Raw genomic sequence first — 288,358 nt, forward strand, 5'->3', positions numbered from 1 at the left:
TTTTGTTTTCCTGCCGAGTCGTGTTCCATTGCGTACACGTACCACAGCTCTTTCACCCACTCACCTACCGATGGACACCTGGGCTGCTTCCCTATCTTGGCGGTTGTAAATAATGCTGCAGTGAGCATTGGGATGCGTATGTTCTTTCAAATGAGTGTTTCAGGTTTCTTCGGATATATTCCCAGCAGTGGAATTGCTGGGTCAAAAGGCAGTTCCATTTTTAATTTTTTGAGGGAACTCCATACTGTTTTCCACAGTTCCTGCACCAGTCTACATTCCCACCAACAGTGCAAAAGGATCCCTTTTCTTCACATTATCACCAATACTTGCTGTTTGTTAATTTATAGGTACAATTATTATCCCCATCTTAGAGAAATAGAAGTCCTCTTTTAAATTATGGCAAAGAAGGGTAACTGGAGACTAAGCAATAAAGAAAATGAACTCAACAGAAACCCCGGCACCAACACACGCCCAGTCATACTAAGTCTGACCTAGGAATAAATAGGAGGATAGAAGTCCTCTATTTATTAACTCTGTATAGAATAAGATACACTTTTCCTAAATTAACTAAACAAAAATTATTTGCTTGGGATGGCTTAAAGACTACAGATAAGTGTATGGGCCATGGAATCAGAATGGATGCCTGGATGTTGGAGTCAAATCCACCTCCTCCACTTATTGGCTGAGTATCATTGAATTCCATGTTTATTAATTGACGTCACCCCAGTACATTTCATTTTTAAAAACCTTCCCCCAGTACAGTCTCTGCAGTGTTAGCCCCATCTCATCTCTCATGGTGACAATATCAGAGGGGTGGGGGACAACATCTCTTTTTCGCTGTCCCAGGCTTGTCAATTCCCCCCAAGAAAGCCTATTCCTGACCCATCCCGCGTGATGTTGAAATTGTCCTGAGCCCAACTGCAAGGTAGACGGCAACTCTGAAGGGACCAAACCTGCGTGACCAATATTCCTTATTCACAGGCCTATTATGATTCTCCTGCTCACCTCCCTAAGGCAAGCTCTGGCTTCACGCTACGTAGTAACGACTCCCACTGTTTCACCTACAGCCGTGAACACTTCTCTAGACTCAGGGGTGCAGCTAGGTAGAATTGTGGTTAGGACGTCGGCATAAGAGAAGTAGATAGCACACCTGGTGGTCAGCAAAAAATGTCTTGCAATGGTTACCTGAAGCCATCATCACATTGTAGTGTAGACTAGAGTGACTGCTGTTAAAAAGGAAACCCTAAATGTCTCACTTAAGTGATTAGTATGCTTTAATGCCCCTCTGTTTAAATGATCAGTAAATGATTACAAAGAGCAATGATTAGTATGCTATTTGTAGTAGCTGGACAAAAATGCCCTCAGTATGAAAATGTTTTTTCTTTAAAACACAAATCCTTTTTGGTTACTTACAGGCAGAATCAAGAGACAAGGGACTGGGAAGAAACAGTAAAATATAGGTTCTTTATGAAAAGATGCTCAACTTCACCAGCTATTAGGAAAATGCGAATCAAAATGACAATGAGATACCACCTCACAGCTGGTAGAATGGCTGTTATTGAAAAGAGACAGGTAATGACAGTGCGAGAGAGGTTGTGGAGAAAAAGGAACCCTCATTCCCTGTGGGAATGTACACTGGTACAGCCACAATGGAAAATGTATGGAGGTTCCTCAAAAAGCTAAGAATAGAGTTACCATATGACCCAGCAAGACTTCTTCCGGGTATCTACCTGAAAAATTTAAAAACATTTATTCGCAAAGATATATGCACCCTATGTTCATTGCAACATTATTTATGGTGCCAAGACATGGAGACAAAGTGTCCTTCAATAGAGGACTGGATAAAGATGATGTGGTACAGATATATTGTGCAATAATACTCAACCAAAAGAAAAGATGAAATACTGACATTTGTGACAACATGGATGGACTTGAGATTACACTATGTGAAATCAGTCAGAAAATGCTAAGAACCATGATTTCACTCATGTGGGAATAAAACTGAACAGACAACAGCATGGGGTGGAGAGTATTAAAGGGTAAAGGGGGGCAAATATATGGTGATGGAAGGTGATTTGGGTGGTTGGCACACAATGCAATATACAGATCAAGTATCATAGAAATTTACACTTGAAACTTATATGATCTTATTAACCAATGCCACCCCAATACATTTATTTTTTTAAAGATTTTATTTATTTTTAGAGGGGAAAGGGAAGGAGAGAAACGTCAATGTGTAGCTGCCTCTTGAATGCCCCCTACTGGGGACCTGGTCTGCAACCCAGACATGTTCCCTGACTGGGAATCGAACCAGCAACCCTTTGGTTCGAAGGCCAGGACTCCATTGATTGAGCCATACCAGCCAGGGCTAATTTTTTTAAAAAAGAATAAAATATAGGCTGCTGATCAAGAAAATCCCTGTTGAGGATTAAACAGCTCAGTTCTGAATGAAAAAAACTCCTTACAGAGCAAATTTGGAAATCCTCAGCAGGGCAGAGTCTTCTCAGGCTTGAGATCAAGAACTGATCACTCAAGTAACTTACAAAAATGGTTCTTCATCAAAAACAGAAAACAAAACAAAAAAGTGCTCAGTAAGTCGTATTTTTAAAGTACAAAAATCCCAGAGGGAGACCAGTTATCCTTCTTCCCCAAGTTCCTGCCCCGACATCCCTACCAAGTGAAAGAGAATATTTAGTTGTGGTTTTGTTTTCAACTTTTTAAAAAATGATGCAAGTATACTTAGCAATATTCACAAACAGATGTGCTGAACAAGAAAAGCATCACCAGAGCAAATGACCTACTGTCTTCTATTCATTGTGAACGAGTGAAGAATTCTCATGTATGAAATCCGACATAGTTTTGTCCTTGGCAAGGTGGACAGCTTAAACTATTTCATGTCTTTAAAAATTTGTGAGTGAAGAGTTGAGCATATATTTTTCATAATAAAAAATCTGTAAAAAGCTGTACAGGTCTTAACATTTACAAAGCTTACATCAGACTCTTAATAATTCCCTTGTCATTGTCAAGAGTTAAAAATAACATTTTGTTAACAACTAAGTCTGCATTAAAGTTATTCCAAAGAATAAAGATCAAATATAAATATTTTCCCCTGGACCACTTTGTTTTGCTGAGTACAACTTACATATCATCTCTAGGTCCAACTTTTCATTACAAAAGATAAATATGCTTTCAAAGTAAACTGAATTATAACCCTGTTTTATGACTATGTTTGAGTGAGTGGGCAATGAAAAAGCTACTTAATCTAATGTAAAGTTTCACTTTAGCATTTAGCTAAATAAAAACTTTCAAAGGAAACTCTGCTTAAAGATGTGATAAGTACCACGTGGTCCTGGCTTCAAGCGAGATTCTACTGCATTTTGTAAATTCAGCAGATGAGCTTACTTGTCCAACTGGACTTATAAGATCTCTACAGGGTTTATATTAATAAACTGAAGCAAACTAGCTTACTCAAATCGCTCTGCATTATCACCTTAGCATTGTTTAATGCAAGACAATGTATTTGTGGCAATAATCATTCTCTCTCAGGGAATAATTTACCATGCTCTCCTATCAACTTAACATCTGAAATTCTGCAAGACACTTTCATATAAAATGTCAAAGTTTAGAAAAACTCAGACACGAAGTTTGTTCGTAACAGTAAAGTTTTGGAACATGTATACTTCCATTTACATTTTCAATTCTATTTTTCTTAAAATCAGTTTCATAAAATGTTATATGGTCATAATCAATATAACTTCATAATCTGCTGTTAGGTAATTTCATGATTCAAATCTCCTGTTGTTTTGATTTTTTTCCTCATACTTACTGAGCTACCTTTTAATGCACAAAATAATTTTTCAAAAAGCAGAAAATGTCATTTTATTTTGAAGATGAAGAAAGCAAAGTGTGGGTAAGTTAAAAGGTCTGACTATTGCCCGGGCTGGTGTGGCACAGTGGACTGAGCATCAGCCTGTGAACCAAAAGGTCACCGGTTTGATTCCCAGCCAGGGCACATGCCTGGGCTGTGGGCTGGGTCCCCAATTGGGGACATATGAGAGGCAACAGATCCATGTATTTCTCATGCACTGATGTTTCTCTCCCTCCTTTCCCTTCTCTCTAAATATCTTTATAATAATATTTTAAAAAGGCCCTTGCTGGTGTGGCTCAAACTAGCCTGCGAACCCTTCACTGGTTCGATTCCCAGTCAGAGCATATGGCTGGGACTCGGGCCAGGTCCCCAGCGGGGGGTACACAAGAGGCAACCACACACTGATGCTTCCTTCTTGCTCTCTTTCCCTTCCCCTTTCTCTAAAAATATATAAATAAAATCTTTTAAAAATAATAAAAAAAGGTCTGACTGTTAATTCCTAATCACCCTGGAAAACATCCTACCTTCCTGGTAGGATGATCTAGGCTAAACTAAAGTTAAAAATTAAGGGAAGCAACTATAAAATCCATGTAAAAAAGAATAAGCACTTCCTAATCAACTGAGAAATAAATGAGACTAATTAGCTCTTTATGTGCTGGCTGAACATGGCATTTAACTATCCAGACCAAGCTTCTCTCATGTCTGTTCTCTTTAAGTGGCTGAATACGAAATGGCTACCTTCCAAGTTCACAGTCTAGTCCACACACAGACATCCTCTAGCACGCTGGTTATGGGTATCTGCAGGGGCTGAAGGACAGTGAGTGGCAATCATCTCCTGATCATCTCCACGCTGGGTCACCCTTTGCCCACCATGTCAGCATCTCAGCTCCCAGGACACAGGCACCTTTCTCAGGAGACGCTTCAGGAATCAGTGAGCTCCTGGACAGATGCCACATAAGCTTAGACGTCTTCTACTCTCCAGCCAGAAAGAACATGCAAAACATTCTTTATCAAACAGTTGGCATGGGAAATTGATTCTTATGTCATATACAGGGTGAGGCAAAAGCAGGTTTACAATTGTATGGAAAATAATATACAATAATTAATAAACAACAATAAAGAATAAACTGTTTCACATACTTACAACTGTAAGTCTACTTTTGCCAACCCTGGTATGTTGGCAGAAACCCTGACTCCAAAGCAAAGTTTGGAGGAACAGTACAGAGTTCTGAGGCCCAGACACTATCGCTGGCTAACTTCACATTATGACGTCTGTCATACAAAGCAGGTATTTAAGAAAGGCGAACAAATGACCTTATACTCACGCTTGACTAATAGTCAGTTCTTTCCATGAGCCAGCTAAGACAGGTTTTGCTGTTCTAAGACAAAAGTTGAATTGAAAGAGAACAAAGCTCATATCAAAAATGTCCCATATTTTTAAATAAATCCCACAATCACTATTCTGCATGCTGTTCAGGCACTGAAAAGGTACACTTCATAAAATCCCTTTCTACGACTGGTTTCAGAATATAAGATGACTAAAATGAGAACATGTAAAGAAAATTCCATTGTACTTTCATGAAATCTGCTTGCCGTGGAAAAGTATCAAAACACAGTCTCATGTAGGCTGGTCATGTTGGAGTATAGCATTTATTAAATTTTATCACTTATGATCACTGTATTATAGTCAAATGAAACCTGACAAATTTCCACATTTGAAAACACAGACAATGTACTGATTTTTCAACTATTTGCTTACATGTAGTTCTCAATTCTCATGCAGTGCTCATAATTAAAAGATACTGTACATTAACCCTCTAATATTATCATAATAATAATATCATTATTAAGGACTAACTCAGAGGGTAGAAGATGTCAACATAAATTCATTCTCCAAAAACTGCCTATAAATATATTGTCACAGTTCCCTGCAATTGTATAATTCCAGACCATTCTTCAGTAAAATGTACAATAGTAATCATGTAACAATAGTTATAACAAGGCAATAGCATCTTTTCAGGAAAGGAACACAAGAGATGAGACTCGAAGTGGAGGAGGAGAGACCAGAGCACGGAGAAGTCATTTCGGAACACCACACAGACTCCAGCGGTTCCCGCTTGCCAGTTGGGGGGCACATGCACGAAGTGTCCTTAAGCAGACAGCTGTCAGGAGGGTATGAAGAATTGGCTTTCACATCATGTATGTTGAGAGAAGATCAGTGGCATTGAGGACAAAGAACTGTGTTCATTATCTCTTGGGTCTGTCTATATCATCTATAGCTGCCAGAAGTCTCTGTCTTGCTTTTTTATTAATATGGGATCCCAGGCAAACATTTACCAGATTGGTCAGCTGCTTCGTTGAATACTCCTGCTCAAAAAAGAGAAGACCCAAACTCAGTACACTGCAAGACATGCATCGGATCAACACAATGGAAGGACAGACAGAAGTTCAGTCTCAGCAGATAACTGACGCAGCACTACAAACCAGGGACAAGCCTTGGACATTACAGTGGTGATGTGACAGACAAATTGCTCACTGAGCTATAGTAAGGGAATAAGGATACTGGGGCACACATTTGCAACAGAAGGCTAGAATCTTTATCACATGGTAGATAATCTGACGTGCCTGTGCTTCTGGTTATGCTTAAGATCATACACTTCCTTCTTATTTCTGTGACAGTCTTTGTTATTATCAATATACACTGGCATTTCAAATTTTCAAAATGCCAGTGATTAAGTATTTTCCAATACTCCACATTTTGCAAACATTGTATATAAGACAAAAACCTCCACTCACAGAACCACTACTCTTCTCAGATACAGTAAATGAGTAAGGTAATACAGATCCAAAAGCTACTGGTTTTTGAGCTCTCATATTTTCACTGGTAGCTAGTAAGTAAAATTGAGACCACAAGTACTTTCTATGTACAAATCTATTTGGTTTCTGAATTTCAGATATTGAGTTGCTTGGATGAGAAAGAACAGGGACTCGACAGAACGTTTTGCATATTGATGTGGTTCAAGAGTTCAAACATGGAGAGAGGGTTGCGGCAATCACCTAGTAAGAAAAGAACACGTCTTCAGTGGATGTAGCCACTAAAGATAGTGCAATTTCAAAATATAAGAAAGAGTTCATTGTAAAAACTCAGCAAACTACTCAGGTTGTGTACCTGACCTCCGAGAGCACCTGTCAACACCTGGGGAACACTCTTAAGTAACCAGTCAGCACCGAGCGAGTACAATTGTCATCCAGCACCGGACTAGACACTGTGGAACTGAAGTTCGCTTTAAGACAGGACAGTCCCCTTGCTGGGAAATTTTCACTGAATTACAAATATCAGTTACAGCTCTTCCAAATTACCAAACTAAAAATTTTAGTCTACTATACTAAAAGAGGAAAACATAAAATGGGCATCATTCTTCCATCAAATAATGGATATCTAAGAGCTGCTGCTTTTGCTCCTCAGCTCCCGGAAACCTCTCCCCAAACTCCTTCCTAGTGCTAACCCCGAAGTAGTTTCGGCTTATTTTGCTAAATGGATCTTAACAACATTCAGCAGTCCATCTGCACCTGGCTTAGCATTCTGGTTCTCAGAGGTCAGGGGTCAGTGGCATTATGCTAAATGAAATAAGCCAGGTGGTGAAAGACAAATACCATATGATCTCACCTTTAAGTGGAAACTAATCAACAAAACAAATAAACAAGCAAAATATAACCAGAAGCTGAAATTAAGAACAATCTGACAGTAACCAGAGGGGAAGTGGGAGGGGATAATGGGAGGAGAGGGGGAAATGTACAGGACACCCCCCCCACACACACACAAAATGAAGTGAGGGTGGAATCAGCGGAGGGAGGTGGGGATGGCTGGAGGCGGGGAGTGGTAGGGGGTAAATGCAGACAACTGTACTCAAACAACAATAAAATAATTAGTTAAAAAAGAAAATAGCATGTACACTTCTGCTTTGCTCTGAGAGATCTGAAACTGACCTACAAGTGGGCATGTGTATTGTACAAAAGACTCAGGCTAATGGTCCAGGCTAATAATCATTTCATTTTTCTAAAATGTTGAAACCAGAAAGGATGAGCCTAATGAAGTAAATATAAGTAATTCCTTTTGTCTGTACCCAGTCAAATAAAATAAAAATTTACATAGCCTTTACTAATGATGTTTATAGCATAAATAAATGTGAACTCTAGTTATTGAAGATGTGGTAAAACTGTAACACCTCACACACTTTCATTAAATTTGTGTTCACATATTGTCTATCCAGGCAAATGCTATTAACAATCATACAGAAAAGCTCACCATATTAGTGCTCTAGTGATGTATGTTGATTTGAACTATATCAAAACTTCAGCATCTTAAATAACACTTAATAAATTATATTTTTCTTTACTTATCTACAGGGTCCAGCAGAAGTAAGGCCTGCTTGAGTGTGGTTGGTAGGGTAATAATATGGGTAGAATAATGTATAGTTTTAATTTGAACATTTCACCTCCAATGTCATATGATGTGCTTGAGTGTGATATTGTTATGTTACAGACTTACATGCTTATGATTTTGTAATTTGTGCCAGACCCTGTATTATATATATCCACACAGAAGAAAAAAATCTCATCGGCACTTGAGGCAAAATCTAACGGAGGATGAAGTTGCACTGAGCCATTTAATACTCATATACTCAATCATCACCACTACATGTCCGTGAGTTCAGGATGTCATTAACTCCTTCACTGTGGAGGGCTGTAAGGAGGTTTAAGTTACAGCTTTGTGAATCACCTAAATGTTGCTATATTCAATTTGTCCTGATGTTAACCAACTTCAGCTTTTTCCTACAATGGCTGCAGGATAATCATAGCTAACGTTCAGACTTGGGCTATCTTTCGAGATAATTACTGTTAACAGTTCACGAAGATCTTACAAGATTTCATTAGGCAAAGGGCACTGCATGGACACTGTGTGAACAGGATAAAGACATGGCCTAAGAAGTTCATGCTAAACAAGCAAACGTTTCTTTATATTTCACCCTCATGACTTTGAATTACATAATATACCCGACAAAAACGGAACAAAGGAAAAGGAGAAAACTTAATTAACGGCCTTCCGGCTCTCACCCTGTGCTCTTTGATCCAGCGCTCCATGTCATTCTCAGTTAGGTAGTAGGCTTTAATATAGGTTTCCACAAATTCCTTATCAGGGATGGGTCTAATATCTGTTAGCTTTTCAAGTTTCATTAAAAACTGTTGAAAATCCAACTGCATCAAGGCACGACCCTCATTACTACACTTCTTGACATTGGCATATCTAAGATACACAATAATAAAAAAAACATAAATGATGGAATGGTTAGAAAAAGAAATCTTTAGGTACTTAAACTTTTCTCTAATCCAAAACTGGACAAATTCACCATTTTCAGGGGAAAATGCACATAAGCCTTGAATCAGGCCTTGTCACTCAACAGTCATTTCATCTATCTGGGCCTCAGTTTCCTGACCTGCAAAGCTAAGAGACTAAACAACTTCTGAGGTTCTTTGTTGTTCTCCATGCTCAATTAACACAGTCACTTGTACCCTGGCTGAGTGACTTGGTTGGTTGGAGCACTGTCCCATGCACCAAAATGTTGTGGGCTCAATTCCAGTCAGGGCACATACCTACATGGTGGGTTGGATCCACAGGTTGGGGTGCATAGAGGAGGCAACCAATCTGATCTTTCTCACATCAGTGCCCCCCACCATTTAAATCTATAAACATATCCTCAGGTGAGGATTAGAAAAGATAATAATAATATAATCACCTAAAAGAAAGTTACACTGATATTCCAGTTAATATAGCTGCCAAGAATTATTTCTAAAACTAAGCTATAAATACTAAGTAATCTTAACTTCATAAAACTGCTCAACATTGTAACTACTCGATACAGAAAAAACAAATGAAGTAATTCTCCCATGAATATTCTTCAAACCTGAAAAATGTATGAGTATATAAGCACAGAAAGTGTACACATATACTTGACAATAAAACACTTAATATACTTATTTTGAGATCACACATTACTGAGAAATGGTGTGTTCTAAGGCTGAATAGTAATAAGAATGAATGCATTAATTCTCACATACATTTTATTACTCATCAGTGTCTCATTCTTTCAATCATACAAAACTCAAAGATTCCAACCCTAAGGAATGAGATACTTCCCCTAAGGAAAGTTTCAAGAAGACTAAACTTACACTATTTAAAGTGACCAAATGATTTTTTAAAAATAAAATACAAGTGAAAAAATTAAGTGTTTATACAGAAATATAACATTTATTATTCAGTTTTCTACTTTATTAAACAAATTTATTAAAAACACTTTTTGCAGCCCTGGCTGGCGTAGCTCAGTGGATTGAGCGCGGGCTGGGAACCAAAGTGTCCCAGGTTCCATTCCCAGCCAGGGTACATTCCTGGGTTGCAGGCCATAACCCCCAGCAACCGCACATTGATGTTTCTCTCTCTCTATCTCCCTCCCCTCCCTCTCTAAAAATAAATAAATAAAATCTTTAAAAAAAAATGCTTTTTGCCCTAGCTCAGTTGGTTGGAGCATCATCCCATACACCAAAGGATTGTAGGTTTGATCCCCAGGGACATACCCTAGGTTGCAGGTTCAATCCCCAGTCGGGGAGTGTACGGGATCAGTGTTTCAGTGTTTCTATCTCGCATCAAAGGTCTGTCTCTCTCTTTTCCTCTCTCTTAAAAAAAAATCAATAGAAACATATCCTCAGGTGAAGATCTAAAAAATAGTAATAAACAAGTTTTTTAAAAACTTTCTAATCAGGATTGTTGACACAGAGCCATCTGTGACTTCTAGCAGGTCTGGCTTCAAGCCAGAGTGCCTGACTGCTGTCAGCTGGTCACTGTCACCTTCTCACTTCCTAATGCATTCTTTCTGTAACTGATAAAAACTGAGGAGAAATCAGATAAATAATGTGTGAAAATCCAATTGATTTGTAATTCCAGATCACTCTGAATGGGCTTTGACAAAGTAGTTCACTGTAAGGGATACTTCAAATGTGTTACTAACTCTCTTTGGTGTTCTAGATGTTATGGGCAGAGGAAGCACAGTCTCTGAGTGAGTAGAAAATTATTACTAACAGATCTTCAGAATCAATATATGAAAGAATTATACAGTTTACTATGGCATAATAAAGATATTATTAACAGTGGTATAGCGGCTTTGAGGACTGACTTTGCCATCAGAAAATCAGGAGTTCATAAGCCTTCTCTGTATTTAAAGCCTGTAAACTTGTCAGGTAAATTATGCACTCTGTAAATTATGTAAATGTCCAACCACTATGCTGCACACCTGAAATGAACACAGTATTGACCATCAACTGCAACTGAAAAAAATAAAATAAAATGGGAATATTCTCAATAAATTAATAATAAAAATGTAAAATTAAAAATTTTATTTAAAAACTAAATTTTAAAATTTTAATTAAAATTTAAAAACTTTAAATTAAAAATTAGTTTTGATTTAATTTTTAAATTAAAAATTAAAAATTTAATTCCCTTTTTAATTGAAAATTAGTAATAAAAATAACTGTGAACTTGGACAAGTTATTTAACCTATTCAAGCCTCAACTTTGAGGCCAGGTATCCTTGCTGACATAACAGAGAGAATAACAACACTATCAAAGCGAGTTTTTGTTAGGGTTTCTTAACATAATCCTGTAAGTCCTTGGTTCAGTAAATGACACAGTGCCCCATAAATGTCATGAGTAATCATCGTAATGATAATTATATTATTAGATAATAACAGTGACTACTAGTTTAACTTTCGGAGAACCATTAGCTGCTGCACCCCTCACTCTCCAATGAGCTGGCTCTAGGTCACCAGCAAGAAAAGAAAGCGCAGAGAGAGGCAGCCCAGGAAGGCTAGCCGTATTCCAAAGTCTAACCTAAATTATTATGGAATTATCTGCTATTTGTCGCTATCTCCACCTGACTCTCTCTACCCATTAGTGAGAACATGCCATGTTATTCATGTATTAGTATTTATCACCAAGGAATCAGATAACGCTTTCACAAAACACTTACCCCTCCACAATAGTTCTATTAGCCAGTCGTATACAATGTTCCCAAAGTATATTAGACACAGGCAAGGGTATCCGAACTCTCTTAGAAACTTCATTTAACCTCCTGTTAAACTGCTCAAATTCCTAAGAAGACAAAAGTCATGGTTGTACATGAATATAATTATAATGCCACATTGCTTTCCCTCTTAGTCGCCCCCCCAAAAAAAGATTTAAAAAGACCCAGAATCAAACCAAGCAAAAAGAGATAATGCCATATTCATTCAATTTGATGTGCTTTAAAGAACCTTCATATTGTTTAAATTATACTGCAACACAGAGTAGGTACATATATTTAATCTCGAAGGAGCTGTCATCAGCTGATTAACGATGCTGACAATGTTCAAATGTCTTTATGTCTCATATTTTTCTGTGACTGTCAGTTATGGATTAAAAGACCTGAATAATCTGTTTCTAAAATATCTTCAAGAGACCCAGTTTTAAAAAAATGTTTTAATAAGCTTTCAATTCGAAGTGAACTATTTGTAATTTGTGGCTATCTCTATTCCTTAGAGAGCAGTCTGGTAAGTTATTCTCTTTCCTACATATTTTTTCAAAGTAAATATTATATAGTAACTGATTTGAAAGTCATATAATAGCTGCTAATTTTTAGTAAAATGGACAAAATAAAAATATTTTCAATTACCAACAGAAAACTGAACATTTTTATTACTTATTAGTAACTTTTATGATCATACTTTACTAAAAATAAAAATACATGTAACTAATTTAGACAATTCAAATTACATAAAAGCGGCAGGTAGTTCACCCCTCAATGAATGTGCTCATATTTCTGGTTTCCTTGGGCTATTAATATCTAAATACGATCATTTACAAAAGTAAATGCTGTTGATCCTTGCTTGACAATATATTTCAAAACTTCAGAAGGCTTAAAATGACCCTTTTTCCCTGAGGTGTCCTCCACAGAGAAGGTACACAGCGCTTAGCAAGTCAAGCCTGACACGTGCCCAAGTCTTCTTGGGCAAGAAAAGTCTGATTTGACCATCGCCAGTCAGGCTACCACATAATTATTTTTGTGTTATCCTTTGCCACTTCCTAAATTACAATTTTTTGATTTTTATTTTGATAGTTAATTGCTTTTAATTATTCATGAAAAAGAAGTGCATCTTCAATCCACTAAAGTTACTTTTCAAAATAAAAGTTAAACAAATAGGTGCTCTTCAGCTTCATTTCATGACTCTGGTCCAGCAGAGTATTTGCTGCTGTACATACATTTCCCTACAGGAAACTCTGCTTTGGGTGTCAAGAGCTTTCACTAATACTTCAAAGATAAAAGTATATGCTTACCATATAAAACGTCATTCTATTCACTGCTAAATACATGTGCAAGAATGCTTCTTGGTAAATGAATAATAAAACCATTTCATTTTACTTAGGGTTCTTTTGAGGCAACAGTGAACAGTGCTTTTTACCTACTGGTTTGAACTTGGAAAAGCAATAGAACAAAACTTGTAACAGTTTATGAAAAGTTTTAAGCTGCTAAAAACTGGATAGCATTGGTCCTTTCTTATAATGTTCTTTCTTAGAATATAGTATTAATGTTTCTTGGAATTAGGAATAACTGAAGCAAGTAGCCTCCTTCTGGTATGAATAGTCACTGAGTGCAGGAGTCTCTTTTTCTACTGTACCCTCCAAGTACCATGGTAGCATGTCATAAAAAATAGAATCAACTTTTCAAAAACAGAATTGTTCAAATAAGACAGTGTGTGATGATATGTACATTGCATTTATCTTTTATATTCCAAATTAAAATTCTCACCGGAAACCCCCTGGGTGCTCCAGCAACCAAAGGTCTTCCAGGGTGGCAATCGCAGAGCGCTCTTGTTGTCACTCGCCCCTCAGATCTCCCGTTAGCCCCCGAGAAGCTGCTAACTGATCTCCCTGAGGTGCTGCTAACTGACCTTGGCACCCTCAGACCTGAACCGGCCCTGGGAAGGGGCACTACACTGCTGGGAGCTGGCACGTGGGATGCATCCCACTGCGCTCTCTGTTTGGATCTCTGGCTTTGTCTACTGGTTCCCAAGTGTCCCAGGCTATTATTCTTTGACTTGGAAGCAGGTAAAATGTTCATGTAAACAAAGTCAAGAGCTTAAGAAGGGCCAATTTTATTTTCACTGACGAATATGAAAGACAGAATTTTTCTGAAAGCTGGTTTTCCTTTTCTCAGATGCTCTTTCCTTGCCTCAGACACCCACACAGCTCATTTCCTTCCGGCCTCTCCTCAATCTCATGTTACCAGAGTCCTTCTCTGAGCACAACTAACCACCTGATATTTCTCCTCCACTCACGCCCTGCCACTCTCTACTCCTCTTCTGGTAATTTATTTTTGGAGAGCACATAAGTTCCTTAATTCAGGACTACATTGCCAGCACCTAGATCAGCGCTGGGATGTGTCAGGTGATCTATAAATACCTCGGGAGGCACAGATCTTTAAAAAGTGACTACAATTCTTTTCAGAAAAACTGTAAATGTAAATCATTAAATGCAAAGGTAATGTGATTTCTGGAGAAAAACAACTTAGCACAAGCAGGTGTACAGTATGGTCTCTTGCTAATGGACAGACACAACTGCAAAACTACCTTCTCGTCTTGACAGTCGTGGCTACTGAGATAACACAGTATAACACAATATAACACAGCACAGTCAGCCAAGACATGCCACTCAAACTCCAACCCAAAGTGGAAAATCAGTGAGCAAAACAAAAAAGCTACAAAGTATTCTTGAGTCTAAAAGAACACAATTTGGAAAATAAGTATAGTCCACTGCAGGGACTTGAATATCGTGATGGTAACAACGTGGTAATACTGTAACTGCAATCTCACCCCTCCAGAGCCACTGCAACTGTAGGAGCAGTCAGTCCTTAGTAGCATGTCTTCAACCAAGATGTTTCCCAGAGTACTTGCCTTTAGCAGTGCATCCACATAGATGTTGTGCTGCGACATAATTTCCTTTACGTCCCATTTCACGTTGGCCATCAGGAGCAGCATCTGTTCGTAATCAATGGCTTTCCCAGCTACGATCCAGTAAATTGGTTTGCGTAGTTCACTGGCAGTTGAGACTGTCTGAAATAAATTTCACAGAAACAAAAAGGAATGTTTTCTAAAAGTATCAGATTTATGAAGAATATTTTGCTCCTATTTCTAGTATATATGGTACCTTAATATAAAACTATTCATTTGCAGATTTATATTATGAAAATACTTTAATTCAAGGGCAAAACTCTTACTCAAAATATAATTTTGAGACACTCAATAAACTTGAGGACCCAGACACCACAACTTTAAAGGAACCACAGATTTTCTTGGAGACTAGCAAATGCTTCTCAAATTGTTTCGTTTCTCTCCATTTCGACCCCTACTCCCCCACCTCAGGATTCCAACATTCTTGACTGTATTTCTGTAAGGGCCCTCAAGCCAGTCTCCAGGCCTCTAGGCCTGCCAACTAAAGCCCGTTCTTCACACTGCCTCCAAAGCACACTCTCCGAAACACACACCTGGCCACCCCACTCACCTGGTCCAAATCCTCTAGCACCTTCCCAGCATCCCTAGAATAAAGCCCCACTCCTGGCTGAGAGCACTGCTTATCCCTCCGCCAGCCCTCCGCCCTGCTCTGATAATGTGGCTTGTTCTCAGCCACTCAGTGCGCCGTGCTCTCCCTCACCTGCTGCTCTTTGTAGAAGTTGTTCCTTTAATTTGAATATACTCCCCACTCAGCTGGCTGGCCAATTTAAACATCACTTCCTCCAGACAGGCCTTTCTAGACACCCTGCTCCCAACCACACACCCTCTCCACATGCAGCCGAGGTTACATACCCTGCCACTGCTGCTTTCCCTTTTTTATATTTTGAATAAATTGGTTTTCTCTCTCACTGCACCAAAAGTCTCAGTAAGTATTTAATACAGGCATGCAGGTGTGAATAAACAAATATTCTACTCCAGCTCTCCTGGGACTGATCACCAGTTTAAAAAAGAAAACACCTAAATAACATGTGACAGTCTTATCTTGCCCACAGTGAAACGACACTCAAGACTGACCACCTCTGACCTGAGAGTAAAACTGCTGGAGGAAGGGCTTTTTGACTGCAGGCATCACAGCATCCAGGTGCGGCTGAAGGAACTCAAACTGTTCGGCCAAGAACACCCTGAAGGGAATAAATAACCCACCTTGTAAACAAAGCACAAGATTCAGAGCCTGCCAACATTTTTGTATAAGTAATCTTTAAGATCTCTAAGCAAAAGCTTAACAATTAAAATTATTTTCCACCTTAGTGAACTATCTCTTGACACGCTCATCTACACAAAAATTAAAGCTAAAGAAGTTACATGCTTCAACTGCATTAAGAACTGGAGGATTTATAAAGGTCAGGAAGCACTTGTGCTGATGGCAAGGGTCAACTATGTTTAACACTGAACTGACAATGTAACTATAGTTTCTCCAGAATCACAACTCAACAGTAAAATAGAATGTATATTATAATATGATTTTTTAAAGTTTTATTTAAAGCATGGATCATGTTGCTGAAGATTGAAACTTAAAAGACCGGCTTCCTTCCTTTCCTTCCTTTCCCTCCTTCCTTCCTTCCTGTTATATAACTGAAAACCAACCATATAGTTTTAAAAATCCACTGGTAATCTATTTTAGGACCTACTTCTCAAAAACATAAGCAATATTTACACGTGGAATCTGTATAGAGCTACAAGTCTAATTACGCAGTGCTTACTTTAATAACTTTACTTTTATCCAATGGCAGAGCAACAGTTTTTCACAACTTACAAGGACTCTGTGGCTACCACTCTTTCCGCCAGCCCGTACAAGGTATCCCCAGATGTCAAAACCACTAGGTGACTGAGGTGTGGGCTCGGTACCTTCTCCTTTCTCTCTTCTGCTGCAGTGAGCGTGGCCGTAGGATCCGCTGAAACTTCCTGAAAATACAACACATGAACATGCACAGTCTGAAACAGCAAATCTAATGGCAATAAACCATGTGATTTTACCAAACTGGAGCTATAATTAACCTATGCTCAGGCATGCATTAATTACATTTGGTTCCTCTTTTTTCCCCTCTTACACTTCCTAACTATTGGAACTTTCCTTTCTATACAAAGTGAAAACGATCCAACTCTACCTGCTGCTGTCTGAGCATGACCTGAAGTGGACAACACGAGGAAACTTCGTGACCTGAAAGATGTTTCACAGGGACCACAGTGAGATGCCCATCAAGAACTTGTAAATGAGGCAAAGGAGATTGCTTCTTGAGAACTAAGTTGGTAAATATCAAAACTATGGTGTGATTAACCATTTCACACCCAAACCAATCAAGGTGCCTTTGGTATAATTGCAAGGATGCAGGGTTAGAATGAAGTTATAAACTGCAACAGAACCAGCTGTATTATGTCTGTCGGGGACAGATTATTGATGAGAAGGAAGATGGTTAATGGGAATAAGAGAAAGGGATGCCCCAAAAGCAGGGTGTGTTGAGCTTTAAAAGATTCTCAAAGAAAATTAAAGCACAAAAATTAGACATATAAAAAAACCTAAAATGTAAATCTAGATTAGATTACTTTTTAAATCCATTACATAGTCACAAATCACTGACGATTTCCTTATAAGTAGAAGAGACATCAAATGCATTGGACTCTGGAGTATAACTTAGGTTTATAAGTTTAGCAAAATGAAAATAAAACATTATAAAACCTTTCAAGTTAGAAAATGGTTTTATTCTTCATTTCTATACCCTATCTTTCTAAAAGAATACTGTCTCTTTTTAATCACTAATTATTCTTTAGTTGTTTGGGGCACAACCATGCTTTCTCTAGGGAGGACCAGGATAAGGGAACCATGAGAATTAATCAATGTTGCAGTTCCTTTATTTACTTCCTTCTACTAAAAAAGGAAAAACATCACCCTATCCCTGGAAAAAAAATCACAAAATCACATACTATTTGATACCAACTGCTTGCTAGTGATATGGAATTCTGGTGGATGTTACTCGTCTTCTTCCAGTAACACCAGGTCTCACTATCTCCTCCACTAACTCTTGGGTAGAAGCTACCTCATCTCTCACTTACACACTGCAGCCAAAGTAATTCTCTTTTAAATATTTAAGTTGGATCATGTCAATTCTGCTTAAACCTCTTCAATGGCTTCCTGCCTTCCTTAGAGTAAAATCCAAAGGCTCTACACAATCTAGATTCTGGCTTCCTCTCTGGTTTCATCTACCACTATCATCACTATCATCTTGCTGACTTCCTTCTTCTAATTATACCAGCCTCTGCTGTTGCTGGAATAGGCCAATTATTGTCCCACCTCAAGGTCTTTGCATGTTCCCTCAACTGAAACATTTTCCCCAAAACATCCCCTCCCTACTAGAAAGCAAAGTGCATATGGGTAGGGAGTTTTATCTTGTTGCCCCCTCCCCATCCAAGTTGCATCCCGAACTCTCAGAAACTGCCTGGCCTCATGTTCGATCAACAGGCACTAACTAAATGTTTGCAGAATAAATAAACCCTCATCCAGGTGGCTCACTTCCCTACTCTTCCTTCAGGGATCTACTTCAATGTCACCTTCTCAGAAAGGCCTTCTCTGATCACCTAAAGAAAATCACATGCTTTTCTCCTTTTTCTACCCTTCTTCCCTAGTTCTTCATAACTCTTGACACAATCTAAAATTAAATGAGATATTCATTTATTCTTCATCTGCCTCCTCCACTAGAGGGACCAATGGTGTTCCACAAAGTATTTAGGAATTCAGTATGAACAACAAATGAATGAGAAAAACAAAATTCACAGACACACAACAGTATGGTGGTTACCAGAGGCAAGGGTGGGCAGATGGAGGGGTAGTCAAATATATGACGATGGAGGATCTGATTTCGGGTGGTAAATACACAAGGCGATATACAGACGATGTATCACAGAATTGTACACTTGAAACCTATGTAATTTTATTAAGCAATGCCACCCAATAAATTTAATTTAAAAAGAATAAAAGTGAAAGAGAAAAAAAATAACAAAGGTAGCTAGCTATCCAGCCCCGGCCATTGTGGCTCAGTTGGCTGGAGCATTGTCCCATAAACCAAAAGGTCACAGGGTTGATGCCCAGTCACAGCACATGCCTAGGTCGCAGGTTCGGCTCCAGGTGCGGCACATACGACAGGTAAGCCGTTGATGTTTCTCTCCCTCTCTAAAATCAATAAGGATGTCCTCAGGTGAGAATTAAAAAAAAAGATAGCTACCCAACTATTGTAAAACCTCTGAGTCCACTCATCACAGAGCTCTTTGCCTTCTATTTCCAACACCTCCTATACACTCTGTATTTTCTTAATTTGGAGTTGTGAATATCCATCTCAGAGCAAGTCAAAGAAGGGTAAGGAGAACTGAAACTCTGAAACAGGAAAAACTAATAAAGGAATTGGGAGAAGGCTAGGGCATATGGCTACTAGACTAGTCACAGTGGCCCCAGTGGGGTAAAAATAGGACTAACAGAAAACAGCCCCAGCAAGACAGATTTGACTGCATCCTAACAAAGCGCAAGCAGTTGGACAGAGTGTAAGCAGGAAGGGTTGCTGTGGGTGGTTATGAGTTCCCAGTGGAAGGAGAAGTTCAATCAGAAGCTGATAGCTACTCAGTATATACGAATACTCGATCTATAGATTTAATGAGCACCAATAAACTTTCTTCTATGAAGCATTATATTCTATAAGTACAACAAATTCTCCATTCAAGCACTGAACACACACTCTTTTCAAATATTGTATAATTGAACTAACAAAAACTGACATGAACTTTCTGCCAATACTGCACAATCTCACACTCAAAATAGCTCCAGGATAACCACGAATACCCCACATTATGATAACAGAGTTACTCTGAGTTTCATTCTTTTAAGATCAGGTATCACCATATAGACAACATATTTATAAAATTAAAAGCTTCTTTGAATTTAGATACTAACTGGTCAATCTGGGATAGAAGAGGGAGATGGAACTGGGAGGTGATGAAGGCAGAGAGAGGCCATCACGTGCAGCCTGAGGGGAGTGTAGTTTATGTGTGGGTGTGGCTGGACCAGCCAAAAGCACTGACCTCCCTTCCTCCTTGGCCACCTGCAATTCAAACGTGCTGAGTCCCCTCTCTACTCGCACAGCTCTTTCACTACATCCTCCTTGCAGAGACCACTGGACTTGCTGCCCCCATTTCAAACGGTTTCCATTAGGATGCCTTCCTTTGTTCCCATTTAACACTGGTATTTAGGCACAAAAATTAGGGTAATTATCTGCTCAAAGGCTAAAATTCAATGTTTACATTTAGGGAAATAATGCTTGAAGAGAGCAAGAGTTGCACAAATGACCAGCTGACAGAAGTAAATGGTGTGTGCTTACTGCTCACTTAGATGGACCAGTGTTTTAGTTATACCAGTAAAATCAGGGGAGGAAATACAACTTTTTGAAGACATTGAGAAAGAAAACCTTAATCAAACTTTATTCTCACAGTGAATATCATATTTTTTAGCCTTTCCTGCAACCAATTATCACTACTAGGAGAATTCATATTTATAAACTTTTATGGACCAATTTAAAATATATTTTAATATCAAAGATTTAAAGTTGGCCAAAGGTCTTAAGCAAACATTTAGCATCACCAAGCGGACAGTGAAAAGTCACATTTCTGGTGCCGTTATCACCTATACCTGCTCGTTTCCTACTCTTCCCCATCAGACCCTTTTTCTGAGCCTTCACTTGATGTGTCAAACAAATTTTCTTAGTTTCCTTGACTTCATATGATAAACAATTTTAGGTGGCATCTTTAAGAACATAATGATTCTATTTGCTTTTTACGGCTAGGCAAAACTTAGAAGATAAATATGGAAAAATAAAATGACAAAACATACTGTTAAAATGTTGACTAACACATATAAGAAATAAAAGGAAAAATACTACTTCAATCTAGTTGTTCCAAATTGGTTAGGCAACATATTAATAGCAAACAAATGTACTCAATAACAAGAAATCAATCAACATTCTCTGCCAATCTTGATGCAAATTAACAAGGTGAAGAAAAATAGCTAGAATACACTAGCTTACCAAAACCTGACATCAGGGTCTAGTATATGACAAATATATTTTCTAAAATAATAAACCAATGTTTATCTGTATGAATAACAATTTAACATGCAAAACATTGAAAACTAATGGAAAATTTCAGGACAACTTCTAATATATTGCTGTAGAGGCTTATGCTCCAAAGGAGTAAGGACCATGAGAGGGTCAAAGGTCAGCATACCTCATAAACCAGAATCACTGCACAGCCTTTCTGATCCTAAGCGCTGTCTTTAAGAGATGGGAAGAATAAGGATATAAAGAAAAGATACCTTTAAGAGACAAGGTACCAAAGAGAAAAATAGACATATTTATTTGGGAATGGAGGTATAGCTGGTTCTTACACACACATTTCTAAATCTAACTACTACACCACGGTATTCAGGAAGAAGTTTATCCAGCGAACACAAAACTGGTCTGACAGACACTACGGACACACTGTTACCAACAGATGGGTGGCAGCTGGTCTCAAAGGGCCCCTGTGTGGTCCCATTATTTACCAGATCATGCTATTTCACTATACTTCAGATGGCAAAATCTGAGGCGTTAAACCCACACCGTAAGGGTCAAATCTGGACCTGTGGTTTGACCACCAACAAGCTAGTAACCAGCAGAGATGACAGTGACATCAGAATGAATGACTCTAGGGATAAATTACAGCCCATCAATCTTGAGGCATTAGTGAGAAACAAGAAAAACTTTAGCAACAGAGGAAGATCCAATGGTAAAGATTACACAAAGTATCAAACAAGGACAAGCAAAATCAAAACATAGATAACTGCCAATCAGGATGAAAACCAAAGGACTTTCGAGACAAAAAAAAAAAAAAAAAAAAAAGATGGCTGAGTCAAAGGAGCTTTGGACTCTGAAAGTGAAGATCAGGATCAAATAGGTAAGGCCAAGGAAACAAGCCCTGTTAAGCCAGGAGACACAAAACTTGCAGATTGGAGATTTATTTATTTATACTACAAAAATTTACTGAAGAAATGCTGTGTGCCAAAGTGATATGAAAATATATATATATACACTTTCATATGTACATATTTCTAAATATGTGCAAGGCAAAGAGATGCCCAAATCACAGGGGAGATGATGAGATGGATACAGGTCATTTTCTGCGCTCACCTGAGATATCACCATGTGCCTCTCACTTTATTCACCTCTCTGCTCAAAGATTACCGTCCTATCACTCAGCTTCGTTTTCTTCTTAGCACTTACAAGTATCTGACCCTATATTATATATTTGTTTATCTGTCTCTCTGCCCCAATAAAATACCAGTTCCAAGGAAACAAGAATTACCTCTTTTGTGCACTGATGAACTCCCAGCACCACAAAAATGCCTGACATATAACAATTACTTCAACAAGTATTTCTTAAAAGACTGAGTGACTGCACTGCTTTATAAAAACATCATAACAGAAGAATGCACATAATACTGAGCTTATAAGAAAAGAGGAAAATGACTGCTTGTTTAGGTAAGTAAATGAACAAAGGAAAATTTGGGGAACTCTGAGGTTAATGTAGATGCAGAGAAACATAAAAACAACAAAAATCTCTGGCTACAGTAACCAACCACAAGAAAAAAAATGTTCTTAAATGCTTATGTCAGCTTAAACACTACAGAGCATCAGCCCTGTTTTATGACCTTACCCTATCTTCTTAAAACACGCATTTCATCATGTGACATGGTCAAACACCCAGACTTCCCACAACATAGCCAACTAAACCCAGACTGGAATTTCAGAGCCACTAATAAAAAGTCCTCAACACTCTGCAGCACAGCTCTCCAGCATATACCAGGGCCCACCACGAAGACCTGCCAATCTCGGGGTCAGGCCTGCTCCCACCTCAAGGGCCCTGCTCAGCCGCTGAACCTCAATCTGGGTGCCCTTTCTTCTCTTTCCCACGAAGCCCATACCTGTTCACCAAAGTCTAGCACAAGTCTTACCTGCTTCTTTAGTCATTCTCTGACATGAAATTTGCACATACGCCTCTCCTCTCTTGAGCTTGTACTGGATACACTGCCAATATCACATTCTTCCATGTTTTCTCTCTCCAATCAGACTATAGGAAACCTCCACTTTACTTCCTCTGGGCGCTTGGTATGACACTAACACTCTGGCACTCAGCATACACGTAGACATATGCTTATATGCAGTTGCTTAGATGGCTAATTTCTATTGTATATAAACCCAAAGAATTGATTCCAATTGATTACTTACCATGTCAATAAGGCTCTCTTGTATTCTGTTTAGAGTTGTTCTTAGTCTACTACTACTAAGGCCTAGTCCCGTTGACTCCAGCTGAAAAAGAAAACAAAAGACGTGCTATCACTGTGGCGATAACCTTGCGAATGCTGTACTTCTAACTCACCAGAATGAAGAATCTGAGGAGTTTTCCCTCGAGACACTTAGCCTTTAGAGGGTTTCCAAACTTCATTTAAAAATTCTAAAACATCAAGGAAAGAACTCAAACCTTAGTCCTCAAGGGAACAAGAAAACTACTTACACATGTGCATTTAGAGGTCACACTAACATCTATTAATCTAATGAAGTATCAGGAGAGAGTTCACCAGAATTTCTTCCTACAAGTTATTACTTTTAGTTAAAAAAAACTTCAGATTTTAGATACTTAAAGACAGTACACTGTGTTATGTTTATGTAGAAGCATAATAATGTAGTGTTGCTAATTTAACACAAATTAGAGACAGCCAATGAAGGAGAGAATCCTAGAAGCAGCAAGAGATAAGGGGCCAGTAACCTACAAAGGAGTTCCCATCAGACTGTCAGCTGATTTCTCAAAAGAGACCTTACAGGCAAGAAGGGGCTGGAAAGAAGTATTCCAAGTCATGAAAGACAAGGACCTATATCCCACATTGCTCTATCCAGCAAAGCTTTCATTTAGAATGAAAGGGCAGATAAAGTGCTTCCAAGATAAGGTCAAGTTAAAGGAGTTCATCATCACCAAGCCCTTATTTTATGAAATGTTAAAGGGACTTATCTAAGAAAAGAAGATAAAAAAAAAACATGTATAGTAAAAGGACAGCAAACTCACAATTATTAACAACCACACCTAAAGCAAAACCAAAAGACACTAAGCAAACAACTAGAACAGGAACAGAACCATAGAAATGGAGATCTTATGGAGGGTTAGCAACAAGGGAGTGGGAGGAGGAGAGAGGGGGAAAAAGTACAGAGAATAAGTAGCATAGATTGTAGGTTGAAAATAGACAGGGTGAGGGCAAGAATAGTATGGGAAACGTAGAAGCTAAAGAACTTATAAGTATGACACATGGACACGAACTAAAAGGGGGATGTGGGTGGGAGAGGGTGTACAGGGTGGAGGGGAGTGAAGGGGGAAATGGGACAACTGTAATAGCATAATCAATAAAATATATTTAAAAAATTAGAGACAGCCTAAATCTTCATTCAAAAATTAATAAACTTTTTTGTTAGTAAACATTCCACAGTATAGACTACTCCTCACTATAACAAAGCGAAAGCATTTATAAAAATCTTCACTCAGGAAGGTAAATGAGAAGTGAGACTTGACTGCTAAGACATGAAAGGTTGGCTCCTTGATGATTCAATTGATGACTAAAAATTTAATTCAAAGGTAGTCATAAACACATAGAGACACCTGGAAAAAATAATATTCTGTATAAGTCAAAAAACTTAAAACTTTATTACTAATGAACTGTAAAATATATAATCTCACTGAGTCATAGAAATTGTGTGTGTGTGTACATACATACTGAAGCATACACACATTATCGTTCCTCATTGCTTCCAATCTAATACAAGAACACGAAATTATTTACACAACATGTGTTAGAAAGCCTCAAGCCAAAATAGTTGTGTGATGGCATGGTGTAGTTAAAACATGAACTAATTTTATATGGTAACTTTCTATTTTATTTTACCAGGTTTTTTAACTTCAGCTCATTTTTTTTTATTAGCTATTATACATAGTTAAATTCAGCCATTTTAAGTGTAGAGTTTGATCAGTTTTGGTCATTGTATACAGCCTGGCAACCAGCAACCGCCATCAAGACAGAAGAGTCCCTCACTTTAAAAAATGTCCTCCTGCCTTTTGCACTTTAGCACCTCCAACACCTTTATTTAACCCTGTATCTGCTTTCTGCCCTTGCAGTTTTGCCTTTTCTAAAATTCCATATAAATGGCCTTGGCTGGTGTGGCTTAGTGGACTGATTGCCAGCCTGCAAACTAAAAGGTCACCAGTTCGATTCCCAGTCAGGGCCCATGCCTGGGTTGCAGGCCAGGTCCCCAATAGGTGGTGCACAAGAGGTAACCACATGCTGATGTTTCCCTCCCTCTCTTCCTTCCCCTCTCTAAAAATAAACAAATAAAATCTTTAAAAATAAAATTCCTTATAAATGGAAACGTATAGCATGTAGTCTTTTGTGTTTGACTTCCTTCTTGTATTTAGCATGCTTTTGAGATTCATCTATGTTGTAAGTCTACTGGTACTCCATGCTCTTTTATTTCTTAATAACTAGCATTCTATAATATGGATACTTATTCACCAGTCAATGAATATTGGGTTCCAGTTTGGGCTATTTGAATACTATCACTATGAATATGCATAGTCTTTGTGTGGATATATACTTTGTGCAGTAAACATGTAGAAGTGCAATTTTCAGTTCACATATTTTTAACATATTTTTTGCCATACTGTTCTCCAAAGTGGCTATACCATTTTGCACTTTAACCAACAATGTATACAAATTCTTGATGCTCTATTTCATGAACTCAGTGTTTGCTGTTCCCCTCCACCCTCAATTCATATGGCGAAGACCTAAACCCCAATGCAGTGCTACCTGGACACACAGCCTCTGGGAGATAATTAGGGTTAAGTGAGGTCATGAGGGTGTGGGGTTCCCACACTGGGATTAGTACCCTCATGAGAAGAGACACCAAAGCATTTGTTCTCCTTCCACGGGAGAACAGAGGAAAGGCCACATGAAGATACAGTTAGAAGATAGACCATTTTCTGTTTTTCCTATTAGTTACTGTATGGTGTTAAAATCTCTAGCTATCATTCAATTTTTCATTTCTCTTGAATTCTGTCAATTATTGCCCCACCTATTTAGAATCTCTGTAACTAGGCACATCCACATTATCATTATGTGTTTCAGTTCAATTGACTCTTATGTCATTATAAATCCATCTGTGATAATACATTCTGCTCAAATTGATTTTATCTCATGTAAATGCAGCCTCCTTATGACCACTGTTTGTATGGCATAGCTTTACAATCCATTTGCTTTCAACCAAATGTGGTTTTTGTTATTAAGTATGGGCTTTGTTTTTACTCCGTGCTGACACTCTCTGCCTGTTGAGTGTTTAGTCCATTAACACTCAGTGTGACTGTGGGCTGGGGTTACAGCTACTATGATACGCCATCTCTCTTTAGTTCCTTGGCTCCTCCTTTCCTGCCTTTCCTGACTTCACGAGTTTTTCTGAATTATGTTTTAATTTCCCTGTTGGCGAAAACAGTTAAAGTTCTTTGTACTATTTTTCACTGTTGTCCTGTGGATTACAGTATCGTCTCACAGCCTATTTACTGTTAACAATGTACTGCTTTACATAATATGTGTAAGTCTTGCCATCTTATTAAGTCCATATCCCCCTACATAACTTGTTATAGTCGATATATGGAATACTTTTACATTATGAACTCCAGAAAACAAAGTTAGCATTTTAGTTTAGACAACTATATGGTTTATAAGAAATCAGGTGGAAAAATTTTTTAAAATAATCTTTTCGATTTTTCCAGGCAGTCTCCATTACCAATGCTCTTCATTCCTTTCTGAGAACCCGTGTTCTCACACAGCGTCTTCTTCCTTCAACCTGAAAAACTTCCTCCATCGTTTCTTGTATTACCTGATTGTTGGTGACAAATCCTTATTTTTTCTTTTATCCAAAAATGTCTTAATTTCACCTTCATTCTTAAATCATGTTTTTGTTGGATATAAAATTCTAGATAGACACTTGTTTCTTTTCTTTCAGTACCTTAAAGGTGTTACTTAATGCTCCTCTGACTTCCCCAGTTTTTCATGAGAGGTCAGTTGTTAATCAAATCCTGGTCCCTTTTACGTACAGTCATTCCTCAGTACCAGTCAGAGATTGGTCCCAGGACCCCCTCCCACACCAAAGTCCGTGGATGCCAAGCCCCTTACGTAAAATAGTGTAGTACTTGCAAATAACCTATGCACATCCTCCTGTGTTCTTCAAATCAACTCTAGATTACTTACAAAGTCTAAATCAATATAAATGTTATATAAATGTTACACTATATTGTTAAGGAAATACTGATAAGAAAAAAATCTGTATGTATTCAGTACAGACACAACCATCACAGGCCTAACCATATACTACACAGCACCAACAACATAATTTTTTTCCAGAATATTTTCAACCCACAGTTGGTTGGGTCTATGGATGCAGAACCTGCAGAGATGGAGGGCTGTACTAAGTCTGTTGTAGTTTTCAAATCAGTTCCACTAGGAGGTATCTCACTGCACTCTTCTGTGCTTATTCTGCTTGCTGTCCCTTTAGTATCTTGTATCAGCCTGTTCTAGCCAATGTTTCTTCAAATATTTTTTCCTACCTCATTCTTTCTCCTGTCTCCATCTGGTATATTCCAATTACATGTATGTTTAACCATTTGATATAATTTAGCATGTTCCTAAGGCTTTGATAATTTTTGTTTTACAGTCTTTTTTCCTCTATATTCATTCTGAACAATTTCTATTAGTTTAGCTTCAAGTTCATAAATCCTTTTCTATTATGCCCATTTGGTTGTTAAGTACTTTCAGTATTTCTTTTTAATTGTAAAGTAGTACTTTTTAGTTCTGGGATTTCACTTTTTTTAATTACTGTTTCTATTAGAACTTCTCATTTCTCTACTGGGATATTCATGCATTTAAAATGTTTGTTTTGCTTTGCTGAAGATATAATAGTCCATTTAAATTCCTTTTCCCTTAGTTCCAACATCTTCAAGTCAGACTAGATTGATTTTCTTTTTCCTTAAGGATGTAGTCCACTTTTTTGGTTCTATGTATTGTATGTTGGGTAAAGTTGGATTACATCATCAATCTGATTCTGGAGATTCTGAATTCTGTTCTTTTTCTCCAATGAGTACTCTTTCTTTTGTTTTCAGTATGTAATTTTATTGCCTGCGCTTAAATTACAAACTATCTCTTATGCAGCAACTTCAGTCTCTGTTCATATATTCTTTTCTTTGCTTGGCTCCAGTCGGTCTGCTGCACATAAACATGGTTCATGGGTTAGTCAGACACAGAGGTAGACAGCATTTGGTATCCTCTCTCTGGCTCTTTATGTTCTGAACTTTCCCTTTCTCTGGTTTTACTTTTCTGGTTCCCCAGTCCATCAAGACTGCAGGTTTTATTGCGCTTGCCTCTACCTGTGTGTCATGTGGGCATCACTTAGTCCTGGAGTAAAGGCCATGAAGATGTCATTTATTTTTATAGCTTCCCTTTCCTCAACCTGCATATAGCATCAACTCGCCGTCAGAGTCTTAAGCTCCCATTCCTCTCCAGGAACTTCAGGTAGTTGCCCTTTGTATACTATCCAGGTTTTATCATTGTTTTCTGCAGGAAGTATCATCCGGAAAGGTCTTGGTACATCCTATCCATGAATGTAAGTTAATTCATTCTTAAAAGATGAGATACTGAATCACAGACTCTCTACAAAGAAAGAGTTGCATTAATGAACTGTAACTTTAAATGAGGCTCACAAACTGTTGTCAAGTAAGAACCCTCATATGATTTACTTGGATAAGAAACAAAGGACATCAATCCACATGTCCTAAGAATCTACTATGTGCTCACTACTGTGTTAAGGTAAGCTACAGAATGGTCTTCACAGGAGAATATGAATAGGAAGAACCAAAGAAAATGTAATTCAAGAGGTGAACAATGGAAGGCTGGGGCAAGGCAAGATAAAGCAATCCTATGAGTAACATTATTATAATCAAATAGATTAGATACATAATTGAGTATCAGTTACAAACAGTTCAGTGTACAGCAGGAGCTTCAGGGGGAACTGCTATGAAGAGAAGGAATCCCTTAGCTTAATGCATATCCGCTGGTCTCCCAGCCAATGGCTTTCTAGAACCTGTGAGAAACAGATGTTTATTCTCCCACAAGCAGCATCTTACCTAAATTCACTCACACACTTTCTTCTGGGAAAGAAGCAGGAGCAACCAGTCTGTTCTTATCATTCTACTAATAATGACCTGACTCCCTCTCTAATCCTACCCACCTAAGACTCAACAGCTAACAAGCAATTTGGAATAATTATTTATTTATTTATTTATTTATTTATTTATTTATTTAAATATGGAAATGCCTAGAATTTCTAATGGGTTTGAAAAGTTGACTTGCTTAGGAAAGTAAAAGCTACCTCTTCAACATTACATTGCTGAATATGCTTATTTATGCCACTTATTCAGACTGTCATTCCAAAATTTATTTAAAGTAGCTAATTAAGAATATAACCATGCCTCATATAAAAAAAAAACTTTAAATGTATATAAAAATTAAGCAAAGCAAAATATGGGTAGAAAGTAAGGTGAAATTTTTATACCAAATTTTAAAGAAAAATTCCTTTTTATAGAGATACAAAGTCTCTGTTTTGCTTTAAACAGCATTTCTTTCAGTTTTTAAAACTCAAAAATAATAAGGTCTGAATTACAGATTATTCTAATTAAAGACATTTTCAATATTCAATACATTGATTATATTCAATATTCAATACATAGTAACTAAAAGCTACTATTACTAAGCATAATCTAATAGAAAAGTCTTTAAAAGTACAAGTGAGAGGCAGGCTAAGTGCTATATTTACTCATATATACTCACTCATATGCACACTTTGTACTGGCTCATATAATACAAACTGTCTCTGATGTGACACATATGGGGAGTCACCCAGGTTAAGAACAGAACATTCTATCTCACAGCTAGTTGCCTGAAAACACAGAATTCATATAATACACAGTTTCTAATATCACATATGGGTAAACACACAGGTGAAAGATAACCTTATAACTTACAGCTAATTGTGTGACTATAATGAAATAGCTTTTATTGAGTCTTACAGGATTGAAAATGCGTCTAATAAAACAATACCAGATTAATGTGTTCTTTAAAACAACAAACTTTGAATAAAATACGCAGCATGCTTTACAATTAGCACCTAACTATCCACACTTGCTAACTTTCTCAGGTTCTAGTGAAGCCTACTGTAAAGAAATCTGTGCTGGAATATAATCAGCTGGAAAGTCACATCTAAAAGCAATTAGTCCCCTAAAGTTTCCAAAGGACTCTACTTTAACACATCTGATCAATGACGTGGTCCAGAACTGTTCTAGCCAATGCAATAGTCACTAACCATGTGTGGCTATTTATATATAAAGATGAATTAGATAAAATTAAATACAACTTAAAATTTCAGTTCCTCAGTCACACTAGTCAAATTTCAAGCGCTCAACAGCCACATGTGGCTTGTGTCTACCATATTTGACAGTGAAAGTGCAGAGCATCCCATTACTGCCAAATTTCGCTTGGCCAGCACTAGTCTGAAGGCACAGACCCGGAGACAGAAACTCATCTGGAAGACTGAAAGAGTCTGACAATTAGCTAAAACTCTAGGATGCCCTTCATCTTTAATGTTTATATCTTGAGTTTCCAAATTCATCATGAGGAATTAGTATAAAGGGTCCGGCAGAAATAAGGCCTGCATGAATGTGGTTGTTAGGGTTATAATATGGGTGTAATAATTTATAGTTTTAATTTGAACATTTCACCTAAAATGTCATATGGTGTGCTTGAGTGTGATATTGTTATGTTATAGAATTATATGTTTATAATTTTGTAATAAAAAGGGGCGTTATTTGTATTGGACCCTATATATTTTATAGTAACAAATTCTGCATCAACACTTTGTCTCTGATTATATTAGAATTCTTTCTAAGGAAACTTCTGGAGAATTAAGAACACAGGAAATTTGGGTCCCATATTAAGAGATGTCTTTTATATACTTGTAATCACAGCAAAAATATGAACATTTACATGATGAATGTAGTGATCCATTAAAATTCACATTTTAAAAATTACAAAATATAGTATATGAAAAGTATTATGATATATTTATAGAAACAAGCAGTACACTTTTGCACGGAAAACTATAAACTAGGTGAACCACATAATAATCCTCAAATATCAGGTCAGTTACCTGCCAAATATTGGCTTGTTCTCCTTAGGAACAGAAAAGGATAAACTCATATGAGCTTTGGAAATACAAAAAGGAGTAGAAACATTAATTCTGTGGCAGGCAGATGGCTCAGCTCAAAGATTTTCAATTATTTTAATAAATATTTGCCATCATCTTCCGAATATAGTAGTGTCTGCTGTTGTTAGCCAGTATTTAAAATGTCTCATTTACTATGCAGTGATTATACACTGGGCCAGATTTAAACAAGGCAACCTGCACGTCTTTACTGCCAAAAATGCCAAGGTTAGAAACAGATGCTATTATTTTTACTGCCAAAACTTTGAATAACATACAATATGTTTTTCATATCAAAGCTTAAAATTAACATATAAATAAAGCAATTAGGCAGACAGAAAGCTGGTATCAATAATGTTGTTGGATTTTTGATGAAAAATTTTCAAAATAATGCTATTTGTATGTTTTATACAGAGGGAATGAACTGAACTTTACATTTAAAAAAAACACAGATTTTAAAACACTTTCTTTCCCCTCAAAGGTTGACTTACTGAATCATTCCGACCAAAAAAGGTATATATGGCATATAAGTAATAATCAAATAGCTGAGACATGAAATGGATGACATCAAAGGCAATTGGCTTCAGAATGTTCATCATCTGCATATATTTACCTAAAAAGAAAAAATTAGGTAGAAAAAATTAAATCTATTAGTCTATAATTATAAACTGACAATAAAATACTTTACCAAAATATTTTTTAAATGAAATCCTACATTTGTCAGTCACACTAGCCACATTTCAAATGCTCAACAGTCATTTGTGGCTAGTGGCTACTGTCCTGGACAGCAACATACAGAACAGCTACGTCATCTTGGAAAGTACTACTGGACAGCACTGATGTAAATAAGACCTGCCAAGACTTTCACATCATTATTCTTATTGTTTGTCAAATATTCATGGAAATCCTATACTGTTCTCCAAATGACACTGTACAAGCACACAATTCCTCATTTATTGGAGATTCCACTTACAATAATTTCTTCAAAAATGTTTGTATGTAACAAAACAGAAGATGATGTACTTGAAAAAAGGTATGGTATTTTTCATAAACATATACACACACAGGAAAAGTAAAGAGGCAAGAAGAGAAAGGACACATGGAAGACACTTCCCATTCTCTTAAACCCCAGCCTTGTGAAATCTTATGTCAAGACTAAGAACACTGCTTTATCAACACATAGCTCAAAAGCTCAATACTTTCAAAATGCCAAGAACATACACTCCGCATTCCTTCCCTGGGGAGAAGCCATATTCCATTTTCTTTCCTCTAAACATGATACAGTTACAGACACAAAAATTAAAAGCCAAAATTTATGCATTTATAAACAATGGATTTGAAGGTTGCATAGAAGATAGGCTAAATCAAATAATAAATAGTTCCCAAATTGTGTGTGTGTGTGTTTTTATTGAAAATAATAGAAATATGCTCTTCTAAAAAAGATGTTAAAACAGGCCATTTGCTTAATTTCCAAATAAGCAAATAATTCAGGTACTGGTTCTACTTCATGTAACTGCTATAAATTTTAATTGGCGCTATTGAAAACACCATGACTCAAGAGAAAACACATTGATGGCAGTAGAAAAAAAGACAAATTTACTCTAATGGAATGTCTACTATCTAAAACCATGACTGTATTACCTAAGAACTGACTACATCAATTTTAATTTACATGAGAGATATTAAAAAATAGTCAGATGGCCAGGAAGAGAAAGACAAAACCACACAAACATCAAAAAGTAATAAACATTCAACTTAGATTTTAGTCTTCCTCCTATTTATAAGTCTTTTGTTTCAGAATCATCTTCTAAATTATTTCATATATCATTCTTTTTTTAAAATAACAATAGAAAAATAGTTAAATATGCTCCTACAACATTCTAAGTTACTGTATAGATATTTCACCAACAAACATACAATTTATTAAACTGCAACTGTTTACACATAAAATAATGAGCCACTATACAGAAAAAAATGAAAAAGTATTGTTACATTATTTTAACCCATAAAAGAAAAAAAGAGAGATGACTAGGTAGAATAAGGAAGAATGCAAATATGTGGGTGAGAGAGACCCAAAATTCAGAGCTCCTCTCTAGTCCTAAAAATAAGATTGAGCATTGTTCATATAATGAATCTTAAGGAAGGACATAAAATAATTATTAAGAGGTAAAACTTATTTTAAATGTACATTCAGAAGAAAAAATAACTAGATGTTCCCCACTACACTGAAAAAAATTTAAACAATTATATTTATTCATTCAATCAATTCATGTAATAAACACCTCTGAAGGCTTACTTGCACTTAGCCTTGTGTTAAGACACAAGGAATTACAGAGTCTCTGCTCTCACACCTTAAATGATCACACATGAAAGGCAGCCATCAGTAAGCAGGTTGCCAGTATATTAAAATGTATAAGAGAGAGCACTCTGTCTTTTCCAGTTCAAGAGAGCTGAGTAGCCTTCGAAGGCCTGAGGAATCTTATGTACTTCCTCAGATTACTGAATTAAAGGAAAGTTTTACAAGGAATTAAACCTGTATCTATGAAGAGAAGAGGGTGAAGAGGTAAAGGTGGGTAGCTATAATCACCAGGAAATGAGAAATCTTGAAAACTTTGTAGACTAGGAGTTGGCCAACCTTTCCTTTAAAGACCAAAGAGTAGAAAGTATAGGCTATGCATGCCACACAATCTCTGTTTCAACAACTCAACTCTGCCTTTGTAACACAAAAGCAGCCACAGGTGAACTGTAATAATGAGCTGGATGTATTCTAGTAAAACTTTATTGACAAAAACAGGCAGCCAGATGATTTTGCCCACCAGCTCTAGTTTCCCAACCACTATACTAGATGAGAGACAGTAAGTGGTGGCTGACTGATGGAAAATACAGCATGAGAGGACCACAACCAAGGTGGAAGATATTAGATAGGATGGTGACTGCTTAGGATCAGCAGGTACGGCAAGAGAGCAGGAGCAAGAAATGGGGCTGAACAATGACAGATTAACTGAAGGTCCACTTATGGGACAAACTGTTCCAGTCTGCATGTCCCCCTCTACCACTATCCCTGTCAGCACTTAGCAGAGGTGTCCAACCTGTGGCCCACGTGCTGCCTGCAGCCCAGGATGGCTATGAATGCGGCCCAACACAAAGTCGTCAATTTACTTAAAACATTATGAGATGTTTTTTGTGATTATGTGTCACACTGTATTTAACATGTGTCCCAAAACAACTCTTCTTCCAGTGTGGCCCAGAGACACCAAAGTGTTGGACACCCCTGCAAGAAGAGTACAGGCTGCCAGAATTTTGGGGCAACATAAACAAAAGGAATTTAAAAGTCTTAGGATTACTTTCTAAAAGAATTAAGCAAACTAAACCAAAACAAAAGTGAGCTAACTTTAAATAATAAATCAGAAAAGCTAAAGTTTCTAGTCTGAATGTGGGCACCGCATACTAAAATCTACCTCGTTGTGGGGATTTGGGGATTGGTCCCCATAAAGTAAATGCTGACAGTCAATCCACACAGCTCTGCCCTATTCTATACGAAGTTCCCAGTCAGAATTCTCCCTGGGGAGAAAAAGCCAGTTTGAACACAGTTCTAATTACTCAGAAAGGGACATCCATAATAGATATATAGGCCTTATTTTTAGATAATAGACAAGCAAAAATCATCAGGCCCATGAAGAAAACTCAGAAAGCAAAAAGAAAAGCTAATCCCAAAGGAAATATAGTTATTCAAGCTAAAGAAGAGAAATACAATAATTATGTAAAACAGGAGGCCCTGACCAGGTGGTTCAGTTGGTTAGAGCCTTATCCCAATATGCCAAGGTCATGGGTTGGATCTCTAGTCAGGGCAACACACAAGAAACAACCAATGAATGGATAGGTAAGTGAAACAACAAATGGATGCCTCTCTCCCTGTCTCAGTTCCTCCCTCGCCCTCTCCCTCTAAAATCAATCAATAAATAAAACATAAAAATGTATTTTAAAAAACACCATAACCGGAGAATATGGAGGAAAAAACAGAAAACACAGAAGGGCTCTTAAAAATTAAGCATATGATTTATAAAATAAATGCAGAAAAGTAAGTATTTCAGTTAGTACAGCAAAAAGACAAGAAGATAGAAAACAGAAACAATGATAGACATAAAGGGCCAAACTAAGAGGCCAAACACTTGAGTAATGGAAAAGTAAAGAAAAAGAGAACAGAGGAAATGGAAAGGTGAAAATTATCAAAGAAATGGCAATGTAAGTCACAGGTGAGAAGCACACAAACCTCCAGATTGGAAGAGTCACAAACTTACCAACACAAAGTGAAAAAGAACTCAGTTAGAAACCACAACAGAGAATTCTGAAACATCAAGATAGAAATATTAAAAGCTTTCAGAGAAAGAGATAAAGGAAATTTACTTACAATAAAATGAGCAGAACATTAGAGGTTTTAACTCTCTCAGGAGAAGTGATTTTCAATCCTTAATTCTATATACAACTAAATTATATTTCAGTAAAAACAGCTGAATAAAAACATATTCAGACTGATACGAATTCAGAAAAACTTACCTCTCATCACCCTTTCCTGGGCAATTACAACTAGAAGAAAAACAGAAACAGACAACAAACCTCCCCTTTCTGGTGACAAGGGGTGGTGGGGTAGGAGACTGCCACTTTTTATTACAAGCGCTTCTTCACTATTTAATGGGTCACTATGAGAGGCACCACCTTGATAAAAATATAAAGAAGCACAGCTCTGCAGTCAGCCTTCCCAGTTTAAAAAATGTGGTCACTGGTTGAGGTGGTTCAGACGCACGCCGCCCTCCCATTCTCCCCTCCAGAATTCCTTACAGGGGCACAGTGGGAGGAGTGGGCACAGCGAGCGGTGGGAACACGGAGAAGGGCTATCTAACACACAGCCCAGATGAGCAAGAAAGCCACCTCTTTCCAAATTATCAACTGTGAGAAGTTCCTGTTCCTGCCTCCAACATACTATATATTATAAACTCTTTGAACTCTGTCCAAGGATAAGAACTAATGTTCCCGAGTTCCTCCACTGGCTGTGAAGCATGCCAGTTAAGGGCTTACTGGCTCTGGGATCAGACAACCTGGATTCTACCACTTAGCAGCTGTGTGACCTCAGCTTAAATTACTTAACGCTGGGCTTCAATTATTTGGTATGTAAAAAGATACTGTGAAGAATTCATGAGAAAATGCATGTGAAGTGTTTACATAGCATATAATAAGGGAGCAAGAAATCTTAGCTATTGCCATTATTTTTAAATAATTATAATTATGATGAATACAACATGTTCGTACTCTCAGTACAGTGCACTAAACTGAAAGATCAGGATATAAAGAGCACGTAAAGGCACACTGGAAATGCCACAAATGAGAAATGAGGCACAAAGGAAGGAAAGGTTAATTCAGCTCTAGCAATTTAGAAAAAATGTAGAGAACAAGGAAGTGAGATCAGAGTAAAAAAATTAACAGGTCTGGTACTTAAGTCCCTGGCTACTGGTTTTTATTCTGTTGTTTGAATATTATATCTCAGCCCCTCACCCCCAAACCTCTGACATCTTTTTCTTACAACACGTAGTGAGGAATGACCCTTCTTGGACCCTCTTCTCAAAATATGATGTTGTATAAAAAGCTATCAATTCAGAAAGTGTTTTAAAACTGTTTAAAAATGTAAATTCATATAAATAATATAAATAAAAGTATTTTTAGAGAAACAAATATTGGAATGTAATCCAAATTAAACAATAACAATTTCCTTAAACTTCACATGTGAAAATATTGTTTCTTGAAAAAAAAACTTTTAATTTAATCATAAAACAAGATTTTAAAGTTTTAAAATAAAAACATATCATGATACTTCTATGTAAGATTGTACTTACAATTTCATTGACCCTATAACTTGATCCCTAGTATTTGAAATAAGTATTCTGAAAACAACGGATATGATTACTTACATTCATAAACAAAAATACCATTTAAACTGACTGTTACACAATCAAACATGTTCCTGTTTACATTTCATTTAGGACAACATGGAAAGGAACCAATGATTCTCAAAGTTTGATCCGTGGATTAGCAGCATTAACATCATCTAGAAACTTGTTATAGACCACATTCTGAGGTTACATCCCTGATCTACTGGATTAGATATTCTGGGGTGAAGTCCAAGGATATGTGTTTAACAGGCTCTCCAGGTGATTTTGATGCATACTAAAATTTAAGGATCACTGGCTTAGATCATCAAATAAGACCAATAAAGCATGATCTTCTTGATAGGTTTTTATCTCTTGCTTTTCAACATCTCCTCTTTACTTCCTAATTTTCTCTGGCCTCTACCTTTCATTCACAACCTCCTTTGCAGGCTTCTGCCTGCCAAGACAATCCCACTTCCAGGGTTGAACGTATTAATGACTCCAAATATGTTCCCTGACCATGTTTACTCTCCTGATCTCCAAATCTATCTACCCAAATGCCCACAGACTATTTCTATTTACATGTCCCACAGGTACCTCCATATGTCCAAAACCAAACCCATCCTCAGCTCCCAAACTTGGTCTTCCTCTCTCTTTCCTATTTTAGTTGTGGTAATGTAACTGGTCACACAAATCTCAAATTTAAGAATGATCTGTCATAACAAATTCACCAATCCTTTTCACTACACTTCCAAAATCTTTCAAACCTGTCTCCACTGCTCTATTGCAATGGCCACTGCTTTACACAGGCTCAAGTCCTCACCATCTCTTGCCTGGGAGACTTGAACAGCCTCCCCTCTAGCCTTTGACCTCTCCTAGCTTCTCCTTTATTCCAAGTCAATCCATTGTCAAATCCACATTTACACTGTGGCCAGAGTAATCTTTTCAAAAACAACAGCAGTGGCAACAACAACAACAACAACAACAACAAACAATTTGCTTGTGTTTCTCCCCTTTAAAACCCCTAATAAGTTCATGTCCAGAAGACATTACATAAGACACTCTAAAATCCAGGTCTTGCTCACCTTTCCTGCCACATCTCCCCCGTCTCTATCTCCCACCTCCCATCATGCTTTTCATAGGCAGCCAACTAAACTGATGTCTTTTGGGAGTACACCGTGTCTTCTTGCACATGCTGTTCTCTGAACTTTGGCTATAATGCCTTTACTAAGGCCATACAGTCTATTCATCTTTCAAAGTCAGCTAGTGTGTCAGCCATCCAGTGAGTCGGTCCTTTAATATGCTACCCAAAAAGAAAGCTGACCATTCTTTGTTTCTGCTTTTTTTCTGGTTATTTACATTTCTAACACTATAATGTAATTTTTTCTTTTGTATGTTATTTCCCATGTTAGACTCCTTAACTACACATATTATGTCCTGTGCATGACTATCTCCAACAGCTAACAGAGTAGTACCTGGAACAAAGTAGTAGCAAAAAAAAAAAAAAATCTGCTGAATTTAAAACGAGTGAATTAATAGACATGGCAGAAAAAAAAGACTAATTTCCTTAGTGTAGAAATTAAAACATAATAATATCCTTATTATTAAAAATGGGCAATATAAATAAGTAGTTCACAAATAAATGGAAATATATTTTGAAGCATATGAAAAGATGCTTAACTCACTCATAATTAATACCTTTGAATCAGATGCCATTTTTTTAACCCATATGAAGTTGGATGATACACAGCGTGGCTAAGAGGCTGGGAAAGAAATACTTTCATACACTGTTGAATAAACTAACAGAACCTCTTTAGTAAGTTCTTTGATAACTGAAAATGTCCATAAAAACTGAAAATGTATAAGCTCTTTGATCTAGCATAAGAAAACATTTGTAGAGATTTGTCCTACAGCTGTATCTGTATGAGCAAAGATATTTCAAAGATATTTTCAGTGATGGGTGTTGTTTGTAGTATCAAATGATGTGAAACAAATGTTAAAAAAATAGAGGACTTATACAGTATATCTACACAATAGGGTCATTAAAAAAGAATGGGCTTTATGTATGCTAATACATGTAATATCTTCAGATATTTTAACTGTAATCTTTAGTAAGCTTAAGTCAAAAAAGCTAAAGAACACTATGGTGTGATCTAATTATTGAAATGAGCAAAAACAACAAAAAAAATAAGGAAAGGAGATTCACATATTAAATATACTTGTAAAAGCATGTTAATATTTCCCAAAGAGATAGTGAGTAGTTTTCTCTGAGGAATGAGACCTAGAGGTGAAGGGCTCTGTTTATATCCTGGGATATTTTAATATTTGAATATTTTCATGCATTACCTTTTCAATTTAAAACACTCTGTCATAAAATAACTAAAAGTAATGCCCCACATAAACAAATGTACTAATGAAGCAAGTGGTGAGTCTCTTCCCTACTCCTCCTGTGTTCTCTCTCCCACACACACTTCATCTCAGCTATCTCTGCCTCAAAATCCCTTTGATACACTGGTTAAATCCCGGTGCATGTGCTGGTGTGTATTTTTTCCAGCTGCTAAAGTAGTAAATTTGTTGTAAGGTCTGTAATCTTTACAAGCATGAATTTTGGCAACCTACTTCCTGCCCCTCAGTCTTGCCCTACACCTGCCCCTGTGAGAGCTGCCTCCAGAAGACAGACTGTGAACCCAAGGCTTCACAGTGATGCCAGATTCCTCCCTAAAATTTCTCTGCCTCTGTCTGCAAGAAACCATCAGGCTGACAGGATTTTCTCTTATATACGCAAGCTTTTGGATCAGTCCTCTGCACTTATGAAACACTCCTAACAGATTTAGTTACCACCTAGGGCTGGGAAGCCCCACAAACACTCTTTTCTTTAATCTCTCCCAATTATCTGCCAAATAAACACACTGAAAAGGACATTCTGAATATGCCTTTAATGTTCTAAAATGTGTCTCCCAACTACCGAATAATTAGTTCCTTCATTTTCCCAGGCACCAAAAATTAATCATCTTATTTACACAACTATACTTCTGACTTTGTAAAGAGACATTACTGTGCCAGTTTATAATCTTTAAGCACCTTATGCAATAACTACAGGGGATGGAACAGTGCATTTACTAGTCAGAGACCCCCCTTAATCTTGTATTTTATGAATATGTACAAACTGAAGATAAAATCATCCCGCACACAGAGAAAGTGACAGGCATAAAAATCTACTGCTGAAATAATGGCAGCACCTAATCCCAATCACAATGGTCAGATTCTCTTCACAGGGTCAGGACTGTTCTGCTTTACAGGCTGACACATCCAAGACCCAGAAGAATACAGGTTTTCTCAATTTCTACAAATCCACTGTCAGAAAACAACGTCCACTATGTCAATCAGTAATCCTTATATAAAAACTGGCCGTTACTGTCTTCTCAATTTAACACCCAGAGTACATTTCTATCATTATTTTATCCCTTTGTTAGACAATGAGAATTGCAGAATGCATTCCTTTTTCATTTCCTTATGCCTACCAAGAACTGAAGATGTGCATCTGTTGTTTGCATTTAACTGACTGAAACATGATTCTTCCTACCTCAATTTTGTTTTATTTAGCCTTATATTTTATTTGATTTTATTTTACTGAATATAAGTCACTTAGAGTAAACAACATGATGTTCTCAAGTCAATTTCAAATAGGTAATTAAAAAATATATAAACAACCACTTAGAAGTAGCTGACTAGTTAACGGCATTTTATACTTTCTCCAGTTATCTATCCTTTCTTGTCCCCATTCCCTATAAGAGAATTATACATCCTTGTCCACAGCCCTGGACGTGGAGTGCCTTCCAGGAGCAGAAGTATACTTCTCTCTCCCAGGGTCAGGCCTGACTTGCCATGTATGGCCAGCAACATGTCAGAGGAAGTCCTGGCACTACAGAGCAAAAGCTTTAAAAGTCACAAAGTCATGGTTCAGCTCTTGCTCTTCTCCCCATGTCCAGGTTGGTGCTATTCTTTCACCTGCATCTCAGAGTGAAGATGCACATGGGGCAGAACTAAGATGACTGGAAATCAGTACACATCATGATAAACCTTTGTAGTTGAAAGCCACTGATGTATTAGGGTGGTTAGTTCAACATAACAAAGCAAACGCTGACTTCATTAAACTATAGCATCAAGCAGTGTGTTCAGACACTAAAACCTACAGTGAGACTAGGAGGCTAAGGAAGATGACAAGAATTTTGAGTATCTATATCAATGAGTACCATATAAGGGGATTAAGCACACTGGCCCTTGAAGAATGGGGAGGAAGGCACAGGAAAAGGAAGAACAGTATTACATCCACCACACATCTGCCATGTGACCACATGGAAAAATAGGACAAAAAAACAACTTATCCTTTTTGCTTTTACAAAGAGATTTTTGCTTACCATATGGAAGAGAATTCTACTGCCAATTAAATCAGCCTAACAGTACAATGAGTAGTCTGGCAAAATAACATGCTTCCAGTGTCTGAGAGACATAAAACACAGGCTAGATGGCCACCACATATTAGGGGTCTCGCGGAAAGAAATCTTTACTTTATGGGAATTTATACCAGATGACCTCTCAGAACCCTTAAAATTCTGATTCTATAAATTCTAGAGTAACTCACGACTCTAAGTTTAGTTAGCACTCTTTGATAAAGAAAAGCTAATTTACCTAGCAATAATCAGCCAAAAATAGTTTTAGAATCTGTCATTTTTCTTTGTCATGAAAATATATATACCTTTTCTCTTCCTCTTAATTCAGTATTACTTTTCCACTATTTTCCCTAAAGAAAGTGGGACTTCTAAAACCCATTTCATCTACCTTATCCTACTCATTAAGGAAATTTAGAAATTATCCTCAAGAACACACACCATTTTAGCAGACCTAAGTATAATTAAACTAGGTAATAGGAAGCTATCATCTGCATAAAAAGAGTACAGTAAATTTTACAGAAATCCACTATAATTCCTGACTAGTACAAATGACTTAATTTGAGAAGACATCTCTATAGAATGTGCAGATCTATTTGTGAGATTTAAAGGCTGAGATAGCACATAAAATGTTGAAATACTTACATTACAAAAGTCACATGATCTTTGAACCTAAATATTTTAAATACTGCATTTCTTCATGTTTTTGCCATCTACAAAATCATCAGTAAAGGTCTTATATGTACTATAAACTACTTTGTATAGTGTGAGTATTTAGCTTATAGAATACTTATGTCTGAAAAAATGCCAAAGAATCACAAATCCCTCTCCTACCTAACAGGAAGATTATGAAGATCAATGAAGCAATTAAGTAAAAAAATATTGTATAAATGTAAAACTGGTACGATCATCATCCTACACATACCTCTACCTCACATAGAGAATTTTTCAATCAATTGGGATTCTTTAGAAAAAATAAAAGATACAAATACTAAGTAGTTAACTGAAAAAGAAAAGCTAACATTAATATTAATATTGTACAACTTGGGACAATTAACATAAGAAAACATTAACATATGACGATTTTAAACCCTCCAGTACAGTGGGCAGTGAACAACAAAATTGCAAGCAAAAATCATTTGGTAACAAGAATACACTAATTTAACTACTATAATAATTTTCTTAGAAAAGGTATAGCTACTTACCAACAAGCCTTATTACGTTCAGTGTTGTATTCGTTAAGATGGGTGCATTCACTTTATTTAGACTGTAATCTGATTTCTTCCTGCTCTTTAGAGTTTCTCGAGAAATGCTTAACATAGAGAAACAAAAGAGTTGCAGTTAGGGATGTCAAGCTGTAAGTCAGTACATTACCCAGCATAGGTGCTCTCCTTCATTCACTACCTGGCTATTGACAACCTTACCATGTCTCAGGTGAGAATACAGGTCACCCTCCTGTCTTTTTTTTTTTTTTAAAGATTTTATTTATTTTTAGAGAGAGGGAAAGAGAGGGAGAAGAGGGAGAGAAACATCGATGTGAGAGAGAAACATCAATTGGTTGCCTCTCACACGTTTCCAACTGGGGAGCTGGCCCACAACCCAGGCATGTGTCCTGGCTGAGAATCGAACTGGTGGCTTCTTGGTTTGCAGAATGACACTCAGTCCACTGCACCACACCAGTAAGGGCTATCCTCCTGTCTTTACAGAACTTACAGTCCAGAGGGAAAAAGAAACTAGTAAGCAAAGTATTTATTTGCTTACTAAGATATAAGTAAAATATTTCTTTGATTCCAAGACATTAATTATCAACCATTAATAGAAGGTATGCAACTTAAAAAAAAAAGTGTTCTAGGGAAATTACACATGAAATGTAACAAACATCCTGATTTCAGACTTACAAATATTTTTTAAAAAATACCCTCCTTAGAAGATATGATAGTCAAGTCTGGGGTATAGGAGGTGGGATCCAGATTCAAAGGAAAAGTAGAAGTGATATGTTAAGTACATAAAAAAGAAAACAGCAAGAATTAAGGTCAAAGGTAAGAAAGAATAGAGCATGCTCAGAGAAGCACACAGAGTTTGCAAGGACATCTGCTAGCACACACAATGAGTGGGCAGACGAAGAGATAAGAAAGGAGGTAAGTAAAGGCCAGATCACCAAAAACAGTCCAGCCTAATGAGTATAACCCTTATGTTGCATGCAATGGTGAGTCATTAAAATTTTAACTAGGTAAAGGACATGATCAAATTTGTGTATAAAAGCCCTGACCAGTGTGGCTCAGTTGGGTGTCCATCCACAAAGCAAAAGGTTGCTGGTTCAATTTCTGGTCAGGGCACATGCCTGGGTTGAAGGTTCGGTCACCAGTCAGGGAGCGTGCTGGAGGCAACTGATCGATGTTTCTCTCTCACATCAATGTTTCTCTCCTTCTCTCCCTCCCTTCCCCTCTCTCTAAGTAAATAAACAAAATCTTTTTTAACAATTTATATGTAAGAAAAAATCTAAATTTATATCCAAGAATGGATTAGAAGGGTAGCAAAATTGGAGACAGGAAGCCACGGTAAGCCAACCTCCAAAAGAATAGCTCTAAGTTCAAAATAGATCACAGACATAGATATTTAAATATTATACTCATGTGAAAACCAATAAACAAATTTTCCCAATTAAAATATCCACAACTGCATGAGCTGCTCACTCCTGAGGAGATTTCAAATCAATTAAATGTAACTAGGTACTTTGGGAATAAAATGTAGAGAAGAGTATACTTAAATCTGTCATTAAAAATAAAGTATATCTGTGGTTATTAAATGCCTGGTGTCATGAAATTAATTCACTTACATATCAGAATTAGGCCCACTTAACTGAGAGATGGTGACAAAAAAAGACTTAATCTCACTCTCCAAGTTTTTGAAGAGGACAGATGATCATAAGGCAAAACTCAACTACAAAAACGGAGCCTAACAGAGGGCTGGAATGGCGAACACGAGTAACATGAGAGGGAAGTGGGGACCTTGCACACTTCCTGGACTGAGGCAGAAACTCCACATATTAACAAAAGTAACAACTTCCCTCCCTGAGGTTTTCTGATTGATATGAATATGAAGCACAAATTGCCTCCAAAGGCAGCACTCATAAATTGAGTTTGCTTTTTCTGTAAAACCACTGATCTCTAAATTAAGAGCTCCTTATGTCCAATATCAAACAGTATATTTTTAGACTTTCAAGAGTCATTTTTAAAACATACTAACTTCTGTCACAATGCTATAACTAACAGAAAATTTTAAGGTCTGATTTTTGTTTTTTCTTACCCTTTAAAGGAAATTCTGTATGTTAAGCGTGCAACAGAGTACAAATTACCATACAATCTAAGAGCAACTGTACCTTTTCACAGGGGCATCGCCTGTCTGCTCATCCACATAATCACGTTTTAATTCCTCCGGAACATCACTGTCACTGTCATACTCCTGATAGGCACTTTTCTCCTGTTCATCAGACTCGTACTGAAGGAAACACAGAATATTCAACAATGGGTATGAAAAGTCAACTTTTGTTGGAGTCTTTGAACACAATAAAAAGTACCCAGTTTTACAAGAAGTAGTTATAGAAGGAAGTTCTTCATAATTTAGCTTTTTCTATCAAGAATCATATTACCCTTCCATTTTGTTCTTCATTATCCTACCTTAACCAGCTCAGAAAAAAAAAAAGAGAAAGAAAATACAAACACTGTACCTACAAAGGGTTGCATCAAAAATAAGTAAATAAATAAATAAAATCTGCACATAAAGAAAATAAACAACAACAAAAGACCCTGTTAGTCCTTAGGAGAAACAACGAAAGAGTGCTCATGTGATTGTTATCTTTTTTAAAACTCCTCTTCTGAGTGGTTTCATCACAATTTCCCAATTGCTAACTCACTGTAAAGAGGTTGAGTACACAATTCAGGCACACTGGAAGTGTTAATGCAGGTTAATAAGCATACAAAACACACACACTAATGTTCTTATCTCATGCACTATGATGAGAGTTAATTCCAAAGGCAAATTAAAAAATTAGGCTTAGCAACTAGGGACCATTGAGACCAAGGACAAATATAACGGATTTTTTAAAGGAAGGGTACCTTCCTAACATTTTCTTCTTTAGGGCATCATGGCCAGAGCCAGCATGGGAGAGGGGTCAAGTCCATCCATGCACAGCAAAAGGAAGCAGTGGCATCATCATCATCACCAAACAGCATAAATTAATATGACTAAATAATGGCCAACATTTATTAAGTTTTAACCAAATACTCTACTCAGTGCTTTCATGAATTATCTAACTAAATTTTCAAAACAATTCTATAGGAAGTTTTATCCCCAGCTGCCAGTTCAGGAGACCAGTAAGATGACAACACAGAAAGAAGTTAACCTAATTCAGCAGCTATCTTTGAGACTCTCATCTAAAGCATTACGACAGGCCACAGTAACACATGGACCCCAACTCTCAGGGACGTATGCGATACCTGGAAAGATCAGATTACACATTAATAAGCGCAGACAAGCATTGCAGTCTGCTCCCCCTGTATACACAATGGTCCTGATGACACTCAGAAAGACCTGGGTCTCCTGGTTATAACAGCAGGGCTCCAGGACTCCAAGTACAACAGATCCTCATTTTCAAGGATTCTGTATTCACAAATTTTCCTACTCACTAAAATTTATTTGTAACTCCAACAATTATACTTCATGATACTTTCACAGCCATTCACAAACATAGGCAGTATGTAAAGCTTCTGTGTCACCCAACACTTGCGTTCCCAAGTCTTGGGGGCAAACAAGGCGGCTCCCTTCCTTCTTGTAGCAGTTCTCCTGCTGTAAACAGGTGCCCTTTTCACAGTCTATTTAGTGCCATATTTTCAACTTTTGTGGGGGGGTACTTTTTGCTGGTAATTTCACTGCTCAGAATGGCCCCTAAGCATAATATTAAGAGTTATCTAGCGTTCTTAAGTGTGAGAGGACTTCAGTGTACCTTACTGCAAAAACAAATGTGCCACATAAGCTTCATTAGGGCATGAGGTATAGTGTTATTGGCCATGAGTTCAATGTTAATGAATCAACACTGTATATTAAATGAGGTATCTTTAAGCAAAAGCACACATAAAACAAAAATACATAAATTAATCAGTTGATGAAAACTCTGTGACTAGAGGCTTGCAGTACTTAGTCCCATATCTCCCCTAGGAGAGTGCTCCCTGTATTTGTTAATCCAGGGTTCATGGCAACTTTACAGAACACGACTGCCACAAAAAATGACAATCAAATGCTATGTGGGTTTAAATTTTAAAATCACCAGTAGAAAGGGATATTATTTCAATACTGGAATGAGTTTTAATTCCTCTCCATTCAGTCTACTTTACCAAGACAAATTTTCACAAAGAATCAATAAATTGTAATTTTAAATAACTTCTACTTCATGATAAAAAGTGATAATGTTGTACTTTCACAGCAACATTTTTAAAAATTTTATCTTCACTAAACAAAAAATAAAATGCCAACACTAAAATACACAGGCAAATTTAACAGATTTTTGTCAAAAGCTGAACAGTTTTCAATTTCAGTTACATCAAACCTAAAATAAAAATCAGGCTGGGTCCCTGTGGAAATTATGAAAATCAGAAGAACCCACCCAAATTAAATACTGTGAAAACATCCTATAGGTTATGATGAAGTAAGCATTCCCTCATTATAAGTATGAGGTAACCAAGGGTCAAAAGGTAAAATAATTTGCGAAGGGCCACAGAGCTAATAAAAAGTTTGCCTTCAAACACTTGCCATTAAATCACTATCTCTACATTGTTTTTTGAGCTGCTCAAAGTGTTATTACAACACTGTATTTCTAAATCCTCCACCAACCTTCCCAGGTATGTGGAACAAAATGACACTTAGTTGCCCAAGAGTGCAGATGAGAAAAATGCACAGATGATCTAGTCCCTCATGCATGTATCCAACAAACTGAATAAATATGCACTAAAGAAACTATACTCCTCCTTGATTAATAATTTGTTAAGAACATAAAGTTATGTGGTATAGGCAAAGTTTATCATTCAAAAGGACAATGTCAACAATGCATACTGTAAAACCATTACCTGTACAAGCAGCATCACAGGAACGTAAGCATATAGGTAGGAAGATGGGTGGTGAATGGATAAATCAGTCTAGTCAAATACCTTGCTTAGTGGGTACAATACTTTCCAATAATGTCCCGCAATGTGTTTTAAAAACACCACATACCCCATTAGAAGCCAGGACATCTTCTGTTTCTTCATCTTTGTGGTTGGCCTGAATTTCAAATGGATTCCCACCACTGCAGTACTGCTCGAACAAAGTCACTGTTTTGGAGGAGGTTGAGGCTGGCTGCTTACTAGGTGAAACCGATGGGGAACGAGACTGTTCCATAAATTTAAATTCCTAGACATTGAAAAAGGAACCAGGTATCTTTTAGTCACAGCAACAAAATTCAAGTACATAAACATTCCATCAATGTAAACGTATGGTAAAAAAATTCATTCTGACTCTTTGAGTTGTCCACTTTTAAATTTTACAAGTTATCTGAAAGCACAAACTCAGAAATACCCTCTAAATTAAATACCCATTAAATCAGATCAATCATACTGCTTAAAAATCACACATTTTAATTTTTATAATTCTAGGCAAGAAAGGCTATAAATTAATGAGACAATTAAAAACACAGATTTACAGGAATATGTATCGAGTGAACACTATCTTGTTTGTGAATAGTTTTCAACATAACTCATTTTTTGTGATTAGAACATTTAGATGAGATTATTCTTTTAAAAAAACTAAAGAAGACAAACAATATTGTTAACTATGGGCAAAATCCTATACAGCAGGTCTCCAGAACTTATTCATCCTGCATAACTGAAACTTCAAGATCACTACTTTAAAGAAGATAATACGCACTTGGATAGAAATGTTTCAATGTACCTTGTAAAGTAAGTTGTCTTATGATTCCACCAAGTATATGCGCACACACACAATTTGATAGTTAAACACAAATTCAAACAAAATTATTTAAAGAGATTCTAAAATCAGTGTTAGAATTTTAAATAATGTTAAGGAATCATCTTAATATATAGATTCTAAAATAATTTTTAAATTAATGGTAAGTCTGCTGTATTTTAACGTAATTATTATTAATCAACATGTTTCAGTCATTTAATATTTCTACATTAGGAAAACAATTAAGATAGAACTGGATAACATGTAAGCTATTACACAATATAAGCATAAGGACTAACCCTATTTTAAAAAAAACTTTTTAAGTATCTATTCTTTACATTTATCCAGCATAAGAAAATTGCTTCTAGAAAGACATTCCTTCCAAAGGCAAAAGTAAACACACTGAACCTTTTAAACAGAAATCTAAGTTTATACATTGAATCTTGACATTTAGTGTTTGTAGGACATAAATCTATCACACACAGAGTATCTACAATGTGTTTCAACCTAGGGAAAAATCTAATTGATTAAAGATATTTTTACAGATTACATATTCTACAGGGATTCAAGGAATCAATTACTTAATAAAAATAATAAAAATAGATAGGAGTATTTTTTATAAGAGCCTCTTATAAAGGAGAAGCAGCATAAATTACAGCATAAATTAAGAACCTATTTTTAAGAAATGAAAAAGATCCTGCAAATATAAGCATTTTCGTTAAAGACCATAAAAATATAACTGATTTTCTGTAAAATTTAAGTAGATCCTCTTCTGATATTGTAAGAAAACAGTTATTTTAATTGTGATTCTTCTTAAGCAAGCATTTTCCTGAAGTCTGTAAACTCAATTTCTAAAAACGAACAGATTTTGAAATCCAAAAAAGATCACTGTTTTAAAAGAGGCTTGCTATTAATCACTTTTAAGGAAGAAAAAGCACTATTCTGTAATTATTTTGTATGTGCTCTATGTTTTTAAAGATGACTAAAGAAAAGACAGATTTATTTGTTCTTAAAAAACACTTACATGAAGTTGCAAGATACTGAAATTTGATTTAACAGGACAGAGTTCCCAGGTCTCATTCTCTAAAAACATTCTCAGTTCATCAAGCCGCGTTCTAAAACAAAAACAAACAAAAAAGAACACTCCAAAAAGTAAGAAGTATACTGGACACAAGTATTAAGAAAACAAAATACAATATAAATAGTTATAGGAGATCATCACAATTATAATCAACTTTGAGAACCCACTCAGACTAACACAATAAACACAGAAATTTACTTTTGTTAGTATTTTATCCTTAAAAGAAAAAAAAACTCTTGCATTTACAAAAAAACTCAAAATCAAATATTTACTAAACTCAGAATATTTTTACTACATTACAAAAAAAATAAATACATAGAAATAACATTTTTATTTAGGGACTAAACTAAAAGCTACTCACCAAATCGAGTACTTAAAATATCCTCAGCTATTCATATATCAATGCCAAAAAACAGAATTGTTTTGGTAATTGTACACTGATGTATAATTTCTACCACTGCTGTTTAAATTAGATTATTTGCATTTTGGGGAATTCTGTAACATATGGCAGAATGATAGCTCTGGATGTACATAAACTTAGAATCTGAACATAAAGGAATAAAACTTATATTCTGGAAGTTAAGAATTCCATTGATGGAGACTGCCGTTCCCTCAATGCTCACTCTATTTTGCCCTAGAAAAAGACAATGGCATGAAAGCTTTAGTGCGACTGCCACAAGCAACATGAGTATACTTTATAACAGATGTTCCACCAAAGAGTAAAATGCTCCCATTTTCACCTTTTTATTATGCCTGCATCTCTGAACCAATAGCCTAAATGGACTCCAACTCAGAATAATCTGGTCAAGAATTTCTTCATCTTCAAGAGCACTGACTGACAGAGAACTCTGAACAGATTGTAAGCATACTTAAACACTTATTAACAAAATTAAACATTTGATCTATATTTTACCATGTTTCATATTGTCTTTCCATGTTTATGTATTATGACTTGGTGAAGGAGGTATTAAATTGGAATTTAGTGGACTTAAATTCATCACTAGCTAATATAATGACTTTCTGTCGATTCAACAGATGCACACTGATATCACTTCTACACCACCTGTCAAATTTATCTTGCTTCATTTGAAAAACACATATACTTCAGGACATGTCAATGGCTGGGGAAACACTGGGGAAAGGGAAGAATACTAAAAAAGAAAAAATAGATAAAAATCTCTACTTTTAGTCTATTCCAATTTTTACAATGTACAAGGCAGCAAGAAAAAGGGCAAGATCTACAGGCAACACGTATGGAGACCTTTCAGTCCAGCCAACACCCCGTTCCACAGCTGATGCAGCCAGTGCCCAGAGGGGTTAAGTGGTCTGTCCAAGGCCAGAGCACAATACAACACAGCCTTTTCCATGGGAAACAAGTTTAACAAGAGGTTCTAAGACAAATCCATTACAATGTTTAGTTTTTGGAAACATTCAATAATTCATTTCTATATTCTCTAATTTCATCAAAGTGAACACTTATGAGGAATCTCCACTTTGGTCAGAGTCTAGAAATGCCCATGCCTGCTTGCCACAGATGACAAACACATTTTGACAATAAGGGAAGGAGAGTGCAGAATGAAGGCCATTCAATAAGTCAGTTTTTGCACTGCACACGTTTTGCAGTCAGTCGCTAGGAACACCAAAAGGTCTCCCAGTTGTCCTACTGGATGTAAAGCAATCTTTGGAAAACGGACGTCTGGCATGCCTGTGCACTAACAGAGTCAGTGAAGCTTCTGGCTTCTCCCGAGGCCCTTCTCCTTTCCTGTGTAAGATTAAAAGTGCCGCTTCTTTCCTACAGCACTTTGTGCAGCCCGGGCCTTCTGTTACAGCAGGGTTCAAGTTTTAACAAAAAAAGGAAGTTACAAATAAAGGCAGTGTTTGGATTTTGTGTTGCTCCCTTACCACTGCTTTCCTGAGGTTTAACCAATTAGAAACTTTTTAATTTTTAAATATTCTCTTCATTAAATTATAAAACTCAAAGTTTCTGCTTTGGTGCAGGATTGATTTCAATTTTCTTTCAAAACAAGTATATAACAGTACAATTAACACAGAAAACGTGTACTTAAACATACTTCATAAATTAGTCAAGGGTCTGATGTCCCATAACATCAGTAGATGTGCCTCTGCTGACAAGGCAAATATCACTGTGACAAGGTTTTGACTTCAAACAAGGAGAGAAAGCAGAATTTCAATTCCTAACTCTCCCTGGCACCAAATAAAAACAACAAACTCAAAACTGAACTTTAAAAATGTAGAACAAAAAGTAAGATAGAACTCAAGTGAAACAATAAAATGTATGTAAGGGTTACAGCACTGAGTCCAGCCAAGACCTAATCAATGTTAGCTCTCTCGGTTTAATGCTGTTGTAAGCATACAACCACAATGCTGTGTGAACATTATTTCCCACCTTCCTCCCTTCCCAAAACCATTCCTAGTCCCCCGTATTAAAGTTAGCAGTGACTGTTTTGCAAGCCGCGTAGTTAGTACATAATCTCTGTGGCTACATTCTGAATCTCATGCCCTATTCTCGAGAAGCCTTCTTACTCTGAAAAGGCAGATATGGCCCAGCACCCCTCTGAGTGCTGTGTCTGATTTAACTTTCTTACAAGCTCACACCATATATTCAGGCACAGAATAGTGACCAGAACCTTTTGGTGAACCCTGATATAATCATCATCTTTCACCCACAAGGAAATCAGCACAGTATTTTGAGAACCTCAAGATAAAGAATATATCAAAATTGACAATGAGTAAGTAATGGGTATTTTATAAGATTTTCATTAAAAAATCCTGAACCATCCTAGAAAGAACTGTAAAGAACATATACTTTCAAATTATAAAGTAACTGTTTTAAACCAGTTAATGCTATAAAATTCATAAGCATTAGACAAAAGTATTCTCAACACCTAAGTAAGTCTGTCCATATTTTATGAAAGTTCTTACCTGTGGTAATTCTTAAAATAATTGACACTTTGCTTTCTAATAGACTCTTGCAAAACTTCAGACTTGCTACCACAAAATTCTTCTCCAACTTGCATTAACCTAGTTGGATAAAAAGATTCATGTAAATTTAAGTAACATCTTTTTTATAGTAAATAAAAGAAATCCAGGCCATATTTTTCAAAGATAATAAATTATCATATGGGGATGTTTGAAGAAATTCTAAAGATCACAAATCCATTATGGCTTATAAATATCCGAAGGGCAGAAATATTTAAAAAGTTACACACAAATCCAGCAGAAATTAAACTATGAATGTTCAATTATCTTCATTTCCATGAAATAACTGAAATCATGATTTCTTTATCATGGTTGAATGAATCAAATTAAAGAATAAGATAAGGGCTCAAACACTACCTGCTGATTATATCCAAAACGAAGATGAAATCATCATATTTGAATATAGACAAATCAGTCCCAAGCAAATAGGTTTTTACTTTTAGTTGAACATCCTGTTAAAAAACAAAACAAAACAAAAAAAACAATTCAAGTAAAGCCAAAATACAGAAAGTAAGCTCTTAGAACCATTTATTCTATTGTTATACATCAAAATGAGACAGAAATACATACTTAACTTGATAAAGAATATCTATTTAGGCTAGTACCCAATATCCTTAGGGTGGTATCACAGAACAATGTAACAGAGTAATGGCTATGACAATCATTAACACATATACCCGCACATGCGAGATAAGAATTATATCCTCATGCAGGGTATGAAGATAATAATCATTGTTTATGCATAACTTAGTAGGCTAAAAATCCCAAAATAACCAATTCAAAATAATTAGAATAATGACAACTATTATTAAAAAAAGATAGTTGTCATGTATACCTGCTGTGGCACCTTAAAATGGAGAGATTCCAATTAAAATATTTAGATATTAAAAATATACTTAAAATAACCTGAATAAGAAATAACAAACCTATAAAAAAACTACTCTAATGGGATTCAAAGAAATGTCAAGTATTCAAAACAGGACTTCCGGCAAGATGGAGGCATAGGTGGACACACCGTACCTCCATGCACAACCAAGATTAGAACAACAACAATTTAGAGGCAGAATAACACTCAGAACTGATAGAGAATTTATCTGAATGGAAGTCGGACAGCCAAGAAGTTGAAGTAGACCCGTTCATCCAGACAGGTAGGAGGGGCAGAGACGAGCAGCTGGGCGTGGGTCAAGGCTCTCGGAGAAGAGGAGCTGGGCGCATAAGGCAACTGGGAGCGTGTAAGGCATCTGGAGTGCACAAGATAGCAGCGGGTGGATCCTGAGTACTCAAGCGGCAGCTGGCGGATCCAGTGAGGTGGTGATTGTGGACCAGGGCAGAGTGAGCAACCCAGGATCCCAAAGAAGGGACTGAGGTCCCAGGAGAACGGAGCTACCGCCATTGTTCCCTCCCACCCCTGCCCCCACATACAACGTCACAATCTAGCGACTGGGGTGCCCAGCCCTGGTTAACACCTAAAGCTCCGCCCCTCATCGTAACAGGAGTGACCAGACCAAAAAAAAAAAAAGAGAGAGAGAGAGAGAGAGGGAGACATGTCTCAAACAGAAGAACAGATCAATTCCCCAGGACTCATCCTTTTGAGCAACCAAGAGATAGCCAATCTATCAGATGCACAGTTCAAAACACTGGTGATCAGGAAGCTCACAGAACTGGCTGATTTTGGGTGCAAATTAGATGAAAAAATGCAGGTTACCATAAAAGAGATGAAGGAAGATGCACAGAGAACCAATAGTGATGGGGAGGAAACTGGAACTCAAAACAATAGAGTGGACCAGAAGGAAGAAAAAAACAACCAAACAGGAAAGGATGGAGAAGTAAGAATTCAAAAAAAAAAACAAGGAGAGGCTTAGGAACCTCCAGGACATCTTTAAACGTTCCAACATCCGAATTATAGGGGTACCAGAAGGGGAAGAGGAAAAGCAACAGATTGAACACCTATTGGAACAAATAATAAAGGGGAACTTCCCCCTTCTGGCAAAGGAAATAGACTTCCAGGAAATCCAGGAAGCTCAGAGAGCCCCAAAGAAGTAGGACCCAAGAAGAAACACACCAAGGCACATCATAATTACATTAGCCAAGGTAAAAATGAAGGAGAGAATCCTAGAAGCAGCAAAAGATAAGGGGACAGTAACCTACAAAGGAGTTCCCATCAGACTGTCAGCTGATTTCTCAAAAGAGACCTTACAGGCAAGAAGGGGATGGAAAGAAGTATTCCAAGTCATGAAAGACAAGGACTTATATCCCAGATTACTCTATCCAGCAAAGGCTTCATTTAGAATGGAAGGGCAGATAAAGTGCTTCTCAGATACGGTCAGGTTAAAGGAGTTCATCATCACCAAGCCCTTATTTTATGAAATGTTAAAGGAACTTATCTAAGAAAAGAAGATACAGAAAAAAACATGTATAGTAAAATGACAGCAAACTCACAATTATTAACAACCACACCTAAAGCAAAACCAAAAGAAACTAAGCAAACAACTAGAACAGGAACAGAACCACAGAAATGGAGATCACGTGGAGGGTTAGCAACAGGTGAGTGGGAGGAGGAGAGAGGGGGAAAGGTACAGAGAATAAGTAGCATAGATTGTAGGTTGAAAAAAGGGGGAGGGTAAGAATAGTATGAGAAATGTAGAAGCTAAAGAACTTATAAGTATGACACATGGACATGACTAAAGGGGGGATATGGGTGGGAGAGGGTGTACAGGGTGGAGGGGAGTGAAGGGGGAAAACGGGACAACTGTATAGCATAATCAATAAAATATATTTAAAAAAAGAAAACAAAAAAAGAAATGTCAATAAATTGCAAATCAAGGAACAGGATGGTAACTAAATAATGTAAAGATGTCAATTTGTCCTAATTAATATAGAGGTTCAATGAAATTCTAACTAAAATAACCACCAAAACTTTTCTTCCAAATAACTATTCTAAACTCACCAGAAAAAATAAATAGGCAATACTTTCTTTTTAAAAAATAAAGCCATGGGAAGATGGAATGAAGTTAGGAATAATGTTGGATAACTTGCACTACCTATGTTCAATATATTAAAAACATACTTAAAAGAATGCTTGTGGAGGACGGTGAAGGCTGGCGTCATACGGCTGGAGCCCACAGAGTTAAAAGGACATAGTTAAATAGTTAACCACAAGCTTCAGCTAAATATTTATCATTTAGATAGCCTGGGAATGCAGCAATTATGCCTGCAGTTTTTCCCTGAGCCTGTGGAACGTCCTTGAGCTTTATCTAACTAACTCTTATAAAATAAACACAGAGACCATGTTCAGGGCCATTGTCTCTCCATCAGAGGACTACATCCCACCTGGTCCCCACTTTTCCTTAAACTGTCTGTGTCTGTGTCTTTCTTAATCTCCCATCGTGCCCCCCTCAGGGACCTCCTCCCCTCTCAGGTTGCAGCAAATGCTGGCAATATACAGAGAAATCAATGTAATAAAACACATAACCCAGAGATAGTGCTAACATATACACTAGTGCTTAGCAAAGAGCAGTATACAACATTGCTTCTGATTACTTACTTTGTTTCAATCATTATAAGAACTCTACATATGTATAACTGTTAATCCTAAAATAGCCCCGTTGAGCAAGCATATATTATCCACTTAAAAAAAAAGAAACTTAAGTGAATGACAAAGCTAAGACTTGAATCCAGGTCTGCTGGCTTTCCAAGTCTACTCTTTTCATTGTACCTTACCACAAAGAGTCACAAATAAAGAGGTGAGAAAAAGGTTATTCAACTAATAATGAAAAAAAATAACTAGATTGGAAGGGGGTGGAGGTCCTCTCTTTATATCATATATCAAAAGCAATATAAATGGATTAAATAAATGTTTTTGTATGTTTTCAAAAGATTAAAAATTAATTCAATAAAGTAAAAATATTGCCTGAGTACCTACTAAGTGTTCTAGGCATGACTTGAGGTATTAGGGATATAGTAAGTATTACAAAGTTTAGATAAATATATTTATAATTACCAGATGAATATTTATCTGAGCTTTACAAAGGAAAGAACATATTAAGAATAAATATAACATAAGTCATAAAAAAATATTAACTATCTGCATATTGAAAATATAAGTGAAAATAAGCCCTGGCTGGCATAGCTCAGTGGATTGAGCGCGGGCTGCGAACCAAAGCATCGCAGGTTCGATTCCTACTCAGGGCACATGCCTGGGTTGCAGGCCACGGCCCCCAGCAACCGCACATTGATGTTTCTCTCTCTCTCTTTCTCCCTCCCATCCCTCTCTAAAAATAAATAAATAAAATCTTAAAAAAAAAAAAAAAGAAATTACATTTTTACTTAGGAAGTAAGAAATTTTAATAAGTTAACAAGTTTAATACCTGATAACAACTACTAGACTACTGAACTGCAAAAGAAAAGCTGAAGAAAGTCTACATTTAACCAACAAACATGTGAGATTCTCTCAAGGTACAAAAATCACTGACTTAGAAAAAAATTCTTCATTCTATATTAGAGTCTGACCCAAGTAAGTGACTTAGTTATCCTTTTAATTTAAAATTAATAAAAAAGGAAACACAAATATATAAAATAAACAGAATATCTCAATAAGAAAGCAATTTCTTTAGGAAAACATGTATTTGCTTGCACACTCAAAGCAAAAATGTAATTTAGGAAAATAGAAATATTTCCAATGGGGTTTTTCAAATTAAAAGACTTTTTCTACTGCCATGTATAATGAAATAGAATTGTCAACTAAATACAGAAATTAAATGATCGACTTATTCCAAAGAAAAACTAAATATGATTAAATATGTGAAAATACAAATATAGAACAAAATATAAACACTGAATTTCTAAAACAACTTTGACATGAAGGTTTCTATTGCATTTGTTTAAAAGAAATTTTTTTTAAAAACCAAACCTGCCATATTCGTGTAAGTCCATGTTCTAATTTCTTTTTAATGTAGCCACGATCAAAATTGGTTTCTTCAGTACTCATCATATTACTTCCTTCTGAAAATAAAAGATGACATGTTTTTTTATTTACTTCATAACATTTTTGTTTTCATAAAAAAATCTCATTTGGACTCATATATTATAAGCCTATGTAAACATAAAAAATATGTTCAATACTTACACAACCAAAACTATGTCAAAAAATAGGTTGTTAGGATTAAACCCATTTGTTAAGATAAGTAAACTTAGAACCTGACATATTAAGTACTTACATGTAAGACCATTTAGTTCTTGTGGGATTGGAGCTGGGACTGCAAGTTGTGCAGGGGTGTCCCTGACACAGGTCCTCCATGACCCACATGCTCCCAACCACCAGGGCACTGCAGGACCCATTAACCCCATCATCAACCAATCTGCATGTTAACAAGATTACAGGTTGCAGAACTGCTCATGAAGTGAGGTAATGACACAAACACTATTTTTCAGAATTTTTTATCTGCTCCAGATAAATAACCTAACAATTCAGAATCTTAACAGTTCAATAGGTAAGATGGATGACCCGCTTCAAAATATATTTTTCCCCAACAGCAACTGAAAATACACATACACATTTATATTTAAAAGATTCTATCTCTGTGAGAATTAACTGTGTGGAACAACGAAACTGTGACGATAGTATCTCACCTTAGGTTAGCAGGGTTGCCCACTGGTAACCACCAAAGGCCCTGGCATAGCCACCCCGCAGATGCTTGCCTAACGTGCCTCTGACCACTCCTACAGTTCAAGCCTTATTATCTGTGCGGTCTGGCTATTAGGAACCCAGAAGTGCAGGGCAACGTGCCTCAGCTACAGCTGTAGAATTTTATTTTAAAATGGCAAAGTGTTAGGGTACCAATAGTGTCACTAGAGCTACAGCAGATGAACCACAGAGACCCTCTGAGCTTTATGAAGTTCTGTGAAGAATAATTTTCAAATGATTTTTCCTACAATTTTATTCCTTGAATGTAAACATAAAAGAATTACAGGGTCCAGCACAAATAATGCCCCCTTTTATTACAAAATCTTTTATTACAAAATCATAAGCATGTACCTCTGTAACACAACAATATCACACTGAACACACCATATGACATTTTAGGTGAAGTGTTCAAACTGCTGTCCACCTTGTGCGAGACATTCACGTGCCCTACCAACCACACTCAAGTAAGGCTTACTTATGCCAGGCCCTGTATTTTCAGGTGAACAAATGACTTTTTAGAGTCCTAGATATTGTCAGCTGACTGCCGCACTAATCAGAGTCCTGATTATTCTTAAAGTATAGAAAGTAGGGTCAAGAAATTTTAGCAAGGAGGACTAAGTATTGTATATAAGACTCTACATAGAGGTTTAAGTTTGACTCCATACCCCAATGGAAATACATACATGTAAACATACATGTACGTACATATATAATATAGTTGACACTTGAAAAACATGTGAGTCGGGGTAAGCTACCAGCCTTGCACTGAAAATCCACATATAATTTTTGACCCCCAAAGTTTTAATTACTAATAGCCTACTGTTGACCAGAAGCCTTACTGATAACAAAAAAGTTGATTAACACATAATTTGTATGTTATATGTATTATATACAGTATTCTTACATAAAGAAAAAAGAAACTGTTATTAATAAAATCATAAAAAAGAGAAAATGCATTTACAGTCCTATATGCATTTACTGAAAAAATTCATACATAAGTGGGCCCACAGTTCAAACCCATGTTGGTCAAGGGTTGACTGTATGTGTAAGCTATTAGCCTAAAGCAAAACACACGCTTCATCATGATAAATACATACATTGTCTCCTAAACTCTTATCTTACATCTAAGTATACGTTAATTTTGTTTCAAACTTTTCCTTTCGTCTCTCCTTTAAAAAAGTATTAGTAAAGGGGAAAGAGGTGCTGAAATGTCTTAACAATTTCCACATCTAGAAAAAAAAAAAAAAAGACTGCCAAAAGAGGGTATACTCTGTGGAAAACTGGAATCCCAGTAAGCCCAGGAAGTCCCTAAGTAAACTGATTAAAAACAAAAAAGGACTATGTGCATTTCATCATCATCATCGTCATTATTTCTTGACCCATTTCCTTTGATGATATTTAACAACCACCAGTATAATCACTTTACATTTTCCCTAAATTTTAAAGTAACCTTATGGGACTTTTTGTTTGTTTTGTTCCTTAGCCTACCACTTTAAGGAGCAAACTGAGACCTGAAGAACATAAAGTAACTTCTTCATGCTCTCATCTTATTAAATGGCAGTCAAAACTTGAAGCCAAGTATCTGATTACAAAGCTTACTGCTTCGAGACAGACAGCACAGACATGACAGTGTAGAAATTGGGTAAAAACAGATTGATGTAGAACCCTGTTCAGTACCCACTCCTTTTCTCTGTTTTCTCTTCCCCTCCCTTCCTTTACTCCCTCTTCTCCAACAATATTTCTAAAAGGATAAAGCTCCTTCCACAGAACATCCCTCTCTTATATTTTATGTATGAACTTCTTATGAGTCAAGACAAATATTATACTTACATTTTATATATGACCAAAATTATGTTTCTCCACCCCCCTACCACAAAAATCAAACACCTCAGAAATTAGAAATTCCTAAAATAACTTGATTGACTACTTACATTAAATTGCACATAATATAAAAAATTAGTGCACTATTATTTATTTTGCCCAGATTTTTAAAAAATGCTGAGCCCTGGCGGGGTGGTTCAGTTAGTTGGAGTGCTGTCCTGTACACCGAAAGTTTTGCAGGTTCAACCCCTGTTCGGGGGGCCTGCAAGAGGCGTGTCTCTCTCACATCGATGTTGCTCAATGTCTGTCTGTCTCTGTCCCTCTCTTTGTCTCTTTTCCTCGCTTTCTAAAAATCAACGAACATATTCTTGCATGTGATTTAAAAAACCACTGATAAAATATTCTATTAATTTTTAAAGTTTATTCAATACTTAACCTTAGCAATTCTTCAGGGTAATCATTAAAGACACATAATTATGCAAATAACTTCTCAAAGAGTTGTTATTAGCTGACTATAGCACAATAATTTAAAGTTATATTTTTCATTCAAAGACAAATATTTTAAACATAATTTTTAATGAAATTTTTAAATCCTGCCATATTTTCAGGAAAAGTATCAGTATAATTGTTAATTCTTAGAATCCAGCTTTATTAGTACAACTTGAAAATTAGCAAAATACATTTAAAACTGAACATTTAGCATTAATTTTATAGTAAAGTTAGAAAGACCAATGTCTTATCTTGTTTACAACTAATTTGATACATATGTACATATATGTAAGCTATTTCTTAAAAATTCAGTCCTATAACTACTGGCACGTATTCCTGAAAACTGCTACTATCTGTCATTTAGAAGACCTTAGGCCCAGTTAATCCCCAAAGGTAATGGAGCTTGTATAGTAGCTGAATCACTTTCTTTGCTAAACAATTAATTTATGGTCCCTGAAATTCTAAAAGAATAGCTGTTCCTTTTCTTCCACCTTACTCCAGAAATGTAGCATATTTACAATGCAATTAAAACAAAAATCCAAGTAACTTCCTACCAGAAGCAGAAGTGACATCTTCATTGTCATGTTTTTCATGCCATTCCATAGTCCTATAGTAGCTGAGCATAACTTCCCACAGGGCTTTGCACAGGTCAGCAAGGCATGGAATATAGCTGTCTGGTGTAACATGCTGAAGAAATGAGAAGAGCCAACTTGCAAATTATTATGTTTAACACAAAGTTAATCAAAATAAAACATTATGTCATTAATCAAATTCATTCAAGAATTGAAAATAATAAGAAAAAAATCTTCCATTAACATATCTAAAGAGAAAATTCAATGGCAAGAAAATTTTCTTCAAGTAGTTCTCATTTCAACTTTTAATATTCATTAAGAGTATCAGTTCACATACTATTTATCAAATTATAATCAAAGAATTAAAGAATCTGCAAAAATTATTGAATTGACAAGTGTTCTCAAAAATGACAGTGTAAACTTTCCCAAATGTCTTTTTTCAAAGACATGCTTCTTAGCATGCAAACATAACTTTATATTCATCCTTGGAGCTGAGTCACAACTTCAAAAAATGGTCAGATTTACAATTCTATCATTTCTCTTATGTAACTTAGTAAACACCTTTGCCAATTTCTAAAATACTTAAATAACATGGATATAGAATTATCAAACAATAACATTTTAAAATAATGTTTATATGACATGCCTATGAAACATGTGGTCCCAAATCTTCTCCCTAATGCAATACACAAATTTTTCCCCCTCTGTTCTTCAGTAAAGCTATCAATTGTCATTCTGCCTTTTTTCCCTTCAGGTAAAGTGATATCTGCATTCTATTTTGCAGTCTTCCTATCTATAATGCAGCATTTGCTCCATCACTAGAGATTTCCTAGCATTTCTTCAGTCTGTAATCAACCCAACTTTGATCATGCTGACAGAACACTGAAAGGTTTCGACTCTGATGTATGCCCTCCACTGTAAAGGGCTGAATAGCAGAGTACAGGTGTACCGTGAGTGATGCTCAGGCTATCACAGCTGGTAGTGATCTTTGCCCTGTCAAAGTTTTTTTTTTTTTTAAATCTCCATGATGACTTCCTCCTCTAAACTCATGAACTAAAATATGTATCTAGCAATTAATAAAAATACTAACTTCTATGACTCACTATACTTTTGTGTAAGCACAGAAAATCTCTGAATCTCAACTAGGAAGTAGTAAATTAAAGGAGCTGTTAAGTTCTGGAATCAGAGTGCCCAAGTGGGTTTTATGCCAAGAAGCAGGATAACTCAATCTTATAAATTCTATTAATATAATGTACCATACTAATCAGCCTAAGGAGAAAAACAAAATGATTATCCCAATAGATGCTAAAGAAAACTTCTGAGGAAAGACAACAGCCATTCCTAACAAAAACTCATCAGAAAGTAAAAATCGATAGATATTTCCTTAAATGAGGAAACTCGGTAAGGCATGTCCACTGTGGTCTGTAACAAGACAAGGATGCCATCTGTCTCCACTACTATTTACCAGTGTACTGGGGGTACCAGCCAGTATATTTAGACTAAAGAAAATAATTAGAAGCAAAAAATGGGAAAAGAAGAAATACAACTATTTCTATCTGCAAATGACATAATAATATACTTGAAAACTCCTAGAAAAATCAATGATAAAATAAACTCAAACAATAAAAATATTCAGCAAGGCAGCAGGTTATAAAGTTAACATGCAAAAAACAATTGTGTGCATATACACAAATAACCATTTAGAAGATATACTGAATGAGAAAATTCCATTTACAGTAACAACAAAAAATATGAAATTTTTAGGAATAAACTTAACAAGAAATGATCCAAAATTCTATGAAAAAAATTAAAAGACATGAAGTAGACTTGAAAATAGATATTCATTATTCCTGATTGTGATGTCTCAATGTCATCAAGAGATCAGTTCTGCCTAAGATAATGTGTAAGTTTACTGAGATACCAATAAAAAAAGTCTAGAAATAGACCCCACCTCATATAAAAATATAGTACACAATAAAGATAGGACCTCACTTCACTTAGGTGAAGATAGTGCTGGGACAACTGAATAGTCAGCTAGCCAGAAACAAAATTAGACCCACTCATCACCTCATACACAAGAACAAGCTCCAAACAGATGAGATCTAAATGTAAAAATAAAATGATACTAACTCAAGAAGAAAACATAGAGGGAAAGACTTTCTAATTATGACTCAAAATTCAGAGGTAATAAAAGTAAAATTTGATAAATTTTACTACATAAAAATAAAAAAAAATAATTTGCATGGCAAAACAATACCACAAGCAAAGTCAAAAGACAAATGACAAACTTAAAAAGATATTCACAACATATATCTCAATAAAGGGATAATATTCCACAAGTATAATGAACACTTACAAGTTTGAGAGGAAAACACCAGATGCCACAGAAATTTGGGGAGAAGGCGCAAACACACCATAAATAGAGACATTTAAAAGGCACTTAAACATATGAAAACATGTTCAACTTCAGTGTAGTAAGACAAATGTAAATTAAAGCTATGACACTAATTCTCATCTACCCATCCAACTGGTAAAAATTTGAAAGCTGACCACTGACAAAGATTCTGTCCTTGACTAAATTCTAGCCAGATTCCTCTAAGCCCTCTACTTAACTAGGCCTCAACCTTGGTCTAGAAAAATTTAAACAAAATAATAATACAGTTTTTTTTTAACAGCTCAGTATTTCACAAACATCTCAAAAGACACGCAAAAAGAAGGAATATGCCCAGGCTGATGTGGCTCAGTAAATTGAGTGTTGGCCTGCAAACCCAAAAGTCGCTGGTTCAATCCCCAGTCAGGGCACATGCCTGAATTGCAGGCCAGGTCCCCAGTTGTGGAGATGTGAGAGGCAACCGATGGATTTATCTCTTGCACATGGCTGCTTCTCTCCCTCTTTTTCTCCCTCCCTCCCCCTCTCTCTAAAAATAAATTTTTTTAAAAAAGGAAAAGAAATATTGTAAGTAACCTAAAATATATACAGGGTACGGCACAAATAATGCCCCTTTTATTACAAAATCATAACCATGTAATTCTGTAACATAACAATATTACACTCAAGCACACCATATGACATTTTAGGTGAAATGTTCAAATTGCTGTCCACCTGGTGCGAGACATTCACATACCCTACCACATGCACTCAGGCAAAGCTTACTTCTGACAGAAACTGCAATTTTAAATCCATAATCTCTACACAGATAACATACATGCCTAGTAATGGTGATTATAAAAGAGAAGAAATATCCTATGGGGCAGGATTTTGAAAATGTTCGACAAATCTGGATATTATAATGCAAAAAAAAGCTCAACACAACAATGTTTCACTATTCAAACATCAAAATGGGCTCCTCACTCAAATCTTGATTAACACTTTCACAAAATCTGATTTCCCATCTCATCACTATCAGCAAAGAGTGATTTTTTTTACCTTCGTTTTCTACTAACAATCATCTCAATCAACCTACCTGGAGAAAATAAAAATGATAAAATTTAGCTTATTATAACCAGTAACATCTCAGCCTTAGTTATAAATAAGTTTAACAAGAATCTAGAAGTTCTTTTCAAAGAACAGTGTAAACCCAGAAATGAATATAAACAGCCCTTCCAAATCTGAATCGAGTAATAAAGAAAGGCCATCTTCTGAAAGTTGTTCAAGTGCAGTTTAGTAAATATGAAAAAAAGGAGTTAGATTTAGTTTTTTCTTACTAATTTACTTTTATACCTATCAGAAATCTCTACTACCAAATACCTACACACATTTCAAGAAGATGATTTTTATATTAAAACATCAAAAAAAAATTCTTGGGAATATCCTTAAAGTATCACTTTGTTCTTGTTTCACTTTGACTTAGCTCTCCTACACCCTGACAAACATAAAGAAAGTAGATGTTTTGACTTCCTCACAAAGAGCCAAAACTCCCAGTGCTGCCTTCTGCCTCCCCCCACCCCATACACAAACTGATAGGTGGACTGTAAAAATCAACCAACAGTTATCAAGGCCTCTCTCTAGATCAGGGTGTCAAACTCATTTTCACCAGGGGCCACATCAGCCTCATGGTTGCCTTCAAAGGGCCAAAATAATTTTAGGACTGTATAAATGTAACTACTCCTTAACTGTTAAGGAGCTGAAATTACATTCAGCCATTTGAAGGTAACCACGAGGCTGATGTGGCTGGCCCCTGGTGAAAAAGAGTCTGACACCCCTGATCTAGAATGACTGCTGTTAGTGCTTCCAGCTCACATCTCCAGGAGCTGCCAGGAGGACTACTGCTTCTCTGGGCAGATTCTAGAAATGCTGCAGGTCAAAATGTCAGAAAGCCTAAGAAACTGGAAACATCTCCAGGGAAGCTGGTCTCCGGCCCGAGTGGCTGGGTCAGGAAATTACAAAGCCTTTCCAATCTGTAATTACTTCTGTTAAGGTTTGAGCTGTACAAAATACGAATATCTTAAGTACTTTGTAACCATGGGAAACCAGAGAGGTATGAGGTACAGTGGACTGGAAGGCCCACATTTGGGCTTGAGGCCCAGCTTTGCGACTTCCTTGGTATGACTCCAGCATATTACTTCATGCATCTAAACCCCAAGGAATAAAACAAATAAACCTAGGTTAAAAATCTAGGTTTTTAAATTTTAAAAACTATTGATTCTCTATAGATAAATATATGCATATGCTGTAGCTAAACTTTCCTTGTACCACACTGGATTCATGCATGAATTTAAAACATAAAACACGAAGGTGAAAAAAATAATGATTCTCATTTCCCAGGCATTTTGTCATTAATAGTAAATATGTTTATATGCGTGAAGACATGTGCAATATGTCTAATATCAATGGTGCCAGCTTGGAACGAAGTCAATCTGAACTAACCAGAAGGGCCTTCTTTAGTTTCATTCTCAGGTTTTTCTAATTGCTGTTAAAATGGCCTTCATGAAAGAGACAGCTTATTACAATAAAACAAGCAAAGTATGTACAATCAGAATACATAATTTACCTTTCAAAGTTTCAAGTGATAAGATTCTATGTATGAACCCCCATGCTGAGATTATCACCAAAAAGAGGGCAGTATTTAAGTGTAAAAACTCTGTCAAATTAAGAATCAGGTTTCTTGGCAAGTTTCAAGAATGGCTTTTTACCAATAAATTAGTTCTGTTTCCGCTGGACACTGCCACATTGTAAAAACTGGTTTCACATCTACCCTAATCCTACCCACACACACCAAAGTCACTCAGCAGTCTAAATTAAATTGATCGATTTAAGGGTTCTTAAACTTGGGCCTTGCCATCCCTGAGCCAGTTTCAAATGACTAGAAACCCCCTCCACTTCCAGCCAAGAGAGGGAATGCTGGTTACCCAGGTAACTACAGCCCTTAGCATATACTCCAGGGGCACTCATTAGTTCCAGAATATACTAGAAACCTCCAAACCACGATATTATCAGTTAAAACCTACTGTTAGACAACTTACTGTTCCTCTCACCTGCCCTGCGCTGTGTTTCTTGCACGCCATTGTTCGTGGTATTTTCTCTCTACCCCTGCACTGTGCTTGTTGCGATCCAAGACCAAACTCAAAAGTTACAGCCTCCTCTTAACAATAAAATAGTTTTCACTTCCTTAGATTCCTTAAAGCACTGTGTTGATACTGCTGACACTTTACATTATTTAACCTTTTCTTATTCTACCTCTCATCATAATTAATGTGATCTTTCTAAGTTATAAACTCTTTAAAGCCTTATTTATTCTTGCTGAGATGAAATGATCACTTGATTAATAAAAGCTGAATAATGACAAAGAGACTGGTTTAACTTAGTGAGTCACCGTGCTTAGAACACGGAGTCTTGTGTCTTTACCAGCTTTTGTGAAATGGTAAGAGGCTAGCTTATGAGTCTGCAGTAGAATAAAATTTAAGACCCTTAAAGTTCTTCACAATCCAAAAAGTAAATGGAAGGAAAAAATGAAGAGACAGATAAACTTCCCTTACATATTTTTTGATCATTAAGTCTTAAATATTAAAAATTATAAAAACTGACTTTTAATATCCCTTAAATATTTAGAATTCAATATATAATTCATATATAAGAAAATTAGGTGGGTGCTACATATATGTGATAAGAAATCTGACAGCTGAATTCTTAGTATTCTAAAGTTCACCTAGTAAAGCACTCAAGTAAATATTATTCCTTTAATTAAAAAGGTTTCTCTCTTTGACCAAATGTTCAAATTTATAGCTTCCAGTAAGAAACAAAGGCCCATTCACCTATCCAACCAAATCAACCAAATTACCCTCAACAACTAATGAAATGTCTCAGCTGAATTGCCTTCACATCTTATATATGCCTGAATGATATACAGATTATTCTTGATATGCTACTTTCTGGGATCTGAACACAAAATAATCATCATTCACGTTTACCGGGAAAGGGATAACAGTGGACATGGCCAAAGAGGTATTTATTAAAACACACTTTCACCCTTGCTGATGTAGCTTAGTAGACTGAGTGCTGGTCTTTGAACCAAAGGGTTTCCAGTTTAATTCCCAGTCAGGGTACATGCCTGGGCTGCAGGCCAGGTCCCCAGTTGGGGGGACATATGAGAGGAAACTGATCACTGTATCTTTCCCACATCAATGTTTCTCTCCCTCTCTTTCTCCTTCCCTTCCCCTCTCTCTAAAAATAAATACAATCTTTAAAAAAAAAAAAAAAAAGAACACAACTCCAATGGCTCCCAAGCACACTCAGAATAAAATCTACATTTCTCATTAAAAAGAAGAAAAAAGAAACACATTTTCTAGAGTGGAATTTTGGAAATATGAAGCAAAGCCTTCAAAATGCAAAGCCTTTGGCAATGCAATTTTATTTCTTGTCATTTATCCTAAAGAAATAGTAAAAGATGTATGCAAAGATTAAGCTTCAAGAATACTTTCCACAGTGTTATTCAGAATGAGAAAAGCAGGAAATAACACAAATATCTAAGAATAAGAAATTAGTTAATAAGTCCACAGAATCCCTCTCTCTGAAATACTGTCAAGCTATTAAAAGCTATGTAGATAGTATACTTACTGAAAAAAATTGCTTATAATTATAGCAAGTGGGGAAAATGTTATAAAACTGTATATACAGCATAATCCTATTTTTAAAGGCTATTTGTGTATGTACACATTAGAAAATCCAGCTCTGCATATAAAAATATTAATTTTATTTTCTTCTTTTTGATTATCGGTAGTTTCCTACATTTAATGTTTTAGCTGTATATTTAAAATATGTATATTTTAACAGTGAACATTAATGATTGCTTAGTGAGAACTACTACTTACATAACCTATATCTGTCTAACCCTATAAAAACTATGAGTAATGAAAAAACAAATAAATAACAGACTAGTTTAAGAAGTCAGAAAACAGAAAAAGGACAAAGAGGTGGTAAATTCTATGGAAAACCCAAAGCAAGATGGTTACTACACATGAACATTAAATTTAACTCTGAACTTCCTGGGAGCTTTCCACCTATAGTAAAGAGCATCTATACTATCACACTATGTGATAAGAGAAAATACACTCATTCTTTACAACAGAAAGTACCCTGAGAATTTAGAAACAGAAACATGTTTTTGACTCAAAAAAGGAATTTGTCTAGTTTTCTATATGAACACACAAAAAAACTATAATCTTCAACAGAGATCTTGGTAAAGATATTTACTGGCCTTCAAAAAACTGACATTGAATTATAATTTAATATCAAGATGTCATTTACAAAAATGAAAATTTAAAAGCCTAGAAGAATGGAACACAAGTCTAGGCTTTAGTCTGTCTTCCCATCATGCATGCAGGTGAAACAACTGTACACAACACAGAGAAGGTGCTCCGTGCTGGTTTCTTGCCTCCTGCTTACTCAAACTTGAAATGTGTTAACACCATACCAGTTAGTGACAGAAGACAATCTGATTTACTCAAGAAACATTTAGTCAACACCTTCAATGTGCCAGACTCTGAGAAAACAACTATTGAAATGATTTCAGAGAGTTTATTCAAAAGAAACCCCACATTTTTCCTTAAAACATTACATTATTGATTGAGTTCATTTCAAATATAGCACTCAAATCCATTAAGATCATCTGGAAAAGAATAATTGAAAAATGGCTGTCAGGAAGAAGAAATAAAAGGCATCCACGTTGGAAAGAAAGAAGCAAAATTGCCTTTATTTGCAGATGACAAGATACTACACATAGAGAACCCTATGAGTCCACCAAGAAACTACCAGAACTGATAAATTTAGCAAATTTCTCAATCAATATCCAGAATCAGCTGTATTGTTATATGCCATTAATGAACTAACAAGAAGGGAAATTAAGAAAATAATCCCATTCACAATTCAAAAAAAATAATAAAATACCTAGGAATAAATCTAACTAAGAATATAAAAGACTTGTACTCAGAAAACTTTAAGATACTGAAGAAATTGAAGATACAAATAAATGGAAGCACATACTGTGTTCATGGATAGGAAGAATTGACATCATTAAAAAGTTCATAACCCAGGAACATCTATGTCCATCTATATGGACAAAACCAAGGGGCATGGGTGGAAGCAAGGGAGGGAGGTGGATTTGGCTGGGGTGTGAGGGAGTGGTGGGGGAAAAATGCAGACAACTGTAACAGAACAACAATAAAATAGTTTTTAAAAAAGCTCATTAACTCAAAGCAATCTATAGATTCAATGCAATTTCTATCAAGATTCCAATGGTATATTTCACAGAACTAGAACAAATTATTTCAAAAATATACATATGGAACCATACAAGGCCCTGCATAGCACCAGAGATTCTGAGAAACAAGAATAAAGTTGGAGGAATCACACTACCTAATCTTGAACCATACTATAAAGCCACAGTAATCAAATCAGCATGATTTTGGCATAAAAACAGACACATAGACCAATGGAACAGAATAGAGTCCAGAAATAAACCTATACCTTTATATCAATTAATATTTGACAGAGGAAGCAAGCATATAAAATGGACTAAAGAAAGGTTATTCAATGAATGGTGTTAGGAAAACTGGACAGATACGTGCAGAAAAATGAAACTAGACTACCTTCTAACGCCACACAGAAGAATAAACTAAAAATGGATTAAAGACTTAAATATTAGACCTGAAACCATAAATGTCCTAGAAGAAAACATGGGCAGTAAAATCTTAGACATTGCTCAAAGCAGTATTTTTTCTGATATATCTCCTAAGGGAAGGAAAATAAAAGAAAAACAAATGGGACCACATCAAACTAAAAAAATTTTTGGACAGCAAAGGAAAACATCAACAAAATAAAAAGACAACCCATGGAATGGGAGAACTTATTTGCCAATGGATCTGATAAGGGATTAATATCCAAAATTCAGAAAGAACTCACAAAACTCAATACCAAAAAAAAAAAAAAACACAATTAAAAAACGGGCAAAGGATCTGAATAGACACTTCTTAAAAGAGGACATACAGATGGCCAATAGGTATATGAAAAAATGTTCAACATCACTAACCATTGGAAAAATGCAAATTAAAACCACAATGAGATATCACATCACACCTGTCGAAATGGCTATCATCAATAAATCAGCAAACAAGTGCTGGGGAAGATGTGGAGAAAAGGAGAACCTTTTGCACTGCTGGTGGGAATGCAGATTGGTGCAACCACTGTGGAACACAGTTTGGAGATGTCTCAAAAAATTAAAAATGGATCTGTCTTTTGACCCAGAAGGGATCCCACTTTCGTGAACATATTAGAAGAAACCCAAAACACTAGTTCAACAGAACAAAAAGCACCCCTATGTTTATTGCAGTACTATTTACAATCACCAAGAAATGGAAGCAGCCCAAGTGTCCGTCAGTAGATGAGTAGATAAAACAACTGTAGGATATTTATACAATGAAATACTACTTAGCTGAAAAAAAAAAAAAAAGAAGAAATTTTTACCCTTTGCAACAGCATGATGGACATGGAGAACATTATGCTAAGTGAAATAAGCTAGAGAAAGACAAATACCATATGCTTTCATTCATATGTGAAATCTAATGAACAAACTGAATTAACAAGGCAGACAGAGACAGATTTATGGATAGAGAGCAGGCTAACAACTCTGGGTGGGAGGGATGGGGAGAGTGTTAAGGAGCAGAGGGATCCAGCAAAAAGGAAAAAGGACTCATAGACATGGACAACAGTGTGATGGTTACAAGGGGAGGAGGTATAAGGGGGCTCAATGGTAGTGGGAAAAGTACAACAAATTTTTAAAAAAACAACAAAGAAGAATGGCTGGGAAAAGTTCAGCCAGCTTAGCCAGCTTTGTTATCAAAAAAAATAATCAATAACACCCTAATTAATATCTTGAAATAAGCTACCCAGGAAAATCCATCAGGCTGCAAAAAAAAATTTGTAAAAAAATTTTTTTCACTGATGCATACTTCATGAACTTTCTAATAACATACTTCGAGTTTCTCTACAAGATACTACTTGGTATCTTTAAATCTCTCATAAACTGGGGTAAACACATAAAGTACATGGAAATGGAAATGCAATCACAAACAATACTAACTTTTTAAAGTACATAAAATGACTACTACACCTCTTTTCACTGGCCCTTTCCAGAAATGAATGAGGTTTAATTCTCATTTGAAAATTTTGCTGCTTAGTCGTCTCTTTGTCCTTCAAAATAATGTACTCATTTTTTAAAAAGAACTTGAATTACTAATCTAAAAACAGTAAGCCAATACATTCATGAAAAACAGGAAAACCAGACTGAAAGATAAACTATAAAAAGAAAAACTGTGCTACCAACTAAATTGTTTAGAAAACAGTGTTTGGTAAAGAAAGAAAAATAAGGATATTGAGCTGCAAAAAGACTTCAAAAACCTGAAAACCAACTACATTTTTAAACTCAGTAATGGTGACAGGACACAATGTCAGAAATTCATAACGGGACAGAATGCTGCTGGCCTTAAGAATTTTGAAGTTCTCAGCTTACCACAGTAAACAAATTTTGCCTCAGACTTCTTTATAAAAGGATATTTAAAAAATGGTTCAATTTCATTCTAGCCCATTTAGTAACAGATTGATATATGTTAATGGTTTAAAATTATAATATGAATAGGAGCAAGCAGATGATTATCTCTTTTCTTTTCCAATCTCTCACCATTTAAAGAACTCCATCCCTCTCTCAATTCTGATCAGTGTACCATGTCATTCATTTCATTTTTAAATGCTATACTTAAACTCTATCTACAATTAAGGGCCTCCTTCAACATATTGCTACTCCTGTACAGAGAAAACCAACTACCCAAATGCCTTAGCAGTTTCTTCTCACTTCCCAAATCTACCAGTCAACACCCCAAACCAGCAATTTCAATCAGTGTGCTGCAAGAATTTTTAAAACATGCAATCACTGACCTATTTAGTCCGGGGCTCTGACTTCTTTTCCCTTAGACTGTCAAATAAAACAAAATAACAATAACCAACTCAACAATAGCTGTCTGCTGTGAATGAATCAAAATTACATGTATTTTTTTGTCAGACTGGCAAAAAAAAATTTTTTTTGTGCCACAGAATTTTAGTAATTAGTTTATGTGTGCCATGAGATAAAAAAGGTTGAAAAATCGCTGCTCCATACATATTCACTAAGGTCTCTGCTGCTCCTTTCTTACCTGACACCCCATTGCTACACTCACTCTCACACTAGTAGTACATCCTCATACTAGTAGTACATCCTCAATAATTATTATCAATTCCTTCCAATCAGGACTAAAGTGACTCCTAATTGCCACATGTTAAAAATTAAGAAACTTACATTCTAATACAAGGCTCTTTCATGAATTATCTCCCTGGCCTGAGTTGTGCCATTTCTAGATCCTGGATATGTCTTCTCATCAGGAAAATATATTTATATTTACTTTTATCAGCTTATTTACTAAAATTTCTAAGGCTCTCCTCCATTCTTCCTCTCCTGAGCTAATCACCTTCATTTATAGAACTCAATTATTAGAAGTTCAGATCTTTTTATCAAACTAATTAAATAAATATGATGTGAAATAATTTCTTCCCAACCTTACCTGGTTTAACATGTAAAATATGATTCAATATTATAAAATAACTTAAAACTGAATTTGGTTTCAAAGAGATGTCCTCATCCCTGTCTGCCTGTAGTAGCCCTGACTTAAATACTCATTAGACACCAGGGATAATTTCTGAGCTTCCATAAATTTTTATCGAGAGAGTGCCAAAGACAATGGGCCACCTTAAAATGCATCACATTCTTCATCTCATTATTCAGCTACTCTAAGTCTGTTCTTTCAAAATAAAGAATGTGCCAAACATAGTTCTGTTAAGTCCTTTCCTCAAAAGAAATTCCTCCATGAAGCCATCATTAACATTTGCTACTATTCTCCCCACTTCAAACTGAAACTACTTCAAACAGCTTGAATATAAACCAGACTGCAACTGTGCTGGATGAATAATAATATATTGATATGTACCTGCTGTTCTGGGGGCAGGTGGTCTATGAATAAGCTCTAATACATTGATCAATCATTTCCTTAATTACACACACATACCCACTTCCCCTACTATGTCACACATAAATTGATAATTTTATAAATAAGTACTAGATCTTTCTTGGTAGTTATTTTAATAAGCATTTACTCAAGATGAAATCAAGATAAGGCTATTTTACAGTAAGCTTTTAGGAAAAAGTGAAAGGAATTCCAAAAAAAACCTAATAACACCATGATAAACACCTTAAGCACAAATGTTCATAAAAATTTATAACCTAACTTTCAGCTTTATACTATATAAATGCACAGAGGACTTTCTCGAGAAGCATGAACAAAAATGTGCCTTTGACTTTTTAAAAACATATAAAAGTTTAGTGGTAATAAATTATACTATATACATATACAAATATACACCATATTTAACCAAAGTCAAAAAGATTGAAAGATAAAAGCCTAATTTGTTTAAAATGTTTATTTTAATATTAAAAGATACTTTTAGCTGTGGGATTTTTGGGGTTTTCGCGGCAGGCATACCCGGATTCCACAGCAGCCATCTCTTGAGAAGAGCTAGCCCCTCCCAGGGGAGAATCAGTTACCTTGCCCTGTACAATACTGCCTCCCCCACCCACTGGAATCCTGTTCATTCCCCCCTGAACCTTTTTTGTTCTACTTTCAGTTTGGCTCTGTCTTGGTGGAGGTTTTGGGTTTTTTGGTTTGTTTGCTTTTTCTTTCTTTACTCCGATCCTGCATCATAAGCCCTGCTGAAAAGACAGAAACACGAAGAGAGTCGGGGTGTCACAGACCTCCTACAAGGTACAGCCAACTCCTTCACTTTCCTGGGAGACAGACTGGCACTTCCCCTCTTGGGAGAGCCACAGAAACACCCTGTTGGCATCTGGCAGACCCAAAAGCTAGGCTCTGGAGGCCTACTAGAGCACTGCCCTGCCACGTACATGGGAAAAATCCTGGGCAGGCGCAGACTAGTGGCTCAGGGAAGGAGGAACACACCCACCATCTCTGAAGTTTGAAAGGCACTTGCTATGGGAGATCCAAGTTTCACCCCTCCTGTTTCTACCAGAAGCCCTCTCAGAAATAGTCAGGTCTGCAACTAGTCTAAGATTGACAACAGGCTGGCAGAAAGAGAGAGGCAGAGGAGGATCCTGCAGTGGCACAAGACATTTGCTGACACACCCCTGGATCCAGTGCTGATAAAGGCCAGCTTTGCAGAAGAGCTTGGCCTATCCTGGGAGCAGCAAAGCCCGGAGGAATCAGTCACAAGCTGTGCCTCAACTGTAGCTTCAAAAAAGCTGCCGAAGGCCAGACCTGGGCAGCATCTGACCTTGGCCTACACCAAACTCAGACGTCAGAGACACACTCAAAGGAAGAAATCAGAAGGCAAGAACCGAACTCTGATGAGACAAATCTTTTTCACTATTTTTGCTTTTTCATAGCTTTTTATTATTTTTATCTATATTTTTTATCTTTTTAGTGTTCTATTTTTTCTTTTCTACCTCTTATTTTACTCTTCCTTTGATTACTCATTATTCCTTTCTCTTGCCTTTTATTATTAGTTATTTTTTCTCTGTGTTCCTTCTCCCTGTTTTCCTCTTTTAATTCATCACTAATATTAGTCCTCTTCCCTTTTCTCCTATGATAATCACTTTTCTTTCTTTTGATCTTCCCGCATTCTTTTTTCTTTTCCCCTTTCTCTACAATTCCATTTCTCTTTCTGCTTTTATTATTCTTTGCTCTTTTGTAGTTGATATTGCTGTTGTGGTTGGGGCAGGGAGTTTGCTTGTCTTGGTGTAGTTTTTGTGCTACTTTGCTTTGTTCTGCTAGCACCTATGCAACAGCATTCAAGACAGAGTAGGGGTTGAGCCTCTTAGCCAGCCAGCCGCAGGGAAGTTCCCACCAATGAACAGGCCAAAAACAACCAAATACAACAGGTGAGTCCACATAACCCACACAAAGGGCATTCCTAGAGCATCCAGATCAGGAGATCAAGGAGTCTGCACCACTGGGTCCCACAGGATTCCCACCTCATTTGGCCAATCCACAAGATACAGAATCAAAGTAAATCAATCTAATGCAATGAAACTAACACAAAGAGACAACTAAAATGGGAGACACAGAAACAACCCCCAAACAAAATATGGAGTAATCTCCAGAAAAAGAGCTAAATGAAATCAAAGCAAACAATTTATCAGACATAGAATTTGAAGTAATGTTATAAGGATGCTCAAGGAGCTGAGTGAGAACTACAAGGAATTTAGTGGAAACTACATCAGCATGATGAAGGCCATAGAAACTATGAATAAGAACCAGGGGAAAATGAAGAATGCAGTATCTGAAATGTATACACTGGAAGGAAATAAAAGCATGTTATCTGAAGCACAGGACTGAACCAGCAAGTTGGAAGACAAAGTAGGGGAAAAAAAAAAACCCCAGTCAGAGCAACAAAACAAAAAAAGTCCTAAAAAGAATTGAAGATAGTTTAAAGGAGCTTTGGGACAACATGAAGCGTAACAATATTCACATCATAGGGATACCAGGAGGAGAAGAAAGGGAGCAGGGGCTAAAAAACCTGTTTGAAAAAATAATGACCGAAAACTTCCCTAACTTGGGAAAGAAGAAAGTCACACAAGTTCAGGAAGCACAGAGGGTCCCGATCAAGATGAACCTAAAGAGGCCCACTCCAAGACACATCATAATTAAAATGGCAAAATTTAAAGACAAAGAGAGAACCTTAAAGGCAGCAAGGGAGAAAATCTAGTAAAAACAAAGGAGGTCCAATAAGGCTATCAGCTGATGTCTCAACAGAAACACTATAAGCCAAAAGGGACTGACGCAAAATATTCTAAGTAATGAAAAGCAAGGACCTGCAACCAAGAATACTCTATCCAGCAAGGCTCTCATTTAAAATGCAAGAAGAAATAAAGAGCCTCCCTGATTTAAAAGAAAAAAAGGATAAAAGAGTACATCACCAAACCAACACCGCAAGAAATGCTAAAGGGGCTGCTTTAAGAATAATATTGAATTGAGAGAGAGTTGAACACAAGCACAAAGGAGAAAAAATGCCAATGAATAAGTACCTATCAATAATAACCTTAAATGTAAATGAAGCAAATGCTCCCATCAAAAGACAGAGTAGCTGAACTGATAATAAAACACAACGTGCATATATGCCGAATACAAAAGACTCACCCGATAACAAAAGATCTACACAGACTGAAAGTAAAAGGATGGGGGGAAAATATCCCATGCAAATAGACATGAAAAAAAACTGGGGTAGCAATACTTATATCAGACAAAATAGACTTCAAAACAAAGGCCAAAACAAGTGATAAAGGTCACTGCATAATAATTAAGGGAGTAGTCCGACAAGAGAATACAACCCTTGCAAATATATCTGCGCCCAACATAGGAGCACCTAAATATATGAAAAAATATTAGAGGGCTTTAAGAAAGAGATTGGCATCAACACAGCCATTGTGGGGGATTTTAACACCCCACTGTCAATAATGGATAGACCTCCCCCCCCAAAAAAATCAACAAAGATATTGTGGCAGTAAATGACACCCTAGATCAAATGGACTTAATTTATATTCACAGAACATTTCATTGCAAAGAAGCAAAATATACCTTCTTCTCAAATGCAAATGGATTATTTTCAAAGACAGACCATAACAGGACACAAATGAAGCCTTAACAATTCAGAAAACTGAAACTACATCAAGCATATTCTCAGATCACAATGGCTTCAAACTGGAAACCGACCTCAAGAAAAACTCAAAAACATTCAAATACATGAAGGCTGAACAACATGTTATTAAATATTGAATAGGCTAACAATGAGAACATGGAACGAAACAAAAAGTATCTGGAAACAAATGGAAATGAACACACAACAATCCCAAATCTACAAGACACAGTGAAAGCAGTTCTGAGAGGGAAGTTCATAGGATTACAGGACTACCTAACAAAGACAGAAAAATCTCAAAAAACAACCTAAACCTACATCTAAAAGAACTAGAGAATAACAAACAAAGCCCAAAGTGAGCAGAAGGAAGGAAATACTCAAGACCAGAGCAGAATTAAATGACAGACTAAAAAAACAGCTCAAAGGCTCAATTAATCAAGGAGCTGGTTCTTCAAAAAGATAAACAAAACTGACAAACCTTTTAATCAGGCTCAACAAGAAAAAGAGAGAGGAGCCAAATAAGTAAAATCAGAAATGAAAGAGAAGTAACAACTGATATCACAGAAATACAAAGGATTATAAGAAATTACTATGAAAAACTATATGCTAAGAAATTGGACAACCTGAGTGAAGTAAATCAGTTTCTAGAAAACAATCAATCTTCCAAACTGAATCAAGGAGAAGCAAAAAACCTGAATAGACCAGTAACAACTAGTTAATCTGAAGCAGTAATCATAAAACTCCTGGCACACAAAAGCCCTGGACCCAGATGGCTTCACAGGAGAATTTTACCAAACATTCAAAGAAGAATTAACACATATCCTCAAACTATTCCAAAAAATTCAAGAAGAGGGAATACTCCCAAACTCTTTTTATAAGGCCAGTATTATCCTAACTCCTTCTCTGTTCTGTCTTTACCAAAACCAGGTAAAGACAGAACAAAGAAAGAACATTACAGGCCAATATATCTGAAGAACACATACGCTAATATCCTCAACAAAATATCAGCAAAGCGAATCCAGCAATACATTAAAAAGATCATACACCATGATCAAGTTGGATTTAATTCAGGGATGCAAAAATGGTACAATATTCACAAATCAATAAACATAATACATCATATAAACAAAATTAAAGACAAAAATCACGTAGTCATATCAACAGAGGCTGAAAAAGCATTTGATAAAATCCAGCACCCATTTATGATAGAAACACTCAGCAAAGTGGGAATAGAGGGAACATACCTCAACATAATAAAGGACATATATGAGAAACCTACTGCCAACATCATACTCAATGGGCAAAAACCAAAGCATCACCCTTAGGGTCAGGGACCAGACAAGGTTGTCTGTTTTCACCACTCTTATTTAACATAGTAATAGAAGTACTTACTAGCCACAGTGATCAGACAAGAAGAAGAAATAAATAACATCTAAATTAGAAAGGAGGAAATAAAACTGTCATTATTTGCAGATGGCACGATAGAATACACAGAAACCCCGATAGGCTCCACCAAAAAACTCCATTGGTACTGGCATAAGAACAGACACATACATCACTGGAACAGAATAGAGAGCCCAGAAATAAATGAATGTCTTTATGGTTATTTAATTTGACAAAATGGGCACAAACATACAATGCAGTAAAGACAATCTCTTCAATAAATGGTGCTGGGAGAACTGGGTGGATACATGCAACAAAAATGAAACTAGACCACCAACTTATACTAAACACCAGAATAAAATCAAAATGGAAAAAAGACTTTAAATATAAGTAATGATACCACAAAAGTCCTAGCAGAAAACATAGGCACTAAAATTTCAGATATCCCACCTAGCAATATTTTTGCCAATATATCTCCTAGGTCAAGGGACATAAAGGAAAAAATAAACAAATGGGTGCATCATACTGTAAAGCCTCCACGTGGCTAAAAAAAAACATTATCAAAATGAAAAAGGAATCGACTATATCAGAGAACACATTTTCCAATGATACTGTATTGTTTGGTTTAATGTCCAAAATATATAAAGAACTCATACAACTTAATATCAGGAAGACAAACAATACAATTAAAAAATGAGCAAAGGACGTGAACAGACGCTTCTCCAAGGAGGACATACAGAGGGACGACAGGCATATGAAAAAATGTTCAACATCACTAGCCATCAGAGAGATACAAATTAAACCCACAAGGAGCTATCATCTCACATTTACCAAATTAGCTATCTTTAACAAGTCAACAAACAACAAGGGCTGGTGAGGGTGTGGAGAAAAGAAAACCCTTTTGCACTGTTGGTGGGATTGCAGACTGGTATAGCCACTGTGGAAAACAGTATGGAAATTCCTCAAAAAATTAAAAATGTAACTGCCCTTTGACCAAGTGATTCCACTGCTGGGAATATACCCTAAGAATCCCTGGAACACCAATTCAAAAGAATTTATGCACCCCTATGTTCATCGCAGTACTATTTACAATAGCCTGTGTCTCCACTGGTAGATGAGTGGGATTAGAAAACTATGGTACATTTACACAGTGGAATACCACACAGCAGGAAAAAAGGGAATTCCTAACTTTTGTGACAGCGTGGGTGGACTAGAGACTATCATGTTAGTAAGTGAAATAAGACAGCTGGTAAAAGACAAATACCATATGATCTCACTTATAAATGAAATCTAATGAACAAAATAAACCACTGAGCAAAACAGAACCAGAGGCATAGAATCATGGTATAGCCTGACAGCACTAAGAGGGGAGCTGTCAGGGTGGACTGTTTGAAAGAAAGTGAAAGTGAGAGGGATCAAAGAACATATATGAAGGACCCATGGTCATAGACAATGGTGCAAGGACTAGCTATGGAAGCCAGGGTGGGCTGGGTGGAGGGGGGTGAAGAGGGAAAAAAATAGGGACAACTTAATAGCATAAACAATAAACCATCCAAAAAAAGAAAAAAATGTAATTATGCAACTATGTCACACTTAAAGTTAATCATAAAATTTGTAAAATAAACCTCCTGATTTATCAAATGATTTTTTAAAGAATTTTTTAGCTCTATTAACTATCATCCACTGTCATTATTAACTTACTGGTTCATCTATCATACATTCTTCTGGAATATTTGTTGTAGCTCAAGCAAAAATATTTCTCCAGTTACATCAACAAAATATCCAGTATCCAACTGCCTCTTCAACAACTCCATTTGAATGTTAATAGATATCAAACAATTTATGAATTTCTACTACAGACCAATCTTCCTTGTAAAAGCAAGTAACACCCCCATTCTCCCAGTGTTCATCATTCTCTTTTCCTCACACTCTACATCAATCTGCAGTAGGACCAATTCTAAAACAGGGCCCAACTTGGTTCACTCCTTGCCGACAGACCTGTTTCTTTCAAAATAAAAATGAAAAAAATGGTAACAGTTGCTGACAGAAACAGCATTTATTCACCCAAAAAGACTGAAGGTGTGTATAAAAACCCAGCAAAGATGACTGCGTAGAAGCACCTCAGATGCAATCAACAGAAGAGAATAACAGCCTGAGAAAGAAGGGTGAAGGAAGCTATGAGAGAGCAGAAAGTCCATTTAGAAGCATCCATAAATTTGTACTACCTCATCAACCTGTACCGTTTGTATGACTGTGACTGAATCTTCCAGCTCCTCTATTTAAGGAAAAGAATATGGGAGAAAAACATCTTTCGGCAAACATATTTGTTTCTATTTTAGTACCATCTTCAAAAACTAGCTGCTAATAAAAATGAGATGTGAATTTTAAAACTGAGAAGCATATGAACAGCAATTAAGTTACTACATACTGTACAGAGATCCTTATATTGCAGTTTTTGGAATTTTGTATCCGTGTTTCCTGCACATAGTTCCACATAACCAAGAACAACTTGAAATACAGTATTATGAATGGCTTGAGTGAAGTGCATGTGAAGTTGATCCATTGCTGTCTGTGGAAAGAAAACATACAACATAATTTCATGTTATTAAAGGGAATAAATTTCAACATACTTGAAAAACATAGGAAAAAATTTTTATGGATTATAGCCATAGCACAAAGATCACTATCATTCACAGAATTATAATTGCAATGCTGATTATTTGCAAACAACCCATTAAATAATCACAGCATCATACAATTAAAGAGAAATCTGAACTGTGAACACTACTCTGTTGGTCTGTACTTAGCATTGGTACCCACTGTATTCGTTCTCAAACGTGTCATACACAATGTCACCTTTGGATCCCCTCTGCCATCATTCCCTCACATTGTTCAGGATGCTTCTCAATGGTCACCTTCTCAGAGAAGCCTTTCCTAACCATCTTATATAAATCAGGACTTCTCATCACTCTATCCACTCACTCTGATATATATTTTCCGGGGCACTTGTTACCACCTGACATCATACTCACTTATTTCTTTAATGTCTGTCTCCCTCACTAGAAGGTAAGATAAGATACGTGAGGGGCCTACATCCAGGTGCACAATGTACCAATACATATTTAATGAGTGAAAGGATTCTTCTCATGGGGAAAACTAGAAGTTATAGTTTAGAACACGAAAATCAATCAAATACATTTTTTTTTTAGTTCTTGGACTTTTTTAAAGATTGTATTTATTTTTAGAGAGGAAAGGGAGGGAGAAAGAGAGAGCGAGAGAGAAACATAAATGTGCAGTCGCTGGGGGCCATGGCCTGCAACCCAGGCATGTGCCCTGACTGGGAATTGAACCTGCGATGCCCCAGCCCGGGCCCGCACTCAATCCATTGAGCTATGCCAGCCAGGGCCAATCAAATACATTTAAAAAAAATTTCTTTACTCAGATTTTAAAATGTAAATAGAGTTTAAGTGATTTGGTAAAGTCTTAAATTTCTTTCTAAGGCAAGAGGCCACTTAATGGAAGAAACATTTACATCTACCATGTTTAGATGTTACAATACTGTATAATTCTGTACACACAGAAGGTACAACTAACTAACTTTCAAACTCTGGTTGCTTTTTCAAGTTCTTTAAGGAAGCCACTGAGCAGTAAAAGTAAGTAAAGCCAGACACTGAGGGAGTACTGAGGACATTCTGGGGATAATACAACCCTTTGAAAACTCTGGTAAATGTGATGTACCTATGTTACAGACAAAGGTACAGAAGGCAGAGAAGTTTACACACCACTCTGAGGTAGTCACGCAGGCCCGTCTAAGAACCATGGAGCTCCACATTAAGAAGTTCTTAATCACGACCAAAAGGTGAAGTAAAAGAGACTACATATCCTCTCCCACTAAATTAATTCATAACATACTTGTTTTAAAACCTACATAAAATAGTGAAAACATTAAACTCGGCAAACACTTCAAAGTTCAAAACAAAATCTGTACTGTTTTAATCGCACAGCATACCCTCCGAGCCTATGTGAACAACCATGTTACCACTACGCATACAGCTAAAAATTTACTTTGTTAAATGAAACTTTAAGGATACATTAATAATATTCAGACTTAAGCAGTCATGAATATTAGCAGATTTTTTATTTTAAAAAAAGCAAACCACCTTTCAAAACTAACCTGTGTTTTTCCAAGAAGTCGATAAGCTTGTTGAACCTTGGTATAATGGTTAATGTCAAAATTCTTGCATATTTTAGAAAGAGCTACATCCAGCTGTTCCTAAGTAATTCAAAGAGGCAAGGGACAGTTAAGGAATGATGTTTAAAAGGCAATGAAAAATATCAAGATTAGTTTCTCACTTTTAATTAATATCTAAATGCACTTTTACTACCACTGGACTTAGTAGTCAAAAACAAATTTAAATTAAAATATAAACAAATTAAAATTCTCATCTGTTACCAAGTATAATCAAGTTTTACTGAAATGTTATTAACATGTTTCTAGAAAGCCATATCTAGTGTTTCAAGAGACAGAAAATCAGTATATTAACTACCAAAGAAATTTTAGTTTTTTACTTTAACTCTGTTTCTTCAAACACCTACTAATGTCTTACAATTATATGAACTGAATTTGTAGGACTTTTAAAAAACAGTAAAACAATACTATTGTAATCACTGAAAAGTAATTCTCAACAAAACTAAATTGACCTTAAAAGTACATACCTAACTTTATGTCTAAATACAACTTTGTTTATAGAAATGATTTCATTTTAAAGTAATGATTTTTCTACATATATTCAGAAAATATTACATATTGAGAGTGAATACACACAGAGCTTTCAAAAGAAAGTTCTCATTAAAATATTCAAATGATTATTTACTCAAGGAATTTTCAAAGTATTTATCTTTATGTTTATCAAATAGTCATTCTTACAATTAGTAAACAACTGCATTTATGATAAAAAACTACTTTCACAAAATAGGTAATCTGAAAGTTCAGCCTCAATTTTTAAAACTACTCTTATCAGAACAACAATAAAATATAAGAAACCAAACAATTTGTATTAAATTTATAAAAATGAATACACTGCTTTAAAAGATTGCCAAAGAAAGAGATAAACTCTGAAGAAAAGCAGGAGGAAAAGCAAGACTTCATGCTAACAATGACGTATCTTTTCCTTTCCAGTTCTTACATTTTCATGAATTGTATGAAATATAGAGGAGGTCAGGAATTGAGGGATTTCATCAGCCAATAATTTATCTTAAATAAATTAACACGCTAAACTAAAGTGTAGTAGTTGATAATCAAAAAATAATTAACATGTAAGTATTCTGGCTATAATTTACGTGAGAATATACCTATGACTAAAAGTTTGGGGATCTTTCTGGATATAGTGATATTTTCAAAAACTGTTTTCAGATCCCACAATTCAGAAAGTATTACTGCATTTACAAATAGATCAATGTTAATTGACCATGCACAGATATTCCAAATGAAAACAACAAAAACAGTACAGTGATCTAGAAATACTGGTTATAACACAAAAGCCAAAACATTAGATGTATCTATGCTATTCAAAAACCTCTGAAAAGAAAGTTATTTAACTTCTGATGTAATTCTTCTTACCTCAATTTGTTCTAAAGTATCTTGCAGCTTTGAATTAAGTTCACTATTGAATAAAACAGAGAGTTAGATGTGCCTATCTTTAAAAGAGACAAGCTAAGTGCTAAATAAATCCATGCTAGCTAATCAATAAATTCACAAACCAACACTATGAGCAGTAAGTTATGCTCCTGATTCTATAATACGACAAGAAAAACAAATAAAAGGAGCCCACGCTGGTGTGGCTCAGCGGATTGAGCACGGGCCGTGAACCAAAGTGTTACTAGTTCGATTCCCAATCAGGGCACATGTCTGGGTTGCAGGCCAGGTCCCCAGTAGGGGGAGTGCGAGGGACAAGCATATACTGGTGCTTCTCTCCCTCTCTTTATTCTTTCCTTCCTCTCTGTCTAAAAATAATTAAAATCTTTTAAAATAAATAAATGAAAGGAAAAGAATTAGAGAGAGGTAAGTGTCATTACTAACAGCAACAGGACTGAGGGTAGCAAATACTAAAGAATCTACAAATAAAGCTAAGAACTTAAGAATGAGAAGTTGATACCAAGTTTTAAAGACATATAATATAGATGAAAAGTAAAATTCCAAAAAATAAAATTAATTTCTATATATTAAGAACATGGAATTAGACAATAAAAAAATAACTGGGAACAAATCTAACAAAAATATATAATACAAAACTGAGCTAAAAGAAGACAAGTACATGAAGGTATATACCATGTAAAAGACTAAAACTTTTAATATACTTATGATACCAGTTCTCACATAATGATTTCCTAGAATAAGTGAAATTCTAATCAAAATCCAGCAGCATTTTTTTTTCATTAAATCTGACAAACTGCTTCTAAAACTTATGTGGAAACTCAAAGGGCTACAAAGAGTCAAGAACATCTTGAAGAGCAAGGCAGGCGGACATATACTAAAACAGGAAAAAGCTTATAAAGTTACAGCAATAAGACAGTGTCAACATAAAGATAAATGGACAGGTCAACAAAATAGAATAAAAATAAAGGGCAAAAAGCCTGAACAGATGCTTCAGAAAGGAGATATCCAATTGGCCAATAAATATAAATAGGCACTCCACAGGCATTCAGGAAATGCAAATTAAAACTATAATAAGATACCATAACAAACAATCAGAATAGCTAAAATCATTTTTTAAAAATTAAAAATGACATCAACAAATACTGGCAAAAATGGATAGCAAATGAAACACTCAATTCTATGCTGGAAGAAGGGGAAATTGATACCACCTCTTTGGAAAACTACCATCTACTAAAACTGGACATATACTCTATATCTGGGAAGTCCTAGATATGTATCTAACAGAAATGCATACACAATCCTTGCAGCATTATTTGCAATAGGAAAAACTATTGAAGCAACACAATTCTCAATGAGCAATTAAATGTATAAAGTATGATAATTACACAATGAAATATTACAGCAATGAAAATGTATCACTTAAATTTCAAAAACAAAATATTGGACAAAAAAAGTCAGATTAAAAAAAGTTAATACCACATGATTCCATTCATGTAAAGTTTAAAACAGGTAACCTTAAACTTAGTGACTAATGCCAGAACAGTGGTCCACCTGGCACAATAATGACTGGGACAGGGCACGTACTCCAGGACAGGGTCTGGAGTACTAAAAGTGCTCTACTTCTGGCAGGTAACTACACAGCTATGTTAACTTTGTAAAAATTCTTTAGGTTATATGCTTGGGATATGTGACTGAATCTGAGTTTGTTCCCCTCAATTCTCCCTAGGTCAGTAAAAAAACAGAACTGTTATTTGTATTATAAAATCCCATTACTAAAAAGATCTGTGACATCTAATAAAATAAATACAATCATAGAGAAAACATTTTAATAAAAAAAGAGTAGGCATACGTAAAACAGTAAGAACAGGTGAGAGATCTTTTTTGGTACACCAGAATAACACCAGGTTTTGTACAACAGCCATCCGATAGTGAATGTGACTCTCCGCGTCCAGCACAAATGCATATGGGGTCGCCGTGTGCAGTTCAGTGTCCAGATCATCAAAACATACCAACAGTTCAAGGTGGGGGCGGGGGGCAAAGAGACAAAAAGTCCTTTTTCTGGCTTTAAGTTCTGAGAGAAAATTTTGACAGTCCTGATAAGGGGACAGTGACCTTTATCTCCTAAGGTACAACATCCTTGTCAACACCTTACAAAAAATACAGTAATGGATTCATGGATTCCATATGCTTCTTAATAGAGCCTTTTAATACCAGCTGAGGAGATAATGCCAAAGTGACATGACATATATAGATCTACAGACACAGACCTATAGATCTATAGACATAGATATCAATATAGAATTGGATATATAAAGCAATTTGTCAAAGTAAAAGCAATAATATATAGAGATTACATTCTCTAGTAAAAACTGAGAGTGAGCAAAACTATATCCTTTGACAATCAACAGTGCAGGACTGCTACATTAGAAAAATTAAGATCTCTAAACAGGCTTTATGTCTGAAAAATAGCCAGAGCCACAGATACAAGTTCAGGGAATTCTTGTAGAGAAGAGTGAGATTTTCCTTAAAAATATGATAGTGGAACAATTTCCATCCAAAAAATAAAAAATGAAGGAATGAAAATAAGAATGAGAGGTAAAGTCCCAAAACTAATACCCCTAAAAGAGTATCTAAGACAGTGCCTTAGCATTAGAAAGAATTAAATAATTCCTCATCCCAACCCCCCAAAGTCAGCATCTTCTCCCAGAGATGCTCCTTGTCCCATGTTCTCTCTTTGATTCATATCACCACCATCCACTCAATCAAAGCCGAAAATTCAAAAGTTGTCTTTAATTCATCCCTCTCTTCATATATAACTGGTGATCAAATCTTGATGATTCTACTATTTCAGTATTTTTCATATCCACCTGTTTACCTGTTTTTCTCCAGTCTCCATTTTGTGTCCTAACTCAAGCATTATCACCTTTTCCTTGATTTATCTTAAGAGCCTCCTAGTGATTATCTGCACACAACACACACACCCCACCCTTCAATCCAACAGTGCGTTTATTCAACAAACACCACTAACCTACTGTATACCAAACACTGTACAACATCCTCCAAAAAACTTTCCAAAAAACTTTCTGGGACAGCTCTGAGCAGGGATCTAACTTGGGATTGAATTTCATCACTATTCTCTTTGATTTGGCAGGCAGTGTTTCCAAACAGCTGTGTGTGAAAGGCTTTGGTCCAGGCCTTACCAAGTCCTGTGGGCCTAACCATTTCCTGCTTCACCTATATGCTACCTGCCTGGTCCCTAAGGACATCTAAGTTTGCAGCTCATAAGTAAAGCAGAAATAAAATCACATTAATCCACTGTTTTAAAACCTTTGGTGGCTTCTATTAAATCAAGGAGAGGTCCCAAGTTCATATGACATGGAAGACTCAACTGACATGAAGAAATAACATTCACTTTACAGCACCTCTATTTTAGTCATACGGATATGTGAGAATCCCCAAACAATCCTCAGACTTTCACACCCTTGCACAAGGTGTTCACAATAACTAGAACATGCCTTCTTTGTCTCACTCACAAATGTCCAGCTATCTTTCCAGGCCCAATCCAAATGTCTTCTCTTCTGGGAAGTCTTCCCCTGCTAAATAACTGTTCCCTAAGATTCACAATGCTTTGTTAGCAGCACTGTGTATTATAGTAAGGAGTATCTATGACTGCCTTTCCAAGCAGAGACCGTGGCTTATTGCCCAGTGACCTCCCAGGACTAAATAAACTCACACCTGACTCAAAGCAGGTAATATATATCTGCTGAGTCAAATTTGCAGTTCCAACGAAAATGGAAAAATTTTCCAGCCCTATCATTCCATTAGCCCCTACTTTCTACTTCAATAAATAAAACTATGGAGACAAGGAAAAAAGGAGAATATTTTAGAAGAAAAAGAACAACACTAGACTCTGAGTCTGCAGGTGCCTTGGCATGAGGGAAAAAGAGATAAGTGGAGGTAAAGCAAGTTCTGCTCCTCTATCATATGGGGTCAGAAGTCCATCTAAGGCTGAAGACAGACACAGGTATGAAGAGGAAAGAATACCTGGAAGAGTAAGTAGGTCAGAACTTGAATATTTTGAGCTTCAAGGAAAAAGAAATAGCCCTGGCTGGTGTGGCTTAGAGGACTGAGTGTCAGCCTGCAAACTGAAGGGTCACTGGTTCAATTCCCAGTCAGGGCACATTCCTGGGTTGTAGGCCAGGTCCCCAGTTGGGGGCATGAGAGAGGCAAACACACATCGATGTTTCTCTCCCTCTCATTCTCCCTCCTTCCCCTCTCTAAAAATAAATAAAATATTGGGGAAAAAGAAAAAGAAACATATCTAAATTCATTAATAGGCAAGAGTAGTAAGTTTCTATAGTTTCTCAGTTGAAAATGGGCTTTAGTGCTTATAAAATTATCATAAAACTAGATGTTTTTTGTTGCTTCTATTACTTATAGCTACAATGACTCTATATACTATGCATTAAGAGTTAATGAAAGTCCTAGTCAGGTAGCTCAGTTGGTTAGAGCATCATCTCGATACGCCAAGGTCGTGGGTTCCATCTCCAGTCAAGGTACACATAGGAATCAACCAATGAATGCATAAATAAGTGGAATGACAAATCAATGTTTCTCTCTCTCTCTCTACAGTCAACAAATTCAATTTTTTAAAAAAGTTAATGCAGACATGAAAATGAAAACAGTATATAGAAGGTTTTAAACATAAAATATATAAATTACATATTTTTGTTTTATTAAAAATACTTTCAAAAGCTACAACTGCAGTTTTATAACAATTTGCTACTAATTAAAAATACATATATAACAATTATGTGACTAAAGAGTAGATGTATTAGCTGTACAGTCTTTAGAGAAATCTTTCACCATCATTTAGAAACATAAATTCAAGCCATTTCAGTCAATTAATCAAAGTATGTTAAAAAGATGTATTCAGAAACATATGGATAAATAAAAGCTACATTATTGTCAAAAAAATTAGTATGGTAGTTCTAAGATGTAAGACTAAAAGCTATTAAAGGCTATTTCTAAGCTTAATGGAATGAATCAAACTATTCTGGGGGCATCTTTACCATCACTACAAAAAATATTAAAGATACCATACTCATAAATAACTAATTGTGTTCTTTTAAATAACTGATCTATGACACACGCTTGCAAAGCAAGTACCAGAAAGGTTGCATATAAATCCAAATTTTGTACAAATTTGACCATACAAAGAGAAAAGATGGGCGGGAGATAATCCGCATCGTCGTGATCGCTCCCTGGTATGTTATCAATGGCCCATGTGATTTAAGTCTGTTCTCTTAACATCTCTGATTGTCAATTTGCTATACAGAAGTGGGCTACACCTAAAGGTTGCTACCATCCTTAAAGCCTCAAGGATCTACTATACTGGGAACACCAGTTACCCAATTATCACATCTTTGTATATGACTAGGTAGGATGCTAAAACTGCCAGAATAAACAAGTAAAATTTATTACTTCTGAGTTCATAGTACATGTTCATGGCCTGTGAAAACTGCAGTCTATTTAGATCAGAGGTCTATTACAGTGGTTTCAATCTACTCACAGGTGACAGACAGTTTATCAATAGATCTCAGAAAAAAACCTGATTTTCAAACACTTTGAAGCCAGACCAACAACCTATCGTACCATGAAGTGTCTGCATGATCCTTCAAACCATGAAGCAGACTGTAAAAGAACTCCTAGGATCACTTTGGATCTAGCCAGCAGATCTGTCTGCACTCATGGTAAATCCCTAACCTAACCCAGAACAAAATCATTCACCACAGAGAAAGCTCAGAGTCTGTTACTAAGAACACTAAAGATGTTCAAAACATCTCCAAACTTGATGAATCATAATTCTAGGGCAAAGATCAGGCCCAGGAGCCAAATCCAGCCAACAGCCTATGTTTCTAAGCAAAGTTTTACTGGAGCACAGCCACATGAATTGGCTGTCTTCTGGCTACGAGGGCAGTGCTGAATAGTTGCAACCAAGACCTCACAGCCTGAAAAGCTTCCAATATTATTACATGTCCCTTTAAAGACAAAATCTGCTGAACCAGTGCTACAGTTTAGTAGAAGACTTCTTAGTTGGTCAACTGGTCAGAGTTAAAACAGAAATATTCATGTGAGTTTAAAGGTATATTTATTTTAACCAAAATTGTGTAAGTGTATACTTCATTCACTCATTTCTGATTTAAAGCCAATGTCTTTTCACCTGAGTAGAGTTTAACTTCTTAGTCTCACATAAGGCAAATCACAAATAAACTACCTGTAACTGCACGCTTCAGTTTCTCTAAGGTGAAGTAGGAACTTAAGGACAAAGGAAAAACAATCTGAATGCCAAATCACATTCAGGTACTTTATATCCCCCAGTTCTTATTAGTTGTCTCATCTTCAACAAATTAAAAAATAAATTTATTTTTAACAATATGTTTTGTTTCCCCAACACATTCAACTTTACTTTCACATACATATCTCAATTCATTAGTTTACTTAACATAAATAACAGTAGCAAACACAACTGACAGAAGCAGGTTTAGGAAAATAATACAATTAACTCTAGAAGCATAGAACTCAACTACAGAAGCAGAATAATAAAAACTGGCTTTCTAGCCGCGAGCCTCCCACTGCATGGAACAGCTCTACATTAGTAGATAGCACAGTGTAGTAGAGATTAAAAGCAACAAGTTCTGCATTCCAACAGTCCTAAGTTTAAATCCTGGCTGTGCCACTTATTTCACAAAACATCAATTCCTCATCTGTAAAGAGAGACCATAACAGCAACTCTAAAGAATATTTTATCAATACTAAATATGAAAAGGGAAATGATTAGTACAGTGTTTGACATACAGTAAAAGCCAAACAACTCCAAATATTATTATCATAGCCATCATTACCATCATCATGATTCAATTTTTAAAAGATAACACTCTAATGAGGAAGCCTTATTAAACTCTAATTTAGAATTTCTGTACAGTCAGTTCTGCCTTCGCTGACAGTGCCCAGCTTCCACTGCTGCTCCTATAAATGTCAGTATTTTCCATTCCTGCAGGGGTATAAGAAGTAAGCCATTCACAGCATGAACATCTCTGATAGTCTTTTGTTTGTGTATTCTGTGCTCCTAACTGGCATATTATCCCACAGTCCTAGCTGTTAGCTGCCTGTGATTTTAAGTGCCTAGAGAACAAATAAATTTCAAAAGCTCTTGGCATCACGACTCACCCAGAACCTCATGCAGATAAGCACTAAATAATACTTCACTCTTGTCTCATTATCTAAGACTAAAGAGTTTGACATTGATGACTTTTCTAGACAACTGGTGAAATTTAGAACATCAAGTAAAAAGAGAAAAATCTTAAATATTTCTAAAAGAAAGACACCCTTTACAATGAAATGAGGAGAATAGCATCTGACCCTCTCCTACAAAACAGGAGGCTAGAAGACAACTAAAGAATGCCTTCCATTTTCTAACAAGTAATTTTTCTTTCAATCATGTGTGAACAAAATTAAAATCATTTCAAAGTATAAAAATTTACCTCCTATGTATTTCATTTAAAAAAAAGTTCTCAGAGGCAACAGTAACAGAACAAGACAAAGCAATATACAAAAAAAGAATTTTATACAAGATGAATGCAGCTGAGTAGAACCTAAGAAAAGTAAAAAATGTTCAACAGAAGTATAAAAAACAGTAATGAATTTTGATTTTCAAGTAGGGACAAAGGATTAGTTTTCCTTTTTTGTAAGTCCAATTACTCTATTTCTGCAGGTAATATTTAAATAATCATAATACAGCATATATGACTTATAATAGGTTAATTTTTTAGAAGTAACCTACTAAAAAAGCACAGATTTTGTTATAGTCACAAAAAGAATATAAATTTGACTAGGTAAAAATAACAGTTTCACTAACAAAACCTGGAAGATGGAGAAGGAAAGAGAAATAAAAGGAAGTAAGCCAAATTCCTATCTCTTATAGATATTTTATTACAGGGAGTAAACAATTATTTATAATGATATATCAGAAAAAATATCATAATGTATTATTTTAAATTATAATTAAATCTACTAGGAAAAAATTTAATCGGCTATAACATTAATTAATAAGCTGTAGTTTACTCCAGGGGGTAGGAAAGGGAATGAATGGGGCAGAAAGAAATCTTTTATCTTTTGTTTAAAACCCTTTTATTTAAAATACTATGTTTTTGCCATGTGATTTTACATCGGTGTGATGTGGGGGAAGGAGACAGAGAACAACAAATTAAAGTAAAAAGGAGTGCAGGCGGTGTCAGAACAGCATGGTATCCATTGGAATAGCATGGTATCCATAACTCCTTGAGCAACAAGGACTCCAGATCTGCACGTGTGTCCAGCCGGCATACCTGGTGACCCCACAGGACACTCACTGCCTGAGCAAGGTTCCTAGGTTCCCCTTCCTGAGGCTGGAACAGAGCAGGCACACCTACTATAAAGGAACCAAGGGCAACAGGGGACAAATAGTCCCTAATACTGCTGTATTTGTATCTAAAAGCTGCGTTCGATATTCTATGATTTAAAGAAGTTGCACAACCTACAATTTTCATTCATCTGCTAAGATAATATCAAAAAAAATAAAAGGATATTTTAATGATTATGAAAAATTAACCAGTCATCCCTTGGTACCCACATGGGTTTGGGTCCAGGACCCCTGCAGACAACCAAACCTGAGGGTCAATTCCCTTATATAAAATGGTGTAGTATTTGCACATAACCTGTATTTGCTATAGGCTATAGCAGGGGTATGCCTACACACGACTTCATTTGGGTGAATTCAACATAGTGCCTAGTGTGTGGCAAATTCAAATTTTGCTTGTTGGAAATTTCTGGAATTTTTTTTCAAATATCTTTGATCCATGGTTGGTTGAATCCACAGATGTGGAACCCAGGGTTATGGAGCTCTATGGTAACGCACAGTACTCAACAATTTCAGAATGTATGCCAACTTTTCAGTGCATAATAAACAATACCCCCAGGTGCACTCAAGTAGTTTCTTTCAAGGGAAATGAAAAATAATGAAGTTTTGACTTTTAAGAATAACTTTCCTTGAAACTCATTTAGATAAATTTCAAGAGAAAAAGAAATTAAGTGCTTCATCAAATGTACTTGAACATAAAGACAATGATTCTTAAATCCCAACTATATGACTTTCTTTCAGTCAACTCAAAAAAATGTCAAATAATAGAAGTGTTCCCTGTCAGTAAAAAAGCTGAACAAACTTCTGTTACAGTATCTTTTATTAAATGTGCCGAAACACAGCAATCTCAGGGAAGATACAAGGTACTGAATAGGTACCCATTTTCTTTTATTTTTCAATTAACTGGGTGCATCATTATTATTTGGTATTTCAGGTATTGAACTATATAGTCATATCACCTGAGCCATATTAGGTAAGCAGTCAATGGCTCTTTACGAAGAAGCAAATATACGGGTTCTGTTTCTCCTACTTTCAGAGTCACAAGAGTCAGCTCCCAGTTGTTCCATGGAATCTACTCTGAAGACCACAGGGTCTCTGCCTTTTCTACCCAAAATTGTATTTCCAATAAAGGAGCAATGTGACTAGGCAAGAATGGAGGAACAAAGAATCTATCCAAGGAAAAATTAGCAGTAGACAAGCAGGCACACTGTACATAAGAACATGCCAGCACCACACACACACAAAAAAAACACACCAGAATCCAAAAATGCTCTGAATCATGGTTCTCTTAATGGACATTTCTAAAGGGAATACATTTCTAGTCATCGACAGGAATAAAAATAAATATAAATGTTAAAGAAAATAATAGTGCAAATTAATTACTATTCCTATTATTACCAAAGTGTCAAGTGATTTCTCTCTCTGATTCAGTCAGGTAAAAGCAAAGACCACCGTATTTTTTGGACCATAAGACGCACCTAGGTTTTAGAGGAGGAAAATAGGAAAAAAATTTTGAAGCAAAAAAATGTGGTAAAATATTTAGTAACATAAATAACATAATATTTCACTAATGTAAGTGTAAACAGAACTCAACAGCATCATTAACAACCATTATTCCTCCCAAATGGGGGTCGGGTGCATCTTATAGTCCGAAAATATGGGTGAATCTTGCCTTTTGCTAAACTGCACAACGCAACTTGAGAACTCACGAATGGGTTCGATATTGTGTTTAGGAGACCAGAAAAAAAGGAGCAAAAATATAAATAAATAAATGCATAGAATATGAAAGGTTCATCTAATTAATTGATAAAGACAAAAATAAAAAGAAGTTGGAATAAAATTCCTGTCACTTTTAAGGACTCAAGCTGTCAATATGTCAACTTACTATACCTATATACCCCGTGTCACGCTGTCATGTCCTCCCAGCTAGGAACACAGGGCAAGACACGAAGGAACAGTGGACTGGCTGAAGCAGGAAGAAGGATGGCCAGCAAAGGCAGCACTGCTGGTGGTGTGGAAGGCAAAAGACTTGCTGTGAAGGCACTGTCACTGCCACCAAATGATTCCAACAAGCACCTCTGCTGTCCAAGGCTCCCTGGGCCACCCCAACATTGTCACTAAATCACCGAGTTAAAAACACAATTCTAACAGCTTTCCCAAGAAATGCCTTAAAACGAATTCTTTTGCCATCAGTGTATTCATGCATGTTTCAGAGAATGAGACAAACCATTCTCATTGTGCCTTGGATGACTCGCATATGTAAACATAGGTTTTTACATACTGTATTTTCTAAAACAAAACTACTATTAATTTAAATCATCATTACAAGCTTTTCCATTTCAAACTTGACCAGGCCAGGTATCTGCAGTCACACCTCCTTCACACATCACTATTTACATTAATGAAAAAGTAGCTAGAAGCTACTTCATGCTAACTTGAAAAAGCCCAAATGAGAATTACTTTCAAAAACATTTTTTATAGTTAACTCCCATCCAGTAAAATATTTACTTTACCACAGCTAAAATAAAATTTCTATTTAATGGAAAAAATAAAGCGTCAACAAATGTCACCAACTCCGTCAATTTCCTGCCATCAAATTTCCACTCATTCCTTCCAAGTCAATCTCGGCTATAATCCCTGCAAAGCCTTAATATATTATGTTCTCTATTTTCAACCTCACTCTTTCCCATCATTTTTTCAATTATTCAGGCTTCTCCCTCTCAACTGCACATCTCTCCTCTATAAAATTTCCTCATTCTACTCTTACATGTCAACCAAATCTGTCCCCAACAAGGTCAACTCTGGCTTCTCTGTTGCTATAGAGCCAACAGATAGATATTTTTAGTCTTCATTTTGCTTGGCATCTCTGCAACAAAGACTTCATTGAGATACCTGTAATTTCCCATCCACAACCCCTCAGATCTTGGCTCAGCTAACTGCTCCTGCCCCTCCTTCAGGTCCTCCTTTGTCCTGACCCCCTAAGGAGAGGGAGATCCCTACACTTCCACTGCATGCTCAACTTCCTTCTCCCTAAGGCCCCATGCCACTTGGGCCTTCTTCAGTTCAAGTCCTTGACAGATTATGTTCTCCAGAAAGCCAGAGACAACTGGTTACATTATGTATTGTACAGCTGGTCACTACATGGCCAATTCCAAAACAAAGTACCTGACATATAATAAACACTCAAATACATAACTGCCTGAATTACGTTCACTCAAGCATAAATGAGATGCTCTCACTGTAACAGATTTATCCACAAAATGAACTAAATGTGTGCTACACTTTTCCAGGACCCAGAAGGCCTTGTTAAAATTTTCAAATACATTTAACATATTAGAGCTAATTCTCTATTCACTCAAAAAGGACTCATGGACATGGACAACAGTGTGGGGCTTGCTGGCAGGAGGGGAATATGAGGAGGCTAAATGGTAATGGAAAAAAATATATAATAAAGATGAAATTTAAAAAAATAAAAGGAAACATTTAAAAAAGTGTAAATGACATGATCAAAATTTTAATACTGACAGTTTAATCACTGCCAAATGGATAAAACCAAGATATCACTAGCACTACCCAACGATGTAGTTCCAAATCCAATAAAAAATATGCTACTTCAATAAAATGATCCTAAATAAAAAATACCATAAATATTTAGAGAGCATCTCTAGGGGGAATATATCTAGCCCTAATCTTTCACTCAGCAAAGGCCTATGATGACAGAGTATATTAAAAGAAAAAAATTAATTCAAAGCTATATTAATATCTTGGGTCTACCAGTCTTCTTATTTTTCAAATACTAGCAATCAACATCAACAACATCAGTGAGCTATGCTCAGTGACAATCAGAATTTCTATACAGGAGAGACAAAGGGGCTGTATTCTGTGATAAGTATGAATTTAATTTGAGACTGGGTTTCCTTGGCAAGGACACTAGTTTACTTAGATTGTGTGTTATTTGTGATGGTTTTAGAGGAATGATGGAAATTACATAGGGGATTAGAGCCTCCCCAAGGTACCATCATCAGTAATACAAAACCTCATCAGTAACACAAAACCTTTTTAGGTCGACCAAAACCCATTAATAAAGTTCTAACTTTTTTACATTGTACACATTTTATAAATAACTAAATGAAAGATGCAACACATTAACTATATAGCCACTTAAACATTACAAGCATGACTATTACATAAAATGAGTTTCCACTTAAATTTTCCAAAACAAAATTCTCCTCAGGATAAGCCAAATACTAGAACCATCTGGATCTGAAAAACCAACTATAATAACACTCTCAATATTTATAAGCTGGGCAAAGTTAAGGAATAAGAATTCCCAAGAGATGAAATGGAGACATGAACAGATAAATTTATTCTCCTCTACTACTCTATAAAAATAAAATCAATCAGATTGGAAAGAAGTTTTGGTGATATGAAAAGAAAAGGTAGGATTAAAAAGTATTTGATCTTTCACACCTTAAAAATTATTATTTATTTTTATTGAACTGCCCATTTATGAACAGGAATTTCAGTTGCCTGAAAGAACTGAGCACTATTTATTTTTAATGTTTATTAACACTGTTACACAACCCCTACATTAAAAACAGGCAACAGAAGTCAGCTTTAAAATGTTTGCATTACCTTACCTTATGCAACTGTAATGTTTAAAAGTGCTGGCAGCTTTCTGACATTCCAGGCACAACTGAATAGCTCCTGGATAGTCTTCCTCCTTCAGATAACAAGAGAAGTCATTAGACTGGAAACATTTTTCTTACAGCCCCTGAAGAAAACAAATGTCTATTCATACTCGATCCAAAAGTTACAGAACCAGAAAGGTTTAATGCCTTTCACGTAAGGATTAGAATACCAACAACAGATAAATAATAAAAGAGGCAACCAGATCCAGACCAAAAATGTATGCACAGAAAAAATATTCTTGGCCCTGGCCAGGTAGTTCAGTTGGTTAGAGCGTCATCCTGATACTCCAAGGTTGTGGGTTCAATCCCCAGTCAGGGCACATACAAGAATCAATAAATGAATGCATAAATAAGTGGAACAACAAACTGATGTTTGTTTGTCTGTCTCTCTCTCAATAATTAATATTTAAAAAGAGAAGATATATTCTGTTCCTTCAAATACACAGTAAAGCAATCTGTGACCATGACGTGGATAAGCCTGTAAAGAACTATAAGCAGTTTCACAAGGAGGTGCTCTTTAACTATTAACATTTCTTCTTTCAGTACTGTTTACACGAAGTGTTTCAAAACAATATGCATTCTACTTGTAATCAACATTCAACAGTTGTACTACAATATTCAACATTCCTGAAACCAAGAAATCAACAGATATTTTTAAACAAACAAATCTGGAAAATAGTAAAATATTCATTAATGGCCTCAGGATATTTTTAAGCCCTAAACAGTAATTTAATGCAAAAAGAATTTTTCATATGGATTTCTCAAATCCCAGTTTAGTGGTAATAGTTTAGGATACAGTGATTATACAGAATATCCTAAAAAAAATTTTCCTTAAGCTCATATCTAAATTCAACAATGCAATTCAAATCACTGGGGATGTTGAGATGACAAAGTACCTACCCTACCCGAAGGAGCTTAAGTGTTAACATGGAAACACACGTGTGTCAATACACTTTTGTGAACCGTGCAACAGAAATAGACTGAGATTGCTAAGAAGTCATCAAAGAGAAACACATGGCTCACTCAGAAAACAAATTCATACGAGATACCAATCATACCCAATGTATGAAATATACCTTAAATCACTATGGTAGTTGAAAAAGGCAATCTTATTGCTATTTGAGTGAAAATGCAATAAAAAAATACTACAGACAACATTCCTACAAACTAAATATTTCTCCAAACAAATTTTTCTAAATGAAGTACATTATGTCAATAGAAAAATGCTCTAGAGCAAGTACCTTTACATGTCTAAAAAGATTCTTTAAACCATATACCAATTTAAGAAAAATGCTCATTTGAATTCTTTTACTATATTTTATATTTAATATTATCAGGATCACCAAATTTCCAAGCCTTGCTAACTTACCTCTAGCATTTCACTTAAGCGCACGTCTGTTCTTTGCTGAAAAACAAATATCAATGGTAAAAAAACTGTTTCAACCATAAAATTAAGTTTTAATTTTTAAACACGTAAGGTGTATATACCAATGTTTTTATAGTTCTCAGAGATTTCAGAAGTCCGATCAGCAACTGACGCTTCCTTTGATTCGCAAGGAGGCCTAAACTAGCTTGAGTAAAACCTTCTTTTGCAATATTCAAGTGTCTGCAAAAGTAAACAATAAGTAGTTAAATTTTTCTAGTACTATAAGAATCTATCCACATAAAACAATACAAAACTAATAAGGTGGCATCTTTGACTACTACCACAAATTTATTGGAGAAGTGTATTCAACAGCTCACTCTATGCCAGAATAACTTGAAGTGTGCCGGGTGGACTAGTGCCAATCCTCAACTGTTGCTGGTCCATCAGAAGAAAAGTACAGAAACATCTGGACCAAAAGCTGACATAATAATTTCATGTTTCATGAATAAATGATTTTAAAAAATTGGGACTGTATTTTGTATGTCTTTGGTTGTTTTTCTTCCATTTCCCTAGTACTTTGCTTTTATTGCTTTTTACAAAAATAATATTCTCTAAAAAGGTAGAAATTTTTAAAAAAAACCTATTCCTTCACCAGTTAGTTTGAGAAGTACTAATCTAAGCAATACAAAATAAGAAGGTTTTTAAGTCATTACTAGATTTACAGACATTTCCCACATACCTTATTGGTGTCATTTTTAAATCATAATGTACGTTGTTACTAAATGGTATTCTAGAAACCACAGTCATAATAAAAAATATCAATTGTCAACGAGTTTCACAGTTTTTCTTGAAATGTTTTCCAGTCAAAGAGCCAAATACCAGCAAATGGCATACCTTCTCCCGTTTGTGCAGATGACGGCGGCCAGCTGAAGGCCTGTCTGCAGTGAGGTGACCCTCTCCAGTTCCTACGGAAACATTGCATAGAGGTTATTGTTTGAGGCACTTTATTTTTCTTTCCTATTCATATGGACCTCTAGCAAAAACTTTGTAAGGAAGTGTTTCAAAAACAAGCCTGCTTGGAAAGCAAAGTGGCAAGAAAATACTTGAACCTGAAAACCGTTGGCATATTTTTCAACAAAATTACTTAAAATGGCAACATTCGAATGATTTTCACAATGACATATGAGAAATATTTAGTTAGCATTGCTTATAAGGAAACCTAGACCCAATCTGCTTTACAGAAACATACACAAAGACTAATATATCTGTTTAAAGTAATTTTAATAATGTTTCTACCCAACTAAATTTCACAAGGCAATCAAGGATAGGAAAATATGAGTTCTGTTTGCTAAGATGATTTCACAATGACTGTCTTCATTTGAACCCCAATAAATATTTCAACAGATTTTGAAGTCTCTGATTTTCTAATGAGACAGATTCAGCCAAACAATTCCAATTTTATCATATTTTAAAGACAGATTGTTACAGTGTCATTGAGTGTTCATTACTAATAATCCAAGTGTTACAAAATACATAGAAGCAATTCTCAATGGCTATTCTACAGTTTGGAAAACCAAAGAGGTTACTTTAGAATCAGTGATAAAAACACTTTTATTTCTTAAGTTTGGTAAATTTCTTCAAATGAGAGAAACACACATACATAACACATACCCCCAAAAAGAGTCCATATGTTGCTACAGAACTATAGTCTAAAAAATAAATTAAACTATTTCAACAGTTTCAGGAGTAAGTCATGAACATTTTTTACATTTCATGAAAATAGCAAATATTATCCTACCTTTACATAAGCAGGCTGCTTCTCAAGGATTAAATCCGCTACTTTTTTAGAAACCTATAGGAATATGTAATCAAACAAAGGAGGTAAGAAAAGTCATCATACTTCCTATTATATTTTATATTTTTCCATAATATTCCACTGGTCTTCCCTATAAATTCTACAGCTTGCTATGATCAAACATATTTCTCTGGTCTATAAAATTAGTAAAAGAGGTATAATATAGAGCACAGTACTTGGTCCTTAGTAGAAACTCAATAAATGGTCATTATAACTATTAATAATGAGTATTGTTACTTGATTTAACTAAGATGCACAAAAGTTTAATCATCTTTATGAAGGGTTCAGGATTTGCTTCAAAGGCAAAAGCGTGTTTATCTTAAACATGTTAAGATAAATAAACGTTTAATCAACTACATTTATGAAGACAGTATCTGGGAAACAGAGAATGTCCTTGTACCCTTTAGATCCTTTTGTACCACGTAAGATGAAAAATTTGGTCCTCTCTTTTTGAAAAACCGAAAACACACATTTTTTGGAATGCTATGAAGATACCTCAGGTTTTCTTAGCCAACTCCATGAATAATGTTAATGCATGCAAGTTAGAATTATGATGATTTTGAACATGAGGCTCTTATTTCACAATTTCAGGGGCCCCTACCAGACTCCACTGTGAGATACCAAGCCTAGCACAAAGCACAGCACACTGAAGGCATTTAGTGAAATGTTCACTCAAGAAAACACAGTGGCCCCTTCCCCAGGCCAGCTGAGAACAAAGCATTACACACACATTTATGCACTGGGTTACTCCTTTCATGTTTTCTTAATCTGCTTTCAGTGTGTGTGTGTGTGTGTGTGTGTAGATGGTATAGAATTCATATAAGTATGAATTTGTATAGATGTACTCAAAAACCCACCTAATTTTACAAAATTGGGTTTTCTAAAAAAAAAAAATAGACAATGTAGTTAGTTATTGTTAATCTACACTGTGCCAGGCAACGTACTAAGTGCTTTTCCTACGTTACCTCAATTAGCGCTCATGCCAATCTATAGAATGGGTTACGTGCTTCCTCATTTTCTAGATAAAATCTTAAACATGGTAGTAACTTGCCCACAGTCCCACACTTAGTAATTACAAGGCCAGGATCCAAGTTCAGGTTTATCAAATTCCAAAGGTCACTATGTGATGGGGCAGACTCCCCAAAAGCACCAGCACATAAAATACACAGGTGCAGCAGTACATAATCAAATATGTTGAAACCAAGAGAAGGCAAAAAGATGCCACCATCCTCTGAAATCTAATTCTCCAAAAGCACAACATATCTTTACTACACAACTCTTTAGTGCTCAAGTTCTCTCCCCACACCAGGGCTTCTACCCCGCAGGGATCCCAACACACACTGAGACTTCTGGTTGCAACGCAAACAAAAAAAGCAAACCGTCATTCACTGCCTAACAATGAAGTTCTGAGAACTGTGCGTTGGGCAATTTCATCCTTGTGTGAAAATCATAGAGTGCACATGTGCAAACCTAGATTTTATGGTGTAGCCTACTACACACCTAGGCTACATGACACAATCTGTTGCTCCTAGGCTACAAACCTGTCAGCATTTCACTGCACTGAATACTTTAGGCAATTCTAACACAATCATATTATGGTTTTTGTGCATATAAGCATATTTAAACATAGAAAAGGTACAGTAAAAATATAGTAGAAAAGATAAAGTGTGTGTGCAATACACACATTGGTGGGGACAGCGGGAGAGCGGTGGAGGTACACGTGGGAGGGAGTATACGTCAGGAGGGAGGGAGGGAGGGAAGAAGGGGGGAAAAAAGAAGAGAGAAAGGAAAGCAGAGATTGAAAGAGACCAAAAGACATAAAGCTTGAGAAGAGAAATAATAAAAGGGAGAGGGCAAGGGAGAAGAAGAGGGAGGGAGGAGTAAGTAACAGCATTGGGGAAAAAAAAAGAGGTAAAGTGCCCAGGCTCCCCCCACCCCCTTGTTCCCAACTGTTGGCCCCAGCTTCCAGCAGGCAGGCAAACAACTGGGGGACAGAAGGCTCAGCTCCTCTTCTATGTAAACCACCCAGAGCTAGCAATAATTTCAACATCTTAGTTGGGTCCAGCCTTTTCCTTCAACATCACAAAGTTTTTGCTTAAAATCCACTATAATTTTACAGGACAACCACAGTACAGGTGGTCAGTCACTGACCGAACCATCGTTATGTAGTTAGTGCATGACTGCATCTTCCTTTGTCAGCTATGTTATTAAATCATACCCTAAATCCAAACAGGTAAGTGCATTACTATTACTCCTTTAGTATTAAAAAAATTAAACAAGACCACATACTACCACTATTTAATGTTCTACAGTATAGTGTGAATTTTTTAAAAGTTCAGCCTAATGTGAGGAAAATACAGAATCAGAGAATATTTACAGCATTAGAGAAAATGCAGGCCTAACCCATCACTTCAAAAAGAAATTTACCAAGGCTAAGTGACTTGCCCAATGTCAGACAATTAAATAGTGACTACAATTCAGACTGAGTCCTATCCCTGTTATTCTCTTTGGGCATACTTCAGCTACAAGTAGGGACAGTTATTCTTAGGTATTAAAAAAAAAAACAACAACTCCATCACAAAACTGTAAGTAGTTTTGCATAACAAGAAGCCTAAAGGTACTTAGTAATCTGAAAAAAAATAAAATTCAAAATTCTTTGATCACCTTTAGGATTCCAGAGAAACAACTTCAAATTCTAGAGGCAAATCTATCCAAGTAATATAAGGGAAACTGAATAGGCATTAAATTTTGATATAAATGTATCATTTGAATCAAAGTCATGTTAAATAAGATTTGTTTAGTATGTTAATGTATTGGTTAAACCATAAAATCTAAAAATATTACACCTTTCTGCTGTTTCATTCACAGTTATGTCACAAAGAAATGTGTTTACTTACTGCAGCTTGCTGTTGCTTTAACTTGTCTCTGTACTCCTCTAATTCTTGCAAATTGAGAACAGGAGGGAGTTTCTAAAAAAATAAATCCATTAGAGAAAAGTAAAATGAACTGTTTAGTTCGGCATCATTACCGACACAACTCTGACTTACAAAGTGTGCACACCGTGTCACATCCCATTCATACCCAGTCCTCCCGTCCTGCCTACCTCCCCCACTAGACTCTCGGCACAAAAGCCTACACATCCTTGCTACCCCACCTGCTGGTGCTCCTCACCCAGCCCACTGTCTCCACTGCTGCCGTCTCCAACCTCCAGGAAAGCCCCTTACAATGGGGGCACCTGACTCCTGGGCTGGGAGACACAGCTTCCTTGACCTGTGACAGGAGAATGTGAGTAAGTCCCTAAACACACTCCCCCTCTGGAAAAACGAGTAGTAACTAAGCACTACAGTATGGAAGTGAAGTTGTTGGAGTACATTCTAGATCACACACTGGCTCTCAGAGGATAGGGTGGGAAACTAACAAAAATGTATGCCACTACGTACATGGGCAACTTCACGTTAGACCACAAGTCTCGGTCAAATGATGGATGAAACCTGGCAATGAGTTGGGGAATGAATTTGTATGTACTGCGTAAAGTACCTGTATGCACATTGTATTTGGTTTTGTCCAAAACCAAATTTTACTATTTTTTTGAAGTTCCTATAAATTTAAAATGCCAATGTTGTAAACATTATGGCATAGGGATACTTATCATGAGTAAACAATTATATAAACATGCATCTATGAATAAAAGTCCGAGAGCTTGTCTAAACATATATAGCCAATATAAAAAAAGTAGAGGCAGCACACTAACATACTGTATGTTAATAGTTAAAAACCCAACACACAGAAACGTTTCCTGGATTCTACAGCTGCACTTAATTTTACATTTTAAAAAATAATTTCATCTTTAAACAAAGCTGACAGTTCATTTAATCACAATATGGTCATTATAGACCAATGCTGCTACCAAAAAATATATAACATCCCTAAAAACATTCAAATCTCAAATACAATCACTGAAACAAACAGGCTTTAGATAGGTTTTAATGAAATTTTCTTTACCTCCAGCTCATATTTAACAATATCAAATGAGTCTGTAGAAAAATATATTTGTTCAATACTATTAATTAGTTCTTGTTCAGCTTGAGGATCAGTAGGCTGTTCTCGAAGTTCTCGAAATTCTTCCTTTAAGAAAAAAAGGAATTACGATTACAGTACTTATACAGTTTTTTAATTCCATCTGCATGGAAATAAAATAATCATCTGTCTTAAGAGTCACAAATCTCCTGGGAACCATTCTAATCAAGGAGACAAAGTGATAGAAAACAGGGAAGTTCATGGAAAATTAGGAATAGCCAAACACTAAAAACTACTCATCTATGGAAGAAAAAAACAGCCAGTTTCATAATTCAGATTTTATTTTCAATTCCTTGTGTGCCAACTAGTAGTCAAGAGAACTTGGATGTCTAATGGAAGGGAAAAACAAAGTAATCACCTGTATCTGTCATATCTACATATCACATACATACATGTTCTCATCATTTAACAACATTCTAAAGTCCGTGTCACCACAGATACACCACAGGAAACCACATCTCAGTGACTGTGGGCCCGAGCAGCAGTCACCCTTCCTTCTGCCGGAAATCCCACTGCTCGGTTCCAGAAAAGGCTCACAGATTCAGCTCTGTTAGCCCATGAGACTTCCTTCAAAGTGTACTAACACTGCAATCAGTGATATGAGCGTGAACCTAATGCCTCATATTTGATCAAATGTTTCTTTCCAATAATACAGAATGGGGCTTCTATGACTTCATGTAACTAAAAAGATCTAGGCAGACAAGCCTCTACCCCTAAGGTCAATATCCTTATCCTACTCAATTTCACTTCATAATTGGATAAACCTTCAGTTAACAGGGAGATTTCAGTAATTCAGACAGCCTTGCTTAATCACACTAATTAATCAAGACATTTTTATAGACATATGACAATTCAGTCATTTGACTTTTTAATTCACATTAATCTCAAATACATAAGTACACAAAAAGAAACTAGTATTTTAAATCATTTTACAATCATTAAAGTAATACTTAACAAAAACTCTTAATGAATTCTAACTAATTACACAAAATTTTATGGTCAATCAGAGGACACTATTTTTCAGGTAGAGGTACTCTAGATTATTTTATTGCAAGACATAGTTTCATTTTTCAAAAAAAAAGCCTCATATAAAAAAAGTCTTATACCTTGGCAGTATATCTGTTAGGCTTTAATTTATATTTTAAACTGGTAAACCTATTAATCATAAAATTATCTCCTCTTAGTAGATCTAAGCTAAAATATTACAGCAATAAATTGGAGACTCAAGAGAATATTTAATTGTTTAAATTTGAAATTCTAGTAAATTTAAAAGAGAAGACAAAGTCATATAAAAATCAAACCTGCATAACTAAAAGTGCATGAAAAAGAAAATGCCTCTTCAGTACCAAAACTTATAAAATACACTATCAAAAAAAGACCAAAGGTACAGCCATCACCAATAATAGCATGCAATTAGATACTACGAGTACAGTAAAGCAATCAGTGCAGGCTGCATTCCCGGTGAGTGCGGTGGGGGAGAATCTACAACACATTAAACTGTGTAGCACCCTGGACAGCACCTCTGTGTAACAGACCTGGGTTATTAAACCTTTGCCACTTGAAGAAGGGTTTCCAGCTAGCCTATCCACAGGCAACCTCCCTATATCCAATGGAAATGTGAAACAACACTGAGATATAAAATGGGAAAAGAGATCAGAAATTCCTGGCAATCTCCATCCCTAAAAGTCCACAGGCATTTGAAATACCAGCTTCAAATGCTGCCAGCTGAGGATGAGAATAAGGCCCAAGTGAGGAGATGACACCACTGCATCAGTACCAAATAAATGTACTTGGTACCACACACACACACACACACACACACACACCATAAAAACCCTGAAGATTATAAAAATTGCTAGGATTGAAAAACATCAGGTGTAGAGCCAAAAATTGAAATAGATTGCAATGAATGAGTACTTTCATCTTAAATGTATTTATAAATGCCAGTGACATATTACTACACACTGAGGTTATCCATATACTATATAAATGATTGATCTAAAGGCAAAGACACAGGTTTTGATTACAACTCTGGTTTTTATTAACCTTGGGCAACTTACTTGGTCTTTCTATGCCTAGTTTGTGTCACCTATAAAGGACATACATAAAGAAACACACACAAACACACTCAAAATGACAATGAAACAAATAAACCAAGTTTAAGACTGTCAAAGGGAAAACATGATTTCACTCAGAAATATCTCACAAGTGTACATTTCACAAATGTGATGAATCTGTAAAAAGAGTACAATCTGTATATGTATATAAAAGCTCAAATGTCATTTCTTTCCAGAGAAGTAAGCAATTATATCACACAGAGCATGCAAACTCATATAATGTCAAAGAACTGACAGGTAACACTTGACACTCTAAACAACCTGAAATAAAGAAGGGAATAAAACCAAGAAAGGCAGAAAAAGAAACACAGCACACAAAATGGGATTCGATCCAAAACAAATACCCAACACTATATTCCTATAAAATACCCCCTCCTTTCACAACCTAATGGCTCCTGTGTGAAAACATAAACCTGAACTCATTCAGACAAACTCCATTCTGTTTAGAATCCTGAACACCCTTGTATCCCTTGCACTTGTAGACCACAAGGCTGTTCCTTGTCAGCGCTGCCTGCTCCATCAGATTGCACATTTCTCAGGAACCGAGATTTCTCCTCATTACTCCATCACCACGCTCTATAGTGTCAAGGCAAAGTGCAGATAATAACCACTGATCAAACTAAAATTAACTGCACAATGAGTTATATTTTAAAAAGGAATATAAGAACAAAAGAAAGAAAAAAAACAGCATGTTCTTATTTTGATAGCCATATTTTTCCACAAACTCTTAATGAAAGATGTATTTCTTCTAACTAGAAATAACAATAAATGCTAAATGATTTTAGGGATAGTTTATGCACACAAACTAGAAAAAAACAGAAGTATCTATCTAGATTGCATATTCTGACCACAATTATTCCATAATTTTGGCATTACATAAACTGACTGGTTTCCTAAGATTGAAGATATATAAAAATGCCTAATCTTCACCAAAATCAGAACCAAATTTGCAAACCAATATATATGTATGAAGCAAAATTTTATGTAAACAAAATGCACAAATGATTTCCTACAAAAAAATTTAAAAGGTAAAATCAGGGGAACTGAATAACAAAACTCCTTAAACCATATTAAAATATGTGACTTTTTAAATAAAGTTACAATAATATTCGATCCTTAAGCTAAGTTGGGAATAAAATATTTCAGTCTTAAAGACTGCTATTATACTATTACTAACATTTTAAAGAAACTTATTTTTATAGTAAATTTTATGTCACATAGTAACTGAAAAATACTATCATTAATAGTAGTAGAAAAATTCCGTAAAACTTAAAATATTCAAAAATAATTTGTCAACAACTACAGACTATCAAATATACCACAACTTGCCTGCCAATGGCAATCAACTACACCTAAAATAAAAGAATAAGTACATCAATATCACCCCAGAGTTAAAGCTGGAGTAAGACTACAATTGAAGTAATAAATTAAACTGTAAAGGGATGAAAACAAAAGTTCTTTGGGGGAAAAAAACAACAAATCAAATCTCTGTCCCATACAATCAAGAGGAAATAGCCTGCCTGCTTTCCAAGTTCTATTACCTTACCTTTCCCAGTGAAGTCATGTATTTCAATTTAACATTTTTTTAATTCCCACTATGTAAAAGTCCTCCACCCTAGGTAACACAGAAACAAACATGAATAAAATACAGGGTCCAGCACAAATAATGCCCCTTTTCTATTACAAAATCTTTTATTACAAAATCATAAGCATGTGATTCTGTAACATAACAATATCACGCTCAAGCACGCATTACTTCAAATTATGTTCAAATTAAAACTATACATTATTGCACCCATATTAGTACCCTACCAACCACACTCAAGCAGGCATTACTTCTGCAGGACCCTTATGTCTTTCTCCTCAAACAGCTGCTGAATAGGAGGGTAAGAAGAACAAACAATAATGATGCAAGGCAGGACATAGGGAGGGAGAGAAAGACAAACAAAGGGAATCAAGGGAAAATCAGTTCACATCTGATAGAAGAGGTGGCATTCAGAGAATATGAAAATAGATAAAATTTCAGATTTGAGAAATTGGGGGTATAAAGGTTACAGAAATAAAGCAAAGCATATGTTAAAACAGTGCAGTCGGGAAGCATACAATATGTTAGGCAACAGAGGGTAGCTACACAGGGTAGAAAAATGTCATAGGGGAGAGTGTGCATGTACACCAAGAGGCAATAAAATACAGCAATTGAGATTTTTTTAAATACAATATATTTTTGTATATACTAGAACAATATCTCCCTTACTAAAACTAAAATATATTCAACACATATATCATTGTGCCAGATGCTATAGCAAAATGCATAAACATTTAATATTTCCTTAACATAATAACAAAGCAGGATTATTTACAACAAAGAAGTCACTCAATATTTCAGAAGCTCAATCTTCCAGCAGTTACAATACACTGTAGGGTTGCATATAATATTACCTAGCATATTTTTCTATTTAGATCATCTCTGAGATGAAGCTACATGAACATACATTTAAAAATGCACACCATAAATATAACTTTACAAAAAAATTGAAAAGCAATCAGAAATTTAAGTCAACGTTTTAGCCAAGCAAAATGAGCATGTTTATTCCTCTCAACACGACAACAATAGGTTTTGTAAGAACTGAGGATCCAAGTCTATAAAACAACTGGAGCCCTCAAGTGTATGGTGTTAAAAATATTTCCAATTATTTATGTTCTGTAAGGAAGTAGACTACAACTTTACAAAGCAATTTATCATTTAAAAGTCCACCTCTTAAGGAAATGTATTCATGTTTAGGAAAGAAAAAGACTACAAATTTTGCATTTAACCACTACTTTCAAATTATACAAAATACCACACTAATTATAAACACCAACCCAAGTTCAGGACTTTCAATTCTATTCACTTTTCTAAGTGTAAAAAGTTACAAACAATTTAACAGTTCTAATTGCCTTATTAAAGAAAATGCTCTCTTGAATTTTGAAAAGTAATCTAACCCAATTTTTAAACCCATAGAACAGCTTGGAAACTTACTATCTTCAGTAGTAGGTTTTTATTCAAGCAAAGAGGCGAATGCAAACTCTTCACTTCACAGGTCAGATTTCAAAACCCCACAGAAAATTTGTGAAATATGAAATGCAAACCAACTTCCATTTCTGAACTGAGCCGCCCAGACCTCAGCCCACACCGCACACCTGAGTGGCGGAATGCACTGTGTTGGAGGGAGTGGGGAGAAAGGAAGACATTTTACATTTATACAGTATGAATTTGGGTTTCCCAAGATAAATCTTATCAAAGGCTTTTTTTTTTTACTGTTTGCATTTCTTCATCAGTCAACAGAAAAGGTTTCTCTATTATAATAAATTCTAGAAATGGAAATCAGTCTTATCAGAGTTAGCATAGAGCAAAAAAAATTTAGCTACCACAATCTATGCAGACCTAAAAGGAAGAATAAAAGCATGAACTTTTCAATATTCAATCAGTATTATAAAAACTGTAAAGTGCTGAACAAAAATGGGTTTTCTGTTTCCAAATGAAATAGCATTCAAGATCACAGATACCCTAAAATCATACATATGAGAACACCACATAAATTTGTAATGAATTGCCAGATGTCTGATTAGGTGGGGAAATGGCATATTTTCTTAAAGTCCCACAAGGATGACAATAATAATCCATCAAAACAGCCAGTTCATTAGTTTGTATTTGCGTGTTTTAAATAAAACATAGCTTTTAAAGCCTAGCCTATTTTTCTTCAATCTTTCAGTGCCATCTAGTGGAATATTGGTACAGTTACAATATGAAAGGAGATTTGGCAAAATGATTTATAGATTTTTATAAAAGGTTATAAAAATAACTGGCATTGTTTTAATCCAGCTTTTAACACACAGCAATACTAAAAATAATGCTATTGCTATTGCTATTAAAATAATTGCTATTTGCTATTTTACTCTCTTTACCATAATAGCCTTCCAAATATACACAAATACATTTATAAAATTTCTTTAAAATATCTTTAAAAGATATTAATATAGATCATGAAATAAAACTGATTATATTCATAGAATGGTACTAAGTTATTAACATACACTAAAACACAAAATTTGAAAGCAAAACTTTCATATTTGATACTCTAGCAAATATTTTTATATACTTCTCTTAATTCAAAATACTGTATTTTAACAAGTATTTCCCAATTTATTTTTATGAAAGACAATAGCTTTAAAGATGGCAAATTTATTTTAAAGCTATCTTTTAAATTTTCTCAACTTCAGTGAACAACATCAAGCTGTTTGCCACATGTCTGTCCACCTGGAAGGTAATGCAGAAGAAAAAACACATCACAAATTAAAGTACAGAAAGGAAAATCCACTCTATAATTCTTAACCTTGTTTTTTTTTCAGATTTCAAATATCTTGTCAGAGCCTCTCTCTAAAGAAAGAATACCATCTATTCTGAGAAAAGACAACACAGCACCTTCAATCCCAGTGCCTAAACACCTCAGTTTTTCCAATTCCTTTACCTTCCACATCCAATAAAATTCTCAGTCCTAAATTCTGCCCTTTAAATCCCTCTCAAATTTAACCCTTCTTTCCTCAGCTTCATGTTCTTTTTAATCAGTATCCTAGTGTCCAGATTTTCCATTCAAAAATCCACCTGTACACTAGTTATCTTTATAACACAAATTAATCGCCAACTCTAGAACACCCTGCAGCCACTTCTACCTACTCCCAACCCTCTCCTAGCTGTACTACCCTGTGCATACTCCAGTACAGACCTCTACTGTCCTTTCACTATTCTGCAAGTAATCTATTTTTGCTTGTCCCTCCCACATAGTTTGAAGCAGAAACAGTCTTTTATATATCTTTGCATCTTCAAAATTTAGTAACTGTGGCTCAATACATGATTGCCAAATGCATTAGTGTGGATGAGCTTTTATCATTTGCTATTAAAAAAAGGGTTAAAATATCAAAGCATCTCAAGGCAAAAGGAGACTAATCTGATTAACAGTTTAAAGCAACACAGCTAAACACTGTTAGCGGTGAGTGCCTGAGAAAAACTAAATGAATGTGCAGATGCACAGTTGGATTCCCTCTTGGTACCACCTGCATAAGATACCTGTTTTAAAGGATATATAATTCTAAATTAAAAGGTTTTTTATCCCAGTCACTAAAGCCAGAAAAAAGTCTCCTAGTCATACACTTCAACACTAATCCTGTCTCTACTACAGATACCAATACACTCTCTTGTATATTTTTTATCTCTTGTATAAATATTACAATATAGAAAATATAAAATGTCAGAGCTAAGAGGGCTCTTGAGAATCATCTAGCCTCACCACATCTTTTCACAGATGAGGAAACTGAATCAAAAAGCCGTTAACATGATTTCCCCATTTAAGGTGAATGTTTAACTCACTGTTTCCACCTAACTCTCTTGACTCATTCCCGCACACGAGACTCAAATCACGGTAAAGTCCTAAAAACAAAGCTCTGTAATTAGTGTCTGCTTTCAGGATTATTTCCATAGATGCTAAGAAGTTAAGTCAAATCCATTAACCTCACTTCACAGAAGTAGTTTAAATGCCAGGGAACATTCTGCCCAAACTCCCAAAATGCAACACAATAGAAAACAGCAGGCAGGTACTAAGTTACTTATCTGTAGGATGAATTAAGTATACAAACAAAAAAATACTTCCTTATATTTGGACAAATGTTATTTTCAAGTTGTAACTGCAAACAGATATTTCTTTTGTCTTCTTGCCCTATATTTTTCTTTAATAAAAAAATCAAAGGCATAGCTAAATTAATCAGGTAATAGTAAACACAGCTAAGTCCTATTTGCATTTATAAGTTAGTGAAATTAAGGCCTTAAAAAAACTTATCTTTAAAGAGTAGTATCAGAAGGCAATATTTCAGTATAAATGCACAAGACAATTGTTAATATTAGCACTCTTTTTCACATTTATGACATTAACCACATGGAAGTATTATAGAAAGTATTTAAAGTCTAGATATAGATTTAAAATGTTCTGAATACTGATATTTTATTTTTTAATTAGGATTTAACAAATATTCTGAAACATAGTCCTAATAAATTCTATAACTACTAACCATGTAGCACTGTGATTATTATATACAATAAATTTTACTCATAATTCTTGTAACCAATGAAGTAAAACACCTTTCAAATAATTCAAAAAGTGTATATTTCTTAAATAATTAACAAATTTGGTCAGTAAATATTACATCAATTAATTTCTTATACCCTTACCTCTGCATGAAAATCACATTAATATGAAACAGAATCTACTTCTCGGGAATGAAATTTCAGTTCATCACTAACTCTTTATTCTACTTTCCCCCACAAAAATTATCTGTAAAACTTCCAATTTTTTTTTAAGAATAGCTCCTGTACTTCCCCTTCCTCATTCTCATTATCAAATATTCAATTTGGCCAAAGCTCCCTAAATTTGGCTCCACATTTGAATCACCTGGGATCCTGAAACACAGCTGACACCTGGCTCCACCCACACTGTGAAATAAGTGAAGTGGGGTGTGGTCTGGCTGCTGGTAATTCTAACCTGCAGCAAATATGGGCACCACTGACCTTGGCTCTGAAATATTTAAACTAAAATTTTTTAAATCTGTCACAAAGTTGCCTTTCCTATAGTCCAATAAACAATCCTATTTTTTTTCTTGTCCAAATCATTCTCTCCACCAAAATAACAAATCTCCAATGTATGGATTATCATTCGACTCGCATCTTTCCTCTTAAAGTGGGATGCAGTGCCGTTTGTCCAAAAAGGCCAAGACTAAGATTTCTTCCCACTTACAATGTATACAGTCCTCAAAAGATTCCACACCAACAGGACTCTGAATTTCCAAGCACACCTGATGCCCTTTTGCACTGTCTCACATACACATACAACACACACGGGAACAGAAGTACTCAGCCGTGAGAAACAAGGAAACCCTGCCATTTGTGACAACATGAATGGAGAGCACGCTATGTTAAGTGAAATAAGTCAGAGAGAGAAAGACAAATACTGCATGATCTCACTTATATGTGGAATCTGAAAAAGCGAAACTCATAGAAACAGATCAGAATGGTGGGTACCATGGGCTTGGGACCGGGGCAAATAAGGAGATGTTGGTCAAAGAGCACGAACAGCCAGTCATAAGATGGGTAAGTTCAGGGGAGAAATTTGAAATTTTTTAAATTAAAATACATATGTGTGTGTATATGTATATTACATGTGTGCATGTGTGTATCTATCTATTTATATAGAAAGATATATCTCCTGACTATAAGGTAACATCTAGGTTATGAAAAATACTCAACATTCAAGTTATAGCATGGTATTGAGAGGGAGCCATCCTAAAACATGCCTCTTTGCCATATTGATTATTTTAGGCTGGTTATTTTTAAAAAATGAAATACTCAGTTAAAAAACTTTGATGTTCGCCCTAACTGCCTAAAATAACATAGACAGAGGACCAGAGGACCTGTTTGAGGAAGGGAGCTATGGTTATAAATGACTAATTGAATATGAACTAGGTGTGATAGACAGGGAGGAACCTCGCAAGACCCATTTGACCAAAGTCCTCTCAGTGTCCCATTGTTAAAGATGGCCCAGCAAACATTTATCAAACATCTGCTTTCCTATCCCAATGGGAATTATGCTCCTGCCCTCTGAAGTCCCAAACCACTACGCAGTCCTCCTTCATCCTTAGCTCAAGATGGCACATAAACTTCAAATGCCCCATATGTCTTCTAGTCCCATTATCTTGTGGAATCCTGTATGAACATGCATAATAAATATGACTGTTTTCTCCTGTTAATCTGTCTCCTGTCATTTTGATTATTAGATCAGCCAAAAGAACTAAGAAAGAAAAGGGGAAATTTTCCCCTAGCCCACACTACGCACTGTAAGAAATTTCTGAACATGAGTCCTCTAAACTCTTAATTTCAGGACTGACAGCAAATTGCACCCATATCAAACTTAGTCTACTAACTAGAGCTTTGCCACTCAACAATTCTGATGTTCTCAAAACTACCCCGAGTAGAAGGCAGCAGCCCAGCTCACCCTGCAGCACTTGTGATGTTTCAGAAGAGAACAAACAGCACAAGAGGATTATATAACTTTCTTAGAGTAAGGCGAAATTTAAGCTTAGAGCATTCATACTGATTTTACTATCCACTTTTCTTAACTAACTTCTTAGTACGTGCCAATGAGACTAATGGTGCAGGCTTAACCTTAACCTACCCATTTACACTTGTTGACCTTGTGATCCCAGACTTGTCTCTCTACCCAGAGCCAGTCACCTGAAAAGTACACACCGCTGGTCACTGATGGGGCGAGGGTGGGAACTCAGTAAGAAGACCATGTGATGAGAGCATCATAAACTCACTTCCTGCCACTACTAGAAAAACATCATGGCTCATGGTTTGAAGACAAGAGAAAGTTCTTATGCAATACATATGTAAGGCAATGTAACCCAAGGCACGTACATAATACATAATAATCTTTTTTCCGTAAGTCAAAGAAATATAGAGAATTATTTGACAATTAGGATTCATAGCTATCTCTTAGTTCCCGATTTTATGACATTCAGTAATCTTTCATAACATTATATAAAACTATTCAAAATGCCTCCATATAAATAAATAAATAAATTCTTTTTTAAAAAATGCCTCTTGCCCTAGCTGGTATAGCTCAGTGGACTGAGTGCTGGCCTGTGAACCAAAAGGCTGCCAGTTCAAATCCCATCAGGGCACATGACTAGGATGCAAGCCAGGTCCCCCACTTGGGGGCATGCAAGAGGCAACTGATAGATGTGTCTCTTGTACATGGAGGTTTCTCTCTCTTTCTCCCTCCCTTCCCTTCTCTCTAAAAATAAAAAAAAAAATTTAATGCCTCTTTAAGGTTTTTGTCTGAACCACTTCAGGGTTGGCTAGAATGTTATATCTGGAGGGTATATTTGGGTCTGACTCAAAAAAAGGCTAAGCAGTAAACACAAAACTCACTTTAGGGTGTAAGGCACCTCAAAGAAGTGGGAATTATCCTCCTAAGCAGCTGACACTGGGGTGTGACAAGAAGATTTCTAATTGCCAGGCCAGCCACAGAAAACAAATAGTCTTTTCAAATATGATCCTCAAATTGAAAATCACAAGCGCATACACTGAGAAGAACAATCTTTAATCAGTGATGGAGCTGTTACAGAGACAGCTTCGAGTGGCAAGGACCCAGAGTAAGAACCAGCAGGGATTTATTTATTTAACAATTGTTAATAATTCTCCTGAGGGGAAGCCACGCTACCTTTCAAATAACACCTACTAAATTTGTAAACTAAGAAACTCATATGAATATCAAAGGATTAAAATCCAAGATATCTACAACTTAAAATAAGATATACTTTAGCTACTTATTCAAAAATCTCTGCTCTATAATATAACAAAAACATAATTAACTATGATTTTTGGTTCAGAGTATTGCCATATAAAAGTATATTATTTCCCCAAATTACGTCAAATAAATTAGTAAGTTTCATGTATACATATATAACTGCTTTCATGCTAAGAATCTGATGCAATAAAAAAAACTGAATTTATCAAGTTTGCATTTCCTGCTTAGCTATCATGAATTATACTGTAGCCCAACAAGTAATGAAAGCAATAGCAAGTCCCAAGCCTCCTGCACTACAAAAATTTATCGCTCTTACAACAATCATCTGCATGAGGGAAGAAAAAGTGTCCATAAGGCAGTGAAAAGTCGTGCTCGCACAGGGAGACCCATACCTTTCCAGGGGCCCGGAGGCTTTCGATGGCGCCCAGATCGCTGAGGCTCTCCGGGGGGCTTTTCAGACCCTTAAAAAAAGAAGATAAAAGGAACTTTAATTGTGCTGCAGAACTATAATATGATAGAACATACCTATTCAAATAGAAATCACCATTTTAAAAATAGAAATTTTACTGCTTTAAAATATATAGAATATGTGTCCTAAAAAACACATCACTTAATACATACAGTACTATTATTAAATCAAGTAAAGATGTATTTTTGGTAGTTTGGAATAAAAATATATGGCAACTCAAAACTAATGAAGACTAACAACCATAATTTAAAAATGACCAAAAGAAAAAAACTTTTGAGTGGCAAAAAGCATTCCACAAAAGCACTTATCTATTATTACCAAATTCACCTGGTAAAATGGTCAAAGATGTATGATTCACAGATTTAATATACCAACCAACTGAGCAAATCAAAGAATTTTAAATAATACTAATTCTTAATACGTAAGTAATCCCTTGATTTTACCTGATTTAAGTATCACCAATGTACCCAATTTCTACTGCGTATTTGAGACTTAAATCTCATGTCCCTCTGCCTTCTACCAAGTCTTAACCTCTTTGGGACCTGGTAATTCCTATATTCATATCAACTGAGGTATTCTGAAAGTCTCATTTGCGCCAGGAAAAATTATTAAGACAGAAGGAAGTTAGCAATTTAAATTTTTTTAAAAGTCTCATTTTAAAAAGAGGACATTCAAAGCAGACACCTAAGGTTCCTATAATGTCAGTGTGTAAGCAAAAGTGGCTGATACGTTTGTTTGAGGAGAGATATATGCTGCAGTCGTCTTCATCCTTTAGGTGTGCCGTACTGGGCCTTCGATGTCCTTAGTATTCAAAATATATGGTACACTGAAGGTCGACTGAGCCTGAGAGCAGAACTCGCTTGTTTTTAAATTTTAGAGGTGTACTGTATCTTCCATATTGTAAAATACTACCAGTCATCAGTACGATTTTTATGACAAGGTGCTCTGCCTCCCCCAAGTGTCTTCCAGGACCCCCAGAGTGCTCCACCCACACCCAGCCTTCACTCTCAGGCCTGTCTCTCCCCACCCCACCCAGAGTTCTGTCTCATCTCTTTCACTCCCATTCTCCTTCATGCTCGCACTCTCGCTCTCGTGCGCGCTCGCGCTCTCTCTCTCTCTCTCTCTCACACTCTCACACACACACACACACACACACACCACCTTCTAAAGAAACTAGTAACCCCCTTTCAGAATTAACTCCTCTATACAGTCTTCCTAAATCCCTATGTTTCAAAGAACACACTATTTCTCAGTATTGTCCATGGATCACTTCAATCAACACCCCCCAGGGAACACTTTATAAAAAAGACTCCTGGGGCCCCACCACGGATCCAATGAATAGGTATTTCTGGATTAGGACCAGAAACTTCACTTTAACAAACCAGGTGATTCATATAATCACTAATGTTTTAGAAACCCAGCCAGACATTTCCCAACACAACACTTCTGCCAAAGTGGTTAAGTTTTAATTATTAAATGTATCTCTTTCTCTCCCAGACTGATGTCCCAAGAGAAGGGAGACACCAAGTGTTACATGCCTCTATAGCCCAGCAAATATAGGCCGGCAAAGCTCCAGGAACAGAATCTACAGCAAAGAAACGAGTAAATTATTCAGCGTAAGTCCTTGGGCAAGCTCCACTCTCCAACTAATTAGAACACTGTTCCCATGGGAACATGCAATTGACTTTAAAATTAAGTTCCCAGGGCAGTTTCCTAGAATAAGGGACGCATACTGAGGATTGCTGTCTCACAATGACTGAGGAAATGAAAGTATGTAACTACTCGTGGGTTTGTTCCTCCTTGTCCCATTTTCTCACCAAAAGTCACCATGAGGGCAGGACAACAATAGTGGCAGAGAAGGCAAGGTTGGTTACAGAACTGAACCTCTATATACGTTATATATCTCCACATGTATACCTAACACACAGACGTGATACAGAGAGATCTGATCAGATCACTGTGCAGAATTAGGGAGGGGCCATAGGAGGAGTTTGCCTGGCAATGTAAATAGCCTAGGATGGGATTGGCTGAGAAGCTGAAAGCCTCCAGAGTGCAAGGAATCACAGGGAAGATTTGAAATAAAAGAAGGGCTCTCAGACTGGTGGGCTCAGGCTTCCTCCTCTTGTTCTTGGGCTCTCTTCTTCCTTGAGGATGCCTGGATGATCCTGCTGCAGCTGCCTGCGTTTCCCAATGGACGGTATTTTGGATGGGAAGGAACTCAGGGTGCAGCCTACGGTCCAGCTGCCTGGCAAGTTTCTTCTTCTTTTGGTGTTCTAGAGGGGACGACCTCTGAGGCAGTAGCCTGCCATTCTTCGAAAATTGTGTAGCTTTTAGTATCTTACGTTGTTTTAGTTTCTAAACTAACCCTATAGAAATCAGATAATTAAAAACTAACAGGGGGCATGCGAGGAGAACTCAGGTGTTAATAGTTTAGCCTTAATTGACAGGCCTAAGTGATTAAAGCTATACCCCAAAACTTAAAGAGTTTAACTTTAATTGATAGGCCTAAGTGACTAATGCATGTGGAAAGCTGTTATTCCAAAATTGTGAACCCTTTGAATAAAGACTCCTCCTCTTTATCACCAAACTTTCGCCTCTGGAATTTTGTCTAGAGGGTGGAGGCCGGCAGTGGAACCCCAATTGCTATTCAGTAACTTACATACTTATCAATATGTATGGGAGTAAAACTTCCTAATTTGACTCAAAATTACAACCACCCTTAAAATCTTTTTAAAAATGCAATTGCCATGCCTTTTAAACTAGCATTTTCAAAGGATAGATTTGCTAACCAATCTAACAGAAAACCTTGGGGAAATACATTGCAAGCAATTTTCTTTCCCCAGAACTACTCAGTAAAAAAAAAAAAAAAAATGCCTGAAATATAAACAAGTGACATGTACCAGTATCTCAAGAAAGGCCTTACTTCCAAATCAGTCACCACACACAATAATTTGCCACTCATATGTGGCAACTTTCCACCAAATGCACAAAAATAATAATAAAAGCTGGAAACCCTCTGTACACCTTAGGAAGGCGGGGAATGCAGTAATTCAAGGAATGGGCCCTGTGGCCTTGAATAACTTACATACCCTGCCTGTTATTTTATTCTAACGTTGATGACAATAACCCAGAGGCTGTTATCGCAGAAAAATGCTATTCTTCTATCAAAACTAACAAAAATTACACCAGTATCTCAGAGTACAACATTGACACCTATATTTTAGGATTATAAATCTTGAATCCTTTGATTTGCAGTTTTATAAATTTCTAACAAATGTGACATTTCTTTTATCTTCACCTCTAAAGCAGGAAGTCATGGTTATAATCGTAGTACTCTGCCTTTAAATTGAAACTTTCACTGTAACCATTAACCATTACTTAATTTTTTTATATTTGTTTTGATAATTTCCTCAGTTTAAGTTTATGCAAAATTCAGCATAAAAAAATTCTTTTTTACCCAAATCAGATTAACACTTCACACTACTTCTGTTATGTCGACAAATCCTCAATTTCTATTTATGAGACCAGCAGCTTATGTCCCAATGATCAAAAGGAGCTTTGGAGATGATCTGTGTTTCCTTCTTTTTTCAGCAAAATTCAACAGTCTTTATACTCAGTCCTCAGTTTCTCTCGAATGCACCCTAGTCAGACTTTCTTCCACACCACTTCACAGAGTAAGTGCTGTTGTCGAGTTGCTGATGACCTCCATGCCGCTCATCCAAAGGCTGACTCCTGTGTTCGCCTTGTCACCCATCTGCAGCATTTAACCCAGCTGATCACTCCCTCCTCTCTCAAACTCTTTACTGGGCCTCCAGGACCCACTCTATTGGGCTGCACTCTCTATCCACCATTCACCCAACGAATATTTATTGAACATCTGCTACAGGACAGGTGCTCACTGGGATGCTGCAGACTTCTTACCTCTCTATCTGCTCCTTCACAATTGATGTGCTAGATCCACCTCTTCCCCCTGACCTTGCAATGCTGAATTCTCAAAAGCTCAACTGTGGACTCTTGTTTTATATCTATATTCACTCTGTTGGTGATCTTGGCCAATTTATACACGTTCTATATGTTCAGAACTCCTACATTTTTACCTATACCCTGGAATTCTTCTCAGAAATCCAGACTCTTTCAGCCAACTGCTACTTTTTATCTCTCCACTTAAATATCTAAGAGGCTTTCAAATGAATGAGTCTAAAAACCTTCTCTCTTCCCTCAATCTTTTCCTCCCTCAGCCTTACCCACTTCATTAAATGGTAATTCCATTCTTCCAATTGCTGGGGCCAAACCATTCGGAGTTAACCTTGATGCTTCTCTTTCTCTCACAGCCAAATCCAATCTGTCAAGAAATCCTGCCAACTCTACATTTAAAACATATCCACAACCCAACCTTTTCTCAACACTTCCACCACTCGCAGCCCGGTTAAGGCCACACCCTCTCTCACCTGGATTAACCACAACAGCTCTTTTGCCCATATAGATCGTAGGCATATCTCAAAGAGACTGTGGGTTCGGCTCCAGACCACCACGATAAAGTGAGGTGTAATCTTTTTGCTGGTGGAGGGTCTTGTCTTCAATTTGTAAACAACACAACATCTGTGCGATAAATCGCAATAAAAATGAGGTATGCCTGAATACTTAAAGCACAGGCCAGAAAGATCTTTCTGAAGTATATGTATAATTACATTCCTCCTCTGCTTGCTATTTCAATCAAACAGAAGTGATGAGTGAGGAGAAAAGGAGGAGGAGATGAGGTCAGGATGAGGTTCTCTGTGATCTGGATCCCTGCTCTCAACCTCATCTCCAGCTACTTTCTCCTCAATCTCAACCCCACCCACACAGAGCCTCCCGCTGTTCCTTAAACAGGCTCCAGCCTCAGGGCCTCCGCATTTACTTTTCCTGCCACCTGCCACCTTGAAAGCTGCTTCCCAGACACCCACATGGTTTACTTCTTCACTTTGCTCAGGTTTTTACTCAAACGTGCCCTTCTCAGGGAGGCCTTCCATAGCACCCTAACTAAAATTGCAAATGACCCAAATGGTCAACTCCCAGGACTCCCATCCTCTTAGCCCTCGTCTGTTTTGTTCACTACTGCATCCTCCAAACTTAGAACAGTGCCTGGTACCTAGTGTTCCATAAACATCTGTTGAATGAACTGAAAGAATAGAGGCGGGCATAATGAAGAAAGCTGAACAGCAGCTTTTGTCTAAAAAAAGAGATCAAACAAAGCCCACTCTCCCATTCTATTCCACATCAAGGTCATGGGAGAGCCAAAATGCAAAACAAAAACAAAAACAACAACAACAACAAAAAAAACAAGTGTCAGGGATCTTAATTTCACATCTCTTCCAGTTAACAATATATTACTAGCATGTTCTATAGTCTTGCCCCAAAAAATCTTTCTGTATATGTATGTGTAACACTACTCATTTAATCCAGTAACAAACAGCACTAAATAAAACCCCCAGTGTAACTCTAGGTGGCATGCTACTTTTTTATACCTTACAGTTTCACAAACTGTATTAATAATGATTAAATTTGTGGAGCCAAGCTTTCATTAAATATAATTAGGATGACTTTAAAAATCTGTGTAAAACTCATTTTACCTCACTTTTTACATAGGATAGTTGTAGCTTTTCACACGGTTCTCTGGCTTTTTTTTCCCCTTCATTTTAAGCACAGACTTCACCTGGTTATGTCTAATACACAGTTGACTGGGGCTGAAGTTGCCATTTTGGGCACAATTCCACTATATTTAGGAGACACAAAGTTATTGCCACTGGGACGTGGACTTCTGTATTTTTCTCTCCCGCTCATTATTACAAAAGACAGTTAAAAAACAATAAACGACCAAAGCTGCTGTACAACAATGACAATGCTGACCACCCTGACTTGCACAGCAAGCAACGTGAAAGAGAGCGCTGAACTTAGCTGATGCACGGAAGTCCAAATTCAGCATTCCAAGGCAGTTTAGGGGCATTAGTGGTGATAATGTATGAAAGTGCACATTGTTTTAAAAGTCAGATGCCAAAGTCAGCCTATTGTTTGAATTACTCAACCGTCTGCTTCCAGATTTCCTGCTTTCCCACCATCCATGCAGCCACCGAGATGATCTTTATGATCAAACACTTCCTTGATAAAGGCCCACAACTCAGTTGAGTCCTTTATTTATCTCTTTACCTTCATCACATCATATAAACATCATCACCAGGCTAAACCCATGAGGTTATTATTCCTATTTTAAAGATGGGGACCAGACGATGAAAAAAGTTAGGTGACTTGCTCAAGGTCACACAGCTACTATAGAATAGAGCAGGACCTGAACTCATTCTCAAGTAAGAAATGGTATGAAGCATAACAACAGTATTCAACAAATGTGAAGGATTGTCAAATGCTACTACCCGCTTACTTAAATCTTTTGTTAATCATAGAACTTTTTTAGTCTATGCCCATGACATTAGCACTGCTATCTGACGGGTAAAACGCCATTTAGGACTCATGTATTGTTAGCCAGAAATCTAGAAATTGTAACCTGTCCAGATACCTCTCAAATTCTAAATTTGCAAATCCAAATAAGAATTTAATTTGGAATTTGTATTCTTTTTTTAAGCATCAACAACAAAATAACTCAAAAATGAACTTTTCATTAAATGATTATCATACACCTTCGCCAAAGTTCTCAAAACCACACTGATTGAAAACTCTAATCTGAATTATCCTTCTCTCATATTAAAATAATAAAGATGGCCAGTTATAGGGAAATATTAAGAGTTCAAGTAAATAAAGCTATCTAAAACCAAGTCATGATTAATAAAAAAGGGAAATTTCTCCCACTTCTTGCTTGAAGAAAGCTGAAGCATTATTAGGAAGACCCCAACTTTATGAGATGAGATAGAAAATAGCCAGTTTTTATTCATGAATTATCACCCTGGCAAAAAAATAAAAGACTATTATTTTGCCAGGACAATGATAAAAAGTAGTATTTCACAAAGAATTCTCACATACATTAGCTTACTGATGACTCTCAGAACTGTGAGATAGAATTAACAAAAAAATAAATAAATCATCCTCATTTGCAGAAACTTAAGCTACAAGGTTTGGGGACTTGCCAAAAGTCATAAAGCAACCAATTCTGTCACCAAATTATCCGCTGTTTTCACTCTTTCGAGGTCATCTCTACTGCACAGACCTCACTTCCCTAGCCAGGCCACCCACTCAAAGACGACAGATAGCTTGGAAAAGGGAACTCCGGAAGGCACCTGGGGCTGTTGGTGGGGAAATGGCACACATAGGAATAAGGGAGACAAAGCAAGCGCTGATTCCCTCACTAGCCTCTTCTAAAGAAATGCTCCTGGGACGCCACTTCCCGCTCGAGCAAGGCTCTGGGCTGGGGTGCTCAGTTGAGTTTTTCAGGGCGTGCACCGGCTTGCCGGGACCCGGGACACCCGCCACCACCTACAACTTAGGTCTCCGCACACCACGGCCCAGAAGCAGAACGTCTCAGCCTCTCTCCCAGCGGAGATGAAGGAGGCCATTGCTTCCGCCTCCGCGACTTACCTGTCGGGTCATAAGAGATTTGATTTTTTGCATGTCGAAATCGTGACAGAGGTCCCCAGCCGCAAACAACTAACAAATCAGAACAAACCACCGGCCGGCTAGCCGAAACACAGGGAAGCCATAGTGAGTGGTCACGTGAAGCTGCCGACCTTCCCTTTTCCTGGGCATGCTGGGAACTGTAGTCTTCCGCCTGCCGCCCGCACCTCCAGGTACCACATTTCCCAGGAAGCCTAGCAGCCAGCGCCCTGGTGAACCCGGCTAACCTTCCTCTGAGCGACCTAGACGTTATCTCGTCTTTACCTGCTGTCGAAAGTTCTTGATGCGAGGCGGAAAAACTAATTCCTAGGTGACCTGGCTCTGAGAGACGGGAACAAACACCAAAAAATAGTGTATAAACCAGCCCGACATGATGCCCCCAGGAGTGGGACAGGAGGGGAGGAAGCCCCACCAGATCTGCAGAGGCGGGGTGGGGAAACGAAGTCTGCCGCGGAGCAGCAGGACCTCAAGGGAAGGCGGTCTCCAAGGGGTGACTGAGCACTGCGACTCCCCAGGTGGCCGGCGCTGGGCTTGGGAAGGAGAGGTGTGGTCCAAGTTGTGCGATGGGCGGCTGGCCAAGATTAGCACTGACATTCCCCAGCCTTGACATCCACTGCAAAAAGCCCTAAAGATTTAACCCGCACTTATTTTACTATGAGCATCATCTAAGGCAAGTCAAGAAGGGAAATATAACAATAATAAGTACAAATGTCAAAATACAATAAAGATTAAATTTTAAAAGGAGCAAAAAGAATAATTACAAAGATCACGTTGAAGTCCTCTTTTCAACTTTTAGCAGTTTAGTTAAATTGAGAAAAGTGATAGGGAAGTCATTTCAGGCTTAATTTAGGAAAAGACTGAAATTATGAGAATACGGGGGAGGGGAAGAAAGCAACACAAAGCTAACAATAATAGCTAACATTTATTGAAAGCTTTCTATATGTCAAGAAGTCTGATAATAGCTTTACATGTATTACCTGATTTAGCCACACAAGCATCCTATGGGGTCGATAACTATTATCCCCATTTTGAAGATGAGGAAAATGAGGTGTGGAGAAATTAAGCAATTTGCCTAACATTACTGCAGACGTGCATACAGAAACTGAAGGTCTGTTTATCCAGATGTTTTATGCGTGGGGTGGGAGAGTGAGTCCTCGAGTCCCTGTGGAAGAGAAAGAGGCCACACGCTAAACCTGACAAGATTCTGCCTGGCAGCCTTACAAACTCAGAAACAAAAAGTAACCACGGAGGCTCATCTGAACGTAAAAATTCCTAACTGAAAAAGGATCATAGTTCAAGGGATAAAGCCAGCACCATTTGCTGAGCAGGACTATGACCTTGTTAAACACAATGGCCATTTTACTCTTCTGACTTTATATTCCCAGCACTGGAAATTACTGGAAGCATGAACAGAATGTGGCTGACGGCTCCCTGCAGCCACAGGCAGAAGGTAACATTGGAATACAATGCAGCCTCGTAATACAATGCCCCAACAGCTTGGGGTTGCACAACAGCAAACCCCGCCCCCCAACCCTTTTTGTAACCCCTCCGCGCTGGTGTAACTCTCCACACCATGCCCCTCTCCTTTCTCAGAGAGTGAATAAAAACTTTATTCTCTACGCTTTCTTCTCTTTGTGAATTCTTGCACAGCCCGCAACACCGACCACCCTAACAATAGTCCTGGCCAGTGTGGCTCAGTTGGTTGAGCATTGTCCCAAAAAGCAAAGGTCTCCGGTCAGGTAGTCACACCCCAGGCTTGTAGCTTTCTAGACAAAGGTCATTCTTTACCTTAAATGAGACTCTATTGTCTTTCTCCATCTAAAATAACATACCTTTGGAATGTCAGAGTACCCTTTTCAGACCCCTCAGGGCGCACCCACGCATGAGATCACAGAACCCTTCATTGTTATCATGTTCCCTGAATACCATGTCTGTGTGCTGTAAATGTTAATTGTTAACTGTCCTGTACCCACCAATGTAAAAGAAGTACGTGTGTCTCCATTTTACTCTTTATCCGATCTCAGAGATTTCCCTGCCTTGCTTTCTCCCATTGCTGTACTCCACCACTGATGGATTTCATGTAACCCCCCTTAGGTTTCCTCCTTTGATTCCAATGTGCAAAGTAAACTGTAAAACTGCCATCCTCTGAAGCATTTCCTCATTTCTTTGAGGTTTCTCTTCCTAGCAATTGTCAGCTTGGCTCAAATAAACGCATAAATCATTTCTCTATAGGTTTTAGATGTTTCTTATGTCAACCCATGCTACTGATAATTTTTTCATTTCATTTATTTTTTTAGTGTTTTTTGGAGGAAAAATCATCAGACTCATGATTTCAAAAATATTTCTTAAGACAAAAAATGTTAAATATGACATAAATGAAAAGTATTAGGTAGTTGCAGCAAAAATAATAAATGTGGTTTGGAAACGACTGACAGTTGAGGAACACTAATATAGTGAATTCCAACTCAAATTCCTTTATCTGACCTCTCAGACTCTTCTTAATTTTTACTAATGAAGTTGAAATATCTGACCTAGGGTTTTGTAAGGATAAAGGAGATGAGGCCAGTAAATGCAATTTATAAATTGTACAGCACCTTACAGTTGTGAGGTATTATAGTCATGATTCTGCCCGCATCTCCGCTCCAATGAAACAAACCTGTACATACTTCTATAATTGTGCTTCAAAATTCCTTTTGAAATTCTATGTTTACCTATATGCTTCTCTGACTCTGTTATTGCTAACTGTATAAAGAAATTCCAGTCACCTTAGGACAATGCTAGTTTAGTTCTTCTTCTTCTTCTTTTTTTTTTTTTTGCCTGCTATAATCTTAATTGCCAGACAGATCACAGTGTGTGAAAGTCTTTCAGATTTAGAAGTTCCTAAAAGCATCAAAAGAAACAGAAATTGCTAATCATATTAACATACAAACTAAAACCCAGTTCAGTAAACAGTGGTCAATTGCTGGGCATGAGGCGGAAGGATACTAAGCACTTTAGATTCTAAGACACATTTGTGGTCCTCAAGGAGTTTACAATTTTGTTGAAAAGCAAGTTCAGCAGTTTTTGAGCCTGAACATTTATATTCACATGAAGAGTGTGCTATTGTTCTTTTTTTCACTTTTATTTTTATTTTTTTATTTTATTGTTGTTCAAGTACAATTGTTTGCATTTTCCCCCACCACTCCCAACCACCCCAACCATCCCAACCATCCCCACCTCCCTCCCCTGATTCCACCCCCCTTGGTTATGTCCATGTGTCCCTTATAACTGTTACTGAGATCCCTTCCCTGCTTCCCCCCTTCATTTCCTCCTACCTCCCTTCTGGTTACTGTCAGATTGTTCTTAATTTCAGTGTCCCTGGTTATATTTTGCTTGCTTGCTTGTTTTGTTAATTAGGTTCCACTTAAAGGTGAGATCATATGGTATTTGTCTTTCACCTCCTGGCTTATGTCACTTAGCATAATGCTCTCCAGTTCCATCCATGCCGTCACAAAGGGGCTCCTTCTTTCTTTCTGCTGCATAGAATTCCATTGTGTAAACATACCATAGTTTTTTGATCCATTCATTTACTGATGGGCACTTAGGTTGCTTCCAGCACTTGGCTATTGTAAATTGTGCTGCTATGAACATTGGGGTGCATAGATTCTTTTGAATTGGTGTTTCAGAATTCTTAGGGTATAATCCCAGCAGTGGAATTGCCAGGTCAAAAGGCAGATCCGTTTTTAGTTTTCTGAGGAAATTCCACAGTGTTTTCAACAGTAGCTGCACCAGTCTGCATTCCCACCAACAATGTACTGGGGTTCCCTTTTCTTCATAACCTCACCAGCACTTGTTGTTTGTTGATTTGGTTATGATGGCCATCCTGACTGGTTGAAGGGGTATTGTTATTGTTCTCTTTGGGGTTCTGTGTTTAAAAAATAGTGATTCTTACAGGCAGCCAGCTCTTGCCTTTCAACTCCATTCTTTGTGAAATGGGAAAATTTACCCACCTGAACTGTTTGAGGCCACCATTTTATTAGAGATTGATCCAGGACTAGAATACATATTCAAATCCAGATCCAAATTAAAAAAAAGGTTTTTATTCAGTGTATTTTTTTCCTATCAGCCAAATTTGGGGAAATGGGTATTTTCTGTACCTATTTGACCCTGAAAAAGCAAAAACACTTTAAATTTTCATTTTATTCTAATACTATACAGTATATTTTATTTCTTATAAACTAAAAAGAAATGAACAATTCAGCCTTCTGAAAGTTCAAAGGCTGTGATTGTAATATTGAAAACATATAAAGTAAGCCAGCGCTATTGTCTAAATAAACTATATTGTCTAAATAAACTATATTTTCTAACTGAACATACCCTAACACTGTAGAAAATAATTGAGCTATACATGATGCATTTTTACTGGCCATAAAAAAACTACAAACTTCAAGAGCACTTTTTAAAAGGTGAAGCACGTTATTTCATTTCCATTTTCCAAAAATACATATATAAGACTTATTTAGGATTTGCACGCTTGCCTGAAGGCTGTTAGTGGCAGGACAGAGCACAGTAGTGGATAATATGGATGGCCTGCCCACAAGTCTTGAGGAAAGCTTGCTGGGTGGTAGTCATTTTATAAGGGAGTGCTGGCCCCATTTTTGCAGATGGAAACATCAGGCCTAAGAGCTAAATGGATCTTATCTGGGGCAGGAGCATTAGCAGTAAAGTAGGATAAGGGCATATTTCTGGTGGTACAAATAGAAGGAGACTCTAGAAGCTTAAATAAAAGCAGAGATCTCAGTTTGATTAAAAAGATATGTTTCTAACCATCCTATGAATATCAAAATAGTGAAAAAATGTGACCTCTGCAAGATGATGTGACTGCACTTCCTAGGCAAGCAGTAGCAGAAAACAGAATACTTTCTGAAGATGAAACAGTGACCTAGAGAAGGACCCAGGAAGGAAGCTGTGGCTGCATAGTCATTGAGCAGTCTTATCAGCAGACCTAGGTTTCTGGGCTGCAGCCCTGTTAAACATAGTGCACACCAGCACAGGCATAGGTGGTAGCACTGGCCTCCTCCAGCGGTCAGCTCTTCCCCATAAACTGTAAGCTTTCCTAGGATCAACCCATTACAACATAAGAGAGTGCTTCCTTTGCCACTTCTTCCTGGTCCCCACTGTTCTACATGAACTTCTCAGTTCACCATCTCTCCTTTCCAATTGTCCCTCCCATTACAAATTACTCATATGCTACTCATAAGTAAAGAATGTGGATGTTTGGAGAGAATGACTATCTGCTTTATAAAGCAAGACCAGACTTACTTACAATTTATTAAAACTAGTAAATTATAGAGTGACTTGAGAGGTGACAAAAAGCCCTGAACCTCCTTGCCAACTTCTTTCTCTCGCCCTCTTTCTCTCTCTCTCCAGCCCCAGTGGCTCCTTGCATTGCTTGAAATTTAATCACCATGGATATAAATTGTTTTAGATTCATCAGTTTTTTTCATTGCAAATGCAAATATAACTAAGATCAATATACAGGCTCCTGAATAGAATGGTAGAGCAGAGCTCCCCAGGGGGTGAAATGTAAGACATTGATGGTGAGAAATTTCCTACAATTATTAAACACTTTAAACCATTTTTAACAATCATGTAAACATTTACAATAGTTGAAGTTATAGTTTAACATTACTTGTAAAGGCTTCCTGTATAAACATCCCGATTTCAGAAACTAGTCCAGCAGGTAAGATTTTATACCCATCATCTGCCACAAGAGGGTGCTGTGTCATGGCTCTGCCAGGTAGCACTTTAGGAAGTTGTGTCACACAAGTAATATTACTTTTTTTAATATTTGCCATGAGGTGAAAAGATTACAACTATGATTAATGTTGGCACTTATCTTATTTATTGGTAATATTATTTATTTACCAATCATTTACTTATAATTTATTTACATAGCACCTGTTATCACCTATGTCAGAAATTTTTAAATATAACACAAAAAATAACTAAATAAAATTACTCCTTTAAGTTGAGTAAATTTAAGATTAGGAAGAAAACACTATATTGTATTTATTTCTCTCATTTTGTGTAGGACCCAAAAAACTTCATCATGAATCAGCACTGGGTTTGAAACTGGAAAGAGCTTATTTTAATAAAGGTAATTGAAGATTAATATTAAAAATGTGAGAGCTTATAGAGTCCATATGAAATCTATAGAATTTCCATGTTACTTTCCAAATCGTATTTTGTGTAACAATATTAAAATTCACATGCATTTCTTAAGCATGAACTGAGAATCAGAAGACATGGGCTAAAGAGCATGTAGGGTTTATTTCTAAGGGAACAACTTAACAAAAACACTAGTTAATCACTATGCTAGGTGCTAAGGATTCCGAAATGAATAAGATTGGTCTGCATTCTAGGAGCCCAGTGGGAAAGTAAACATGCAATGAACTCATTGAGGCTAATGCGATGTGTGCCACAATAGACACCTGTGCAGCTCAGAGAAAGGTGTGGTGCAGTAATTACCTGGGGGAGGCTCTTGCCATCGTTCTGAAGCACGGAGAGATCACCAAGTGACCTCTGAGGAGGCTTCAGGTTTTCCAACAGTCACTCCCTCTGGTTAGAGAAGCACCTGTGGAAGAGTTGGGAGCCTGAACGTAGAAAGTGTTTCCAAACTTGGATTCCAAAATAACTATCATTCCTGTTTGTGTGTGTCCTTCAATTACAATTGAGGAATAGTCTTCCTTATCTATTATCATTTAATTTCTTCAGTGATCCTTTATGGTTAAAAATAATTTATGCAAGGAATTTTGCTCAGTTTGATACAGGTTTGTTTATATACTTTTTTTATTTTATAGAGTGGAAGGTTTGGACTAGAACCTTCTTACAAGAAATGAAATGAAATGAGGGTTAACTTATAACTTAGTAACTGAAGCAGAAATGCTCAGGCTGCCTGCTGCCATGGCAGTGAAGAGGCCGGGCTGGGACGCCACAGCCCAGACATCACAGCAGTGGTGAGACTTCTCCAGCCCATTGGTTCATTTCCTCTGTGCTCAGCTGTGGAAATGCGGCCTCAGATATTATCTGCTGGCATAGGCTTTTCATTATAACTCTGCCGGCCCATAATTCAGTGTTACTTGGAAACACACCTGTGGTTTGCTTTTAAAAATAACATGAATCCATAGATTCAATAAAATCATAGCAGAAACTTGTAATATGAAATACTACATAGAAAAATATATTTCTAAAGATATTCAGATGCTCTGTTTTGATTCTTTGGTATAATTTTTACATGTTCCTTAGTTACTTCATGAAGATTTATAACTGCTTAGAAGCTCTATGAAATAGTTCAATTTTTGTGGGAAAAAATTTTAATTTCAAAATAATGTCACAGTTTTACATGATAGGAAAACAGCTTTTGTTTTTCAGACTATTTCACAATATACTCTCATTATAAAAGCATACTATTTTTCAGTAAAGTCACCCAAAAGGATGTTTCCCTTCATGTAATCATTAATAGCTAAGGATTACTCATGAAATATATTGACAGTTACTGATAAATGCTAAGAAGCTGTTCTGAAAGTCATAAGCCCATATTCTTGCAGAACATAAAACAGGTGTTCCCACTCCCTGTGTCCTTTGTATACACATTCATTCTGTATTCAAATCACAGAAGCAAGAGGCAGGATAGGTCTGTTACCTCACTACTAATTTCCCTGGCAAATAAGCCAGCAGCTGCTGGTCCATGAACCTAGGTGCCACTACGAACAGGACGCTGTGTACATGGGCCAGGATGCTTCCATGGAGCCCTTCAGCAGTGCCGGTGGGGTCTTTCAGTGCAAAATATACCTCCTTCTTGTAGGTAAGACACTGCACCACCTAATTTTTAGCTGTTGTTTGTTTGTTTTTTTAATTGTGGGTTTAAGGTAAATATTTGCTTTGGGCTGTAGATTGACTCAGATAATTGAAGAACAGCTCAGAACCCTTTATACAGTAACACACTTTGTTCCAGCAAAGTAGCAGGAACATTTAGGAGAAACAAATTTCAATAAATGGATGGTCATTGTCTTCCGAGAATGACAAAATTGTCAACAGCACTCATTTGGAAAGTGAAGATACTCTAAAAACCTAATGAAGTTGTTCATTTTAGAGAGTTTACGTGTAGGTTCGATAGTCCTCGGTACTTTACATTTTGGCAAATATTCTTAGAGACCATGAATTCGTGACTGCTTATAGTGAAACTCAAAACAATTTTTGAAAATGTTTACTTGCTGTTTTTATTCAAGATATGGTGGCAAACTACTAGCTCTACTTAATTTTGCATTACCTATCTTATGAAGAATGGAAAAAGGTGAGGTTCCACACTGACAAAGAATATTTTATATGCAACAGGGAGAAATGGGTTTTAAAAAGTATTATTTCTCCAAAATGCCTTCAGCCTTCCTCTTTGCCTAATGTCTAGTCCTATTAAAAAGTCCTTTTCTCCACCTGAATACTTTTTCCTCCATCTCTTTATCCTTAGCATTCAAAGGAGTCTTTCTCCAACATCCCCACCATTTCTGCGTCAGCGTCATTTTCACCAGGCTTTCTGTCTTTCAGCCTTCCTACCTATCGGTTTTAAAGTCAAGGTTAGTTTCTGGTTTACATTCAACCAATGGGAATTTTTAAAAGATTCTATTTCCTAAGTTTGAAGAGCAACTTAGTTAAATGAGCAATTTGTTTTAGCCTTCTTCAGTAGTTTAGAACCTTGCTTTTACTGGCATATTTCCATATAGTAAATGAGATTGTTATTCACATTTATACCCAATGTTGTATATATCCCACATATTTGAAATGTGCAATTTGTAAAATTTTTTAAAGTGTTTGAGTTTTCCCTAGTTGTGATCATTCCAGTGTATATGTTGTCACATTCACATCGATACAGATATTATTTTTAGAAAAATCAAACAACTGTCGTAACTGGCTTCTTCTCTTTGTGCATTTTTCTGTGATTTAAAAGTACCCTGTGTGTCAGTGCCCCACTGGTTGCTAATTTATAACAGTAGGACAGCTGTCATTTCATAAGTAATGCTTCTGTAATTGGCTTAAAGAAGAACTTAGAGACAGTTCACTTGAGAAATTCAGCTAAATATGCTTTAGAGAAATAGCATATTCATAAGTAGTTAAAGCAGTTATTATCCCTTAAGTTATTATCTTACACAAACTTTCTTGCCCATTGGTGGTGTGTCGTAAAGACCACAGGGAATGTGGGAATCTTTTTGTTTTTTGGAATATTAAATTAGCTGTTTGTTTGCTTTTTTTCTTTTAAAATAAAAACTTAAAAATTTGAAGCCCAAAATGTAGTTTGTAAAGTCTATTCAAAGTAAGACTGTATACTTTCTATTTTTTCTAAATATGCAAGAGTTTATTTTCAGTCAACAAGAGCTGTGTTATGCTTGCTAATATCATACACGGTGATGGAGAAGTAAATGCCAACTATTTTGAGCTACAGGTAGAGGTCACTGGGAAAGTTTGATGTTTATGTTCAACACAGGGACAGTGGCCTAAGGAGTCTTTTGTTTATGGAATATACATACATTTTACAATATGACTTCAGGTGTTCTTTAACACCAGACATTCCTCTAAAACGCTATTACTACATTGTTTAAGGGAGTGTCTACCAGGGAGATTATTGCTATAATTTTGATGTCAGATTATTAATTGTATCAACAATGTCTCTCCAGGTTAGTGTGCTTTATATGCAAAAAGTATATGAGTTTTCCTTTTTTATACTGAAAAAGTATTAATCTACAAATAAAAATGAAATACATTTTCGTTTAAGTAAAAATATTTGGAATATCAAAAGGAAGTTAAAATTTCATCACTTTTATATCATTTTTGAAGTTTATTTTTTCACACAGAGGTTGACTTTCTAAAATCAATAGTTTTAGTCTTTTTATGTTTTCTCATACAACTAGAAAAGAGCACTTGAAAAACATTCAAAATGAAGCAAATTTTTTGAAGTTACTTAACTGCTGATAGACACATGAATTCATCACATCTGTGGGGGAAACACAGCAATGGCAAGAGAGTACGTGTTCCTGTGGTGTAAAGGAGGCATTCAATGATCTGTTCACACCTGTTCATGCCCCCGAGTTCACTGCAAGTAAGGATCATGTCCTATCAACAGAGTCATGTCTTCCTTGCAAAATGAAAAGGTTCTAAGTGGCCAAAATAAAATTTTATTCCTTGAAGACATTCTTATAGCTTACTACCTACAATTTATCTGATTAAAACTGGTACAGGCACCCGACACAAACAGTATTGTCAAGCTGTGCTACGTGCTTCGTACATATATTTTAAACATTTCAAATGACATGACTTCATATAATTGATGTGATAAGTATTGAATATATGCAGAGATATTAATGGCAATATGTTGTTTAAGGTATTATAATGTGATGAAGTTTCTAAAATGGTCCAAAGAACTAGTTCACCCTCCATAAACAATATTGTAAGTGTCATATAAAGTGCTATTTTCCACTAAAGTGGTTTCATTTTTACCTGGGCTGCAATATTCATATGCAATATTTTATGAAATAAAATTCACTTCTCATAACTCCAGTCACAGACTTTCTAATCAGTCTTTCATACTTTGATTCAGCATTCTGATTCAAAATCCAAAAGTCACGAAAATTTCTGTTCCCGTAAAGCTGGCACTCCACAGTATGTAAGTGTTTCCCGACCATTTTTAGAATATTACAATCTCAGTTCATCTTTTTCAACCGCAACCACAAAAAAAAAAAATGTAGATAAGAAAGGGTTCTTATCCTTTTCAAAAAAAGTGAACAAGGACCTTTTGCAACGACTTCCCCAAAAGACTTCAACAGACTGGCCAGAACTGTGTTCAGGGCATCTAGAGCCTCGCCCCAGTCAGCAGCAGCCCCTGGTTGAGCTGTAAAGTGTGTTAAATGGGCCTGCACATCAATGACCAAACTGATGACTAACCCAGGCAACTCCCAAGCTCTGTGTCAGCAGCCATGCAGCTTTTCCAGGGTATTCTCAAGGCGATGATGTGGATTCCCACCCTCCCCCTTGATTCATTGGTAACAAACACAGAATTGCCCCTTTATTATAATAAGGACAGCCAGGGATTGGCAATGTATTGAGTGGACTGAAACCTGAGACTCAATACTTCAAAATTCTTTGGTCTCTCTCTCAGTCAAATATGGAACCTTCAGCTTCAAAAGTAAGGTTCCTGCCACCGTGGGAAAAGCACCTCAGAATGTGGAGAACATCAGTGTAAGAGAGGCCTTCGACCTCACCTGATAGCACCCCCTTTTTGCATTGGACAAAACTGGGGTCTAGAGAATAAAAACAACTACTAAGGTCACTTCACCGATCAACCCCCATTTTTATTCCAAGTGTGTGTCCTTTACTAAGACCTCACATTTGGTGAATTTTTAACTTTATCAAAGTATGAGATACAGTAGCCTTTCTCCGCAAATTTAGAAAATAGGTTCCTGAAACCCCTCATTTCAAGGCAATTAGCAAGTGATGGATTTAAGACCATATGGTGGAAGTGGGAAGGGAGTTCAAGCCGAGGAGTGAATGATGAAACCCTCATAAATGTTTGTATGTGCAGTTCAGTAAAAAAGAAGACAGCCAGACACAATGCATATGGTGGAAATTACATTTTACATAGGTTAATAATAGGCACTAAAAACCTACTTTTTATTATTGTTTACCAGGAACTTGTCAGGAGCTTACTAGCACCAATGTCAATGACAGGCATGCAAATGCGTGTTGTTCCGTGCAGACAACACTCACGCTGAAATGGACTTTTCCCTGTACTGGTCTCCCATCCAAATGCCTGGTGTCTTTCTAAAATCTATGACTCTGAGAGCCTCGTTCCCTCTGTCAGCCTCGGCTTTACACGTGTCAGGCATCAGCGCTTCCCGTCTCAGATGTCCTCTCTCATCTCCCTTTCTCTCTGTTATGATTTCCTTGCAGAAACCATTACTCCTTTCCTGCGATCCACTTTACCTCCTCTTTAGAATCCCAGCAACCAGTCCCTTCTTTTTCTACAGATTCAAATTTAACATTCTTGCACTTTCCAGAAAAGAAAACAGAAGCAAATCCTCCTACCTTTGTAACTCTTTTGCTATGGACCAAATCACTAAAATGAAGGTGCAGATACAGCCCATCATCAAAAAAAAAAAAAAAATTACAAGTCAACCACAAATACACACAGAGGGCAAGGACAGACTGTAAGACACTTACTTGTTTATTTTTCCCACAGAGTCACCTAACTTTCAGTCCATACGGTTGGTTTCTGTTGAGCAACTGGGAGTCCCTTCTCCCTCTCACCTCCTCTGATCTTGCTCCTTCTTTCTCCTGAGTTCTTTGCTCCAACTTCCCTGCTGTCCCCAGGGTCTTACTCTCTGCTACCAGATAGCCAAAGATCAAAAACATGGAAATCTTTGTTTACTTGATACCTCCTAGGAGCAGGCCTACGTCTTTCACTTTCTCCAAAGAAATCATTGTACAATAGGACTTTATACCTTTCCCTTTCTAAGACTGAGACTGAGATAAAGCTTCAAGATTCCCTTCCTAGTTAGGGATGAAAAGGGGAAGCAATTAAAGATAGTAAACATTTTCTATATGAGGAAATGGAAATTGTGAAACCTGATTTAATGTGTAATTTCAAGCTCATATGTAGCCCCAACACAGCAGGCCCTGCAAGCCTTGGATCTTTCCCTTACAAATCGTCACCTGCCCGAGGCAGCCAGAAACAATGGCCGTGACTTGACCAAGGGTCACAAGGTATTTTAAGTTAAAGATAATATCTTGACCTAAGGTACGTTTTAGCTCCTGAACCTGGAGGTGGAATGACTCCTTCTCTCCTTTTCCATGAATGAGAGGAATCCCAGAGTGGACCTCAGAGCTGCCTTCAAGACCTGAGGAAATGACTGATTACCAATCAGCTCCCAACATGACCCTGAACTTCTAACCCACTGTGTCTGTGATTTTTGCCCTATATAATCTGTAACCTCATGCCATTGGAGAGTTTGGGCTTTTGAGCATTAGCTTCCAGTTCTTCTGCCGGGTGCCATGCATAATAAACTCTTTCCCCCCTGCAGCCTTCAGGGTTTAGTGTTCGGCTCTGCTAGTGCCAGCTGGGCAAACTCTTCCTTTTCAATAACAGTTGTAAGACATGTATTTGTGCCCAAATTCCCATCTCTTCTCACCTCGGATTTTACCCCATCTTCATGCATCTGTATTCTGCTTCATCAAGATTTCTCTTTTGAGTGCATCACTCCAAGAGCTACAAACGTTTTCCTGCTGCCCTTCACAGCAAAAGTCCCAGAAGTGTTGTCTATACTCACTGTCTCCAATTTCCTTTCCATTCTCTCTTTTTGCCCTTACTCTTCAAAATACTTCACATGTAAGTTCCTCTATTCCCTCCCCCACTATTTCAAATATTCCTATGATACAGGTACCATATTGCTACTTCTAAAAATGAGGGTTTTGAGGCAAAGAGATTTTAATTAGGACTTCAGCAACATGGTAGCCTAAACTAAGGAAGACTCTCTTCTCACTTGCAAGTACATAGAAATGCTAGATCAAATGAAACAATGTGTCATGGTTTAAGTAAGGACAGGGAGATCTCTAAATGCCAGAAACTAGAAAGAGACCTGCACACACAGCAGTAAGTACCTGGGCCAAAAGAAACCCAGGCAGCCAGGAGGCCAGGAGCCAGGACTCTGCACTGGGCAGAGGTCCATGCCCCAGGGCCCTCCAGAGCCCTCCAGGACCCTCATTCCCTCCTCACTCCACTGCAGTCAGGCTTTCATGCCTAGTACACCCTTTCAGTGTTCCCTCTTGGATGTCTAATGGGCATCTAAAATGAACTTGTCCAAAGCTGACTCCAGATCTTCCCCCAGGAAAGTTGTTCTCCCCACAGTCTTCCCAATGATTTATTAGTTCTCCATTAATAAATGACAACTCCATTCCTCCCATTGATCAACAACCTTGGAATCATTGTTGACTCTTCTTGGTGTCATATGTCTACCCCCACTGTGTCACCAAACCTGCTCTCCCCACCAGTCTTTTCTCACAGTGTCTTTTACCACCACCCTGGTCTACAGCACAACCGTCTCTTGCCTACTTTATTGCAGTCACCTCCTAAGTGGTTTCCTACTCCTTCTCATGCCCTTATTTCTATCTGTTCTCACAGCAACGAAAGTACACCTTAAAAAAATCATATCCCTCTCTGCTCACAAAATTCTAGTTGTATCCCCACTTCACCCACAGAATATTTGCCAAAGTGTTTTCCAAGACTCAGAGACATGGGCTGATCTGGCCCCTGCCACCTTGCTGACCTCACATCTTACCACGCTCCTCCTTCTCCCTGCTCCTTCTACTCCTGCCTCTCGCTATTCCTCAGACACACCAGCCAGCTTCCTGCCTCTGAGCAGGAATAACCGATCATGTCTGATAATGATTTAATGTCACTCTCCCTGGGATCTTTGCATTTGTCAGGGATTTGGCTAAAAGGAAAAAGTTCCAAAAATGTACTACTAATCATTTCAGAGGACTTTGGAAGAAGATTTTTGGGAGGAAGTAGCCCTTCAATGTTTCTTGAATCACATAGTTTGATTAGGATATGATATGACTCAGATCTTAATATAGTCACAATTTCAAATGTCTTAAAGGTTTCATGGACTTTAGAACTAATAACCTCTCGCAGTTCTCCTTTTCCCATTCTTCTTCAACAGTCATAGATAATAACTTCTGCTTTTCCTTAAAGAAGTCATGCAATCGACACAGTGTTTGGGTGGAGTTTTTGAAATGCACAAGGTTTCGGAGACAAATATTTACCTCTACCCGTAACCGGTACTACAATGGTCAGTGCCTGGAAGCCTCTCTTCTTTGAAAGGAGTTATCGCATGATCAGCTTCTCTCTGCACTGCCTCTTTAGACTGTGAAATGCGGCTTGGGGTCTTTACTGCTTTCCTTTCCTTTGTAGTTGGAGCTTGCTCGGGGCTGAAGGTGGTGGTGCCATCACACACCGTCCATGGCATCAGGGGTCAGGCCCTCTACCTCCCTGTGCACTATGGATTCCACACCCCGGCCTCAGACATCCAGATCATATGGCTGTTTGAGAGACACCACACGATGCCCCAGTACTTACTGGGCTCTGTGAACAAGTCTGTGGTTCCCGACCTGGAATACCAACACAAGTTCACCATGATGCCACCCAACGCATCTCTGCTCATCAACCCACTGCAGTTCACTGATGAAGGCAATTACATCGTGAAGGTCAACATTCAGGGCAATGGAACGCTCTCAGCTAGTCAGAAGATACAAGTCACTGTTGACGGTGAGTCCATTGTAAGTGGCATGGGCAGCCGGGCAGCATGGCAGTGAGTCGTGAGTCAGATTAGAGTGCTGGGCTTCAGGTCCTGGCTCTCTGACTTTGCGCAAATCAATTAACCCACACAGCCTCAGTGTCTCAGAGCACAAATGACACTACCAACCTCACGAGGCATCCTAAGGATTTCAGAAGACATGCATGTAAAGGACAGGCATGGCACCCTGCCCCAGGTGATCCAGCAATAAGTAGAACTCATTTGTTTGCCTGGTAACTATCGAGTATAAAGTTGATAATAAAATAAGATGGAGACAATTTTATTTCCTCAGTAGCAGAATGCACCCTGGGAAGAGCACTAATTATGTCACAGGGAGATTTTATTTTGGTACACTGTGTGGGGGAGGATGAGACCTGCTTAAAGACTGTACTTAAGGAGCAACAAAAGTTGTGAGAAATGTCTTCTGAGGGGCAGTGGAGTCAGCTAACTTTCAGGCATTCATTCTCCTCATTGAGATATTTAAGTGGTATACCTTAAATATACTATGTCCAAAGCCCAACTTTACATTTTTCTCTCTAAACCCATATTTTTATTTTTATTTTTAATGTTTTTATTGTATTTTTTTATTACCATTTATATTGACCCTTATATTCCCCTCCCCACCCCTGCAATCAGATCCTGTTGCCCATGTCCATGAGTCCCTTTTCCTTTTTGTTTGGTCCCTCCGCCCTCTAACCCCCTAAACACATTTTTTAACAATATTTCTCCTAAAGTCTCAGAAATACCAACTTCATTCCATCAAGTGCTTAGGCCAAAACCTTGCCATCACCATGGTCCCCCTTCCTCTCACGTCCCACATCCGGTCCTCAAGTCACTCCTGTCCGCCTCACCTTCAAGTATGCAGAGTCCCACCACTTCTCCCCACCCCCACTACTGTCCCACCCCACACCACGTGGGCTCTGGCCTGGGCTGTCCTAATAGCCTGCCACCTGGCCTCCCTGCTTTTGCTCCTGCCTCCTGTAGTTTAAAATCCTCCCAAAGCCTTCTATCTCACTCAGAATAAAAGTCAAAGTGCTAACAACTGCCTACAAGGCCCACCATGGTCTCCCCAACAGAGCCAACACCTATGTGACCCCACTTCCTGCCTCCCTTCCCCTCAGTCTGTTCTTCCCAGAACACGCCAAAGACACTCGCACTTAAGACTTTTGTATTTGCTGTTCCTTCTCCCTAAACAGCTTTTCTCCTAGATAATGGCCTGGTTCTCTTCCCTATTTCCTTAAGGTCTCAGGCAAAATGTCACTCTATCTGGGAAGCCTTTCCTGACCACGTTATACAAAGTGTAACCTCGCTCCCAAAGAAGGGGGGGCAGGCAAATATCTACGTTGAGTTCCATAGAACTTACTTCCATGCAACATATTCTATGTTTAATTTTATGATTTTATTTTTTATTGAATGTCTTGGAGTGACACTGGTTAACAAAATTCTACAGGTTTCAGGTGCACAGTTCTACAACACATCGTGTGTACACTGTAGTGTGTGTTTAAACCCCAAGTCAAGTCTCCGCCCACCACCGTTTACCCCCTCTATACCTTCCTCCATTCCTCATGCCCACCCCTCCACAATCACCACACTGTTGTCTGTGTCCCTTTTTTCTCTTTATTTTTCTTTTTTTGCTCAATCCCTCCACCCCACACCCTAGTTAGCCAACCCTCTGACATCTGTCCACCTGCTCTCTATTTATGAGTCTGTCTCTGTTTTGCTTGTTACTTCATTTTGTTCACTTTATTCCACATGTGAGTGAAATCATATGGCACTTGTCTTTCTCTGACTGGCTTAATACTATATGTTTTTATTTGTTTATTGTTTCCCTTCCCCACATAGAATATAAAGTCCATGGGAGCAGGGACTTTGTACTATTTCCCACTTTGTCCTCGGTGCCTAACCCCACCATTGGCCATTAGCAGGTGCTCAGCGTGCACCTGTGGGGTAAAGGAGTGGGGACTGCAGAGCACATGCGTGGGGGGCAAACACACAGGGTGTGGAAGCAGGTGCATGAAGAGCAGACTCAGGGAAAGAAAAGGAGAAAATTTTAGAGGCAATTTTCATGAAATTCTCCTGTGTAGCACCCTATCTCTGCCCAAACTTTTAATAAGACATCCATTACTTGTTAACGTGTAGTAACATTGGATCTGTTTTGAGAAATGCAACCAAAATGCCTTAAGGAGGGCCTAGGGAGCACGAAAAAAGTCTTCTCAGGAAACCTGCACACGGAGCTACACTGTTTTAGGCAAATGTGTGATTACAATACTAACATCTATTCTGATGATGGATTCTCCCCCTACGAAATCTTCCACATGTTGCCTATTTGACTTACCTCGTACCACGGATTTTTCCACACACAGGCATATTCGAAACATAGGCTTTTTTGATGTAATCGATGTACACAACTAATTTTTCTTTTTAAATGATAGTAATCTAAATAGTGCCATTCCAAATCCTTTATTCTTGTCAGAAAAGATAAAGGATTAAATTAAACAGACAAGCCAACCGGTTGCACCCATCTCGAGAAAGGTGGGGGAGGCTTCAGAACTGCCCGGTTGCCCTGCGGGCTGCACTTCCAACTCCCTTCTAAGCTTTCCAATTTTCCTCTCCCCTCTGGGCCGACGGTTTGGGTCTGTTTCTTTCATAATCAATTTTACAGTGTAAGAAATTGTGTGAGTCAAGGCTGATGTACTTAAGATACATCAACCCCAGTTAAAAACTTGATAGGAAATTGAAATCTTTTTATGTTTTTTAAAGATTTTATTCATTTATTTTTAGAGAGGGAAGGGAGGGAGATACAGAGAGAGAGAGAAACATCATTGTGCGGTTGCTGGAGGCTGTGGCCTGCAACCCAGGCATGTACCCTGGCTGGGAATCGAACCTGCGACACTTTGGTTCGCAGCCCACGCTCAATCCACTGAGCTATGCCAGCCAGGGCAAGGAAATTGAAATCTTAATATTGGAGACAATCATCTGCACGTATGTGTCATCTCAGACTCTCTTGGAGTCATACACAGATTATTAGATGCATATTTCTCCAAATTGCCGGAGAGAAACATTGCCAGACTTAATGCCCCCTTTGTCTTGCCATGTCTGCTGTGGAACTCTGGGCAAGCCCCCATCCTGTATCAAACAAAGTCATGAACCTCAAAATTTAATGAAGGTGCTGAAAATGGTTGTGGGTACTTTTACAATTTCCACCCTTATCCAACAATTTTAGAGTTAAAACTCAGAGGAGAAATATCATTCTTGGAAATTTACTCATTTGACAGATATTATCTGACTATAGTGTATTGGACTTGCGACATAAAACTGTTTTCTTAGGTCTTGAAGTTCCAACAGGAATTTCTGTTGGATTTGTCTTTTATATCTCTAATATGACATAATCCCAGTAACACATTTCATCCTACTTTCAGACTGAGTCAATTTTGAAAGGTAGGTGTTGGTTTGTTGAAGTGATACATGTAATGTTGCTACACAAATGCACAGTAATTAAAACATATAATAGTTTGCTCACATAAAAGGAAAAGTAACTAGTACATCTACTGTTCTCTAAAACTTTTCCTCAATTTCCTGTAAGTATAATATATATGAGCTTTACATTTTGCAAATGGTAGATAGAAATTTGGATTCACCACACCCACCCCACCAGCTGCTCTTGGGACTTGGGACAAATCAAGAGAGGGGACCCACCACATTAATTTTGTCTGCTCGAGCACACCTTTCCAGTGTTGGCAAGCACACAAACAGGACAGAAGGAAGCTGATACTCTCTACCACTAACTGCATTACTGTAAATGTTTTCATTGGAAAATCCTTGAAGAGTAAGTTCTTGAATGTGGATATTTCTGCTGCAATTTTTTTATATTTTATTCTTTTGAATTTCTGTAACTTTTTAATTCCCTTCCTTAATTTTTGCCCAAACTATCTACAGTGACAAAGTATAAAAATGTAGAATCATTTCCCCAGGATTTAACATTTGGGTGATCTCATAGATTTTTATTATTACATCATGGCAGTAAAAATCATCTCTCTCTCGACATTGCAGATCCTGTCACAAAACCGGTGGTGTGGATTCAGCCTTCCTCCGGGGCTGTGGAGTATGTAGGAAACATGACCCTGACTTGCCTCGTGGAAGGGGGCACCCGGCCAGTCTACCAGTGGCTAAAAAATGGGAGACCTGTCCATATCAGCTCCACCAACTCCTTTTCTCCCCAAAACAACATCCTTCATATTGCTCCAGTGACCAAAGAAGACATTGGGAATTACAGTTGCCTGGTGAAAAACCATGTCAGTCAGATGGAAAGTGACATCATTATGCCCACCATATATTGTAAGTTAAAAAAAAATCACAAGTTTTCCCTGGGAAATTCTCACAAGGGTAGTCACAGAGACTATCATAGTAGTGCTGTTGTGAGCACACTTCCTAGGCACTGTTTTATACAGTTACTTGTACAACCCTATTTCCTTTTTCAAATTTTATTTTTATTTTTTTAATTGTTGTTCAGGTACAGTTGTCTCCATTTTCTCCCCTCCTCTCCCCCACACCCCACCCATCTCCACCTCCACCCTCGATCTTACCCCCTTTGGCTTTGTCCATGTGTCCTTTATACATGTTCCTTGACAACCCTTCCCCTATTCTCCCTTATTATGCCCTCCCCCTCCCCTCTGGTTACTGTTAGTTTGTTCTTTATTTCAATGTCTCTGGTTATATTTTGCTTGCTTGTTTGTTTTAATTAGGTTCCTGTTATAGGTGAAATCATACGGTATCTGTCCTTCACCATCTGGTTTATTTCACTTAGCATAATGCTCTCTAGTTTCATCCATGCTACTGCAAAGGGTAAAGGGTAGGAGCTCCTTCTTTCTGCTGTGTAGTATTCCATTGTGTAAATGTACCTTAGTTTTTGGATCCACATATTTACTGATGAGCATTTAGGTTGCTTCCAGCACTTGGCTATTGTAAATTGTGCTGCTATGAACATTGGGGTGCATAGATTCTTTTGAATTGGTGTTTCAGAATTTTTAGGCTATAATCCCAGCAGTGGAATTACCAGATCAAAAGGCAGCTCCATTTTTAGTTTTCTGAGGAAGTTCCATACTGCTTTCCATAGTGGTTGTACCAGTCTGCATTCCCACCAACAGTGCACTAGGGTTCCCTTTTCTCCACATCCTTACCAGCACTTATTGTTTGTTGATTTCACTATGATGGCCATTCTGGATGGTGTGAAGTGGTATCTCATTGTGGTTTGAATTTGCATCTCTGTGAAGGCTAGTAATGCTGAGCATCTGCACAATCCTATTTCTTGAAGTTTAAGTTGTGATACTTGCCAGGGACCTTTCAGGATACATTTTGTGACTTAGTGCATTGTGTGACCTTATTTCTAGTGGAAAATAGGAGCTTCAGTATGAAGAACCCAGAGCCATGGAGAAGGCACTAAGTTATTCATCCCCAAGAAAGAAAAGTTGGTCATCTTAGACTAGGAAATGGATATGCTCTGTGGCTAATGAAAGGGAAAAAGAAGGTTCCTAGGCTAGCTGTTCTCCTTGCCCATTTTCTCAGCTCCATTCTTGTAGTCAGGGTGTAGAGAGAATCATAGGCAGAGAAGACTTAATTATTCCTCAGTGAGGTATTGAATTTCCCAGGAAACAGTAATTATTTCAGGCATCAATTTTCTTTGGTTCTTTTTTTTCTGGTGTTGTTTAACCTCATGTACAGAGTTAAGTTCATGTCATAATGTCATCACCAACCCAAACAAGACCCCTCTCTTTATTCAGTATTTTCAACCCACTCCTCTCTACTCCATAGCACCACCTCTAACACGTTTAATACTGCATTCTAACTTTCTCTTTGCAGTTTCTCAGCATCCGCAGTAATGACGTTTGGGTCTGAACAACTCATTGTTATGAGATGTTTATAGGATGTTTAACAGCATCCCTGGCTTCTATCTACTACATACCAGTACCACCTCCCTCCAGCTGTGACAACTAAAAATGTCTCAGGATATCACTGTATGTTCCCTGGAGTGGGAGAGAGGGGGCTAAATCTCCCCTAGTTGACAACCAATGGCCTATTTCACTGGGAAGTCTTCTTATCAGTTGCCATGTGGCTTAGAGCATAGCTACAACAGCAGTGTGAACAGGAAAAGTAAACCAGAGCAGAGGAAAACGTCTCACTCCTGTGGCATGAGAATAGATGTGTCAGCTGGTTGAACCATAAGGGTCAAATTAAGCCTGGTAAACTCAGAATTCAGTGTCTTACAGATGAACCAGTATCTTCAGAAACAGAAGGAATTTTATTAAAAAGTGCCAAAGAAGGAAATTATAGTTTTTCACCAAGAAATACCAAAACATCATTCACTACAAGCAAATTACATGACTTGTTACCATCATTAGTGGTAATAATATTAACAATGGTACTGTTTTTATAGCCGAACTTTTAGTTTTATTAATATTATTACAGTAGTTTTACATAAACCTATATTCAGAAGACATTCTAAAAATATTCTGTCTGCTGGGAAATAGATTCACATAGAAAGTATAAATGGTTATACATGCACTACTAGCATTGAATTGGAGCAAAAAAAAAACCAGATTTGGTACAGTCTACTTATTATGTAGCCATATTCTTGACTAAATAAGGTTATTCTGATATGAGTTAAAACTTCCATTCAAATACCAGTAGCACAGACCCAAGCATTCAAGTTACTTAGGGTGTGAGAAAATGTGAACAAAGTGAATCAAATCTAGGGTTATGCTGACCCATCCTTACATTATTCTTTATTGTTTGGTCTAAACTGTTAACATTCACATAGAAAAGGTACAAAATGCAAAACAAGGTATTAAACCAACCAGATATTAACTACTGAATATTAATCCCAAGAGGCCATCATCCACCGTAGTGACAGACAACGGGAAGTGAGATTGTGCTGGATCATTCCTTGTTAACTGCAGAAAACCTGATCGTGCTTTGGCCATGTGCTCTAACTGACATCTTGTCATTTGGAGAGTTCAGTGGATGGCACAATTGTTGGGAGCCTCAGCTGTGAAACCAGACTGCCTGGGGTGAAGACCTGGTTCTGCCCCTTTCTGTGCCTCAGTTTCCTCATCTCCCGATCTACACTCTCCCCAGTGTAAGAGGGATGGGGAGGATTAAATGAAATTTTATGTATAAAGACCTCAGTGAGTGGCACAGAGGAGTAACTCAATAACATTAGCTCTTTTTTTTTCCCTCTTTTTTTTTCCTTTGAGCCAAAACTATGCCGATACAATTGGCAGAAAGCCTTGACAATTTAGAAGATACCTGCAAAGACAAAATGGAAAGAATACCTTTAGAAAAATATTTTTTCTTCCCTAAACATTACCACTTTTTAATTTAACATACTTTATTTTTCTATATGAAAAAATTTTCTTTGCATCAGTTCTTTCTTATATTATCTATCTCTCCATCTATCTGCCTATCTTTAAACTCTGACGACAGATTTAAATAAAATATTCCTGGGGGTAATTGCATAAGCAATTATAGGCACATGAAAGTATCAATTGTGTCTTTATACTTTTGTGTTGCTACATAGTTTATTTTAACCTGGAAAAGCAAAAATAAGATTTTTCTTTCAACATGTTCAAGTTCATGCCCCAATGTCATTATTATCACAGAATATGCTGATAGTGTAGAAAGTATAAAAATGGGGAGAAAACCCATAATCACAAGTGTAAATGTTAAATATTATACCTTAAATGCTATCCCATCTTTCCTTTCCTGTGTTATTTGAAATAATTAAAGTATACCAATTTCAATATGTTCAAATTTTCAAACATACCTTCCTTTACAGACTGTACTTTCTTCTTCACATTTTTTCATGTGTAACCTATGGAAATCTCACAGAGAAACTGTCATGAGTACAGACTGACTGTAGAAAGAAGAACATTGAGAAAATTTACAAATGTGGGTTCTGGTTACACATTGTAGAGATGAACAGCTGCAGGGTTTCAGATTTTTACTCTTTTCACTGGGTAATTGTGAATACAGTATTAATTAATTTTCTTGATTATTTTTATGTTCAAATGCAAAAGGGTTCACTTGGTCAAAACCACTTAATGATATTCATTCACTCATTTATGCATTTATTCACTTACTCATTTATGCACTCATTCACTCATATTTTGATTTAATTCAAAGATAAAATATCATTGTCTTGTTTATTCTAAGCAATTACTGCCTTTAGAAACACACATAGAATATACCTGTATGTAACATATGATAGAAACACAACTCAGGCTTGTTAATTTACAAATTTTTCTTGCTATTACTATTTTAGCCCTATTTGATTTTTTTTGTTCTGTTTTCTTGGTTTGGGATTGTAAGAATTAAGTAAAATACATAATCTGAAGACTTGTCATTTATCCTTTCTGTCGATGTGGCTCCGGCGTGTTTGCGATCTTCATCATTCCATGCAAACGGGGAATATGTGCCTGCGTGGCTGTTGCTCTCCCTTCTCTTTCTTCCCCTGCCGACATGCTCCAGGTTGCATCCTCCCCCGCTTCACACCTTCTCCAGAAGGGCTCCCTGCCCTGACATCGTCTCTCCTCTTCTTTGCTGCCAGGAGGGTCGCCGTGCTCCTGCAGTGCCCCGCACACACCTCTCCCCCGCACTTGCTGCACTATATTTTCCTTGAGTCGCTTCCCTCGTCAGTGTCCCAGCCCCAAAGAGGAGCTCCATGTTATTCATCTTTGTATCTCTAGGGCAATACTGGACACAGATTAAGAACTCAATCCATTCTTGAACTTGACCAAAATGGAACAGATTATCATTTTTTTCACATCCCTTTCAAATTCCAGTGTTACTTAATAATGCTGTGGAGAGGCTACATTCCCATTACAAGATAATAGCTTCTTACAGTGTTTTGGCCCTTTTTGTCATTTTTTTTCCTGACCTTTAGCAAATTTCCTCAATAAGCTAGTAAATGTCATATTCCAATATTCCCCCAGAGAGGTCCATGGCATAAATTAGAATTTCAGAATGAATCGCTTATTCTGTTCTCTTAAGGCACTGTTGCTATGACAGCTTCCTACAAGAAATCAGGAATTGTTTTTTATTCTGGCAGGAAAAAAGTATAACAAAATCTTTATTTATGAGGATATGATGTCATAATCTGGTATTGGTCCTGGTGGAATACAGTGTTAAGCCAGTAATTCAGACAAATACCTACTTGCAGTTCACGAAATGTATATATGCCTTCCAGCTCCAGCTGTAAATAATAACCTAGTAACCCAGCCTTTTGTGTGTAGCATATGGCATCACTGCAGGGAAGTACTCTTAAGTGATAAAAAAAATTAAAGAAAAAAAAAGGTCATTCACAGTAAATACTTACCATCTGCTCCCAAGCAGGGTGGCAAGCAGCATCATGATGAAAATATAGGTACTGTTCCCGCCCAGCCATAAATTGTTAAAGAGGCAGACGTTGTGTGATTTTACAATTCATTTAGTAAACAGCCATTCCTGAGGCAAAGGGTTCATTTCTATTGGGAGTTCACTGCCAAAGGCAAGAGACTGAACCACAGTTCAAAGTCAGAATTACCCCTCTGCTTTCATCTTCAGTGTCAGAGGTCGCACCGGTCCAATCACTCCAAATGTATACAATTGGATTACTTGTGCCCATGAATAATGAACTAGGCTGCACCTCAGGTAAAGGGATGGTCAGCCTGAAGTGCTAATAAAATGCAAATAACATCATAGTATATTAAGAAGAAAACAGTTTATGAGCAATGTATAGAGTGTGAAAGATAGAACGATGGTAGATCTATATGGGAGGGAGGAAGAAGAGAGGAAGAAGGAGGGAAGGGAGGGAAGGACAGAAAGGGAGAGAGAGAGAATAGAAGGTCAATTGAAGATCATACAGTGAAATATGGATATTCGTTTTCTGAATGGTGAAATGACAAAGGAGTTTTCATCTTTGTGTTTCTCTGAATTTTAGGATTTTCTGCAATGAACATGTTTGTTTTATGCAATGAAATAAAATAGGTTACACTTTAAGAAACCATATCAGAGGCAAGCAACTCAAATGCTTCAGGCGTTAGGTTCTAAGAACTGTGAGAGTATTGTGGGGACCTGGGGGAGTTTGGGGAATTTGAGGCCGACTCTGAAGAGCCAGATCTAGCACATAATTCAGACAGATGGAGGACGAAAGGTTATGCCAACCATGAAACAGGACAAATGGGGACACAGCAAAATCAAAATAAACATGAGTGTAGGGAAAATGAGGTAAAATCATCAGATTCTTCTGTTTAGAAGCATGTTTTACTTTAAACTAGAGTGATGTTATTAAATTAGATGATCAGTCTTATTTACCAGCCTTCTCTCTAAATGACTGTGGGCTTTCTCTACAAATCAAACCCATTCTGCAAAATGGAAGAATTACTATTTTTGAGAATATTCTATTATGTTGCAAGGTCCTAAGGCAATTCCAAATGAGAAATTAAAAAGCTTTGAGTAATGTCAGCACAAACAGAGTATCGCTCATTTTTATGTTTGTTAAATTACCAGGCAATTTATTTTTACAGTCACTGTCTGTAAATGCTGAAAACCAGTGGGAAGGCAGAGGCTTAAACTGAAGGGCGATATTTTTATGCCCACATTTCTCTTCTCTATCCACCTTGCTCTGCATTCAGACTTCACACACGGGCTTGGGTCCCTTGTTGTTCCAAACCTCTGTTGACCCCTTCCACTTTACCGTGTGAACCAGAACCAGCGCCCACCAGCTGGTGGCCTCTATTTCCCTAATGTTGTATCCGTGATGACAGCTTGAAGGGACCGTGCCGCTGCACTGGCTCCCTTAGAACAGCACACGGTTCTGACACAGTGGCGGCCCCTGAGACCGTCTCACAGCCTGAAATGAGAGAACAGTACGACGGGGCTCTAGTGCAGTCACAGGACAGGGACACCGATTTCTCTTCACTTCAATGCTCCATCTCCAGTTCTTGGTTACTCCAAACCTCTACGTTTGCTTTGTGAAGGCAGCATCATCTCAACTACACACATTAATCTATGGCTTTCCTTCCGATGTCTGTGTGTCTTTAGGAAGCAAGGATGTGTAAAGTGTACGTTCCCTAGCTAAATGTAATTCATTTTTTGCATTCTGCTTCTGTTATGTCTCAGGAAGTTTGTTTCCCCAAAGGTAGATTGGTCAGAAAATGCTGACATAATAAAGAACTACTCTGGGAATCTGCACTTTTGAGGCTGGCTGGCCACTATCCAAAATAGCTTTAGCACAGCGTGAATCATGGTGTTTCAAAGGTGAAAAGAACTTTAACAGCCAGTCATCTAGACAAACTTTTTATAATAAAGGTGAGGAAAACGAGACCCAAAAGTTTAAATGACTTCTGATTACTTCATTAATTGAGTACACAACTGTATCTAATTAGACAATAATTTATTGTAGAACTAATAATATTAGACAAAACACTATTGTGATATAGAAAATTACATCACTTAACATTTTTAGAGAGGCAGTATGCATGCTTAAATGCATGTATTTTAAAGTCCCAACTATGCTATAAAATAGCCATGTGACCAAGGCAAATTTAATCCTTTCAGTATCTCTTTCATCTTATAATGGAAGTAATAACATCTACTTCACATGCCCACTTTAAAGATTAAATGTGGTTGTTTATATAAGTTAAGTGACTTCAGATGGAAAATATCCAATGTATATTGGTGTGGTCAGCTGAAAAATGAGCACTATCACACCCAAAACTCGAAGTATTTGCAATACTAGCCAGGATTTGGATTGAATGAGAAAAACCTATCTAACTGGGGAATATTCTTTTGATCTCTCTCTTTACTCTCTGAAGAAAGTAGTGGAAAACATATCTTCATCTGCAGACAATCTGATGCTACAGAAATAGCAAATGCTAAGGAATATTGTAGTGTGAGGAAAACACCATGGGATATCCATGATTAACTGGTTTGTTGATGATCAATGAATATTTGTTAATGATAACAAAGATGTATTTTTTTCCAAATGGAATTCTAGCCTTAGCTTGTGGAGAGGAATTTTAAAAAATTGTTAATTGTTAAAATGTCATGAAAATATGCACCTGTAAAATACTCCTTGTATCTGTTTCACATGTTCCATGTGAAACCATGTATTTTATATTTTCATGATATTTTCTGCCTAGCACTGAGAGAAAACCACAATACTCAGAGTGATTGTCAAAGAGAAAATAGTGGCCATAATCTATTTTTAAAATACTTTTAAATACAATTACTGTTTCAGAAAGATTGAATTTGTCTAACAACATTGCATATTTATGAATATATTGCTCAAAAGCTTAGCACCATGGTTACGACAACAGTGTCTATAAATTGTATATGCTAAGTACCAAGGCTTTCATTATTTCAAATAAGTTCAGTCACATCTTGAATAACTATTATTTCCATGGATAACAGAATAAAACATTTTTAGGTCCTTATCATTTATTGAGAATCTAAATGAAGATCTATTTGTCCAGGTTTAACATGAAGAATTTCATAAAAGATAAAACACTGCTAAGCTCTTCCAACCTTATAAACTATGTCATGATTATTTATGTCACCCCTTTATTTTTTTTCAACTAATGCAGATGGACCTTATGGACTTCGAGTTAATTCTGACAAAGGCCTAAAAGTCGGAGCAGTATTTACTGTTGACATTGGAGAAGCCATCTTGTTTGATTGCTCTGCCGATTCGTACCCTCCCAACACCTACTCCTGGATCCAGAGGACTGACAACGCAACGTACCTCATCAAGCAGGGGCCTCGCCTGGAAGTCGCATCCGAGAAGGTGGCCCAGAAGACGACGGACTACGTGTGCTATGCGTACAACAACGTGACTGGCAGGCAGGATGAAACTGGTTTCACAGTCATTATCACTTCTGTCGGTGAGTGTGACGTCAAAGGCAGGGATCCCGGTGAGACCCAAATGCATGCTGGCCGCACTCCACCCCGATTTGATAACTATGCTTCAGAGGATATCATTGTGGGATTGTCGATATACTATAAGAAATTCTCTTTCCTGAGTTAACTAAGCCGTGGCCCCTGTGAAAGAAAGAAAACCCTAAAACAGAACGGAGAGGGACTCTAATTGCTAACCAAGGGACATAAGAAAAAGAGAATTCAATAAATTATGTGTTAGGTCAGAGTTGCTCAAGAAACCAGATGGATGCAGCAAGCTAAGGAGTAGGGTTTATTAGCGGGGAATAAGAGGAAAAGTGGAGCCAAGCAACGAGGTTGGGGAGCCAACCAAGGGAGGTTAAGACTCGCTAGGCTGCTCTTAGGGCAGGGTTTTTAAGTGCAAAAACCCCGAAGGGTAACTGGTTGGGGTGTTAGAGTCTGATTGGCTAGAGCCGGTTGCTGGGTGTTGTTTTCTGCTGACCATTTTTCTTGATACATCTTGTCAGGCTGGAGTTAAAGCTGCATCTTGTTGTGCCAGGTAGGCCGACCCCAGGCTCCAGTCTTAGCCGGGCATCTGTTTGTCCTGTGTAGGGTTGGCAGGCAGTTTCCCAGGCTACAGTGTCTCGCCTGGTGATTTTCCATTTCTGCTAAGCCTACCAAGGTCTCTCATTATGTAGTTCTAAATATGCATTCTTGCTTCCTGGATTTTACAAACAAACAGGAATGTAATAGAAGTGGGCTTATATCTAGTGTTGCATTAGGTCAGATGAATAAATTTCCATGAGTTAAAAATCTGGTTTTCCTACTATTTGACTTCCCTTCTCACTGTCTTTCATGGGCTTCCCTTCCTCTTCCATAATGTAAACACCTGAAATCTGTAGAAGTTCTCAAAGCAGATCCTGGAAACTTTTGTTGAGTCTGTGATATTTGACACTCTCTAGAAATCATCTGATTTTTCACAAAGTTCATGAAACCACAAAGCGTTAAGGATCATTGCCTAAAATAGTTATGTCCACCAAATTCCTATCCTTTTGAGCCTACTCTTCTCTTTTTACTGTATGATTTTATTCTCTTGTATGATTTCATTCACTCCCATGGTTTCATGCAACATTGATGCATCCCAAGTCTCCACCTGTAAAGCTTTAAAACTCAGTTGCCTTCTAGATGTCTTTACTTTGAAGTACCAGAGGCAGCACACAAGTCCACAAAACTAAAAACCATTTTCTTCCCCCTCAAATTACTATTCTTTCTGTATTCCATGATTAAAAGAATGGTCTTGCTATCTACCAACCTGAGCCAGAAATATAAATGCCAGCTCAGACTCTTTCCTTGCCTATTGCCCTGCCCAACATACAATCACCAAGTTTACACATTCTTTTTCCTTCCTGTCCCTCAAACCCTGTCTCTTCTCTCCTTCTTTCTTATTTCTTTCTTTTCTTTTCCCTCTCCTTCTCTCTTTCCCACTCCTCCACCACCTCCTCCTCTTCCACCTTTTTCCACCTTCTTCTCCTTTCATTTCTTCCTTTACTACCACTACTTCTACTCCTACTATCAAGTCCTTCCTGAACTTACCTTTGCAGACAAAGAAGCCAGATTCCACGTGGGGACACCTGGAAGCAGGTTCGAACAGGCAGCAGTGTTCAGGGAACCTATGACTAGAAGTACAAGTTTGCAAAAGGGACAACCATTAATATCTTTTCCACTGATATCTTCTCTTTCTCTGTCTTTATAACTGTGGTACCCAGAATAATGCCTATAACACAGAGAGAGTCGATACAATTTGCTGAATAAATGAAGCAAGAATATAATCTTTGTAATTTATAGGTTATGTTTTTCAAAATCACCCAGGGTATGTGCATCAAAATCCCCCAGGGTGGTCAAATACTGTATTTTCATTAAGATACTACAGAGTTATTGGGTCAGGATCTTACAGCTAGTATCTGAGAATCTGAATATTTATCCTGTATATGTGTGACAACCACTTGTTTACTGTATTTTTTCTCTCTATTGCCTTTTGAATTTAGTAAAAATCTCTTATAGAGCTATTAAGTATTATAAGACTATCACAACCTACACACTGATAAAGAAATATATAGTGAATGGGGTCTGCCCTGGATTCTTTAAAGTTGAGGGTATTCATAATTGCAAAACTGTCTGAATATATTGGAATTTATATACTGGCATGGTGAGATTTGGGGCTTTTTTATATGAAGAAAATACCATGCTCTCTAGAAGAGTACTTATCCAGTAGAACTTTCTGCAATGAAGTAAGTGTTCAATATCTGTACTAACTAATATGGTAGTCACTGGTCCCCTTTGGCTTTAAATACTTAAAATATGGTTATGCAACTATGGAACTGAAGTTTTATTTTGTTAATTTTAATTTAAATGTAAACAGTCACATGTATCTGGTGGCTACCCTATTGGACAATGCAGCTCTAGAATTTTTACTTGAATTATGTTTCTTTTGGGCAGTAGATAATATACTTCCCTTATAGTTCTCACAGCTTGTATGTACACAGGGTGATATAAATCAGGCACTTATTCATTCATTATTTAGTACCTATTATGGACCGAATACTGGGGTAGGCCTAGAGAATGTCATTTGAAAAAATAATTCCTGCTTACAAGATGCTTGTTGACCTAATTTGGGTAGCACTCATGTTAGCAGCTAAAGTGCACCTTTACTTTCTATTTTTTTAGGTTTTCAATAGGCTTAACCAGCTTTTTACCTCAGTGGGTAATAGAAACTTGATTTTGAAGCAAGCCATAATTAAGTGTATAAAATAGTTTATTGGTAATCTGGATGTCATCTTAGACTTTCTCTTCATGCTTATTTTAAGTGAAAACATGGTTAGAATATGTAGGTGTATACTGCCTTTCTGACTGCCTAACCCTTCTCCATTAATATTCAGCCAAGATATTTTCATAAGATCAGAAGCCCCCGATATTTGATTAAGGTCTTATTGCTAAGGTTCAGAGACAGCTATGGTCTTAATATCAAATAACTGCCTTTTGCAAATTCTGAAAAACCTGTTCGACCTGTACAAAGGCCAGGCACTTGTTATTACAGTAAATAAGAAGAGCAGGTGCTTATTTTTCAGAGGGATTCAGGGTTGTCAACATTAATGACCTCTGTGGTTTTTAGAGCTATATTCAACCCTCACACGTCCATAGAACTATAAAACAGCACACATGGCAGAGAAAATGAGTGGTATTGATGTGTTTTGTTAAGTATTTTTTTTAAGTTTTCCAAATGAATGAACCTTTGCAATGCAGATTACCAGTAAGTCTATACCAACCTACAGTAAGAAAAATGAACATCACTTGTAATTATCAGTTGAATACTTACTGGCCACTCTGACGAGCAATCTGTATTAAGATCTGTGGAGAATTTGAAATAATTTTGAGGGGTAACATACCTGCCTTTGAGATATTTTCCAAAACAACCTGTGTTTGGTGTCACCAAAATCAACTTATAAGAAAGAGATGAATCTCTTTATTTTTAATGATGCAGAGAATATGAGCAATCAAAAAGTCTCAGCAATAAGATGTAGAGGGCAAAGAAAAAAGGAGGCAAAGATGACTGTGAGGCCACCAATACAGAATAAAATAACAAGGTCAGGAAATAATCCAAAGTTCTACTGGGGACTTTCAGTTGGGGAGAGGAAGGCTGGAGAATGTCACAATTATCCCTATGTTTTCTTGCCTGTACAAGATGGTGCCTTCCACTGCTGTGGGCTATGATTCACATATAATTTGAGACATCACTTGATCTTGCTAAATCTCAGTGGAGATATGCTAAAGAACACAGGGCAATGGTTAAGGTCACATGGCTAATAAGCAATAAAATAATATTCAAATTCAAAGCCCTTGCTTTTAACCACTATATAAACTGCTTTAGATTAAGAATATTAATCAGACTATGGTCTTTCTAAAAGATATGTCACCTATACAAGATAAATGTATTTTCTCATCACCTTAACCAATTTTATGCTATCTACAAAGAGGTACTCTGATTTGTCCATGACATGTGTATACATTCATGTCAATGAAAAATTACATAATATCTGTAACTAGAAATAATATCTAGAGTATAAGTTTTAGGGAAAGAATAGAAATGTAGATAATAAATTAGAATCCTTATTTTTTAAAAAACAATAATTTTATTACCCAAATTAAAGACTTCCTTGAATGCAGGTATTCCTGTTTACAAATCTTCATGGGTCTGAATCACTGTTGTGCCATATTGTATGTGTGTGTGTGTGTGTGTGCATATATACATATAACAAAAATGATTAGCATTCAAGTGTTCACATTTAATGAAGATATTCAAATTATTAGAGTTCCCAAGGTTCATATGGCTATAGTTTGAGATTTAGACATACTACAAATGTTTTAAATTTGTATGATCCTGAGAAATCTATCATTTTTAATATTGATTTCTATTGCACACCTTTTTTTCCTACATAATATCAATGTATTTCCATATAGCATAAACAAAGTAAAAGAAGAGAATAGCAAAATGACCCAGGGCAGGAAAATAAATGTACTCATTTCTTCCATCTGCCCAGAGGTTTCTCAGGTGAAGGTGTCCAGGAGCTGTGCTGCACTTTGGGCCACAGGAGAAAACAGCTGGAATAGAACTACATCCCCGACACCCAGACCCTAAGAACTTAGGTGGCACCGCCATTAGCATCTAGCACAGAATAACTGTGTTGTCAGGTGGGGCCGTGGGGGAGTGTGAAAATAGCACATCCTTCAACATGGCACCTACGTCTCTGTAGGAACACAAATCAGCTGCTATAATCAATGAATACACTGGATGGGAGTGAGCTTAGAACTCCGTTCTGATCTAGAAATAGGCATGCTGCCTAGTAGCATATGGCCATCCTGTTTTAGGTGCAGTCTCTCAAACAGCCGGGTAGCGATACCATGGATACCACACCTCTTGCCCATATTTGCACTTAATATGTTATTTCATTTTATTTGTTTGCCTAAGGAGGGAGCAAATAGCATTTGCACTAAGGCTTTGGTAAATGAGTCAATCATGTTCAAATAATGGGGAGAATGGCATGCTATGTCCTGAAAAGTAGAAACCTCTCTGAAAGGAGAAACACTGAGGCTCCTGGAAGTGTCCCAAGCTACATACAGTCAGGGTTCCCGGACATTCTCTGTGGTGGCTGGGTCAGAATTCCCTGCTGTCCTGTTTTCAAGCTGTGCTCCTGGAAGTACGTCTCTCCTAAACACACTTTTCAACAGCTGAGACTACAGCAACTAGGCCCCTTGACTTGATCCTTGACATGTATGGCACTTTTTACTTTGTGAAAGGGAGCAAATTCCAAATGCTGGACCTCGTAAATCTCACATTTTCGAAGACAGAGTGAAGCAGTGTTAAGAGCAGAGAGCCAGGAGGCACTAGAGGAGAAGGGGGCACAGTGGGAAAGCTCACTTGTTCTGAAGAAAGGACTCGCCCTATTTCTCATCTCAGGGGCAAGGATGCCAGGCCTTTGCCACAGCCAAGGATTTGGGCTGACAGGTGCTAGTCACCACAGGTGGCTCCCTGATGTAGGGCAAACAGAGGCCAAGGGGAAGAGAGGCAAGAGGACAATGGAAAGGAGTCTAAAGAAATAAGGAAACAATAGAGAAGGAAGTAAGAGGGATTCTCTGTAGGACAGAATGTGCAAATTTGGTCATTTTAGCACATACATATCAAAGGTGGGAAAAAAGTTTAAAATGGTGGAGATGTGTCTTACCTACTGAAAGATATCCATTCATTGTATGTCATTATATGTTAAACCTACTACCAGGCCTCAGAATCTTGGAACAGCCTGGCAAAGAGCTGACATATGCCAGAGAGTAACTGTACCATTAGAATGGGAAGTACTCTGAAATAATAACTATTAGCATATTTTCACGTTTACAAGAGGCAAAAAAGCTGACACTATACTAAAACGTTTTTCTGCAGTTATTCTCAGGATAAAGTGCATTGCAGAAACTTGACGAGAATAAATTAACATTGGATACTTTTTTGAGGGGTCAGGAGTTACCACATTTTAGTGAAGGTAGGTCTTGCCATCAAGAAAACAAAGAGTTAAAGCACACCAAGTCTGGTGTTAGAAAAGGTTAAAGGAAAACTGAACATGTAGGAGACTACCTGCCAATTCTAGAACCATTCTTTAACCACAGGCTAGCAGGAAAAAACTGAACTTGCAGTTGGAAAACAACAACAAAAAAACCCTACGTTTGAGTCTCAGTTCTAGGACTTACTGACTGTGGCAAATACTTTAGTTTCTCTAAGACTGTTTCTTTATTTGTGCCTAGAAATGGTGCTATAGTTTTTCTTATTATTTTCATTATTATTAATGTGATACACCTATACTAAATAAATGGGGAAAATGAATTGAAATACTTTTGGTTTTGTACATACATAAATCTCAACAAAAGCATCCCATAAGAATCAATTAGATACACAGGGAATTAAAAATAGAGAGTACTGACATTTTTATTATTCGAAATTAGGTACTACACATCTTTTATACCAATAAAAGTTACAACTTTTGTCAGCCTGGCTGGTGTGGTTCAGTGGACTGAGCACAGCCCTGTGAACCAAAGGATCACAGGTTTGATTCCCAGACAGGGCACATGCCTGAGTTGTGGGCCAGGTCCCCAGTAGGGGGTGTGTGAGAGGCAACTACACATGGATGTTTCTCCCTTCCCCTCTCTCTAAAAATAAATAGATAAAATCTTTTTTAAAAATTTAACTTTTGTATAGCTATACACATATATATATACACACACACAACTATTTTGAGACTCAGTAATTAGCATACTAATGGATATAATGTCCTATTTACATAATAAACTTTATGCCAAACTCTCTGGCTGCCCCAAATCACATAACAGCAGAGCAACAGAGAACTTAAAACTCAGTCACGCTAACTTCCGTTTTACTAATGTGGACGTCCAGACCCTCAGAGTCAAGCGGCTCACCCAGAGTTGTCTCACTCCTCAGAGAGGATGCACCTGAGAAGCAGGAGCACAATGCCTGAAGAAAGGCCGAGACTTCTCAAAGAGATCACCCAAGTGCTAAAGTCATTCCAAACTAGAAGGTCAGCTTTCTAACAGTGGGAGAATATAAACTGTTCTACAAATGATTAACAAGGGGAAAATGAGGAAAAACAATCCTAGTAAGTTTTGTGAGGATCTAGACTGCATGCAGAACCAGTAAGTTGCCATTCTAGTTCATTTTAAACCACCCTGCATTTATTTCTTCCTCCCAGAGTTAAAAAGAGTTTAACTTAAAATCTGTTTAAAAAATAGACAGGGGGATGTTAACAATAGTATAGGGAAAGGAGAAGCCAAAGAACTTATATGCACAACCCATGGACATGAACTAAGGGGGCGGGGCATTGCTGGAGGGAAGGAAGGTATGGGTCATGGTTGGGGGGGGGCAATAGGAAAAAAATTGGGACAACTGTAACAGCATAATCAATAAAATATACTTAAAAAAATAAAACCTGTTTAAAGGCAAAAATATTACACAGGTATTATAATCCCATAAAAATAATATTTTAAAAGAAAAAAGCTGGGACACAATTGCTTGAATTAATATCAGAAATTTACAAATTTCTCATCTGAGATGGTAAAGACTTTTAATAATGAAAAACAACCTGCTTAACTTTTAAAGACTTCAAAAGAATATGTGAACAGCATTGTACAAGAACATTAGAAGAAATAGATTGATTTCCATGACTTTTTAATGGAGTTTTATATACATGATCTATACTGTATTATACAAAGATTGTGGCGGACGAAGAATGGCAGCGTTTAAGTGGCAAGCCAAGGGAGCGCACACAGATCCACAGTGAAAGAAGGGGAAGATTAGGGTTTCTTCCGCATCTTGGCTGCTGCAGTTCTCAGCAGAGGTTCCACGGTGAGCGATGACAGAGTGCAGGCTGGATATTTATTGCTGAGCCAAGCGGCCGCCATGCCTTCACCACAGCCACGTTCCCAGGCTGTTCTCAGCACCACCGTGGAGTAGAAGTGAGGTGCCACAACTGTCACTCCCATATTAGGATGGAGCAAGCCAGGTGACCTCCACAATTCATTTCCACATCAATACCTGATGCCCATGATAAAGTGGAAGACACCTGTTACTCCCATTGGTTGGAAGTTAAACTGCTTCCCACTTCATAGATTACAGTAACTCTACAACTAAACATATTATAGTCTGAAACTAGTGTGAACATTGCCCTGGTTAATAAGTTGTGTTAGAAGGACATCCAAGTGAGGCTGCACAAAGTGTGAACAGCCTGCGGTCCCCCTGGACTCTGCCACTTACTACCTGAACTGCTCGGGGCACGCCTCAGCTTCCTTATCTGTAAGAGGGGATAATAACAATAATAGCTCCCTAATAAGATTATTGTGAACATTTAGTGGGTGAATATGTATCCTGTATTCTTAGAACAGAGCCTGATATATTGTAAGCAAGCACTTAGATATTACACAATGTTTTACACAGGAATACCGATAAAAGGAATGACTTGCAAAACAAAGGGAATTTTAGTCACAAGGTGGGACTTTAAATATTTTAACAATCATACACACATTATATTGTAAGAATGAAATTTCTCTATTGGTCAAAAATTAGTAAAGTGTATTTAAAATAAATACCTCCCCTTTCACACCTTTAATTATACAGCACCTCCCTGGAGAAGATTCACACACCTGAGTTGTACTAAAAGAGGGAGATGGAAGGAGAGAGGGAATAACCTAGCATCTGGGGATGTTGGGTACAATGACATCAAACAGATCCAAGCTAAATGGTGGCAAACACTGTTGAAAAGTACGACATTACAAGAAAGAGGAGGAGGAGCAGGAGGGGGGCAGGAAAATGAAGGAGAAAAGTGTGACGTGAGCTATTTGCTGTATCTAGCACAGCATACCAGGGTGACCCGGGGCAGCTCACCACCACATTCCAATCACAGATGACCCCAGAGAGCCTACTGTGTGTTCGAAAAGAAGTGCATTCCTTTCATTTCGTCTCATTCATATTCTCATAAATATATCTGCAGTGGTGTCTCATTTAAAATAAAGCATGAACAAGTTAAATGATATGGCAATTTATTACTGATCTTCAATAAAAATATTAAACCTGTGTTTGTCCTTTCACTTAGGACTGGAGAAGCTTGCACAAAAAGGGAAATCACTGCCCCCTTTAGCAAGCATAACCGGAATATCACTCTTTTTGATTATATCCATGTGTTTTCTTCTCCTATGGAAAAAATATCAACCCCACAAAGGTAGGTTCAAATTAGAAAAAAATTAAATGGCTTTATATATGTACTGTAAAGTATTTACTGTGTTTCTTTTTCTTGATTTTAGCTATAAAACAGAAGCTAGAAGGCAGGTAATGCATATGTTTCTATGAAAATATTTTTTTTCTTAAATGTGTTTTCCTCAATTGTTAAGACTGACGGAAATGCCAATTTGTCTTTTAGGCCAGAAACAGAATACAGAAAAGCACGAACATTTTCAGGTAATGGCCAGGCTGAAAGGGGCTATTACCAATGTACTGTACATTAATTTATATATTTTTGATATTTATTATATATAATGTAATATTGATATAATAGAATCCACATAAGCTAATATTGATAGAATACTGAAATCCCTTACCTTTGGATAGTGCCTTCACTTTACAAGGTGCTACCCCATGCATTGGTTTTGTATAGGTCACAAAAGGCTGTAAGATAAGCCCTTTGAAAGTGAGAGGCACTGAGCTCCACTCTAGAGGCAAGACAACTAAAGCTCAGGGAGATTAAGTCATTTGCCCACTGTCACTGAATTCTGCTGAATCCTATTCCACTGACCCTATCATTATTTTGAAAATGCCCAAGGTTCTCTCACTGTGTTCATTCCAAAGGCAGATACCGTGCTGGCAGCCTGACAGTTTTGCTGCTTCTTTGTCTCCAGAATGCTCCTCACTGCCAGCACTACTGACTGCCTGCTGAGTTGTTACAAGTTAACAATGGGACTTGGGAGTCACAAGGAGTTGGGTTTTAGTCCCATATATACCACGTTCCCCAGTGTCACCTTGGGAAAATTATTTTTCTTGACCTCAACTTCCTCATTTATGTAATAAAGATACTAACTTCCCCTCACAGTTGCTATGAGCACCAAATACGTGATGTGGGTGGAGTGCCTGATATGATGCCTGAACGCTTGGCAAATATGGGGCTCCTTCCTCTTATCTAGTCGGAGCTGGGAAAGGCCGCAGGGAGACCATCTGCTTCCTCCTAAGCACCTCACTCCTGTCGTCTTTCAGATGAGAGTTTAGTGACCTTGACATTGTACTGTGTTGCATTTTGTAGGTATGGGCAGCTGTAGTTAGTTATTCATCCTCACTAGTCCTGGCGTGCTCTGTTTGATCTAGCCGGGCGCAGCAGGTACTACGAGTGGGTCCAGAGCTGCTGCGACTGCCAGGCTGAAGCCTTGGTGGTTGGAAACCCCTGGTATCTGACAGTTACAGAGGACAAGCCAGCCCCCGTATGTTTATCTGAATATTTAATACACTGTTCCCACATCAGGCTCCAAGAATGATTGTCCCGATTCAGTTTCAGTTCTCAGTTTCAGTAGGAGTGCTGTCCAACAGTGTGTACAGACAGTATGAGTACAGGGGGTAAGGAAGTGTTACATTGGCTTTATATACATGCAACCTGAAGAGGACAATAAAGATTAAGTTTTACAAAGGCTTAAAAACAATGATAAGAAGTTGAGGCATTTGGTTTATATATAGTATTTGTTTTCCATTTCAGGCCATGAAGATGCTTTGGATGACTTTGGAATATATGAATTTGTTGCTTTTCCCGATGCTTCTGGTGTTCCCAGGGTCAGTTTCCCCAGTGGCTGATTAGCAAAGAAGTACAATTCTGCTTCACCAGAGGTGGAAGCAGCACTCATTTCAGCACATGGGCAGTGTGGTCAAGTGGCTGCATTACCATCAGCAACGTTTATTCACTCTGAATGACATTACTGGGTCTTGCTCAGACTTCATACATAAGGCTAACAGGAATAAGGAGGTTACACTAGTTCATGAACATGCTTTGCCTGGTAAGCTCAGTGAAGAGAGAACCAAGTACAAGGTCAGGGGAACTGAAGACAGAGGGAATGAGGACACGCTGGTTTAAATGTCCATGTCACTTCAGTGACTGCAGCTCGCCACTTCACTGAACTCTGTTCCTCGGCTCCCCCTTCCTTTCCCCCCACATCTCTCGAGGACATTGCAAAGGCAGCTGATCACACCCCTGAGGGTACCTTATGCTCTTCAGAAGAAAGGTACCATATAAACCCAAAGCATGCAGGCACACATCTTTATTTTTATCCTAAAGTACATGAGATGTGAGAGGGGAGATTTAACACAGTTGAAGCCATTTTTTTTCAGTCTGCAAAGACAAGGTCTTTTGTAGACATGCAGGATGTTTCTCTGAGCTGTTCAGCTCAGATTTGTGTAGAACCAATCTTTTCTCAGCTTCTGTATTCCTCTATGATAGCTCACTTAAGGAAGGGGCCAGACACAGCCTTCTTGCTTCTGGGTGTTTTAGAACTATCTGTAGTTAGGGATGGTCACCTTACTTGTTCAGAGAATTCTATCAATGTAAGGTTCATCCAGTAAGTGTCCCGGCTGCAGATTTTATTTCAAAAACACCATGTGAGTAATGGAGGGGGACTGATTGGCTTTCATCCTCCTAAGGGTGAGTCGGTAGTGCCAGCACCCACAACATCAGAGTCGAAGGGCAGGACTGCATTGCAAAAGCTTTGCAGTGCCCTAGTCACTCTCAGACAGGACTGGCTCAGCCTTCACGCCTACAACCAAAAGGACAAGAACAAATGTTTGGTGGATCTGTGATTCCGAACACCAGCTTCCCACCACAGCAGAAAGCATCCCTCGCAGATGGGACAGCAGAAAAGTGAAGAGCTGATATGACTTGGAATGGGATTTTTGAAGTCAGGGGTTTATTTTAAATCAGGCAGTTTTTTTATTCCTAGGAATTCATTAGAAAAGAGTGAGATGTATGTGAAAAACTTCACATTTAGCCTTGGGATTAGTCAGTACTCAGTTTGAAGATTTTATTGGGAGAACCTCTATTTGCTGGAAGTGCTACAGTCTTCAAGAACATGAGGCAGGCATCAGTGGATGAGTGGATAAAAAAGCTGTGGTACATTTATACAATGGAATACTATGCAGCAGAAAAAAAAAGAAGTAATTGCTACCTTTTCCAATAGCATGGATGGGACTGGAGACTATTATGCCAAGAGAAATAGGCTAGGCAGTAAAAGACAAATACCATATGACCTCACATGTCACTAGAATCTAAGGAACAATATAAACTAATGAGCAAAATAGAATCAGAGGCACAGAAACAAGGAACACACTGACAGCTGTAAGTGGGGGGAGGTTGGGACTGGCTGAAAGAAGGTGAAGGAATTAGACAAAGGGCACGTATGCATCACCCATGGACATGAACAACAGTGTGGGGACTGACTGTGGGAAGGGAGGCTACGGGATGGGGCGAAGGAGGGAAATTGGGACAACCGTAATAGCATAAACCATTTTTAAAAAAGAACATGAGGCAGAGAAATGAGCGCTTTGATTTCAAATCAAAAGCCTGGCTTATTTGTGTCATAAGCAGAATAACTTAACTTGGAGCTATGCCCATCTCCAAAGCTGAAAACTCCTGAGGAATCAGCTGGGGTTTCCCACGGGTGCCAGGCGCTTTGGGAAGAAGTGAGAAATCAACACCGAGAACCGCAGGAGGAGGACGAGAAGGATTCAGACTGGAACATGTGCAGGAGGATCTGTGTGAGAAGGAGCCAGGACGGCAATTTTGTGTGAAGATCAGCAGCAATGGAATGGCTTGGCGAAGAAAAGGAGAAATACTAATAAAACCAAGATCTGAAAGTTGAAGTTAAAAAGGGAACTAAATTGAATTATGAACTTGTGGGGTTTTAAAAATCAGAATCATCTCCCACATAGTTGTGGTACAGGTGAGATGCTCCTCCTCATTCTACTTGCTCTGCATTTCACTGTGCACCCAGCACCTCCTTCAGAAGTTGGACAGAAAGCAGTGGCATGAAGTGAGCAAATTTATTACTGGTTGACAGCTCTAATATTAGGTTAGGTGAGATAGTTATCATCTATCATAGCCCCTGAACACCTCCACGCCAAAGAAAATCAAGAGTTGATCTCAAGTACAAACTGTAAACCAAAATCTCGCTGACACAAAAATAATAGGAAATAAAGATGTGAAAAAATCACACCTTCTAGGGCAGCCCATGACAGCTTTAGCAAGCAGAATGAAAACAGGCAGCTTCCTGGAAAACATAAAGCTAAGGTGCCCCGTATAACCTAGCAAGCCATCCTCCCAGTGGAGCTACGTAAAGGATAGAAAGTGATCAGAAATATGATGAAAATGGGAGTTTGGGATAAGGAAGGGAACCAAACTTCAGCTAAATAATTGGAAGGCAATGTTTACAGGAAGAAAATACTATTAAATACAAGGAATAGGAGTTAACAAAACATGAATTCCAGTTTCAGTAAAATACATGTTGGTTTTTACCACTCACAAGTACATTACTATACTATACACATTCTTCAAGCCGTTAGTTTTTAGAGCCCTTCACTGTGTTCAAACCAAAACATCTCCCTTTCTGGTTTCTATGCTTGTTCGTACCGTCTCTGCTAACTTGCAGTATGATGAGGGCTTTTATCTTGCTTTCCCACCGTCCTTGCACACATAATCAGCAAATGGTGGGAAAAGGCAATTGAGATGTAATATAAAGACAATAACGTACGCTCTCTGATTCTAAACTGTCCTGATATCTCCTCTTTTGCCATTTTTTCCTTCACTTCTATTTCCTTTACAGTCCTGGCAACTTTTTTCTTAAAGGAAGAAAAAAGTGATTGCTTTGTCAACTATTCCCCTTCTGACCTCGCAGCTCTGCTGCTACACTAAACACTGTAGGGTAAGTGCAGGAACTGTAGCAAAGAGGAAATGGACATCGCAGGGAAGAGAAACAGTTTTAATTTTCCACCCAACTATTTCCAGTTGTTTTCAGCTGTGCAGAATAGTGGAAATACTATTTACTAGTCTGATATTTTTCTAATGTGCCACCTTTTCTAGGTGCCCAATAGGTCTGTTCCAGCCTCTGATGGTGCCTCAGGACAAGATCTGCACTATACGATTTATGAAGTTATTCACCACATCCCTGCCCAACAGCAAGACCATCTAGAGTAAGTATGGACTTGCCTTTGGTGATGCTGCCTTGGAGGGGCTTGGCATTCAGGCCCCTGCTTTCCCCAGAACTTATCGTAAGGCTCAGAAGGAAAATATTAAAATGGGCAAGTATAGCTTCTGTACATAGTTCCCCACCTGAAAATAATCTTAAGAAACAAGACAGGCAAACACACAAGTATCTTCTGGGGCCACACATTTGGGCCAGTGGATGAAATGGAGAGCTCCAGAACCCAGCATTTCCCCGCAGTGATTCCACAGCTAGGCAGGAAAGCCATCTTCGGTCCAGCGCTCGAGCCACTTGGGTTATCTTGACGATTTTCCAGTGGCTGCGATGGTTTTAGAGCCAGTGATCTCTTGCTATACATAGGACTGGGAAAACAACAACAACAAAATAACCTGCAAAATGTGCTCAACACTATCACCAGCCAAACATCACACCTCTTACAGACCCGAAACAGTCTACTCCCAAGCGAACAGAAGCACAGTGAGGACGGGCCTCGCACCGAGAGCATGAAACCTTAGCTTAGGTCAGTGCCAGGAGACCACTCATCCAGATAACCTCAGGACTACCCCTGAGGGGTCACCAGCCTTCCCAGCCCAGAGAACCTACACCTACAACCCTCTGGAATAGTGCAGTGAACTTCCCTTTTTTGTGGGCTTCAGCGGCCTGCAGGCATAACTGCCACAAATCATCTCCCATCGTTTCTTTCTGTGTCAGTTATTGACTTAGAAAAGAACACCAATAACCACACACAGGAACTTCCCCTCTGGCAAAAGAAACCCAGTCTAGCAAAGTAATTCATGCACACCTCTGGGTAAATACCAAAAATAACAGCTGGCAGTGGAGGAATGCCTGGGAAAGCACCTTACAGGGCAGAGACTGAGTCCTGGGAGGCAGTGCCACCAGGGAAGGCTGAATAAGTGGCAAGAGCGCCTCTGAGGACCCCGTAAGTGTGTGCCTTCTCGTCCCAGGGACCCTGGAAAAAAGGGAGTTGGGTAAATTAGGAGCAGACCCTGATGAAGCTAGAAACTTTCAGTTTCAAAAGAAAATTGTTTTAAAGCATAATTTTAATCTACTAAAAGACAACAGTGGAATGCCATGATAATTTTTTTAAAACTCTCTAAAATGACACCTAACCCTCTTTACTTTCTGGAATAGAAAATTAAGGGATATTTTTCTTTGTTTACTATAAGGAATAGAAGAATTTTTTAGAGCATGTCTCCTTCCTAATTTTTTTTTGATCCTCGCTGGAGGACATGCTTACTGATTTTAAGAGAGAGGGGAGGGAAGGGAGAGAGGGAGAGAAATATCGATGTGAGAGAGAAACATCGATCTGGTCTCTTGTATGCACACTGACCCTGGACAGAACCTGCAACCTAGGCATGTGCTCTGACTGGGAATTGAACCCACAACCTTTGGGTTTATGGGACAATGCTCCAACCAATTGAGACACACCAGCCAGAGCTGTCTGCTTTCTAATTTCAAGATTGTATCCAATTAAACATTATGCCCTGTTTAAATTCATCTGTTTTTCTATATGTCCTTTATTCTACATACCTATTTTTTTCAATTAGAATGCAAACAAACCAAATGAAAACTTGAGATTTATCTTTTAAGTCTCCTCATAATGCTCCTCTTATAAATGCTCATTTTATTTTTTAATATATTTACTGATTTTAGAGGAAGAGAGAGAGAGAAAGAAAGAGAGAGAAAGAGAAACACCAATATAACAAACATTGATTGGTTGCCTTTCCTTACATGCCTTGACCAGGGATCGAACCCACAACCTACATATGAGCCCTGACCAGAAATCAAACCCCTAACCCTCTGTTAATAGGTTAGCCCTAGGTTAATAGGACAATGCTCCAACCCACTCACCCACACCAGTCAGGGCGTAAATGCTCATTTTAAACTGTGGGATATGACAGCTGCAACTTCAGAACACAAAATGGCTAAGTAGGTTTTGCAGAAAAAAACTAATCCCTAAATTGAAAAATCATAACCCTCTGAAACTAGAATGCTTTCACATATGAGCAACATCTCTACAACTTTTTGGGAATATAAGCCTTATTTCAGAAACAAACTTTAAAGAATGAAAGTAAAGCAGAAATGCTCTTTTTCAAGCATGTGAAGGACTATTCAAAGGTGCTTTTGAGGACACGTGTCTTCCAGGGAGAGTCAACCCAAGAGCACCAACACACACGCCCGGCCCTAGTAACATCCCTATCCCCGCGGGCTCTCTCTTCTCACCAACATCTTCCCCGCGCAGTCCTTGCTTCCCTTTGGGTGTCTTTGTCTTCCAGTGGCGCTCTCCCTTCACATGACCGCCATCCTGTGATGTCGTCCCTCTCTGATTCTGCCCGTCTCTTTCCTTCTCCCCCTCTGTGAGACGGCCTCCCTTCTCTCAAACATCTCTTAAAATTTGCCTCCCCTATCTCTCTTCCAACCCATCCGCAGGGGGAGCCAATATGTTTTGCAGTGCAATTTTCCTTGAATACAGATTTATGTTACCTCTTCTAAATTTTAAAAGCAAATGAATAGCATATTTTCTTTTTATTTCATCACAAGCTATTTTGCACTTATTTTTTTACAGTCAATCCACAAACATTTCCAAGATATTAACTATGTGCTATTCAACAAGACTCAGTCTTTTGAGGATTTCATACTTTAGTGGGTTCCTATTTGCTTATTTTAACTAAAGACTAGTGGTTCTTAGCAGAATAAATATTCCTGGGTAGAATAAACATGGCCTAAACATACCGAGACCATTCCTCTCTCCTGATTGCCTGTGGTTTCATGCTCTAAGTCCAATTAAATTCAAAGATCAATTTCCTGAATAATGCAGTATTACTTATGGCTAGTGAATGTCTCCCACCCCCATTCCCAAAGAGAATATGCCAGCTCTGGGTAAAATTCTTAATTCACTGCTTTCTTTTACCTCTATGTGACAGTTGCTTCCAAGATAGGTAAGACAGCCAAAAAGATTTTTTTTTCTTTAGCTATTCTGGCAGTGTTGTTTTTGTAACGACATGTGTTTATTACCTAATTGGACTGGTGTTTAACAAACTGGTAAGTTGACCTGTGTTCATATCCTAGTACGCAGACCAATTATTTGTCCATTGAACTTATGGCTGTATTTATTTAAATGCTGTCTGTGGATTGGCTGTTAGGATCTAAAAACAGGACATTCAAGAAAGTAAACCTTTAGTTTCAACAGGAAATTATCTGCAGAATTTAGTGACTGCTTACTCTTTATGTTCATTAGTTTATAAATGTAATTTACTTTGAAATAGTTCAAAACACTCATGTTACTTGCAGCTGTGAAAAGGAATAAAAAGAGGTAAGTTTCTTCTACCTTTATAATCTATAGAATAGATTATAATTAGATTCTATATAGAATCTAATTATAGAGAGAATTATTCTCTAATTATAGAGAATAGATTCTATATAGAATCTATAATCTATATCTATAATCTTCTACCTTGGAAATCTATAGAATAACAGCACGCCACATATTTCAACATCTCTTTGCCAGGTGAACATTCGTGAGCAAGCAGTACACCAGAGTGAAATGATGAAGGAATGTTTTCAGGAAAAACAATGGAAATGTATATTCATTCGGAATCAGTGAAGAAATCAAGCCCATCTAGCTCATCACAGAAGTCATTTATACAAATTGGACTGCAGGTTCCCTAGCACACACAGAATGCATTGTGCTACTGGAACAGCAACAGGGCTGGGAAAACGTCCTCGGTGGAGGGTCTTTATCATGCTGACCGAGAGAAGGAAAAGGCTGGGACTTTCCAATTTGCCTCTTTGTGTCAAGTTTCTGTAAAAGGCTCAGTTCTGACCTATACTTTCACTTTCACCTACACTGACACTATCATATAGAACCTATAAACGTGGAAACTTTGTATTTGTAAAATTTTCAGCAGGCTTTGTTTTATTAAATTCTCATTATTGTTAAGATTGCTCTATTTATTTTTTTTACTTTGTTCCAAAATTTCCTTCTTCCTATTTGTACCACAGAATGATGATGGTTGCCACAGAAGCAAGACTGTGCCTTCTCCTAGGTTGTCAATCACCAATGGTATTTTTGGAAAGACATAAAATGCTGAAGGAAATGACTCACTGAAGTCTTATTTCTATTTTTGTTCAAGAAGATAGCTTCTAATAAATTATTCTCTTTGTGCTTTTATATGACTTTGATTCTTTGTCTTGTAAAAATTTTACATAAAAGTCAGATTATAGATTTATATTTCTTTTCCTTATTTCTCAATGTGCAATAAAGTGTAGATTATAGAGAACTACTAAAGTAAGAATCATTCTCTCACAGTTATTTTTTGTTTTAGACTTGAAATTTTTATTGCATTGAATTGTTGATTCTGGTAAGGTCTTTCTCCTCCTTTGTTACAGTATTTTAAAGAATCCATTAAAAACTAAATGGTAGAATTAGTTAACACCATTTCACAACCCCCAAGTGAAATAAATGATTCTGGTAACAATCATCATTAGGCAAAAATGCTAGATAAAGGATAGCAGGTACAACTACTCGCTAACCAAGGGTCAGGCTGCAGAAACTGTGAGAGGAAGGTGGGCCGAGGCCTAGGGAGAAGCAGGTATACGAAGTGACAACAGTCAACTGCTCAGGGTGCAGCAAGGTCCAGGGAGTGGGGACAGAGCAGTCATCTGAGTTTTGTAGCTCTAAAGATGAAAGATGAATATTTATGTTTAATCACATTAATGTTTATGTTTAAACACATTTATGTTTAATCACAAAACATGCAAACACTCTGACCTGGCAATTCCACCCTTTAGGGTTTTGTTTCAGCCAAATAAAGTTAGAAACAACCCAAATATCCAACCAGGGGATTTTAAAATGACATTAATGGCATTAGATTCATACAATGGCTCATACTACAATTATTAAAAAGAAGATATATGACTATATTTTAAACTGACTTTAAACTATGTCTCATGGCCTATTGTTTTATACAGAAAAAAAAACAAATAAAAAAAGAATAGCATTTCTCTTTTAGAGTGTTTCAAGTGAACCACTATATTTACACTGTACCTCCAGTATTTTCATAGAAACACATGGTAAAAAGAAAATGAAGACTAAGTTTCACAACCCTTTCTGGTCTTCTTTCTCTGCCACCCTTATATATTTTCTGCTGAAAAAGTCCATCAGTCCTATCACAAATGTTTTCTACTCCAATTACTAAAAATTTTTTTCATCTAATTAGAAAAGGAAATCATGCCCATTGAAAAAAATATACAAGGGGGGACCCCCAAAACAGGACTTTATAAAAAATTGTGTATTTAATCCTGGCTGGTGGCTCAGTGGATTGAGTGCCAGTCTGCAAACCAAAGGGTTGCTGGTTTGATTCCCTGTCAGGGCACATGCCTGGGTTGCAGGCCAGGTCCCCAGGAGGGGGTGTGTGAGAGGTCATCACACATTGATGTTTCTCTCCCTCTCTTTCTCCCATCCTTCCTCTCCCTCTAAAATACATAAATAAAATCTTTTTTTTTCAAAGTACACATTTTAATTAAAAATACTTTATTAAAAATGTTTCTTTATTCTTACATGTTTAAACTTCAGTCACCTTCAAATTAATCTCCATTGGATGCAATACACCTATGGAGACATTTTTTCCACTGCTCAAAACAGGTTTTGAAGTTGTCGATTTTAATGCCTTTCAGTGTTTCTGCTTTTTTGCTGTTGTTGTTTTGTTTCACCTCTTCCACATCAGCAAAATGTTTCCCTTTGAGGAATTTTTCATCCAGGAAACAAAAACAAAAGTGGCGCAGAGCAAGATCAGGTGAATAGGGAGGGTGGGGCACTAGGGTCATGCTGCTTTTGGTCAAACACTGATGAACACTCAGCACGGGGTGGGCTGGTGGGCTCGTAAATCGGCTGTCATGGAATGGGCACACTCACCTTGTGGGAGAAGCCTGTACCACAAGGGGCCTGCCCTCCAGAACATAATTCCAGAAGCGTTTTTTGGTGGCAGCGGGGGGAGGTGTCCCTTTGTATAGATACTAAGAAATGCAGAAGGCTAACCATAAGACAATTAAAATCACCAGTAGCAAGTAAATCTTAAATATTCTCATAACAAAAAAATTATAATTATGTGAGGTAATGAATGTGCTAACTAACCTTATTGTGGTAAATACTGTGCAATATGTAAATATACCAAGTCTTTATACCTTAAACTTACACAATGTTATATGTCAATTATATCTCAATAAAGCTGAAAAAATAATATCATTTGTAATCTCTCCTCTCAAAAGTCATCTTTTAATATTTTCCTAGATTAGGTATGCATGTGTTTATTCATATTCATTCCAGTTCCAAGAAGGATTTATGGTAACTCATATATAAAATACACCCCCCAAATATTAACTTGACAAAGAAAACAGGATGAAGAAACAATGAGTGTTCACAAAGGCAAGGTGAAAGCAGCAATGTGGTTAATAACCAAGATGGTGAATTCCCCTTCATCTCTGAGCACTGTTTCATACTGCCAAGATCACACAGCTTTCACAGGCATGTGTCTAAGCCGAAAGCAATTTGTAACTATCAGAGCCAAAGAAAGGTGGTAATTCTACTGCAGGGCTAGGAGAGCACAGGTCACTTCTCTGGTCACCCACTTACCCCAGGTCCATCCACCTCTCTGTCCTTTCTCAATCTTGAATCTCCACCGCACACCGCCCACCGCCCAGGCCCTGACATCTGCAGGTGGAGGGCAGATACGGACCACAATGAGTGACGGCTGCTTCTCCACATTCCCTTTCCTGGTCCCAACCCTGGAACAGTTCAAACCACAGACAAACTCGAGCAGCATTTTCTTGAGTAGGCAATAATACATCCGCATGATTCACAAATTGAAATCCTATAAAAAGTTGCACCGAGATAGCGGTTTTTATTAGTTTTTCATTTGGCTACTTTTGTGTAACCCTCTAGAGTTTCATACCACAAGCCGAAGGAAATTCAAACACATGTTCTTATTTTTTCAAACTCATTTTAATCGCTTGTAATTCCTGTCATTTCTCTATCTCTCTCACACACACAAAAATGCATAGACTGTCCTGGTGCATGGTTCCACTCAGGCAGCGAGGACCGATGAAGGGAAAAATGTGAAAGGATCTGGAATCCAATTAACTTTGCTGTCATTGCTGAGTAACACCGGATGACTCACTGCTTTTCTAGTAAATGGGGATGAAAATCTCATAAATAAATCAAGGTTTCTAAGGGAAGTGACAAACTGAACCCATATGTTCACCTAATTAACAGATTAATCTTTAAAAACCAGCCTAAATTATTTTCTGATTACTAAACATAATCTTAGCTGTTGTTACAGCTTTAACTCTATCTTACTGATTCTAACTTGGAATAGAACTATATTCCCAGAGAATATTATTTTTAAAGAGTGTATCTTACTGACAGACCTTTTGTTGTTGTTGCTGGCTGTAAGGCTGCTTTCATTTGAGATGAGTGTGGTACAGCGGGGGGGGGGGGGGAGGAAGGAAGATAAAAAAACAAACAAGGGCTGAGTCATTTCCAGGGAATTTACTTGAGTTATTTAAGGACAAATGTAGCCTATCATATATTTTCTTCCATTCTGAAACAAAATTGAACTTTGACCAGCTTAGTCCAGGGAACAAATTGTGATGCAACCATTTAGACTCATGTAGTACAGTGTGGTAGGGCGCTACAATGGAATGATCCCTTTCTCAGAACTGTGTTTTTGGGGGGAGGGCCATGTTTGTATGAACTTTTAAATTTTATCCTTTCCTTCAAGTGTTACCCCAGGCAAGATAGCCCAAGTTATAATGTTATTATTAGCTCTCAGAAGGCATACACCACAAAAATGCAAACATGTTCTAAATAAAAGGCAGAGGTTTGTTAATTTCATTGTTGATTCCCCCATGCAAGAAAACAATATAGCTTTTAGGTAGAAAAAATAACAAAATTCTAATATTTATGTAAATTGTTGTGATTTATTTTTATTGCTCTTTGCCTTAATATGGAGATGCTACAGTCTTCCTGCTATTTAGAGAGAACAAACTGCCCTCCAGCGTAGTTCCACTCAGCTTTAATGCTTGAGTTCAGTTTCATGCAAGTAAATGCTACATTCTCTAACTAGAAAAAAATGAAACAAATAAGCTGCAGGAGTCAGTTTAAGAATACACTGTAATCTAAGAATGAGCAGTGTTTTTATAGAAAACCCAGACCTTTATATTGCAACCTAAATGGGAGGCAATTAGGCTTGTTTTTAGTAGAGATTAGTACATCATGTTAGTTTAGAAAGGTTTAAAAATAAAAAAGTAAATCATAAATATGAGCTCCATTTTAAAATAAAGCAGCCACCACCGCTCGCAGCCTCCCTGCCCTGTGTGTAGTGAGCACATCACACATCATTTGAATGATCACCAGTGTGCACCTGACCTCTTCTGACCGGGGAGGTGAATACGTTTTTCAAAGGATTTTATCAAATACTTGCCTAGGCGTGTTTACATCTTATATGGATATGTATGTTTTAGTTGAAAGCAAAGGTTTCTTTGTCATAAGCAGACAAGACAGACACCGCATTTGGATTTAACACTGTTAGTCTCCTTCCTTCTCATCTGCCAAACACATTGTTTATTGGCATTACCATGTTAACCTTGATATTTATAAACAGTTTCACACCCATTATCTCAAGAACCATGCTATGACAAGCATGCACACTTTACAGATGAAAGAACAAAAATTCAATAAGTTAAAAGACTTCCCTAAAGTCACCAAACCAGTGAGTGGCTGAGCTGACCCTTGAACAGCGCCTCTGGCTCCAAGTCCAGGGTCAACTCCAATGCACTACACGATTTCTCTTAATAGAGAGTGAGAGTGCACGTCAGTTTTTCTTCTCTCAGCCTTATCTTGAGAACTTCACTAGTGTCAATTCTAATATTGGTCACTCAGAAAACATTAATTTATTTGTTTTGCATTTGTGCCTCAGATCTTTCTCATGAGAATATGTTCCTAGGGAAGATGATGGCTCTATTGTTCACCACACAATAAGGCACAAACTGCCAGATTGCTTCTTCCCTGCAGCAGAATTCCTCTTTAGGTTAATGACAGAAGCAGTTGGAAGCTCCAGAGAAGCAGCAACTTAAACTCTATAGAACACCAGGTGTCCGCGGAAGTAAGGCCTTCAGAGACCCTCCCTCCATATAGCTAGCTGGTCTGAGTGTCCCAAATGGCACCCATCCCCATTGCACGTACCTTAGAACACAGACAATAAATGATTTTTGAATTGTACTGAATTAGATTACCTGTCCCCTGTATATCTAATGAAGACACCATCTATCGGAGGCAAATAAATTACTGTTTCCAATAACCAAGTTCCTTTGAGACTGACCCTCAGGAACACCTGATAACTTTGGGTGCTATTTTTCCTTGCAGTTCACTAAGACCCTGTCAAACTGTCCTTCAGAAAGTAGAGCTGTAACAGTGTGATTGTATCTGTAAAGTTTTATCCTCATTACTTATAAAATAACTGATACTTTATGACCCACAGGTCACTTGCCAGGATTAATTTAGGATTCCAAACAGAAATGACTGATAGGTAGTTTATATCCAAAATGAGAACGTCAAGGAAAGATCTGAATTTAAGAAATAAATATAAATCATGTTGTTATTTACAATGGTTTGGCAGCAAATCACAGAAAACTCTGATTAAAACGGACTAAAATAATAATTTATTATTTCAATTGACAGAAAGTTCAAATGCATGGTGGATTCCAGGACTGGTTGTGTTGTGGAAAATCCACCCACACGCGGGGAGATAATGAAGCAGAAACTTTATTACCCGGGGGCCCAGAGGGGGTGGTTAACATCCAAATCCTCTGAGCCCGGATCCTCACTCTCCCGGGGTTTAAATAGTCCCGGGCTTCCTACCTACGTGGCGAAGCAAGGTTACAGAAGCCAAATGCGGAAGTTAGGTCCAGCTACCTTATATGGGAGACAAAGAGAAAACTCAGGAGGAATTTGCAGAAGCTACAGAGCACAGGAGCTTATCATGGGAGTCTGTGTACAACCTTGAGTAACTGGCCTTTGCTTTGGTTACGACTTGTCAGCTTCTACAGTCCTGTGTGAAACTTTGCAAGTGTTACAGTTACAGAGCATAAGAAACTTTTGGAGTTTTCTTTTCCTGCCACAGTTGATTCAATGACTCAAAAATATCATCAAGAACCCAAGTTCTTTTCCATCTCTCAGCCCTCATGGTTACAAGATAGCTGCAGCAATACCAGAAATCACATCCAGACACCACAAAATCCAGAATATGGAAAAAAAAATCTTTTCTTAAGTTATTTTCTTAGGTATAAAGAAACCTTTCCCAGCAGCCTCCACCAAAATTCCATAGTGTTTCCTTGGCCACACTACATGTTCTTTCCTAAGGAATCACTGGCAAGAGGAGTAGGATTACCTTGACTGATAGGATACTCAGAATTTACTCCCCTGGAGATGGAGATAAAGCCCAACATCCCCAGAATTACATGGCTAGGTGGAAGAAGGGTGGGTATCTGAATAAAGCCCAAATTCTTATGGAAATGAGAAACAAGTGGAAATGGGTTCGAGAGGATGTGATTGAAAGCAAATAAAGAGGCAAACATCAACTTCAGAAGATCAAAGAGGCCCCAGGGAAGGTTAAGAGGCAGTAGTTAAGGGACTAAAAGAACTTGGAAAGAAGTATTAAGGATGTTGTATGCAGATTTAATATGACTTTGAATCCATTTGTTTAGGACTTAAGTGAAGTTGTTTTAATCAACTTTTTATGACAAAGATAAATTTAAAAGTTGCTTTTAAGTAAGTATGTAGTCAGTCTTGCCAGCATATAATCATTCTACATCTGTTATCATTGATAAGCAACCAGTAACCCAGCTGCTGAGGAGCCACAATGGGGGCTTATTAATAAGAATGTGCAGTGAAGCATCTACGGCAAGGGCATATTTAGACTTTAAATACTGAGTTTGTGAGGACTATTTGAGAGTTTTTGTTTATGGGAGGTGACTTCCCTCAATGAAAAACTCTCTGAAGATCCTTGGGGCATTTGCTCCTCTATTGGGAAGACATTCCATAGGCAGTGGTGATAACCACTCAGACCACCTACCAAGACACTGGCATTTTTGTTCCCTAGCAACATGCTCTAGCAACAGGGGACTTTTACTTTTGCATTGGCAACTGGAAATCCAGCACTTGGTTGGTCATAGACTCTAGACGTGCTGTGTGTTATAAAAAGGTATGCCTCATATTAAATTTGGGTTTTATTCCTTCACTTCCCCTTGCCTGAAACACTAATGTGATTAATCCGTCATTTGTGTATATGATTTCTTTATTTGACTTAAGAAATATTATCCTGAATGCTATTGGCCTATTATTATAATTCCCACAGCAAACCTGTGCTAAATAAATTGCTGACAAAGACAAAATCAGTGTCTGAGCATAACTTTTGCTGCCTCTTCAAAACAGGAACACAGGATAATCTGGGCCCACTGAAAAGAAGGCAGGGAGAGAGAGAAACTGGACAGGAATTTTACTGTCGTGTGTCCATAAATATCTAAGAAAGAGGGTATCCCATATATTCTGGCTCCGAGGAGGGAGGTTCCTGAGCTTACAAAGACCACGACTCCAACCATATTTTCTTAGATAGTCTTATTTCAGCCACAGACTGGAAGAATATATCTGCAAAAGACATATCTAGTAAAGGACTGTTATCCAAAATGTGCAAAGAGCTCTTAAAACTCAACAAGAAAACAACCTGATTATATAAAATGGACCAAAGACCTTAACACACACCTCACTAAAGAAGATACATAAATGACGCCCTGGCTGGCGTAGCTCAATGGATTGAGCGCGGGCCGCGAACCAAAGCATCGCAGGTTCAATTCCCAATCAGGGCACATGCCTGGGTTGCAGGCCATGGCCCCCAGCAACCGCACATTGATGTTTCTCTCTCTCTTTCTCCCTTTCTTCCCTCTCTAAAAATAAATAAAATCTTAAAAAAAAAAAGAAGATACATAAATGAAAATAAGCGTACAAAAAGATGCTCCAGCACTGGCCAGGTGGCTCAGTTGGCTGGAGTGTCGTCCTGTGTACCAAAAGGTTGCAGGTTCAATTCCTGGTCAGGTCATATAACCTAGGTTGTGGGTTTGATCCTGGGTCAAGATGCATATGGAAGGAAACCAATTGATAATCAATGCTTCTCTTTCACATGATGTCTCTCTCTCTCCCCCTCTCTTCCTCTCTCCCTTCCTCTCTCTCTAAAATCAATAAACATATCCTCATCTAGAGATTAAAAATAAAAACATACTCCACATCAAATGTCATCAGGAATATGCAAATTAAAATGAGATAACAGCTATTAGAATGGCCAAAGTCAAGAACAGGTACAGCACCCAATGCTGGCAAGGATGTGGAGCAACAGGAACTCCCATTTATTGCGGGTGGAAATGCAAAATGATACACCCACTTTGGAAGACAGTTGGACTTTCTTACAAAAGTAAACATAGCATCGCAATTTATTGTGCAAGATATACAAATCTCTGCTGGATGCTTAAAATATATTCTCCTTTAACTCAGAATAATGATATAAAGCATTATCAGTACTTTACAGATGAAGAAACTAAGGTTAAGAGGTGTTAGGTCACCCCTCCAATGTCATCAACTCCAACTAAGGAATGCCTGTGTCGCTCTCAGCCCCCTCTCAGCCAGTTCAGCAAAGACTGCTTTGAGAAATTATGTGGCAGCCTTCAGCAAGCCATGCGTTCACTTACATGTCCCCAGCTAAGGCCTCTAGGCCTTCCAGAGTCAAATAGCTGTAGAACACCAACTATTTAATTGTTGAGTGCTCAAGTGGGTTCCACTTTACAGATGGAAACTACACAAAAATGGCAAATCTTGCTATTAAGCAGAATCAACAAACTAGAATCAAAAGTAGTATGTTGCTCCCAATATGTATATAATATATACTCATATATATGTGTGTTTGTGTATATATATATATTTCCATATTATATATTTCTGTATTTATTTATTTCTCTGTGTGCACATTATATAAGTATATATTCAGCCAATGTTTCCATTGCAGTGAGGCAGACTGCAAACTTCTTTATCTGCAGAGAGAAATAGATAAGGTAGTGTTCTTGACATTCCCAGCATTGGGTTCCCAGAATTGTAACTCATATATCTGATATGAAGCTGATCCCCGAATGTCTTCTGTGAGACCTTTATTTATATGGAAACAAAAAGGCTCAGATGAAGGAAGAGTGTGTGTGTGTTTAATATCTCTCTCCAAGGTCTTTGAAGCCATAGGTACTTGTTTAAACTAGTGTTAACTAGTTTTAATAGTTCGACCTACTTCATATGTCCTCTGCATCTAATGTATTTTTAACTTGAGTAGCAAGTAGTATGGGTTAGCATCTTGTAACTTACCTTTAAAAAGGCACCAGAGTGAATGCTTCTCTTTGCTTCTCCTCCCTTCCAAATCTCCCCATCATAAATTGGGAGCGATGAAAACATTTTCTACTGCCATTGCTAAAGGATGTGACAGAGGGAGGGCTAACTCCCACATTTTCACTTCAAGCTGAGTCAAGGCAAGCAGTATTTAATGCATGTTTCATCTGTACCAGCAGGGGCTGTTTGGTCTTGCAAGAAAAGCAGGCACCTGTGAGCCTGTTTACTTCTCCATCACTGGCCTATGAAATCTCAGGTGTTGAGTAAGATGTCATGTGAATGGCAAGAATAGCCGAGCAACTCCCTCCAACACTGCGATGGACAGCGGACGGCATGCTACATGCTAAACCATCTCTACCAGGACTTGTCAGTTTGGCATTTGCATATGTTTTCTTAAACACAATTTTCACACTGAAAACTTAGGCATCAAACAAGAGTTCTTCACCTTTCTGACTCATGAATATATTTCCTTCTTAAAAAAAGTTATAGAAGCAGAGTGAAAGGTTCTGCATAAGACAATTGATGTGAAAGCATAATTTGTAAGTAATGTGATGACGCACATCCCACAGCCTAGAGGACAAGATAAATGTAAATGGGCTTGTACTGTTACAGAATCTCAAGTGTGAGAGACAGTTAAGACTAAAAGTGTAAGGCCCTGGCTGGTGTAGCTCAGTGGACTTAGTGCGGGCTGTGAACCAAAGGGTTGCCAGTTGGTTTCCCAGTCAGGGCACATGCCTGGGTTGTGGACCAGGTGCCCAGTAGGGGGTGTATGAGAGGCAACCACACATGGATGTTTCTCTCCCTCTCTTTCTCCTTCTCTTCCCCTCTAAAAATAAATAAATAAAATTTTTTAAAAGACGAAAAGTATAAGATTATAAAGTGCAACTAAGGTGATTTACACATAGTGATAAGAAGAGAAAAGATTATTTTTCTGGAATTGCTTATTGCTTGTCTTCTAAAAGCATATGGCTGACATGCCCCTTCAAAACCCCTTCCAACCTAGGAATATGGCTCCATTCCTTCATCCTGTAGTGCCACCTGTGGTTCCAAATAAGAGAGTGTCAGTTTAAAACAGAAATTCAGATACTGTGAACAGTGCCCTATTTTAAATATTACCATGGTTATCACTCAATTATATTTTGCCTTTGGGGTTTGGACGGAATATCATTGTGGAGGGATTTGACAATATGCATTAAGAGATTTTAAAGCATTTGGGTTCTTTAACCCAGTCAGCTGTGTTTAGGGAATGATGAGAGACATAGACATGAATAAGAATATTTATTAGAGTATTGTTTAAAAGAACTTAATGCTTAAATGATTATAACACATATACAGGATGAAATATGATACATTCAATTATAAATATGTAAAAAAAAGAAAATTAACTTTAGTCAATTTCTATAATTTTTCTCTTTCTTTAAAAGTGATTTTAGGTCTTTTATAAACTGTCAGAACCTTGAAGAGACATATAACTGTACATTGTGCAATAGCATACTAAAGTAATGTAATTCATAACCCACAAAACTAAACAGCTATGTGCCTAGAATATAGAATGCATAAATTTGCTGGAAGGGATCATTGTCTTTTGCCTATTTATCAGTCAAGTCAATGAGATAAAGTTCCTACTTTGCAGGGGAAAAAAACTATACACCACTAACTAGGTGGAAGTTCCATCTTCCTAAAACAAAACATACACACTTCCCTTGGGCTTCTATCCTGGTCTGCATCTCCTTACGGATCATAAAACGGCCTGCCTCATCTCTTCATCTCTGCTCTGGGATCCACCTCATGTCACCTAATCAAGAACTTGCACCATCGAATATCCTTTTTTTTCTCTTTTATATATACAACCTTTCTGTTCAACCTGTTCCACCAGCTTTAAACTATAGTCAAGTGTCTATTACCTAAAATAATAATAATGAATAATCCCTCATTCAAACCCATGTCTTCCACCTCCTCACTTCCAGCAAACTGTAGTCCTATCTCTAGCTCTCACTTCACAGTCAATCTTTTTAATTTTTATATTTGTTATCACAATTTTCACACCTGCTGCTCAGTCCTAAACTCACTCCAGTCTGGTACATGCCCCCATCACTCCATTAAAAACAGCTCTCTAAAAAATCACCAATGACCTCCACATTGCTAAATTCATGGATTTTTTCAGTATTCATTGCAGTGTCTCAGCAGTAGTCAACAGTCTGGACCTACTTCTCTTTCCCCCTTCTCTAGCCACTTCTCTGTTTCTTTTGCTGCTCATCCTCCTCTTCTTTACCATTAAATACCATAGCTCAGTCTTTGGCCCTTTTCTCCTTCCTTAATCTCTTCCTAGGCAATTTCTTATTAGCTATCATTTCAATTACCACCGATATACAAGTGAGTCACAAACCCTAATTTCTAGCCCAGTGCTTTCCCCTGACTCCTGGGTGTGAAAATTTGTTATCACAATTTTCACACGTCCAGATAGATGATAGATAGATAGATAGATAGATAGATAGACAGTTTTCTTCACTTCTTAGAGGTCTCTAAGGCATCTCAATCTGTACAATGGTATATTAAATTTCAATGAAAAAAATTAACTAGTTACAGCAACATGGATGGATCTCAGAAGCAGTGCTGAGTGTCTGAACACATTAGAAGCCAGTTCCAATAAAAAAAAACAAAACCCAACTAAGCAATATATGGCTTAGAAAATTGGGAACACTAAACCTATTTATGTACTGATGAGAAAAGATGCCATTTAAGTGGGAAATTGAAAGTATAAGGATAAGAAGGGAGTTAAGTCCCTGAAAGTGAAGAGAATGGACTTCAAAAAATTACCTCTTTTATTGGGGGTTCAGAGTGTTTTGATACCATTATTAACTGTGCGATCTCTTCTTAATTTTTTTTGTAGGAAGTATTATTGTACAAGGACAAAATATTTCACTGAATAGTCTGAGTTTGTTGCCCAATCATCCTCCAACACTTCAGTGTGTATTTTAACAGACATGGACATTCTAACCACAATAACAACAACACAATCATCAAAATCAGGAAATTAACATGATGTTTGTTAACGTAGACGTTAATGCTGATCAAAGCCTCACACTTCCTTCAGGATTCACCAACTGTCTCAATAATGTCTCTTACGGCAAAAAGACCCAATTTGGAATCATAAGTTTCCTTTAGTCTCCTCATCTGGAATAATTCTTCAGTCATTCTCTGATACTTATGACCTCAGCACTTTTTATGTTTATGGATCAATTATTTTCTAGAATGTCTCTCAATTTAGGCTTGTCTAATACCTCAAGGTTCTTAGATTTAAAGCATGCTTCTTAGCAGGAATGTGTCACAGAAGTGACGTTGTATTATTGCATCCTCCCAGGTGGAACAGATCAATAGTTCTTACTTGTCCCATACTGATGATGTTCACCTTGATGGCTTGAAATATAACTGAAAAGGCATACTGGCCAGGCTCCTCTACTCTAATATTAGCCTTTCTCTCCTTTGTGACTGATAAGTATTTTGTAGGGAAGGAATTTGAAAAGTTCTAAAAATATTATTTCTCACTGAACTTTTCATTTATTTGTTTGTTTGTTTATATCTCTGCAGACATACGGTTTTCTAATTCATTCAGTGGATTACAAAGTTACTTCATTATTTAATTTGACAATCAAATTACCTAGATTTGCTCAGTAGGGACCTATTCAACTTGGTCTTTGATACCTTTAGACATGTCCATGTTTCTCTGTGCCCGCCTTTGCTTTCTGGCACAAACACTGTTCCAAGTTTCTCATACTTTTCTTGACCCATCCCTGGAATCAGCAGTTTTACCAAGGTTCCCTGGTTATTTAAAGAGAAAAAAAAGGCAGCATTTAGAAGCCATGATCAGTGTGCTAGTGGTGTTCGTTGCTATTGAGGTATGTCTCCTCCCCTCTCAGTGAACAATCCTGGAAAATACATCCACAGCTATACTTATTTGTATGCTTAAATATATGGAAAAGCAGTAGTTCACACTGATACCTCCAATTTTAGTGCTATATCACAAGTTCCTCTCTTTCTGTATTTGTAATTCACTTTCCCATTAATGAGAAACTGGCTTTCATTTCTTTATGTAATCCTTTATTTGATCAATTCCTCAATGTAATCAATCTTCTACCTCAACGCTGCAGTCCCCTGCCCAGTACAGATGCCCTCCTTTCTTCACTCAGCTCTGACTCTTGATCAACATGGCCTTAATTATCCATCCCCTCAGCTTGACTAACCTGTACAGGCACCTGGCTAAAGGTCTCCCTCCTTGTAGAACACTTACTTTAGAAAATTTGTGATTTCCAATCTTTTCTCTGCTTATTTCAATTGCATGTAAATATCTCCCAGATTGTTGCCAGTTTTACAACCCAGGATTGTCATTCTCAAGCAGCAGGAAACCATGTCTTTGAAATGTAAACATCAAAGGAGATAGCACCCCTGTCTCCCAGTCTCTGTGGAAATGTTACAGAACAGACCCAAGGGGGGTGTAAGATATACTATTACTGAAGGGACCCTCCACTACATTTGCTATGCCCGCCGCCAGAGGAAAGATGTCTCTCAATGCCAGAGATTTGTGAAAAGGAAAGGAGATATTTATTTAAAACTATACAGACTTAAAGTAGTGACCTAATATCTTCATTAAAATACTAAAGTCCTTTAGAATACCCACAGATGCACAATCCTTCCTTCTCCCTCTGCCCTAGCCTGGGGTACTGTATCTCAGGAAAAGAAGTAGAAGTCCATGATTCTGGCTCCCAGCAACATCGGCTGTGTCACTGGCTTGATCTCCAGGTAATCCAAAGCCATGTGGCATCTTCTCATGGCCGTCCAGCAAGAGTCCTTCCACCCCTCTTCTTCCAGGCAAAGTCTCTCCTATTTCCTAAGCCACATGGCAAAAGGGAGCACCCCAAAGCTTCAGGGTCCCCACTTTGTCAAAGCCTAGTGGTTCTCCCCACCATGCCTGCTGTGCCTGAGTTTAAATCCCCGCACCAGTCTTCCTAGCAGTCCCATTTCCAACTCCTCCTACAATCAGTTACAAATGCCAGCATTCCTGTATTCTTCCATATTTACTGGGCTGCCATAGTGAGTCTGGGCAGGTGTGGCCCCATGTCATGGAGCCAATCATCTCCAAGCTCTCATGCAGGCACTGTAACCAGGGGAAGCTGCCTCCCAGTTACTTCTTAGGTGGAAGTCACTTCCATCCTCCTGGCTCAAGGCATGGCCATAGCTATTTAACATATCTACACACCAAAGGTTATAATTATATTAAATGACCATGCCAGAGGTTAGCTGCAAAGCCATTGCTATCCAAAACAGCTCTGCATGTTCCTGCTCCATGTGTCCCATCCCCAGTTTAGCCTTGGGAGGGGTGAAGACATCCTGTATATTTTCTTTATATTTCCTGGACACCTGGAGTTCTGGACCCCATTACTAATTCCTATTTGGGGTCCCCCTCTTGGCTGCACCCTGTTACAAGAAGGTGAAACCCTGACTTAAATGGGTGCCAACTAGCAAAACGCTAATGGCCAAATGATGAAGATACACATTTGCAAACTCAGGAGTTACCCATATTGCTCCACACTCCCCACTGACCAGCCCACTCCCTGGTAGTTTAGTATTTTCCCCTTACCATGTACCCGAAAATCCCATCCCCCAAAGTGGGGAGGAGTAGAGAAGCTGGGAACATGGGACATGCTTATGTTGCCCCAGAAACACACCCTCCCATATACTTCCACTGCACAGGGGTTATGGAGAAGTCTTTAAAACCAGAGAGAGTGGAATTGCTGCCCACTTTAGCTCTCCCCTCTCCCTAGCTGGCTTTTGGCAGATGGGGGCTCAGGCTCCTGAACCAGCAGGACTTGCTGGGAGCAGGCCTCATGCTGTGAGCAGGCCCAGTGCTGCTTCCCAAGTGCTCCAGGACCTACCCAGCCAGGAGCACAGTGGACTCCAGTAAGAGGGTACCAGAGGGGAGGACCCTGGGGCCAGAGGGTCAGGAAATTGGTCTTTCGACAGGGCCCATGGCCCTCCCACACAAAAAAAGTCCACAGCAGCTGCCGCTGACACAGAGTTCATGCATCCAGTGTGGACCAGGCAGTCCCATTGATAGGGGACTCAAGACTTGGAAAATTTAGCTTAAGGTAAAAAGCCGTAAGTCTAGCAAGTAGTGTTAAGTGTATGTTAAGCTTTTGTTTCAGAAACTACAGATAAGGCCCATCCTGGCTCCTGGGAAAAGCAGCCGACCTCCTGGGGCACTGGCTAGAGATTACCGCCTGGGGACATGTTGGAGGCATCTGGGCCTTTTGTGTAACCACCTCCACCCCCTCTTGGGAACAGCTAAATGCCAAGAACAGGAAGGCTGCAACTTCACTCACCTAATCCTCCCTGAATTTCAAAGCCCTCACTGCACCTTGCTTGTCCTCCCCCACCCCCTTATAAAAGATCTGGCCAGAAAAGAGAAGGCAAAATGGTTTGTTAGGGTATGAACCTGCCATCTTCTCTGATCGTCAGCCATCTGAATAAAGCACCCATAAAAGATTCAAACGCTGTCACTGCTTACTGGATTTGGTAGTGACAGGCAGCCCGAATGCCCGTGTCTTTTCTGGTTACACCATGCCTTTTCCACAGATGAAACTATGGGTGACTGCTATCTGCCTGCAGCTGGTGACAGTGCCAGTGTGGATTAAGGACAGGACCACCTACCACTTGCACATTCCTCCAGTGGGAGTCCAGGGAGTTTCTGTGACTTGTGGAAGAGACTGGGTTGAAGCATGGGTTTCCCTACATCCCAAAATTGGGCAATCTTTTAATAAAAATCTTTTGCCTTCCCCACCAATCTTCACTTTATTCTTGCGCATGGCAGCAGATGATGGCCAGATTCCACTTTGTTCTGTAAGCATCAGATGGGCTTTCTCATGAGCTCCATCTTCCAGGTCCTCAAAATCACCAGCATTCCTACATTCACTCCTCCTATTTGTCCCTAACGGGTAGTGGTTCTCAACCCAGAGTAAACTAAACATCACCTGGGGCATTTCCAAAAGAAGCAGATGCATAGGACCTCTTGGAAAAGCATATAGCTCTAGGAAAAGAACCAAGCAAAAGTAATTTTAAAAAGCTCCCTAAGCATTTCTAATGTACAGCCAGGGCAAGAACATCTGGAATAAAATTAATGAACTCTTCCTCTTCCCCTTTCATCCTCTTGTCTTCTCCTTCATTTTCAAACAATTCAGTCCTACAACCACTGGATGGGCAGGAAAAGGTAGATGTCTGGTGGAAGAGAAGGAAAGTCTCCATGGCCCAGACCAGTAAGTCAGCGCCCAGGAAGGTGGCCCCTCAGAGGGGTGATCTCGGGTGAGGAGTCAGAAGCTGGACAGCGTGAAAATAGTATCCACCTGCATGGGTGACCCAGGGTGGGGAGTCAGAGCCAGAGGTGGGTGAGGAGGCTATACAAGCAAGGTGGCAGCCCAGCATGGGGTGACAGAGCTCAAGCACAATGAGCAAGGTGTCTCTAAATGGAGGGCTGGCCTGGTGTGGGAAATCAGAGCCCAAGCAGAATAAGAAAGTGTCTATCTGGGAGAGTAGCCTGAAATGAAGAGTGCCCATACAGAAGTTCACTGACAAGTTTAAATGGGCAATTAAGATTTTATTCAATGCTATTGCAAAAGAGGGGAGAGAGATTGAACTCAATTGTACTGAAGCAAAAGGTGGAAAGGTTTTAAAGCCCTGGGGTGAGCTAATGGGAAAATACTGAACTACCAGGGGAAGGTTGGTCAGTGGGAAGTGAGGGGCATGTTAACCCCTGAGTTTGCAAATGTTTTTCTGTGTCATTAGGCCATCTGGGTTTGCTAGTCAGAACCCATCTAAGTTAGGCTTCCACCTTCCCTCAGAGACTGGGAGGCCCTGCCTCCAGGGAGCTGGCAGACTCAGCATCGGCCTTCCTCCTGTTGTGGCATGCCAGGCTGCTGGGTTCCCGGAGCAACCTCCCCCTATAGCCCTTCCCTTCTCTGGGGAAGGCAGGCTCTCGCACCCCCCAGGTGCCTTCAATTTTCAATCCCACCATCTTCGGTGCTGCTTGGTCCCTCCTGGGGGCCCATGGGAGAGTGTGGGCTCTCATGCTCCTTTTGGGGATCCTCCCCTGCTCCCAGTGATCTGGTCAGATCCCCTCTGTTACATGATGGCTTCAGATTTGTCCTTCAGGTAGAAAGAAATGTCATCAGGTGAGAGTGATGGGGGTCGAAGTTGTTAGGGGGTGGGAAGCAGAGAATTATGAATATGCTTATTCAGAGAGGGAGACAAAGCTTAATAAGGAACTATAGACACTGGGCAGTGTGCACTGTGTATTTGAACTTCTAAGCTTCAGGACTTGGTAAAAGTTCTAAATATTAAATGGATATACTTTTTAAAGGTATGTATAGGGAAAAAAATAAACAATGGAAAACAGAGGTTGTGTTTGGATGGTATGATCCCCCCCACCCCCCGTTTTGTATGCTTAGTACACCTTAAGATTCAAAATGAACTCATTACATTCATAATGGAAAAAGTAATTTTTAATTTTCAAAAGATAATGAAATAAATGGTGATCCAGCACAAAGAAGAATTTGGGGGCACTATATTACTTTGCTAGAGCTAACTAGTACCACAGACTTGCTGGCTTAAAAGTCAGAAATTTATTTCCTCACAATTCTAGAGGCTACAAGTCTGAGATGAAGGTGTGGCAAGGCTGCTTCTTCTGAGGCCTCTCTCCTTGGTTTGTAGAGGGCATGTTCCCCCTGTGCCTTCACTGGGTCTTTCTGTGTGTGTCTGTGTTCTAATCTCCTCTTCCTACAAGGACACTGATCATGTTAGATTAGGGTGCCCCCTGGAGCTCACCTTACCTTAAAAAATCCTGTCTCCCAATACAGTTACATGCTGAAGTACTGAGGATTAGGATACCAACAAAGAATTTTGAGGGACACAATTCAGCCCACCACAGGCACTTATATCTCACTGAGATTTTAATTGCCTCTTGGTATTTCTGATTTCTTTTGTCTGCAGATTTTCCCCCACCCAACTCCCTGGCTGGTTGCTTATTCTTGTGACTTAAAATTTTGTCTGGTGAACAGTTCTAAGGAGTTTATCAAATTTATTGGTAATTTTTGAGATGTCAATTTTTTAAAATTTTAATGTGTTTAAATTCTAATAAATACGGTCCCAAGTAAAACAAAGTTGCTGCGTTTAAATCAAATAAATATGGTCTCAAGTAAAACATAAACTTCCTGTCTTCTGCTTCCCTATTGGGCTTTCATGCTGAAGCCCTCCCACCCCCTCAGGAAAAGTCTAAGTCTCTTTCCGGTTCCTCATTCTGTTTCTGCCCTCCGGCTCTCCTACACCCTGAGGAACCGTCGGAGAATCGGGAATCGGAAGACAGAAAACTTCTCAACTCGTGACTTAACTTTTAAATAAGCAACTTTACAGTTCTATGAATGCTATCCATGAGAAAAGGAATAAGAAGACCAAGGTTAAAAGCAACTATTTCAAGTTTTTGATATAAAAAGAAAGTTTTCAGAAAAATCCTGGTAAGTTGCTGAATCAAATTTTATGCTTATGAAGCGAAGCCATGTTATAAAACTCCAGCTATAGTTTTTATATAAATACATGTGTTTGTACACAAACCATTACTTGTAAAAATACTGAAATTAGAAATAAAATGGACAAAATACATATCAATACATGTATGTGAAGCTAACTTTTTAAGCGGACTTAAGGAAATGAGAGTGTTTTTGACTGTGCATGGAGTAGGAAAGACCGTTAGAGAAACAATATCAATAAGTTCAGGAATTTAAGTATAAAAGTTTTACTGGGGAGACCCAAGTTAGGGGGCTCCTGCACCCTCAGTGCTTGTCTCACTCAAGACATGAGGTCAGCCAAGGTGTAACTTGTATAGTGGAAATGAAAAAGCAAGTTTACTTACAAAGCACACTAGAGCAAGAAGCTGCAAGTGGGCACCCAACTAGTCTGAATGCCCCAACTGTTACAGGGTGCAGCCAAGAGGGGGGCCTCAAATAGGGATTTAGAATGGGGCCCAGAACTCAGGGTGTCCAGGAAATATTAGGATGTCCTCACCACTTCCCCACACAGGTGTGGGTTGGGGCAAGGGACACATGGAACAGGAACATGCAGGGCTGTTTCATACAGCCACAGCTTTGCAGCTAACCTCTAGCGTGGTCATTTAACATAACTATAACCTTTAACTAGTTGCGTAGATATGTTAAATAGGTGTGGCCATGCTCTGAGTCAGAGGGATAGAAGGAACTTCCCCCCAAGATGTAACTGGAAGGCAGGTCCCCCAAGTTACAGCACCTGGGTAAGAGCTTGGAGATGATTGGCCCATAACATGGGGCCATGCCTGCCCAGACTCATGATGATGGCAGCCCAGTGAAGCTGGAAGGATATGAGAGTGCTGGCAAGTGTAGCTGATTGTAGGAGGAGTCGGAAATGGGGCTGCAGAGGAAGATTGGCGCGGGGATTTAAAACTTATCTGTGGCAGCCATTGGGGAGAGAACCACACAGCTTTGCCAGAGTGGGGACTCCCATGGCCATGACAGAAAATCATGTGGCTTTAGCAGAGAATCACCACTCAGCTTTGGCAGAGTGGCCACCCCTCTCCTCGCACCATTGGAGGGAGAACCACACAGTTTTGGCAGAGTGGAGACTCCCACGGCCACTGTGCAGAGAGGACCACTCAGCTGTGGCAGTGAAGGAGAACCATGCAGCTGTGGCAATAGAAAGGAGAGCTACTCAGTTTTGCCAGAGTGGGGACCCCTGCAGCTTTAGAAGGGGGAACCACCACCCAGCTTTAGCAGAGATCCCGGCGACACAGCTGATGGTGCCAGAAACCAAAGAAGGCCCACCAGACAAGATGGATTGCTGGGAAGAACTGGGGACAGCCTGAACCACATGTTTCTATTTCTTTTCCTGAGATATGGTACCCCAGACTGGACAAAGCGGGAAGCAAGGACTGTGTGTGTTTGTGGGTATTTTAAGGGACTTTGGGATTTTGATGAAGACATTGGGTCATTACTTTAAGTTTGTATAGCATTAAATAAACATTTCCTTTCCTTTTCACGAATCTCTGGCATTGAGAGATGTTTTTCCTATAAGGTGGTGGACATAACGAACCTGGGGGGTTCCTTTAGATAATAGTACATCACCTTTGCCCACCTCCCTTGTGTTCTGTAACACAGCTACTGGGATTTTAGGGCTTTTATGCTTGTAAGCAGCTTCTAGGTTCCCCCTCCTCCTTCCCACTCCAGATCTTGGGGTTAACATATAGTTTCAAAGGCTTTCTTTCCCAGATAGTGGAAACGACACATACAGAATTTCAAGAGCTCTCCTCCTCTTATACTACCATGGTTTTTCTTGTAATTTTTGGAACTCTGGGTAATCTTATCTGACCAGGCTCAGGGCTGCTGGGTCAATGATTTAGACATGTCTCCCTCCCTCTCTCTGCCTTGGTTTGCTATTTATCCTGCCTACCATTCTCCCCTCAAGTGACACCATCCAAATGCTTGGGGCGCTGAAGGTTGAATCTGTTTTCTGTATCTACTTCATGGTAATTAGGACCACAGAGCTGATTCTGGGACGGTATCACTTGTTCCCTCTCTGGGCCAGTTGAGAGTTTTGTATGGAATATATCAGCACCCTTATCCAAGAGTTTAAGAGTTATGCTTGAATATTCTGATCGATGGCCATTTGCAGACGAACTGTTGCTAGCCTGGAAGATATAAAACAGGCAGGGATATTAAAAATACAAGGTACAAAAAGGAGTAAGAGAAGTAGGGAAGCCAGAGGACCTAGGAGGGGCACTATCCAAGATTTCCATGACTAGAAGCTGAACCAGGAATCCCAATCCTACATGGCCTAGGTTTAGAGTGGCCTGACCTTATCTAAAAAGTCATGAACATCATTTTGTACTTGGCCTGTTGGGTGATCCAAAAACAGCATTCTTCCTGGAGCATGATGCATCTGCATCCTTGATGGGAAGTAGCATGTCTAGTCCATGCCAGTTTTGAAGAACTACAGGTGCTAAGGAATTAATTAGAGACTGCATGTTAAAAAGGGAAGCATATAGAGTTATATCTTGTCCTAATGATATTGTAAGGGCTTCTTCTAAAAATAAAACTGCTGCTGCTATTACCCTAACACCATGTGTCCAGCCTCAGACCACAACATCTAATTCTTTTGAAAAAGAACCTACAGGCCTCTTAGTGGGCCCTAGTGTCTGAAAAAGGATCCTTCATGCTATTCCATGTTTTTCAGGAACATATAGTTGGAAGGATTTCTCCAAGTCTGGTAAATTTAGGGCTGGAGCCTGCATAAGAGCTTCCTCAAAAGTCCTTTTCCCAGTTGTTAGTTGGTACCTGTTTACCACTTTCCTTTAATGCTTTGTACAGAGGCCTGGCCTTTTCTCCAAATCCTAAAATCCACAATCTGCAATATCTTTTCAATCTTAAGGATGTTTGGAGTAGTTTCTGAGTGGTAGCTCAAAGAGGCCTAAAATGGGATAGCATTCCCATTTTGAGGATAGCATTCTTTTCCCAGGGGTTAGTATAAGGCCTAACTATTCTACTTTTTTGTTGTAGTATTTGAGCCTCAGATATTTATACTCCTGTCCACCATAAAATGTAGGGTCTGTAGTACACGTTTATGGCTCAGTTCCTTTGTAGGGGAAGAGATAAGTGGGTCATCTACATTTTGGATCACTAGACCACCCCTCTCGAGTGACAAGTCCCTGAAGTTCTCTGCTAATGAAACAGTGTGCAGTCAAGAGGGGAGCCCCAAATAGGGATTTGGAATGGGGTCCAGAACTCGAGGTGTCCAGGTAACATTAGAAAGATATAGAGGATGTCCTCACCCCTTCCCCCCACACAGGTATGAGTTGGGGGAAGGGACGCATGGAGCAGGAACATGCAGAGCTGTTTCGTACAGCAACAGCTTTGCAGCTAACCTTGGGCATGGTCATTAAACATAACGATAACCTTTAATTGGTTGCATCGATATGTTAAATAGCTGTGGCCATGCCTTGAACCAGGGGGATAGAAGTGACTTCCACCCAAGATGTAACTGGGGGACAGCTCCCCCTGGTTCCAGTGCCTGTGTGAGAGCTTGGAGAAGACTGGCTCCATGACATGGGGCCATGCCTGCCCAGACTCACTATGGCAGCCCAGTAAACCTGGAATAATATAGGAATGCTGGCAGGAATGTAGGAGTTGTCAGAAATGGGGGTACAGAAGAAGGTTGGCACAGGGATTTAAATCCAGACATGGCAGCCATTGAGGGAGAACCACTCGGCTTTGAGCCAGGGTGGGGACCCCTGCTGCCATGTGAGAGAGAGAACTATGTGGTTTTGCCAGAGTGGGGACTCCCGTGGCTTTGGCAAGAGTGAGGACCCCACAGCTTTGGGGTGCACTCCTTGGTCACATGGTTTAGGAAGTAGGAGAGACTTTGCCTGGAAGAAAAAGGGTGAAAGGACTCTTGCCAGTAGGCCACGAGAAGGTGCCACATGACTTTGGATTAACTGAGGTCCAAACCTGGAGATCCTGATGGTGACACAGCTGATGCTGCCGGGAGTCTGAATCACGGATCTCTACTTCTTTTCCTGAGATATGGTACCCCAAATTAGGGCAGGGGGAGAAGGAAGGGCTGTGTGCGGCTGTGGGTATCCTAAAGGAATTTGATATTTTAATGAAGACATTAGGTCATTACTTTAAGTTTGTATTGCTTTAAATAAACATTTCCTTTCCTTTTCACAAATCTCTGGCATTGAGAGACATCTCTCCTCTGGCAGTGGACAATGCAAACCTAGTGGGGGGTCCTTTTGGTAATAGTATATCATACCCCCTTGGCCCTGCTCGGTAACACTAATGCTTGTCTAAATGAATGAGAGCTATACCCAAATCCCTGAGGGAGGACACTCCAGGTTAGTTGTTGTTTATGTCCCTGTAAATCTGTCCATTCAAAAGCAAATACAAACAGAGAAGCTGGATTCCTAGAACACTCATCTAGCTGGGGAGGTCTGTCCTACAAGGGGCCCACCCTCCAGAAGATAATTCCAGTTTTTTTGGTCCCCCCTCAGTTCACTTTCTTACCACCTGCCATACATAGCACTGCCCCTCTTTGCAGCTCCTACAAGGGGAATACAGATGCAAATAGAGTTGTCAGAAGCCACCTGGGGCAAAGAAGTGCAGCAAACTTGTAACAGGCCGATGATTTACACGTATTTTGTATTTTTCCCTGGGCTATGTTTAGAGGCAGGAAAGGCTTGCAGAATTTGTGTAGTGGGTGTGAGTGCACTGCCTGTGAGTGGGGCTCCATCCCCAGTTCTCTTATGTGCCTCATTTGCTCCCCTGGCTGTCTAACATAATCCAGGGGGGCTTGGAGTGTTGGGTTGTTACCAAATGAAAGTCAGGGTTCAGCTGCCTGCCACCACCCATAGCCAAATTCTGAAAGCACAGGTTCGTGAGATAGGAAAGAGGTCTTTATTCAAGAGCTGCACAATCTGGGAGGGTAGCAGACTCCTACCTCAAAAGCGTATTCCCTCTGGAAACCCAGAGGAAAATCCAATCACCCAACAGCCCAACACCAACATCCAAAGTTCCTTCTCCCATTTAAAAATACTGTCCCTCGAGCATTGCAGGTGGCCACTGAGTGGTCATCCAAGCAGCTCAACGTCTCTCCCAGCCACTGTGAGGCCCCAAGCCCCCTCCTCAGAATCCACCCGTGTGGCCAGCACCACCATTGTCCACGCAGCTTCTAAGGCCAGGAGTTCCCATAAATGCATCAGCCAACACATCCATGAGGTGAGTAAAGAAGAACCCGTCTCTCTATTCCCTTGGGTTTGTATAAGTTACCCATGTGGGCTTGGGCCAGGTACTTTTCTCCTAGCCCAAACTTCTGCATGCTCCAGGAGGTTCTGGTCCTAACCTATACCATCTTTTCCCCAGGCTAGACTGACAAGTCTTCTCTGGCACAGCACTTCCCCCTGCCACCATCTTGGCCTCTAAGGTACAAGAAGGTTTCCCACCATCTTGACCCCCAACCAGGAACTGGAATGAGGGGGGCTTTTCCCACAGCCAATCATTTTCATTAGCCTTGTGTGTGCTCGGCACAGTGTTTCCTCCTGCCACATCTCTCCCAGGGGTGGGGGAATCTGTCATCGGGAGCAAGATGCATTGGGGTGGAGTATTCACAAGGCACTAGCTTGGTTACCTGGGCAACACAGCCTCACCTGCGCTGCCTGGCATGGTTTGCTTTAGTTTGCAGTTGCTTCTTGGGCTCCGCATGCTTTGCCAGGCAGGCTATCAGTATCAATTCCCCCCCCTCAACACTCTGGACCCTTGTAATCTTACAAGGGCAAATGGCGAAGGTCTCATTTTTCTGTAACTACTTCCTTCTAACAAAGGGTGTAGTCTTACCTTTCCTTGAATCCAGAAAGGGGGCAGTCAAAAATGGTAGGAAACTTTTATGGTGGGAGAAAGGTCTTGCAAAGTCCAGGTCAGCTGGCTGTCCCTAGGAAGTGGTATACGTGATGTCCAAAGGATGGTGTTGCTGGATAAGCAAAGCTAGTAGATAGATGGCTTCACACTTGAAAATGGGCTTCCACACTGAGACCTGCTATGCAGACAAATAATCAAGTGTTTTGTGAGCGGTCAGAAACCAGAGACAGACTAATGGATCTCCATGACCTGACCCTGAATAGGGCTTTGGGTAGCACCTTCCCTTCACCCCAGCAGAAAAATATGCTGAGGAAGACACCACTTGGGAAATGCGAAAGGAAAGAAAGGACTTAGCTTTGGGAGCCACTGTCCCTTTTTGAAAGAGGAATTTTTAACCTCCTTCAGGAGTGCAGGTCCAGCTTTCCCTTTCAGTACCAACCACAGCAGCAAGGTCTGAGTCCTTCTCAGGCACTTCCTGCTTTACGCACTTGTGGTGGATCCAAGGCTTGATTCCCATGAACTTTAGGGAAAAGTGTGTTGTCAGTATGATGTCATAGGTACCAGTCCTGGTACTTTCCTTGGCTAACTGCTGTTCAGGGCTTTGAGTCTTCCAGGTCTTTAGTACATCTCAGTCTCCCAGCTGGAATAAGTGTAAAGGCTCATCAGACAGATAGAAAGACCTGCAATGAGAAAACTTGTGCAAAATTGTTAGTGTTTGCCTTCAATGTTTCCCATAATGGTGTTGCCCACCATTGCCCATAATGTTTAATTTTTGACTTGTGCTCTAAATCTAACTGTGCTCCTAAAACAGATAATTGGAAGGGTCTCTCACATACTATTTCAGAAGGGCTTAATGTAAGACCACTTCAGGGTGCTTCCCTAATTTGGAGCAAGGCAATAGGGAATGTCTGGTCCCATTTCAAATATGTTTCCTGGCATATTTTGACCAGCATCTTTTTTATTGTATGATTCATTTTTCTAAGTCTTTCCCACAGATTGAAATCTCCAAGATGCCTATAGTTTCCACTGAATCTGTGGTGCCTATTCCACTTCCGAGATATATCTGTGAAGTTAATGACAGTCCATTGTCACCTTCAATGATGTGAGGAAGTCCAAACCCAGGGATTATTTCTTTAATTAGAAGTTTTGCTACCTCAGTTGCCTCCTCATTTCTAGCGGGGTATGCCTCTACCCATCCAGAAAAAGTGTCCACAAAAACTAATACTCAGCGTTTCCACAAAAACTAAAAACTCAAAGTTTCCTCTGGTTTTAGTCATCTGTGTAAAGTCAACTTGTCAGTCTTCAAATAGGTATAACCCTTTATATCGTACTCCCTTTTCCACTGGGGCACATTCTGTCTTAGGATTGTTTTTGGCGCACGTCTGACAGGCTTGCGTGATCCTCTGACTGGTCCTTTGCAAATGTGGCCTAATGAGGTTCATTAAGCATCCCTTAAGTTTTTTTCCTAATATTTCCCCAAATATAGTCAGGGAATTCTTAAATCCTTGCCACAGCACAATCCAACAGTATTGGAACATAGGTTTAGTTTCTGGGTCCTGCCATTCAAAGGCAAATAATAATTGAGCCTATTTATCTATTGGGGTGCAGAAAAAGGCATCCTTCAAATCTAGCACTGAAAACCATTTGCTACCCCAGGGACAACAATATATAAGGGCTGAGCATTGTAGGATGAATATTCTCGACATTGTCATTTATGGCTAGTGCTTGAATCCCCTCTAAAGCTTTCTTTTTAAGGGGATATTGTTTCAGCCATGGGACCTGCATCCCTTCTTTTAGATTAGTTTTTATGGGTTGGATGTTAACCACTCTACCTTAGGTTCCACTGGCCCAAATGGGTTGATTGACCTACTCACAGATCTTGGGTGGGAAGAGTTTACCTCCGGGTCCTTCTGAGGAAGTTGGGAGCACCTGGAGCTGGACGGCATGTTTCAGATGGACTTCTACACATAATTGCTGCTTCTCGAGAGAAAAAGTTATTTGTGCATGCAGTTTACAAAGAAAACCTTGGCCCAGCAATGGAATGGGGCCATGTGCCATGTAGGGAAACTACACACAAGCTTTTGATCCCTGAGCTGGCAATTCTTTGTAATTTTCTGGTTCCTCCAGTAACCATTACTACAGCTGAACTTTTCTTGGTTAGTTTTATATTTAGCACTGAGTATGTAGCTCCCATATATACTAGGAAATCAATTACCTTGTTTCCCACCTTCAATTGTACCCAGGGCAGCTGTGGGAAAATAGTAATAGATTAGGAGATGACTAGGGGAGCCCTTTAGCTTCCCTATCTATCATCAGATTCTCTTTTCCTCTCTAGCATTTCTCAGAGAGGATTTCCATTCTATTTTTCCTTTTGAGTTTCAGGCATTCCCTTCTTCTATAACCCTCCTCCTTGTAATAGGCACAAGGCACCTAATGGCGCCTAATGGGTTTTTCTTTCTTTGTTTAAGGCTCCACCTCTCCTGATTTCCACACACTGTTCCTAAGAATACGGTGGTCTGCTTTAATTTCCTTTATTCCTGTTCATTGTAAACTTTAAAGGCTATGTCCACAAGCTTGGAGGGATTCATTCCCAATGACTCATCTAAATGTTGGAGCTTCCTTCTGATATCTGGGGCATTTTGTCCAATAAAATTCATGTTTACCATCCGGACATTTTCTGGTGCCTATGGGTCAGCATCAATGTGCTTTCAATAGGTCTGATAGATCCTTTCTAAAAATTCAGAAGCTCTTCATTTGGTTTTTGTTGAATGGCCTGATCATACTCAAGCTCTTGTTTAGGCACCCTTTTCTTAAGCACCTTTGGTAATGTTCTAGGAAGTCTAGGTCACCACTATTTGGATCCAAGTTAGGCTCTGTCAAGAGAATTGCCTTGGCTGTCGTTGGACATCCCTTGGGATTCTCTTGGTGGAGGCATTGAGCCTCTTCATTAACCTTATTTATAACTAGGTGCTGATCATCTGCTATTAGCTGGATGTTACAGAGAGCCTGTACATCTGCCCAATTTGGATGATGAGTGGCAAAAATGGACGTGATAAGGTTAGTAGTTTCCTGAGGATTCTCCCTATAGGAAGAGTTGGAATTCCGCCAATTCAATAAGTCTGAAGTGGAAAATGGAATATGGGCCCAGTAGTAGCCAGGGGGCTGGCCTTCCTGATATATTCCACCTATAGGGTATTGCCTCAAAAGAAATTGTCTTATTCTGGATAGGGATGCTCCCTGGCTAAGTTAGGTGCTCTACTGGGTCTTTGATGGGGAGACCATTCCTTCATCATACAGAGGTGGGGCTGTTGCCCCTCTGGGCCCTATTCCAGGGGTATCTAGCAGAGGGAGTGGTGACAGGGGAAGTCTTCCTGATGTTCATCCTGCCTCCCCTGGGTCCAGGGCATTGATGAGATTTCCCGTCTTACTATTAGGAAGGGGTTTTGAAGCTACTTCCCTTCTTTGCATCATTAAATGGTTCCCTTTCTTTGCTGAATCCTTATTGTGTAACAGCCTAAACACCTGAACAAAGGGGATTTCATTCCATTCATTTGACTGCTGGCAAAATAATTCCAATTGCATGATGTGATAGTAATTAGGGAACCATTTAGGGACCATTTCACCCCACAGTCTAAAATATACACAAGCCATACACTGTTACAAAACCAATTCTTTCTTAGGCATTGGATAACGGATCTACATGGACCAATCTGCTTAATTTGGCCCAGTGGGCTCCCTTCATGAGCCAAAACAGAATAGCCTCTGATGGCCTGAACATACATACCCACAATTATAACTACAATGAGACCCTTGGCCAACTGAGAACATATAAACAAAACTTGACTCCATAACTCCATTATTCCAAACATGTGCACACAAGCAAGTTTTATTGTCTTATCTTCTGCCAACCAGTACCACAAAAGGTGGCCTCACCCAAAACTCAGGTGATCTTCACTCACTCTTTGAGTCTGTCTACTTCCTAGCCCATTTTCTCAGTGCTCCCCACCCCCAGAGTTCAGATGGTCCTTACTCAGACTCCAGTTCATGGCCCCAAAACTGGGGTGATCATCACCCACTCTTAGAGTCAGTCTCCTCAGAACCATTTTCTTCCTACCAGCCAGTGATTTCAGGCAGCAGGAACCTTGAGCAGGAGTGCAGAGGAATCCTTTGAGATGGGGAAATCCCCACAGTCCCACTCTTGGGGTCGACTTGCCACAGGGAGCTGGGACATGAACACAAGCCCTCTGGGACTTACCAAGATCCACAGTGTCCCTTTGTCATCAACAAATCTGTTATGAATGAAAATGGGGGCTCAGCTGCCTTCTACCACCCATAGCAAAATTCTGAAAGTAGAGGTTGATGATATAGGAAAGAAGTCTTTATTCAAGAGCTGCACAATCTGGGAGGGTGGCAGACTCCTGTCGCAAAAGCCTATTCCCTCTGGAAACCCAGAGGAAAGTCCAGCTGCCTTAGCTAGCCCAACACCAAGGCAGAATCCAGAGTTCCTTCTCCCACTTAAAAAATACTGCTCTTTGAGAACTGCAGGTGGCCCCTGAGTGGTCATCCAAGTCTCCTCCTCTCTTAGCCACTGTGAGGCCCCAAGCCCCCTCCTCAGAATCTACCTATGTGGCCAGTACCACCACTAGCCACGTGTCTTCTAAGGCAGGAGTTCCTATAAACACATTAGCCGACATGTTCTCAAGGTGGGTAAAGAAGAGCCCATCTCTCCCTCCCCTGTACTTATATGTTATCTGTATGGACTGGGGTCAAGTAGATTTCTCCTAGCCAAAACTTCTGTGCACTCCAGGAGGTTCTGACCCCTGACTAATCCCATCTTTTCCCTGGGATAGATTTACAGGTCTTCTCTGGCATAGCACCACCCTTGCCACCATCTGACCTCTAAGGTACATGTGATTGCCTTCCCTAGTCCCACCTCCAACCAGGGACTGGAAAGGGCATTAGGAGGCCTTTTCCCTTAACCAGTCATTTTTGCTAGACTTGTGCATACTCAGTGTGTTTCCCCTGCCCCATCTTGCCTGGAGGTGGGAGAATCTATCATGAGGAGCAGGACACATTGGGGCAGAGCATTCACAAGGCACTAGCTTAGTTACACAGTCAACACAGCCTCACCTGTGCTGCCTTGGGGAGTTTGTGGTCCCTCCTTTGGCTCTGCAGGCTAGCCAGGCAGGCTATGGGTATCATGGAAAACAGCCCTTATTTTCCATGTCCCCAGATGAGCCAAATTTATATTACAGCGGTGGGATTTTTCTATAAGGCCCTACACATCTTAGGGGTTGAACCCCAGACACCTCCACAAGGTCCCCAACTCATGTAGGGACAACCGAGAACTTGAACTGGAGGAAGGAAGTGCATCTTCAATATTCAGAGCCAAGGCAAACCTGAGCATTTGGTGTCAATTTTATCCTTGTTTCTGCCTCTAAACACAGGCCTAGTATGTTTGAATACCCCTCTCCCACAGTGCTGCATCTCCTCTTTAACTGTGAAGATAAAACAGGCAATAAAACATTGCTGGTAGGACTGTACTCACTGTGCTCCAGGTGACTGGAGACAAAGGGTGAGTGGGTGTCTGAGATCCAAGTTATGGCACCAGTAAATATGTTACCAGACCCAAGTTAGGGGACTCCCCCTCCTCGGTTCTATTTTTTTCTTCCCCTCCTCAGTTCTTGTCTCACTCAAGAGATGAATTCAGGTGAGAGACAACACACATGGTGGAAATGAGAGAGCAAGTTTACTTATGAAATACACTTGAGCAAGAAGCTGCAGGCAGGCATCCAGCTAATTTGGGTGCCCCCACTATTGGGATTTTAGGGCTTTTGTGCTATAGCCAGCTTCTAGGTTCCCCCTCCTCCTCTCCTCTCTAGACTTTGGGATTAATATATAGTTTCAAAGGCTTTCTTTCCCAGATAGTGGAAATGACACATACAGAATTTCAAGGGTTCCCCTCCTCTTGCACTATCATGGTTTTCTTGTGATTTTCCAAACACCTGGCAGTCTTAGCTGACCAGGCTCAGGGCTGCTGAGTCAATGAGTGAGACATGTCTCCCTCCCAACTCTGCCTTAGTTTGCTATCCATACAGCCTAATAAAAGATTGTAAAGAAACCAAGGATCATGTACAATTATGCAAAGTTCTGTCTTCTCTAACTTAAGATGTTATTAAAAGTTTTACATTTTATCAAAGATATCCTGCAGAGGCTATTTTTCTATTCAAGTTTCTTTCAAATCCATCTCATATGGCAATCTAGTTAAAAACTTAAATGAAAACAACTTTATGAAATAAAACTTAACTTGTTTGTGTACAGTTTGCTAACCATTAGAGGAGTGTGTGTATAATCCTCCAGGGCAAGAGCCAGGATTCTGGATGTGTCTTCTCCCCTACTACCAACTGCAAGGGTCCTGTGGAGCAGAACAGCCCCTCAGGGCAAGGACGTCTGGAGTGCCACTGAGGACCCTCCCCCAGATGAGGGTGGGTGGGTACCAATGCTAGTACCTAAGAGCTCTGCTAATTTAGTGGGGTTTTGTGCAATATCTAAATATCTAAACATCTAAAGAGAGAAACATTAAATGACCACTCCAGAATGGCATCATGCTGCTCCTCTGCCAGTAATTAATGTCAGTACTACCAATAAGATTTGTGTTCACAATTGTTTCAAAACAGGAGTCTGAGGGCCCCTATGAAGCCAAGTGTTAATGTCATTTCCTTCTCAAAATTTGTCCACACCAGTCATGGTCATTTTGATATTTACTCAACTCCAACAATATCTATGCAGATTCTCTTACAGTTGATAAAGTACAAACTACTTCAGAAGCATTACTGAATATAACAGATTCAAATAACTGTTCACAACTGTTATCATTTAGAGGGAGAGGGAATTGAGAAACTTTGGACATTATTATCAGTCCAAGGACATTACTGAAGAGTTTACTATATTATATTGAACCAAGATATTGTCAACTCTTCCTTTTAACAAAAAGAAAACTTTAGAGAAGGAGGAATAAATATCAATGACCTTATTAGAGAACAGTATTTCTACCTTCCCAGGTATGTATTAGCAGACTCTGAACAAAAGGAAGTGAGAGAACGCTGTCACTTTTAGGGGGCACCAAGTTCCCCATGTAGCAGCCCCTACATGGGACACAGCACACAATGAGGCCCCAGCTGTGTAGAGGACAAAGAGCTGTAAGAAAAAGAGATGGACTGCAGTAGAAATGTCCTGATGGGCTGCTTCAGCTGAAGAATGTGGAGCCCAGTTTGAATAGTATAATCACTGGCTAAACTAAAAGAGAACATCTGGACTCTGTCCTCACAGTCTTCAGGGTGTCTTCACAGAGAGAGGTGAATGGTTAAATTACTGAACGAGAACTCTGGCAAAGGGAAAGTGCTGCCTCATCACAGCTGATCAGAGTGTGTCTGCAGAAAGGGGCAAGCCCCTCACCAGGGTCAGCCTCCCTGTGCAGAGGCAGCAGATGAAAACAGCAGAGGCACTGAGGCTCTGACACCAAGGACCTGCAGTAGAGAGGGACCTCCTCTGGGGAAAACTTGGCAAGAGTAATGGCCTTGTTTAGAGACAGAGCAGAAGACTGAAATGGGATATTATGAAACCGGGGTACCTGGGAGGACTGCAAGAAAGAACATTTATTAATGTTCCTTTCCTTTTGATAACTTGCCTTTTCAATCTTTGTTACCAGAAGACTGAAGGTAGAGTTAGTTCTGGCCAAACAGGTGGCACAGTGAAGATTGTTCCAGATTTCTGTCTGGAATTTTAGCCAAATGAAATAACTGCCCTAGTCCTTGGGCCCACAGGCACTGATAACTCAAGGGTTTTCAAAAACTCATTATTTTTAACTACTCTAAGAAATGTTATTCATCAGATAAATTTTTGTTAAGAAGCTACTATTTTCTGGGCACTGTCATATAGTGAACAAAAGGCACAAAACTTCCCGTTCTCATCAAAAACACAGAATAATGGATGGGAAAGAGAATAAACAAGACAAATAGGTAAAAAATATATGGAACATTTGATTGTAATAAGACATAAGTAGATTTTTTAAGCAGAAGGGAAGTAAGAAATATTGAGTAACAAGATACAGTTTTCTGTAGGTGGGCCAAGCAGTGCCTCTGTGAGGAGGTGTCATTTGATAAGAGACCTGAGTGCAGTGCAGCCCTGTACCAGGTGGGAATCCAGGGACATTCCAGGGAAAGGAAACAAGTTCAATGCCAGAGCAGGAGCAGTTACTGCCTGCAATGAGCAGCAAGGACATCAGGGGGCTGGGCCTGATTAAGAGAGAGAAATAAAAGTAAGATGGGGTAACAGGGTGCCAGGTCCTGTAAGGCCTTGAGTTCACAATGAGCTTGGCTTTCACTCTGAGTCAAGTGGAAAGCCACTGGAAAGGACTGAACAGAGTATTGTGTGTTATTTACATTCAAACAGGCTCATTCTGGCTGCTGTGTTTAGAATTCACAAGAGGGAACAAAAACAGCAAGAGGGAGACTAGTGAGGGTGCTACTCCTGTAATCCAGGGAGAGAAGGTGGAGGCTTGGACCAGGTGGCAGAAGTGGGGGTGGTGGTCAGTAGTCAGATGTTAGACATATCTTTTTTTTTCTAGAAAATTCTGTATTTTAAAAAAAGATTTATTTATTTATTTTTATAGAGGGGAAGGGAAGGAGAAAGAGGGAGAGAAACATCAATGTGTGTTGCCTCTCAGGCGCCCCCTACTAGGGACCTGGTCTGCATCTCAGCAGGTGCCCCGACTTGGAATCCAACCTGCAGCCCTTTGTTTTTCAGGTTGGCACTCAATCCACTGAGCCACAACAGCCAGGGCAACTCTTGCAAATTCTTTAAGTAAAGGCAACTAATCTAACAGCTCCAGATCAAAGAACATCATGAAGACTTATTTCAAGTTGCCAATATATAAAGTGGAAGTTTTCATAAAAGCCCTATTACGTTTCTAATCATTAAAGATATCTGTTTCATCAACTTTCTTTAAAAGCCATCTTTGAAAACTATTCTAAAACTAATCAGAAGTATAAAAATGAAAATAATTTCAAGTGTATGTAAAGTCTTTCTAACACAACAATTCTAAAGGAATGAGAAATATCACTGCTTTTGTGTACACATTGAAATGTAACTTACACTGACTTCAGAAATCTTTTAAAAAGAAACGTTCCCACAAGTAGGTACAGAGTATTTCTGGAGGTGGGAGGCTCTGATGATGAGGCTAGAAAATCCAAGTAAAACACAGATGAGAGACAATCAGGAAATGAAACCTAGCGAACTGGGTAGAAAATCATACCCAAGCACAGCTATGGCAAACTCTGTCCTATTATGTAATGCATGATGGTGTCAAGAGTTTACATCCAGTAAAAGATTAAGCCCTCCAAAGTTAAATTATTTTATTTAAGGCTTCCTTCATAACTAGCTGGTACAGAGACTATGTGAAGAAGAAATACATAATTTTAACATGCACTTTGTAAAATGAAACTCACTTGCTTTGTAGTTTCAGTTCTAAGTAACATCAGAGCAGGGTGTGGGCCTGCTGGTCTCCAGCCAGGATTGCAGGAACACTTTCCTGGGGGTAAGGATGCCTGTGAGCTGCTAGGCTTGGCCTCCTAGAGACAGGGTTGGGCACCTTTACTTGTGCTGCTGCTTTGACCTCCGGATCACGCCGAGAGAGAAAATTAAAGTCCTTAGGACACAGATCCTGAAATTTAGTACTCATAAGGAGAACTCTGGGGCTCAAACTGTTCCCAGAGCAGAAGAGAGGAGGTAAGGTGGAGGTCTTCTCCCCAGCTCTACCCAGAGCAACACCTTTACCCACAACAAACAATTCTGGTTCTGGTGCAATGCCCCTATACCATGAATGGGAACACAGGTTGGCTGAAAGGAGACACAATTTAATCATGAATACCTTTTCCTAATCACAACTGCTCTCCCTTTATTTATACTAGGTAGCTTATTGACAAATAAAAAGGTCCCTTGTGTTCAAAAACTATGCCAACACTTCAGGATTTAAATCCAATAGGATAATATCCATAAAAGAACTTTGTAAGCCTCAGGACAGTGAAGTATATTAAAGTCCTACAGAAACATTAACAAGTCATCACCCTAGACTAGGTTAAAGACATGGATTATGCCAAGGAATTCTGTCAAAGTATAATTAAAACCTTTTTGCCCAAATCATTGTTACCTTGAATTAAATACATGGCTAGAGCCAAATATGGATCATAGACCATCTAAGACATTGATATGATTGAGAGAGTAAAAAATTCATGTAGAAGCATTACCAAATATATAAGAGCTTCAAACCATTATGTATCCTGTCAGTTTCCATTATAGGGGTGGGCAGTTGAGAAATTTTTGAAGTTACAAAGGGTCTTCATCTTTGAACAATGCAGAAATCTGAGATAAGGTAAAAAGACCAGTTTGGGTAGGACAGATATAACTTATACCCTCTGAGACAGGTGCTTTAATCTCCCAGGAGTGTTCCCAGCAGAATTCAAACAATAAAGAAAATAAAGACAGAAAACTGTCTCCCTGTAAGGGCACAGGCAAGTCACCCATCCACCATCTCCACAACTCTCTCTCTCTCTCTCTCTCTCTCTCTCTCTCTCTCTCTCACACACACACACACACACACACACACACACACACACACACAGAGTCTCTGGGCATGTAGCAACCAATAAGCAGGAAATCCTTCATGTGTTGTTTCATGTAGGATGCTGGAGTGCTTTGGCTAAGATAAGATACTGCTTCAGATGTAAACAGAATAAGTCTGTGGAGAGTGATAAGAACACCCCCAGAGGAGAGTCTATTGCACAGAGTAGCAAGAGGAGTTAACGTAGCAGAGGGTGATCCTGAGACCCCTAGATGTCTAGTTCACTGAGGACCTAGGATAGAAAGCTCTGTATGAGAAACATGTTCATTCAGGGACTGTAAGTGAGACAGTAAAAGCTAAGAAGGGATGTTAGGAATCTGGGGCTCAGGTTGCTGTAATGTGCCTGATGAATGAAGAACTTAGGTCTAATAACTTCTTTAAAAAAAATTAAACTCCTTTCTCACTCATTATGACCACCTGACTGGAAACTGGACTTGTGCTGGTGTAATGGATGACAAAATAAATAAATTTCAAAACCACAATGAGATATCATCTCACACCTATTAGAATAGCTATTATCAAAAAGACAAGAAATAACAAGTATTGGTGAGGATCTGGAGAAAAAGGAACCCTTGGGCACTGTTGGTTGGAATTTAAATTGGTGCAGTCACCAATGGAAAACAGTGGGAAGGTTCCTCAAAATTTAAAAGTGGAACTACCATATGAACTAGCAATTCCACTTCTGGGTATTTATGTAAAGAAAACAAAAACACTCTCAAAAAGATATCAGAACCCCTATGTTATTGCAGCATTAAATTTGTTTTCTTTTACTGAATCTAGAAAGAGGGGGATCAGAGGGGAACTAGAGGGAGAGGAACATTGATTGGTTGCCGCTTGCTCATACCACAGCTGGGTATTGAACCTGCAACCCAAGCATGTGCCTTGACCAGAAATCAAACCTGCAACATTTCAGTTTGTGGGACAACACTCCAACTAACTGAGTCACATCAGCCAGAGCCACTGCAAGATTATTGACAACAGCCAAGACACAGAAAGCACCTAATATCCACTGAGGGATGAATGGATAAAGAAAACATGGCATATACACATGATGGAATATTATTTAACCATGAGAAAGAAAGAAATCCTGTCATTTGTGACAGCATGGGTAGACCTTGAGGACACTATGCTAAGTGAAATAAGTCAGACATGGAAAGGCATATACTGTATGATCTCACTTATACATGGAATCTAAAAAAAAAAAAAAGACAAATTCATAGAGAACAGATTGATGATTGCCAAAGGCAGGGGGGATGTGGGTGGGCAAAATGGGTAAAGGAATGGCTACTACAAAGGCCTGACACAGCAACAGCCTGGCATGTGTGGGGACAGCAAGACAACCTGGTAGCTGGAGTGGAGTGAGTGGAGTGGGTGGAGGTCATGAAGATAACAATAAAAAACTGTGGAATGTTTATATCATGTAGGATCTCATATAAAGACTTGGCTTTTACTCAAAATGCGATGAGAAGTCATTGGAAGGTCTGGGGCAGAGTGATGTGATTACACTTCAATTTATACAGGATCGTGTTGGCTGCTATGTTGAAAATACATTTGGATGGGAGGGGGTGTGAGGACATGATGGGGGTGAGGAAGAGTGAGAAAGTAATAGGATCAATGGGTTAAAGGTCTAGGTGAAAAAGACACGTTCGAGTGTGAGCACTAATGGTAGTGAGTGTAAGGCTAGTGAGTGTAAGGGGAGGAGACGGTAGTTCAATGTTTGAATCCGAGATGATGGAAACCTCATACCTATTGGTGATTCTATTAGTCTCTTAGGACTGCTGTAACAAAGTATAACAAACTGAGTAGCTTAAAGAACTAAAATATATTGTTTCACAGTTCTGGAGGCTGGATGTCTTCAAGATCTGGGAATTAGTTGGTTCTCTCTGAGGGCTGTGAGGAAAAATGTGCTCAATGCCTCTCCCCTAGCTTCTGGTGGCTTGTTAGCAATCTCTGCCATTCCTTGGCTTATAGAGGCACCACCGCAATCTCTGGCTTCATGTTCACATGGTGTTATCCTTATGTATGTGCCTCTGGGTCCAGATTGTCCTTTTTCATAATGATACCAGTCACATTGAGTCAGGGCCCACTCTAATGGTGTCAGGTTACCTAGTTACATCTGCACCAGGCCTATCTCCAAACAAGCACACATTCTGAGGTACTGACACTAGAACTTCAACACATGAATTTTAGGGGGTGGAAGGTTCACACAAATCAATTAGTAACAGTCATGGTAAGGTCAATAATGTGACCATGAACGTGGAGATGGGTGGAGGTCAAGATCATTAGATGAGAAGCAGACAACGAGGTGAAAGTCCAACATACTGAAATGATCATCTACATGTCTACTGAGCCACCACGAATCATGACAGGAATAGTGTCTGAGGGCATGAGTGCCTCCTCCCTTCAGCTGTCTACAGATGGAAGTCAAAATGCTGCACTGGCCAAAAAGTTCGTTTGGGGTTTTTTTGGTAACATGGCTCTAGTAGTGCCCAGTTATCTTTAACTTCACTCAGACAACTTTGTAAGAATGTTGTGACAGCATGCATTTTAAAAAACTTATCAAAATTGATAAGTTTTTGTGTGGCCATTTTCATATTGAAGATGGAAGAAAATAAGCAACATTTTTGACATATTATGCTTTATATTTCAAGAAAGGTAAAAACACAACTGAAATGCAAAAGAAGATTTGTGCAGTCTATGGAGAAGGTGCTGTGACTAAGTGAATGTGTCAAATGTGGTTTGTGAAGTTTCATGCTGGAGATGTCTCACTGGATGATGCTCCATGGTTGGGTAGACCAGTTAAAGCTGGTAGTAATCAAATCAAGACATTAATTGAGAACAGTCAACATTATATCATTCAGGAGACAGCTGACGTAATCAAAATACCCAAATTAATTAAGTTATTGGTGAAAATGAAAAATGTGTCTTTTATTTTATAGAAATAACTAAATGAACTTTTTTGGCCAGCCCAATATATTAAAATGTATAAAAAGCAAATATTCAGCAAATTCTCAAAGGTGAAATATTTGAACACTAAAGTTTAAAATGACATGGTAGTCTATTTTTTTATTCCACTTATCTTCCAGTAACTTCAAAAATCTTTCATTAGGAATCAGTTTACTAATAACTGCTTATACTACTGGCTCCATATAGTGCTTATAAACAGATGAGGCAGAGCCCTTCCCTTCAGTCTTGCCTGAGGTGACAGAGACACTGCAGGGGAGACAGGAGGATCAGGGATGAGCCTCCCAGCATCCCAGGGTCAAGGAGACATCTACTGGTCTGAGATGCCCTCTGCTCAGAATTCTCTTTGGCAGGAGCAGGTACTACTGCCTGTAGTTGGAGCACCACCTCACCAATACTCCTTACACCCACCAGGAGACCTTTGGTAGTCTATGATACTATGCCTTATGCCCTAATTTTGTCCCCTCACTTTCTCCCCCAACCTGCCTCACACCCTACTCTAGCAGCCCTCCTTTAACTTCACCTGTACAATGTCCCCACTGTGCTCCAAGTGATACTCCCCTCCTACTCACAGGTCCCAGTCCTCTGGCCTTTATTGTGTCTTACACAAAGTACTTATCATAACTTTTCATTGTGATGAAGTCTTTTGAGTGTGTGTGTGCATGTGTGTGGCTTTTCCCTCCAAAGGACTATAAGTGCTATGAAGGAATTTCAACATTTCTTCTTGTTATCATCTATTTGTCTTGAGTGTGATGCCTCACAGGTACTCAATAAATATTAGGTATAATAGGTGCACTATAAATATTTGGTACATAATAGGTGCTAAGTAAACATTTATTGGACTTCCAGCCAAGATGGAAGCGTAAGTAACCATGGCTCGCCTCCTTGCACAACCACAGTGAAAAATACAACTAAATTACAAAACAACTATCACCCAGAATCATCAGAAAATCAAGCTGTATGGAAGTCTGACAACCAAGGAACTGAAGAAGTCACCTTCATCAGATGGGTAGAGGGGAAGAGATAGGGAACCTCAGAGAACCAGAGTGGGCTGGTCCCACAAACACATGTGGTGGAAACATATCAGGATCAATATCAGGAGCAAGGGATCCAGCCCCACACCAGACCACCCAGTCCAGGGTTCCAGCGCCAGGAAGAGAAGTCCCCATAACTTCTGGCTACAAAAGCTACTGGGGGTTAGGGAGACAGAAGAAATTGCAGGATTCTTAGGCATCCCCTCTTAAAGAAAAGGCACTTAAGAAAAAAGATCAAAACTATGAACATTAAAATGGCAATAAATTCACAACTTTCAACAATTGAGTCTAAAAAACAAAATAAGCAAACAAGCAGAACAGTAACAGAATCAATGATATGGAGATCATTTGGATGGTTACTAGTTGGGAGGGGGAAAGGGCAGAATGGGGTTAAAGGTTCAGGGATAACCCATAGACATGATCTAAGGAAAGAGAATTGCCAGAAGAAATGGGGGTGTTGGGTGGAGGGGGACAAAGGGGGAAAATTGGGACAACTATAATGGCATAATCAATAAAAAATATATGTAAAAATAAAAATTAAATTTTTGTTGAATAAATGAACAAATACACAATTCAAGATAAAATAATACTTATCTCTGGTAACAATATATGCACCAATTTTTGTGGACCTCTAACACCTCTTCCATCTACACTGTATGTATACAGGATTGATCATCTGAAATATGTTTATAATGTTCATTGTTTCCAGTTGCTCAAAGTTCTGCTACCTGGCTCAGCACTAGGTGTGCCCTATGGACTGAAGTCAGAGTGACTAACGTGATTCAAGACACTAAGGCACCGAGACAAGTTTCATCAAGGCAAGTAGCAGCTCCTATGCCCAGTGGATGTGCACCTATAAAAGGGGTAAAGGATTTGGGTAGGCTTATGATACTCACACCAAAAATGACGAGCATGGGTTTCTTCTCTGGCCAGTCATAGGACTGCAGACTGAGGCCTCAGTTTAGCTCACTGTTCACATTTGACCTCCAGGAGACCTCACCAGGAAGCTTTTATGAGTAGTCCCAAACACAGATAGGTCAAATTTTCAATCTGGCTAGGTTTTGTGACTTGTTAGGGGTGTCAAACTCATTTTCACCAGGATCTACATCAGCCTTGCTGTTACTTTCAGAGAGCCAAATGTAATTTTAGGACTGTATAAATGTAACTACTGCTTAACCAAGCAAGGAGCTTGGTGCTGCTGCCAGGTAGAAACAAGGTGCCAAGCAGGATAAAACAAGGTGGAGGGCCAGATTTGGCCCGCAGGACTTGTGCTTGCCACCTGTGTTATACATTAAATATTTTAAAAACCTAGTCTCCTAAATCTTTCACATAAAAACTTAAAGCCTTTTAAATGTTTATATTTTCTCCTTTATATACTATTTGTTTGCATGATCTTTAATGCCTTTAGTCTATCCTTATAATACTTTTGTTTATAATACTTATAATACTTTGTTTTCCCTTACTTAAACAACATTATTGATTCATCTTATTAATTCAGATTTGGGGGTTGGAGCAGTAGGTCAGGGTTGGAGCCTGAAAATTTCATTTCTAGCAAGCTTCCAAATGAGGCTGAGGCTTTTTGCTAATCCAAAGACTACATTTTGAGAACTGCTCCCAACCTTATCTGTACAACAGAATACTCCAGAAAATTTTTTAAAAGTACTAAGGCCTGGACTCCACTCCACTCTCTCTACAAATTAATCAGCCTCTCTAAAGGTGGAGTCTCCAATACAGTCGTCCTTCACTATATCGATGCAGTTCACTGACTGCGGCTTCACTGTATCACTGTTCACTGTACATGCGATACAGTGAAGCCACAATCAGTGAACCTCGATATAGCGGGGGACAACTGTATACTTCACTGGTGAGTACCCATATAGAATTTCATATGTTGTTAAAATTACATAGGTTTAAGAGTGTAGAAAATATGTAAGAGCATATGAAGTGTTTGTAAGAGTGTGGGAAAGGTTAATAAGAGAGTGGGAAAGGTTTATAGGAGTGTAGGAAGGGTTTATAAAGCCTAAAAATACATATAAGTAATAAAATAAATATAACGCCAGTACTTCACGGATTTTCACCTATCACAGGGATCTCTGGAATGTAACTCCCGCATTAGGTGAGGGATCACTGCAATTCTAATGTTGAGCCAGGGTTGAGGACCCCTAATCTAGGGTGTTCAAGAATACTCAGCTTTTGTAATTTAAAAAAATGCATAACTGTAGAACCGTCATTAGTTTCATATCAATAATTTAGGCTACAATGGTTTTAACAAAGTTAAAACTCATACTATTTTCCTTATATCATTTCAGGCAGACCAAGCAACTTCAAACTTTGGCTAACTCTAGAGAACCTCTGAACACCAATAATCGATTTGGCTGGCTAGTTTTTGTGGTTGGTTTTGTAGTTTTTGTAGACAGCCAAATCAATTATAAAACATTTTGCTACCACATTCCCCAAAGCTCCATCCTTGGTTGACCTAACAGCTTGGGTTCCAAGGAAAAACAGGTGATGAGTTTACCAACAGCCTTGTTACTGTGTAAGAAAAATGACCAGATTCCTAGTGTGAATGAAGTTTACTCTTCTCCAAACCACCTCCACTTAACCTGTTTCATATTTTAAAGTTTATGTGCAATGTTCAGCTTTGGGAACCAATTTCTCTATTACTTAAGATTCTGGTTTTACCCTACAAAAAAAAATGACAAAAAACCTTTCACCATATTAAGCTTAAAAGGGAAAAATAAGGATACAGGGGTGTGTCACACAAGTAGGCAGCTGCTGCTTATTTTGTAATCACATTATAATCATTGAGGAAACAAGAGCACTAATTGGAATATAAAACAATTAAAATAAGTACCAAGCAGTATAAGAATGAACCTTGAACAATATTTATATATGTTGTTTATGTGAAATTTTACATGTATAATTGATTCTGTGACTTCAATGATAAAGTACCGCACTAAAATACTTCCTGTATTACTTTTCCAAGGAAGGAGGTTGCAGCTCTAATATGGGTGAAAGAGGAAATCTACCTGAAATGACCAAAGACTGGAACAAAGAGAACCTGAAACAATGGGATGGAGCACTTCTGATAATACGAGCACATGACAAATGGAATCATATTCTCCTTGAAAATCACAGCCACAATTCTGGACAATTAGATCATAGAAAACCCTGCATAAAAGAATACTATAAAAAGGTACAACAGACAAAAGAACAGGGAAAATCAGTGTCATCCAATAGTGATCATAATCTCAGCAAGACCAGAGATACCAAAGAACAAGAATCAGTTCTTATGAAAGAAAATGCATTAAATGAAGCAGCAACCACTGAAGACAGAAAAAATACTAAGCTAAAACCTGAACAGCTGACTTGCATGCCACATCCTTTTGATCAGCCCCAGAGCAGCCATCGGTACATAGAACATTACCTCCTACCACCTGAAACAGGACCAGGCAATCTCATAGACCCCATTCATGAGTACAAAGCCCTCACACACACAGACACGGCCACAGAAAAGGACATTAGGATGAAATTTAGCAATGAAGTCTTCCGATTCGCATCAGCTTGTATGAATTCACGCACCAATGGCACTATCCATTTTGGGGTCAAGGACAAACCCCATGGAGAAATTGTTGGCGTGAAAGTCACCAGTAAAGCTGCCTTCATTGACCACTTCAATCAAATGATCGCAAAATATTTTGAAGATAGTGAGATCAATGAAGCCAGGAAGTGCATTCGGGAGCCAAGGTTTGTGGAAGTTCTCCTGCAGGACAGTACACCATCTGACAGATTTGTCATTGAGGTAGATGTTATTCCAAAACACTCTGTATGTAAAGAAAAGTATTTCTACATTATGATGCAAACCCATGAAAATGAAACATGGAAACAAAGTAAAGACCATTCATTGTTTGTGAGAGAAGGGGCTAGTTCTAAGGATATCCGGGCCAATGTCAAGCGATGGGATGTGGAATTCAAAGCATTTTTTAAAAAGTTAAAGTCACTAGCACTGTCTAGAAAAGAGGCTGAAGAAAAGTATGAGGCAAAGGCAAATAAGAAGGAGAGTGAAGGACAAAAGCTGGTTAAACTTCTCATAGGAAACCGAGAGTCACTGGATAATTCATACTACAAGCAGTATATTCTCGTAACAAATAAATGCCATCCAAACCAAACAAAGAACTTAGATTTCCTAAGGGAAATTAAATGGTTTGCTGTGTTGGACTTTGATCCTGAATTTGAGTGCAAGGAAGTAGCCAAAGCTTACCAAAAAATCCAGTTGGAAAATCTTCACTTTCCAAGTCAATATGAGGAAAAGACAGTGACCATAATGGAGAAAAAATCTCGTCTGAATCTTTATGATCAGCCCAGCTGGATCTTCTGCAATGGCAGATCAGACTTGAAAGAAGAGAGGTTTAAGCCTCTAGAACCACATTTATGGCAGAGAAAAAGAGCTTCTCGAGTCAGGCAACTGATTTTATTTCTCACAGATGAAAATGTCATGACAAAAGGGAAATTTCTGGTAGTGTTTCTATTGCTCTCTCCAGTGCAAAGCCCAGGAGACCCACTCCTTGAAACCTTCTCTGCTTTCTACCAAGCTCTCAAAGGAATGGAAAGTATATTGTGTATCTGTGTAAACTCACAGATTCATCAACGATGGAAAGATCTACTACAAGCCAGGTTGACAATTGCAGATGAATTAGCAGACCACAATGTTTCCACTTTAAATTTAGAATTGATAAACAGTACTATCCTTAAACTGAAACCAGTCACTCAGTCATCAAGACGGTTCCTACCATCCCGTGGATCTTCTTCCATTATCTTAGACAAAAAAGTAGAGGATATCTTGACCACACTGGAAATTCTCTGTGAAAATGAGTGTAAAGACACAGGTACTGATAAAAACAAATTTAAGTTCCAAGAACTTAAGAAAACAAAAGAAGAGCAGTTTTATCAAGGTGGCAAAGTGTCCTGGTGGAACTTCTATTTTTCTTCTGAAAACTATTCTTCAGCCCTTGTCAAAAGAGACAATTATGAAAACCTTAAAGATCTGATAGAGTGTTGGGCAGAGTCTCCTAAACCAACATTTGCAAAAATTATCAATCTGTACCATCATCCAGGCTGTGGGGGTACTACATTGGCCATGAATGTCCTCTGGGACCTAAAGAAAAAGTTCAGGTGTGCCATGTTAAAAAACAAAGGAACTGATTTTGCCGAAACTGCAGAACAAGTGTTCAAGTTGATTACCTACAAGGCTACCAGCCCTCAGGACTACATTCCTGTACTTCTCCTGGTGGATGACTTTGAAGAACAGGAAAATGTCTGCATTCTACAGGATAGGATCCATTCCATTTTGGTGGCAAATGGCTTGAGATATGAAAAAACATTGGTAATTATCTTAAACTGCATGAGATCCCAGAATCCTGATCAAAGTGCAAAACTAGCAGACAGTATTGCACTAAAACACCAGCTTTCTGCCAAGGAACAAAAGAGCTTTTGAGGCCAAACTGGAGGAAATTGAAAAGCAACATAAGAACTGTGAAAACTTTTATTCCTTCATGATCATGAAAGAAAATTTTGATAAATCATACGTAGAAAATGTAGTCAAGAATATCCTAAAAGGACAGAATATCAACAGCAAGGAAGCACAACTCTTTTCTTTCCTGACTCTATTCAACACTTATTTAACTGATTTTACAATTTCAGTGTCACACTGTGAAACATTTTTGGGAATCACATGCACTCGTACTCCCTGGAAACCTGAAAGCATAGAGGACAAGATGGGAACCTATTCGACACTTCTAATCAACACAGAAGTTGCTGAATATTGCGGATATGCAGGTGTGCGCATCATTCACCCTGTAGTTGCCAGTTGTTGTCTCAAAGAGCTGGAAAGCAACTACCACTTGAATGAGTGTCAAATTGCATTGTCATTAAAAGAGAATTTATTCTATGATTCTGGAATAGGAAAAGACAAATTCAAACATTATTTGCAAACCCTCCTGCTTACAAGCCAGTGCAAAGAGTATGGAGACAAAACAGACACTTTGTTTTCTCCATTAATTGAAGCTTTAGAGAATGATGAAGTTGAAAAGTCTTGAAACAAGGAAGTGTTCTGTTCCCCCAAAACGAATACATTTGTCAGGACCTAAAAAGACATTTCTACATTAAGGAGAAAGACTTTGACACTACTCTGTATTGGGCAAACACTCTCATTTCCCTAAGTACACTAAACAAGTTGGCCTCAGTCACATATATTGATATGTCTTTTCTCCATTTCTATTTCTAATTGATTTTCGTATTTTTACAAATAATGGTTTGTGTACAAACACATGTATTTATTTAAAAGTATAGCTGGACTATAAAAAATGGCTTCCCCTTACAGGAATAAAAATAAAGTTTGATTCAGCAACTTATCAGGATTTTCCTAAAAACTTTCTCTTTTTATATCAAAAACTTGGAACAGTTGCTCTTAACCTTCATTTCTTATTCCTCTTCTGATGGATAGCAGACACTGTAAAGATTCGTATTTAAAAATTAAGCCATGAGTTGTAAAGTTTTCTGTCTCCCGATGCTCGATGCTGGGACTCTGGGAGACCTGCAGGGCAAAAGTGAAATGAGGAAAGCAGAGAGAAGGAAGTTTCTCTTTCACTTGAGAGCATATTTCTTTGAATGTGAAAGAGTGTAACATTCTTAAAAATTGACATCTCAAAAATTATCAATAAATTTGATCAATTGCTTAGAAACTGTTCACCAGACAAAATTTTAAGTCACAAGAATAAGCAACCAGCCAGGGAGTGGGGTGGGGGAAAATCTGCAGACAAAAGAAATCAGAAATACCAAGAGGCAATTAAAATCTCAGTGAGATATAAGTGCCTGTGGTGGGCTGAATTGTGTCCCTCAAAATTCTTTGTTGGTATCCTAATCCTCAGTACTTCAGCATGTAACTGTATTGGGAGACAGGATTTTTTAAGGTAAGGTGAGCTCCAGGGGGCACCCTAATCTAACATGATCAGTGTCCTTGTAGGAAGAGGAGATTAGAACACAGACACACACAGAAAGACCCAGTGAAGGCACAGGGGGAACATGCCCTCTACAAACCAAGGAGAGAGGCCTCAGAAGAAGCAGCCTTGCCACACCTTCATCTCAGACTTGTAGCCTCTAGAATTGTGAGGAAATAAATTTCTGACTTTTAAGCCAGCAAGTCTGTGGTACTAGTTAGCTCTAGCAAAGTAATATAGTGCCCCCAAATTCTTCTTTGTGCTGGATCACCATTTATTTCATTATCTTTTGAAAATTAAAAATTACTTTTTCCATTATGAATGTAATGAGTTCATTTTGAATCTTAAGGTGTACTAAGCATACAAAACGGGGGGTGGGGGGATCATACCATCCAAACACAACCTCTGTTTTCCATTGTTTATTTTTTCCTATACATACCTTTAAAAGTATATCCATTTAATATTTAGAACTTTTACCAAGTCCTGAAGCTTAGAAGTTCAAATACACAGTGCACACTGCCCAGTGTCTATAGTTCCTTATTAAGCTTTGTCTCCCTCTCTGAATAAGCATATTCATAATTCTCTGCTTCCCACCCCCTAACAACTTCGACCCCCATCACTCTCACCTGATGACATTTCTTTCTACCTGAAGGACAAATCTGAAGCCATCATGTAACAGAGGGGATCTGACCAGATCACTGGGAGCAGGGGAGGATCCCCAAAAGGAGCATGAGAGCCCACACTCTCCCATGGGCCCCCCAGGAGGGACCAAGCAGCACCGAAGATGGTGGGATTGAAAATTGAAGGCACCTGGGGGTGCGAGAGCCTGCCTTCCCCAGAGAAGGGAAGGGCTATAGGGGGAGGTTGCTCCGGAACCCAGCAGCCTGGCATGCCACAACAGGAGGAAGGCCGATGCTGAGTCTGCCGGCTCCCTGGAGGCAGGGCCTCCCAGTCTCTGAGGGAAGGTGGAAGCCTAACTTAGATGGGTTCTGACTAGCAAACCCAGATGGCCTAATGACACAGAAAAACATTTGCAAACTCAGGGGTTAACATGCCCCTCACTTCCCACTGACCAACCTTCCCCTGGTAGTTCAGTATTTTCCCATTAGCTCACCCCAGGGCTTTAAAACCTTTCCACCTTTTGCTTCAGTACAATTGAGTTCAATCTCTCTCCCCTCCTTTGCAATAGCATTGAATATAATCTTTTTTTGTTTTAAAAAATGTATTTTTAATATATTTTATTGATTATGCTATTACAGTTGTCCCATTTTCCACCCTTCACTCCCCTCCACCCTGTACACCCTCTCCCACCCATATCCCCCCTTTAGTCATGTCCATGTGTCATAATTTCTTTAGCTTTTACATTTCTCATACTATTATTACCCTCCCCCTATCTATTTTCAACCTACAATCTATGCTACTTATTCTCTGTACCTTTTCCCCCTCTCTCCTCCTCCCACTCCCCTGTTGCTAACCCTCCATGTGATCTCCATTTCTGTGGTTCTGTTCCTGTTCTAGTTGTTTGCTTAGTTTCTTTTGGTTTTGCTTTAGGTGTGGTTGTTAATAATTGTGAGTTTGCTGTCCTTTTACTATACATGTTTTTTCTTTATCTTCTTTTCTTAGATAAGTCCCTTTAACATTTCATATAATAAGGGCTTGGTGATGATGAACTCCTTTAACTTGACCTTATCTTGGAAGCACTTTATCTGCCCTTCCATTCTAAATGAGAGCTTTTCTGGATAGAGCAATCTGGGATGTAGGTCCTTGTCTTTCATTTCTTGGAATATTTCTTTCCAGCCCCTTCTTGCCTGTAAGGTCTCTTTGGAGAAATCAGCTGACGGTCCGATGGGAACTCCTTTGTAGGTGACTGTCCCCTTATCTCTTGCTGCTTCTAGGATTCTGTCCTTCATTTTTACCTTGGCTAATGTAATTATGATGTGCCTTGGTGTGTTTCTTCTTGGGTCCAATTTCTTTGGGGCTCTCTGAGCTTCCTGGATTTCTTGGAAGTCTATTTCCTTTGCCAGAGTGGGGAAGTTCTTCTTTATTATTTGTTCAAATATGTGCTCAATCTGTTGCTTTTCCTCTTCCCCTTCTGGTACCCCTATAATTTGGATGTTGGAACATTTAAAGATGTCCTGGAGGTTCCTAAGCTTCTCCTGGTTTTTTTGAATTCTTATTTCTTCATTCTTTCCTGCTTGGTTGTTTTTTTCTTCCTTTTGGTCCACTCCATTGTTTTGAGTCCCAGCTTCCTTCCCTTCACTATTGGTTCTCCGTGCATCTTCCTTCATCTCTTTTATGGTAACCTGCATTTTTTCATGTAATTTGCGCCCAAAATCAACCAATTCCATGAGCTTCCTGATCACCAGTGACTGTGCATCTGATAGATTGGCTATTTCTTGGTCGCTCAAAAGGTTGAGTCCTGGGGCACTGATCTGTTCTTCTGTTGGAGACATGTCTCTCTCTCTCTCCTTTTTTTTTTTTTCCAGTCTGGTCACTCTTGTTATGGTGAGGGATGGAGCCTTAGGTGTTCACCTGGACTGGGCACCCCAGTCGCTAGATTGTGACATTGTATGTGGGGGCGCGGGGGAACAATGGTGATAGCTCCATTCTCCTGGGATCCCAGTCCCTTCTCTGGGATCCTGTGTTGCGCGCTCTGCCCTGGTCCACAATGCCACCTCACTGGGTCCGCCTGCCGCCACTTGCGTACTCAGGGTCCACCGTTGCGTCCTGGAAGGTTTACGCGCTCCCGGTTGCGTTATGCACCCAGTTCTCCCCGATCTCCGTGAGCTGCGTGAGATGGAACCCGAGCCCGCTCCTCCTCTCAGCCCCTCCTACCGGTCTGGATGAATGGGTCTACTTCAACTTCTTAGCTGTCCGACTTCCACTCAGATAAATTCTCTATCAGTTCTAGGTGTTATTCTAGCTCTAAATTGTTGTTGTTATAATCTTGGTTGTGCGTGGAAGTACGGTGTGTCCACCTATGCCTCCATCTTGCTGGAAGTCGCATTGAATAAAATCTTAATTGCCCATTTAACCTTGTCAGTGAACTTCTGTATGGACACTCTTCATTTCAGGCTACTCTCCCAGATAGACACTTTCTTATTCTGCTTGGGCTCTGATTTCCCACACCAGGCCAGCCCTCCATTTAGAGACACCTTGCTCATTGTGCTTGAGCTCTGTCACCCCATGCTGGGCTGCCACCTTGCTTGTATAGCCTCCTCACCCACCTCTGGCTCTGACTCCCCACCCTGCGTCACCCATGCAGGTGGATACTATTTTCACGCTGTCCAGCTTCTGACTCCTCACCCGAGATCACCCCTCTGAGGGGCCACCTTCCTGGGCGCTGACTTACTGGTCTGGGCCATGGAGACTTTCCTTCTCTTCCACCAGACATCTACCTTTTCCTGCCCATCCAGTGGTTGTAGGACTGAATTGTTTGAAAATGAAGAAGACAAGAGGATGAAAGGGGAAGAGGAAGAGTTCATTAATTTTATTCCAGATGTTCTTGCCCTGGCTGTACATTAGAAATGCTTAGAAGGCTTTTTATAATTACTGCTGCAAACAATCTGGGGACTTCTAGTCAAGATTATAATGTTGGTAGACATGGTTCACCTTTCTGCACAACCACATCAAAATTATGACTAAAATATAGACAACCACCACTCAGAACCTTCAGAAATCAAACTGACCCCTCAGTGGTTGAATGCCAGCCTGTGAATCAAAAGGTTGCCAGTTTGATTCCCAGTCAGGACACATTCCTGGGTTGTGGGCCAGGTCCCCAGTAGGGGGCATGTGAGAGGCAACCACACACTGATGTTTCTTTCTCTCTCTTTCTCCCTCCCTTCCCCTCTCTAAAATAAATAAATAAACAAACAAATAAAATATTTTTTAAAAAGAAATCAAATTGAATAGAAGTTTGACAACTTCAAAATTAAAGAAACCACAACCATTCAGACTGGTAGGAGGGGCACAGATGAGAATGGGCCAGTAACACAACCATGAGTGGTATATAAAAATATTGCAGAAGCAAAGAATCCCAGCCCCACACCAGTCTCCCCTGCTCCACCATCCCAGGGTTCTAGTGCCAGAAACAAAGTCCCCACTACTTCTGGCTGCAAGCACCAGCAGGGGTAATGTAGCGGGGTCACTAATGTAGCCCCAAGCAGTTTATCTTAAAGAACTCCCACACAGACTCTCTTACCCAGACTCACTACCTCTGAGCTCCAGCACTGGGGCAGTAGCTTGAAGGGCACCATGGTATACAGGGAGAAACTGAAATGTCTGGCATCAAGGTGAGAAGAGGCCACTGTCCCTTTTCTAAACCTTCACCATACAGAACCAGCAAGCTGATCCCATATATGAGACTTCATCAACCTGGCTAATGCTGTTTGACCTGCCTTGCAGATCCCCAGAGACTCTGCCCCACCCAACTTACAGGCCCGAGCAAGATACTTTTCCACATGAATGGCTGGTCTTGGCTCATGTTTCGCAAGTTTTAAAATCCTATCAAACTAGCAACAGGTGGTCTTAGTGAGCCCCAGGACTGATACTAGCAGCAGTCAACCTATATTCACACCTTGGCTCTGCCTGGAAATCTCCAAGCCCAACACAAGTAGCAGCCATCTCAAATTGCTTTATAGCTCAGGAAGGGTGACCCCTTGTAAAACAGAGATGGGGTCTGACCTTGCCCTGCACCATCCAGGAAACCCCAGGGCCAGCACACCCAGTGGACAGCTACAGAACCACACAGAGCACCATTCCATTGCCCCTTCACAGCTGATCCATCACGGAGCGCAGAAGATGATGTTAAGTGGTCACAACCAAGGCTTGCCACTGACTGGCCTATGTATATCCTTCCCATTGACCTTCCAACATTAACTAAGGCTCAACTACAGGAGATGGATATACTCAGCCCTCATGGAGGGCACCCTCAAGTATCCAGCTTAGGTGATAGGGGAGGCTGTGCCACTGGACCCTATAGGAACCTACTACATTAGGGCACACCACTAAGACATGGAGTCAAAGCAGCTCTACCTAATATATAGAAATAAACACAGGGGGGCTGCAAAAATGAAGACACAAAGAAACATGGCCCACATGAGAGAACAGATCAAAACTCCATAAAAAGAGCTAAATGAAATGGAGTTAAATAATCTATCAGATGCAGAGTTCAAAACACTGGTTGTGTTCAAGGAACTAAGTGAGGACCTCAACAGCATAAAAAAGATATAGTCAGAAATGAAGGATACACTAATTGAAATAAAGAATAATTTACAGGGAAACAATAGTAGAGTGGATGAAGCCGAGAATCAAATCAATGATTTGAAACATAAGGAAGCAAAAAAAACAAACAAACAACCAATCATACACCAAGAAGGAAAAAGAATCCAAAAACATGAGAATAACATACGCAGACTCTGGGACAACTTCAAGAGGTCCAACATTCACTTCCTACAGGTGCCAGAAGGAGAAAAGAAAGAGCAAGAAATTGGAGATATACTTGAAAAAAATAAAGAAAGTAAACTTCCCTAATTTGGTGAAGTAGACACGCAAGTCACGGAAGCAGAGAGAGACCCAAAGAGGATGGAGTCTCAGTTAAGACCAGGCTACAGTACTTAGCAACACTTAGCTGAAGGCTTGACATAAGAGGAAACAAAGTTATAAGAGAAGGAAGAAAAACTGTTACATGTTCCTGTTATCCATGACTTCCCTCTGAGTTTACAGGCCCAGCTCCCATACACGGTTTATCAAGGGGCCTCCCTCTCCTCAGCCCCGTTTCAACAGCCATGATATAGGACGGTCCTGGCTCAACTATCCCAGATGAGACAACCCCTCAACAGGAATCCTTCACTCACAGACTAGGGTGCCAACCCTCTAAGGGCCCCAGAAAGAACTATGCTTCTTCTGAAGAGGAATATAAACTACAGGGATGTCACCCCACCCACAATGAGGACAAGGGTCTACATCATTATCCAGAGAAGTTCAACTCCCGATTTCAGAAGGTACTCTGGGCTTTACTCTTCTAGAATCAAAGAGCCAATTGAAATGCTTTTCCAAAAAAGTGAAATTCCTCATCTTTCTTCAAAGGTGAACTTGTGTTCTACCTACAGGAAAACTTAGCCTTCAATTCCAGTTCATTCCATTTTCACCATCTGTATTTCTACTAGCATCCAACTTCTGCTCAGAGAAGGCCACTATAAATTAAAACAATAAGTTTTAGCTAGTTCTTTTCTTCAAACTTCCTCCCTTTCCTCTTTTTTTTCTTAATTATCATTTGAAAATGTAAAAAAAAACCTGTAGCATTAACTATTTGTTTGTGATACTGTGTGTTAAAGCTACCATACCTTTCCTCAACTCCCTGCTCATGAGGACTCTGTGCTCTCGGGTTATCTGCAGCCTGTTCAAAGCTCCACCTACTGCACAAACCATCAGCTCTACCCTCGAAGGTAAATTAACTCACAAGTGAAAACAGTTGTGAGAAATGCTTACCCCAGTAGGTCTTATAATGTGGAAATAGGGTGAACAGAGACAACCAGTGGGAAAAGTCATACTTAGAAATTAGGCAGGCCTACAATGCAAGCCTAACGGACAGTCATTCATCTAGTCAATGAACATACATCAGGTAGAGTCCTGGTTTTCTCATCTGTAAGATAAACAAAATAAACTTAGTTTGCAAGCGTCTGATGAGAATAAAACCGGACAGCGTAGGTTACATGTCTGCCACTCAGCAGACTCTTATTAGGAGGCAAATTTAAACATTTTATTGAGATAATTCACATACCATAAAATTCTCCCATTTAAAATACACAATTCAATGTTCATTACTATTCCTTTACACTTCAGGAAAACATAAGGATATAAGTTAGCTCATTCTAGAAAGCCAGTGGAAGACCAACATAAGCTGTTTCCTACCCAGAGCTCCCCAAGGCTCCCAACCACAGTGAAAACGGGTATTCCCAGAGGATCCACTCAGCCTGCCCCAGAGTTTGTCTACAGCCAGGACAACAGGCTCTCTGCAGTCCTCCACACTAAAGCAGAGAACAGATTTGAAACCTTTGGATTTTACCCAGACAGCTCAGAAGGTGGCAGCATAATGGCTTACAAAAAAAAAACGCATTTTAGAAAAATGCAAAATCACTTCTATAAACAAACTCAGGTCTAGGAAAATGAAACTAAAAGCAGATCACAGGATTCCTCCCCCTTCCTGCCAGTTTTGACACACACATTTCTGAGACTCACACACCGTTGTTTCTGAGGCTGAGCTAGCAATGAGATAAAAGCAGAGTATAAATTAACTTTCTTAAAAGCTAGAAAGAAGAAAATGTCTTTCTTTGACATTGTGGGAGGAACAAAACACAGATGTTAGACATTTTCTGCACTGAAATATGTAGTTTTCCCCTTATTTATGTAGAAGAAATTTGCAAGACAATCTGGGTAAGTACAATATTTATTATCAATATTAGTCTTAGTATCTACAGTAGCATTTTACTGAATAGAAAGGAATCTACTGTCCTTTTTTGAAGTATATTTTATTGATTTTGCTACTATAGTTGTCCCACTTTCTCTCTCCTTTATCTACCTCGCCCTGTTACCCTTCTTCCCTCTGGAACCCCCAACACCTTTGTTCATGTCTATTGGTCGTACATATAAATTCTTTGGCCTCTCCATATCTTATACTATTTTTAACCTCCCCCTGTCTATCTTGTGCTAACCAATTATGCTTCTTATTCCCTGTACCTTTTCTCCATTCTCCCCCCTCCCCCTGACTGCTGATAACTCTCCATGTGATCTCCATTTCTGTGATTCTGTTCCTATTCTGGTTGTTTGCTTAATTTGTTTTTTTGTTTTCTTAGGATCAGTGGTCAATAGTTGTGAATTTGTTATTTTACTATGCATAGTTTTCATCTTCTTTTTCTTAGATAAGTCCCTTTAACATTTCATATAATAAGGGCTTGGTGATGATGAACTCCTTTAACTTGACCTTATCAGGGAAGCACTTTATCTGCCCTTCTATTCTAAATGATAGCTTTGCTGGATAGAGTAATCTTGAATGTAGGTCCTTGACTTTCATGACTTGGAATACTTCTTTGCAGCCCCTTCTTGCCAGCAAGATTTCCTTTGAGAAATCAGCTGATAGTCTCATAGGCACTCCTTTGTAGGTAACTGTCTCCTTTTCTCTTGCTGCTTTTAAGATTCTCTCCTTATCTTTAATCCTTGGTAATTTAATTATGATGTGTTTTGGTGTGTTCCTATTTGGGTCCAACTTCTTTGGGATTCTCTGAGGCTCCTGGATTTGCATGTCTATTTTCTTCACCAGATTGGAGAAGTTTTCTTTCATTTTTTTTCAAATAAGTTTTCAGTTTCTTGCTCTTCCTCTTTTCCTTCTGTCACCCTTATTATTTGGATGTTGGAATGTCTAAAGTTGTCTCAGAGGTTCCTAAGCCTCTCCTCATTTTTTGAATTCTCGTTTCTTCATTCTGTTCTCATTGAATGTTTATTTCTTTCTTTTGTTCCAAATTGTTGATTTGAGTCCCAGTTTCCTTCCCTTCATTGATTGTTCCATTTTTCTGTTTCACTTTGTATAGCCTTCACTTTTTCTTTATTTTGTGTCTGTACTCAATCATTTCTATGAGCATCCTGATTCTCAGTGTTTTGGACTCTGCTTTTGATACTTTGGCTATCTCCTTGTCGCTTAGTTCTTTTTCTGGAGTTTTGATCTGTTCTTTCATTTGGGCCATATTTCTTTGTCTCCATTCACCTGTTATCTTGTATGGGGTGGAGCCTTAGGTATTTGCCAGGGCAGGGCAACCTACTTGCTGTGTTGTGGTGCTATATGTGGGGGAGAAGTCAGAGAGGGAACAATGCCACTTGCTGGGCTCTGGCCCCTTTCAGTCACTTCCTCTGCTACCCACAAGCAAATTAGGCCCTTCTAGTGCTGATTCCCAGGTGGTACACTAGTGTCATTCTAGGAGCCCTGGAACATACTCTCCTGTGAGGCTGAGTGTTTCTTCCGCTGCCATATCACCCAAGGATTTTATAGCCAGAGGTTCCAAGGCTTTCTATTCCCATGCTGGAACCCTGGGTCTTGCTCTCCATTTGTTCCTCCCAGTTTATCCACATGCAGACGTGGGACAGCTTGGTCTGCCAGCTGCCACCTCATCCACCCAGTGAACTAGGTGCCACCTTACCACACATCCTCTCCACCCTGGCTGCCCATCTTCACCCTTCCTACCAGTCTGAAGGATGTTTCTTCCTTAACTCCTTGGTTGTCAGAATTCCATACAGTTTGTGTGTGTGTGTGTGTGTGTGTGTGTGTTGGCAGTTCTGGTTGTTTTCCATCTTTAAACTAGTTGTTATCCTTCTTTTGGTTGTGTGAGGAAGTGAAGCTTATTGAACTATGCCTCCATGTTGGCCAGAAGCCAGAATTTACTTTTAGAAAATTGTAATATACCCCCAAACAAAAACAAAAAAATTACTTAATCCTAGACATTCTAGACTTCATTGCTGTGACAGGAGTAGGCTTTATATTTGAATCATGAATTATAACATTCCACAAAAGATGCAATTTTAAACTAAAAGCACTTTTATTGATGAAATCCTCCAAAGCATTAGCATCTTCAGAAAGAAAATATCATGAAAATATAAATATACACCTTGCATTAGTCAGATACCTACCATCTCTCTAAAGAGTAGGCAGCAGCAAAAAAAAATAAAACTCCCCAATGGATCCTCAGAGATTAATGTTAGATAAATATAGGAGACAGACCACAGACAGAACAACAAAGAGAGACAGACAAGCTGCTAAGGTAATTCTTGAAATTATGGCCACTATATGTTCTTGTTAAATATTTTGTGTTTTTATGTCTGATTGTCTCCAAAGCCAGGGATTACATTTTTAACTGAAGAACTGAAATTCAAAGCTCTTTTTAGAAAAGCTGACAAACCCTACCGTTAATAAATGTATATGGGTTTGAACATGTAACAAACAAATGGTTTCCTTTTTGATATTTGTTGCCGAGAGCTCAGAACCAAAATCCTCCCATATTTTGAAAGGCTTTATTGTGTAAGCCTCAGGTCTTTCTCTGTCATGTCCTTTTCTCTTCCCACTTTTTACTATGCCAGGAAAGAATATTGGACCTGACAACTCTGAAGTCTACAGAAGTTATTTTCATGGATTCCAGTTTCACTTAAGGGAATACATATATCATTTTAGGAATGAGAATTGTGAATAGACATTAGTGGCAGGCTGGCTAAATATCTTCCAATATCTGCCCTCCTCTGATATGTAGCAATAGAATATTGAGCTATACTGCTAGTTATAACCCTGTTTTTATACTTCTGTGTGGTGGTCTCAAAATAAAGGAATGCCTACCATTTCCCTGTCCCATCTACCATGGCTGAAACAGAGACATCATGGAGCAGCTAGAGCAGCCATCGTGGGTCACAAATCAAAAGCCATGTTGAAGATGACAGAGTAACATGATGGAAGAAGCTTGGGACATGACAGTTGTGGGGTTTTCACACAAGCTTTGGTCCATCTACCTGGACTTTCCCATGAAAGAAAAATAGATTTCTATCCTTATTAGTCCACTGCTACTTTGGGTCACTGTTAGAGCAAATTAGCTAATATTCTATTTGATATACTGGCATTAATATGCACTATTGATATTAAATTCTACACTTTCTGTCACAAAGAGTAGTGGGCAAAAAATTCCTCAATTTATTTCCCTGGTGCTACAGGTATGCTAAGATGAACTCAAGGATAGATTTTCCAAAAGAGAATATATTACATACAAAAGAAACAGTTTAAATCATTTTGCTAGAATTCTGTTAAGTAGTCAATTTAATGGATAAATGAAAGGGTGCTGGCTTTGGGAACAGAGTGGACAATTGACAAAAGCTTAAAACAGTCTTGAAACTGAACTCATAATCTTTTTACTTCTCCCCTGTATTTGCTTCCTTGATTTGATAGACCACCACTCAACCTGTTTCTCACATTTAAAAATTTAAGAACGAGCCAAAACTTCTCCCTCTCCCTCATACAATCTGTATCTACATCACAGATTCTAACAAGGACAACTTTTTCATAAATATAAAATATATAAATAAAAGTAATTCAGGGACATAAGAAAAGTCAAACAGAGCAGAAAGAAATAAAATAAATAAAATTAAAGTTATATCTCTCCTTATCCTTAACCCCAGTGTTTTTCCTAAAAATTAATCATGTCTGTTCCTGCTACCTTTCAAAAAAGTTTCCAGTATCTACCAGCTTCTGTGTACATGTGAGTGTGCAGAATCTATGTTTATATACATTTGTGTAAATTTTAAAAAATTTTACACAAGTGGGATTATACAATATAACCCATTCTACCCCTGAACTATTTCCCTTGGATTCTGGAAATCATTCCATTTCAATAAGGAAGTACTCAAATGATCTCTAATGGCTGTATTTCAGTTGTCTGAATATACTGCCAGTTCCTCTTTATGGTCAGTGAGGTTATCGACAGGTTTCTTTGATATTAGCAAAATGCCTCAGTAAATAGCTTTGTATAAACATCTTGGAGTGCTTTTGAAATTTTTCATAACATAAAGTCTTAGCAGGAAAATCATTGGATATTTTCTAGTATGAATTTAGCATTTTAAGTAAGCTTTTAATAGAAGTAAATGGGATATGTGGAATGTGCAATTATGAAAAGTGTACAACTTATGAATTTTCACCGTGTGACCACTGCTATGAAGCCAGCATGCAGTCCATACCCAGAACTCTGACGGCATCCCAGAATATATATTATCCTTGTACTCCCTCCAAGTCCCTAACTGTCTTTCAAGGGTAACAACTATCATGAATTCTCCCACCATATATTAATTTTGTCTGTATTTGACATTTATATAAATAGTAAATGATAGCATATGTATTCTTTCCTGTATGTGTCCTTTCATTCAACATCATGCTGCTTCAGATGATAATAGTTCACTCTTTCTAATCATAATCTAGTACTTCATCATATAACTCTGCCACTATTTCCCCATTGTACTACTGAATGGATACATCATAAATAAAGCTCCCATGAACACTCTTGTATGTAACTGTCTTTTGGTGAACACACACATTCATCTTTCTTGAATATGCTGAGAATGTTCAGATTGAATAGATAAAGCCAATAAACCCTTAGAAACAGTTTTCCAAGGAGAATGTATATGCATTCACACTCTCACAATCAGTGTATGAGAGTTCTAGTTGCTTCATCTTAATATGTATTTTTTAATTCATTTTCCTTTATTGTTAGCACTCTTTCATCCTATTTAAATATCTTTACCTACCTTCATATTCTCCTAGAATTTTTTAATTGTTGTTCAAGAACAGTTGTCTCCATTTCCCCCCACTCCACTCCCCAGCCCTGTTGACACCCACCTACCACCCTCAATCCTAACGCTCTTTGGTTTGACAATGGGTCCTTTATACCTGTTCCTTGATGACACTTTCCCTTCTTTCCCCTGTTACCTCCCTCCACCCTCCCCTCTGGTTACTGTCAGTTTGTTTTTTATTTCCATGTCTCTGGTTATATATTGCTTACTTGTTTGTTTTGTTGATTAAGTCCCTCTTATAGGTGAGATCGTATGGTATTTGTCTTTCACCTCCTGGCTTATGTCACTTAGCATAATACTCTCCAGTTCAATCCATACTATTGGAAAGGGTAGTAGCTCCTTCTTTCTTTCTTCTGCATAGTATTCCACTGTGTAAATGTACCATCATTTTTTGATCCACTCATTTACTGATGGGCACTTAGGTTGCTTCTAGCACTTGGCTATTGTAAATTGTGCTGCTATGAACAATGGGGTGCATAGGTTCTTTTGAATCGGTGTTTCACGGTTCTTAGGGTATAATCCCAGCAGTGCAATTGCCGGGCCAAAATGCAATTCTATTTTTAGTTTTCTGAGGAAATTCCATACTGTTTTCCACAATGGCTGCATCAGTCTGCATTCCCATGAACAGTGTCCCAGGGTTCCCTTTTCTCCACAGCCTCACCAGCACTTGTTTGTTGATTTGTTTATGATGGCCATTATGGCAGATATGAAGTGGTATTTCATTGTGGTTTTAATCTGCATCTTTCTGATGGCTAGTGATGCTCAGCATCCTTTCATAAGTCTCTGGGAATTCTGTATGTCCTCCTTGGAGAAGTGATTATTCAAGTCCTTTGCCAATTTTTTAATTGGGTTGTTTGCCTTCCTGGAGTGGGGTCATGTGAGTTCTTTATGTATTTTGGAGATCAGACCCTTGTCCAAGGTAGCATTGGCAAATATGTTTTCCCATGCAGTTGGTTCCCTTTTCATTTTGCTGATGTTTTCTTTAGCTATGCAGAAGCTTTTTATTTTGATAAAGTCCCGTTTATTCTTTCCTTTATGTCCCTTGCTCTAGGGGACATATCAGTGAAAATACTGCTGTGTGGAATATCTGAGATTTTCTTGCCTATGTTCACCTCTAGGACTTTTATGGTGCCATCTCTTATGTTTAACTCTTTTTCCATCTTGAGTTTATTTTTGTGTATGGTGGAAGTGGGTGGTCGAATTTCATTTTTCTTGTGGGTAGCTGTGTAGGTCTCCTAACACCATTTGTTGAAGATACTATTTTTACTTTATTTTATGCCTCTGCCCCATTTGTTGAATATTAATTGACCACAGAGATATGGGTTTGCTTCCGGGCTCTCTATTCTATTCTATTTTCTATGTGTCTGTTCTTATGCCAGTACCAGGTTGTTTTGATTACAGTGGCCTTGTAATATAGTTTGATATCAGGTACGGTGATCCCTCCTTTGTTCTTTCTAAAAATTGCAGCAGCTATTTGGTGTCATTTGTGATTCCATATAAATTTTGAAATGTTTGTTCTATATCTGTGAAATATGTCATTGATATTTTAATAAGGATTGCATTGAAGCCATAAATTGCTTTGGGTAGTATGAACATTTTGAGGATGTTTATTCTTCCAATTCATGAGCACAGCATATGCTTCTCTTTATTTGTGCCTGGTTTAATTTCTTTCTTCAGTGTTCTATAGTTTTCTGAATACAGGTCTTTTACTTCCTTGGTTTGGTTTATCCCTAGGTACTTTATTTCTCTTGCTGCTATAGCAAATTGGATTTTTTTTTCCTGATTTCTGTTTCTGATATTTCATTGTTGGTGTACAAAAATGCCTTTGATTTCTGAATATTGACTTTGTATCCCACTGTTTTGCCAAATTCACTTATTGAGTAGAGCATCTTTTTGGTGGAGATGTAGAGTTTTCTATGTACACTATCATGTCATCTGCAAACAATAACAGTTTTACTTCCTCCTTTCCAATTTGGATGCCTTTTATTTCTTTATCTTGTCTGATTGCTGTGGCTAGGACTTCCAATGCTATGTTGAATAGAAGGGTGAAAGTGGACATCTTTGTTTTGTTCTTGATCTTAGTGGGGAAGCTTTTAGGTTTTTCCCATTGAGTATGATGTTGGCTGTAGATTTCTTGTATATAGTTTTTATTATGTTGAAGTATGCTCTCTCTACTCCCACTCTGCTGTGTGTTTTTATATAAATGGGTGCTGTACTTTATAAAATGCTTTTTCCACATCTACTGATATGATCATGTGCTTTTTGTCTTTCCTTTTGCTTATGTGATGTATCACATTTATTGACTTGTGAATATTGTACAATCCTTCCATCCCTGGGATGAATCCCACTTGATCATGGTGTATGTTCTTTTTATGTATTGCTGGATACAGGTTGCCAATATCTTGTTGAGGATGTTAGCATGTATGTTCATCAGTAATATTGGCCTGTAGTCTTCTTTCTTTGTTATGTATTTATCTGGTTTTGGGATTAGGATGATGCTGGCCTCATAAAAAGAGTTTGGGTGTCTTCCCTCTTCTTTTTTTTTTCTTTGTGGGGGGAAATAGTCTGAGAAGAAGAGGGGTTACCTCTTCATGAAATGTTTTGCAAAATTCTCCTGTGAAACCATCTGGTCCAGGGCTTTTGTGTGCTGGGAGTTTTTTGACTACTGCTTTTATTTTACTCTCTGTCATTGGTCTGTTCAAGCTTTCTAAGCTACTTCTTCATTTAGTTTTGGAAGATTATATTTTTCTAGAAATTTGTCCATTTCACTCAGGTTTTCAAATATCTTTGCATATAGGTGATCATAGTAATTTCTTACAATCCTTTGTATTTCTGTAGTATCAGTTGTAATCTCTCCTCTTTCATCTCTAATTTTATTTATTTGGGTCCTCTCTCTTTTTTTCTTGAGAATCTGGTTAAAGGCTTGTTGATTTTGTTGATCTTTTCACAGAACCAGCTCCTGGATTATATGATCCTTTCAATTGTTTTTTTAAATCTCCATGTCATTTATTTCTGCTCTGATCTTGGTTATTTCCTTCCTTCTACTTGCTCTGGGCTTTGTTGTTGTTCGTCCAGTTATTGTACATGTAGGGTTAGGTTGTTTATTTGGAATGTTTCTATTTTTTTTAGGCAGGCCTGTATCACTATGAATTTAGAATTTTTTCTTTAAGCTTTACTTTGGCTTTGAGTATTTATAGTTTTGATAGATAATACTGAATTCCTTTAAAGATTGTTCTCAAGTACTTCTATCTACAGTTTATGACTTAGCTTAATTCTTCATCCTCACCCCAATACCAAGTATCATTTAAATTTTTCATTTTGGCAACATGATATGATATTTTATTGTGTTTGGCATTAAAACATTTGATTATAAGGTTGAATTTATTATGTTTATTAATTATTTTTTCTTGTAAATCTTCATATCCTTTGCTTATTTTTTTAAATTAAGCTCCTGGGTTTTCCTTATTGATTTGTACAGATCACTTATAAATTAAGAAAATTAGTTCTTCATAGTTTCCCTGGCTGATCAGTACTCTTCTGGCTTATTTTAGGATATAATTTGCAAAGTGATTTCCATGTTTATGCAACTCAAATTTATTACCTTATCTCTGTATGTGTTTTAGGGTTTATATGGTCTTCCTTCCCCACTTTAATATATTTTAAACTTGGCCATGTTTTCTAAAAGTGTATTAATGAATTTATCACTTTTCATTATTAAAATTTTATTGTATATTTCAGCTAGTTTTACACATATGGGTATTATTTTTCTTTTTTTAAGTATTTTTATTTATTATGCTACTACAGTTTTCCCAATTTTTCCCCCTTTATTGGGGGGAAAACAATTTTTCCCTCTTTATTTCCCCCTTTATTTCCCCCTCCACCCTGTCCTCTCAACCCTTCCAGCATCCCCCCCCTCCCCAGTTCATGTCCTTGGATTGTACATGTAAGTTATCTGAGTCCTCTGTTTCCTAGAACATTTTTATCTTTCCCTGTCTATTTTATGCCTAGTAATTATGCTGCTTCTTCTATGTACCTTTTCCCCTCTATCCCTCCCTTCCCCCTCCCCACTGAACTCCCTCTGTGTGATGTCCATTTCTCTGATTCTGTTCCTGTTCTAATTGTTTGCTTAGTTTTTGTTTTCATTGTTCTTTTCTTTTAGGTTCATTTGTTGATGGTTGTGAGTTTGTTATTTTATTGTTCATATTTTTTATCTTCTTCTTCTTAGATAAGTTCCTTTAACATTTCATATAATAAGGGCTTGGTGATGATGAACTCCTTTAACTTGACCTTATCTGAGAAGCACTTTATCTGCTCTTCCATTCTAAATGAATGCTTTGCTGGATGGAGTAATCTTGGACATAGGTACTTGTCTTTCATGACTTCAAATACTTCTTTCTAGCCCCTTTTTTGCCTGCAAGTTTTCTTTTGAGAAATCAGCTGATTTTCTTATGGGAACCCCTTTGTAGTTAACTGTCTCCTTTCCTCTTGTTACTTTCAAGGATTCTCTCCTTATCTTTAATCTTGGGTAACTTAATGATGATGTGCCTTGGTGTATTCCTCTTTGGGTCTAACTTCTTTGGGACTTTCTGGGCTTCCTGGACTTCCTGGAAGTCTATTTCCTTCACCAGATTGGGGAAGTTTTCCTTCATTATTTTTTCAAATAAGTTTTCAATTTCTTGCTATTGCTCTTCCTTCTGGCACCCCTATAATTCGGATATTGGAACATTTCAGGTTGTCCCAGAGAGTCCTCAGCCTCTCTTCATTTTTTTGGATTCTTGTTTCTTCATTCTGATCCAGTTGGATATTTGTTTTTTTCTTTTGTTCCAAATCATTGCTTTGAATCCTGGTTTCCTTCTTGTCACTATTGGTTCCCTGAATATTTTGCTTTATTTCATTTTGGGTATTGTTCATTTGTTCTTTCATTTTTCAACCAAGTTCTATCAGTGAGCATTTTGATTACCAGGGCTTTAAATTCTCCACCAGTTAGGTTGGCAATGTCCTCATCACTTAGTTCTGAGGTTTTGCTGAGTTCTTTCATTTGGGCCATATTTCTTTGTCTTGGCACACCTGATAAGTTGTAAGGGGCGGGGCCTTAGGTATTCACCCAGGCAAGGCAACCCTCTTTGCTGCACTGTTTGTGGGGAGGGGCCAGAGAGAGAATAATGCAGCTCGCCCGCTGGTCTCTAGCGCACTTTCCAACAGGCTCTCAAGTCAGACTGGAAGTATCTCCCACTGTGGCAACCCCAGCTGTAGCCCACAGTCAGCTCTGAGTCTCAGTTTCCCCCTTAAGTCAGTCCCTCCCCCACAGCTCAGCTGAGCTCTGCAGTCAGCCCCGCCCCTCAGGCACCTTGCCCTAGTTTTTCTGAGTAACCTGGCCCATGGGGTCCACCTTACTGGTCTGGTTGTTCTGACTGATTTTTTCTTTAATTTCTTGGTTGTCAGAGTTCCATGAAGTTTGATTTCCTGGTGCTTCTGGTTGTTTATTGATTTTAGGTTGGTTGTTATTCTCCTTTTGGTTGTGAGAAGAAGCAAAGGGTTTCTACTTATGCCTCCATCTTGGCCAGAACCCAATGAATTTATCACATTTAAATCATTGAGTCATATGGTATATAGTTTAATGTAAGGAGATTTATTCCATCTAATTTCTCTTGGTCCTGTATCAGGGAGCCTGCTATGTATCAAAGACCATGTAGAAAAGGTACCATTAACATATTGTCCCAATCAGGTTAAACTTAGAAACACTGATTCCAAGAGAGACCACAAGCCCCACCCCCATCTACCCTGAGATAGATCCAGTAGTTACTGTATTTCAAGTATATATGTATTTCTTGTTATTTTTTTTAGATAATTTGGGAAGATAATTCAAAGTATCTTTTTTTCTTCCACTTGCCTCTTCAGCAACTGTTCCCATTCTTTTCTCACAAAGGGAAGGAAAAAGAAGTGAAACCTGTAAGTTATGTTCCTGATCTGAACCACTGTGAAAAGACAGACTTAACCAGAAGCTCTCACGTCTCACACTCTCTAGCTTGTCATCCTCTCCATGGATCTTACCTACATGCTTCTTTTTTTGCCTTCATTGCTAGGGATATTTCACTTTAGGAAAATCCGAGTTTTCTACCATTTCTCTTCTACCTTCCTCTGATTAGGATGCAGATGGAGGCACTGAGATGACAGGAAAAGATTTCTATCTTCAAGGGGTATGTGCCTCCCTCTTTTTGTTGTCCAGTGACCCATTTGGTAGGTTTCTTTACAAACCAAGGATATTTGAAAATTTCCAGGATTTTGTTTAGTCACTTCTCCCTCATTTTGAATTTTGAAAGTCAATGTCACATGTCGATTCTTGCATTATTGTATCTTTTCATGATTAATTTAAGTTTAAGGAATAAGCTTATATCCCATCCTTTGTTTGAATGTGGCTGGAGGTTTTTTATTCTGATTTTTATCTTATCTTTTATTCATTTTGTTAAGTTTTTGGAAGGAAAATTCTTTAATTTGGTTTAACACAAAAAAAATAGAATCCAAGCATAGCCAAGAAGATTAAAAACACACACACAGACACAAGCCATAAGTGTTTTCCTTACCTGACATTGACCTACTTATAAAACTATCAAAGTCAAGTCAGAATGGCTTTACACACAGGGGTAGTCAACACACAGTGAAACACACTGTGGAGCCCAGAAGTCAATGAATATTTTGATACTTAATATATTGTATGGTTTTTCAGGGTAGTAAGAAAAGTATTGATTTTTAAAGACATGGTGCTGAGAATATTGTTAACCACGTGGAAATAAATGAAATTGGACCCCTTATCTCATCATATCCTATACATAAATCAAGTCACAGTAGAAGGCAAAACTAGAAAGCATTTACCAAATGATATGGAGGAACATCTTATGACCTCAGATTAGGGATGTCCTAAGTAAGACACTAAAAACAGAAACCATAAGAAAAATAGTCATAAATTTAACTACACTGAAATTAAGAACTTCAGTTTATCACCACAAAGTGAAAGCCAAACTAAAAGATACCTGAAACAAATACAGTGAATAAAAGATTAGGATACAGAGCATATTAAAACACTCTAAAACAAGTAAGCAAATCATTACCAATATTTTAAAAAATATATAAAAGAAATGAAAAAGAATTTCATAGAAGAAGAATAAATAGGAAGCCTAAAAATCTGGAAAAAAAAAACCTTTAACCTCATAAGTACTGAGGAAAACAAAAATTAAAACCACAACTAGATGCAATTTCATACCACCCAAATGGCCAAATTTAGAAGTCTCATAATACCAAGAGTTGGCATGGATTCAAAGAACTCTTAATCCAATACTCATAGCAGTGAAAACTGGTAATGACAACTTGGGAAACAGTCTAGCAATACTGGAATATTGGTCATGTGTATGATCACCAAACAGCACCTGCCTTCTATGCAACCTTCTCTAGACTACCTCTTGCTCAAATGTACCAGATGTGGACAAGAATATTCAGAACTGGTATAAGCCAAATATTTATCAACAGAAGCATGGATACATCAGGTGTGGCAAATTCATACAATAGGAAATCAAATGGCAATGAAAAAAATACTACAGTGATACCAACATGGATGGATCTCAGAAGAAACACTGAATGCCTGAATACATATAAACCAGTTCAAATAAACAAAACTAAGCAATACAATGGCTTAGAAAATCAGGAACCCTAAACCTATTTATACACTAATGAGAAACATGCCATTTAAGTGGGAAATTGTAAGTGTAAAGATATGAAGGGAATTATGTCCCTGAGAGTGAAGAGAATGGACTTCAAAAGATTACCTCTCTCTTTTATTGGGGGTTCAGAGTGATATCCAGTTACTGACTGTATGATCCCTTTTTATACCTTTTTAGTAGGAAGTACAACACGAAGACAAAATCTTGCAATGAGTAATTTGAGTAAGTTGTCCAATCACCCTCCAATACTTTAAGATATATTTTACAAACAAGGAAATTCTAACTACTTTACAAGAGAACATAACCATACCACAAACATTAATAATAGGAAGTTAACACTGATGTTGGTTAACTTAGATGTTAATGCTGATCAAAGCCTCATACTTCATTCAGGATTCACCAACTGTCCAATAATGTCTCTTACAGCAAAAAGACCCAATTTAGAATCATAAGTTTCCTTTAGTCTCCTGGTCTGGAATAATTCCTCAGTGGTTCTGTAATATTTATGACCTCAGCACTTTTTTTATGTTTATGGACCAATTATTTTGTAGAATGTCTTTCAATTTAGGTCTAATACTTTAAGATTTTTAGATTTAAAGCTATGTTTCTTTACAAGAATGTGTCACAGAAATAATGTTGGTTCTCACTGCATCCTACTAGGTGGAACAGATCAACAGTTCTTATTTGTCCCATAATAATGACATTCACCTTGATGACTTGAAAATATTACTGAAAATGCAAACTTTGTCACTAATAAGTATTTTGTAGGGAGGGAATTTGAAAAGTTCTAAATATGTTATTTCTCACTGCACTTTTCATTTATTTGTTTATATTTATGTGGACATACGGTTTTCTAATTCATTCAGTGGATTACAATGTTACTTCCTTATTTAATTTGATGCTCAAATTATCTAGATTTGGCTTGTGGGGGCCTATTCAAGTTGGTCTTTGGGACCTCTTGACATGACCAGCTTTGTCCGTGCTCTTCTTTGCTTTCTGGCACAAACACTATTCCAAGTTTATCTTATACTTTTCCTGTTCTGTCCCTGGAATCAGCCATTTTTCCAAGGTTCCCTGGTTCCTTATAGAGAGAGATGGGGGGAAAAAGCATTTAGGAGCCAAGATCTGGGTGCTGGCTGTGTTCATTGCTATTGAGGTATCTCTCCTCCCCTCTTAATGTACAATTCTTGACAATACATTTACAGCTATATTTATTCCTATTATCTAAATATACTCTTGTATCATGCATATTGAAAAGCATGAGTTTGTACTGACACTCCAATTGTAGAACTATATCACAAGTTACTCTCTTACCGTATTTGTAACACACTTCTCCATTAATGAGAATTCAGCTTTCATTTCTTTACATAATTCTATCTTTTTAAAATATATCATATTTATTATGCTATTACAGTTGTCCCAATTTTTCTGCCTCTACCCCCCATACCCAGTATCCCCCATTCCCTCTGGCAATCCCCACCTTTAGTTCATGTCCATGAGTCATGCATATAAGTACTTTGGCTACTCCATTTCCTATATTGATCTTAACTCCTGTCTCATCTGTACCTACCAACTTGTACTTCTTATTCCCTGCACCCTTTTCCCCATTCTCTCTCTTCCCCCTCCCAACTCATAACCCACCAAATGATATCCACATCTATGACTCTGTTTCTGTTCTGTTTCTTTGCTTAGTTCATTTTTAGATTCATTTGTTGACTGTTGTGAATTCATTGTGATTTTAATGTTCATTGTTTTGATCTTCTTTTTCTTAGATAAGTCCTTTTAACATTTCATACAATGGTAACTTGGTGATGATGAACTCCTAGTTTTTTCTCCTCTGGGAGGCACTTTATCTACCCTTCGATTCTAAATGATAACTTTTCTGGGTAGAGCAATCTTAGCTGTAGGTCCTTGCTTGTCATGACTTTGAATATTTTTTGCCAATCCCTTCTAGCCTGCAGTGTCTTTTGAGAAACCACCTAAGAGTCTTATGGAAACTCCTTTGTAGGTAATTGTCTGCTTTTCTCTCTCTTTATCTGTAAAGAGAGAAAAGGATCTCTCTTTATCTTTAACCTTTGGCATTTTAACTATGATGTGTCTTGGTGTGGGCCTCTTTCCATCCATCTTGTTTGAGAATCTGTACTCCTAGACTTGTATGTCTGTTTCCTTCACCAAGTTAGGGAGTTTTCTTTCATTATTTTTTTTCAAATAAATTTTTAATTACTTGACCTTTCTCTTCTCCTTCTAGCACCCTTATGATTCGAATGTTGGTATACTGGAAATTGTTCCAGAGGCTACTTACATTATCCTCATTTTTTTTGGGGGGGGAGGATACTGTTTTCTTCTCACTGTTCTGATCAAATGTTTTTTTATTCCTTATGTTACAAATCATTGATTTGATTCTCAGCTTCATCTACTTCACTATTATTTCCCTGTAAATTTTTCTTTATTTCACTTAGCATAACCTTCATTTCTGCCTGGGTCTTTTCTATGCTGTTGAAATACCCAATGAGTTCCTTGAGCATCCTAATAACCAGTGTTTTGAACTCTGCATCTGAAAGATTGCTTATATTCATCTTATTTAGTTCATTTTCTGGAGTTTTGATCTGTTCTTTCATTTGGGGCATGTGTCTTTGTCTCCTCATTTTGGCAGCCTTCCTGTGTTTGTTTCTATGTGTTAGGTAGATGGGCTTTGACTCCCTGTCTTAGTAGTGTGGCCTATTGTAGAAAAGCATACCCATATTTTGGATGGGGCACTACCTTACAAAATTGGAAGAGTGGGTCAACCTGTGTGAACCAGGTTGATGGAGTCTCAGCTTTCAGAAAAGGGACAATGGCCACTGCCTGGCCTCTGGAGTTTTATCTGGGAAGAAGCTCTTCCTCAGCATTCACCCTGGTGCCAGACACTTCAGTTTCTCCTCATATGCCACTGGTGTCCTTCCAGCTCCTACCCTAGTTCTAGAACCCAGACGGAGTGAGTCTCTGTAAGTCCTATGTCCATTATGTGTCCTACAGTAGGAGATGCTTGAGAATCCCACAGTTTCTTCTGCTGCCCCCACTGCCACTGGTTTTTACAGCCAGAAGTTATGGGGACTTATCTTCCTGGCACTGGAACCCTGGGCTGAGTGGTCTGGTGTGAGGCTGGGATACCTTGCTTCTGAGGTAACCCTCCAGATTTTTATCTACCACATATGGGTGTGGGACAGCCCATTCTGTGTCTCCATGTCTTCGCTCCTCCTACCCATCTGGATGAATGTGACTTCTTTAATTCCTTGGTAGTCAGACTTCCATACAGCTTAGTTTTCTGACAATTCTGGGTGATAGTTATTTTGTAGTTTAGGTACATGGAGGTGAACTGTTTTTGCTTACATCTCGATCTTGACTGCAAGTCAATGTATATAATTCTTTCTTTGATCTGTTCCTCTATACAATCAATCTTCTACATCAATGTCTCTGTCCCTTGCCTAGAATGAATGTCCCTTGCCTCTTTTCTTCACTCAGCTTTGACTCTTGATCAAAAGGGCTTTAATTATCCCTTCAGCTTCACTAACTTTGTAAGGCACCTGACTAATAGTCTCCCTCTTCTTAGAACACTTGCTTTACAAAATCTGTCATTGCAAATTCCTTCTCTCCCCATTTAAAATGTATGTAAAGATTCTCCAAGCCCTGCCTGGTGTGGCTCAGTGGACTGAGTGCCAGCCTGCGAACAAAAGGGTAGCCGATTCCATTCGCAGTCTAGGGTACACAACTGGGTTGCAGGCCAGGTCCCCAGTAGGGGGCACACAAGAAGCAACCACACATTTGATGTTTCTCTCTCTTTCTCCCTCCATTCCCCTCTCTAAAAAATGAATAAACAAAATCCATAAAAAAAGATTCTTCAAGACTGCTGCCAGTTTTACAACCAAGGATTGTCTTTCTTAAGCACCCAGGAACCATGTCTTTGAAATATAAACATCAGAGGAGCTAGCACCCCTGTCTCATAGTCTCTGTGCAAAGGTGGAAGCCTAACTTAGATGGGTTCTGACTAGCACACCCAAATGGCGTAATGACACAGAAAAACATTTGCAAACTCAAGAGTTAATGTGCTCCACACTTGCCACTGACCAACTTTCCCCTGGTAGTTCAGTATTTTCCCATTATCTCACCCCAGGGCCAAAAACCTTCCCACCTTTTGCTTCAGTACAATTGAGTTGTTTCTTTCCCCCCTTTTACCATAATCTTTTTTTAAGTATATTTTGTTGATTATACTAGTGCAGTTTTCCCAATTTTTTTCTCCCCATTATTCCCCCTACACCCTGCAACCCTCACCCTCCAGCTAACCCCCTTACTTTATGTCCATGGTTCATACATACAAGTTCTTTGGCTTTTCTGTTTCCTATACTATTCTTAACCTCTCCCCTTCTATTTTATGCCTAGCAATTATGCTACTTATTCCCTGTACCTTTCCCTCCTATTCTTCCCTTCCCCCTCCTAAAAACCCTCCATGTGATCTCCATTTCTCTGGTTCTGTTCCATTCTAGTTGTTTGCTTAGATTTTTGTTTGTTTGTTTTTCAATTTCATTTGTTGATAGTTATGAGTTTGTTCTCATTTTACTGTTCATAGTTTTTTTTAAAGATTTTATTTATTTATTTTTAGAGAGGGAAGGGAGGGAGAAAGAGAGAGAGAGAGAGAGAGAAACATCAATGTGCGGTTGCTGGGGGCCGTGGCCTGCAACCCAGGCATGTGCCCTAACTGGGAATCAAACCTGTGACACTTTGGTTCGAAGCCCGCACTAAATCCACTGAGCTATGCCAGCCAGGGCAGTTCATAGTTCTTGATCTTCTTCTTAGATGAGTCCCTTTAACATTTCATATAATAAGGGCTTGGTGATGATAAACTCCTTTAGCTTTACCTTGTTGGGAAAGCTATTTATCTGCTCTTCCATTCTAAATGACAGCTTTGCTGGATAGCATAATCTTGGACATAGGTACTTGCCTTTCATGACTTGGAATACTTCTTTCCAGCCCCTTCTTGCCAGTAAGGTTTCTTTTGAGAAATCAGCTGATAGTCTTATAGAAACTCCTTTATAGGTAACTGTCTCCTTTCTTCTTGCTGCTTTTAAGATTCTTTCTTTATCTTTAATCTTGGGTAATGTAATTTATGATGTGCGTTGGTGTATTCCTCCTTGGGTCCAATTTCTTTGGGACTCTCTAGGCTTCCTGGAAGTCTATTTCCTTCACTAGATTGAGGAAGTTTTCCTTCATTATTTGTTCAAATAAGTTTTCAATTTCTTGCTCTTGTTCTTCTCCTTCTGGTACCCCTATAATTCAGATGTTAGAGCCCTTAAAGTGGTCCCATAGGTTCCTAAGCCTCTCCTTTTTTTTTTTTTTTTTTTGAATTCTTGTTTCTTCATTCTGTTCTGGTTGAATGTTTATTTTTTACTTTTGTTCCACATCATTGCTTGGAGTCCCAGTTTCCTTCCCTACACTGTTGTTTCCCGTATATTTTCCTTTATTTCACTTTGGGTAGCCTTCATTTCTTCCTTCATTTTGCACTGAACTCAGTCAGTTCTGTGGGCATCCTGATTACCAGTGTTGTGAAATATGCATCAGATAGGTTAGCTATCTTCTCATTGCTTAGCTCTTTTTCTGGGGTTGTGATTCATTCTTTCATTTGGGCCACATTTCTTTGTCTTGGTGCACCTGTTATGTTGTAAGGGGGCAGGGCCTTAGGTATTTGCCTAGGCAGGTCAACCCTCTTTGCTGCGCTGTGGTGCTGTCTATAGGGGAGGTGTCAGAGAAGGAACAATGCTGCTTGCTTGCTCTGCTCTAGCCCCACTTTTCAGAGAACTCTCCTCTAAGACTGGGAGTTTCCCCCACTGTTGCAAACCCTGCAGTATTTTACAGCTAGTTTTGAGTCTTTAGTTTCCCATTCAGCCAGCCCCGCCTTGCTCATGCAGTCTGCTGCCTTGCTGCATGTCCTCTTCACTGAGCTGCCATTCTCCTGTCTCCACCCCTCCTACCAGTCTGGGTGAATGTTTCTTTAACTCCTTGGTTGTCAGAGTTCCATGCAATTTGATTTTCTGGCACTTCTGTTTGTTTATTATTTTTAAATTGGTTATTATCTTTCTTTTTGTTGTATGAAGAAGTGAAGCATTTCTACCTATAACTCTATCTTGGCCAGAACACTGCCATAGTCTTGAATAAAGTATTAATTACCTATTTCATTGTGTCCAGTGAACTTTTTGTGGACACTCTTTATTTCTGGCTACTCTCCCAGATGGACACTTTCTTATTCTACTTGGGCTTGGATTTCCCACACCAGGCCAGCCCTCTATTTAGACACCTTGCTCATGGTGCTTGAGTTCTGTCACCCCATGCTGGGCTGCCACCATGCATGTACACCCTTCTCACTCCTCTCTGGCTATGACACACTTTAGTATCCACACTGGAGGTGGATACCATTTTCACACTGTCCAGCTTCTGACTCCTCATCTGAGATCACCCCTCTGAGAGGCCACCTTCCTGGCCCCTGACTTACTTGTCTGGGCTACTGAGACTTTTCTTCTCTTCCACCAGATATCTACCTTTTCCTGCCCATTCAGTGGTTTTAGGACTGAACTGTCTGAAAATGAAGGAGAAGGCAAGAGGAAGAAAAGGGAAGAGGCAGAATTCATTTATTTTATTCCAGATGTTTTTGCCCTAGCCATACATTGAAATTAAGAACAAACTGACAGTAACCAGAGGAGAGGTGGGGGGAGGATACTGGGGAGAAAATATGGAAGGGTTTTCAGAAACATCTATAAAGGACACATGGACAAAATCAAAGGTGGGTAGGATCAGGGGTAGGAAGTGAGGATGGATGGGGTGGGTGGGGATTGGTGGGGTGAAAGTGGAGGCAAATGTACTTGAATAACAATTAAAAAAGCAAAAAAAGTGAAAAAAAGAAATGTTTAGGGAGCCTTTAAAATTACTGATGTTTGGTCCTTTTCCTAGAGAGATATGCTTGTCCAATAGAGGTCTCGTGTATCTGCATTTTCTGATAATTTGCAAATGCTAACTGAAGTCTAACTGAGAACCTCTCCTTATTAGGAACAAATAGGAATGTAGGAGTTCAGGTGAGTGTGAGGATCTGCAGAATGGAGCATGTGAGAAAGCCCATCTGATGCCTTCAATTTTGTCCTTTATGTAGAAAGAAATGTCATCAAGTGAGAGTGACAGTGGTTAAAATTGTTAGGGTGTGGGAAGCAGAGAATAATGAATATGCTTATTTAGAGAGGGAGATGAAGCTTAATAAGGAACTATAGACAGTGGGCAGTGTACAGTGCCTATTTGAAGTTAAAAGCTTCAGGACCTGGTAAATTTCTAAATATTAAATTTATATATTTTTAAACATATGTATAGAAAAAATAGAAAAAGTAAACAATGGAAAACAGAGATTGTGTTTGGATAGTATGATATTACCCCTTCTTTGTATAACAATGTTAATCTTAAGTTTGAAAATGAACCCTTATGTTGAAACCAGAAAAGCTGGCATTCATGCTGCCTGTCACTATCAGAACCAACAAGTAGAGACAAATATTCAGTCTTTATGGGTGCTTCATTCAGATAGTTGGTGATCTGAGAAGAGGGCAGTTATGTACCCTCAAAAACCATCTTAACATTGCACTTTAAGCTGACATTTTTATAAAGGGAAGAGAGGAAAGTAAGGTGTTGGGAAAAAAAAAGATTAATGGGATAAGAGTTGTAGTCCAGCAGTGATTTTCCTAGTCCTTCTTTATAGTTGGTCAGAAATTCTCCCTGGAACTCAATAGTTCAGCTGCCATCTTCATTAATTGCAGACTCCCTGGGGCAGGAAGGTAGAATTGCTTATGGACCTCCTGGAGTCACATGGTCAAGCATTCCAGTTCCTGGAACCATGGCTTTCAACTTGCCTTAATCACTTAAGCCTATCAACTAAAGCTAAAATATTGAACTCTTGAGTTCCCCTATCAATTACACTCATAATAGAAAAATTAATGTTCTACTTTTCAAAATAAAATGAAATAAATGGTGATCCAGCACAAAGAATAATTTAGGGGCACTATATTATTTTTGCTAGAGCTAACTAGAACTGCAGACTTGCTGGCTTAAAAATCAGAAATTTATTTCCTCACAATTCTAGAGGCTAGAAGTCTGAGATCAATGCGTGGCACGACTATATCTTCTGAGGCCTCTCTCCTTGGCTTATATGGATAGATAGCATATTCCCTGTGTCCTCACCTGGTTTTTCTGTGTGTGTCTATGTTCAAATCTCCTCTTCTTACAAGGACACTGACCATATTGAATTAGAGTCCACCCTAAAGAGCTTGCTTTACCGTAATTACCCTTTTAAAGACCCTATCTCCCAATACAGTCACCTGATGAGGTGCTGAGGATTAGGACTTCACCATAGCATTTTCAGGGACACAATTAGCCCATAACAGCTGATTAAATCACACTGAGATTTTAATTTTCTCTAGGTCTTTCTGTTTTCTTTTTTCTGTATATTTCCACCTTCCACACCCCCTGCTAGTTTCTTATTCTTATCACTTAAACTCTGCCTGATGAATGAATAGTTTCTAAGCAATCATTCAAATTTATTGATAATTTTTGTGATGTCAATTTTTAAATATCTTACATTCTTCCAAATCCAAACAAATATGTCTCAAATGAAACTGAAACTTCCTGTTCCTGCTTCCTCATTCTGCTTCTGCTCCACACCTCTCCCACACCCTCAGGTCGAGTCCGCACATCGAGACACAGAAAACTTCACAACTCAATGGCTTAATTTTTAAATAAGGATCTTTACTAATATTTGTCTCCTAGACATCAGAAGAGGAATAAGGAAACCAAAGTTAAAAGAAACTGTTTCAAGTTTTTGATATTAAAAGAGAAAGCTTTCAGGAAAATCCTGGTAAGTTGCTGAATCAAACCTTATTTTTATGCTTCTGAGGGGACAGCAAGTTTTTAAAACTCCAACTGTAGCCTTTATATAAATACATGTGTTTGTATGCAAAACATTACTTGTAAAAATACTGAGATTAATTAGAACTACAAAAGAACAAAGTACATATCAATATATTTAACTGAGGCTAAGTTTTTAAGTGTACTTACAGTGATGAGAGTTTTTCGTTTGTGTATAGAGTGTGAAAGATGATTAGAGAAACAATGTGAATAAGTTCAAAAATATAAGGTTAAAAATTGTGAAGAAACCAAGGTCCTGTGCAATTATACAAATTTCTATCTCATGTTAACTTCAGATTAAAAATTTTGATATTGATAGCTTGGTGGCAGATCCCGTGCTCCTGGGCAAGATGGCAACAAAAGATAGCATTGCACTGAGCACACACAAGGCTAGTGAGAAAATTGAATATCGAGAGGAAGCCCCCCTATGCCCTTACAGTACCTGATTGGGGTGCGACCAGGGAAAGGCAGGAGCGTGCACCTGGAGGTCAGCATTGTGGCAGGGGTGGGTGCGAGACAGAGAAACCTGCCAGTCTGGCCTGAGGAAAAGAAGGAATTGGTGGGGTACAGACCCTGCTGGAGTGAGTGGAAGTTGGGATATTATTTGGGCATTTTCAGAAAGTATCTGGGCCCTCCCACACCAGAAATGATATGATACCAAAGGAAGGAAGGGACACCACTTGTGATCATGCTTGCTGGTACATTTGTGGGACCATCCAGACCTGGAAGCCACATGACAAATGGTGGCACTGGACCTACATGTGGGTTCCAAAAGGGAGCCAGAAGCAGCAGTGGTTGGGGGAAAAGCTGAGGTGCCTGGATGACCACTCAGTGACTGCCTTCAATTCCCAAATTATGGTACTTTAAATGAGAGAAGGAACTCTGGACACTGCCATAAGTTCTGATCTGGCTGATGACAGCTGGGTTCTTCTCTGGGTTTTCTGGAGGAGATGGGCTTTGAGACTAGAGCCTGCCATTCTCCCAGACTGTGCAGCATTTGAATAAAAACCTCTTTTCTTTCTCACAAGATTCTATCTCTAGAATTGGCCTATTGGAGAAAATAGGCAGCTGAACTCAACTTTGGTTTCGTTAACAGTTTCACATTTCATCAAAGATGTACAGCAGAGGCTATTCTTCTATGTAAGTGTTTCTTTCAAATTCATCTCATACAGCAATTTAGTTAAACACTAAAATGAAAACTACAGGAAGTGAAATTTAACTTGTTTGGGTGTAGTTTCAGTTTGCAGACCATTAAAGGAGTGTGCATGTAGTCTTCCTGGGCAAGAGCAAGGATTTCCTGAGTGCCTTTCCCCCACTATCAACTGCAAGATCCTGCCAAGCAGAACAATCCCATGGGGCAGGGGTGTCTGGAGTGCTACTGAGAACCCTCCCCCAGATGGGGGTGGGGGCGTACCAGTGCTTGTTCCTAACAGCTCTGTTAATTTGGTACTTTTTGGGCAATAACTAAAGAGAGAAATGTGGAGTAATCACTCCAGAATAGCATCCTGCCACTCCTTTGCCAACAATTAATGTTACTGCTACCAATAAAATTTATGTTCACAGTGTTTTCAAAACAAGAGACTGAGGGCCCCTAGGAAGCCAAGTGTTAGGTCAAGTCATTTTCAACTGTGCACAACAGTCATGGTGATTTTGATAGTTACTCAGCTCCAACAATATATATGCAGATTTTCTTAAAGTTGATAAAATACAAACTACTTCAGAAGTATTATTGAATATAATAGGTGCAAATCATTATATGCTCACAACTGTTACCATGTGGGGGGAGAAGGGAGTTGAGTACTTTTGACATTATCAGCCCAAGGGTATTATTGAAGACTTTACTATATTATATTAAACCAAGATATTGTCAACTCTTCCTTTTAATACAAAGAAAGCTCCAGAGTTGAGAGAATAAATGTCAATGATATTACAGAGAAGAGTATTTCTTTCTGTCTCCCAGTATGTATTAGCAGAATCTGAACAAAAGGAAGTGAGGGAATGCTGTCACCTTTTGGTGGCACCAAGTTCCCCATGTAGCAGCCCCTACATGGGACACAGCACACAATGAGGCCCCAGCTGTGTAGAGGACAAAGAGCTGTAAGAAAAAGGGATGGACTGCAGTAGAAATGTCCTGATGGGCTGCTTCAGCTGGAGAATGTGGAGCCCAGTTTGAATAGTATAATCACTGGCTAAACTAAAAGAGAACATCTGGACTCTGTCCTCACAGTCTTCAAGGTGTCTTCACAGAGAGAGGTGAATGGTTAAATTACTGAACGAGAACTCTGGCAAAGGGAAAGTACTGCCTCATCACAGCTGATCAGAGTGTGTCTGCAGAAAGGGGCAAGCCCCTCACCACGGTCAGCCTCCCTGTGCAGAGGCAGCAGATGAAAACAGCAGAGGCACTGAGGCTCTGACACCAAGGACCTGCAGTAGAAAGGGACCTCCTCTGGGGAAAACTTGGCAAGAGTAATGGCCTTGTTTAGAGACAGAGCAGAAGACTGAAATGGGATATTATGAAACCGGGGTACCTGGGAGGACTGCAAGAAAGAACATTTATTAATGTTCCTTTCCTTTTGATAACTTGCCTTTTCAATCTTTGTTACCAGAAGACTGAAGGTAGAGTTAGTTCTGGCCAAACAGGTGGCACAGTGAAGATTGTTCCAGATTTCTGTCTGGAATTTTAGCCAAATGAAATAACTGCCCTAGTCCTTGGGCCCACAGGCACTGATAACTCAAGGGTTTTCAAAAACTCATTATTTTTAACTACTCTAAGAAATGTTATTCATCAGATAAATTTTTGTTAAGAAACTACTATTTTCTGGGCACAGTCATATAGTGGACAAAAAGCACAAAACTTCCCATTCTCATCAAAAACACAGAATAATGGATGGGAAAGAGAATAAACAAGACAAATAGGTAAAAAATATATGGAACATTTGATTGTAATAAGACATAAGTAGATTTTTTAAGCAGAAGGGAAGTAAGAAATATTGAGTAACAAGATACAGTTTTCTGTAGGTGGGCCAAGCAGTGCCTCTGTGAGGAGGTGTCATTTGATAAGAGACCTGAGTGCAGTGCAGCCCTGTACCAGGTGGGAATCCAGGGACATTCCAGGGAAAGGAAACAAGTTCAATGCCAGAGCAGGAGCAGTTACTGCCTGCAATGAGCAGCAAGGACATCAGGGGGCTGGGCCTGATTAAGAGAGAGAAATAAAAGTAAGATGGGGTAACAGGGTGCCAGGTCCTGTAAGGCCTTGAGTTCACAATGAGCTTGGCTTTCACTCTGAGTCAAGTGGAAAGCCACTGGAAAGGACTGAACAGAGTATTGTGTGTTATTTACATTCAAACAGGCTCATTCTGGCTGCTGTGTTTAGAATTCACAAGAGGGAACAAAAACAGCAAGAGGGAGACTAGTGAGGGTGCTACTCCTGTAATCCAGGGAGAGAAGGTGGAGGCTTGGACCAGGTGGCAGAAGTGGGGGTGGTGGCAGTGGCCAGATGCTGGACATGCTTTGAAGATACAACTTACAGGATGTGCTCCACATTGAACAAATGTGGAGGTAGACATGCTGAACACATGGAATGCAGAAGAAAAGGAAGGAAGGGGGGGAGGGAGGGAGGGAGGGAGGAAGAAAGAATGAAAAATCATACATATTTATGATTGATTATTTTATTAAAATATTTAAATATAAAAGAGATGTGCTAGGTAAAAGATGTTCCTTTTACTATTCTTTCAAATCTTCTGCATGTCTGAAAATTCTCATAGTAGAAAGTTTAGGGGAAAATATGTCCCATAAACAGTCCCTAAGCAACAGGCCAATCAACTGCATTTTAATTTGCTGTGACATAATTTTTTTCATATAACAGATTCTCAACAAATACATCCTCAGCCAAAACTAGGAAAAGACTGGGTGTGTTCTGCTTACACCTTTACTTCCTTGGACAGGTTTTCCAGAACATGACTGTTGCAAATTCTTAAGGAAATGAAACTCATCCAAACAGCCAAGCACAGCTATGCCACACTCTGTCCTATTATATAATCAAGATGATATCATAAGTTTACATTACATTAAAGACTAAGACCATCAAAGTTTAATTATTTTATTTCAGGCTTTCCTTCATAACTAGCTGGTACAGAGACTATGTGAAAAAGAAATACATAATTTTAACATGCACTTTGTAAAATGAAACTCACTTGCTTTGTAGTTTCAGTTCTGAGTAACATCAGAGCAGAGCACAGGCCTGCTGGTCTCCAGCCAGGATTGCAGGAACACTTTCCTGGATGTAGGGACGCTTTCGAGCTGCTAGGCCCAGCCTCCTAGAGACAGGCTGGGCACCTTTGCTTGTGCTGCTACTTTGACCTTCCGGATCGCCCCCCGAGAGAACATTAAAGTCCTTAGGACACAGATCCTGAAATTTAGTACTCATAAGTAGAACTCTGGGGTTCAAACTGTTCCCAGAGCAGAAGAGAGGAGGTAAGGTGGAGGTCTTCTCCCCAGCTCTACCCAGAGCAACACCTTTACCCACTTGAAGAAGCAGAACTAGAAATAGCAACAACCAAGACAATCCTGGTTCTGGTCCAAATCCCCTATACCATGAATGGGAAAACACGTTGACTGGGAAAAGGAGAAAAAAGTTAATGACTTTTTTTCCCTAATCACCACTGTTCCCCCTTTATTTGCATACAGTAGGTAGTTATTGACAAATAAAAAGATCCCTCCTGTTTAAAAATATGCAAACACTTCAGGATTTAAATTCAATTGGATGATGCTCTTAAAGGATTTTGTAAGCCTCAAGACAGTGAACATAAGTGTATCATGATTATACTTAATGTTTAAACAGGATTGTGTTGGCTGCAGTATTGGAAATAGATTTGAATGAGAGGGGGTGTGAGGACATGATAGGGGGTGAGGAAAAGTGAGAAAGTAATAGGATCAATGGATTAAAGGTCTTGATAAAGACACATTAGAGTTTGAGCACTAACAGTAGTGACTGTAAGGTGAGGAGACAGCAGTTAAATATTTGAATCCAAGATGATGGAAGGCTTGTAAACTACTAATGATTCTATTAGTCTCTTAGGGCTGCTGTAACAAAGTATAACAAACTGAGTAGCTTAAAGAACTAAAATACATTGCTTCACAGTTCTGGAGGCTGGATGTCTTCAAGATCTGGGAATTAGTTGGTTCTCTCTGAGGGCTATGAGGAAAAATGTGTTCCATGCCTCTCCCCTAGCTTCTGGTGGCTTGTTAGCAATCTCTGCCATTCCTTGGCTTATAGAGGCACCACCGCAATCTCTGGCTTCACGTTCACATGATGTTATCCTTATGTATGTGCCTCTGGGTCCAGATTTTCCTTTTTTATAATGATATCAGTCACATTGAGTCAGGGCCCACTCTAATGGTGTCAGGTTACCTAGTTACATCTGCACTACCCTTGTTTCCAAACAAGCACACATTCTGAGGTACTGATACTAGAACTTCAACACATGAATTTTAGGGGGTGGAATGTTCACACAAATCAATCAGTAACAGTCATGGTAAGGTCAATAGTGTGACCATGAACATGGAGATGGGTGGAGGTCAAGATCATTAGATGAGAAGCAGACAACGAGGTGAAAGTCCAACATACTGAAATGATCATCTACATGTCTACTGAGCCATCACAAATCATGACAGGAATAGTGTCTGAGGGCATGAGTGCCTCCTCCCTTCAGCTGTCTACAGATGGAGGTCAAAATGTTGCACTGGCCAAAAGTTAGTTTAGGGTTTTTTTTTTGGTAACATGGCTCTAGTAGTGCCCAGTTATCTTTAACTTCACTCAGACAACTTTGTAAGAATGTTGTTACGGCATACATTTAAAAAAAAAAAAACATCAAAAATGGTAAATTTGTGTAGCCATTTTCATATTGAAGATGGAAGAAAATAAGCAACATTTTTGACATATGTTTTACTATTTTAAGAAAGGTAAAAAAGCATCTGAAACACAAAAAAGATTTGTGCAGTGTATATGGAGAAGGTGCTGTGACTGACTGAACATCTCAAAAGTGGTTTGCGAAGTTTCGTGCTAGAGATGTCTTGCTGGATGATGCTCTTGGTAGTTCAGCTGAAGTTGACAGTGATCAAATTGAGACATTAATTGAGAACCATCAAGGTTCTACCATGCAGGAGATAGCTGACACATTCAAAAAGAAAAAGATCAAAAGTATGAACATTAAACTGGCAACAAATTGACAACCATCGACAACTAAATTTAATTAAAAAATTAAGCAAAAAAAGAAGAATAGGAACAAAATCATAGATATGGAGATCATTTGGAGGATTATCAGTTGGGGGGAAGGAAAAATGGGGAGGAAGGTACAGGGATTAAGAAGTACAAATTGGTAGGTACAAAATGAAGGCATGTCAAGAACAGCATAGGAAATGCAGTAGCCAAAGAACTTATATGCATGACCCATGGACATGAACTTGGTGGGGGAGGGCAGTACTGCTGGAGGGAATGGGGGTACTGGGTGGAAGCGGAGGGGAGGAAAAAAACTGGGACTACTCTAATAGCATAATCAATAAAATATATTTTTAATCAATAAAGTCATTGGTGAAAATGAAAAATGTGTCTTCTATTTTTTGAAGAAAAACTAAACACATTTTTTGGCCAACCCAATATACTAAAATTTATAAAAAGCAAGTATTCAGCAAATTCTTAAAGATATAATATTTCAACACCAAAGTTTAAAATAACATGGTAGTCTATTTTTTATTCTGCCTTTTCTCTCAGTAACTTCAAAAATCTTTCATTAGGAATACATTTACTAATAACTCCTTATACTATTGGCTTCATACAGTGCTTATAAACAGGGGAAGCAGAGCCCCTCCCTTCAGTCTTACCTGAGGTGACAGGGCCACTGCAGGGGAGACAGGAGGATCAGGGATGAGCCTCCCAAGATCCCAGAGTCAAGGAGACATGTACTTGTCTGTTATGCCCTCTTCCCAGAATTACCTTTGGCAGGACCAGTACCTGGCTCTGGGAGAAGCAGATGCTGCCTGTGGTTGGAGCACCACCTCACCAATATTCTTCATACCCACCAGATAGACCTTTGGTACTCTACCAGATCCAATTCCATATGTCATGATTGTCTCCTTTGACCTGACTCACACCCTCTACTAGCACCCCTCCTTTAACTTCACTGTACAATGTCCCCACTGTGCTCCAAGTGATACTCCCCTACTACTCACAGGTCCCAGTTCCCTGGCCTTTACTGTATCTTACACAAAGTACTTATCACAATTTGTCATTGTGATAAAGTCTTTTCAGTGAGTGTGTGTGTATGTGTGGTTTTTCCTCCATTAGATTGTAAGTACTATGAAGAAACTTCACATTTCTTCTGGTTACCGCTGTTTTCTTGAGCATGATGCCTAACAGGTGCTCAATAAATATTTGGTACATAACAGGTGCTCAATCAACATTTGTTGAATGAATAAACAAATAACACAATTCAAGGTGAAATAATATTTATCTCTAGTAATAATATATGCACTGATATTTGTGGCCCTCTAACACCTCTTCCATCTACACTGTATATAAACAGGATTGATCATCTGAAATATTTTTAATATGTTCATTTTTTCCAGTTGCTCTGAGTTCTGCTACCTGGCTCAGCACTAGGTGTGCCCTACAGACTGAAGTCAGACTGACTAATGTGATTCAAGACACTAAGGCACTGAGACAAGTTTCATCAAGGCAAGTAGCAGCTCCTATGCCTAGTGGATGTGCACCTATAAAAGGGGTAAAGGATTTGGGTAGGCTTATGATATTCACACCAGAAATGACGAGCATGGGTTTCTTCTCTGGCCAGTCACAGGACTGCAGACTGAGGCCTCAGTTTAGCTCACTGTTCACATTCGACCTCCAGGAGACCTCACCAGGAAGCTTTTGCAAGCAGTTCCAAACACAAATGGGTCAAATTTTCAATCTGGCTAGGTTTGGTGACTTGTTATACACTACAAGTTGTTAAAATCTAGTCCCTTAAATCGTTCACTTAAAAGACCCAAAGGTTTTTATATGTTTGTGTTTCCTCCATTTACATAATATTTTGTTTTGCCTGATCCTTCATGCTTTTAGTCTATCCTTCTAATACTTTTCCTCCCTTGTTTTCCCTTATGTAAACAACATTATTGATTTGTCTTTTTACTTCAGATTTGGGATTGGAGCAATAGATCAGGGTTGGAGCCTGAAAAATTCATTTCTAGCCATCTTCCAAATGAGGCTGATGCTTTTTGCTAATCCAGAGACTACATTTTGAGAACTGCTCCCAACCTTATCTGCACAATAGGATACTCCAAAAAAATTCTCCACTCCACTCCCTTTAACAATTAATGAGACTAGAAACTCGAGCACCAACTTACACCTTATACCAAAATAAATTCAAGGTGGATAAAAGACTTAAATATAAACTGTGACACCATTAAAGTCCTAGAGGAGAACATAGGTAGGAAAATCTCAGATATTTCATGCAGAAACTTTTTTACTGACATGTCCCCTAGAGCAAGGGACATAAAGGAAAGAATAAACAAATGGGACCTCATCAAAATAAAAAGCTTCTGCACAGCTAAAGAAAACAGTATCAAAATAAAAAAGAGAACCAACTGTATGGGAAAACATATTTGCCAATGATACCTCAGACAAGGGTTTAATCTCCAAAATATATAAAGAACTTACATGACTCCACTCTAAGAAGACAAGCAACCCAATTAAAAAATGGGCAAAGGACTTGAACAGACACTTCCCCAAGGAGGACATATAGAAGATCCAAAGACACATTAAACAATATTCAATATTGCTAGCTATCAGAGAGATGCAAATTAAAACCACAATGAGATACCACTTCACACCAGTCAGAATGGCCATCATAAACAAAGCAACAAACAACAAGTGTTGGAGAGTTTGTGTAGAAAAGGGGACCCTAGTGCACTGTTGGTGGGACTGCAGACTGGTACAACCACTATGGAAAGCAGTATGGAACTTCCTTAGAAAACTAAAAATGGATCTGCCTTTTGACCCAGCAATTCCACTGTTGGGACTATATCCTAAGAACACTAAAACACCAATACAAAAGAACCTTTGCACCCCAATGTTCATAGCAGCACAATTTACAATAGCTAGGTGCTAGAAGCAGCCTAGATGCTCATCAGTAAGTGAATGGATCAAAAAACTATGGTACATTTACACAATGGAACTCTATGCAGCAGAAAGAAAGAAGGAGCTCCTACCCTTTGCAACAGCTTGGATGGAGCTGGAAAGCATTATGCTAAGTGAAAAAAGCCAGGTGGTGAAAGACAAATACTATATGATCTCACCATTAACAGGAACCTAAACAAAACAAAGAAACAAGCAAAATATAACCAAAGACACTTAAATAGAGGACAGGCTGACAGTGACCAGAGGGGAGAGAAGAGGGAATTTCAGGGGAGAATGGGAAGGGTTTACAGGAACAAATTTAAAGGACACATGGATAAAAACTAGGGTGATGGGGGTAATGGGAGGGAAGTGGGGAGGGTTGGGTGGGTGGGCTGGAATGGGAGTAAAAGGGAGAAAACTGTACTTGAACAATGATTAAAATTTTTAAAAAAAAGCAATTAATGAGACTACCTGAATGTGGAGTCCCCAATGATTCTAATATTAATCCAGGGTTAAGGACCCCTAATCTAGGGTGTTCAAGGATACTCAGCTCTTGCAATTTAACAAAGTGCATAACTGTGAAAACTTTATTAGTCTCATATCAATAATTTAGGCTAAAATGGTTTTAATAAAGTTGAAAATGCATATTATTTTCCTTATCTCATTTCAGGCAGGCCAGACAACTTTGAACTTGAGCTGAAGTACCTCTGAACACCACAAGAATAGCCAACCAAATCAATTATCTAACATTTTGCTACCACATCACCCAAAGCTCCAGCCTTGGCTGGCCTACTAGCTTGGTTTCAAAAGGACAACAGGTGATATGTTTACCAACAGCTTTGACTGTGTAAGAAAAATGGCCAGCCTCCTGGCTGCAAATGAAGTTTACTATTCTCCAACCCACCTCCACTTATCCAGTTTCATATTTTAAAGTTCATGTGCAACATTTATCTTGGGAACCAATTTCTCTATTATTTAAGATTCTGGTTTTAATTTACATTAAAAGAAAAAAGCCTTTCACCATGTTAAGTATAAAAGGGAAAATAGGGATATAGGAGTGTGTACTCCTAGTAGGCAATTACAAAAGCTGCTGCTTATTTTGTAATCACATTATAATCATCTAGGAAACAAGGGCACTAATTGGAATATAAAACAATTAAAATAAGTACCAAGCGGTGTAAGAATAGAACCTTGAACAATATTTATAGATGTTGTTTATGTGAAATTTTACATGTATAATTGATTCTGTGACTTCAATGATAAAGTACCACACTAAAATACTTCCTGTATTACTTTTTCCAAGGAAGGAGGTTGCAGCTCTGATATGGGTGAACAACTAAATCTACCTGAAATGATCAAAGACTGGAACAAAGAGCACGTGAAACAATGGGTAACCAAAGACCTTAAGATTGAGGAAAAATATGGACAGATTCTTTTCCATGAAGAAGTGACAGGATTAGTCCTGCAGGAATCAACTGAGAAGGATCTTAGAGACATGGGGCTACCACGGGGCCCAGCACTTCTGATAAAGCGAGCATATGACAAATTGAGTAACAATCTCCCTGAAAATCACAACCACACTTCTGGACAAGTAGATCATAGAAAACCCTGCAAAAAAGAACACCATAAAAAGGTACAAGAGACAAAAAAAGAACAGGGAAAATCAGTGTCATCCAATAGTGATCATAATCTCAGCAAGACCAGAGATACCAAAGAACAAGAATCAGTTCTTATGAAAGAAAATGCATTAAATGAAGTAGCAACCACTGAAGACAGAAAAAATACTAAGCTAAAACCTGAACAGCTGACTTGCATGCCACATCCTTTTGATCAGCCCCAGAGCAGCCATCGGTACATAGAACATTACCTCCTACCACCTGAAACAGGACCAGGCAATCTCATAGACCCCATTCATGAGTACAAAGCCCTCACACACACAGACACGGCCACAGAAAAGGACATTAGGATGAAATTTAGCAATGAAGTCTTCCGATTCGCATCAGCTTGTATGAATTCACGCACCAATGGCACCATCCATTTTGGGGTCAAGGACAAACCCCATGGAGAAATTGTTGGCGTGAAAGTCACCAGTAAAGCTGCCTTCATTGACCACTTCAATCAAATGATCACAAAATATTTTGAAGATAGTGAAATCAATGAAGCCAGGAAGTGCATTCGGGAGCCAAGGTTTGTGGAAGTCCTCCTGCAGGACAGTACACCATCTGACAGATTTGTCATTGAGGTAGATGTTATTCCAAAACACTCTGTATGTAAAGAAAAGTATTTCTACATTATGATGCAAACCCATGAAAATGAAACATGGAAACATAGCGAAGAACTTTCATTGTTTGTGAGAGAAGGGGCTAGTTCTAAGGATATCCGGGCCAATGTCAAGCGACGGGATGTGGAATTCAAAGCATTTTTTAAAAAGTTAAAGTCACTAGCACTGTCTAGAAAAGAGGCTGAAGAAAAGTATGAGGCAAAGGCAAATAAGAAGGAGAGTGAAGGACAAAAGCTGGTTAAACTTCTCATAGGAAACCGAGAGTCACTGGATAATTCATACTACAACTGGTATATTCTCGTAACAAATAAATGCCATCCAAACCAAACAAAGAACTTAGATTTCCTAAGGGAAATTAAATGGTTTGCTGTATTGGACTTTGATCCTGAATCTGAGTGCAAGGGGGTGGCCAAAGCTTACCAAAAAAGCCGGGTGGCAAATCTTCACTTTCCAAGTCAATATGAGGAAAAGACAGCGACCATAATGGAGAAAAAATCTCGCCTGAATCTTTATGATCAGCCCAGCTGGATCTTCTGCAATGGCAGATCAGACTTGAAAGAAGAGAGGTTTAAGCCTCTAGAACCACATTTATGGCAGAAAGAAAGAGCTTCTGGAGTCAGGCAACTGATTTTATTTCTCACAGACGAAAATGTCATGACAAAAGGGAAATTTCTGGTAGTGTTTCTATTGCTCTCTCCAGTGCAAAGCCCAGGAGACCCACTCCTTGAAACCTTCTCTGCTTTCTACCAAGCTCTCAAAGGAATGGAAAGTATATTGTGTATCTGTGTAAACTCACAGATTCATCAACGATGGAAAGATCTACTACAAGCCAGGTTGACAATTGTGGATGAATTAGCAGACCACAGTGTTTCCACTTTAAATTTAGAATTGATAAACAGTACTATCCTTAAACTGAAACCAGTCACTCAGTCATCAAGACGGTTCCTGCCATCCTGTGGATCTTCTTCCATTATCTTAGACAAAAAAGTAGAGGATATTTTGACCACACTGGAAATTCTCTGTGAAAATGAGTGTAAAGACACAGATATCGAGAAAAACAAATCTAAGTTCCAAGAATTTAAGAAAACAAAAGAAGAGCACTTTTATCGAGGTGGCAAAGTGTCCTGGTGGAACTTCTATTTTTCTTCTGAAAATTATTCCTCAGCTTTTGTCAAAAGAGATAATTATGAAAACCTTAAAGATCTGATACAGCGTCAGGCAGAGTCTCCTAAACCATTATTTGTAAAAATTATCAGTCTTTACCATCATCCAGGCTGTGGGGGTACTACATTGGCCATGAATGTCCTCTGGGACCTAAAGAAAAAGTTCAGGTGTGCCATGTTAAAAAACAAAGGAACTGATTTTGCCGAAACTGCAGAACAAGTGTTCAAGTTGATTACCTACAAGGCTACCAGCCCTCAGGACTACATTCCTGTACTTCTCCTGGTGGATGACTTTGAAGAACAGGAAAATGTCTGCATTCTACAGGATAGGATCCATTCCATTTTGGTGGCAAATGGCTTGAGATATGAAAAAACATTGGTAATTATCTTAAACTGCATGAGATCCCAGAATCCTGATCAAAGTGCAAAACTAGCAGACAGTATTGCACTAAAACACCAGCTTTCTGCCAAGGAACAAAGAGCTTTTGAGGCCAAACTGGAGGAAATTGAAAAGCAACATAAGAACTGTGAAAACTTTTATTCCTTCATGATCATGAAAGAAAATTTTGATAAATCATACGTAGAAAATGTAGTCAAGAATATCCTAAAAGGACAGAATATCAACAGCAAGGAAGCACAACTCATTTCTTTCTTGGCTCTACTCAACTCTTATGTTACTGATTTTACAATTTCAGTGTCACACTGTGAAACATTTTTGGGAATCACATGCACTCGTACTCCCTGGAAACCTGAAAGCATAGAGGACAAGATGGGAACCTATTCGACACTTCTAATCAACACAGAAGTTGCTGAATATTGCGGATATGCAGGTGTGCGCATCATTCACCCTCTGGTTGCCAGTTGTTGTCTCAAAGAGCTGGAAAGCAGCTACCACTTGGATAAGTGTCAAATTGCATTGATGTTATTGAGAGAGAATTTATTCTATGATTCTGGAATAGGAAAAGATAAATTCCAACATTATGTGCAAACCCTTCTGCTTACAAGACAGCGCAAAGAGTATGGAGATGAAACAGACACTTTGTTTTCTCCACTAATTGAAGCTTTAGAGAATGATGATGTTGAAAAGGTCTTGAAACAAGGAAGTGTTCGCTTCCCACGGAATGCATTCATTTGTCAGGCCTTAGCAAGACATTTCTACATTAAAGAAAAAGACTTTGACACTGCTCTCTACTGGGCAAATGAGGCCAGGAATAAAGCCCCTAAAAATTCCTATATCTCAGATACACTTGGCCAGGTGTACAAAAGTAAAATCAAATGGTGGTTGGATGAAAACAAAAACTGCAGGGATATCACTGTTAATGATCTAACACATTTCCTGGAAGCTGCTGAAAATGCAGCAAGAGCTTTCAAAAAATCCCAGGAGCAAACTGATAGGAAAGACTATGAAACAGAGACCTGGTACCCACAGAAGTCCCAAAGAAAATATGACATGTACAATACAGCTGGTTTCTTGGGTGAAGTAGAAGTTGGTCTTTACACTATTCAGATTCTTCAGCTCACTCCCTGTTTCCACAAAGAAGAAGAATCATCTAAAAAAGCTATGGCAGAATTTTTATCAGGAAAGGGGAATATTCCTACAGATCCAAGAAATGAATATTATTTGGCTCTTAACAATTTCACATCCTACTTAAAGAACTTGCAGTCAGATATGAAAAAGTGCTTTGACTTTTTTACAGATTATTTGGTTCTTTTAAAAACAAGGAATATGCTAAAAGAAACAGTAGAAATCTTATTAAGCAAGAAAATCAGTTATTGTTTCAGTAAATACGTGGAACATTTCTGCCCTTTGGATTTGGGTTCATTACAAAGCAAAGAGTGTCAGTTACTCCAAGAGGAGAATTGTAGGAAAAGTCTAGAAGCTTTGAGAGCAGATAAGTTTTCTGGACTTCTAGAATATCTTAACCCTAATCACAAAGATGCTGCAACCACTATGGAAAATGTAGTGAACCAGTACACTTTCCTCTTTCAGCAAAATCCACATAAACGGCTAGCAAAGGAGAAACAAAATTTCATTTTGGCCAACATTATTCTCAACTGTTTAAAACCCAACTCCAAGTCCATTCAGCCACTTAACATACTTAAAAAACAGCTCCGAGAAGTGTTACAATTGGTAGAACTAAGTCATCCATATCCAGACCCTTATTTCTTGGCCTGCCTGCTGTTCTGGCCAGAAAATGAAGAGGTAGATGAAGATACCAACCTAATGGAAAAGTATGTTTCATCCTTAAACAGATCCTTCAATAGACAGTACAGGAGAATGTGCAGGTCCAAGCAGGCAAGCACACTTTTCTACCTGGGGAAGAGGAAGGGGCTCAACAGTCTTGTTCACAAGGCAGAGATAGAGCAGCACTTCAGTAAAGTACAAAATATAAATTCCTTCTGGCAGAGTGGAGATGTGTGGAAAAAAGAGGAAGTCAAAGACCTCCTGCGTCGTCTCACTGGTCTGGCTGAAGGCAAGAAAATCTCTATTGAATATGGAACAGAGAAAAAAATAAAAATACCAGTAACATCTGTTTATTCAGGTCCACTCAGAAGTGGTGGCAACATAGAAAGAGTGTCCTTCTACCTGGGCTTTTCCATTGAAGGCCCTCTAGCATATGACATAGAAGTTATATAAGATATACTAGCTCAAATGTTTTTATTCATATTTCTCTGATCTTATTTCCTATATTCCCATGGCACTGTGATGACATTATTGGGTTACCTCTGTCACATATTTTGGGTTTATCTCCCCAAATAAAATATAAGCCTAGGTAGGGCATGAAACATGTCTACACATCAGGGTTTGGCACACAGTGGAGTCAACTTTCAATGTTTTAAAGATGTGCTTTCAGAATAACATTTAATTAAGAGGTTTCAATTCATATCCACTGGTCACATCATTACTGGTTATAGGTCAATAACATCTATTTTAATTCTATCACTCCCATGAACTTTCTGAATCATGAATTATTTCATCACTGTGAAAGCAGAGATGTAAGATGAACATGGGAGAGAAAGCCCTGTTAGCCTACCGAACTCCGGCACAGAGCTCCACACAGAGCGCCATTTCCCTCACCTTGGTGTCCACGAACGTGTATTATGTGGAAGGTAACTGTTTTGTTCCCATCCTCCATGTAGCCCTCTACACACACACACACATGCCTATTTCCTTGTACCTCTTGCCCTTCTCTCAATTCCTCGCTTTGTGTTGGAAGGGGAGAGAAGACAACCAAGTAGTCACAAGCCTGAGCTCCGTCCATCCTCTTCTCCCATTTACAAATGAAGCTGTTTTTCTGTCCATCCTTGCCACCTGTCAACACAGGTGGCAAGTTCCCCCTGTTCTTTGGGTTCCATCTCTCTGGCTTTTTTCATTTGCTACCCAATTTACTCTCTTTACTTCTCAACCTGTGCTTTGTGAATGCTGTTCTCTCTCTCAAATATCCCCTTATTTTCATGCATTTTCAGTATACGGCTATTCTGATTTCTCCATCGCAACTCAGTTCGAGTAACCAACCACCAGGAAGTCTTCCCTGCCACGTAACCCCTGCCTGATTAGATGACTTCCTTGTGACAATGTGTGCTCCAAACTTGCCAGCACGAGGAATGCCATCCCAGAACCTTGTTCTTAGACTTTCCCCAGGCAGAAGGGCGTGGAACAGCATTCTAGGGCTTGGATTTCGGGAGGTATCTATTGCCTATGAAGTGAAACACATGCTAACATAAATTGAATATTAATTAAATACATACTTATTTATCCACTATTTTACATATCCATACAATGTAACTTAGAAATTCCAGGCTTCAAACCCAATTCCTTTTGTCATCCAGATGGCTATTTCCTAGCAGGGTTCCTCTCACCAGTTTCTCTGAACCTCTGGGCAATACTGACGTGGTCCACAAACACGTCCCTGTTGCTAGAAGCCACATCAGCTGCTGATCCTGCTTCAAATTTCTGCTTCCCTCTTCTGCAATCACCTGACATCTGGTAGCAGGCTCTCCCAAGTGGCTTCACTTCCCCAAATCCTCACAGGCCAGTCCCTTAACCCTTCATAACTCAGTTAAATCCAGGCTATAGTACTCAGCAACACTTAGCTAAAGGCTTGACATAAGAGGAAACAAAGTTATAAGAGAAGGAAGAAAAACTGTTATATGTTCCTGTTATCCATGACTTCCCTCTGAGTTTACAGGCCCAGCTCCCATACACGGTTTATCAACCGGGCCTCCCTCTCCTCAGCCCCCTTTCAACAGCCATGATATAGGACGGTCCTGGCTCAACTATCCTAGATGAGACAACCCCTAAACGGGAATCCTTCACTCACAGACTAGGGTGCCAACCCTCCAAGGGCCCCAGAAAGAACTATGCTTCTTCTGAAGAGGAATATAAACTACAGGGATGTCACCCCACCCACACTGAGGACAAGGTTCTACATCATTATCCAGAGAAGTTCAACTCCCCATTTCAGAAGGTACTTTGGGCTTCACTCTTCTAGAATCAAAGAGCCCATTAAAGTGCTTAAAAAAAAAAAACAAAAACAAATGCCATGTTAGGCAGGATAGATAGCAAACCAAGGCAGAGAGGCAGGGAGATATATCTCACTCATCGACTCTGCAGCCCTCAGCCTGGTCAGCTAAGACTGCCTGCTGTTCTGAAAAACCATGATCATGCAGGAGGAGGGGAGCTCTTGAAATTCTGCATGTCATTTCCACTATCTGGGAAAGGAAGCCTTTGAAACTGTATATTAATCCCAAGGTCTGGAGAGGGAAGGAGGAGGGGGAACCTAGAAGCTGCTTACAAGCATAAAAGCCCTAAAACTCCAATAGTTGGGGAAATCAGGCTAGCTAGGTGCCCTCTTGAAGCTTCTTGCTCAAGTGTGTTCATAAATAAACTTGCTATCTCATTTCCACTATATGTATTGTCTCTTGCCTGAACTCATCTCATGCAAGCTGAGACAAAAACCAAGGAGGGGAGGACCCTAACTCACCCCGCCACCCAGCCCCACCCCCACCCCAGTAATACCTAGTCTTTTTTCAAAGGCGAACTTGTGTACTACCTACAGGAAAACTTCACCTTCAATTCCAGTTCATCCCATTTTCACCATTTGTATTTCAAAACTATTGGCATCCAACTTCTGCTCAGGGAAGTCCATTGAAAATTAAAGCAACAATTTTTAACTGACTCTTCCTTTTCTCTCTCTCTTTATCTCTATTTTTCTTTCTTTTTTTTGTTTTGAATTGTCATTGGGAAAAACAAAGTAGAAAAAGAAATTGTAAGACTGAGTATTTGTTTGTAATACTACCTGTTAATCCTACCACACTTTTCCTCAAGTCCTACTCATGAGGACTCTGTACCCTTGGGTTATCTGCAGCCTGTTCAAGGCTCCACCTACTTCTCGAATTATCAGCTCTACCCACACAGGTAAATTAACTCACTATCTAGTCAGGACACACAGGCAAGTCAGAATCCTGGTTTTCTCATTTGCAAGATAAGTGAAATAAACTTGGTTCACAGGTATCTATTGAGGATTAAACTGGCCAGCATAAGTTATGTGTCTGCCACTCAGTAGGGTCTTTTAGGAGGCAAATTTAAATATCTTTATTGAAGTAATTCACATACCATAGAATTCTATGGTATACTATATGTAGTATGGTAATAGTATACATATAAAGTATACTATTCACCATTGGTTCGTATATCATCAGCACCATCAGTACCATCAGTTTTAGAACAGTCTCAGCACCCCAAAGAAAGCTTGTACCCATTAGCCATCAATCACCATTCACCCCTTCCCCTTGCCCCTGGCAAGCACTCTTTGTCTCTATGGATTTCCCCATTCTGGGCATTTCATATCATTGGAGTCATACAATATGTGGTCTTTTGCAAATGTGTTTTCAAGGTCCATCCATGTAGTATCATATATGGTTATGAATACTTCATTCCTGTTTACTGTCAACTACATTTCATCGTTAGGATAGACTGCATTTTGTTTATCCAATGATTATAGGCAATTTACTTTTATAAAGCACTAAATATTGTTTTATTTATTTAAGAAGGGTGTATTTTACCAACTTTGCTTAGGCCATCTTAAATTTAAACACTAGTTACCTGTGTCACTCCATTTCAGTCTTTACTTAAAGGAACTTACTCACTGATACTCAAATTCAAGCCCCTTCTCCTAACCACACAGCCTGGTTTTCTCACACTGTGGTGTTGACCCCTTTTCCAGTATTCATCCTCATATGTAGGTGTGCTGCATTATATCATTTATTTATACGATTTTAAATAGAAACATTATTTCTTTAGTAGTTAAAAAGCTAACCATCACATTTGAAACAGGGAACTGAATAGTTAGATAAAAACAAAACAAACCCATAGATTTTTTAGTTCATACTCATGCCCAAATTACATATAAACTGAGGGAAAAAATTACAGCCCGGAATGTTTCCTCAAACAATTTGAAATGTTTTATTTTTTCATTGCTGTTTGAGAGAGAAATGTTATTCCTAAGTACCCAATATACATGACCTAAAAGCCAGAATATCTTTGAACATGGTTAGCTTCCAGGGAGCATTATGAAGCCACCATACAATAGCTCATCGGGAGTGAATAAGTACAGACCCTTCAGGTCACCAAATCCCTTGGGAAACAATCATTCTCTTTTCCCATAGTAACCATGCTTTCAATATTTCTTCAAAATATATGACTAGATGAATAAAGAGACTGGCTTAGAGAAAATTAAACTCATTAAGCTTGGTATTTCTCTAAAGGGATAACTGGTATATAGTTTAGAAATACCTATGATATGGAATACACACCCAATGTGGGATTTATAATCATGTGAACAGTACTTAAAGTTACCAAATACACCCTTAACAATGAGAAATGTAACAACACGGAAGAAATTTTTTAAGAAAACTCAGAAGTCAGTGGCCTGCTTAAAGCTGAGTAACCCTTGGGTAAACAAAGCATACCCACATGCTCTGAATGTAACCAATTTTTTTAACATTATGTGGACTAAAAACACTGTTGTCCTAACAAGTCCAGTCCCTGTGGGAAAGTTGGGCCTTCCAGGGTAGATGGGACAATGTTGTATCTGCTGCTCACAGGACACAAGCCCGTTCCTGAAGGCAGCCAGCTTTTCAAAGAGCCTCATGTGCTCAAAAACTGAAGATGGGTATTGAGTCTCACCAGACACAGGAGATTCTTGTTCTTACAGTCTTAGAAAAATGGAAAACAGCACTCAAAGGGAGTCATGGCATACAATTTATAGGTCCATCCAGAAAGAAAAGTTAGTAAGCGCTAGATATTTAACAGAATGTATCTATGTGGTCCGCTATTATTTGAAAGGTATCTCAATTATGTGCCAAGGAGCAAGATCTACCTGGTAGGATACAATATCCACAGGTTACCCTCACAATGTCACTTTGCCTTATTCTTTTAACCAGTTGTATTAAGTTTCTAACTGCCCGCTCAATGTGTATGAAGCAGGTTCATTTTGCTGGCTCATATTGGGAATTCTGAAATGATGTTCACTACAGATACTGTAAAAATATAAACATTTGCCAGTGGGTGCCACATCTGAGCACTCCTAAGATGGTGAGAACATACTAGACATCCTAACATTAGGCCAGCTGTTATGGGTACCATAATCTAAGTCACCTGTTCCTCATGTAAGGGGGAGTAGTAAAATTGTGATGCCTGGCAGTCTCAACCTCTTAATACTGATGTGAGGAGTATGATTATGTCTTCATTCCTAAACTAGCCCAGTCAGATGACACCAGTTCCTTATTTCATTTTGACTTATACAGTGGCCAGACACAGAGACTTACCACACCTTAAAGGGCATTGCTTCTGGTACAGATTTTAACAAAGCCTTGAGAGTTTTTTTATAAAGTTAAACACACACCTACTTGATCAAGCAATTCCATGCCAAGGTGTTTACCAAAGACAAATGAAGACATATTCCCCAAAATCATGTACAAAAATAGTGGTAGCAGCTTTATACATGACTTCCAAAAGGTGAAGTAACTCAGATGTCAATATGAAGAACTTGGATAAATAAATTGTGTAATATTGACAAAATAGAATACTATTCCAAAATAACAAAGAGCAAAGTACTGATACGTGAAACACTAGGACCAATCTCAATTAAGTATGTTAAATAAAAGAAGCCAGTCACAGAAGGCGATATACCATATGATACCATGTATATGAACACCTGGAGCATGTAAAACTAATCTATGGTGAAAAATAAAATCAGAAGAGTGGCTTCCTCTGGAGGACATTAGGAGTGACAGGGGAGGGACATGCTATAACAGAAATGTTCTATATTTAGATTAGGGTGTGGGTTATTCTGGTTTGTCAAACCATTTGTGCCCTGGTCATATTAGTTAGGGTTCTCCAGAGAAACAGAACTAACAGGATATATACAAATATAGATACGTGTGTGTGCATATATGTAAACTATATGTATGGTTACATTATTTCACATCCCTGTGCCTCAGTTTCTTCAGCTGTAAAATGTAAATAAAAATAGCATCTACCTGAGAGGATTTTTTTGAAGAGTAAATAAGTTAACAGTGCATGGTACACAGTGAGTGCCCAATAAATGTTTTAAACCCATATAAAAACCACTATGAATCAACAATGAAACATGGAAACCAAAAGCTAATTGGGCTCACACAGTAAGTATTGGCACCTGCTATTAATTTTTTTAAATGTTAACTATTTTTGTGGCTATTAGTCAGTTCTCTACCTTGCCCTGAGACTGCCCTTAAAGAGATAAATCCCTGCAAACTGGCCACAGGGGCCTCATCACTGCTCTGCGCTACAGAACTAATTCAGAGGCCTTTAGTATTTACAGGGAGCTTGTAAGAGTCTCTGAAAGCCAATCCTTTATACTTTAGGAAAACTTAAGGATATGAGTTAGCCCACCCTGGAAGGCCAGTGGAAGACCAACATAAGCTGTTTCCTACCCAGAGCTCCCCAAGGCTCCCAACCACAGTGAAAACGGGTACTCCCAGAGGATCCACTCAGCCTGCCCCAGAGTTTGTCTGTAGCCACCAAAACGGGCTCTCAGCGGTCCTCAACACTCTGAAGCAGAGAACAGATTTGAAACCTTTGGATTTTACCCAGACAGCCCAGAAGGTGGCAGAGTAATGGCTTACAAAAAAAACGCATTTTAGAAAAATGCAAAATCATTTCTACAAGTAAACTCCAATCCAGGAAAATGAAACTAAAAGCAGACCACAGGCTTCTTCCTCCTACCTGCCAGTTTTGACACACCCATTTCTGAGACGCACACACCCAGCTGTTTCTGAGGCAGTTAGAGCAGCAATGAGATAAAAGCAGAGCATAAATGAACATTCTTAAAAATGGGAAAGAAAAAAGTGTCTATCTGACATCATAGGAGGAAGAAAACACAGACGGTAGACTTTTCTGCACTGAAATACATGGTTTCCCCCTCATACAAGTAGAAGAAATTTGCAAGACGACCTGGGTAAGTACAATATTGAATATTAATATTATTATTACTAAATGCAACAGCATTTTATTGAATAGGAAGGAATCTACAATTAGAAAATTGAAATATACCCCCAAACCAGAAATAATACTTAAGTCAAACATCCTAGACTTCATTGCTGTGACAGGAGTTGGCTTTACATTTGTTGAAAAATAACATTCCACAAAAGATGCAATTGTAAACGAAAAGCACTTTTACTGATGAAATCCTCCAAGGTATTAGCATCTTCAGAAAGAACATATAGTGAAAATTTATTTTAAGTATATTTTACTGATTATGTTATTACAGCTGTCCCATTTTTCCCCCTTTGCCCTCCTCTCTCCAGTACCCCCATTTCCTCCAGCATTCCCTATCCTTGGTTCATGTTCATGGGCCATGAACGTAAGTTCTTTGGCTTCTCCATTTCCTATACTATTCTTACATCCCGTACAATTGTCTATTTTGTACCTACCAGTTACGCTTTTTAATACCTGCATCTTTTCCCCCATTCTTTCCCTTCCCCCTCCCAGCTGATAACCTTCCAAATGATCTCCATATCTATGATTCTGTTCCTATTCTGGATATTTGCTTAATTTGTTTTATTTTTTTAATTCAGTTGTTGATAGTGCTCAATTTGTTGCCTTTTTAATGTTCATAGCTTTGATCATTTTCTTCTTCAATAAGTCCCTTTAACATTTCATGTAATAATGGCTTGAGGATGATGAACTCCTTTAGCTTTACCTTGTCTGGGAAGCTCTTTATCTGCCCTTCCATTCTAAATGATAGCTTTGCTGGATAGAGTAATCCAGTATCAGGTTGTAGGTCCTAGCTTTTCGTCACTTTGAATATTTCTTGCCAGCCCCTTCTAGTCTGTAAAATTTCTTTTGAGAAATCAGCTGACATTCTTATGGGAACTCCTTTGTAGGTAGCTCTCTGCTTTTCTCTTGCTGGTTTTTTTTTTAAGATTTTATTTATCTATTTTTAGAGAGGGGAAGGGAGGGAGAAAGAGAGAGAGAGAAACATCAATGTGTGGTTGCCTCTCACGTAGCCCCCACTGGGGACCTGGCCCGCAACCCAGGCATGTGCCCTGACTGGGTCTCTTGCTGCTTTTAAGAGTCTCTTTCTCTTTAACCTTTGGCATTTTAATTATAATGTATCTTGGTATGTGCATCTTTGTGTCCATCTTGTTTGGACTCTCTGTGCTTCCTGAACTTGTATTTCTATTTCCTGTGCCAAATTAGGTAAGTTCTCCTTCATTATTTTTTCAAGTAAGTTTTCGGTGTCTTCCTCTTCCTTTTCTCCTTCTGGCACCCCTATGACTCAGATGTTGGCATGTTTGAAGACGTCCCAGACATCTCCTCCTTTTTTTGAATTATACTCTCCTCAATTTTTTTTTGAATTCCTGTTTCTTTCTGTTCTAGTTGAATGTTTATTTCTTCTTTGTGTTTCACAGTGCTGAAATCTTCATTTCTTCCTTTATGTTGTTGTACTCAGTGAGTTCTTTGAGTATCCCAATCATCAGTGTTTTGAACTCTGCATCTGATAGATTGCTTATCTCCTTTTTTTTTTTTTTAGTTCTTTCACTGGGTTTTTGTTCTGTTCTTTCATTTGGGTCATATTTCTTTGTCTCCTCAATCTGACAGACTCCCTGTATTTGTTTCTGTGTATTAGGTAGAGCTGCTTTGACTCCCTGTAAAAAGCATCTGTAAATTGTGTGGGTTGGAGCCTTAGGTAATCACCAGGATGGGGCAACCCACTTCACCACTTTGTAGCTCTGTGTAGGGGGAAGGCTCAGAGCAGGTACTGTGCCTGCTTGGTGTCTGGGGGTTTGCCCAGCACTTGCACTATTTCTAGATACTCCACCCACTACCTGTATGTGGCTGGTGCCCCTCCAGCTGTTGCCCTGATGTTGAATCCAAGAGTGGGTGCGTTTATGTACATTTTAAGTGAGCCCTTAAGTGAAGTTTCCTCCATCAGTTTCTTCTGCCACCTCAACTCCCATTGGTTTTTACAGCCAGAAGTTATGAGGATTTATCTTCCTGGCACTATAACCCTGGGCTGTCCAATCGGGCCTGGGGCTGGGATTGCTCACTCCCAAGGTATCTATCTATCCCAGTGTCTACCTACCACACACAAATGTGGCATCTCCCGTGCCCATTCTGCTGCTGCCTCTCTGTGCCACACCTCGTCTCCTCACTTTTCTGCCCCGTCTCCATGTCTCTACCCTTCCTGTGCATCTGGATGATTGTGACTTCTTTAAATCCTTGGTTGTTGGACTTCCACATAATTCAATTTTCTGACAGTGGTGGATGTTATTTGTTTTGAGATTTAGTTGTAATTCTTTTTGTGGTTATCTGAAGAGGCAAAGCTTGTCTACCTATGCCTCTATCTTGACCAGAAGTCCAAAATTTTTTTAAAAAAGAAATTTTCAGGTAAAACAACTAGGGGATATTTACACAATGCAAAAAAGAAGAAAATGTTACCCTCTGGGACAGTATGGATGGATGTGTTGCATTTTGTGCCACACACCACCTGCCTATAATCAGCCACTGAGATACAAATACTTTATTAAGGGTCCCATGGTGAAACTCTCTTTCAGGAGACTTGGAAGTTGCTGTGCTGCATAACCATACAACACACGAGAGTAGATGGTTTCATTCTGCAGCCTGATTTCTTGGTTCTTTGGGTAGTACACTAAGGATCTATTCACTGTGGGGAGTCTTTTCCTTTTGTGAAGGGAGTGATCCCAGCCAAACAGCAGGCCCTGAGCATCACGCCAGCTCCCAACTAGGCTGGCACTTTCCACTTCTGGCTAACTGCTTTCCAGGCCATAGTGGGAAGCGCTGTGTGGCCCCACAGCCACTTGGGGCAGGGGAAGCGAGGGGGAGCAAGATGGCAGGTCACATACTGGGCCACAGGGCCTTTCACCTTAGTGTGCCCAGCCCAGAAAGTGGCCCAGACCTGAGGTATCAGTAGAAAAAGATGAGGTAGGCAGGACAGAAGGAGGGAGGGAGGACTGAGGCTGGGAAAGGGACAGGCAACAGGGAAGGAAAGCAGGAATGAGCAGCTTTCCCACCATCAGCTACACAATGAAAATTTAAAGATGTACTTTACTCCCTGGTTGGGGGTGAGTAAGAGGTAGGGATCAATGTTTCTCTCACACATTAATCTTTTTCTCTCTCCTTCCTTCTCTCTCCCTTCTCTTCTCTCTAAAAATAGATAAACTCTTTTAAAAAATAAAGATGTACCTTACATTAATCAAAGATACCTTCCACTATCTCTCCAAGAAGTAGGCAGCTGCCAGAAAATAAAGCTCCCTAATAGATTCTCAGAGAGACAAAGGGAGACAAACTGCTACAAAGTCTACAAAGACTTCTGTCTTTGAAATGATGGCAGCTATATGTTCCTGTTAAATATTGTAGATTTTTGCCCTGACTGGTGTAGCTCAGATGGTTGGGCAGCAAGTGGAAGGTCTCTGGCTTGGTTCGCGGTGAAGGCACCTGTCTGGATTGTGGGTTCAGTCCCTGGTCAGGGCATGTAGGACAGGCAACGGATGTCTCCCTTCCTCCCTTCCTTCCCCTCTCCCCAACAATAACTAATTAAATCTTCAATCCATTTCCTGATTAGAAAAAAAAAGTGCACTCGCTGCCACTACTAAAACAAAATGCTACAAATAGAATGATGTAATTTGTTCCCAAGACTATGGAAATACTAGAGCAATGTGAAAACAATAATAAAGCGAGATATTTCATGACAAACTTTGGGGGTAAAGTCAGCACTGTAATCCACAAATGATCTCAGGGTAAATGCTACAGCTACAAGTGCCCCAGGAAGATGGCAAGTATTCTCGGGTAAACGGGAAGTGGGTTATAAAATGCTAGTATTTTATGTCTAATTTCCTCCAAAGCAAGAAACAAGGGGATGTGGCATTACAGTTCTAAATAAAGGCCTGAAATTGAACTCTCCTTAGAAAAACCGACAAACGTTACAGTTAATAAATGTATGTGGGTTTGATCAGGTAACAAATGGTTTCCTTTTTCATATTAGTTGCCGAGAAGCTCAGTACCAAAATTTCAGGCCACTCCTAGTATATAGAACTGAAAAGTTATTTTAGGCATTAACTTTACTCCACGGCTTTATTTTTTTCTGCCTCCTACATTTTCTAATTAGCCTTGTCCCTGATTTTTTTTTACCCAAGGGTTTTGACATATATGTGATCCTATATAATCTTCTGAATTAACTAAACACCATTTTAGAACAAGGGAGGCTATAAAGGAATCATTAGTGTATGAAATACCTCTGAACAGCAGCATAAATGTGGGAAACGTAGATGTTAGCAATTTTCCTCTGGTGCAGCAATTTTCAACCTTTTTCAGTTTATGGCATACATAAACTAATTACTAAAATTTTGAGGCACACCAAAAAAATATATTTTTGTCAATATGACAAATACAGGTATAATTTTGATTCATTCACACAAGATGGCTATCATTGTATTGGCAGTTGTCATTTTTTTTATTTGAAAATCTAAAGGAAATGAGGTCAGTGCCCCTAAGTAAAGAGACATGGATTGCATGTTTTAAAAATTCTTGCAGGACACCAGTTAAAAATCACTGGTCTAGTGTATATTCTCCCAGAGTAGCATCTTTAACAATTTTTTAAAGTAAGTTACTGAAAGGCACAGCTATCAAGACTCTGATAAAGTCTTTAGAGGAAGCAATATGAAACTGCAAGCTGTTCAATCATGACTTAAAGATCATAGATACAGACAACAGAGGGGTGGGGGGAGGGTGAAGAGGATAAAGGAGATTAGATATATGGTGACAAAAGGAGACTAGACTTTAGGCGGTAAGCATACAATGCAATATACTGATGATGTATTTCAGAATTGTACACTTGAAACCTATATGCTATTAATTGATATCATCCCAATAAATTTAATTTAAAAAAATAGAAAAGATCCTTATCTGGTAGAGAAAACAGCTAAAAGTCATTTCTTTTTTATTTACTCACATTCCCAAATGTTCAGGCTCTGCTCCCCATCGACCTGGCTTTATGTTTTCACATAAATATGGTATATAGCTGATGCATGAATCAAATAACCCATCTAATTCGACATTCAGTCTCATAATCTGATTTTTGGATATCACTTAGGAGATAAGGGCTGAGTTTATAAAGCCCTGACTAGAAGTCAGGGAGACCCCTGGAGAAGTATACTGGTAGATGGGACAAGAGATGGGGCCTGAAAACTCCAGGCCCCATAAGGATTCAGGAGGCTAAACACCACTGGCAACAGAATGATCAGGGCACCCCCTGCCTTAGGTGTTCCAACGGTGTGGGTGCAACAGAAGTGAGCTGAACTTTTACAGGGTGGAGTAGATGAGACTTAGCAGATGGACATATTAAGATGACTCACATAACAGAGAGTCCCGGAGGAGGGTAGGTCTGAGCTTTAGACAATGATAAGCAGTATGAATCAACAGTATGAATCAACAGTGGCATGTAAAACCGAAAGCTGATCCATGATCTGAGGCTGCAATAATAAATCTCTAGCATAACTTTCAGACCTCAGATGCCCAAAATTGAATCAATCATTATCCTTGATTGGTAATATACCATTACCCTTTTCTAGGCCAATTATCTCTTTTATTTCACTCACCTGTTTAATTCACTGTATCATGCATTTTGGAGGCATCATTGGATTTTTACATGAAGTATAATTTGTATGAAATGAAAAAATCTTAAGGGTATATATAGTTCTATGAAATTTTTATGTATTCATCAGTCTAACCACTAACCAGATCAAGATATAAAATTATCAATCTTAAAAGTTAAACAACAAAAGTTACCAAGCAGTAAATGAGTTTATTTGGGAATAGCAGAAGAATTGCAATTTGGGACTTGCAAACTATGGCAGACCACAGCAGGTACAAAGAGACAAAAGGTCAGTTTGGGAGGGGGTTCTTAGAAGATATTGGGGAGGGTTGTTTTAACAGAAGCACACTGGCTGGGGCAGGGGGGCAGTGTACAAGGTTATGGCAATTTCTTATTGGCAGCAAGTTGAAAGCACTTGCTATTGCTGAGACAAACAGGGAAGAGGGAGAGCTCCCCCTTCATGGCTTCCCAACTCCATGCTGAATAAAGTTTCCTTTATTCATGTTCACAAAACAGTTTTTTTGTGTCACTCCTCAGAAAATATCTCCCTGCTAAAAAGTAACCGCTGAATTCTACTACAATAGATTAATTTTGCCTGTTCTTAAACTTCATGTAAACGGTATCCTACATTATTAAAACTGAAAAACGGTTTCCCAAACTGGCTAAAATAATTTATATTCATACCAGCAATGTACGAATCTTCTTTTGACTCTACCTCACGACCACCATTTGGTATTGTCAGATTTTATTTTTAGCCATTCTGCAAAGTATGTAGTATTATCTCATTGTAGTTTTACTTTGCATTTCCATGATGGTTAAAGATTTTGAAGCCATTTTAGATTCAAATTCATCACATTCATTCAAGTGATTGTCAAAAGCCCTACTGGTTTCTCTTCCTCACATCAGGCCAAGTCTAGCCCTCCACCCCAGCCCAGAATGAGCATATACCCCAAAGCTTACCTAGGAAGGGATCTTCCCTCTCTGGAAGTTTAGTTCAACCAGTCCCAGTCATCAAGTCCATCTACAACTCTGTGATAACTCCAAAGATACATTTTATAATTTATCTGATTTTTCCTCTAGCTGATACAGTGGGAGTGTTTATGGAATCTAGTACATCACACTGGGAAGTGGTACTCCTTTCATTTCTTCTTGAGTCAGTTTTGGTAAGTGTATTTTTCAAGAAACTTCTTCAGTTCACTTGTCTTCTAATTTACAGTATCTGATATTATTTGTGCCATTTCTTTTATTTCTTGGTCACCCTTTCCACAGGTATGTCAATTTTATTACTCTTTATCAAGAACAACTTTGGGGCTTTTGACTGTAACTCTGTTGTAACTTTGTTTTCCATTTTACAGATTTCTGCTCCTATCTTTTCCCCTCCTCCCTTCTACTTACTTCTGCCTTACTCTGTTGTTCTTTGAACTTATTAAATGGAAATTTAGTTTATGCTTTTTAATAATTCTTCTAGTTTTATAAAAGCATTTAGGCTATAAATATCTTTTCCAAGTATTGTTAACACTGTATCTCACAAGTTTTCAAATGCAGCATTTTTAAATAAAAATTGTATATACTTAAGGTATAAAACATAATGATTTTATATACATATGTATACATATATGACTGTTCTGATCAGGCTAATCAACATATCATCTCTTTACATAGTTACCATTTATTTTTGGAGTGACTCTATATCTGAAATCTACTCTCTTAGCATATTTCCAGTGTCCAAAACAGTACTATTAAGTATAGTCATCATGCTTGTACATTAGATCTCTAGACATTCATCCTACATAACTGCAAACTTCAAACCAACATCTGTCCATCCCTTCCCTCTCCAGCTCCTGATATCCCATTCTATGAATTTGATTTTTTTTATATTTTACCTATAAATGAGATGATACAGTAACTGCCTTTCTTTTTCTTTTCTTTTTCTTTTTATGGTTTATTTCACTTTGCACCATATCCTCTAGTTTTATCAATGTTGTCTCCAATGGCAGGATTTCCTTCTTTCTCATGGCCAAATAATATTCCATTGTGTATATATACATCACATCTTCTTTATCTATTCATCTTTCAACAGACACTTAGGTTGTTTCCATGTCTGGGCTATTATGAAAATGCTACAATGCTACTACAATATCTGTGAGTGCAGATATCTGTTTGAGATATTGATTTCATTTCCTTCTAATATATATCCAAAAGTAGAATTGCTGAATCATAATAGTAATTCTGTTTTTAATTTTAGGGAGAATCTCCATACTCTTTTCCACAACTGCTGTGCCAATTTACATTCCCACCAACAGTTTACAAGGGTTCCTTTTTCTCCATATCCTCATCAACACTTATCATCATTATCATCCAGCCTGGTCCTGGGCCAGGGCATGTGTCTAGGTTCATAAAAGCCATCCTGGAGGCTGGGACAGATGGGGAGTCTGGGTGCATGGGGCCTACCCTAGCACTGGGGCAAATAGCCTGGGTCTGTAGGTGGTGGGTGGCCTAGCACTGAGGTGCGGCGGAACTGGATCCATGGGAGCTCACCTGCAGGCTGAGTCTGCATGGACTTTGCTATCAGGGTAATATTTGCTTTGTAAAATGAATTTGTGAGCACACCCCTCTTTATTGCTTTTTTTTTTGAAGAGATTGTGTAGAATCAATGTTAATTCTTTAAATGTCTGGTAGTATTCCCCAATGATTTTATATAGGCCTGCAGATTTAGGGGGAGACTTTTTAAATTAACAATTCAGTTTTCTTTGAAGTTCTGGAACTATTCCAATAATCTATTTCATATTGAGTGGGTTGTAGAAGTTTATGTTTTTTAAGGAATTGGTCCATTTCATCTGGGTTGTCAAATTTGTGTGTGTGAACTTGTTCATAGTTGCCCATTATTGTCCTTCTGATGTCTAAAAGGTTTAAAGTGATATCCACTGTTTCATTTCTGATATTGGTAAATGTGTCTCCTATTATTATTTTTTTATTCTTTTTCAGTCTTGCTACAGGTTTGTCAATTTTCTGATCTTTTCAAGTAAGCAGACCTCTATTATATTTCTGTTTTTGGTTTAATTTATTTCTAGTCTTTATTATTTCTTTCCTTCTGCTTGCTTGTTTTATTTTTTTCTTCTTTTTCAAAGTTTTCTAAGTTTCTGAGTTGAGCTTAGATTATTGTTTTGATACTTTTCTTCTTTCTAATATATGCATTTATTGCTATAATTTGTTTAACACTGCTTTAACTGTGTCCCACAAAACTGCAATATATTTTTTTTACTTTATTTGAGACTTTCCTTTGGCCCATGAATTACTTAGAAATGTGTGGTTTTAGTCTGTAGTGATTTTCCTCTTACCTTTCTGTTATCAATTTCTCATAAGATTTCATTGTATTTGGCAAATATACTCTGTATTATTTCAATTCTTTTAAATTTGTTGAACTTTGCCCTGGCTGGTGTGGCTCAGTGGACTGAGTGCTGGCCTGTGAACCAAAGGGTCGCAGGTTCAATTCCTAGTCTAGGTCACATGCCTGGGTTTCATTTGGGCCAGGTTCCCAGTAGGGGGCATGTGAGAGACAACCACACAATGATGTTTCTCCCTCCTTTCCCCTCTCTAAAAATAAAATAAAATCTTTTTAAAAATAAATAAATTTGTTTAATTTCATTTTATCATTTAGGGTATGGTCTATCTTGGACACTTAAAAAGAATGATATTCTGCTGTTCTTGGACAGAGTGTTCTGTGATTTAAAATGTTGGCCAATGGTATTGAATTTTTCTACACACTAATATTCTGTCTAGTTGTTCTATCAACTGTTAAAAGAAAGATGTTGAAACACCCAACTATAATTGTGGATTTTCCTAAAACAGAAAAGTTCTATCAGTGTTTGCTTCAAATGTTTTGCAACTTTCTTGTTTGGTATAACAAGTTTTATAAGAAAGTTTTACTTTCTTGTAAAAGTGGTATAAACACTTTTAGGATTGCTCTGACATCTTGTTGGATTGATCTTTAATCATTATATAATATTCTTCTGTCTGGGGTAATTTTCTTTCCCTGAAATCTACTTTATCTGGCATTAATATAACTACTCTTGTGTTTATTAATTAATATTGTATTATATATTTTACCTATACCTTTATTTTCAACCTACCTATAGTGTTATATTTCAAGTAAGAGTCTTGCAGACAGCATATCTTGGGTCATGTTTTTAATCCAGCATACCAATTCTTTCTTTTAATTTCTGTATTTAGGCTCCTTATATTTAGTGCAGTTATTTATAAATATGTTAATACTTATGTCTACCATTTTATTTTTGTTTGTTCTGTTTTTCAGTTCTCTATTATATTTTCCTGACTTCCTTTGCATTATTTGATTTTTTTTTACAATTCCACTTCCATCTACAGTGTTTTGAGTATATCACTTTGGATAGCTTTTTCTAGTGGTTACCTAGATGTTGCATTATATATATAGAACTTACGACAGTCTATTATTATTATTACTTTACTGGTATTAATTTACTGGTATTATTTTACAGTATTATTATTACTGGTTTGAGTGAAATAGAGAAATCTCAGTTCCTGTACATTCTTTTACCCTATCTACTTATAATCTTTACTACTTCCAGTACATACATTTAGAACCATATCAGACAGTGCTTCAACAATCAAATAATTTAGAAAACCAAATAAGACAAACTCTATCATATTAACCAATACTTTTGCTTACCAGGTTCTTTTGTTCCTTCTTAATGCTCTGAGTTCCTTCTCTTACCACTTCCTTTCTGTTTAGAGAACTTCCTTTAAACATTCTTTTAGGGTAGGTCATGTAGGTTGCACCACTTTACACTCCCACCAACAGCACACAAGACTTCCTTCCAATTTCTCCACATCTTTGCCAATACTTGTTATTTTTAGGGTTATTTTTTTAGTAGTCTTCACAATGGTTGTGAAATGATATATCATTGTGGTTTGGATTTGCTTTTCTCAAATGATTATTGATGTTGAGCACTTTTTCATATGCTTGTTGGTCATATGTGTATCATGTTTGGAGAAATATGTATACAAGTCCATTGCTCATTTTTTATTTGGGTTATTTGCTTTGCTGTTGGTGTTGAGTTGTAGGAGTTTTTACTATATTCTGGATATTATCATATCAGTTACATGATTTACAAATACTTTCTCATACCCCATAGCTTGCCTTTCCATTCTGTTGTGTCCTTTGATACAGGTGTCTTAAGTTTGGTGTAGTCCCAGAAAAGGGGCTTCCAATATTTTTTAATTTAATCTTTATTATATTTTTCCATTACCATTGAGTCCCCTTATACTAACCCCCACCACAATCCCCACACTGTTGACCATGTCCATGAGTCCTTTTTCCCTTTTGCTCAATCCCTCCACCCCCTAACCTCCCCACTAGCTGTCATCTGTTCTCCATCTATGAGTCTGTCTCTATTTTGCTTGTTAGTTCAGTTTGTTCATTAGATTCCACATATGAGTGAAATCATATGGTATTTGTATTTCTCTGACTGGCTTATTTCACTTAGCATAATGTTCTCCAGGTCCATCCATATAGTTGCAAATGGTGAAAGTTTCTTCTTTTTGTGACCAAGTAGTATTCCATTGTGTAAATGTCCCATAGTTGTTTTGTCCACTCATCTATTGATGGACACTTGGGCTGCTTCCATATCTTGGCAATTGTAAATAACGCTGCAATGAACATAGGGGTGCTTATGTTGTTTTGAATTAGTGTTTTGGGTTCCTTCAGATATATGCCCAGAACCAGGATCACTGGACCAAAAGGCAGATCCATTTTCAATTTTTTGAGGTACCTCCACACTGCTTTCCACAGTGGCTGCCCGAGTCTGCATTCCCTACAACAGTGTGAAAGGGTTCAAGGGGCTTACTTTAAAGATTAGTACACCTAAGGCAATTTCCCCCTCCATTCTATCTCCTTTCCTAGATAATTTAAAATTTGAACTTCTTAATCTCTACAGGCCAAATTACTGAAGGAAACTTCATCTAATTCACTTTTTTAAAGAAAGCATTAAATCTTCTAGGTTTCTAATTGTCATAGTGTTGTAAGAGAATAAAACTTCCATTAATTTTGCATATTTTTGCCTATTTTGTATTACTGTAGCTGTAAGATATGTTTTTTATGCACTTTCTAGGCACACAGGAGTTACTAACAAAAAATAATAGTTTTAAACTTGGAACACTGCTCTGACATCTTTATATCAGGAAGGGAAGGTAAATCCTAATCATGAATTTTTATTTACCACTGGGAGGCAATATTCTTGTGAATTATTTCATAAAAGTGTGTCTATATAATCTATTTGCCATAATTTTTCCCAAGCTTATCTCCTCTGTTAATTCATTTCTCCCATGGTAGAATCATTAGAATGGCTTGTATTTTGGGGCCACTTTGAGATTGTACTTAAAGCTATTATTATTTGGATTTCATTTCTTTCTAACCATTGCTATATTTCTGTAACCTATAGTGCCATGAATTTTACAGATAGCACTCTGCCAATTTGCAGACCAAATAGTAATGCCATTCATTACTATTTACACAGGAATGAGCTATGATCAATTATTATGTAAAAAATTAATATAATAGTAGCTTCCAAGTTATTTACCCAGCAAGCTATCCTAGAAGTCATGGAACAGAATAGCTCCCATACCAAATGAAGTTGCTTAAGAAACATGCCTTATTAAATAAGTTTAAGTACACAACAAAGAGCATGGAGACGATATGGATGACACACTTTGGATAAGATACAAGCAGGGTGGAACCTTATTATCTGAGTAATGCAAGATCATCTGTCCTCTCTCCCTCTCTGCTGTATCAGCATTCTCCACTGATTGTGTAATTCTAGGAACCCAAGTTGAGGTCTGTTCAAGGGGGATCAACATACAGTACATACAATGGGCCAACCGCATGCACTTGCTCTGACCAGAGAGATGCAGAGGGGCGCATATGCCTGACCACAGCTATACCTCATCAATTAGCCTAATAAGCTACTCTGGATTTTATTTATGCTTCTTTAGTAGAGGACCCAAAGGATCAAGTGGGTGTTACCAATTAAGACCCAATAAGAACCCAACAATATCAAGTGCTTCAATTGTGTCTTAAGAACACATAATATCTATTTGCCTTTCTATTCCTTCCTATGTTTAACACTCATATGCTCTGTATATTCTATACCTATCATAATGAGCTTCATAACTACTTGATTCTATACTTAGTTTCACATGTCCTCATTATTTTATATAGCCTTCTCTATTTAGTTTCACATATCCTCCTTTGTTCTTATTTTCTGTAACAGAATTGAGTATTTTATCACAATACAGCTGACACACATTATAGCAAACAATCATTAATGAGAATGAAAATCTCTATATATACTGACTAGAAGTGTCCTCAAGATACAGTTAGTGAATAAAACAAGGTGATGAGAAATGTATATACAATGCTCTTACTCCTGTAGGGGAAAATGTGCTTGCATTTAGTAACATTTTTCTGGCAGGACACAGATGAAACTGGTGATGGTAATTTCCTCTCAGGAGAATAACTGGATGGCACACATATTCTTTTGAACTTTTAAAACTGCATGAGACATATACATTACCTATTGAGAAATTAGTTATTTAAAAATTTACTCATAAAAATACTAAATTATTTTTCCTTTTCTACATACAGATATCAGAATGGCAGCACAGCTAAACCTGCCAGAAAATACAGATGACTGGACAAAAGAGGATGTAAATCAGTGGTTAGAAAGTCATAAAATTGACCAAAAACACAGGGAAAAATTGATGGCACAAGATGTGAATGGAGGAGTCTTGAAGTGGTTAACTAAAAGTGACCTCATTGACATGGGCCTAACACATGGACCAGCTATCCAAATAGAACATCTATTTAGAGAACTGCAGAAAATACACTCTGAAGATCCTACTCAGGCATGTAAGAGGAAAAAAGGCAGTAAAAATGTTCCTAAAACACAAGCTTTGATGAAAGAGGAAAATGAAGCTTCAAAGCAAAAACAAAATGATAAAGAGAAATCAGATATGCCTAATGCCTCTACAGTTACTACAGTTTCTGAGTCACTAAAAAATGAGTCCATGTTAGATGAAATAGATGGCACAAAGGAAAAGCAGCCATCCGTAGAACTGACATGTGTACCATACCCTTTTGATGAATTCAGTAATCCATATCGTTACAAAGTGGATTTTTGTTTACAGCCTGAAACAGGACCACTCAATCTCATTGATGCAATACATGAATTCAAAACCTTCACAAATACAAAAACAGCCACAGAAGAGGACATTAAAATGAAATTTAGCAATGAAGTCTTCCGATTTGCTTCAGCTTGTATGAATTCACGAACCAATGGCACCATTCATTTTGGAGTCAAAGACAAACCCCATGGAAAAATTGTTGGCGTGAATGTCACCAATGTCACCAAAGAAGCCCTCATTGAGCACTTTGATCTGATGATCCACCAGTATTTTGAAGACCATCAGGTCCAAATAGCAAAGAAGTGCATTCGAGAGCCAAGATTTGTAGAAGTTTTACTGCCAAATAGTACTCCATCTGACAAATTTGTTATTGAAGTGGATGTCATTCCGAAATACTCTGAATGTGGACATGATTATTTCCAGATTAAAATGCAAAATTGCAACAACAAAAAATGGGAACAAAGAACAAAATTCTCGGTCTTTGTGCGAGATGGGGCCAGCACTAAAGATATCATGAAAAATAATGCAGAATTCAAAGACTTTACATTAGGTTTAAAAACACTGGCAAAGTCAAGACAAGAAGCAGAAGAAAAATGTAGAGTAAAAACAAATAAAAAAGAGAGTGAGGGACCAAAGCTTACTCAATTGTTGACGGGAAATCAGGACTTGTTAGATAATTCATACTATGAATGGTACATTCTTGTAACAAATAAATGCCACCCTAATCAAATAAAACACTTAGATTTCCTAAAGGAAATTCCATGGTTTGCTGTGTTGGAGTTTGATCCTGAGTCTGTAAGCAAGGGTGTAGTGAATGCTTACAAAGAAAGCCGAGTGGTAAACCTTCACTTGCCAAGTCTGTATATAGAGGGGAAAACCACAACAGATGAGAAGATTTCTAGCCTGAATCTTTACCAACAACCCAGCTGGATTTTCTGCAATGGCAGGTTAGACCTTGAGAGTGAAAAATATAAACCCTTAGATCCAAGTTCCTGGCAAAGAGAAAAAGCATCTGAAGTCAGGAAATTGATATCATTTCTTACACATGAAGACATAATGCCAAGAGGGAAGTTTCTGGTGGTATTTCTATTACTCTCCTCCGTGGATGACCCAAGAGACCCCCTCATTGAGACATTCTGTGCTTTCTACCAAGATCTCAAAGGAATGGAGAATATATTGTGCATTTGTGTACACTCACACATATGTCAGAGATGGAAAGATCTACTTGAAGCAAGATTAATAAAAAAACAAGATGAATTATCAAGCCAATGTATTTCTTCTTTAAGTCTTGAAGAGATAAATGGTACTATTCTTAAACTAAAATCTGTGACTACATCCTTAGAGAGGTTTTTGCCATCTATTGGTTCATCTTCTGTCCTTCTGAAAAGGGAAGAAGATACCATGACTGCTCTGGAAATTCTCTGTGAAAATGAATGTGAAGGTACACCCTTAGAAAAGGACAAAAATAAATTTCTTGAATTCAAGGCTTCAAAAGAGGAAGACTTCTATCGAGGTGGTCAAGTATCCTGGTGGAACTTCTACTTTTCTTCTGAAAGTTATTCTTCACCTTTTGTCAAAAGGGATAAATATGAAAAACTTGAAGCAATGATTCAAAGCTGTGCAGATTCTTCTAAGCAAACATGTGTTAAAATTATTCATCTGTATCATCACCCAGGCTGTGGCGGGACTACTTTGGCTATGCATATTCTTTGGGAACTAAGGAAGAAATTCAGATGTGCTGTGCTGAAAAACAAGACAGTAGATTTTTCTGAAATTGGAAAACAAGTGACTAATTTAATCACCTATGGGGCAGCAAACAATCAAGAATACCTACCTGTACTGCTTCTTGTTGATGATTTTGAAGAACAAGGTGATATCTATCTTCTGCTGGCCTCTATTCAAACAGCTATAGCTAGTAAGTACATTCGATATGAGAAACCTTTAGTGATCATCCTAAATTGCATAAGATCACAGAATCCTCAAAAATGTGTAAAGAACTCAGACAGTATCGCCCTAATACAACAACTATCTTCCAAAGAACAGAAAGCTTTTGAGCTTAAATTGAAAGAAATTGAAGAGCAACACAAAAACTTTAAAGATTTTTATTCCTTCATGATCATGAAAACCAATTTTAATAAGGAGTACATAGAAAATGTGGTCAGGAATATCCTAAAAGGACAAAATATTTCCACCAAGGAAGCAAAGCTCTTTTCTTTTCTGGCTCTTCTTAATTCATATGTGCCTGATACCACCATTTCACTTTCACAATGTGAAAAGTTCTTAGGAATAGCAACCAAGAAGGCTTTCTGGGGAACAGAAAAATTTGAAGACAAGATGGGCACCTACTCTACAATTCTGATAAAAACAGAGGTGGTAGAATGTGGAAAGTACTCTGGAGTGCGCATTATTCACCCTTTAATTGCCACTCGCTCACTGGAAGAATTGAAGATAAGCTATCATTTGGATAAAAGCCAAATTATTTTGGATATGCTAACAGAAAATTTGTTCTATGATACTGGTATAGGAAGAAGCAAATTTCTCCAAGATATGCAAACACTGCTGCTCACAAGACAGCGCAATGAACGTGAAGGTGAAATGGGAACTTGGTTTTCCCCATTCATTGAAGCATTACATAAAGATGAAGGGAACCCAGCAGTTGAAAAAGTATTGCTGGAAGGTATTCGTCGGTTCAACCCAAATGCATTCATTTGTCAAGCCTTGGCAAGACATTTCTACATTAAAGAGAGGAACTTTACCAGTGCCCTTCATTGGGCAAGTCAAGCAAAAAAGATAGAACCTAGTAATTCTTATATTTCTGATACACTGGGTCAAGTCTACAAGAGTAAAATAAGATGGTGGATGGAAAATAAGGAAAGAAAGAACACTTCAGTTGCTGATCTAATTGATCTTTTGGATTTAGCAGTAAGTGCCTCAAATGCATTCAAAGAATCTCAACAGCAAAGTGAAGACAGAGAGAATGAGGCGACAGAAAGGTTTTATCAGAAGTCAAAGAGGCGGTATGATACTTACAATATTGCTGGTTATTATGGGGAGATAGAAGTTGGGCTCTACACAATCGAGATTCTCCAGCTCATTCCTTTTTTTGACAATAATAATGAACTATCTAAAAAAGAGATGATCAATTTTATATCAGGAAGTAGTGATATTCCTGGGGATCCAAACAATGAATTTAAATTAGCCCTCAAGAACTTTATTCCTTATCTAACTAATTTGAGATTTTCTTTGAAAAAGTGCTTTGACTTTTTTGATGATTATTTTGTCCTTCTAAAACCCAGGAACAACATTAAGCAAAATGAACAGTCCAAAACTCGGAAAAAGGTAGCTGGATATTTTAAAAAGTATGCAGATATATTTGGTCCCTCAGAGGACTTACAAGACAAAAATCTCAGATCAAAGCTTAGTTTGCCACTTCAAGTAGAACTGTGTTGGAAAAGCCTAGAAGTTTCAAAAGCAGACAAGTTTTCTGGGCTCTTGGAATACCTAATCAAAAATCAAGAAGAGGCTATTAAACCCATGGAAGATATAGTGAAACAATACACTTTTCTCATTGAACAATACGCTGTCAGAATCCAGCCAAAGGAAAAGCAAAATTTCATCTTGGCCAATATCATTCTCTACTGTATTAAACCTACCTCCAAATTTGTAAAGCCAATTAAAAAACTGAAAGATCAGCTTCGAGAAGTCTTGCAACAAACAGGACTGCATCATCGATTTTCAGAACCTTATTTCCTAGCTTCCCTCTTATTCTGGCCAGAAAACCAACAACTAGATCAAGATTCTAAACAAATGGACAAGTATACTCAGTCACTGGAAAATTCTTTCAGGGGACAATATAGACATATGTATCGTACAAAGCAACCAATTGCATATTTCTTTCTTGGGAAAGGTAGCAATATGAACAGACTTGTCCACAAAGGGAAAATTGATCAGTGCTTTGGAAAGACACCTGATAATTCCTTGTGGCAGAGTGGAGAGGTATGGAAGGAGAAAAAAGTCCAAGAACTTTTGCTTCGTTTAAAGGGACGAGTTGAACATAATTGTTTATACATAGAATATGGAACCAATGAAAAAATCACAATACCCATCACACCTACTTTCTGGGGTCAGCTAAGAAGTGGTAGAAGCATAGAAAAAGTGTCTTTTTACCTGGGATTTTCCATTGGAGGCCCACTTGCTTATGACATTGAAATTATTTAAGAGTTTGATTTTCTCTCTCCAGGAATGTAGTCTCAATATCATTTTTTTGAGACCCAAGACCTTTACTTTAAATTACTGTTAAGTATGTTATGAGTCCTACACAGACTGTAGAAAAAAAGAAGTGTGGAATGTATCAAATATCTTACTTGGTATGGATAACAGCATCAAGAACAAAATAAAAAGGAGCTCTGTATGGAATTAGGACAAACGAATGTATTACATCAGCCACAGAGCCTCATAAAACTTCCCCCAATTACCCAACCAAGGCATGAACTGAGAAAGAGTGTCTCCTTTCTTCTCAATTGTAAAAACTTTTCAGAATAGGAAAACATAGTTATAATTCTAAGACATGACAATACCTCAGAGACCATTTCATTAAAAAATGAAAACTTCTCAAGCTAAGGAGCAATATTTATTCTTACCAAGCACACTAGGGCTCAAGGATCTTTCAAAGCAGATGGAGCAACCAATTCACTGAAAGTCAAACCCATAGAGCCAGCAGATCTTACCAAAGTAGGCTGGAGAATTAGACTGCCTTTTCATGCAGTAGGAGGTGGTTGAGCAAAACTGAAAAAAAAAAGTGAGTTTATAGACCTCTGCACAAGCAAAAATACACCCAAACTCCAAAATTAATGAAAAAAAAAGGACTCTTGTGAAAAAAGACTAATTTGTCCCCCATCCAGAAGGTCCTAACATACTGGCAATACATACATATAAGCTATGCATTGAATAAGCACAACCAGTAAAAAGTAATCAAAATGCAATTTTTCTCTAATAAAATTATGAACATGAACAATCATCAACAATTGCCAAAACAAGTAAAAAGCTGATAAACAATTTTATGGCAGATAATTCAGACTTTCCTAAATCCTGATCAATATTAACAGAAAAAGCCAGACGTTATAGAACTACCGGAGTGCACACATCACCCATGACACACTCTTGCCAAGTAACGGGACCTGAGCTTTACCAAACCTCTGGATCTTTCTTACAATGAAAGAAAATAGATGTTGGATATGCCTCAAAGTAATTCCATGTGTAAGGAATAGAGATGGTGAGAGGACAGTAGGTAAGCAGTACAGCTGCAACAAGATTGGACTGGAGTTAATCACCACATGATGCATATATGGA

The 288,358-nt window shown here is 38.3% G+C and overlaps 5 protein-coding genes and 1 long non-coding RNA gene across 10 annotated transcripts in view; 5 read left to right on the forward strand and 1 right to left on the reverse strand.

Moving 5' to 3' along the window:
* Positions 1-5,499: 5,499 nt before the first annotated feature.
* VPS50 (VPS50 subunit of EARP/GARPII complex) lies at positions 5,500-124,830 on the reverse strand. The gene is made up of 28 exons (XM_045828661.1): positions 124,691-124,830; positions 117,054-117,122; positions 105,075-105,197; positions 103,970-104,041; positions 101,016-101,069; positions 100,112-100,182; positions 99,340-99,457; positions 99,221-99,256; positions 97,801-97,883; positions 84,667-84,709; positions 83,221-83,319; positions 81,475-81,615; positions 61,421-61,553; positions 57,783-57,874; positions 53,231-53,325; positions 52,817-52,915; positions 49,817-49,907; positions 48,064-48,240; positions 45,179-45,297; positions 43,005-43,111; positions 31,925-32,046; positions 23,319-23,399; positions 16,775-16,923; positions 16,046-16,142; positions 14,905-15,063; positions 11,946-12,067; positions 8,984-9,173; positions 5,500-6,235 (listed from the first exon to the last, which is right to left on the reverse strand). Exons 1-28 carry the CDS (start codon positions 124,721-124,723, stop codon positions 6,116-6,118), a joined length of 2,895 nt encoding a protein of 964 aa, XP_045684617.1. The 5' UTR covers positions 124,724-124,830; the 3' UTR covers positions 5,500-6,115.
* A 7,556-nt stretch (positions 124,831-132,386) lies between these two features.
* Positions 132,387-171,649, forward strand: HEPACAM2 (HEPACAM family member 2). 2 transcript variants are annotated; one of them, XM_045827853.1, is made up of 10 exons: positions 132,388-132,572; positions 139,722-140,075; positions 144,154-144,438; positions 152,724-153,020; positions 162,213-162,338; positions 162,421-162,445; positions 162,537-162,574; positions 163,854-163,927; positions 167,220-167,329; positions 170,870-171,649. In XM_045827853.1, the coding sequence occupies exons 1-10, from the start codon at positions 132,494-132,496 to the stop codon at positions 170,871-170,873; spliced, it is 1,392 nt and encodes a 463-aa protein (XP_045683809.1). In that variant the 5' UTR covers positions 132,388-132,493; the 3' UTR covers positions 170,874-171,649. The 2 variants fall into 2 exon arrangements, with proteins under 2 accessions (XP_045683810.1, XP_045683809.1); XM_045827854.1 differs by lacking the exon at positions 170,870-171,649 and having other exon boundaries at positions 132,387-132,572; positions 167,220-167,333.
* Positions 171,650-213,991: 42,342 nt separating this feature from the next.
* LOC123811803 (sterile alpha motif domain-containing protein 9-like) lies at positions 213,992-217,351 on the forward strand. Its single transcript, XM_045828296.1, is given in 3 exon segments — positions 213,992-216,466; positions 216,468-217,071; positions 217,074-217,351. Coding segments are annotated over 3 exon segments (3,273 nt in total). The 3' UTR covers positions 217,268-217,351.
* A 7,862-nt stretch (positions 217,352-225,213) lies between these two features.
* Positions 225,214-254,756, forward strand: LOC123811686. The gene is made up of 3 exons (XR_006784420.1): positions 225,214-225,413; positions 246,884-246,971; positions 254,645-254,756. It is a non-coding gene; the product is annotated as an uncharacterized LOC123811686 (long non-coding RNA).
* Positions 254,757-256,864: 2,108 nt separating this feature from the next.
* LOC123811685 (sterile alpha motif domain-containing protein 9-like) lies at positions 256,865-264,758 on the forward strand. Of its 2 annotated transcripts, none has more exons than XM_045828084.1 (2): positions 256,865-257,008; positions 257,494-264,758. In XM_045828084.1, the coding sequence occupies exon 2, from the start codon at positions 257,515-257,517 to the stop codon at positions 262,270-262,272; it is 4,758 nt and encodes a 1,585-aa protein (XP_045684040.1). In that variant the 5' UTR covers positions 256,865-257,008; positions 257,494-257,514; the 3' UTR covers positions 262,273-264,758. The 2 variants fall into 2 exon arrangements, with proteins under 2 accessions (XP_045684040.1, XP_045684041.1); XM_045828085.1 differs by having other exon boundaries at positions 257,498-264,758.
* A 4,147-nt stretch (positions 264,759-268,905) lies between these two features.
* SAMD9 (sterile alpha motif domain containing 9) overlaps positions 268,906-288,358 on the forward strand; it is a 19,523-nt gene continuing 70 nt past the window's right edge. The window contains exons 1-3 of one of the 3 annotated variants that reach the window (XM_045828369.1): positions 268,906-269,134; positions 275,873-275,955; positions 282,471-288,358. The exon at positions 282,471-288,358 is cut by the window's right edge and continues 70 nt beyond it. In XM_045828369.1, the coding sequence (XP_045684325.1) occupies positions 282,479-287,227 (4,749 nt within the window). In that variant the 5' untranslated portion in view covers positions 268,906-269,134; positions 275,873-275,955; positions 282,471-282,478 and the 3' untranslated portion in view covers positions 287,228-288,358. Of the gene's footprint in view, positions 269,135-275,872; positions 275,956-280,956; positions 281,018-282,470 lie in introns of those variants that run through there. The other 2 variants (XM_045828370.1, XM_045828372.1) reach the window with 2 other exon arrangements.

Source organism: Phyllostomus hastatus, unplaced genomic scaffold, assembly GCF_019186645.2.
Source record: "Phyllostomus hastatus isolate PE091 unplaced genomic scaffold, TTU_PhHast_1.1 phas_scaffold_78, whole genome shotgun sequence".
Classification (NCBI taxonomy): Eukaryota; Metazoa; Chordata; class Mammalia; order Chiroptera; family Phyllostomidae; genus Phyllostomus; species Phyllostomus hastatus.

What these genes read in the sequence shown, in the direction of transcription:
- VPS50 (XM_045828661.1), bottom strand. Translation starts at nt 124,723, where the DNA reads ATGCAAAAAATCAAATCTCTTATGACCCGACAG. An exon ending in AATATAAGGATCTCTGTACA is followed by an intron (nt 61,554 to 81,474) that starts GTATGTAGTAAC and finishes TCATTTCTTCAG; the next exon opens with CATGTTACACCAGACAGCTA. An exon ending in TCAGTATCTTGCAACTTCAT is followed by an intron (nt 48,241 to 49,816) that starts GTAAGTGTTTTT and finishes TTCAATGTCTAG; the next exon opens with GAATTTAAATTTATGGAACA.
- HEPACAM2 (XM_045827854.1), top strand. Translation starts at nt 132,494, where the DNA reads ATGGGCCAGGATGCTTCCATGGAGCCCTTCAGCAGTGCCGGTGGGGTC. An exon ending in GATACAAGTCACTGTTGACG is followed by an intron (nt 140,076 to 144,153) that starts GTGAGTCCATTG and finishes TCGACATTGCAG; the next exon opens with ATCCTGTCACAAAACCGGTG. An exon ending in ATGCTTCTGGTGTTCCCAGG is followed by an intron (nt 163,928 to 167,219) that starts GTCAGTTTCCCC and finishes CACCTTTTCTAG; the next exon opens with GTGCCCAATAGGTCTGTTCC.
- LOC123811685 (XM_045828084.1), top strand. Translation starts at nt 257,515, where the DNA reads ATGGGTGAACAACTAAATCTACCTGAAATGATCAAAGACTGGAACAAA.